Source organism: Pagrus major, chromosome 23, assembly GCF_040436345.1.
Source record: "Pagrus major chromosome 23, Pma_NU_1.0".
Lineage (NCBI taxonomy): Eukaryota > Metazoa > Chordata > Actinopteri > Spariformes > Sparidae > Pagrus > Pagrus major.
In genome coordinates, this window is record NC_133237.1 from 13,883,864 (window position 1) to 14,172,221 (window position 288,358).

Below are 288,358 nucleotides of genomic sequence, written 5' to 3' on the forward strand. Positions count from 1 at the left end.
GAACAAGTTAATTTAACACTTTCAGATATTCAGAGCTACATCAACTCTGTCAGCACCTCTGAAAAAAAAAATTGTCAGTGAAAAATCAGCTTTGTCACATCTGTTAGGTTGGCTGCATAAGTAATACTCATCACCAAAGCAAAAGGTGCGTGTGATGATGACACACCTAATTTAAAGTGACATGAGTGGCACACAAAGCCTGATCTGCGATTCACATTAACTGTCATATCTGACCTGCAAAGGCGAAGAACATCCCAGCAGGCCGGAGCAGGTAGTCCCTGCCCTTCCCGAAAGAGAAGATGACACAAAGGGTGCCAAGGATCATGAAGAATAGACTGAAGATGGCGATGGCTGCTGCTGAGATATTGTACTCTGAGGAGAGATTTTAGAAAAAGAAGGAAGTGAAGTAGACAGTGAAAGGAAACAAAGACACTGAGGAGGCAAGACTGAGTAAGAACTTGAGGGTAGGAAGGGAGACAGCAAAGAGGTAGTGATTAAAAATTGAGAGAGCTGGTAGGAACAGAAGGGGAGGTTGCAATATCGTTTACATAATAATTGTTTCAATATTACACTCAGGCAGTTATGACACAGATAATTAGCCTTTAAATTAGCCTCACTTTTAAAACAACAGTCATATATCCGAACTGGCAATAACACCATTCGCGTGACAGATAAGATGCTGCGGGCCTCTAACAAGATGATTCTAACATCTCTCTCTCTCCCCTCCTGTCTGTTTGTTGGATAAAGGTAATCTCGTCTTTCCTTCTCTCTGACACTCCAACTGTGATAGAAATGATCCTCGGAGCATCCTGTTGCATCTCAGCCTCCCAACTGTGGAGAAACACAGGGTGTAAAATAACCTCACACCCAGAGCAGATCGGGTTCATCCAATGTCTGTTTGAAGACTGTTGGTCTGTGTCTGAGTAGGCACATGAGTGTATGTGTCAGTCTCTGTGAATGTTTTTATGTATTTCATGTGCACTCGACCCTGCACTGTGTGTCATGTTCCATCAGCAGATTTTAAAAGCTGTCCAGATTTGATTATTTATTTCTTGGTTTTTATTCAATTTGGCTCTTTCTACTGGTGCGATGGCTCAGTGAACGGAGAGGTAGGTCAGATCTTTTGACTAAAGTAGCAATAGTGTGGAAGTATTAATAATAGTATTAATAGTTAAAGTCCCGCAGTGGAAATTTAACCTACTGTAAGTAAAAATACAAAAATATGAGCATCAGAATTAACTTAAAGTACAATAAGAGAAGCAGTCAATAGGCAGAATGGCCCATTTCATAATAATGTAAATTATATTGTTCAGTCTTACTAATCTTTATACATACTTTATGAAAGGTACAATATTTAAGAATTTGCCACCGCTAACCGCTAACTGTAGCTGTCATTTGCTCGTTAGCTCAGTTAGCCGTGCAGCTAGCGGTCCTATCATAGATAAAGCCTTAAATGTACTTATTTGCATTTATTTGTTTCTAAAAAAATCTGTGAATGTAAAAATATCTTTGCCGATTATATTTATAGATGTTGACGAGATTATCATAAATAAGGGGACAAGTCGATCAGAATTTTAATGTTAACAGGCATAGTGTAAAATGAAGAGGTCACATGCTTACTTACAAGTTGAGGGAGTTAATGTAGCCGATTAAAATGAAATATGTTGACTTTGAAAATGGCGATCTTGCTCTTGGAAGATGAGGAGATGAATGAAAAACAGAGGAAATTAGAACAGATTTCTTCTGATATGACGGATGGTGTGCATGTTACTGAGTTTGTGTTCAAACATTTCCATATTATATTGAAAAAAAATTCAAATTCAAAATTTGCTATTGGAAATGAGGTGTGTAAGATGGGACTGTGTAGATGCCTGTGTCATTATGTGTATCTATTATACTGTATTTCTTCACATGCTGTGCTTAGGTTCGTATAGTAAGGGTATAAGATATCTGAGCTCAAATCCATGTAGTAAGATACTGTACATCTTTTTTCCTCTCCCTTTACTAGAGATGGTTTCTGTTATATTTCTGTCCTGTCACAGTTGGGCTCGAAAAAAAAAAAAAAGGATCTGTTGTAACGTGGCACTGAGGAGGCACCCACCTTTCTGAGTCTTGACTTCAAAAACTTCAGCTTCTTCCCCCGAGGTAAAGTGTTTGAAGTAGGAGCAGTTTTTTGCTGAAGAGTAAGACAGAGAGAAGAGGGTGAGGGAGGGATAGACAGAAGGAAATGAAACATGAGGGGGAGAGAACAGGTTGCATGCACAGTCCTGTCTGTCTGCACTACCAATCGATGCAAAGGTCAAATCAATCAATAGACTACATTAGAAAAGTAACATGTACACATATATTAATAAGACATACAGCAAAAGTAAAAGAGTAAACATTCTATTAATTTGGTGTTTATTCCAGCCTGGAGCAACAAAAATACTTGGCAACAAAAAATACAATGTTAAGTTTATGCAACAAATAAACGTGGTCAGGTTTAGACAACAAAAATACATGATTACGTTTATGCAACAAAAGTACTTGGTTAGGTTAAGGAAGCAAAAATATGTGGTTAGGTTTAGGAAAACATCATTGTGTGTAATGTGACATTAAAACAATGTGATTAGTCAGTTGCAATGATGATGCTGGAGCAAAAACAATCACGATGACCTAGGAACAAAACCGATTCTGCCATATCAGATTGTGCGTTATGTCCCACCCCAGAGGCCAATGCACATCTTCACCCAGTAATTAAAACCTGTGTCTGTCTGATCGAAAGACATTCTCTGTACTCACTTTGTACTCATCTCATATCTCATCCTTCTCTCCTTTCAATTGGAAAAGAATCAGCATGCACAACTGTTGCTTTTCCTCTTTGGCAGGTTGATTAGATGTACGCTCAACGCCGCCTCCAAATAACAGCAGTGTTCTGTGACTTGATGTCATCCTAAAATTAAATGTCTTAAAGTCACTGTCCTCCATGTTGGCTGTGTTTACTTCTCAGAAATCAGTTCACACTTATTTCTACACAGAAATGACACATTTCTGCACTGTGTTTGCCCAAACTCTTGTCCTTTGACCACAATCTTCAATATAGTCCCATTTATATATATATATATATATATATAAAAAAAACGATTCCTGGCTGCAGTCATTGCCCACACATCCATCTATCTATTTGCTGTCTCTGAGGGCAGCTGGGCTGAGAGGGAGGGGTGGAGAGAGGACATAAAGGCCAAGTGAGAGTCCCCTCTTTCCTCCACTCACCATCCTTTTCTTGCTGAGATTAAACCCATAAAGCAGACAGGTGCTCTCTCTGTCCACACAGAGGTGGACAATGTTTGTGTGTTGGTGTCTGTATGTGCGCATGTGTGTGCACATATGATGTGTGTGTATGTGTGTGTGTGTACCGGGCAACAGAGGAGCTGTTTGTTATCCAGGATGAGAAAGAATCACTAAAGAGGTAACCTAGCAACAGGCTGCTGCAGGTCTTGCCTAGTCCTATCTATTTACCCATGTAACGGCATATCAAGAGGAGGGTGTGCATGCATATGTGTGTGTATTTGTATGCGAGTGTCAAAGTCGGTGTGTGTGTGTGTGTGTGTGTGTGTGTGTGTGTGTGAGGGGATGGGCAGGCAGGCAGTGGGGAGAACCAGAGGCGGGGTCACAGTGCAGCTCGGATCAGCAAATATATTATTTTCATAAGTCTTCTCTCATTAGCTGTCTTTACCTCTGGGGCTCAGCTAATCTAAGATAATACGTGTTAGGGTGTAGCTGCGAGATTTACTCCAGTTTCTATGAAGACTATTATCTGCCCACCACACAAGGACGAGACATAAAGATGTGATTTACACAAAGGGAGCTCCAAAAGACTGAGCCTTCGGTTATCTGCCTCATCCTGATGAATTAAAAAGGGTAATGTAGAGACCAGTCAAGCTATCCATTCTAGCATGCAGTTTACAGTATTAACGGTGGCAGATTTATTAAACCAACTTAGCAGTAATTTTGGATTTCACAGAGAATTAAACAAGAGCAGGTTTGTCATTTCAACGTGACGGCAGTGGATTTTATTGGATTAAATCATAATCATAATCACCTTTTAAGTTGATATGGCGAACTTGTCAGCCAGCAGTTGCTTATTTATGCCTCCAGCAGTTACAGAGAGACTTAGTTTTCATTTGGAGTATTTTTGCTGACGATTTGGTGAACAGCTCCGATACTCGTGCTCCTTAAGCTCCGTTTTTGGTCTATAACAATTCATGAGAGAAACATGAGGCTCTTTAGCTGCCAAATGCTGCACTATGTTCACCAGCTAGTAGCCACCTGTGTCTGTTTCTGTTTGGTGTTGAGCAGGTAGTGTGCCGTTGGGTTTGAGAGCTTTTAGCTGAAAACATGATGCTATGAGAGCAGTGAGAGTGAATCAAAACTATGAACTTGATCGCTCATATTCTGTAATGAAAGTAAAACAAGCTGCCCAGAAACAGTTAAAAACAAATCTGGCTTGTATCGTAACTTTAGATGGTGAACATCCACTGAGGAAGAGAACATCTGGGTGCGTGTAATTGACCTTGCAGTCTGGCTAATGGGGATATTTAGTTCCAGGGAGGGAGAATGATTAGAACGGGGTATCGCCTGTCATTTTAGTTTTGCCTCTTTTCATTAAACTGTGCTGCCACCTCCACTCTTTGATATGCAGCTTCTCTCTTACCCTTCCCTTCCTCTACATCCTCCCCTTTCCCCCCTTCATTATACCTGTCTCTCTCTACCAACTCAACTTCTACTTTCAGTTCAGCATTCCTCTCGTTTTTCTTTTTCCTTTTACAGCCGGCTTCTATGCTGAAGTCTCTTTTTTCACCATTTGAATACACCTTAAAAGTTTGGTAATACATGAACTGACATCAAAAACCAACTGATGTTTTTCACTGAATAACTGTATGTCCATGTTTTTAGCTACAGTGACAGCTGTGAAAGTGGTCTTGAATATAGGTTTTTTAATCTTTTGCCTGAGCGTTACAAAAGACAGGTTTTTTGGGTGATTGGAGGTGGGGGCTGTTCTTTTTCTAGCCACGCAGAATGACCGACTAATTCTGGGTCAATGTGAATAGGATGGGTGGTGCTGCTGCTGGTGGTGGTGCTGGTGGTATTTGAATGGCTATTCCACCAGGAGCTCTGATAACTGGGACACGGCAGCACAGGAGAGTCCTCGCAGCCTAATCCGGTACGTGCGTGTATGTGTGTTTGTGTGTGTGGCCTGACCGTTATCACACAATCCGAAAACATCTTCAGTTTGTCTGTCATCATGATAGTCACCACAAACTACATCCCAGCATCTCATTCTGAAAGGGATGCCAGCAGTTATCTCTGAATATGTGTTTACTTTTATTTATTTTAAATTTACATAATGGGAAGTGATTCATTCAAATTCTGAACCTTAAACTTGTTTTCTGAATGCCAAATCAGCGACACACCTCCACAGTTCTGGCTCTGCACTCCAAGCAGGAACCTGGCAGACTTGAGAGGAAAATGACTGGGTGTCTATGAAGTGAAAATGGTGTTTCAAGGTTACATCGGTGCTTGAATCGGGGGCACCAACCCGTGGGGGAGGACATTTTTTCTTTGAGATGCTCTGGTGGTAATATCTTAGATGCTCGGTCATCTGGAAGCACTAAAACATCTCTGATAATAAATTCCTCTTCCTGACTACTTTGCGCACATACATATGCGCACACAAAAGCACCAAATTATGATCTTTATTTCCCAGCCGAGCAGTGATGGTGCGATCCATAAAGGGTTTGTTTGATTTTTACAGCACTCAAGCTGTCATGCGTCATTTGTGGGAAGCTAATTTCAAAAGTCACTTTGGTTCACTGCTTTGCTGCTGTTGTTATGCAACCCCATCACAAAAGTGGTGTAATTGTGCCTATATGAAAAAGTGTTTGTGTACGCGCCTCTTGATGACCGACTCCCCCTCTGTTTGGGAAAATGCAAATATGTGTCATTAAGTCCAATCACCGCTGCTTGCTTGGGTATGCCGTTCATCAAGGATGTAATCTGGTAGTGCACTCTCTATCAACTCAGGGTTGTTTTTTTTTTAACCATTGTGTAACACTACACGCACCTTTAAATTGAGAAGCAGATAAAGCAACGCTGGCGTGCTGCTTTTAGCCAGTCAGCCACTCCATAACTTTTGTAGATCCACCTAAAACGGTATTAGAGCTTTCTTTAATTCCAGAACAAAGCTTATGCATTCGACAGCATACCAGTAAGAGCAGATGTTGAGTGTGCTCAATAGTATTTTAGGTTGAATAGCAGCCCAGTCGTTAATTTCTGCAAAAACCACAGCTAGGCAAGACAGCTTCAAAGCAAGTGACGACTGTTTGAGTTCGTTTCATGAGAGAAGACCATTCGAGAAAACGTTCTAACATTCGTAAGCACGAAACCACTGGATACTATTAACAAGACACCACTGTTTGAGACTGTGCTTCAACATTTGTAAGAATGAAGCCACAGGATACCATTAACAAGAGGCCACTGTTCAAGAGGGCATTTCAACCATTGGCAGCATGAAACCACTGGATATTTATAGTGACAGACCACTGTTCAAGACAGTGTTTCAACATTTGTAAGCACCTAACACTGGATATTATTAACGACAGACCGCTACTGGAGATGGTATTTCAACATTTGTAAGAAACAAAACTACTGGATAGTACTGAAGAGAAGACTGTTCAAGACAGTGGTTTAACATTTGTAAGAATGACACCACAGGATATTTTTAACAGGGGACCACTGTTCGAGATAGCTTTTCAACATTTGTAAGCGCTAAACTACTGGATATTTTAACGAAAGATCACTGCTCGAGACAGGGTTTCATGAGATTCTGCTGTTCGAGATAGCATTTTAACATTTGTAGGTGTGAAACCATATCTTTTACATATATCTTTAACAGGAGACCGCTGTTTGAGATGGTGTTTTAACATTTATAAGCACAAAAACTATGGGATATCACTAATGAGACACCACTGTTGGAGACAGTGTTTCATCATTTGTAAGAATGAAACCATTGGATATTATTAGCAAGATGATGTTTCAACATTTCTATGCGCTAAACCACTGGATACTATTAATGAGACACCACTGTTTGAGACAGTGTTTCACGAGAGACTACTGTTCAAGATGGCATTTAAACATTCATAAGCCCAAAACTATTTTATATTTTTAATGACACATCAAACATTTTCAAGCTCTGTTGGTAGCAACAAAACTTGACATATTTGACAAGACGTAGGGACAATTTCCAGGAGTGTTAATGGCGACAGAATCAGGTAAGACAAAACATGATCTTTTCCTAATCAGGTGGTTGCGAAATTAAGAATTATAAAGTTTTAACACATCCTTGGTTTGCAGAAATGTACACTGCCAACATTTACTCTGGCAATTGAGTTGTAATTACTAGTACAAAATCAATGGAAAGAACAAAACTATTTCATTATGCAGGCCTTGTCATGAGGTGGTAATGTTGGTGTGAAGGTTGGCTTGTTAACTGCAAACACTTTAAAAACACCTGTGAATTTATCACACGAGAAACACTTTCATACATGTGAAATTAGACACACAGTGTGCAATCCAGCCAAGATTTTAGCACTCAGCCAAGCTGCAGTTGCTGATTTCAATCAAGGAGAAAAGCAAGCGGCTGAATCCTGATAGTGGCTCTTTCTCTCTGCTCCTCTCTGCTGTCAAATTACACCAACCTGGCAGATTGACCAAGTGGGTGCCAGTAGAGAGAGCACCTGTTGAGAATAAACCTGTAGATGCTTTTTCTTGGCCACTGGAGAAGAACAATCAGTTCGCCTGGTGAGGACAGTCACTGAAACTCACTCTCCAAACAAGAATTGCATCTAGAACGACTGGGGACACGACACCACACCTACAGATCCATTTCTGATGGCACCGGGGCCACAAATGGAGAGAGATGGCCTTGTATAACTGAACCATTGAGCCTGGCGTGGGAGCAAATGGCAGAGCTGCCTAGCCACACGCCAAATCACTAGACTTTTACAAGTAATATGAAAATGTGACTCATTTTCACTCATAAGCCAAATGTGGAAGCACCATGGGATCATGGGAATGTAGCAATGGGGGTCTCTGTCAAAACAGCTGATATTTCTTGCCTCATACTCCCCTCACTGCTGGATGTAAGAAGGGTGAGCGGCTGACAGCTTCAGTCTGTCAGGTGGCTTCTCTCGAGTCACTCCTGTCCACTCCAGGTTGTGTCGTGTGTCACAGAAGCAGCTGGGACTCTCCACAGATAGGGCACCGTGTTACTGCTGCTGTCAGCTTGTGGAGGTTGTAACTGGATCGTTTTGCAAATTAGACTATCGAGTCTCTTTGCAGCAATATGTTCTTCATACGTTCCACAAGTGACTTTTTCATGGGAAAGTAGGTCTCAACAGATAATGTTGTCCTCGATGTTGTCAGATTTTCTGTGACATGCAGCTCTCATAACTGTTCTCCATCAGCCTCTCTGCCTCTTCCTGGTTTCTCCGACATGTAATGCATAAATCTGAGGACAGTACCAACTGTTCTTTGGACACAGTAGAAGTGCCCCCGCCGTACTCATCTAAAGAGGCATCCCTGCCTCTATCCTCCCAGGCAGACTCCAGTTTTTTTCCCCCAATCCTCTTCATCCCTCCTGAGTCTCCCAGGTGTACTCTAACTCATCTGCTAGAGCGGGAAGCCACACTTCATTAAGGCCTGCACTGATCCTGAGGTGCTGGAGCTGGAGGCTAAAGTCAATGATAGAGTCAGACTGAAATCTCTCCGTTAGGCTGCAAGGCACGCACACACAGCCAGAGGCCTGAGAGACTGTGTTTACCCCAGGGCTCGCTCTGTTCTTAGCGAGCTTGTAATTAAAGCCACAAGGCTATTTTGAAAAAGTAGACTTTCGAATGCGAGACAGATTTACTTTTTTTGGAATTACTTACTGTATGCTGTGTTATGCAAGGATAGGAAATAACTTCCTAATGAATGTGTAAGTGGAAGATTGACTTTTCACTTTTTGGATTAAGCAGCACCTCCAGCTTTTTTAGTTTTTCTTTCTTAAGTCTCATAATAAGGTGAGAGTTTTCGCAGAAATTGGTACTTTTAAATGTGCACTATATAGTTTTGGGGAAGAAATTTAAAATCAGAAGAGAAAGATCTTAATAAACTGAATAAACAAACTGACCTTAAAGGACAACACAGTTTCATTCTGTTTTACTTTGTTTATATTTGGCGGACCCTGCCACCTTCCTAGCTTCAAACAATGTTCTGGGGACCTTATTTTCCTCCGAGAACAGCTTGTTTATTCAGTGATGGAAAACATAAATATCATTACCTCATTAATATTGTAAACATTAAAATTTTAAAAAAATTACATACACTACATAGTGCCCCTTTAAACATTGGGCAAACCAAGGTTTATCAGTGTATCAGAAAATACTGCTTGAATTAGCTGCATCCTCTAAAAAGGGCTCCCCACAGCCAGCAGTGTGGAGTTTTTCCTGATCTGAATTGAGTCTTATAACGAATTGTAAAGACCCTTGAGGCAAATTGTGATTGGTGATATTGAGCTGCATTAATAAAATTGACTCAAGGCTAGACAGTCTGATTCACATCTGGTTCACTCAAAGCCAGTTAAGCCCGGATCTGCTGCGATACTGTGAGGCAGACATAACAAGAGATGACAGAGTTAAATAGCAACTTATCATCTTACGTTTTTGTATATATAGTCTGACAAATTATGTAACACTTCCTGTTAAGAAATTCAAGGAGTTGAGGAATATGGTCTTCGCTGTGAGGTAAAATGAATCCTACTTCTTAACATATTGAGAGTCCATTATCTTCTGACAGAACAGATTCACGTTTTTGTTAAATGTTAAGTATAGCTTCCATACTCTTCCATTAGGCACTTGACGTTCGGCTGCACTAAATTGGCAGTCTGTTCAGAGAGACTTCCTTTGTGAAAGATAATGATGGTTCAGTGAGAAGCTGGCCGCAGAAATCTTACACATTCAGTTCGAATGCATGTCCATGTGTGTGTTTGTGTGTGTTGGACATGCACATGCCAACATATGTGCTGGTTTATGCCTTTGTGTGTGAGAGGAGAGGAAAAAGAGGAAGGGACAGACACACAGATCCACTCAGACTGTCCTTAAATGATTTTTAGATGTCAGAGCATCTGCGGGTTTGATGTACAAGGAGAAAGTGATGGCAAAAATACCATTCTGCACTGCTGAAACTCACATTATGTCAAAGTCGAGGCTTAATTCTAACTGTGATAAAAGTGAGTAGATGAGAGCTAGCAGTCACGGCAGCAAATTCAGCTCTTAAGTCAATTTTTTCTGTTGTTTTTGCCGGTTTTGACCTGCTTGTTTACACGAACACATAAAGCAGAACTGCAGTATAAATATTTCTTTACAGGTTCCAAACTGCTTTCCAACAACAAATGTTTGTTTTCTTCATCTGTCTTTCTAAATCTGGCAAAAGGAAAAACTCACATCCGGGATTATTTTGAGCCATGAGAGCTGTCAGTCAGCAAACACACAAGAAAAAAAAAAAAGCACTTTGATAACAAATACAAATGTTTAGACTTGAGCACAGAAATGCAAAAATCACCAAACAGCAGGTTTTTATCCAGTAACTGAGATCAAGAGGCTCCATACCTCCAGGCAAGCTGATGGGGCCGCAGCCTTTGCCCTGAGGGTCCTCCTCCACGATGAAGATGGTCTTCTTGCAGAGCCTCCAGAGGCCAAAGTGGGCCGCCTCGCAGGTAGCGTTGAGCTTCTCCACCCGGGGGCTGAGCACGGCCCAGTGGTCGGTCACCACGGCCGCCAGCATGGCCGACATGCCCACCACGATCACCACAGACGTGATCTTGACCTTGGTCGCCTGCTCCTCGAACATGTTGCGTGCAAAGTTGTAGATGTGTGTGCGTGCGCGTGCCTGTGGTTTGCACACGTGTGACAGATCGTAAAGACTGCGTAGGACACTCAAGGTTGCCTTCGTCTTGTTTGCCTTCAGCTCCTTGACGTCGGATGTTGACTCCAGAGGTTCCCCCGTCTTGTCTATAGCTTCACTACACTTCTGATGTCCTCGCCTCTCTCGCGTTCTCCTGTCCACAGCTCTTTCTTTCTCTTTCTCTGCCTTGTGCCTGGTGGTTGGTGAAAAGGGGCCAGATAACAGTGCCCTAGTTTCTACCTCTCTTCCTCTCCTCCTCTCCCTCCCTGGTTGCCTTTGGTGAGGCGAGGCCATTCAGCTACAAGATGAAGATGTACTAGAAAGTACCCACGCCTTTTACACCCATTACTTGACCACTCTGGTGTTTTGACGAGAGTCAGGTCGAGATCAGACACTTTCATTTATAGTTTGGACACAGGCAGGTGATTGTGAGCGTTCCAGTTGTGCACTTTTAACTACATCATCAAAGACAATGTGAGAAAACTTTGAGTGAGTTTTGACAATGCTGTTGAATATTTAATTGCAGTGCCAAACACTGATGTTATCAACTTCTCATGTATGTGAAACACTGTGCCACGTCTCTTTTATATTCTTATTCAGTCCAATCCAGCGCAATCGTCTCAGGCGCCATGTGCCAGGGGACTCCTGAGGGGGAGATTTCCTTTATTAGTTGTCGTCTGAATGAGCTGATCTACTTACTCAGCCAATCAGCAGTTGAGACAAGGCTCTAGACAAGGGTCCCACCTGATGCTGGCAGCTGATCCAGATTCAGGAAGACAGAAAAAGGGCTTTAATATAGAACCTCTAAAATTTGACGTTCAGTTCATGAACAGAGAGTTCTCGATTTTTAGATCGTCATATATTCCTGTGTCATATTTTAAAGGGGCACTGTGTAGTTTTTGGTGAAGAAATTAAAACTTAATAACAATATTAATGAGGTAATAATATTTATTTTTTCCATAACTGAATAAACAAACTGTTCTCAGAGGAAAATAAGGTCTCCAGAACACTGTTTGAAGCTAGAAAGGTGGCAGGGTCCGCCAAATATAAACAAAGTAAAACAGTATGAAACTGAGAGTTTAAAAAGAGAGTTTGTTTATTTAGTTTGTTTAGACATTTCTCTTCTTAATAAAATGTCTCCCCAAAACTACATAGTGCACCTTTAATGTGCATTTCGAGCAAAACCTACAAGTGGCTGTGACATGCTGTTTGATTCAGCATCTTAAGAATTTTAATTCTATCGTTAATCATATTGTTTCAGCGCACAAATGCTTTTGATGGCTTTACTAATAAATGACATCACAGAGTTTGAAGATGGGAAAAAAAACTGTAAAAAGCTGATACATCTCAAAGGCACAATCAACCTTTTCCCTATGAAATACTTGAGTAAATGGGCATGCTTTTTATAAACTGTGCCCCACTTTAGACAGGACTCTGGCCCATTTTCAGCCCTGACAACACTCGCAGCTCTGGGTTTTTAACACACTAAATGGTGGGGACATTAGCAGGAGGTAGAGAGAGAGAGAATCTGTTTTGTTTGTACAGTCTGTACGCCAATTACACAAAATGTGTATAATGTCTTCATGTCTGTGTGTGTAGAGCAGAAATACCACAGAGAGTCTGACACTTTTTAGAAAATTAATGCAACAAGAGAGGAAATGCTTTCTGTAAACACCATCTGAAGCTAACTGAACCAGGAAATTGATCATTAAAGAAAAATCATCTCACTCACCAGCTTTCAAAACAAACCAAAAAAAAAGAAACCCCACAGTGGGGGTTGAGAGGAGATGAGAGACAGTTGTGTTCATTATCACGTTCCACCTGGATGCATTTGCAGCAAAACTGCCTCTTCTCCCAGAGGACGAGTCCCACGCTGAGGCTGTGAGAGCGTCGCTTGTCTCTAAGTGTGTAATAATAGTGTCTTTTGGCACAGCCCGTCTTACTGGGTGACCCTCTGACCTGCTTCATTTGCTCATGGTCCCCTGGTGACAGCGGAGAGAGCAAACACCTCACAGCTGCAGAGTCTCTAAGCAACAGGCAGCCGTGCGGACGACCGTGGTATCGTGTAATCGACGACGTGAGTGTGTCATACATACAGGAGAGATCACCTCATGCCAGAAACACTGAAAAACGGATGACAGCAGCTGGCAAGAAGGCATCTCTGACTCACCTGTGAGTGCCACTTGGCAGAAATATCACTGGCGAGCTCTCAGAACCGGAACAATCAGAGCAGTGACAGAAACATGCAAAATCACTTCTGCTGGAATCAGGATTGACACGTCTAAACTCAGTAGTCATTAACTTCAATTACAGCTGCCAGCTAGAAATTTTAGTCCAGGATGAAAAACAAGCTTAACTGGAGGCTAATTTTACCCATAGCAGAATAGATTGCATAGCTTTCAGAGGGACCCGACTGTATTCATTTGCTAATGACAGGCAACATTACTCAAGCTAAATTAGATTACCCATGCCCTGTGGCAATTTCTATGAGGGTCATGTTAATATTCCTGTCTAAAACAACGGGATTGGTTACCACGCGTGTTCGCCCCTGCAACGTCGTCCGGGCTCACTTGACCGGGCTCAGGCAAAAAGCTTTGGTCGTTGATCTACATGAAGCAGGAGGTGATGTGGGACGGTGAATTGTGAGTTAATGAGCTCACACTGAAGAGAGATTAAATTAGGTGGAAATTACAAGGGGCTGATGTAGCTGTTGTACCGCAACATCAGACATTACTGTCAAAAGATAATTTCCCCAGTTAGATAAACAGCTGCAGAAACATTCCTCTTCATTTCTCAAAATGAAATCTCACCAGCACGATTACACATCTGACAGGATAATGCAATGTAGGAGAAATTGTGCTTTTCCTTTAGGTTTGGGTGGGTGCCTAACCTGAGGAAACACCTGGCTAACGTTAGCACACCTGCAACCAGTGCCAAAGAGGTTGAACCCCTCCGTGGACGCCAATACTTTGAACGAGGCATCAACTTAATCGATATCTTAATGTAAGTAATGAGCTAGTTGGATAAGTTGTTGTTAGAGGAAACTGGACTTTGTTCAGTGTCTCGATTGACGGTAGCTGACCAGTTTTACTAGCGTTAGCCAAAACTCAGCCACTGGCTGCGTTCACAATTCCTTACAAACAGTACCTGGATTTTTTGGTCCTTAAACTCAGAATGGAACCAAAAGAACGTGAATTGCATATTTACAGAAATATTACCATGAGCAAGCACTACAGCAACAACAACAACGTAACCCAAAGATTCCACTGGATGCATGTGCGTTGCGTTGCGGCTCCGGTCCGGCAACCCCAACCGGCTGCGTTTTGAGTCCTTCACGGCGCAGCACCATCGGACAGCTGAAATTGCGAGACCGAGGAGTTCCCGCAGTAATTACATAATCACGCGCGACCACAGTTATACATATGTGTTATACACACAACAACACAAAGTGTTCCCAACCAAAGGATTAGAAGAAGTGCTTGTATTTGTCTCTTTTATGAGATTCAGATATGCAGAGAAACCCTGCGTATCTGCTCCGGAAGGCTCCGGAGTGCCGGACCGGACATGTATCTGTTGGAATCTAGGGGTAACAAACACTGATTTTGGCGGACTAAACGCCAAATTTAGCAGACTAGCTGCTGCCACCGTGGATTGCTACCCACTAGTTTGTTTTTAATGTTCTTTTTGACAGTCATTTGTAATTTTTTTGTAGCCCAATACTTAGCTGAGCAAAATGAGTAGAGAAAACAGTTTCCCCAGCTGCGCCCAGGTTATTGAACAGCTTCGTCCTTTGAAGGAATATTACAACATTTTTGTGACTTATTTTGTTATTACAGAAAGAGTTATAAACCAAAAAAGAGGTACCAGTGGGAACAACCATATTCTTCTTGCAGGTTCATGTATGACCCCTTTAAAAAGAAGGTGGGAAAATAGTTATGACTGTAATGTGGAGAAGCCTTTATTCTGCATTGAGAAGTTAAAACACAAGAACTGAACCTATGCTGATCAGCTCCATTTAACTGCCAACCATCCATTTTTTTTTTCAATCCCGACAATAATATGATTCAGACACATTCAGAAAACAGAGGTTCACTCCACTCACTGATGAATCAGCTGAAATAAAAAAAAATAACCTTGTAATATCAGGTGGCATCTCTCTGAGCGAGAGTGAGGGCTTTATAACATTTTGATCAAAGAGCGCTGCTATCAGCACGATGCCGACTGATTTATTTCTTTTCCAAACAATACGAGACGAGTATTGTGCAGGTAAGCTGAAGAGGCATTCAGGACTCAGAGAAGGTCAGCCACAGAAATGTGAATGAAGCACTGCATTCAAAGGTCTTCAATGGAAATCAAGCTACACTGAGATGAACGGGTTTGGCTGTAATTATTATGTAATAATAATTATTATTATTATGTGTTTCTTATACATAGTTGGTGGGTTGTCCTATTAAATTACATTAACAGATGTGTGGATTTTTAGTAATTGTGATGTCAGTTAACATTTCTATAATCTTCTGATTTTGGCGATCACCTGACTTTTTTCCAAGCAACACCAGGAGGTTGATTTTTGTGGAAATCGGTCAAATGTCTCAACAACTAAAGAATGGATGGCCATGACATTTGGTACACATGTGCATGCCCCCCTTTGGATAAATTTCAATAACAGTGGTAATCCCTCTTGATTTAGTGCCATCATCCGCTCAAATTTTTAATTTGTCCAATACTTTGGTTTATTACAAAATACGTACATAACAAACACCATTCCCATCAACCTCAGCCTTACTTTGTGTTTAATGCTAATTAATAAAAGTTGGCAAGCAAACACACTGAACTGTGAACCTGCTAAACATCACCTTTTCCACATTGTTCTTGTGAAGATGACAGCACGTCAATGTTAGCACCACTTCCGTACTGCCAGCATGACTGTAAACTCTCAGTCTTGTTAAAAGAAATAAAGCACAACAATATAACCCTGATTTAGTTTATTTGTCTATAACAGTATGATTTTTGTTGAAAATAAAATGTGATGATGAAATGAACAATTGAAGTAAATTCAGAAATTAAATAGAAAGCAGAAAATACAGTGTATAAATTAAAAAAGGCACTCAAAAAATAAGAATCGGTGCAGGTAACAGTGATGTTTTCCCAGTTGGTTTGATCTTTTTCACATATTGATTGATTAAGTTCTTTTTTTGATACCTCAGTTTCTTTCCTTGTGATTTTTTTCATTATGCAACTCCGACTAGCCGCTCCCTTCTGAACGTCCGTACTCAAATGTTTGTAGATGTCCGTTTCTTCAAAAAACTGGAGAATGTGCTTAAGTCACAATAATAAGCCATAAATCAATTTAAGCACATACAGTAAAGTACAGCTGCCGCATACACATGGAATAGAAAATCTATTTTTTATCTCCTAAATTAACTTACTGTACTTCACATTACAAAACAGAATATTCAGTAGATTAATTGTTTTTGACTGATAACAACAAAACCAGTGTGTGTTTACCTGAAAATAAAATGGTAGATTTAATAGTATGACCAATACCAGACTGCATCAAGTCATTATCATTGACACTGTTAAGTAAAATAATGCTTTGAATCTTGTCTTCATGTCTTTGCACATTCAGTGTTTTTTTTCTCTCTTTTGTATTTTTTATTGTACTTTTATATACAACTTTACAGCTTTACATTACAAACAAACACATTTTACTTTCCCCCCCCAAACTGTAATATAAAAGATCTACATTGGATCATACTGATGGCTTTCTTTTACATGAGCTCAGCCTGGTATATGAAGTGGCATCTCTAATGGCATATCAAACACACTAAATACAATCAAATGCTCCTCTGTGGTTGAGTGAGCTCGCTTACTAAACCAGAACCAACTGAATAGCCCTCAGACTGAAAAAAACCCCACCCCAGCTGATTCTTGGAGCAAGCTCAAGCAAATACTCACAGCATTTACTAAATACAGTAATGGCATTTTTTTTTTTTTTTTTACTCAAATCATTTTCACCAGGTTTTTCTTTATCACTGGTCCATTTCCCACCGCTGCCACAGCAACCCAATCTCATCAATCTGTGTACAACCAACACGACTTTATGCTTTCAAATTGCTTAGAGTGCATACACCAAAGTTCAATTTAGTATGCAGGTGATACCCCAATCATTTCCCATTAACTTCTGTGGAGAACAAATCCATAGTCAGGTGACCTTTGTCATCATGGAAACAAAAATCAAAACGAAACATTCGCAGTTAGGTTAGATTTAAGCAACAAAATACTTGGTTATGTTTATGAAAACATTACTATGATTGTGAATTAACGATTTTAAAATGTTTGTCGGGTCCAAAATGATTGTTTTCTTTTATCTCTGTGTCAGAATTCTGACAGTTGGTTCCAACTTCTAACAAGGTTGGTCAGCCAATAGTATAACACCGTTGGTATCACGTGGCATCTGTGTTTCATCAACAGGATGCGCCCTTCATACTGTACTGCCTCACGTTAGCTAGGTAGCGTTAGCAACATGAAGTTAGCAACATAAGGCATTGCAACAAACTGGCAACCACTTGAGGGGCAGATGATTGGAACAACAGCTGTGTTTTGGCATGAATGCAATGGTAGGGAGGAGAGGGAATGGCTCATTTAGTGGCTGAATGTTATCAATAACATATTTTAAGTAATGTAAGTTACATCCTTTAACTTAAAACAAGTCAGCAATGACTTTAGGTTTCACTGGGAGACAAACACCAGTCTCCCAGTGTCCTACTTTTGTCGGACGTATCAATCAAACCTAACCTCCGCTCAACTTGGACAGCTCTTTGTACTACCTCACCTGACCTGTTTGGGTGTCCCTATTTTCCACAGATCTGAATGATAATGCACAACATTTCCAACAATGTTCAAATCGAGAGAAATCTGTAATTCCATCAAGGTAATGGTACGTTTCAATTGGTCACCTGTCTCTATAACTCCCGGAAGGCAGTCAGAGAATAAGGAAGTAAGCAGCCAAACTAAAGGAATCATAAATAAAACTTTTGCTTTGTTTTACCCAAATCACGATCCCGATGCAAAACTGGGCTTTGGTGTATTCACTGCATGCAGTTTGAAAGTTTAAAGTCGTGTAATTAGTATTCACACTGAGGAGACTGGGCTGACAACGAAGTCGGGAGGACCTCAAAGTGTTCAACCTGCCATAACAACACAGTTTTTCCTGAGAGAACTAAAAGAAAGAGCAGTGATGGACGTGCGAAAAGACAGCACACACACACACTCTCACACACATGGTTGGTTATTAGAGCCAAATCCCTCAGGGACGCCGCCACACACAGCTCCCTCTGCTTCTGGCCGGGTCCTCTTTTCAAAAAAGGCGACCAGATGGACTCGCAAGGGGTGTGACAGACAGACAAATATTCTCCGCCTGGCTCTGATCGTTATCCTTTAAGCTCTGTGGATGCCAAGGCTTCATTCAGAGCCAAAGGAAGTCCTGACCTGTGCCGTCTTCACAGTTCTGGGCACCCCCTTTTTGTCAGCTGCTCTTCTCTCATGACAAGCACATACACAATGTCACATCCATCGGGGGGTGTGATGGAAGGACGGCGGACTGATATGGAAGTGAACAGAAAGGGGCCATTCAAGTGTTCCACTGACAGAACGGACATTTTGTTCCACTGACAAATGTCAGAGAAGAATAGGATTAAGGAAGAGGCAGCGAGGGAGACAAAACCTTTCATGTTGGATGATTGACTTGAACAATCTCCCAAAATACTAAACATGAAATGCATTTCAACTCAGCAAGTCAGTCATTTGTTAAGACACTGACTCCCAAAACACACTGTTGTGAAAAATGATACATTAAAAATATTTATAATTTGTTTAAAAGGCCATATATAATTTTAAAGGACAGCTGAGAGACTGCTGTCTCTTTCACACCTTTGATTAGAGTATAAGGCAAGACCAAACTGGTTATGCGGACACAATACAAACTTCGGACAGAGGTCCACACTTTATAGCAACTGCACGCACAAATGGAACACTTTCAAGTTGAAGAGTACGTTTCATTTAGCACCTTGTTAAATACTTTACAGGTAGAATACTGCTGATCAGCACATCTCAACGCTTCACTCTCACTTAATCCACAATGTTTAGTGATTAATACACAAACAAGGGTTGTGATCCACACGCTGCTCGTTTAAGCATTTTGACAGTTGAAAGATAACACTAATTTCGCATCGGCTACTGCACAGACAATGTAACTCTATTCTGCTTCGATGATCTCTACAAGCAGGTAATGACTGACTGGCTCGTCTTCTGTCCTCTTTTTTGCTCCGGTCTTTTCAGAAAGGACTGTCTCTTGTGATGATGGCAGGCTATCACAAGCCCTCAGGCTCCAACAGATTAGCCCACATCCACTTCCAGGTGAACCTCGAGCCCCGGCGATATGCCCCTCACACCGGTGTGGTCCTGCGATTCACCCCGTCCTTTAAATCATTGGGGAAACAGTTATGGACCTGGAGGAACTCAGCGGCCGCCTCATGTTCGGGGCTGTACGTATTATCTGTCACACTGTCCCTCGCCAGGGCATACATGGACAGCTCATCCAGGGCCCCACTGGAAGATTGCACCCCTTTCAAACCAACCACTGGCGAGTTCTCCCGCGACGCCTCTGTAGAATGAGAGCTGGCGTGTGACGTCCGCCGGCGGTAGCGGAAGCTCGGTATCCTCGAGTACGGGGAAGAGGAAGAGAGTGAGCGGATGAACTCGCGCCTTGCCCTCCAGCGGACTTCCTTGTTTTTCTCAATGTAGATGTTGATGGCGAGGACGGCCACGGTTTCGGCCACAATGAATGAGAGGGCACCGAAGTAGAACGACCAGCCGTAGGAGTAAGTGTACTTCTTGTCATCGTCGCGTTTATCACTGGGGTCTCCTGCGTTGCTCGAGATGTAGACGATGATGCCGATGATGTTGCTCAGACCTGATGGGCAAGAAACAAAAAGACAACAGAATCAAGAAATATTCAGAAGACATCGACAAATCCTAATGGAGACATGTTGAAGAACCAACCAACCAACAAACCATGTGTACAACGTGTGACCACAGGTGCCACATCAAGCTGCCTTCCTTCATTATAAACCCCTAGCCCTTACATGATCGGGAGCATGGTTGACAGTGTAATCCTGCTGCTCACCTGCAGCTACAAAGAGAATGCCTGCGCTGAGGAGGACGTTGTTTGTCTTGTTGTAGACTCGGCCAACCCCGACACACAGCCCGCCGAGCATCAGCAGGCAGGTGCTGAGGATGGGGAACACACTGGAGGCACGAACTATACCTGCAGGGATGTAGGAAAGAGGACATGGCAAAGAGATCATTTAATCACCGAAATGGTTTTAACACGATTAATTTCAATCAATTTTATAGATACCAAAATACAACCATAAACAGACCAATAACAGGCAAATGTGTGTGAGATCTGGAAATTCATTCAACAACCGTTTCTGTTAAAGAAAAATGGACTCTATTGAATCATTTGAATTTTCATTACCCTACTGAGCCCTCATTTATCCAGCCCTTCACCTCTTACCATCCATTTTTTAAAACTCCATTACCTTTTATACGTTGGGGCCTTGTTGTGACAAAGCTTTGTTAATCAGCTGTGGGATGTAACAAGAGCCCTCACTGACTATCACCTCCCCAGAAATGAATCACTGTGCCATTTTACAAGTGTCCAAGGATGGATGAGCTTATTCAACTGTAAAGTTGAATAAGCCCTCTTGGCTAATGGACTACATTTGGACTTTATCCAAAGTCTGATAAGTCTTTGTTCTTCTCTGCATATTAGGCAAATGCTGAATTGGCAGTGCAGTAAATGAAGGTCCTTTGATAATTGATTATCTCCATTTTATATCAAACTAATGCAAATCTAAGTGAAGGCCTCGCCGTTTTCATTTTTAACCTGTTTTCACAGAAAAGTACCTTCAATGAAAAAGGATTTTCACAAGGATTTTATGTCCCCACACAGCCAAGAAACACTCTTCCCCACCGTTCATTGTGAAGAAGTTCCTCTTGCTGTGAGCACAATTCACAACACGCTTCACGTTATATAAATAATGAGGAAAATGCAAATAAGCATATGATCCTGCGCCAGCATCAACAAAGCAATTAAGCAATAAAAAACACTTAACTATGGAATGCTTGCACTGCAGTTTGCCGTTATAACACCTTTTTAAAAATTTTAATAAGTAAATGATAATGAGCCTCTCTCTGTGTTTGAGCTCCATGTCCGAAGCCACAGTGTCAAGCTAGCTTTTGTGGCTTTGGAGCTAATTGATTAGCAAGCATGAACATTTCATTCGAGTATAAGAGTCAATTAAAACTCTAGAATACCAAAAAACTAATTAATGCTTTCGGACAAAACATATAAAGCACCTTGTAGTCGGGTTTGGCAAGGCTACCTTTAATTGTCCCATCATATGACGAGTGATTAACAGCTTCAAAATTATCTGCTGAAAAGGTGAGACGCTATCATAGGCTGTGCTCACAGTCTGATACAATATCTGCATTGCATGAATCTCTGTTCCTGTTTGGAGACTGCTCTCTGAACCAAATAATAAGACGGCGAAGGTCAGTGGACTTCCTTCAACAGGGCTGACAGTTTTAACAATGCGCGGCACAGAGAATGAATGGGGAGCACTTACGCAGCAGGTATTCAGAGCTGTCCGTGTCGTAATCATTGTCATCAGGGAAATGGTTGATTCTGTAACAGCTGCCTTGATTGATGCCTAGAGGGAAACAGGAAGGATACATATGATGTTTAGAATATGAGGAATGATCAACCAACAAATAGGATCGAGAATATATGCATGAGGTCAAACTGGATTTATGTGCTGCTTGGGGGTTAGACTGTTGGTGTGAATCTATCAAACACCAGTTGGTTTCAGCTGGCTGAAGGATGTGTGGGTGCTGGAGGCAGAGCTGCAGTTGCTCCCAACCAAGTGACCTGTTAAACTGTGTCCACTGGAGTAAGACGCACTTGTGCTCTTCTCCCTGATAAAAGAGGGAGGAGTGGAAAGTCACTTCTCAGGTGACCGCTGGTTATTTTTTGGCTGGAACACAGCAAAGTGGCTCTTTGAACGTTAAAGTCTGTCCCTGTTCCCCATTGGGCATTGCTGTTTCAAAATGAACAGGTGCATCCTCATGAGCACATTGACCATTTAATGTCCAGCAATACTGTAGGTTTTGACTCAGTCTTGTTCATGTTTTAGCAGACAACAAGAGGAGACACGAAGAAATCACTGTTATAGAGTGACATTTTCTGGTATCCCTGCCCACTTTATCCAATCAGGACAGAGTACTCCACAAAGAGGCGGTCCTGTCTGCATGAGGAACACACAGATTTCAATTCTGAGGGAGCTCTGAGGGAGCTGCCTCGGAAAAAAAGAAAGGAGTCGTGCAAGTGTAGTGACATAGAGAGGAGGGAGGGGATTGCTATCTGCGAAAAGGACAGGAAGTTAGCTAAAATGACGACAAACAGCAGCCTTAAGTGTTATTTTGAGAAAGGGTTAGGGTTAGGGTTAGCAAACCTAGACCTAGTAAATTGTTCACAATGTTTAAAGTTGCGATGTCTATTAATAGGAACTTCATAGGCTGAATCACTGTGACGTCGTGCTAACAACAACAGTCACTTCCAGGTAGACAACTGGTTGATTTGCATTGCCTCCCAGAGCTCAAGGTTGAAAAAAAAAAACTGCATTGATGGCCTTGCTTTGGGCTCACTCTTATATACCCTGGGGCGTTTTCTGCATTGCACTCCCTCTTTTGGCTCAGAATGCTGCTTGGTCAGTTCAGGGAGCATCTCAAGAGCGGAGCCATGGTTTCCATAAAGTTAGAGACGATGTTATTGAAAGTGCTGTTATTAATGAGATATGAAAGCATCAAACATGCATTTTGGATCGATCACATGTACACACTTGTGCACACAGAAGCAACACATTCTCTAGGATTGAATCATTACCCTCTCTGTGGTTTTCCCCTCTGACTATAATTGAGACTTTGACCTTTGTCCTTAGCTTTTAAATGAACACTTGGGGTCAGACAATGATTGTTGTTGTTGTTCAGAGCTCCCTGAATCCTGCAAACTCAAATTCACAGCTCAGTGAGCACACATATTGGAGGGTTAGTCTGTGTTTCCAGGATCAGTGCATACGCTATACGGCGGTGGGATTAAGATTGCATTGCCCAGAGGGATTTGAGGGGTTGTGGCGCGTGTCCAAATCCAGCTCAGGTGAATGGCTGAGTGATGGGGAGGAACAAGGAGCCTATTTGAACAACAAAAGAGTGGCGCTGGAAGCTTTTAATGCCGCGGTAGGTTGCAATGGGAGAACAGAGTGGAGGAAGAGAGAGAAAGAGAGAGAGAGAGAGAGAGAGAGAGAGAGAGAGAGAGAGAGAGAGGTCAAAACTGAGAGAAGCCGGTAATTGAGCCGGTGTATAAACAACACCTTGTCCAGAGAGAAATGGGTTTTGGGTGGGGTTAATGGATGTGCTCACTGCAGCAGTGGTAATGCTGGGAGCTCTTTGACTATTCACTCACCATTTGGGCTGTGAATGGCCGCAACACTTAAGTTATTCTGCAAATAGCACCCACGGAAATAAAGGTGGGCTGAGCTGTGGCTTCACTTGTATATTTTTACAAGAGCATATGTATGTTTGCATATTTTTGTTTGTCTGCATCCGGAGGAGGGAAAGCAATTGACCATTCAATAAGCTCCAACAGCCTGAGTTAGTGTGGCTACACCTGTCAAGCATTCATTTCTGCAGCATGTAATGCAGTTTACAATTGTAACGGTGGCACATTAACCACTTGAAATGACAGCTGCACAATTGATCAGAATATAATACCGAGTCCCCTTTTCACCTCTAATGGCTTAACAGGCAGCAGCGATTAGAGCTGACCTAAAATTTCAACTTCCCAATCACCAGCCTGCGCCTGTGACAGACAGACACCTGTCAACTCCATTTCACAGGTGCCGAAGGGTCAGCAGCCATCTTCGTCTGTGCCACAGCTTTTAAGGCCACGCTCGCTTTCATTAACTAGGTCTGCTGCTTAATAAGGGACATCAAATTAATTAGCGTCAAATCAGTCAGTGGAAATGGAGCACAAGTTTCTGTGTCTAGTCACTGATGGAAAAAAGGGCTGTGGACTATTTTAAGCAGCGATATGAGACTTGTGAAAAAAGACATCTTGCTCTCATGGTTAGATCAAGAACTGTGAAGATAACAAAAATACAGACACCTTTGCTTTGCTGTTAATTGCTGTGTAAACACTAGATCATGCTGCAGCGTCCGGGCTTGAGCAGATTTTATCTGTGCATTTTTACAAGCGTGTGTCTTTTCTACTAAACAACACACTTTTCACTGTGAACTCAGAACACTACTATTAATTTTGACTCATGTGCAAAATATTCTCCGTCCTCTGCTCGAGTCCAGACCCCAGCCAGTCTGACGCCTCTGTCTTGTCTCCTGTATGTGTGTGTGTGTGTGTGAGAGAGAGAGAGAGAGAGAGAGAGAGAGAGAGAGAGAGAGAGAGAGAGAGAGATGGAAGAAATAAAAGACAATATTGCAACTGATTGGGAATCTGATTATAAGCGGAGGCCTCAAGGCTCGTGATTTATGAGTGACAGTTATCAGCTCAATGTCTATGTTTAGTTTGTGTGTGTGTGTGTGCATTCTGTCAGATCGACCCTTCAAGAAATGAAATAAAGTCTGAATACTGACTAGCTGGGAGGAAGGGCTGAGAAGATTAAACGGGGGAAGAAGGTACAAGGAAATGAAACAACAGCAGCACAGGCAGCAGAGGAATGATGGGGATGAAAAAAGATAGGAGGCCACATTAAAGAGGAACTCAGACAGAGGAGGAGAGCAGGGAATCAGCAAGCGAGAAATCAGGGAAGGCGGAGTGAGTGTTAAAGGGCAAAATGTGGATTGTGAAACAAAGGTCGGAGGACGGCTGTGCAATGTAAAAGCTGTGAAACTGCAGGGACATGTAGAGACAAAACGTTGGCCAGACAGAACAAAATAGTCACGGCAGTGTGTCGTATTGTAAATCTACAGGATTCTTTCACATGGACACGGATTTCAAATTTTTTTCATGACTCTCGGCATGACTGTCTTTCGTGCCTGCACTGTTTCTTCGACTGAATGAAACTATACATTTGTGAACCGCGATGGAGTCACAGGGAGGAATTCGGTTAAGTTTAGGCAAAGATATTTGCAGTTAATTTCCATATGGGAAATAACCCAAAAATGGGCAAGACTAGTTTTTCGTCTAAGCCTGGCAGTTTTATAGGCTGATCAGAAGTTATATTTATCATTTATCAGAAAAATGTTTAGAAAATGCCTCAGAATTGAGCCACAGATCAATGTTTTTGATCACAAGAGTAAGAGAACTATTTACAGAACAACTATTGTATAAGCATGAAGGAAAAAACTTCAGGCAGCTACCCGATGATATTTGTACTCGTAAAAAATACATTAGCCAAACCAGATACTTGTTTGAGCCAATAGACGCTCAACCCAAGGATTTACTTTGGTTAAAGGTGCAATATGTAAGAATTGGTCACCTGTTGGCAGCATATCACCAGAGTAACTGTTAACTGCTGCTGACGGTAGCTGTCATTAGCTTGTTAGCTCAGTTAGCCATGCAGTATGGAGCCCCAGCTTTTGGGGAGCACCACCAGAAAGAGCACAAGAACTGGAGCCGGGCAAGTGGGCAGCAGAAACGGGATCAGCGGCCTCTCAGTGAACATGGCCAGATTGTAACCAAACACAGCTTCCAAGACCAACAGAAACCAGTTTGATGACAAGGAATACAGTTGGAAGCTGATCCACAGTGGTTCCGAGGGAGGTCGGACATCAGTCAGGGCCCACCGCTGGAATCACCTCATTGGGCCGGGACAAGCTGGTTTGCATGCTCACTTCAGTAGATATCTTTACGATAATTCTGTGATAATTATAGCCACCAGTGCCCCCATGTTCGAAAAAACGCAGCGAAAGTGCCCTCTTGGATGCCACTACGGTAGATAAAACATGATAAAGTGCCCTCTCAGGTGCCCTTACAGTGGAGAAGATGTGGTGAAGTGCCCTCTCTTCACATAAATATATCAATACTCTGCCCCTGAAACATCCTGAATCCATCACTGATTATAACTACTTTGCTCGGGGAGCTTATCTTGAACTCTGCATGATCTTTTGATGACCTTATTTTGTTTTGTCCATGTTTGTCAAGCACTTTGGTGAACTCACGTTGGTTTTAGATGTGCCATAGAAACACATTTTAACTAAGTTGACTAAGAGTGTTTTAAACTTTTTTTTTAAATTTTTTTTTACATATTGTAGCTTTAAGGTTGGGGAAAGATCATAATTTAGGTTATATGTAATTAGAAATTTAACTGATCTGTGTCAATGTACATGATCCTGTAGATACATTTTGTCGCTGTATCACAAACTGTCATAATACTGGACTGGATAGACATATAGTTGGTCACCTCAGTGTTGGTAACAAATAAAAAAGCTCTTATCCACAAATGTGGGGGATGTTACAAGGTGATTGTGTTGTGACAAATTGAGAAATAATTGTCAACACATAACACAGGAAATAAAGGATTTCCTGGCCTAGACTGGAGATGCAAAGACCCATGCTGAGCCTCTCCTCCTCTTCTCCATGGCAACCCCTGTTAGTCTTTAATAAGCTCATTTACATAAACACTCTCCAAGGTTGCTTTTGACATCTTCATTGTAATTTGAAACTCACCAAATAAGAGACGGCACAGAACAAAGCCTGTTCCCCGTCACAGATCTGTCACCACTTAACAGAACACGACTGCCACACACAAATGGACACATGCACACAGACACAAAACATACAAACATACACGCACACCGTGTATCAGGAGCAGCTGTCACAGCTGTGATGCCTCTAGCAACAGGATGATGCACGTTGTCATTATTTTGAATTAGCGCTGCTCGGCCAATAAGGGAGCGGCCCCAGTGGAATACACCAATAGCACTGTCTCATTGAGTCGTCGCTCTCCGGGAGTGAGGTACATCACAACAACGAGCTCCATGCTCCCCCACTTCCTCATTTTCACACCTCAATAGCTCGGCAAATTGATTGATGATTAAGCCAATCAAAAGTGACTTTAGTATTGCATTTCACAGAACTACGTAGCCTCCAGCAGGTGATGTATTTTCAGTAAAGCTTCACATAACAGACGCACAGCAAACCTGGAGTCTGCCTTGCTTTCAGATCTGCGATGGAGAGTGTGTGAACACCGACGGGAGAGCGCTCTGAGGTTTACAGCAGGTGGGATGATTAGGTTTTATGAAGCTGTAAACAGATAGAGCACTGTTGCCGGGCCTCGATATCAAATGCGGACATCCACACACAGCTCGCACAGACACATACATTTATTAGTTTGGAAGCGAGCAGGGAATGCCGGGGCAGAATATAAAAGCATCTGTGTAATCAAACAAACCCCTCCAGTTTTTTTTTTCCCCGGTCCAAGTGAGGATGAAAGAAAAGCAATTTGGCAAAGACATCAGTGATTCAGTGTTGATATGACTGACAGTTGGTTAATTAAATTGTCACAAGGCAGCAGTTTCTTCAAACGCAGCCCTGCTTGGGGTAGACTGTGCTGCATGTGTAACCACGTTGTTAGAAGAAAAACTGAGATCTGTAGCCTCATGTAGTCTGTTGTGAAGTCTGTTATGCATTGTCACTTACTTATAAATGTACATATATAATGGCTTCTCAACGCAATGCTTAAGATTTTATTCTTTGAGTGTGTATATATATATTCAATTAAACTTTCTATTACTGAAGGTGGCTAATTTTCTTGTCGTCTTCTTCCATGACCTCAAAGGCTGACAAGTGTTAAGGATTGTAAAGTTTTGTTAATTAAACAACAGAAGACCTGCTACTTCTCGATGTTAAAAAGCTTGTTTTATAGAAAAGTTTAGTTTTTTTCGGGAATACACTTATTCTCCTTTGTGCCGAGAGATTAGCAGATTATCATTCTTATATCTGTGAATATGAAGCTACGCTTGGTCTGATATGACCGTGTTGGTGTTGTTCCATCACAATCACAGTTAATGTTGTTCCGGGGCCATCACTGACACTCAGGGAAAACGACCAGAAAAATACAGTTATCCTTTCACACACCTGTTTACCGTTGTGAAGGGGTGTATTTTAACCCAAACCCTGTTTTCCTAAACCTAACCAAGTATTTTAGCTCCCTAAACCTAACCAAACAGTGACAGAAAACTGTAAAGAAATTGAAAAAATAATATGTTAAATTGGTATAATATTATGTTCCATGTAAGATTTGATCCCCAGTCTCTTGACTGAGAGTCCTATACAAAGCCCACTCAACCACAACAGCTATCTTGATTATCTCCGTCCAAAGCCAACAAAATCCATCTACTATCACCTCCAAAGCTCACTAATTAACACACAAAACTTTATTTGTAAAATCCATACAAAAACCAAAGTGGGCCCCTGCCCTTCAAACAACCTGAGTCCGGCTCTGCTTAGCATGTCAACATTAAAGTGGCATCAATCTTCTCACTTTACTCTATGCAAGAAAGTCAGTTTCCCATAATTTCAAACTTCGTTCGGGGTTACCTATTTTCAAACAGCATGACACAAGGAACTCAATTTAAACGAGAGGAGAAATGCATCCTAAAGTAAAAGGGACTGAGGGTTGGTGGGTATGAAGGGGGTGACAGAGGGTTAACTCAAAAAGTAGATTAACAGAAGACAAAACAGATAAAAGGATGATGCGAATGGAGGAGATAAACATATAAAGAGTTAAAAAGAGAGAGCACATCAAGCAGAGAGGAGGACACAGTGACTGAGGTGGAAGTGAGGGCCCGCTGGCTAATTAGTGCCCCTGCACGGCTTCTCAGTTGACGCGTTTTAATTACAGACTTGCGGTGCACGATGGTAACGGCAAAGCAACCCTAAATAAAAGGCCTCCTCACTGTCCCCCTTAGAAAAACAGCTGCCTCGCCACTCACACAACCTCCAGCTGGGATGTTTACTGTAAATATGGACCAGCTGATTGGATTAGTCATTAGGTCAATTCTCATTGTCAGGGTTGGTATTATTTACTCGAGTCGCACGTAAGCGACAGCCTCTGATGCATCGCCGATTCTGATGCAAATTAGGCGCCACTCAGTGCTACCCTGGCCTCGCGGCATTCATGTGAGAAAACAAACAAAGGAGGGGAGAAAAAAATCGAAACAACTCTTGAGAAATCCAAAGGACTTCGTGGATGACCTCATTCAGTATATTCCTGAAATGCCATGCGGGTAACGCTTGCTGGGCCGAGCGACTGGAAACACTGAAACAAGCTCACTGGAGGCTTCTGAGAAGAAACTGTGCAACGTGTTGTCGCTGCAATCTGTTCAGCCAAACGTGGTGATGTTCTCCACAGTAGCTGTGATACACACAGAGTCGGCCCCGTCAATAACACAGTGTGTTTGTCATTATGACCAGAGGGGTGTGTGTGTCAGAAGAGAGGGGGTTGAGTCTTCCTTCTTTGTCTTCTCTATACTTATGAGTCTCCATGACAACGGAGCCACTGTCCAGCATCTTGTAGTTTCAGCAGAGGCGCAGAAGTAAAACTGTTAGCACAGGAGAGAGTGATATGATAGGCCGGGCTTTTATTTGTCAGATTCTTGCTTTTGAAAATGGAAGTGTCATCGCACAGAGCCGGTCTTTGTCTCTACCGTCATTAATCCACTCCCATTACTTACTTCAAAGCTCGACATAATAGTTGGCAGGCTTTTGTGATTTATTTTCATTTCTCCGGGTCTCGGAGGATGCAACGCAGACTGTGAGTCTGTCCACATCACAGACAGGTGCCCAGCCATGCATGACTCTCGGTAAATTGCAAGTGTCATAACACGCCAGGATGTTCTTCACATGTGTCTAAAGCGTCCATCATCACCGCAGGACGAGCCCGGAGACAGTTTAATCATTGATGACAGCTGTATGTGGCCTCTAGTGACATTAAGTCTTGCAAGTGTGGTTGGAAACCAAACAATCTTCAGAATAAAATGCAATTAATGGAACAGCACATGATCCATCACCAAGACAAGGGCAATTAAAGTAGCTAGTGTCCAGGCAAAATGTTTCCTTTTTTCATTTTTGGGGGACAACGTGTAAAATATTCAGCTGCTTTTTAGGGAGAAGAAGCAAAACATCCTTTTTATAGATAAAAAATGGCTGGATATCAATAAAAAGTCTTAATGTATCAACACAAAAGATGATAAAAATGAACATTTTAGAGTAGATTCTTCTTGAGTTTGAAGGTGACCAAACAAAAAGTTTCCATCTCACAACAAATACTGCACGTTTTTCTGTAATAATGCTCCAGAAATGACGCTAAAAATGTGTCACGTTTCACCTCCTCCTGTACATACATGTTTGTATATCTGAAGTGCCTGTCTGTAGCTTTGGCCAAAATCCTTCTTAATTCTGCAGTTTACTAAAGTTAAAGGGGCACTATGTAGTTTTGGGGAAGAAATTTTAATCAGAGGGAAAAGATACTGATTGACTGATTTTTTTAAAATAAATAAACAAACTCTTCGTTTTCATGACTGAATTAACTGAATAAACAAACTGACCTTAAAGGACAACATCATTTCATACGGCTGTAGCTCAGGAGGTAGAGCGGGTCGTCTAGTAATCGGAAGGTCACTGGTTCGAATCCCGGCTCCCCTCAGCTACATGTCAAAGTGTCCTTGAGCAAGATACTGAACCCCAAATTGCTCCTGATGAGCAGTTGGCGCCTTGCATGGCAGCCTCCGCCATCAGTGTATGAATGTGTGTGTGAATGGGTGAATGTGCCAAGTATTGTAAAGCGCTTTGAGCTGTCAGTAGACTGGAAAAGCGCTATAGAAATGCAAGACCATTTACCATATATGGCGGACCCTGCCACCTTTCTAGCTTCTTGTTTATTCAGTTATGGAAAAAATAAATTACCCCATTAATATTGTAAATATTCAAATTCGAGTTTGAATTTCTTCTCCAAAACTACAAAGTGCCCCTGTAAAGAAATTTTGTTGAGTGAGCAACTTGTTTTGAAAACAAATTTGCTTGCACATTTTAAATTCAGACAGAGTAGACTATGTGTAGGATTGTGTTTTGTGCACTGCATATGCAGCTGACGATACATTTAGTAAGTTTTGGTGTGCTTTCAAAATAGGATACCTGAGTTTTATCTCGTTTGTTTCCTTCAGCAGGACGTTTATTTGCGGATCTATTTCTGTATCATGACGACGGACGTTTGTGACATGAACAAATCCATCCAGTAACATCGACTCATTCATTGAAAGCGGAGGCGAGAAGTCAAGGGGTGGCCGGAAGGAAGATTGGTCAATGAATGAGCGCCTGTCTGCCTCTGAAGTAAGACGTCACTGCCAGCGCACCTCCTCTCCAAACATCCAAAAATTCACTTTCAAAAGGATGAAAAGATAAATTATGGGATGTTCACCTCATGTTCTTTAACTCAAACTGTACTTTCTTCTATTTTGCTTGGACATGACGTGAACTCTGAGCCATCTATTTTTATATCACTGGGCATGTTTCCATAGCAATGTCAGGGATGTTGCCAAGCAACAGCATCGGATACAACGAAGACATGAATGAAAGTAGACTCGCGCACATTTCCTGGCAGCGACCGGCTTAAAAGTGAATGGGCTCAGACGCGCCGGCCTGGCATCGCCGTCTCTCGCAGACTATAACAGTCGTGTTTACTGTGCGGGCCTGTGCTCCAACAATGCGATGTAACAGTTGGCAGACGGGTTTAGCGCCGGGACGCTTTTCTGTCGGAAATCTGCGACTTCAGCTCGTTAAAATCCGCAAGTGTGCGCCCACTCCATCTGACCTATAACCTCTGAACGTTTTCCCACCTTTATGATCATTTTTTGTTGTGTCCCCATCTCCCAACTGAGACATTTTGCCGTGCGTAAAAGGAGTGCGTCCTTGTGTCTGTGCGCACTGAGGAAAAAAAGACTCCTCCTCAGAAAAAAGAGAGAATTTAAACTACTTGCCGTAGAAAAGAGCAGGTAATCGTGCAGTATGTGTTAGATTAGCATGCAGACCACTGTGTAAGGCTTACCTTCAATACAGCAGATTCTCCACAGCCCGGAGTGGGTGAGGTCGCCCTTCTTGGTTTTGGGCTGCGGTTGGGTCTCGTCCGTGGTGGCGTTGGTGCTGTTGCAGATGTACGCCCGCGAATAAAGCCAGTAGTCCGTGCCGATGGCGATGGTCATAAGGCTGAAGGCAGCGAAAGCCCCCACGGTGGCCAGCAGCGTTTGAACCCCGCGGTCACACCAAGCCATGGCGCTTCATACTAGTCCACAGTCACTCTCACCGGTCCAACATGCACTCACCGAGGCGCGTCAGGGCGCGGATCCTTTGGTCATACTTGTTCAGGAGCGTCCACTCTCTCTGCTCATCTGCTAAAAAGTGTCCACCCAGAGAAAGAAGAAGAACAAGAAGAAGAAGAAGAAGAAGAAGTGGGAATGTTGTCTGAGACGATCACCTGATGCTCAGAACCAACTGTTTGCTGCTGTGGATGAGAGCGGACACCAGTTGTGCCCACTCCAGACGCTCCACACAGTCTCGAAGCGCGCAGGACAGCACGACATCAACATCGTGTACCAAATCAGGACACTTTAAACCCCCTCTCACCACTTCATTCCTCTGTTTCGCCTCTTCATCTTAGTCTCAAAACACTTTTCTCTGTTTCTACACAGACTGCGCCTCGGTTAAAACCAAAGTCGGCTACGTCAGTGGCTCTTAAGTGAGACCCCACCCTCACCAAATCTAACCAATGGAGGAGGTTTGCCGTTGAATAAAGAAAGGAAAAAAAAAACCTCTGTGCTGTGACATTACAATTTTCAATTGGGTCACTGATGCATTTGTAGTCCATCTTTGGGGAAATATCAATTAGCCAAACAATATGTGTCTCATGTGAGACGTTTGGACACTCTCCACTAAACTCGACAGCGAGGATTATGACCAAACTCACAGTCACAAGGGAGACGATGGAAGGATGGTGGTGGTGGAGAGAAATAATGAGACAATTTGACACAATGGTCCTTCTCTGTGATGCACTAACGCCAAACAACCAATTCCCTGCTGAACAGAGCATTAAAAAAGCAATTACATGCAGGGTGAGTGCGTTATACCAGCAAGCACGAAGTAAATCAGCCAGGTTGGTTGGATTTCCCATGATAGATAGACAGACAGACAGACAGATAGGTAGATAGATAGATAGATAGATAGATAGATAGATAGATAGATAGATAGATAGATAAACTCTTTCCTCACCTGCCTCTCACTTTGATCACACAGCTGACAAATTGGTTTATTAAACATGCACAAAGAAATTGCCATTCAAGCCCATGTGAGCAGCAGATTACAGGCATGCTAAATGCACCTCTCAGCCAGAGTGAGGGCTTTTCAAACCAGCGGGAGATGCCTTCCACTGGCAAGGAGCCTCAGGCGTGATTTTAAAAAAAGAAAGAAGAAGAAAACAAACACCCCGCGATGGTGCTGCCAAAAATCTGGCCAATAAACTGGTTAATTCCACCATAAAGCTCATCTTAGAATGCAAAGTGGCTATTTTGTGTTTGTAAAATTAGCGGGTATGCTTCAAATTTATAGAAAGACCTGTAAAAGCAATAGATGACTGCTTCAAAGAAGCTGAACCACCTGAGATAAGAGAGTGACAGCATTCAGACAGCCACACTTCAACTCAGATTAGCTGTCTTAAACTTTCACTTTTTATTTAGAGCTACAAAACATAAAATGCCCTCAGGATAAAGCAAAGCTGGGATACATTCCCTGATGCTATACTAATAAAATGTCATATTATGTGTACTAAAGTAGTCTGAGCTGTAAGGTAGGGTGCCCCTCCACTGGACACAACGTGGTGAAGTGACCTCTCTTCACTATAAATCTCTCACAGCTTTCTGCTGGTGCCACCCCTTGCACTTGTGGTGCCCTTTTCATTTTTTCGCCCCCGCCCCTCAAACATCTTGAGTCCGCCACTGAAGCTGGGAAAGTTTTTCTTCTTTCTTCCTATGTGGCTTGACTCTTCAGTTTTTTATTCTGTTACATTGTCTCCCTGAGTTACCTGCTTTTGCTTTGTCTGTCAAAGCACTTTGTAAACTCTTAATTTGAAGGTGCCATATCAATATAATTATTATTATCTGGATTATCTAAATCAGTATTCTGATATTTCTGTCTTTGTTTCTGTTTTTAATCCGGTTTTATTTGCACAGCTATTTACAGTAATTGCAGCCAAGATGTCACTTGTATTATAAGTAGTAACGGACTAAATGTTTTCTTTATAATTCATCAATTAAAAAGCAGCGATATTTTTTTACCTCCGCGGACCTGAAGGTGGCGCCAACTCGCTGCATCAAGTGTAGGAAAAGGAAATGCTGGCTGGTAAAAGTACTTCCATTAATGTGGATAAGAATCCCAAGGAGCGGACAGTGACGTCACGGTGCGGGCGCCCGTGTGCTTACGACGCATGCGCACTGCTCCACTGCGCGCATTCACCGTGTAGTTGCGGACCGCCGACGCGCGTGCGCGAGCGCAAACAGCGACGACGGTGTCCGCTCCTTGTTTGTTTTCTGCGCAACATCCGAACAAAGGCCTGCCCCTTTTTCATGAGGATTTCTCTACCGCCATCGTTACTTTACGTGTAATCACGATTACTAAATCGGATTACGATACTTTTATTATAATTCAAGACGTCGGCAACAGTAAAGATAGAGTCCGAAATGGATGTGGATCACAGTGAACCCGGCGGCGAGACTAAATCGGCCATGCATACTTGGCGTTATCGCCACCATTTCACGTACAAGGCAGATCAAGGGAAAAATATCATCGTCCAGTGTAATCTATGTCTGCCGAGGGTTAATCTGCTCTCCACGTCGAAAACCTCAACCTCAAACCTAAAGAAGCATTTAGACGTAAGTTTCACAAAGTAATCTCCCTGTAATGATCTGCAGTACCCGCCGGGTTAATGTTTGAAAGAGTCAATGAATGAATAGCTGCCCTCGTGATTAATAACGTTACATTATAGCTGCATGCTTATTAACTCAGGGCGCTGCAGGCTCTTCATCCAGCAACTCATTTCACTCTGCATGTGTGTTTTAAAGGGCTCTCGTGGATTTTTTTATATTGCAAGTTTCAGTTTTTCAACTGTTACAAACTCGGCACACACGAATGGCACACCTCCAACAAGTAACCAGAAACTGTATCTGTGGGATTTTCTTGTCTTCCAGAGAACACATTTGGGCTGTGAAGCCAGGCCTGATGCCAAGAGGGGAAGGAAGAAAGAAGAGCACAACGGCGAAGAGAGCCGGCACTGCCAGCTCAAAAAACTTAAAGCTGAAATCATCTCCAAGTGCATGACCCAATCAAAGACTGATGATCTAATTTTCAACTTCATCGTGGAGGATTGTCAGTCTTTTTATCTGCTAGAGCAACCTGGCTTCAGGAAGCTGATCGCAGGCTTGACTGAAGGGTTAAAGTCCATGGACAGGGTGACCTTGTTTACAAAGGTGGACCAGGGTTTTTCCAGGATGCGGGAAGAGCTGATGTCGAAACTAAGCACCGTCCAGTACGTGTGCACCACGGCTGACGTCTGGACAGCCAACAACAGAAGCTTCTTCGGGATGACCTGTCACTGGATCGACCAGGATTCTTTGGAGAGGAAATCTGCTGCTCTGGGCTTCGCGCGGCTGCAGGGCCGCATCACATACGACACCATAGCCGGACGGATACACGACATCCACGTGGCGTACAATATCGAAAGCAAAGTGCAGACCACGGTCACCGACAACGGCAGCCCCTTCGTGAGCGTGTTTAAAGAGTTTGCGGTGGACAGCTCGGAAAGCGACGATGACATTGGCTTCTACGAGAACGTTAGCGCTGTTCTGGAGGGCGAGCCGGAGCAGGACATGCTCCTGTTTCTGCCCACGGTGCAGCGCTGTGCTTCTCACACCCTGGAGCTCGTTGTCTCTGAGGACTTCTGGCAGGCGGTGTCGCAGGGGCCCATGTGCCAGCTACATTACAGTGCCATGGCCAAGGTGTACGCCATATGGAGCAAATGCCACCACCTTCAGGTCGGTATGGATGCGGCGGAGGAGATAGGAAAGATGGCGCTTGTCGTCCCCGCTGTCATACGATGGAACGTGGAGTACTGTGCTGTGCAGAAGATCGTCTCTCTCACCGAGCGGGAGCTGACGGAGCTGTGCGCCCGCCTCGAGGTCCCGCGCATGCAGCCCGAGGAGATGGCCTTCCTAAAGGAGTACGTGACTGTGTTCCACCCGCTCGCGTTTGCACTTGAACTCTTCCAAGCGGAGCAGAAATGTTACCTCGGGCTGGTCATCCCGACTGTTCTCAGCCTGAAGAACAAGTTAAGTGAGCAGAAAGATGCGGCAAATTACTTCAGCGAGGTCATCAACGCCATGGTAGGGGCTATCGACGTGCGGTTCCAGGAGCTGTTTGCCAGCACCGAGGCGAAGATCGCAACGGCGACCACTCCTCAGTTTCGCTTGTGGTGGATGGGTGCCTCCGAGAGGGAAGAGATGTGCACCCTGCTGGCCACAGAGGCGTCCCAGGTGGATCCCTGCAACGTGACGGAGACCAACCCCAGCCGCAGTTTGTCGACCATCGAATCCGAAGACGACTTCTTCAGCTACGGGCCCGTCAAGCCCGCCATCCAGATCCAGCAGCGGGGAGTGATGGAGGAGATCCGCAAGTACGTTGAAGGAACGGGGAAGAGCCTCGAGTGCCTGCAGGACTTCCCAAGAGTGAAGCAGCTTTTCCTCAAATACAACACCACGCTGCCATCAACGGCTCCAGTCCAGCGTCTCTTCAGTCAGAAAGGCAACCTGGTCACCTCGCAGAGAAACTTTCTGACCGACGATTACTTCGAACGCATTCAGCTGTTGAGATACAACAGCAACGTGTGCACTTTGGTCACTGAGTGAAAACATTCCCTGTGACTCTCTCTGTCTTTCAGCCTTTTAATCGATGCAGAATCAAACCATATTGTGCTAAAAATCATTACAGAAAAACCCTGAGTAAGATCTCGTTTCAGACAATTTAGCCCAGATGTGTTTTCTGTTTTGTAATACGCCTCTCTGACCTGTTTTGATAGCATATCTTCCACTCCTGAATGGCCTACTGGAAATATCAAATTGACAATCAAAGGACAATGGCATTCAAGGACTGAACATACTGAAGAAAGCATCTTTCTATCTGTGCTATTGTTGTGATTTGAAGTAGCCACAGGGTTCAACTGAAGTGATTTTGTCTTTCAGTTAAGCTAGTTTGTTTTTTCTACAGCTCTTCGACGAGAATGCATCTCCTGTCTGTATGTTTTATATCATATATAAAGAGATACGGAAAGAGCCTTTTTGTGTCTGTGTCTGACCTTTTTATGCAAACCAGGCGGAAACCGAAAGCAATGAGATTAGTGTTGGTGTGGGAACGGTTGCTTTATTTGCATGCAACCCAGACTGCATCAACAGATACTGATAACCGTTTCAAAGAGGCCTGTGTGTGTGCCTGTGTGTGAGGAAGACACACAGCACCACAAACACCACATTTCCAGAGCTGCAGAGTCCCAAGTGTTTTCCTCGCCACGCGTCCAGATGTCAGTTAAGAGCTTTCGTCTTGTCAGGCAGCTGCCTGGAGACCAACAGGAAGCTGTCAGAGCATACAAACACACACATTCATGCACAGGCTCTGTCTGGACCCGAGCTGTCGAAAACATGACACCTCTGAAGATGCAAAACCAACCCCCGAGAGAGTGTGAGGCACCCTGGGATTGGCCTTTTCTTCTTTTCAACATTATTGCATGTATGACTCTGTATATATTCTTGTGTTTTTTTTTACTATGAATTTTCCCGCAGCAGCTTGAAAAGACAGACAGAGATAAGAAGAAAAAAAAACCTCTCTACCAGTGGACTGCTGTGAAACTGCCCTCACTGCTCCAGAATCTATTCTGCTTGACAGACAGGCTGTTGGGATTCTATTCAGCTAAACATCAGCTGATAAGGACAAAACGCAGCTTGAACAACTGAGAGAGAACACAGGAAGGATCGCCACAGGAAATAGAATTGTCACCTCACGATAGAAGACAACGAAGCTGCTCGACCAGTTTCAAACTGAGCTGCAATTTTAAGTGAAAGCTGTACAGTGCAGAACAGGTCTGGGGAGTGAAGTTCTGACAGTGAATTTGGGAAGTGCAGTTCAGTGAAAGCTACAATCATTACATTACATGCTCTTAAAAATAGGTCACTAAGTGCTAGAAGACGAAAGTACATTAGAAGCCGGCTTTTCATTAGTTTTCTATCTTATACTTAGAAAAATATTAGTCTGTAATCTGTTTCCATCAGAACATAAGGGAAATATGTGCTTTTATGCAGGATTTGGGACAATAATTGCTTCCATGTTGAGTAAAGAAAGGGTGAGTATTAAATGTTAGATGAAAAATAACTTTTTACCTCCACCAAGAGGTTGGTTGGTTGGTTTGTAGGCAGGATTACACGAAAACTATTGAACAGATTTCCACAAAAGTCGGATGGAGGGTGGGTCTCGACCCAGAATAGACCCCATTAATTTTTCCAGGAAAACTGACAGATCCAGGAATATTTAGTCATTTGTTTCTTTAACATTGCAAGATAGTGTTTTTTGACATTTCTGTTAATTTCTCAGGGAGCAATACATGATTTTAAAAATCGTTTTAAGGTGGCTCAGAAAATGTACTAATTCAACCAATCACATACCAGAAAAAAAATTTCAGCCATCGCCTGTGCTTCATCTACAGTGTACTTCTTATGCTGCCTGCATGGCTAAAGGTATGCATGAGTGAATACACAAGAGCAATAAGATGTAATGACTTTCCTGTTGATCTTCCACCTCAGAGAGGAGACCCAGACCTGCTCTTAAAAAGAAGAGTGTTTTCAATATATAAATGAAAAACAGAAGCCAGAGGGTCTGAATGAGGACTCTTTGAAGCCAGGTGAAGTAGAGATTTTCCCCAATATGAGAGCTCTTCAGTTATTTCAAAGAACTTTCATTTTTTGTTGATTCAGGGAGCCCCGAGGACAAAGCAAACAAAGTTAACTTTGTTTTAGCACTTTACCAGCAGACAGCAGAGCAGCTTCTTTCCTAACGTTGCGACTCTTCCATTCATCCTCAGCACTCTGCTGTAAAACATGTTTTTATTGTGCGATTTATTCGGCATCAGGACTAACTGCAATACCTAAAGAAATAGCCAATCTTTTTGCCGATGGTCTAGCTTGCTTGTGTAGGTTTTGTAGAGGGATTAAACTTAACTGTTTCACAACTAGTTAAAAGTATCTTGTAGTATGTTAAACCTTGTCATGGAAGAATCACCTGACTAGTGTTTGGGACTCTGGATAGGATCAGCTAGTGAAAGAAGAAGTTTTATGAATGACAAGCCTGCCACCTGTTGGACACATACCTGTAGGTGCACGTCATTAAATGCCACTTGTTCAGTTGGATGAGGATATTTGTTTTTTAAAGTAAACAGTTGAATGAAACAAACCCAAGGCCCAGTTCAAAGTTTGATCCAAAGTTTTAATGATTTCAGAAAAACAAATGGTACAAAGTATTACTTTTTTAAACTGCCCGTAATACCCGCTACCACACATTAACACACACGTTTAGAGCAGGATCATGTTAGGCACAAAGTGGGTGGAAGGTGTACAGTGGGTGTTGGACTAACAGCCTTTGTCAGTACCTTTGATTTAATCCACCACCAAGCCCATGTCTTTACAGTCCTCTCATGCTTCCTTCCTTGCATAAAATAGCGTTACAATCTCTTTATTATACAAAAGCAGCATGGCTGGCACAAATATCACAGCTACTTTAACCGTCAACCATGTTGCTTCAACTGTGTCTTTGTCAGTTCAGTGATATAGTGTAGTAAGGAGGGAAGCATTAGAGGGAGTTCCAGACATGACTGGTGTACTTTAATATTCTAATGCCCTTCTCTCACTTTGCTTGGGTAAGACGCCCTTCTGGCGTCTGGTCCCAGGACGGCCCCGGTCACTGCAGAAGCAGCTTGGCAGGACTGAAGTGGCCGAGGTTCTCACAGGATTTCATCCAGCGCTGCACATTAGCGGGAGCAGCGGAGGCCGAGCCGCTCTGCAGCACGCAGCAGTAGGAGGCGATGTCAGCCAGGGAGAACTCCGGCCCGGCCAGCCAGGGGTTGCGGCCCAGAGCGGAGTTGAGTGCCCGCAGGACGGCTGAGCGCTCCTTGGCGCTGCCCTCTGCCAGCTGGAAGAAAGCCGTGTCCACCCAGCTGTCCACCAGTGTAGCGAGGGCAGGGTCACTGGGGTAGGGAGCCAGCAGCTTGAAGAGGAAGCGCGCCACGTTGGCCTCACCCTCGATGGGACACATGTTCTGGACGCTGAACTTCATCTGCAGTTTGGGAACTGTGGATGAAGGATAGTGTCTCATGGTAAACAAGAGCTAAAAAAATGTACAGCATCTGGATAACATGATCACAAAGCACGGAATGATTAGAAATAGCTCTCCTAAAACACAATGAGTCTTTGTACATGATTTAATTTAAAGAGTAAGTGTAACGATTCTGAACTCCAAAACTTACCACAGGGTTTAAAAGGCGTATTTTTCTTTAAAAATATTGCCAAGGCCACATGCTTAGGCAACCAAAATCAGGAAACCAATATAGGACTGTACGACAGGGAGCTAGACAGCTTTTCAAGTCATTCATGTGAGGATATTCACAATTTTGACGATAAAAATGAACCACGATCAACTTGTAAACACCTGAAAGAGATGCAGGACTTACTAACTGCGGTGAAAAACAAGCCCACCGTAAGTAAAAATGTGACGAGCGCAAAAACACCCAGAAACTGCTTGTTATTCAGAGTGTTTACGGTTGCAACACTCTCTTCTTTATAATTAAATTACTTTATTCAAAAAGCCTCTTGACACTGACAGTAAAAGAGTCAAGCCCCTTCTCAAATGATTCCAGTTTGTTTTTAACTTAGTGTTTGACGTGATTACTTTGGCAGGGTGAAAGGTATTCTAACTAGTTTTTAAGCTCAGAAAAAGCAAGTAACAAACCACCTACACACTTTCACAAGAAATTACATCCAAATTAAACAGCAACGCGTGGATCAGGGCCGCGTGGCACCAGCGTATAAAACTCCTACACTCCTCGTCTTCTGTCCATCGCCTCACACACACTGCCTCTGTAACTCTGTCTTACCATCTTTCCATATGAGGGTGAAGCCCAGCTGGAACATCTGGCGTGCGTAGCTGTCGGCATGGCGAGGGCCGAGGCAGGACTGGAGCTGTGGCGGCACGCTGGTAACGGAAGAGTGGACATGGACGGTGGAGAGCACCCGGTAGCGCTGGCACAGCAGGCTGTGGAGCACCAGCAGGGACAGGGGGGGCTGTGCCGGGTTGGCGTTTATGACGATGTCACGGAGAGCTCCGAGGTCCTTGTCACACAAAAGAGATGAATAAATAAAGTATTACAACACTTGTCTCATTCAACAAGGCCAATACAGACTGCACAAACAGGCTGTTATCAGTCCACACCTCCATATGTGCTTCAAGACAAATTCCAGTATGAACAGGTTGTGCGCCTTTGTGTTTATAACTTGTTATGATGGGTGTGATCAGGAAAGGATCAAATCAAACGCAGTCAAAGTTGTCTCATGAAACAGACTCGTACTGTCTCCAGAGCACACCAGTGTTATTCCCAGTTTCTCACCTTTCCCAGTACTGTGTCCAGGTCCGTGACGCCTTTGAAGGTCGTGGAGCTGCAGCTTTGTGAGGAGAGGCTGCTGCTGACTGTCAGGTCCAGGTCGGCATCTGGGGTGGTCACCGTCTTGGCCAGGCCCTCCACAGCTGCTTTCAGCTCGTACAGTTTTCTCATGATCTCATCCTGCCGGGCCTCCAGAGCTCTGACAGCCGGGTCCACCTCGCCATTCTGGGGAGGCGAGAGACAGAAATGCTCAGATTGGCTGAAATGGGCATTTGACAGTGTGAGCATTTAACAGTTTGAGCACAATCCTGAAACAATGTGGGTGTAAGCCGGTGTCTCTACATTTAACAGACCTTACACAGATGAAGCTGAAACAGTACTGAGAATATATTTAGCATATTCCCAATCTTGAGATAAACTCACACTACACACACTAACACTTGACGGATCCAAGACTAGACTTTAGATAGTCTTGTAACATGCTACTAAGTGTCACAATGGCCACACTTAATGGAACACTGGTGCAGTGTTGCAGGAAGTATCCAGGTACTTCAGTATTAGTAGCAATATCACCCTGCAGAAATACTCCATTACAAGTAATCGTCCTGCATTGAAAACATTACTCAAGGATAAGTTTGCAACATCAGCAAAATGTAGTAAATGCAGTAAAAAGCCATTTCAGGGCTCCAGACCAACTTTTAACACTGGTAGCACTGGTGTGCCTAACGTTGTGCACCAGCACATCATTTAGGGGCGCACAATAATACATGCATGTTCATGATTGTTGATAGGAATTAAGGTGCAAATCCATGTTTTTCTTCATTTAAATCACAGCACATGCAACAAGAAATCAAGACAGGAAAAATAATCTGCTACATTTTTGGGGCCAATGTTTAGTCGCACTTGACAATTTTAAAAGGTGCATGTGCAACTGAGTCACACCAGAATAGACACACCCAGACCAACTGTTATACTGCTTACTGTGTGTTTTAGCATTTTACTCTTGTAGTCGGACAAGGTGGAGCAAACGTTGGGCTGCAACAATTATTTTCATTCTTGATTAATCTGTTGATTATTTTATTGAGTAATCCATTAGTTGTTTGGTGTATAAAAGTAAGAGAATGGTCATAAATGTCAATCACTCTTTCCCAAGGCCATAGATGACCCCCTCAAATGTCTTGTTTTTGTCCTCAACCCATATTTAGTTTACTGGTATAGGAGTAAATAGATCAGATTTAAGAAGCTGGAATCAAAGAATTTTGACTTTTTTTTCCTTAAAAAATGACTCAAAACAATTCAGCTTTTATCAAAAAGCTCTAAGCTAATTTAACAGTGCATCATGTGTTAAGTTAATATGTGTAGTGTGTGTAAATATGAATGCAGTATATGCCTCTGGAGCTGAAGTATTAAGTGGTATTCCATGGAGATATTCAGTTAAAGTACTTTTATTATTGTATTTGAGTACATTAACTTAGTTAAATAACTTAGTAAATGTAATTGATTACATTTACTTAGTCAAATAACTTAGTAATTGTAATTGATTACATTCCACCACTGCACAGCTGAAGGGGTGTACTCAGTCCATTCATACCATCAATACATGAACTTATCATGTCTCATGTGTTTATTTAATAATAAAGAAAGTGGCAGCAAGTGCGTCAAATGGAAGAGTTAAGCTAATCTAATGGTCTCCCCACTGTCGTTTAATAATCTTTAAATGTTGATGGCAGAGTGGAGACGGGCAGTAATCGTTGCATCAGCCAGAAGTCAGATTACTCATTGTACTGGCAAGCCAGCTAGCTTGGCTAATGCTAGCTAATGCTAACAGAGCGTGCGAGCATCGCGTGTCACTGCGTGAGAATAAAACGCGCTGCGGCCAACACCGAAGTACAAATACGAGCTGAGCAGCTGGTAATCGATCAACCTTATCGATATGAATCAGTTATCAGTTACCTGAAGCGCGTGCTCGGAGGTGCAGCTGTTCCCTCGCTGCGCATGGATATTGGGTAACTTGTACATGCAGGTTGGTAAGTCGGTCTCTGTGAGACTCCCGCCGATGGGCTTTACCTTGTACATGGGCATGGTGGAGGACAGCCAGCGGACTGTCACAGACAAACAGTTAAAAACTAAATCCCGGTGTTTTCTGGGGCTGTGTGATGTTGACAGGCAGCAGCAGCAGCTACCGACGCGCCGGAAGAGGCCGCAGCGACGTCACATCCGGTAACGTAGAGGCGGAATAAAACCCAAAGCAGATTCAATTTGCAGTCATTATTCATTTTAATTACTTATTTTTCTCTTCCATTATAAATGTCTGATGTGTTTGTATATTTGATTGTTTTTCAATAAAGTTCATTAAAAATAAACAAATAAATAGAACCGGTGAGTAACCTTTTATTTCTTCCTTCCTTCCTTAATTTTTTTCTATTTTATTTTTTTCTATTTTATTTTAACCTTTACAACCCCAAGCAATGCAGTCATTATATAAAGTATAAAGTAATTATAAGCTGTACTTCCACTCCTGGTTAAATATAAATCTAAAGCCAGAAGCTGGTTAGTTTAGCTTAGCACAAACACTGGAAACAGGGTAAACACAGTGGTGAGCAACTTTTTATGCCTTCCTTCTTTCTTTCTTTTCTTTTTTCTATTCTTTTCTTTTTCGTTTATTACCTTTACAACCCCAAGCAGATTCAATTTGCAGCCATTATAGATTATAATGTCTTATTTTTCTGTTCCATTCAGTTCTTCAGGACTTCTCTAGTTGTTTTTAATGTTCACACAGTAATGCTAAAATCATCCAGATTCACAGTAATAATACATGCTGTCATATTTCTCCCTGCGTGCATCATCCCAAATGCACTAGAGGGCGCCACAGTATAATTTCTGCATCTAATCGTTACTAGTGCAGGAGGTCAGCAGTCAACAGAGGAAGTGGTCATTCTTTTATGGTCTTAACCATAACTTAACACAGTGTTGCAAAAAGTGTGCAAAAGTCATACTTAAGTAAAAGTGAAGGTTTATTTTCAAAATAATAACTTTGGTAAAAGTGACAGTGTGCTGTGTGCTGTGTATTTCTACTGTGTTCATTGTAGTTCTACTGTGTACTGTGTATTTCTACTGTGCATTTCTATTGTGTTCTTTGTATTTATACTGTGTATTTCTATTGGGTGCAGTGTGTTTCTACTGTGTGCTATGTATTTCTACTGTGTATTTCTACTGTGTGCTGTGTGTTTTGACTGTCTGTTTCTGCTGTGTGAGGTTTAGGTTTAGGTATTTCTACTGTGTACTGTGTATTTCTACTGTGTATTTCCACTCTGTATGTCTACTGTTTATTTCTACTGTGTGAGGTGTATTTCTACTGTGCATTTCTACTCTGTATTTCTACTGTGTGCTGTGTATTTCTACTGTGTATTGTGTATTTCTACTGTCTATTTCTACTGTGTGATGTGTATTTCTACTGTGTATTTCTACTCTGTATGTCTACTCTGTATCTCTACTGTGTGATGTGTATTTCTACTGTCTATTTCTACTGTGTGAGGTGTATTTCTACTGTGTACTGTGTATTTCTACTGTGCATTTCTACTGTGTATTTCGACTGTGTGCTGTGTATTTTTACTGTGTACTGTGTATTTATACTGTGCATTTCTACTGTGTGCTGTGTATTTCTACTGTCTATTTCTACTGTGTGATGTGTATTTCTACTGTCTATTTCTACTGTGTGAGGTGTATTTCTGCTGTGTACTGTGTATTTCTACTGTTTCTACAGTAGAAATACACATCACACAGTAGAAATACACAGTAGACATACAGAGTGGAAATACACAGTAGAAATACACATCACACAGTAGAAATACACAGTAGACATACAGAGTGGAAATACACAGTAGAAATACACATCACACAGTAGAAATAGACAGTCGAAACACACATCACACAGTAGAAATACACAGTAGAAATGCACAGTATAATACACAGTACACAGTAGAAATGCACAGTAGAAACACACAGCACACAGTAGAAATACACAGTACACAGTAGAAATACACAGTAGAAACACACAGCACACAGTAGAAGTACACAGCACACAGTAGAAATACACAGTAGAAATGCACAGTAGAAATACACAGTACACAGCAGAAATACACCTCACACAGTAGAAATAGACAGTAGAAATACACATCACACAGTAGAAATAGACAGTTGAAACACACAGCACACAGTGAAATACACAGTAGAAATACACAGAACACAGTAGAAATACACAGTACACAGTAGAAATACACAGCATTTACTGTGTATTTCTACTGTGTGATGTGTATTTCTACTGTCTATTTCTACTGTGTGAGGTGTATTTCTGCTGTGTACTGTGTATTTCTAATGTGCATTTCTACTGTGTATTTCGACTGTGTGCTGTGTATTTCTACTGTGTACTGTGTATTTCTACTGTGTGATGTGTATTTCTACTGTGTATTTCGACTGTGTGCTGTGTATTTCTACTGTGTACTGTGTATTTCTACTGTGTGATGTGTATTTCTACTGTGTATTTCCACTCTGTATGTCTACTGTGTATTTCTACTGTGTGATGTGTATTTCTACTGTATATTTCTACTGTGTGATGTGTGTTTCGACTGTCTATTTCTACTGTGTGATGTGTATTTCTACTGTGTATTTCCACTCTACTGTATGTAAATGCACAGTAGAAATGCACAGTAAACAGCAGAAATACACCTCACACAGTAGAAATACACAGTAGAAATGCACAGTAGAAATACACAGTACACAGTAGAAATACGCAGTAGAAATGCACAGTATAATACACAGTACACAGTAGAAATGCACAGTAGAAACACACAGCACACAGTAGAAATACACAGTACACAGTAGAAATACACAGTAGAAACACACAGCACACAGTAGAAGTACACAGCACACAGTAGAAATACACAGTAGAAATGCACAGTAGAAATACACAGTACACAGTAGAAATACACAGTAGAAATACACAGTACACAGCAGAAATACACCTCACACAGTAGAAATAGACAGTAGAAATACACATCACACAGTAGAAACAGACAGTCGGAATAAACAGCACACAGTAGAAATACACAGAACACAGTAGAAATACACAGCACACAGTAGAAATGCACAGTAGAAATACACAGTACACAGTAGAAATACACCTCACACACTAGAAATGCACAGTAGAAATACACAGTACACAGTAGAAATACACCTTACACAGTAGAAATACCCAGTAGAAATGCACAGTATAATACACAGTGCACAGTAGAAATACACAGTAGAAATACACAGAACACAGTAGAAATACACAGTAGAAATGCACAGTAGAAATACACATCACACAGTAGAAATACACAGTAGAAATGCACAGTAGAAATACACAGTACACAGCAGAAATACACCTCACACAGTAGAAATAGACAGTAGAAATACACATCACACAGTAGAAATACACAGTAGAAATGCACAGTAGAAATACACAGTACACAGCAGAAATACACCTCACACAGTAGAAATAGACAGTAAATGCTGTGTATTTCTACTGTGTACTGTGTATTTCTACTGTGTTCTGTGTATTTCTACTGTGTATTTCACTGTGTGCTGTGTGTTTCAACTGTCTATTTCTACTGTGTGATGTGTATTTCTACTGTCTATTTCTACTGTGTGAGGTGTATTTCTGCTGTGTACTGTGTATTTCTACTGTGCATTTCTACTGTGTATTTCTACTGTGTGCTGTGTACTTCTACTGTGTGCTGTGTGTTTCTACTGTGTATTTCTACTGTGTACTGTGTATTTCTACTGTGTGCTGTGTGTTTCTACTGTGCATTTCTACTGTGTACTGTGTATTATACTGTGCATTTCTACTGCGTATTTCTACTGTGTACTGTGTATTTCTACTGTGCATTTCTACTGTGTATTTCTGCTGTGTGAGGTGTATTTCTGCTGTTTACTGTGCATTTCTACTGTGCATTTACATACAGTAGAGTGGAAATACACAGTAGAAATACACATCACACAGTAGAAATAGACAGTCAAAACACACATCACACAGTAGAAATATACAGTAGAAATACACATCACACAGTAGAAATACACAGTAGACATACAGAGTGGAAATACACAGTAGAAATACACATCACACAGTAGAAATACACAGTACACAGTAGAAATACACAGCACACAGTCGAAATACACAGTAGAAATACACATCACACAGTAGAAATACACAGTACACAGTAGAAATACACAGCACACAGTCGAAATACACAGTAGAAATGCACATTAGAAATACACAGTACACAGCAGAAATACACCTCACACAGTAGAAATAGACAGTAGAAATACACATCACACAGTAGAAATACACAGTAAATGCTGTGTATTTCTACTGTGTACTGTGTATTTCTACTGTGTTCTGTGTATTTCTACTGTGTATTCAACTGTGTGCTGTGTGTTTCAACTGTCTATTTCTACTGCGTGAGGTGTATTTTCTGTGAGCTGTGTATTTCTACTGTGTACTGTGTATTTCTACTGTGCATTTCTACTGTGTGCTGTGTGTTTCTACTGTGCATTTACACCAATAGTACTTGAGAAAAAGCCTACTGTGTATTTCTACTGTGTTCTTTGTATTTCTACTGTGTATTTCTACTGTGTGCTGTGCGTTTCTACTGTCTATTTCTACTGTGTACTGTGTATTATACTGTGCATTTCTCCTGCGTATTTCTACTGTGTAAGGTGTATTTCTACTGTGTACTGTGTATTTCTACTGTGCCTTTCTACTGTGTATTTCTACTGTGTGAGGTGTATTTCTACTGTGTACTGTGTATTTATTTCTACTGTGCATTTACACCAATAGTACTTGAGTAAAAGCCTACTGTGTATTTCTACTGTGTGCTGTGCGTTTCTACTGTCTATTTCTACTGTGTACTGTGTATTATACTGTGCATTTCTCCTGCGTATTTCTACTGTGTAAGATGTATTTCTACTGTGTATTTCTACTGTGCATTTCTACTGTGTATTTCTACTGTGTGAGGTGTATTTTTACTGTGTACTGTGTATTTCTACTGTGCATTTCTACTGTGTGCTGTGTGTTTCAACTGTCTATTTCTACTGTGTGATGTGTATTTCTACTGTCTATTTCTACTGCATGAGGTGTATTTCTGCTGTGTACTGTGTATTTCTACTGTGTGCTGTGTATTTCTACTGTGTACTGTGTATTTCTACTGTGCATTTCTACTGTGTGCTGTGTATTTCTACTGTGTGCTGTGTATTTCTACTGTGTGCTGTATGTTTCTACTGTTTACTGTGTATTATACTGTGCATTTCTACTGCGTATTTCTACTGTGTGCTGTGTATTTCTACTGTGTGCTGTGTGTTTCTACTGTGTACTGTGTATTATACTGTGCATTTCTACTGCATATTTCTACTGTGTACTGTGTATTTCTACTGTGCATTTCTACTGTGTATTTCTACTGTGTGAGGTGTATTTCTACTGTGTACTGTATATTTCTACTGTGCATTTATACCAATAGTACTTGAGTAAAAGCCTCAAAGTTCCATTAAATGTACTTAAATATCAAAAGTAACTTTCTGGCAATAAATGTACTTAAGTATGAATTGTAAAAAGTAAAATTTGGCCTAAATGATACATATTACATGTTTGTACTGTATAGTATGGGTCAACCATTTCCACCCGGCCAATTATCAGATTCGATTTTTCTGATTATCAGAATCATTAAGAATCATATCTTAAAAACTAAATGAATAAAAGTCTAATTGCGGGAAAATAAAACAGTCAATCTGGAATCTGGAATAAGTGGAATCAACAGTCCAGTCACCATCAGCTTCAGAGACAGATTAGGAAGAAAGCAGATGAGACACTTGAAATTTATTTCAGTCATACATTTCCTTAGTCTAGCAGCTACACAGCAGTCAACCTGTTGCAACGATCAAAATCAATCCGCTCAGTCTAATTGATCCTTGTATTAATCAAACCTGGCAACACAATCCTTTACCAGGAAGCAATTGAAGAGGCCATGACTTTGCCTGATACTGGGCTCTCCTTTGATATGTCCCCTTGCACTCACCTCATTCTCTGTCACCTTTCTGACAGAGGACTCGGCTTAGTGCTGTTTCACACTTTAGCCGCATCCTCTCCTCTTCAGCTACAAGAGACGCGGCCAGAGAGGTTTAATGAAAATGCACAATTGAGTTTGCCGTTCTGACAGCTTGTTAACCCTGAATAATTCACTGTTTGCTGAAGTCTAACAAGAAAGAGGGAAGGAGGAGTAGTGTGTGTGTGTGTGTGTGTGTGTGTGTGTGTGTGCAGACAGGGGCCAACCTGGCAGCTCTGCTGAGGTAATAATCCGATCTGATGGCCAGCCTAAGACCTGAGCGAGAAACTGAGACTACGATGGGAGCTGAAACCTGACAGTTCACGGTAGTTCTTTAAATCATGTAGGCAACAAGGTACACGTCCGGCTGTAGAGTGGCTGTAGTATGTGGAGTGAGACAGGGCTTGTAGGTGCTCTTGCACAGTCTTACTGGGTCACTGACATAGATAAACAGTGTGTGAACTGTGAGACTGCAATGAATACTTTGCTTAGAGTAAAACCTCAAAGGAAAAGTTGGACACTTTGGGAAATACTTCACTTTCTGGCAAAGAGTTAGATGAGATGATTGGTAACCCTCTCTTATTTGTCTTTTAAATATAAGTCTAAAGCCAGAAGCTAGTTAGCTTAGCTTAGCTCAAAGATTGGAAACAGGAGACAACAGCTAGCCTGGCTCCGTCCAAAAGTAAATCAGCTCACTCATTAACCCGTTGAAACATGATTTCAGTGGTGGGAAGTGTACTGAAAATCTGTACTCGAGTACAAGTACAGTTACATTGCTGAAACATTACTCAATTACAAGTAAAACTACATGTATTAAAATAAATATTCTTCACAGACGGCAAGAGAGTAACATCAGCGGTAAAAAAGTAGCGTTTGAGAAGAATACTTTGTACTTTTACTAAGTATTTTTTTAATACCAGTAGTTTTACTTGCACTTGAGTAATATTTCAGTAATGTAACTGAACTAGTACTTGAGTACAGATTTTCAGTGCTCTTTATTTTATTATGCGCCACATATCTGGGACAAACTCCCAGAAAAATGCAGGTCCGCTTCAACTCTCACCTTTTAAATCAAGGCTGAAGACCTTTCTGTTTGCCACTGCCTTTCACTGGAGCAATTTCAAGGCTTTGAACTGCACCGTGACTTTTATTCTTTAGTCTTCTCTCTTTTAAACCTATTCTATTTTAGCTTATTTTCCTATTATTTTTGTTGATGTCTTCCTACTTGTTTTTAATGTATTTTAAATGCAATTTTTAATGTCTATAAATTTAATTGTATGCCCCTGTAAAGCACTTTGAGTTGCCTTGTGTCTGAATTGTGCTATACATACAAACGTGCCTTGCCTTTACACCGCTGCCTGTTTGTGATGAGATTGGTGTTTAACCTTATTGGCTAAAGAAAAATGCAGATGAAAGGTTTGGATATGGATTTAAATTGTACCCAGGAAGTATTCAATTATGATTTTAAAAGTAACTAAGTACATTACATGGCGTAATGCATACTTAAGTGCAAGTAAAATAACAGGCTTGAAAAAATCCAAGTTGAAAAATAAAGTAATTGTAAGCTGTACTTCCACTCCTGGTTAAATATAAGTCTAAAGCCAGAAGCTGGTTAGTTTAGCTTAACACAAACACTGGAAACAGGGGGAAAATCAGCTTACTAATTAACTTTTATATATCTTGATTTTTAATCCGTGCAAAACCTGAAGTGTAAAAACAACAATATGTAGTTGTACAGGAGGTTTTGTGAGTTTTTTCTTGACTGGGAGTTGTGGCTTTGCCTTGATCACATCTTATAAATCGCACGTGGTACGCAGGGACAGTGTGGTTATTAAATCTTACTCATTTGAAGATTATTATCATGGTGAAGGAGCATTAAGTTCGTAAAAGGGTTTTGACAGGGAAACAAATCAATCATAACACTGTACATGTGCAGTATTCAGCCTGTGGGTGTGCTGGGATGAGTTGATACTTGAGCTCTGTTTGCTTAATATTTATTTGCACAGCTATAAGGAGATGAAACTTTGTTTGTCCTTGAACTTGTAAAATTAAAGGGTGAAGGAACATAAAGCAACAAAACAAAAGCAAAATATAACATTAAGAGCAGTAGTTGTAATGTTATTACCGCGTTACTATCACTGTAAACTGCGATTAAGATGCAGACACGTGTACGTCATGTTGTCTGAATGCACCATGGGTGTAATCCAAGCTTATGAAGGTGCTCTGTACGTATCTACCTTGACATTTACGGATGTTGTAAGGTGTTTACGGACCAAACTCCACCGAGACGCAAACATCCTTTCGTTGTCCTCTCTGACCAGACAGTTTGCCTCCATTATTCAGCTAGTTTAAGTAAGTTTGTCCTGGATGACTCTCTCCATCTTATCTGATTGTGCCTTCTCATTTGGAAAAGTCTGCAAAGTACCTGTCTACATCTCCACGGCTGCCATTACTCAGTCTGACGGTGAGTCAGCACATGTAGCAGCTGCTCCGGGCTTTAAGCAAGGTGTGGCTTTTAGTTCAAATTGCAATCTTGCATTAGTCCAGTTAATAGACACAGCTTAATTTGTAAAACACATCAATTAGCGGATATCTAAACAATAGGCTCGAGCCAGGGTGGAAATAGACTTCGAAAAATGGCCTTCCACGAATGCCCTGTGTGTATCAGGAGTGGCCATTGATATGTGCATGGCCTATCATTCATTAATGAAGGGAAGCTTCACACAGACATCATACGCACAGGCTCAGGACTAATGCTTGTTGGGGAACAGTGGCAATGCTGTCATCCCCTGCATTATGGATAGAGTTCCTGCGCAGAGCTCACAAAGCCCATTCAGTCATCCTAACACGCCAGTTGAATCTTTTACGACGTTCCTCCCTGTTCAGACTATCAGGTAGCAACATCCCTGATACCTCCAGGCTCCAAAAGGCCGGGAATGAGTCAAATTATGATCGGCGTTGGTCCGAGCATGCACTGGGCGCACGGCGGAGGTCCAAGCTGTTCAGCTTCCCATTACCTCGTTTGCTTGAGCACTTCGAGTTTGTTATCAGTTGAAGATGGGGTGCACATTAAAGTTTCACACAGACTTAATCAGTAAGGTGAGCCGGACACTCCTTTCTTGATATGAGTTTTTGGTGACAATGAAGCGAGAGCATCAATTATTGAAGTGCCAAGCAGACAAGCAGGCGAAGGCCTATGTGTCCATCCTAAAGCGCCTGTCTAGATGAACTACACGGTACAGTATTAGCAGTCACACAAAATAGTTTAATATGAAAGTAAAGTTAAGTTACGCTTGCTCACTCTACTCTTGTTACCTAATGCTGCATCCCAACAGTTCAGGGTGATTATTGCTGCAACTGCTACTACTACTACCACAGCTACCACGGGTGTAGCTTTCAAGGAATACACAAGGGACACGTCCCCCTCAATATTTCAACTATTATCACATTACATTAAATTATACGATTTAGCACAACTCCTGAGCAGAGGACTTTTATTTTCACAAGTTGCTCGCCAGAGAGCCTTGCTGTATTATTCTCCATTATATTTTGAATTGTCAAATGGATCTGAGCTTTGTGTTTTCCTATACACAATAAAGAATATTTCCATTATGAATTGATGCAGAAAATAGCATAAATTGGTGCACCAAACCTACGTGTAATAATTAAGAGCAATAATTCATTGCTGCCAGGACCTACACATAGATCAGGATGCCAGAAAAGAGAGAAGAAGAAAAAGAAGCAGCTGGCACAAGCTTAAGACCCAAATAATAATCTACTGACTAACTTTTTTCAGTCAGGTCACAAAGCCAGGCTGAAGAGATGAACTAGCCAGGATGCTAATGTTACAAGTCAAGAGGTGGCTAGCATCAGTGAAGGAGCCACCACCACCTGTGATTGAGAAAGATGTCCATAATGACAGACAACAGACATTCTGCATGTGCTTATGTAGGACAGAGTGCACACACATGCGTTGATATGAGTAAAGCAGATTTGGGGATGGCCAAGTCACTGGACCAGGTTATTTCTTGTAACCTCACCCTTAATTCCCTTTATTCTTAGAATATAAAATTACACACTCACTGGTCATATACAGTAGGTTCAATAATCATCTCTGAAACGATATATTGAGAGTACATGATTAACCACACAGGACTTGAAATGACAATCGTTTTAATTGGGCTGATATTGTGAAAGACTATGAAGACCTCCTCCATGCTTCACCTTACACTCCAATAACCTCTGGTTTCTGTCTTCATTCTCACAATATCATCCCAGCAGCACTGTTGTACATTAATGGCCTGTCAAAACTACAGTCGCTCCCCCCCCCTCTTTCTCTCTCCCTCTCTCTCTCTCGCCCCGTCTCTCTGCCCTTGAGTCCAGGTAATCTGCTTGTCACATTATCTTGTACTGCTGTCTCACAGCAGCACATCCAGCAGTCAGTGTCGACCTGTTGGCTCACATTTCCTTCCTGTTTACCACTCGCCTCTCATGACCCGCAGGGGTCACGGCTCCATTGTGTGTCCCCTGGCTTGGGTTACCTACTGGCTTCCCCAACCTTGTCCCGCTTTCAGTCGTGTACCCTGCCTCCCCACCACCACCACCTTCCATCCCCCCAGTTCTCTCTCTGCCATCCCATCTGCAGCGATCAGACTGATAACAGCAGATATTGATACATGATGATCTAATTAGCGCTGTGTCTCTCTGTGCATGTCAAGTGTTTTTTGTCTTGTTAGGCATAAATTTATCTGTAAATGTATCCAATGAACATTCTTTAACAATATGCACATATGTTTTGTATCCATATGCATAATATACAGTATGTTTGAGCTTAAGAGTAGTGTAGTTGTGTAGCTCCTCTTTTAGTTAAGAAAAATGTATAGGATTTTGAACAAACAGTTTGCAATAAAGTTCTTTAATTAATTATAATCTATTAATATGCAAAGATGTCTGAAGTTTGCTTTTGCATTCTTTTAGTTCAACCCACACCACTAGATACTATCTTTCTTTACTGTAAGCACGAATGCCTGATCTTGTGTATTTACCTGTTAATACCTCTGGCTTCAGTCACATCGTTGCACTTTGATTATACAACGCTCAATCATTTACACTAGATCAATTATGGATTGTCTTTCACTGAGTTATAGAAACGACTTTCACTGATACAGTCTGAAATGGTCACTAATTTTAACATATCAAAGATGTATTGTGCAGGAATTTCCTAAAAAAAAATCATGTATAGACTCTGTGACCCACAAGAAGTGTTTGAATCCAGTATTTTCTTTTTTCTTATGATTTTGCTGTGTTCACAGCCGTTCTAAATCTTATGCGTCAAATACAGCAACCTGGTCAGTGGCCATACACCTCTAAGTTTGACACTGTACCCCTCTACCGCCCAACAAGTGCCGTAGTCTTTAGAACGAGAAAAGTCTGAGTCAGTGATGGTAGGGATGGATGGACTTACACAACTTGTGTAAGTTACGTGCGTGAAGATAGTTATTTTAACCCAAAGTATTATCTTTTCAAAACTGTTTGTCAGCAAACTTAATTCTTAAAGTTCTACTGGACGTTGCATTGCTAAGTTTACCACGGAGCCATTCACGTTTAAAACTGCGTCATAGTTTGAAGCTACAGGCCGCTGACCAAGCTGCCATATCTGATGAGTTGGGCAAGTTTCTGGGTGACAATGATTTTAGAGAAAGATAGTTGATTGTTTAGTCTCATTCCCAGGTAATCAAACAGTGGTGCTTTTGCCGACCCAAACCGTCAGAATGAGACCTAAAAACCAACTATCTTTCACCTTTTGAATGGTGTGTCAAAACTAATAAAACAGTATCATCTGGAAAGGAGCCACTAGAAACTGTTGGTCACCTCTCTCGCCGGTTGACACACCTAAATCACGCCGTAGCTGCTAGTTGTTCTTCATGGGAACACTGATTGGTTGCTGACTCGCGATTTTACTTACAAACGACAACCAACAAATCCTGCATAGTATGCCTTTATAACATTATGGCCTCGTCACATTTATATCAGTTTAACACACTGCGGTTTGTAACCTCTATCATTATCACAGCACACCATCTGAATCAAGCAGCATCCTACACTTCAACCTCGTGCTAATACCAGGGTATGCCCCACAGCTCTGAGTAGCAGGTGTCTGCTGTAATAGTCAGCTTCTCCCTGTAATATACAGGTATTGAAATGACACCGAGGTGGATCCGCTGAAAAAACTTGCTGGACTGTATTTTGGCGCCTGTGACGGGCGTTTGAACAGTGAGGTAGTTTTTAATTTTAATCCTGTGAATCCTCTAAGTGCACAGATTGAAAACACAGCGTGCTATTTAAAGTCTGTCGGAGGATGGATGCAGAGGTGTGATAAAATGATTCTTCTTTAATATATCCTGAGCAAGCTCTCTGAGGGCCTGGCAGAGGAATACATGTAAGGCTAGCATCCTAGGCTATAGCTTTCTGCAGAGCTTGCATCTGTGCATCACACACACATACACACACATCCACACTGATGCATTTTATTACCTCCAACTCTGATGTGCGTGTATTTATGTGCATATATTATTTGTGTTTGCATGGATGGCCGCCTGTGTTTGATCTCACATTTGATTTTTGCAAATGCATTGGGTTTCGTGTGTGTGTGTGTGTGTGTGTGTGTGGTTTGTTGCCCCAGCCCGAGCAGCACCAAGGTTCAGCTGGGTTTATTTACAAAGCTGAGGTCAGGTGTCACTCGATCCAGCCGCGGTGACACTCAGGTGGTCATCAAGGTCACCTCCTCTGCTTTTTCCCTGAGTTGGCTCTAAACTCTCTCTCTCTCTCTCACATACACACACACACCTGTACTGTATATACACCTCAGTCTGAAGCACGACATGTCTCAGTTCTCATATCTGTGATACTGTCTGACATTCAGTCTCATTCACCGCTGGGTAATTGAAGGTTTAAGGACACAGAGGAACTGTTAAGAAAATGGTGTGACTTTACGTTTGCTTTTTCTGTGCATGTGCACATATGAAACATTTCAACACTACCATAAAATATTTTTTTCTTGTCATGCCACTTGGTGACATCTCAAACCATATCTGATTATAAGACATACAGAAACATGCAAAAATGTACACTTGAGCCACAGAGGGTTTTTTTGGATTTTATCATTTTATTTTCTCAGTAATTTGGTAAATTGTACATTTATTTGGGAAATACAGCTTTATGGTCTGTCTAAAACATACGAAAAAGAAAAAAAAAACATGATGAGAATGTGTACGTCTGTGAACCAGAGCGAGTCATTGCAAAATAAAAATAATTTAAAAGGTTTTATCTAACCAGACGGAAAACGACTAAAACTAAGAGAGCCCTTGAAGCGTTGGAATAGGGGTAATGGGGGTCAGATTGAGTTGGAGAGATGGCGACCAGGTGATTAGGACAAAACCATGGCCTGGAACTCTGTGGAGGAAAAGAAAACAGCGTTAGAAGAAGTGACACCTGCCTCCAAGTATAAAGACATGACACCAGTAGAGACACAGAGAGATAGCATTGTGATGCTAATTCCAGTGTTGTGCTCTCAAGTGAACAGTACACCACTGACACAACATGTCGGATCAATTAAGCTCATTCACAAATCTAGAATTACAGATGTAGAAACACTGTGCAGGTGTCAGTTTTGAGCTGCTGGAGGACAGAAGGAGCGTGTCGGGACACAAAGGCATCGCTGTTTGTGTTACCTTAGTGCTTGAATATACAGCTCTCTTTCTGGTGTTACCTACTGACCCAGAATGACCATCCCAAGCTAAATTTAGTCTATCTCCAATTTAAGATACAAAAAGTTTGGAAAATTGTTTCCATAGCATTGCGGTTGTCTTTCTTTGCAATTTTGTGGATGTAAAATCTCACCTTCTGCCCCAATCCGACCATCACTGTCGTCATCAGCAGCAGCCAGGAAGCCCTTGGTCTCCTTATCTGTCAGGACGCGAGCACCGGGAGAAAACCTCTGGAGGAAAAACCTGCCACACACACACACACACACAGAAGTTCAGGACAGAAACTGAGGATACATAACATGACCACAGAGACAGAATGCAGGAACACAGGGGTCCAATCTGTCCTAGTACAATATATTTACAAAAGATACATTTGCACAGGTAACAAGATGTAAAATAAGTTAAAGGGATGTCAATCAAGTCACATGGAATTCCCAAAGGTTATCAGGTTTTGGGTGCTTCTGTACAGCCAGAGAACACAACTTCTAGTGAGTGATGCTAAAAGTCATGTCAGCCCTGAGAAGTTGGATAAACTCATGATGGACGGGTATCCCCTTCACTACATCCCCTCTGGCACAAAAACATCAGCAAAACTAAACAGAAATGCGATGACTTTCCAAAGAAGTCGTCGAATCTTCTCCACCAGCAAACACAGAGAAGAAAGAGTCTGTCATTGTCGAAGCGGCCGCTCACTCACTTGAGCTCTTCCTCCTCGATAAAACCGCTGCCATCGTTGTCCAGGATGCCGAATGCTTTCTTCACATCCTGGGGGCTCTTCTGGGCGAGGCCACAAGCCTGGAAAAACTTCTTGGGGCAGAAGGAGTCTGGTGCTGGAGGAGGATAGAGAACGGCACCAGGTACATGTCAATATTTAGTGTTCTAGTTTTTTCATTAAACTGGAATTAAAGCAAACTCCCTTAGTATCAGCAAATTCTCAGACGGTTAAGTCTGTTTACATTGTGAGAGAAGATGACATATGACTGCTCAGGTGTTAATTAAGTGTGATGTAAGTGGCTGTCCAGAGGCTCCTGAACGCTCCCTGTGGAATATTTTATATTTTACTGGTTTGAGAGGCCAATTTCTCTTAATCTTTGACCTCCACTGATGGGATCATATGTGGACCCGACTGATGCTCCTAAAATCATTTAACAAATGTCACCCTGTGCCCTAGGTTATACTGCACTTATGTATCTTTCTCATGTCAACATCTTGCAGTCTGGTGAGCGCACAGGCTCCATTAGAAATACTGTATAGAACAAAACAAATCGAATGCAGAGAGCAGTAATGATATTGGTGGAAGATGATACCTTGGCAGTCCTTGATAGCACTGTCGATGGCATCAGCGGAGAGGATAGATGAGAGCGACATTTTATTCCTGTAGGAGGAACGACCATGGTGAATTATTAACATATGTATCCAGGTACAGAAGCACAACATAGAAGCTGACACTGATGGAGAGTAGAAAGTGACAAAACTGACACAGAAGTGAGGGCAGGAGAGGGAAAAGTTCTTAAATCTACAGAGTCAGGATGTGAAATCTTAATCTCATCCTGTAGATCAAACACGAGAGAAATAATAACTTTCTTTCTTTGTCTTTTGTCGCCTCCGACGCATAAAAGTCTCTCCTTTTACGCACGCCATTATTTCAGCTGTCACCTCACCACAGGCAGACTCTCCATTCTAAAATAAAAAAGTGCGCTAAATCTGCAGGAGCCAAGTCTAAAAACAAGTAAAAAAAAACCTTCCATCCAAAGCATCCTCGCAGCCAAACTTACCGTGTTAGTGGGAGATCTCGCCCGGTCGGTGATCCAGCGGAGAGGTAAGGCTATGTGGTGACTGCTGTCTGTCAAGGCGGATTTATATAGGTCTGATTGCAGTGACAATGGGGATTGCTTGAGTTACCTGTCTGTGGATCAAATTCTAACTGCCCGCCCCTGATCCAATTTCTCAGCTAACTAATTAACCTTTACTATTTATAACGCCCGGGGACACAGAGACCGGACCGCGGACCTCTGTAACGCCCTTGTAAATAGCAAATTAAGTTAAAAAGCGCATTCTTCTCCCCCATCCGCCACTCCCTCCCTGTCATCCCCTCACCCCTCCTCCTCCTCCTCCCCCTCCTCCTCCTCTCACCTCCAGAATTATACAGTACAGTAAATGCAGGGAGGCTGTAATGTAACTGCAATCTCTCTCTCCCTTCTCCCCCTCCACCACCACCCCTACCCTTTCATGCAGAGATCCTTTTACAGGCAGCGGTCCCAAAACGAGCACATCTGAGCTACATCCCGCAGCAAATATGCCCATTTTTATTACATTCGGGGCACATTTGTTGAGCTGTTGCAGAAGGAATATGGTGCAAAGAATACAAGGAATAGATTATGGAGTGGAAGAGGTCAAAATGACTCAGTGTCACCTTGAGGAGAAGTAAAGATATTGCTTAAAATGTTATTTTGGTAAAGATGAAAGTCTCCCTTATAAATAGTAGCATACTTGAGAAAAAGTCTGTAAGTATCCATATAAAACGTACTTAATTATCAAAAGTACAAGTAAAAGCACGTACTGTACGTTTTCATGTATGTACTGTATACTCATTTACTCATATACTCGCTTGGCCGATTAGCAGAGCCGATAATCCGCATTTTTCTTATAACTGGAATTAAAAATCAATTAATAAAAAAAAATTACTGCTTTGGGTCTGATGCAGCATGCAATCTATAAGCAACTAGTAACTGAAGTTATAACATATATGTGGTTGAAAAAAAAGTACAATGTAGTGGAGTGGAGGTATACAAGTTCCTGAAAAATGTACTTAAATACAGTACTTAAGTAAATGTACTTAGTTACATTCCATCAGTCCTATCACTGAGATCCATTAGTGAGGAATATCAATTCATTCACACTTTGTAATAACCATCATTAAATTAAATGTATAGTTAATCAGGGCTCCAGACTACCTTTCATACTGGTTGCACTGGTGCGTCTTTTTCCATTAAGGTGCACCCAATATTACATTTTAATTTATTTTCACATTATGTGAATGATTTTTAACAGGATAAGAGCTGCAAATACATGTTTTTCTTCATTTAACTCTCAGCACACGCAGCAAGAAATCGCAATTACCTCAATTGTTTAAGGAAATAATTTTGGGTGCATGTGTGACCAAAATAGTTGCACATGCCTGGAGCCCTGTTGTTTAAACTTTAGTTAATAGTTATCTAACTGTTAACAAACAATGAAATGCTTTATAACCAATTTATTAGTTCATTGTTTATTGTGAAGATCAGACTGATGTTTATAAACCTTTACAGTTGCTCAAGAAATGGTTTTGTAAAGCATTAAATCGTTTTAGTAGCAGTGAAATAACTATTAACCAAAGTTTAATTAACTGTATCATCCATATGGTGAATCCATGTGTAAGCTGTTTGTCTGGTGCACTCTGCTTCACCTGCCTTGGTTGCATTAAGCTTCTATCTGCTGTCGTTGCTCAGATTGACAACAGATGGAGTTAAGTATATTTAATGGTGTCTACAGTGATATGACCTCAAACACGTATAGCTGCTGATCGGTGAATGTCAGGGACTCCCTGAGCCTTCTCACTCACACACACTGACAGGGGGACAGTCTCGCTAAATTGCTTTGTCAACTGTGCTGATTAAGGGACGCGAGGTCACCCTCTGCTGTCGGTGTGTCCCGTCCTGCCTTGATGGTGATGATGATGCATTATGAGCAGTGTCCCAGGTATTCACATGCACTATTAAAAGAGAGGTGTAGCAGTCAGAGGTCAAACAAGGCTTCATTTATATAGGGCTTTGGTCATTTGGACACTTTGATTCATCCAGTTTTAAGGGAGCACAGAGCTGCACAATGGACTTTTTGTCCAGCTGCAAAACGACCAATTTAGGGTTGTCTTTTTCCGAGGGCGTTTGTGGCCCCCGGCGGCTCTGGCACAAACAAATCCAGCGGTCATTACGCACACTCCTGGGAGAATGTTGGCTGCAGCAGCACATGGAAAAAGAAGGTTATTTCTCTCCGTGGTGTAAGGTTAGTTGAAGGTGTGCATATGCAGCATGCAGCAGCAGCAGTGTGAGGAGGAGAAAGACAGACATGCACAGTGCAATCATTATGCACAATATTAAACCAGATATTAAAACATAAATGCTCGACTTTAATCAATAGTCCAACTGGTTTCAGAGTCTGGCGTGCGCTCTCCAAAATGACTGCAACCTGACACTTGGGGATATCCTTGAATGTAACCAAAGGCAGGGACACAGCAGCCCCCGGCCAGCTTCCTCACATTAGAAGTCAGACTTTTGGCAGCGCGTCGCTCTCTGCACGCGTCAGCTGGTGGCCGTGAGCTGCAGGTAGTGTTGGCCCCAGGGCGATGTCAGGACATGCACTAAAGAGCCTCTTAAACATTATTTAAAAGCCTGAAGACAGAAGACATATGTCAATAGGAAGCAATCCAAATACATTTTATGTTCTTCAATTGTATTTGTTATTTTCTGGGTTAAATTTGACATGATGTTCAGTGACAAGAACAGGTGTTTTGTGTGCACAGTGGATGCACTGCAGCTTTTTTGTTGAATTGTCTGGCAGCACCCTGTTGTCTTTCATTATTGAATAAAAGCTTGTAGGATCTCCGGTGGTTTGTCATTGTCAGCCTCTCTTAAACCTAATCCCGGTGCCAACTTGTTAATGGGGCCCCTCAACAAGTGATGTGCTGCTGCTGCTTCTGCTGCTGCTGCTGAGAGCTCCTCGTGAAGCCGCACTCCTGAGCAGGTAAAGAGAAACTCAATCATCTCCTCAGGACTGTGTGTGAAAAAGAGACAGGAGAGGACACCGGATCGAGAGCTTTACCCACACCCGGTGCATGATGTCATGCGCCATGTTGATACCTGACAGACTATACTGTTACTGGGCAATCATTTATTCATTTACATTTGCTAATGTCCTTTACAAGCCTGGATGTATAGATCCTCTCCCTTCATTCCGTTCAGGCTTGTTTTTGGAAATAAAACATGATTATTATATGGTCCTGCATGTGTTTCCCATGTGAATAGGGCCCCATAACTTATATTCAGGCTCTTCTGCCAGGAATGTTTGAATCGAAAGGGTCAGATTTCCAAACAGCTGTCGTTTTTATTGCCAGATGATTCGTTGTAAGGTCTTGTCTCTGTCTCAGCTTCTATTGTTAACGGACACGAGGCCATCTAGTGGCTGCAGGATGGAGCCTCATGAACACAGGCTACATTTAGACTTTTTATTGATGCTGATAGAATTTATTGCTCACCATTACTGTTTATGTACTGTCGAAATATTTTCAAATCGCTGCTTTGGCCAAATTTGTCTTCTTCTTCTTCTCTATTTTTTACTTTAATGAAAGTCATTGGATTGAACAGAGAAAGAGAAAGAATTGAGACATGTAATGTAATTTGAGAGTGTGTGTGCGTATATATACTCTTCTTCTAATGTTCTTAATATCTAGACATATCTGTTTTTTTAACTGAAAGTCTATTTTTATACTTAATTCATATTTTTAAAGGGGTGATATGTAAAAAAAATGTAGTTGAAAAGATTCAAAAAGGAACTAAAATGATCAACAGAATGTGATTGAGTAGCAGTCTTGGTATTATGATATCAATGTACCTTGTTGCAGTGGTATCTAGATTTGCACGCTAACCAGCTAGCAGTCCAAAGCTCCTGTGCTAGCGGTTTAAAAGCTGCCAATTCCCTTGTTACCTGAGCTCCCAGTCTGAACCACTAGCTGCACGGCTAACTGAGCTAAGTGGCTAAGACAGCTACAGTCAGCAGTTACTCTGACGATATGCTACTCACTATTTGTTGATGAGTATGAATTTGACAGGTAAGTGATAAGTAAAACAATTTATCTGTAACCTATATATACATTTCTAACCACAGAAGTCCCAGTTCTTCTGTTTATGTTCATTCTTTTGGTTGTTTTATTTCACGCAAAAGTCCAATAAGACCACAGCAAAAGAATATTTATTCTTTTTGTACCGTTCGTTCCTGGAAAGTGCATCATATAGATTTTACAGTAAGCAAAATTCATATTTAAGACATGAACACAACCGAGCGACATTCACAATCATCATCATTTTGGACAGTGTGTTGCATAGGAGGATAAACGTCTGTTCAGCAAATGTATAAAAATTATTTATATTCAGATGAAAAGGGGGGAGGTCGACGTGGGCTTTGTTGTTCCATCAGAGCAGGTGTTGTTGGTCATTGGCCATTGTATGACACATTACACTTTAACCATTTCAGCGAACTCTGCAGGGAGACACAAGAAAAACACAGTTAGTCGGTGTCACAGGGTTATTCAGTTTTATTCATTTTACTCAAGCGGCACCCAGCACTGTGTCTGGATGACTGCAGCTTCCAGCACTACCTGAGGCTGACTAGTGCCTGGTTCTCAGCTGCAGAGCGCCTGTCTATCTGTCTCTGGTGAGTGGCAGTTTCTTAATTGGTGTGTTAAAATCAATAAATAGTAACTGTGACCAGCAAGTAGACGTAGACTGAACTAATCTGTTTTACCACAATGATATGAACCCAAAATGAAGCGATTTCTCTGTGATCTGACTGCAATAAATGCATTGAAAGGATGCTGAAATAACAACATCATAATGCTGCCTTGTAAAAAAACCTGAATTCATGCTTCATCAGGTCTGTCGGCCAGATGACAAGTGAACAACTTTTAAAATGCTTGTTCCCTGAATGGAGTTCGGATCCATCAGAGCTATGCTGTGCTGAGACGTATTTCCAAAACTTACCAGGCAGTCTGACTTCCTTGCTCACTTCCCTCCACAGCTGCTCTTTATTTGTCTCAATATGAGTAGATGTGTTAGGGCACAGCTCTATTGGTACCTCATTAAAGTTGTAAACATTAAAAACTGTTTTTGAATTTCTTATGTAAAACTACATAGCAGGCCTTTAATATCCCAAGATAACAGCTGAGCAGAGTCCGTACCGTCAGCGCCGATCTTGCCGTCACCGTCGCTGTCTCCGGCCTTAAGGAATTTCTTGGTCTCGTCGTCGGTCAACGCGCGTGCACCTGCCTTGAAGTTCTGCAGGAACAGCCTGCAGACACACACACGCACACACACACGCACACACACACACGGGCGGTGGTTAGTTCACGGACCTCAGCTCAGACTGAGACACACTTCAGACTCAACCTGACCACAAATAGATCCTGATGAAGATTCTTGAGCCTATCATGTACATTCCCCTCCAATAGTTAAAAGGCAGGTGGACATGAACAGAAAGATGAAGCAGGCTGCTAAAGATAGTGTGACTTTACATTCCCCACAGCCATGTAAGAACAATACACCTAAAGCACTGTTCACTGGTGTGGGCACATTTGTGTGAATGTCTTACTTGAGCTCCTCCTCCTCAATGAAACCACTCTTGTCCTGGTCGATGACGAAGAAGGCCTCCTTCACGTCCGCGCCGGACTTTCCGGCCAGTCCGCATGCATGGAAGAACTTCTTGTGGTCGAATGTGCCAGCGTCTGAAATGAGTGCAGATCTGTGAGCCTATACTAAAACAACAACAAACCAAACTACACATAAAAGCACAGAACAAGGAGGAGCTGTGGTTGTGATTGTGTAAGGTGGAGGGTCACCTTTGCACCCTTCCAGGGCTTTAGCGACATCAGCATCCTTCAGTCCTTTGAAAGGCATCCTGAACTGCAGAAATCAAATAAAAGCGAATAATACGGGTGATAAAGTCACTGACATGTGAAGCAACAACTTAACTGCACTTGATTCATATTTGCTTAATCTTTTAGAAGAAGTACACTAATGAATCACATTAAATTAAGTGGATATGGACCATTTTAAACAACATATCGCCTCTTCACAGTCTGTCGCCAGAATTGTCAAATTGTCATTATTCCGATTAGAAATAAATCAGAGTAGAAATTCAAATTTCCGCTTCTTTCCGAGTTTGATGTCCCACTCGAGAGATTGACGGGTGACAACTCTACAGTCGCTGTAATCCACGTCTTCATCGCAATGTGAAGTCCACATTAAAAAAAAAAAATAATAATAAAAATCAGGTTTTCTCAGAGATGCCCAGCGTGATGCTGCGGGCTTTTCCCCGCACGGGTCCCCGCTGTCTTCCCTCCTCCATTTCATTCAAACTCACCTCTGCTGTCTTTGCTCGGTGGGGTACAGATGACACAGACAAGACTCGAGTCGACTGCGGTGATCTTCCCGGTGCTCCCCGGTGACCTTTTATAGTTTCGCTCCGATCGGAAATCTGAGGCATAAGATAACTGACACCGTGGAGAAGGGGGGGTGGCGAAAATCTCGTCCCTGCGAGCCAGAGTCTATTTTAAGTTTCACAAATGAAGACGCTTAAAAGGTGCGTTTGAAGAAGTCTTTCATATCCCCCATAACGCTAAGAATAGGCCTGTGCACTGCTGAGGAGGACGAATTGGGAAGCGCTGCTGGCACCTCTCAGTCGTATTCAGGAGGAGCGTGCGTGCGCTAGAGGCGCGTAAGTGGCGCTAATTGGTTGTTTTTTCCTCTTTTTGAGCAACAATGTTGAGCTGGAGGGTGTTGACTGTTGTATTCAGGGGTCACTTTGAGAAAAAGAGTAGAGCTTATTAATGAGATAGTGTCAGAGTGCACATTATAGTTAACCTTGTGAGAAACAGATGTTTTCGATAGATGCCTGTGTACCTATCATCTAAATTAATTATTTTGTGTTTTGTTCAGATTTAGCCTGTGTCTGGGAGTGAATTAAGCATTTAGATCAGGTTTTTAATAGTCTTCTATTCCAAGTTTGAATCAATCCCATTTTGTTTGGCATGTTTTCTTTGTTTTTTAAGTGCACATTGTCTAAATAAGATGAGAAAAAGATTATTTTTTGACAAAAACCCCTTCGACTGCTGTTTTCACCTTGCCAATCTTTTTGTAAGTCATAAGTCAACATGTTAAAAAGCACAAATTGTTCACACTTTTCTTTCTATAAACTCCAAATAAAGTAAAAAAGAAAAGAAAAAGAAAGAAAGAAAAGAAAGGAAAGGGGAGAAGGGAATTCTCAATCTTTGCCCGCACAGTTAAATCTCTGCCTGTAATGCTGATAGTAGCTCTGGCCTGTAGGTGGCAGCACTGTCCCGTGAGGTAACCCTGCTGTCACCATGCCTCTTTTCTGTTTTGACCACTTGGTTGATGGCAACAAGCTCAGGCTGTCATCTGATATGGTTGAGGCTTTAAATATTGCTGACTTGCAGCTCCCTGAGCATTCGTAGCTTCCCCTGAGGATTGTAATTCCACTTAAGTATTTCTGTGTATAAAGAATTATGTCACTTTTAAATCCCAGTGAGAAAACTAAAGAGAAAAATTGATTTGTTTAAAAAAAAAATTTAAAAACTCCTCAGAAATCTAAAGATCTGCATCTATGCACCAGATTCAAGCTGCTGAAAAGGCTGCTGATGCAACAGGGGCTGTTAATAGCCCCCCTGTTGCCACAGCACATCATCTAATTGACTACGCAGCAGTTGGTGGAGAAAAAGACCTTGGATCAGGCCAGCTAATTGCACTATGTGTGTGACAGCTATCCGTTGCAAACCTCCCAGGATCTTGGAAGCATGCAAGCAAAGCCCCAGGGCCTTTCCCACTACGTTTGCCAGCTCGTGGCTCGTGTCCAGCTGAACTCCCCCTCCCCGTTAAGCAATTATCAAAACAAGTGCAGGGCAGGTCGGTTCAATTGCCTCTCAGCACCTCTTCAAAATCCCATTTTAAGATCCCCCGCCCATTGTGTTGAGAAAGCCCCATGCAGCATGCTAAAGAAGACTGACCTGAAGGAGATGACTTTACACCAAAAGAGTATTTATTCCTGGTTTTTTCACTCTTCCTCAATAGTGCATGTGGTGATGTACAGTTTGCACAAGTCATTTTTCAGAACATTTAACACACCCAAATAACATTTCACAGTAAAAGCATGTGTTCCATGTTTGAGAAATACTCCGCAGGCAACTCATAAATAAGGTATAAAAAATATTCTTTCAGCTGATGATTACTGGTTCTTGCAAGGAGCTCACAGTTCCATGAAAGGAAGAAGGGGATCTTGGTCAATGGAAATTTATGCCTTAACAAGGGCAGCAAACTCTGTGAAAACAGAATGAGACTGCCATTAGTAGAGAACAAAAGACAGTCAGATTCTTGTGTCATCAGCAAATTGGTTGGACCCATTTGCTGACCAAGACTTTGAGTGTGTGCAGATATTAGAAGAATGTGAGTGGATGTTAAATGCTGATTAACTTGCAGGCGTGTGTATCTTTGCTACATTCAAAGCAGGAAAGAGGATTCTCACCGTCGACTCCGATCTTGCCATCACCGTCACTGTCACCAGCGGCGAGGAAAGCCTTGGTCTCCTTGTCAGTGAGTGCTCTGGCGGACTTACCGAAGTTCTGCAGGAACAGCCTGACAGAGGTGGACAAAAGAGCAGGAGTTAAAGCGATGAACATCTCAGACTGTGTTGATTGGTCTGTTTGGAAATCACTGAGCAGAATGAGTGTCCTTTAAAGGCACAATGTGATGTGTAAATAAGCCTGCTCATAGGTATTTAACTGTTTTAGGTTATTAAACATTGCCTTTCTTTAGTTTGTCTAGAGCTTTAAGTGTGTAACCAAGTTCTAAAATCTTGTCTTGGTGCCTTAGAGGCCATTTCTTGCTCAAGTGTGCATTTCCTGAGTGTCTTACTTCAGCTCCTCCTCCTCAATGAAGCCACTGTTGTCCTGGTCAATGATGGCGAAGGCCTTCTTGACCTCATCAGCGGACTTGCCGGACAGGCCGCATGCCTTGAAGAACTTCTTGTAGTCGAAGGAGTCAGCAGCTGGAACATACATGTTAGCACAATTAGCACCCAGGCTGCTACGGTACAGGACTTACTTGAGTAATGTGATATGTGATAACTTTGCAGTTTATGTGACACATTGTGAAGAGTGCACTCCAGATGTTTTTATGTCAGCAAATGTGCAGTGAAAAGAAAGGGCACTAAGTGAAGACAGGGAGGCTCACCTGAGCAGCCATCCAGGGCGGCTTTCATGTCAGCATCACTGAGAACACCAGAAAAGGCCATTTTTTCTTATTTATTCTAGAGGAGAGAGAGAAGACAAGGCTCAGGGTTAGTTTAAGCATCACAAATCCAGTACAGTGATCATGTTGTTGCTCTGAAAATCCTGCTTTAAAGCAAACTGATTCTGTGTCTGTGGATCTAAGATGCATTGCCTTCAGAGATGTATTCTAAGTGCTCATCTCCCATGACTTTCCTGTGTTTTAACTCATCAGATATCAAACAGAGACTCAAACCATCGGTGTCCTCTAGCTTCACATCAGGCATTATTATTATTATTAACATTGTATTTTAAAGTTGTTTGCTTAAAAATATCCACCGGCTTCTTTCGGTCACGATTCAGCTAATTCACTGCTTTAATTTGCAAATGCTGTCAGGCAGCATCACCGCTCCTGTTCGTTTACTTCTCTACTCTTTGCCTACGGATGCCACAAACACAAGCCTGGCTGTGTGTATCCCAACGCGTTATGCTGCTGTGACACTAAACAGGCTAGATGATGCTCCCACTGTGAGGCCAACAATAAACAGTGCAGCAGCAAACATGCTTTTTTTTCTCCTTCCCCCTCCCTGTTTTTTTTTTCATCCGGTTAAAAGAGATCATAGCGCAATTATCCTCCACAAAAGTTGATCCTTAGAAATCAAAAGTGTGGCCCTCCTGCAGTCCCGTGTGGTAGCAGTGGTTGTCGGCTATGTTGGCTCCTTTTCTCCCTACAGTTATAGTCCACGGGGCTCTCCTGGTCTCAATCCCTTTCCTTCCAGTGCAAGCTGCCAGCCAAGTGCGGCCTTTGCGCGCTTCCCACTCACCTTTGCGCTGCGTTGAGGCGAGTGAAAACCAAGGCGGACTCGTTTGACTGCCTCAAGTCTCCTTCCCTCGCTCTTTTATAGCCGACAGCAACACCATTTACAGCGCTTTGCGTCTCAGTATCAGGTATACCAAGATGCATGGGTTTCGAAAAAATGTGTCTAGTAGTCTCGTCCTATTTTTAGGCGAACAAATGAGGATGCTACCATGTGTGCGGAGGCCTATAGCTAGACGTGTGGAAACCCGAGCAGGCCCGCTGCTCACTGGCTTCACTGGACATGTTGCTCTCTTATGATTTACGGGCAACATTTAAGATGCGACGAGATTATAAATGATATGAATGGGAATGTGTCAGGCTGATTAAAGTCGAGGAGGCCGATGGGGAGATCTGATTGGTGCGTGTGAGGAAAAACACCAAGAAGTCGGGGCCAAATAAGCTGCTGATCGCTGTTTTAATAGGGGGTGTTTAATGGGTAGCCCTGAAACGTGATACGTCATTCTGGAGAGAAGTAGCCTATTAGGTCAGTAAAATGCTGTGAATATATGTGACAGGGCTGCCCTCGAAAACACTCTTGCTTTTTATTGAGTCTGTGTTATCCCTTGAAGGTTTGTGAAACCCTTTTGAGGTTTGACCCATTTTTCCTTAAATGTAATTGGAAGTTCATCCTGGTCATAAAAAATACGCATGGGGGACCCAGGAGAGCAAATACCACAAAGAACATTTTCCATTCTTAAGTTGATAAAATTGACCTAACATTAATTATCTTTTTGGGAAAAGTGTTTCCTAAACTGTTAATTAATCAGATTATGGTTATTCCTCCTTACAAAGCTGCTCACTCCATGGTTTTCCCCGAACACTTCTGTTGAATTTAGGAATGGACTGCCGCTTTAATCGTCTTTGGTAGTGTCGTTTTTGTGACGAGGTACCTTGACATTGTTCTCTTCGATCAGAATTCATAGACCTGTCAATGATTGCAAGCCGCCCTGGTCCTGAGGCAGCAAAGCATCCCCAAACAAATAAACCCCCAAAAAGTCACCCTCCGTTCCACAGAACATTGTTCCAGCAGCCTTCTGGTTCATCCATTTGGTGTTTAGTAAACTTTAGATGCTCTATCCTGCCGAACCCACCATTCTCATTCAGTGTTTGTCTGATGGTAGACTCTCTCAGATCCTTAGATGTGTCCCTGGGGTTCTTTGTGACCCTCCAGGAGCATTATACACCTTTCTGTGGGTGGTGTACACTCTCTGCCTAACTGTGTATTGTTGACTGTTAAAAGATGGGTTTGAACCTTTTCCAGCCTGGTGACCATCAACAACTTGTTGTCTGTCTCTGCAGAAATCTCTTTTGATCGAGGCATGGCTCACCTCCACAAACCTGTGTGGTAAAGACAAGACTTTGATAATAAAGATAGAGGGACGGCTAAACTCATACCTGATTGTTATCCCATTACATTTTTAATGAAAAATTTATTTCATCTAGTTTTAGGACTTGAATGAAGATCTGATCAAATTTTAGATAACATTAATGCAGAAATACAAAAAGATTATAAGGGATTCAAAAACTTTCTAGCTTTAGTTTATGATTAAGTTAAAGCTTAATAGTTCCTTCCTTTCTTTCCTTCCATCATTCTTCCTACTTTGTGCTGTTGTTCACAAATGATCCCATTCATATGCATTACACGCCCGCAGTGCATCTGTCCAATATCATTTATTTGATACTCTTGCCTGCAGTGTCAGTGGTAGGAGTTAATTTACTTCATTGTCTGGTTATTTCCCATAGAGTTGGTATTCTTCTCAGCTTGTAAGGAGTTCATTTTAAATTATTGGAGTCAGGCTTTTCATTCTTGCATGTGGAGCAGTTGCAGCACATTCCTAGAGATGGTCTCAGATGATAGATATGTGCAGCCTCAGCCAATCTGCTGTCCTGTCACATCAACCAGCTACCTAAAGTATATGCTACCGTATATCTCCATAAGGTTCATCTGAAGTCAACACGCAGTGAGTCGAGTTTCACTCCAACCCAGCGTCCTAACAGGGACAAGAGGCCTATACCACTGGATCCCTAACCTTAGTAGGCACCAATCGTTCAGACTATTTTTTGAGTGTAGTCTGATTGCGTGTACGAACAAGTTAGCAATATGTTGACAACTCATTTTACGCTTCCATGGCATGAAACGCAGCTCATTTTTCTCACAGGTGACTAATTTAACAGGCCGGAGACCTCCCCCCTTTTTTTTCTCAGTGTATTTGTGTGACTGATGAATGTGTTTTTGTGGCCTGTGTGACCTCTTTAGAAATATGTGCCCCTTGACTGTTAACCATCGTTTAAACCTTAATCAGTCATCAAGGACATTCGTCTCAGAGTCATATTGGTTCTATATTTTCAATAACTTTGGTGGATATTTCTACCCGTTTCTGCCCGACCCTGAAATCTGTTTAAGAGAAGGCACTCGTCCCAATCAGGGCCGTAACCCCGAAGCCAACACCATGGGGGACCAAACCCCCCACAATTTTGGTGAGGTGGGGGTGGGTGTGGTTGGGATCTATGCACTTCTTGAGATATCCAGATATTATGACCAAGGTTTAACAAATTGTTGTTTTTATTTACATAATTACAAATAATCTTGTGTTTTTATTTTATTTGTTTAGCTCTTTTTTATACAGATCCTTGAAGTCTTACATGTTAACTGGGCCCAGACACCTGATCAGATCTTGATCTAAACCTCCGGTTGTTGTCACTAAGACATCGAGTTTCGTGGGAAACCGCTCAGTAGTTTTTGTGTAATCCTGCTGACAAACCAACTAACGACACATGGAACATAACCTCCTTGGCAGGGGTAACGTTGGTTTGTACTCAAAGTTGAGTTGACTGCTGCATCCGGAAGTTGTGCCACCTGGCACTTTAAATTGTGTATCATAAACATGTCTTCTGTGGGCATCAAGAGATCAAATGATGTAAATTGTACGAATGGTCTTCCTCGCACTCTATGACAAAACCTGCAGTATCAAAGTAGATGACAGCCTTTTCAGCAACATTTGAGCTCCAGTATTTCAACATTTTATTGTGTCAATCCAAACAATATGCACATTTTTGCATATACACGACATTGCCAACCACCAAGTCTAGGTATTGCTGCAACAGCTTTTCTCTCTGAACCAGCTTGCTGTCTTTATGCTGCATGTAGGATCATTTGATAATCATAATATTATCAGTCACCTCTAACTTTTCGTATACACGCAGTCAGGATCAAGTTAATTTAAACCCCTGAATACCTTGCATGTCACCACACTAGCCTCTGAAGCCCATACCCTGCCATAGAATAAAATAAGACACAGCACACAGTGACATCACATTTTAAATACATTTATTAATCCATTACAGGTACCTGATTTAATCAACACACAACAACTAATATCCAGCTTCAGCCGGCTGTCCACCAAACATCTTATTCATTATAGTATCACATCAACAAGGAAGAGCAGCAGCAGGCAGGTGCAGATTATCTGAGGTTTCTGGTCCAGCTGGAAAGTCAGGATGTCCTGAGAAACCCACCATTCAAAAAAGGGAAAGACAGTCGTGGTCGTGTGTGCTTGTTCTCTTTATTTCAGCATATCGCAGAACTCTGCGGGGGAGAAACAGAAACAGAGGATTCAGTCAGATTCCTATTAAGCACAACAGCATTCTCCAGGCAAGAAGTCGGTGTCACACAACATTATGGTTAAGCAAGATGACCAAGCAGAAAACAGATTATATTCTGTGTGCTTTCATTGTGTTTTTGTGTGTGCTTTTTTTAGACTGCAATTTCAGCACTAAGTAATGGACAGCTCCCCTGTACAGATGGCTCCTCTCCTCATCTGCAGACAGCTTTTCGTGGAAAATGTTTCACATGCACGCACCTTCCAGCCCAATCTTGCCATCCCCGTCCTTATCTCCTGCAGCCATCAGAGCCTTGGTCTCAGCCACAGTCAGCTCCCTCGCCCCCGGAGAGAAATTCTGCAGGAACAGCCTGATGTTTGCACAAAAAAATATCAACGATAAGTTCAACCTTGTATCATTGTGGATTTTATCTTTCTTGATGGCATTTTCTCCCCCTCTAGGGCTTTTTTTTTTCTGAGCTGTCTTAACCCGCCCCCCTCCATCACTCCCTCACCAGTCCTCCCCTCATGTATCACTGAGTTCATTCACAGAAGAAATGTGCTTCATTCATACACTGACCTCAGCCTGAGGCCACCACAATGGACATAGATGTAACACACATGCACTCACACACCCTATCCTTACTTGAGCTCCTCCTCCTCGATGTATCCACTCCTGTCTTGGTCCAGAATTGTAAACACTTTTTTCCCATCTGCCTCAGAGGAGCCGGTCAGCCCCACTTGTGCAAAGAATGACTTGAAGTCGAATGTGCCCGGAGCTACAGATGCAGAGAGAGAGAGGGGGGAGAGAACTTGAGAGAGAGGAGACAGATGTGGGAGCTAGAGGTCGATCGCAGAATGACGAGAAAGCAAGAATGGCGAGGGGCTGAATAGAGATGTCGCATTAACTCATTCGCTCAGATGACTTTCATTCTTCAACCGGTGACATTTACCAATATACACCCTGTAGCGCATTACTGTCTTAGATTGTTATAGGCTTTGTTACTATGCCATTGAAACAGTCAAAGCAGACTGAATATCTCTTGTGGGTCTGAGGCAATCATAAAATCTTAAAAGCTTTTTATTTATAAAGCCATTCTGAGTGGAAATTCTGGTCCAGGGTGAGTTTTCGGGTGTAAGATTTGCACTCTGATTTAAAAATGAATCATCTTGTGTAAATCGAGGGGAGTCTTTAAAAAATGTATCCCCAACCCCGAGGTGACTCATTTCTATCACTTCTTGGAATGAATCACAAAAATACTTCTTTCTCTTGCTGATGCGCACGAAAAATGAACGTACAACTGACAAAGTTTGAATGTTTTTTTGCCTGAAACATTCCCAGAAGGAGGGATTTCTTCAATAAAGGGCGTATAAGTACTGACATTTGATATTCATTGGTGCGGTTGAGCTGTGTTCGCCTTGTCATGCAGTCAGATTTGAGATAAATGTTTAAGTGCTTTGGGATGTGAGGGTGGTACAGCTCGTGTGATTTTTTCTCTGTGTGAATGCTCAACATAAACACTTTGGTATCTGGGTGGTAACTGCTCTCCTGCCACATGGCTGCCTGGTTACCTGTCTGTGCCTGGTTCACAGTGGGGACAGGGAGCCTGTCCCCACTGTGCATCACAACACATCACACAGGTATCCCCTGTGGGAGTGGGAGTGGGAGTGGGTTTAACAATGCCTCTCACTCTCTCTGTCTTTGGACTCATGTTCACCTAAAGTATGTATTCATGTCTTAAAGATAAGTATGTGCGTCCCTGCGTGTGAGCGTGTGCCGTCTGACTCACTTTGACAAGCCTGGACCGCAGCCTTGATGTCCTCGTCGCTCAGCATCCCTGCAAATGCCATGGTCCTCTGTAGCTGCCTGAGGGATACAAACACACATGCACGCACGGGAAAAAAATGCAAAGTGACAGTGAATGAAACAGGTGCAGGTGTTTTCTGCTGTCAGGTAACAGTTTCTGTCTGATAAGATAGATTGAGCAAGATCATTCCTCTGTGGGTAGTCTTCAGGGACGTCAGAGTCTGAGTTGTACGTTTTATCAGGAGGGCTGTACCATTTTCAGAGTCAGGTTAAACCACATTAACAAAAGATATAACTTTGAATTGTTCCTTCAGAGAGAGAAACAAATATATTTCATCATATGACATGGACTAAATCACGTGCATGATGATCAAGGTTTGTTTCACAAAATGAAAGAATTTTCTTCCCCACAGAGAAAGTTATTACAACTTGAACACAAAAAAGGTTGAACATCCTTTTGTTTTGTTTTGTTTTGTACCCCCCCCCCCCTCTTTTAAACAAAAGAATTGACATGCTCCAAAGTGCAAACACGCACAGAACTGCTATCATCACACTAACATCACCGTGCACATGAATTTGCAAAAAGGAAAAAAAAAAAGAGCTTGGTACTCACCGTGCGGTTGGAGGTTTGCGCTCTCTGAGCCTGTGATGTGCTGAGCTCTGCCTCTCTTGCTTTGTGCCAGTGAGCCAACGACACTCTCTCGCAGCAGCTTCGTGATCCGGAGTGCAAGAAGCAACCTGACGTATCTGTCCTCAAATCCAGGGAGATTTCCCCCACGCCACTGAAAGCCTCCTCCTCCTTCATCAGTTAATCAGAGCAGATAATTGTCTCCCTCATATTGTTTTGAAAAAAAAAACATACAAAAAAGATAAAATATTGACATTTCAATCTGATAACCATACATACATTTTCATACGATATTCATCCAACTAATTCTGCTTTTCCTGCTGCAACAACAACAACAACAACAACAACAACAACAACAACAACTCCTAATGCTATTAGTGTTGTTCATATTGATACTAAGAAGGAATAAGAGGTAGGTGTACACAGGAAATGCAGAATCTCTCAGTAGATTAAATGAATGTGATAATTATCAATTAGTTATGTGATGTTGTTAAAGGTGTACTACGTAGTTTTGGGGAAGAAATTTGAATCTCTAATCTTTTGATGCCCAAACAAACTAAATAAACAAACCCTTTGTTTTCATGCCTGAATAAACAAACTGACCTTAAAGGACAACACAATTCCATACTCTTTTACTTTGTTTATATGTGGCGGACCCTGCCACCTTTCTAGCTTCAAAAGCGTTCCGGGGACCTTATTTTCCCCTGAGAACAGCTTGTTTATTCACTTATGGAAAAAATTGATATTTCTGAGTTTGTATTATTACCTCATCAGTATTGTAAATATTGAAATTCTGAGTTTGAATTTCATCTCCAAAACTACATAGTGCCCCTTTAATTTTAATATTACTTATGTGTAGGCATTTTAAAAATTATAATGACACTGTGTAAACACATGAATATGCGATTCTTATTTTGTAAGTCTTAGCTTCATATAACTAAGGGGTAATATGTGGGTTTGTCCAGAGTATTACAATAATTAAATCGGTTGATATATTCTTTGCTGAGGTTTAATAACACCATAAAAATTAATCAAATATCATGTGCTATTGCTTGGAAGTCATTAAAACAACATAGAGCCAGGAAAACACACAAGCAAGCAGAGGTAATGACTGTCTTTAATTGGGATAAATAGCCTACAACAACTTGATTGTTCAAGAGCGTTTTTCCTATTTTTCTAACTGTAGTGATCAAAGTAGAGTTGCATTTTGTTTTAGTATTCAATCATGGGGAATATCGAGTTTCCCGGAAATCTACCGAGCAGCAAAAATCAGATGAAATCACTACAGTAAAAAAAAATGAATAAAAACCCACAAGAAATAGATCATGATGCTTGAGCCAGCATCAGTGCACCATTAAAACCAGCCTGGCCACCAGTTACATGCTGTTGGGTATTTTATGGCCGGTCTTAAATCCAGAAATATAAATGTTGAACACAGACAGGTCGTCTCTGTAATCTGTAAGGCGTGCATCACATGGTTGGCAAGTGACTGGATGTAAAAAGCTTTCCCCAGATTTCATACAAAGCACTGGATTTACATGACTGATGATAAAGCTCGAAGCTGATTGGCTCTGTACGTTTAACGTGCAGGTATTCCTTGTTGTGATTGGTTAGGGCGCCTGTCAGTTATCTGGAGTTTTACGCCTCATTCCGTGATGTGACGTTGTACAGGAACATGGCGCTTTGGGGGAGAGGTGTTTCATGATAGTCAGGGCTATTGATTGATTTACTTTCGCTATGTTCAGTTAAATAACACTAAGCTAAACACACCAAATATGATAGGTCGTGAAAGGCGATCGCTCCTTTTGTCTCTATGGACAACGGAACACTATATTTCGTAGCGGTGTTTGCTGTCGTCAGCTGAAACTGTTAGCATTGACATGCTAGCCGAAGCTAGTTAGCTGGCTAACAGCAAGTCGCTAGCGCTAAACAGTCAGAAAATATGCTTGTTTATGTAGCCTACACTGAAGTAAAACAGATTATCAATGATTAAAACACGTTATTTAGCTTCAAATCAGCCATTTACAGTTTAGGACGACGATTCCAATTAGCTAACATTTTGTTAGCTAAGCTAGGAGGATGAAGAGCCGCCATGGATATGTTTTGTTGCTGGCCAGTGGGATTTTTCTATCGGCGTTATGTCTGTGTGAAGGTGCCCCTCTCCTGTATCCTCACAAATCAGGTGAGACAGCTGACTGAAAGCTGATACACAGCTAACCGACTGTTTGTTCACTCACTACAACTCTTGTCTATCAAGCTGCTTAGCTAGCAGATGTTTCTGTTAGCTTATATTTGCCGGGGTAGCTGTTGCTAACCAGCAGCTAAAAGCTAACAACACAACAACCTGACTGCATTTCATTCTCACTACTGAAGTGCGTTTCCTCATTGTATGGATATTTGTACTGACTATTGTAGGTTTGTGTCTACACCATAGCAATTCTACAGTCTGTCTATATGTCCTGTTAAATCCTCTAATAATGAATATAATGGAAAATATCAGCATGTCATCGTCACGATTCAGCTAATTAACATCAACACAACCATTACATTCCCCTACCAGAACTCAGAAAATACTGATTAACCTTGTCTATTTTAATTGTGATTAATATTTAACACAACTAAACCAGTCTCCAGGAAGTTGTGATGTGTCTGAGTTAATATAGTACAGACTGTTTTAACTGCAGGTGCAGAGATATTTAACCTTTCAGTGGGGTTGGTCCAGTCATTGACATTTAACAAAGTTTATGGGACAATGGACTGGATGTTGGCCTACCAGCATGGAAACACTGTAATTGTTTCGAGACGGACCTTGAATAACCTTTTTGATGTTGATTCTAGTTTCCAGGCATCTTTCCTACATAACAGGTTTTGTCCCGGGTGTAATCATTGGATTATTTTGGGCTGAATGAAAGTGTTTTCATGGAACAAAATCGTGTGTCACATTGTAATATGCCCGTGTGATTAAAAAACACTTAATATGTTGATTAGGAGACTCTTGCTCTTGCTTGCTTAAAACAGAATTACAGAAACGGGAGGAAATTGACTGTATGACAGTTTAATCCCAGCAGATTTATTGGGAAAATTAATGTGAGATTACATTTATATAATTGCTAGTGGATCAACAGGAAACCAAGTGAGGACAATTTTCATGATTATTAATAATTGAAGACATTTATTGAGTACAAAAGTGCCAAACATTGGTGGTTACAGCTTCAGTTTCCCATTCAAACATTAATACATCAGTTCTTGAAGATGAATCCAGTACAACAACAATCATTTGTTTCAGTCTTAATGTTGTGGATGCCATATGTCCAATTTTTCCAGGCCTCACTTGGTACAAAATAGGGCTGCACAATTCATTGAAACGTAATCGCAAAATCGCAATATGGCCAAATGCAACGTCCAAATTGCAAGAAGCTGCAATTATTTGATAAAGGTAAAACGTGTGACAAAACAGCATTGTCATGAAGTGCTGCAGTGCTGCCCTGGCCTTCAAATTTTGTTCCTCAGATGTAAGAAACATTTTTGTTCAGTACAGACCCCAAGAAATGTCACATCTTCATGATTTTCATAGTTTTTTTCAGAGAAAAGGAAAAATGTGGTGCAAAAATTATCATTCTCATTAAATGTGAGTCATATCACCATCGCAACATCTGTCAAAATAATCACAAATGATCTTTTGACCATATCGTGCAGCCCTAGTACAACATAGGCTATATTATATAAGAATGGAGTCATGCATGAATATGCTGTAGCGAGGGTCGGTAATGTGTAACTGTAACACATTCCTAGTTTATCGGCATCAGTCAATGATTAGCAACAGTGATGTTTGTTTATTATAACACAGCATACAAGACGTGATGTTGCAGTATGAGCAAGCGTTTAATGCTTTTATTACATAGCAACCTGTTCTTTGCCCCACTTCCCCAGTCTTCGTTTACCACTGCGTACAGATACAGTAGGGCAACACCTCATTGTATAAAGTTTTGATTTCGGTTATGGCTTGTGAGTCAGATCACAGTTAAAATAATAACTAAGGTCAGTTGCAAAGCCGGTCTTCATGTGACATGCGCTCTGTTTACACACATCAAACATGGGTAAAGGTTGGGCTTTAACGGAAGTTTTAACTACAGTAACAGCCAGGTGATAGAGTCATGTGTGGATTGTAAGACCAGGTGGACATTGACCTTAGCCCCTCCACTACATCGCTCAGTGATTCATTGACTAGCACACCAGGATGTACTGGATGGTGCTTTAACACCAGCCTCTCCTTTATGTTGCCCCAATCAATGTTTTTTGCATTCTGACAGTATGTTAATAGACAGTTTATAATTGAAATTGACAGAATGCTAACTTGCAAATACGCATCCTGACAAAGGCAGCCATAAATATTGGCTGCTTCAATTCCCTGGGCTCATCATTTGATCGATGAGTCTCAGTCTAGCAGACAGACAAATCTAAGCTCAACCCAGACATGTCAGCCAGACAATGCCATCCTTCATCCTGCATGAAACTGAAAGCGCAGACATCCACTCTTGTGCACGCTGGTGGGTGAAATCTGCAAAAATGGGTCAGCTCCCCCTCTGAGTGAATGCCTGCTGAAATATGCAGTGGAACCGAAATAAGACCTGGCAGCTCCCTGCCGTATTGGTCCCAAAAACCAGTTGAGTCATTTGGTGGTGCCTGCCAAGTCATAATATGAACCCATGACTCAGATAAGGCCTAACGGAGGAGAACTGATCCCATGTAGAGCTGCCGTGACCCAGCTCCTGTTTTTTCCTATCTGACTGCGACTGCAGCCTCTCTGGGAGTCCTGGACCGCCTCGAACCTCGCTGCTCCGCTGAAACAGAAGGGAGGTGTTTATATTAAAAAAAAAGCTGCCTACTATAAACAGCAAATGTTTTTCACAGGATTGTTGTTAAGTTACGCTTTGGCTTTATTAAAGCCAGTTGGTATTATCTGTCATCAGTACAGTGATGCATACGGTACATATTGTTTTATGATTTACATTTTTATGGAGGTTTGATGTTTACCTAACATGTAGGGTACATGTAGCTCTATACCTCACCAGCTCAACTAACAACTCACTACTAATACTTTGTGTTAAGCTAATACATGGAAAGCCCGGCCAATGGTGTGTCTGGGACCACCACCATGTTTTTGACATTTGAACACCCATGCACGCCAAACATGCCAAATTCGGCCTGCCATAATATTTATATTGGCCCACCAGATGTTCCTATTGAAAAATAATTAAATTAGTTTAAATTTCTTTAACATAAATTGTTTTAATGCCCATTTTTGTGAGGTAAAAATGGCAGGTGACACTTTGTGCAGGAAGTCAGTCAGTTAAGGGAACTACGGATCCTAGTTTGTATTTTTTTCCCTCTTCTCATCCTGTGGATGTGTCACCTGTTGTAGTGTCTCCCACCTTGAGAATATGACATGACAAGTGCTGACTGTATTGTCTGACTCACAACAATCTTAAATAATTAAACATTTCGTGTAGTCTGTTGTTTATTGCAGATTCAGTCTATCAGGTTGGGCTGCAGCAGTTTCCCTCCTGTTTCTTCCCCTTACTGTTCCTCAGAGGAACTGTGTATAAGCTTAAGGAGGCCATATTAGACTTTACAAGGCTTATCACATCCCTCGGGATGTCAGTGATAAATTGCAAAGGTAGGAAACACTTTAATTTAACAGATGTAAGTACACATCTGCATTTAGAGCTACTTGTACTTAGTCTGTGTCCAGACGATGGACCTATTTAATCTTTAATTCCTCTTCTCATCAATATTTCACCACATACGCTGTTTCTCCGATGCAATCTTTGGCACAGAGGAGAGGTTTGTGGAGGAGAACAGCCATCTTTTAGTAATCAGTAAAATATCCGTGTTTCATGTATTTCAAACCTTTACAGTTAGCATCACATTATCTCTCTAATTACTTTCCCCAAAGTATACGTTTCCTCAGAGGTAAGGGGAACAGAACTCTGTTTGATATGTCCGTTTTGGATTCGAGGTTCAGTATGTTTTCTGTGCGGGGAGGAAAACTAACGGCACTCAAGACAATTGTAAAAAGTCAGGATGCAAGAGACCATATTCAGCCACTCTGTCTATTTTTGTCAGTGATAGCTTGGTGTTCTGTGGTCATGGCTGACACTTTGGATCATATCTAATGCTCCCCAGGGAGATAAAGTGATTGCTGCTCATCTCATCTGCGCCCTGACAGGCTGTGCTGTCTGAATACACAACTGCTCCATCTGACCAGACCTGACTTATAGTAAAATCACTGCTCAGCCTGTTGTCAGACTATCTTTCAGCCTCTACAAGCTCTAATCTCAGGTTCATGTCAAGAGAATATTTTATTTATAATTTAGAGGAAGGCAGGACTTGATGTCAGATTAATTAAATCACTTATGCAAAAGAGCTTTGGTACTGAAGCTGAGGCTTGGCCTGTCATCTATAACAATGGCATGGTTGTTGGTGTAGGCTTTGCCAGTGTGAATATATGATAAAGCATTGTTTATGTGTAAAAACAACATACATCCACAATAGTTTTTTGTTTTTTTGGAGATCTGTCCACACTGAAATGCCAGCACAGTAGCGATAGCTAAATCTGTTCGTCTTTCCCCTGTTTCTTTTGACAGAGTAAGAGTTTGACAGACACATCCCAGTTACTTTGCTTGGTGTCAGCAGTTTAATAAGGCAGCGTGCACAGTTTAGATGTTCTCATTGACATTCAGTTGATATCTGCATGTGTGTAAAATAAATTCATCAAAGGGTAGCGCAGGATAACAATTTTTCCAATGCTGCTGCACTAAGAGCATTGATCATTTCATAATTTAATGCTTGTCAAATCCTCTATCGCCTTAGGATTTCCCTGCCTATCCAATTAAAAGGCAGACCACCTTTCTATTATTGACCGCCACCTTGTTAAATATTCGGACAAAAGCACAAAGGTTTTTGTTTTTTTTTAATGCTGAAACTGCCTTTTATCAGCAACTGCTCTGATGTGCCTGTACCAAGCGTTGGCATGTTACACGTAAGGTCAAGGTAGCAATGAATTACCATTAATCCGAAGTAAATAGGACTGGATACCGAACCTCATTAGCTGGTACTTGACAGATCATTTTAGAAAGCAGAAACTCACAGCGGTGCATTTAACGTTTGGTCAGATATTCAACAGACATTCAGTCCTGATCCAGCGGCATCTTCTTACCCAGTTTTATTCAGTGTTGGTTGTGAGAGGATGGTTAGCTCACCTTTATCGCTTCCATGTCATGTGGCCCACCCAGTGGTATCTGCTCACTGCACGGGTCAAATTGAAAAGCTGTCTTCCTTCATCATTCTTGTCTTCACTTTTTTCATCAGGCTCTGTGCCCTTTTGCCCCTTTCTTTCCCTAGTCTTTGTTTTCCCTCAACTCTGGTTGGGAAGCAAGACATGTAATTGTTTTTTTGTTTTTTTTCTCCCCCTTAATCACAAGGCACTCACAAACCATTGCTACCTTTGTCTCAAAAAAAGTCTGTGAAAAACCCTGCAACCTAAGCATAAATGCAGATTAAAGATAGCACCTCTATTGTGGGATAAACTATCCAAACAGACTTGAGAACAACAGAAAATTAGATTCTTGCTGATCATTGCAGAACCAAGCAAGTGTCCAAGCAAACATATGGCATCATTTGGATGAGCTTACACTACAAGGTGCCACCATTTTTAGATTGTTCCCATCCGGATGAGTTTATATAATGAAAAACGTGTCAAAATGGAGATGAAAAGTTATGTTTTCATATTTAGTGGCTAAGCGTAGACTGATTGGCCTTACTTTGATTTCTAATTTAAAGAGCTCAGACTGTTTGTGTTGCAGCCATACGCAAAGTCTGTTCTTTTCCCCCCCCATGTAAAAGTGTGAAAACATGGGACAACTAGAGGTAGGTTTGTCGTCTGGGGGTATTCAGCACCCGCTCTCATCTGTTGGGAATTTGTAGTTGAGCAGAAGGAGACTCAGGAGGTGCTGATTCCCCCTCGAGCAGACAGGATGTACCTGACAAGCTGCGACCAGTGGGAGACAGAATAAACACAGCGGGGAGAACGGGGAGGAGAGTCTCCCACAAAGTCTCATTCGGCTTTGAGTACACACAAACTCACACTCGCGCACAAACACACACTGCGCCATGTCAAGATGCATTGGGCTGAGATAATGTTACCATTTATTACAATGTGATAGCACTAAGTGAAGTACATTACTGATGATTATTTATCAAAAATCTCATTGTGTTATTATTTTCTAAAAAGCGCTCAAAGCCCCTACAATATTGTTGCAGCACCGATATTGAGGTATTTGGTCAAAAATAATGTGTTGATCGATTTTGCTGCTCGGTCCTAACATTAATGAACTGCTTTTGAGGAGATTAAAAAATTGTGAGATAATGCATATCAGTGATTTCTAGTCCTGCTCCAACACACCAGATTCAAATGCATGTGGATGTTATCAGGCTTTAGTGGACTTTGATGACGAGCTGATTATTTGAATCAGGTGTGCTGGAGCAGGGAAACATCTTAAACATGCAGGGCAGAGGGCCCCTGCGAAAGGATTGAAAAACACTGCTGTATATATATCGTGTATCAAAATATTGTTTGGGGCCATATTTCCCAGCCCAAGCGATGGCTCACAAGAGGTTGAAGGCATTTTTTAGATATTTACTTTTAGAAACAAGGCTATGGCTAACACTTACCAATTCTGCCTGTGTAGCATCCTTTGGTTATAAATAATACAGATGAATTTAATTTGATATATCACTTATTTCAAAATAAAAGCTGTAATGTGTACAGTTTTGCAGCCTACTGCAGCCTTCTTTTATTTAACTTTTAACCCTAACCCTAACCATTCTTGTGGTAGCACATTATCTTTTTTTAGTACAAAAATACATTACAGAAGCTCGACTAGTTAATGTGTGTTGTGTGTGAAGCAGTCTCTGTTGCACTAGAAAGAAAAGCTTCAGCTGTTTGTGTGTGTATGCACTTTTGTTACCTATTAAGGACCTTTCCGGGTATAAACACTGATAAGAATGTTAATAATTAATCATTAATTGATTAGTCTCTGTTAAGAATTTAACCAACAATCATGGCTATTTAGATTATTAATTTACTAATTTATTACAAATACTTACTTATCAAATATATCAAAATGGAATACAAAATACTTGAATGAGAAAATATATTTGATTAAAATACAAGTAATTTTTAGTTTAAAAAGTACTATACAAACTGATTATTATATTTAAGCCACTAAGTAACCTCAATATGGGTTGGATTTTGTTGTGCCAGTTGTTGACGGCACCCAGCAATTGAAATGAAGTCTTTATTTTGTGTTAGTGTATTGTTCACGTAACTTTGTGTTTATCTGTTCTTTTACCTCCTAATGTAACCGACTCTGACTTTCTATCAGTTTTCTAATGGAAGCGTGCCCAGCATATTTCATATATTAATGATGAACCGATCATTGATTGTTAAGGCAGCTGACTATCGGTTAAAGAAATTGCTACAAATTTGCATCCCTAAACACTGACCACGTAAGGACAAGTAGTCCTCATAAGGACCAAAGACTGCTCCTCATGCTGCAAAACATGATTTCTACGGTCCTGGTTAAGATTAGGCTAAGGGTCTGTGTTAATGCTGTTATGCTGCTCAATGAATGGAAGTCAGTGTAAACCTGTGTGTGTGTTTGTGTGTTGGTCAGCATCAGTGTAGTGAGAGCAGCAACTAAGCAGCACAGTGGGCGGGGGTTGTAAGGCTACCGTCAGCCCTGACACTTGAAATGCTGTGACAGCAGCATCCTCACTGGAGCGGGCCCACACCTTCTGTCACCGCTGCTGCACCATCAGCTGCTTATCAGCCAGTGGAAACCCCCACAGCTGTCTGAATACTGAATAGCTGATTAGGGGTTGAAATTGTTTGGCCTGAAGAGTCATGTCATGCTTGTGTAAATTGTAAACCTAAAAAAATCACAGTTTTGACTCCTCATAGCAAAATTACTGTCTTTCACAGTATTACAGCTTTGTGTTTCTTCCCTCTGCAGAGGTGTTGCTGGTGAAAGAGAGCAGGAAGCTCAAGAAGTTGCATTTTAAGAGCACTGCAGTTTATTTTTATTGTTAAGCGTTTGTTGTGGGTGGATTTAGTAGAACAGCCAGTGCAACCCAAGTGTGCTGTATTACTGTCAAACACACCCTATGTTTAATGCTTATGACAAGGCTGTCAGCTGCCTTCTTTCATTCTCCTCCAAATTAATTTTGAAGCACAACTATAAATGATTCAGCATGGTTTCTGTCCGTTTTTCTCATTTCAGGTGGAAGCACAGGCGACACATTGTCTGTGTCTCTCTACCTGTCCCTGGTGGTGTCACTGACGGCGCTCGTGGCCTTGGTGGTGTTGCTAGTAAACTGTGTGACCTGCTGCAAGGAGAGGGAGATCAACTTCAAGGTGAGAGTCCCAGCAGGCAGCTCGCCAGACAGACATAGCTCCACCTGGGCCCATGTGGGACACACCTAATGAATACAGAGTGGGGTCGGAGCAAAATGGACAGTGTCTGTGAATTCGGTTTCTGTTGTGAAACAAGCCAGGTTACATCCACTCTTGATTTTTGTTGTTGATTTAGGAGTTCGAGGACCATTTTGATGATGAGATCGACTTCACTCCACCGGCAGAGGACACTCCCTCTATGCAGTCCCCAGCTGAGGTGTACACCCTCGCTGTGTCCCCTGTGGCTCTGCCTGGACCCCCACACCTCCAACCTCCTGCCCGCATCACAGGTCAGACTCATGCACACCCACAGACAAACAGATTTATAGTGTGTCTAAACATGCACTTTTACTCTACATATTACATACTATACTGGACATACACATACAAATGACACATTTATAATGTTTTTGACTTACTAGATTTTTTGCAGCACCTTTTTTTGTTATTATTTTTAGTTTAAAAAGAAATTAATTGTAAACATACAGATCTATGAAAATATATGGAAGATTGGTGTGTTTTTTGTGATTGGCAGTCGATAATGATGAGTTACTAGAGCACAGACTGGGAAATACTATAATATTTATTATTAAGGTCATGATTAGTTCATAAATATTGGTGAATCAACCTACTGACCGCTGTCTTCACAAGCTGCTACCGATTAACTCTAAACCAGCTGCCGAGTGGCACAAATTAGTGACAATTCATTACTTCTAATTACCTAATCATTGGTTACTATGTTGTGTGCTCTGTCAGGTACAGTGATCATCATAGATCATACTGAGTAGTTACCAAGTAATCCCTCATTGATCCCTCATCATGATTAGGACAAGTATCTACTTAGTTTTGTTTTAAGAAATCAGCTACATGTCCTTATCATTAAGTAATGAGGGACTACTTAGTAACTACTCAGTATGATGTATCACGTTGTGTACTTGCTGCCCACAAGTACTGTGATGAAATTACCACACTTAGGAGCAACAAGTGCACAAAGTGAAATTATTATTTTTAGTACAGTCTATGTAAACATTGTTTTGTGGTTTGGTTCACAGAGGGATCCACAGGCTTCCAGGTAGCACGTCACAGCCTGAGTTACATCCAAGAGATTGGCAATGGCTGGTTTGGCCAGGTGAGATTTGTTTCCTTTAATGTACAAGTTTGCCACTTTTCCAAAAAATTTAAAAATACAAATTGTAAGTTAGCGTAGTGTTTGAATTTTTGCTGCTTATTCTGCAACATCTCAAGGTCTCTTGCCTTTTGTCAGTGATTTTCTCTGCAGTTGTTGGGAATAATGGACCTCTTTTAACCTGGTCCATTTCTCTGTATCCTGTCAAGTCTAAAAGGTTTGTATGCATTAACAGGTCCTTCTGAGTGAAATCTACACAGATCCAGGTGGAGCCAGAGTGGTGGTGAAGGAGTTAAAAGCTAATGCAAGTGCCAAGGAGCAGAATGATTTCCTGCAGCAAGGGGATCCATACAGGTAAACACTGTAACTCTGTTCACCGGATACTATTATTGTTTTTCAGATGTTTTTAATCTGCAATTCAGATATTTAATATTCGATTGAGTAATGGTAGTGTTTTGATTATGTGTTTGGAAGGACATGCGTACAGTGCATGTGGACAGAAATAGCTGACATCACAGTAATGTTAGCAGCACCCTCTACCTTTCCTCTGTCACACTGCATTAGACCTAATCTCCTCTCAAATTGTACCAACATTGTTTTGAGGGAATTATTTAAAAAGCTTATTGCAGTCCTTATTAACATCAGCTTTGTTTACAGAGTGCTGCAGCACCCAAACATCCTCCAATGCCTGGGACAGTGTGTTGAGGCCATTCCCTTCTTGCTTGTCTTTGAGTACTGTCAAATGGTGAGTGGCCACCTGCTCTACTGAGTGTCAGTTATAGGCACAAATTAATGCTCAAAGAAATGTTGATTGTTAAAGAATCTTTTAATTGCAGCCAAAATGAACAACATTATAATGAATATTGAATGAAATAATGTATTTTGGATCTGCACTGTGTACTCTTATTTAGCATTATTGTGCCAGTTAACATACAGTTTTTGTATGCAAGTGTGGAGGGACTGAGGCATCGTCTGTTTACTGCTTGCCATCTCGGTCCTCGTTCACTTATAAGGCTTCATTAATTGAGAAATCTGAGAATTAGCTCTCGTCAGTCTGTTAAGCTCACAAATTCAGAGGGCAAGACCCCTTTAAATACTGTCCAGCAAGCATGAACAGCTGACCGGCCCTGCTGACCATCTGGACAGAAAGCCTACTATCTCAATCCAAAATTAGCCCTTTCTGTTCTTCTTCACATTTTGAAGTGACTCAGGCTCCATCACAGTAGCTGATTTATTGTCTGTTTCTCTATCTGTCCTGGGTGGGCCGGGCCCGGACTGCTGGGAGCTCCCTCCCCTCCCCTCCCTCCTCTGCTCCCCTCCCCCTGCCTGAAGTCGCATAGCTAGTCTAAGCTTGGGACTTCTCACATTCCCACCTCACCCAGTAAAGCAACAGGCTCCATTTACGCTCCTCTGGTGTCAGCTCCACCAGTTGCTGTGTTTGTGCATTTTTATGGGTTGCACCTTGTGTATGTAGGAGACTGTTGAGCTCAGTCTAAAGTAAACTAAGCTGTTCCAAAGAAACCTATGGGGTGACAAATGCAATAAGCAGCTAAAAATATACTCCGACTTAGGTTCTGTTTGATTTAGTAATCAAGGAAATAGGAAACCCTGCACATTATAATGCAGTCCAACTGATTGTAAGAAGGTAGAGACGCTGATTCAATATTTTCGGCTATAGTTGTAGTGTGATCGCATTGTCAAAAAAGTGGGAGCAAAAATATTAGAAACACCTTCAAATATGATATAATCCCACAACAGCAACAATGAGATTTCAAGGTACGATGACCATCTCCAAAAAATATCACAGTAATACGTAATCATTATAGCCATTATATCCTTAACATGACTCTTAACGGGATGAAAACAGAGGTTTTTTTTTTAGGTTAACAAAAGATTTGTTATAATTTCGTGCTCATTGTTTAGCTGTCCAGTCTGTCACTTTTCTGTTTTGATTCACTCTCACCCTTCTGATGTTGTGATTTTTGGCCACAGTGAGCAAATGAAGATCCAGATAATACCCTACAGTGTTGGTAAAAAACCAAAACAGAGTTAAAAGAGAGTGAATATAAGACTTGCATTCACCAACTTTGCCATATCAACTTAAAACCTTGTTAACACCTTGTTTTTACTGCCCCAAGGTGACCAAAAAATAGGTATTACAGGTTAAATATATAATATGTTTTTATTTTTAAATTGACTCATCATTTACTCTATTAAATTACACTTTCTCATTATAACTGATGTCTTAATATTAGTCTGACAAACAGCCTCCAAGTATAACATTTAAAATGAAAAACAACCAGCACTAGTAACTACGGCCTCAAAAATAACCAGAGTTAATTAAAACACTAATGTCAACAACCAGTCAGCCAGTGTGCAGGCTTTACTTGTCATCTCTACGTGACTGTACTGTTGAATCAGATGACCCTTGCCCTACTTGGGCAGTGATAAATCTTGTGTGTATCTGTCTGAATGATTTAGACCCATGTGTGTCAGGGTGCATAAGAGATGCACAGTTCCAGCCATTAGCTGCTTCATGTATCCAGGATTCAGAATGTAATTTATTTGTGGTAACGATGAATGAGTTGGCCCAACCTGAGCCATAAAGTTTGACTTCACAGTATTTTTAGAAGTGGATTAGAATCTGTTTTATGTGATGTATCAGTTGCCTTTGTGCAAATGTGCAGACTGCAGCGTCATTTTCATTTCTGCTCCTTGGATGTTGAGCCACATTTTATTAGCTTGCAGGAAGAAGGAAATGCATTTCTGCTGCTTAGGTGACACATACACTTTGAGTAACTCCACCCCCACCTTGCCTTCCCACTTCTACGACCTGGTAACGCTTCCAGCAGGGTCCGGTTTGGCTCATGTTGCCAGACATTGCGTAACTTCGTTGGGCCGGTGTATTGTCAGCTGCCCAGGCCTGGCCCATGTCCTGGCATTGTGGTCTTTCCCAGTCGGCTCTTGTATCGTCTCTGACAGGGGATGGAAATGAGTCAAGGTGAATGACTTATCACAAGTGTGTGTGATTCATTAGTGAAGATAGCGTGATGAGGACCTGGTCCTGTTTGTTGAAGGTGATAATGTGCGAGGGTAGCACAACTGAGTGATGTCTATGCTCGTTATCCCTCTGTGGATAAAGAGTTTTGAGGTCTTCATCCAAGTGGGGTATTGTCTTACACAATGCGTGTTTCTCCACTCCACATGCTCCATTTGTGCCACATAAAACTTAAAATAATACTTGCTTCACATGAGACAAAAAAAGTTAAAGACCATTCTTAATACTACAGGCTGTTTCAATCATCCCCCTTTATACCAAAACATGAAATATGACACTGCAGCTGCGCAGTGGACAAGATGAATCCCGAAAAGCCAACGTACAGGGACAGCCTGTTGATTGATGGTGGTTTTTCTGTCCTGTATCACCCGTGCAGGGTAACCCTGACTCAAAGCATTTTAGACATCAGAATACATCAAGCAACTGGTGCGGGGGCCACAGAATGTCACATACCATAGTGTGAGTGACAGCTTCTAATGCATGGATCTCCTTCCTGGTGCCTGGCCAGGACGTTTTTCAGACCCTTCTCTGGTTCAGGGTCTCAGACATGAGCCAGCTGACTTTTGGCTTTTGTAAGACGTTGATCTCCTTCATTTATTATGCTCGTTAAAGCAGCAATCCTCATGGTGTAATGGAAGCGCTCTTACTGTCATGGCATTTATTAAGTTATACTTAAGTGACCATGCTCTGCCAGTAGGCATATTGAGCATTATAATAACTTGCCTTGTGGGTAAAGTTGTCCTTATCTGGTTGGTGTCTTTCTTGACTTCTTTAGGCTAAGTTGGTTACACTGTAACAAACCATTTTGGGTAAATTGCACCTTTTTAAGTGCTTTATCCTGGATTTTCCATTTCTTTCAACGGCCCACTTGCTCTCTTTAGCTTACAAGCAAATAAGCTAACAGTAATCAGAACAACAGCCTGCTTCTGGTATCCACTTATTTACATACCTCGATCATGTGGGGGTTGAGTCAGACATGAATCTTGCTTATTAACAGGTCAGACACGAGGTCTAATTGTTTTGGCCTTTCACAGTTAATGTTGTTTCATTAACAGCGCTGAATCCTCCCCTTGAAACCCAGACCAAATCACCTGCTGCAGAGACTTCACAAATGAAGACAGGCAGAGAGGGTATCGCTTACCATACATTTAATATAGCTCTTCTCTGAAGACTGCTTCTCGGAGCTGTGTGTGTTTTTCTGTGATACTGTTTCTGTGTGTGTGTGTGTGTGTGTATGCAGGGGTGAATGTGGTTGAAGCAAGCAATGTTGCTTACGTAAGATGACCGATCTAAGCTGCTTGTAGAGAGATAGCTCAGGGAAAAGTTAAACCTTTGTAAACACACAGACGCACAAACACAAACTTGCACGCTCAGTAACGGCTTGCAGGCATTTTTTAACAAAAGCGCCTCAAATATTATGTGACTCTGATGTGTACAGCATGGTTTTGGTTGCTCATTCCTCAGGGGAGCACCGTTCATCTCATCAGGAATCTCCTTCGCCTTACTCTGTTGTAAACATGATTTCAAATGCTTTCACATTTTGGAAGTCAGAGATAAATATAGTGTTCAAAATGTAGACAAGCATGTTCAGACTGCCCTTTGATTTTGTTTTTTAATGCACCCATTGTAGTGAAATATCAGAAAGACTCAAAGTACAATATACCATATTGACAAGTTTGGTGGTACATGTTATTGAATAACTTCAGGTGTCCACAGACATTTCCAGCTTTATTATGTCTAAAGGAAGTGGACTTGCACTCGGTCTGAAATTGAAGCCATTCAGAAGTACCTTAAACCTGCAGTCTTGCTAAGGGAAAGCAAGGGGCACCTTAACTGGTTGCAAAAAGTATACGTCTATGAGAAAATGGCCCTACTTCTCACTTGATTTATTGCTTCAGTATATAGTTTCCTCATGAGTTTATGGTCTCAATCACTCTAAATACAGCTTGATCGTCATTCTGTAAGTTATGGTCCTATTTAGGGCAAAATGAAATTTAAAGCAGGGTATGCATGAGGGTGTAGCTACCCTATGAAAACCAAGATGACAAGCAACTTATTGTTCTAGATTCACTGTCGTATATTAACCTCTCATGGCACTGTGATCAGTCAAACTGGTAACATAAGCCTTAATTTCACTCTCTGTCTCTAACCACACATGCTTGTTTATCATGTTGGTGTGGGATTAATTAACTCAAAGTATCATGTCCTACTCTCCTCACGGGACACCTTGTTCTCTTCTCCCCTCCACTCGTGAGCTCCCGAAAACCCAATTGGAGCACCCAACGTATTTCACCTGACCTGAGCCGCACTCTTTTATTTATAAATCTCTGTGACACAGCATAGATGTCCATTAAACCGTGTTACCCTTATTTGGTCCTCTCACACATCAGCAGTGAGAAGTGCTGAGGAGACGGTAACAGGAGAGTCTGCTGCCCCTGTGTGGCGGTCTCTGCACAGTGCATTTAACTACAACCACTTGTTAAATTTCTCATATTTCTGAAATACAAATAAGATTCTTCTAGATCTATTGATTTTTTTATGTTTGACACTGATGAACTGATGTTGCTGTGTGTCTGTGTGTGTGTTTGCAGGGAGATCTGCGGGGCTATCTGTCTCAGCAGGATTGGATGTTCAGAAACGCTGAGTTGTTGCAGCTGCAGAGGATGGCCTGTGAAATCGCTGCTGGTGTCACTCACCTTCACAAACACAACTTCCTGCACAGGTAGCACTTCAGAACTGCAACACTTGAGCAAGCTCACAGATTTTACACCCAGTGAGCTAAGCACTGTGAGTCTCATAACACTTAATCTGGCAGCTGTTGTTTAGGGTACCACTCACTCTCCGTGACGGCTAGACACAACAACACTTCAATGACGTATTTTAATTACAACCTGAGCCAACATTTGGTACTTTTCTGCCTCAGTTTAATATATTAGATTAGTTGTTCTTTTGAAATAAATACATAGGTATTACTTAATGAAGATGTGGTTCTTTTGAAACTCTTAGCTGTATTTATATTTAATTCTAAAGGATGTTTATTAATTAAATCTTTTGACATTTCTCTCCTAAACGTGTGCTACTCTTGTGTCGTGCAACATAACTGATATCATTACGGTGTTCTAAGGATTTAAATTAGATGACATTTAAATTAAAGATTTGGTGGAAATGTCATATGTTTAACAATTTTCACATAAAACAAAGTACATATAAATGTTGGTGTCCTAAATGTTAAAGTCAAGGCATACTAATACACTTTTTTATGGCATGTGATTTAATATGAAGTAATCTCTGTTTATGTAATGTCAGTTTGTAAATATATAGCCACAAACATCATAAATTATGATTGTAAAGACTTCGGTCAACTGTTAGTTTTACTTGAGTGCTCACTGTCCAGCCAATCTCAGGAGCACCAGTGTTCTCCAAAAAAGGTGTGTACAGCAGAGAGGCCGCGTTTCATTTTCATTTTTACCCCCAGCAAGCACTGGATGTCTGGATACTAGCAGCCAGTAGGGTACAGGGGGTGTTGGGAACTTGTGGCTCGGGGGTAACATACGATGCTCCGCTCATCAGCTCTACTTTGCATGCTCAGAATAAGCTCAGAGAGTTCCAATTACACAGCTCCCATGCATTGCCACAGTGTCAGCTGTCGCTGCCAGAAGGATATGATGATTCTGCTCTTTGTGTGTAAAAGGATAGCCTCCTATTCGTTGTTGTGTTTTAATCCTTGTTACAACTTAAAGGGAGTTCTACAAGCTTCACTCCAATGTGGACCAATTTCATTTACAATTATATATATATATACATAATATTTCTGTGGCACTCTTGTTTTATGGCCACAAAATTTAAATAAAGCTTGACAGATACTGATTCAGAGCGCAGCCACATGCTGGCATAATTGAATGTATGTTGATAGTGCAGCACTGCAGACACAAAACCCTTGGGGCGAGTGCTGTGTGGGCTGATATCCAAAGCTGAAACCTCAGCTTTGCAATGCAAGGCTGAGAATGGTGCTGCAAAAGAGAAAAACACATACTGTGCTGTCTGTGTGCCATGAATATATTCTCATTAAGAAAATGTGCAAGAAGTTTCTTAAAAGGCAGGGTTCAGTGATTGCTCTGTTTTTTTTTCAGTGCAAGTTTGAGACTTTCTGTCAAGTAATGAGCCAAGTTTGTGGGTATTAAGTGGTTGATCTGCTACCCAGAACTTTTCACCAGTTTTCAAAAACTTAAATTTCGCTGATACGTAGTCGAATCCAATTTCTCAATTACACAAACATTAATTAAACCTAAGTCACAGCTTAGTTTCCCCTTTAAAGGTCCAGTAGGTAGGATTTAGGAGGATCTATTGGCAGAAATTGAAAAAAATATTAATAGCTTAATATCTATTATTGCATTTCAAATGTTTCAACTTGGTGAAAATCTAATTTTTTTATTTTTTTTTATTTTGAAAGATGATCATTATTAACAGTAATTTCTTGGTATTGAACATAATGTGACAGGGTTTTTCTCTTTTCCTCTTGATCACACAAATAAAACCAATAAACTGAACTGCCAACAGAAATGACACCAGACTGTTCTGGTGTCTGGTGGTACAGGAGCAATCATTGCCATGCCATGTATTAGCCTTGTATGGTTAAGCTGTTGGACCCATTTCATATTGCTGTGTTTCTGTATGTTAGGCACTCAGCCAGCAGCATAGGATAGTTTAAAATAAACCTCCATTCGTCTTCCAGAGGTTTAAGTGCCTCTGACGGTAGCTGGGCCACACACACACAAGAGCACTGGTGTCAGCAGTGTCATTCGTTTGGAACCAGTGCACAGGGATTGCCGCAGGGCTAAAGGGAAAACCAAAACCTGCCTCTTCATTCAGTGTGAATGAACTACCATATGTCTGTTTAATGTGCAGAGGGAGCCTCTGAGCATCTTAGCGCCCTCTACTGGCAGCCCCACAAACAGTTTTCAGAGCCTGTGTTTTCCTCTAGAAACTATATCCTGCTGCTGTATGCACCAGTCAGGAATAGCTCCTGTGTGAGTCTTGTTGCAAGGTGAAGAGCCGAGGCCAATGACAGACGAAGAAGCTCCTATAGTTGCCAGTCATTTGTCCGTCCTTGGTAGAGTCCTTTGCCCTTGATTGTTGTGAGGTAATCTGAGCCTTTAAGGTTAAGAGCAGATGTTGGAGTCATTGTTGATCTTAATATCTTGTTTGTTTTTTTCAAGTTGCAACTATTAATAAACCTTTCCAATTGTTTAATAAATGGATAATAAAGCTTTTCCTTGTTTGTTAACAGTGAAATAGCTATTAACTAAAGCTTAATTAAATATAAATGTAGCATTTATTAATGATGGTTATTGCCTAAAATGAATTTCCTGGGGCAGAAACAAGCATCAGCTGAATATTTTCCTTCGATCGATGTTCATAAACTTTCAAGCTTCATAATTAGTGAATATTTTGGTACTTGTACATTTGTGTACAAGTACACACTCTAAACTGTCCTCATGTGTCATGCTGATGTCTCTTTCTGTGCTCTTGTAGTGATTTGGCTCTGAGGAACTGCTACCTGACCGCAGACCTAACAGTCAAAGTTGGAGACTATGGAATTGGACCCTACAGATACAAAGTAAGTATAAATCTCAATTTCAGATCTATTCTGCAGAGAGATTATGTCAGTATCATAATTACTGTATGGAAGCGCATATTCTTGTCAACACCAGAGCCATTTTAGACAAAGATACTGTAAATTAGGCTGTTTTTAAGATCAGACACGATCCATTCAAACTTTCAGGGCTGATGCTGATTAAAAAATGTGATATTATTTGAAATTGCTGGTCTGGTTTACCAGTGGTAATCCACTAAGTCTTGCTGTGTCGGTTAATATTTATGTAGTCACTAAACTGAGAAAATGTGCACTAAGAAGTAGCTGATATTAGGGACAGCCCAGTACCTCAGTTGGTAGAGCGTGCAACCCATGTGCGGTGGCTGTGTCCTCGCAGCAGCAGCCCAGGGTTCAGGTCCAACCTGTGGCTCTTTGCTGCGTGTCATCCCCCCTCTCTCTTATCCCGTTTCCCGTCATTGCTATAAGCCATGATACAAGCCAAAAAACAAAATTGTAAACCCTGATACATGACAGAAATATCCAAATGCATATCAGATGAAGATGTCTGTTAGATCTCTTAGCCCCTTGGCCCTCAGTGCCTGCTTAGCTTTGACCAATGATATACAGTAAAATACAAGCAGCCCTACTGTATATTGACTCCCACCAAGGTTGACTGCGCCATCTGGAGTATTTGTGAAGCTAGAGAGAAACTGTGGGAGGGACTGGGCATCTGTGATGGATGATGCAGTGAAAACATTTCCGTTTGTTCTGCCTAATTTATGCTCTATTTTTTCTGACAGAACTCAAGGTCAAGATATTTATGTTGACATATTTTCCAACAAAAAGAGCCCAGTTAATTGGTGCATCTCTAATCTTAGACACATTTTAAGCTTAAAAAGTTAGCCAGCCTACGCCAGACTATTTTACATCAAGGTGCTGTTTTAATAGCCAATGAAGAAAACATTAATAGTAAATCAAGCAATTTAGAATAAAAAAATGTTTTTATAGACCAGTAGCATCTTGCGTTATAGTTTTTCTACTCAAACTTCTTAGAAAATGTGGCCTCATGAATATCACTGTAACTGTTGAATCCTTCCACAAGCCTCATAATGTAAACACACGTAAATGAGAGTTTAGTAGTTGAAGCAGGATTTCAACTAATGCGTCCTTCTTAAGGTGGTTAAGAACGACTCCTCTTTGCGCAACTGATGAACTTAAGTTGCCTGTCTGACGTCTGGCTGTTTGTTGTAATGAAGTCACTGTCAAAGTCTATCTTTGTGCGACCAGCCCCAGATGACCTGACTGAAAATAAACCATCTTCGTCGTTGGCTGCGCAGGTGTTTGCCAATTGAGCAATTGTATATTTCACTGAAGAATTGAGACCATCTTCTTTAGTAACTTGACACGCTGCGTATGTCCTGAGGCAGTTCTGTCTACTGGATTCTTTAAATACTGCTGATCCATCAGTTTGGCTGTCTGAATTTAATACCCATAAGGTCACTGACTGAATCTATTTCTGTAAAGAAAGGGAGAGGCGAAGTGAGAGTTCACTGCCTCAATGAGAGCAAATAAACAACCACATTTCTTCTATTGAGTGCTTTTTAATGACGTGTTTGTGTGTATCTAATGTGTAAGTGTTTGCTCTATTATTTACAGTGTGTTCCAGAAAGTTACGGTTCGTAAAAGTAGCCAAAATGTTGTGTGACTGACATTTTTTACAATGTGACTATAGGAGGATTACATCATCACAGAGGATGATGTGTTCGCTCCCCTTCGCTGGTTGGCTCCAGAGCTGGTGGGTGAGCGCCATGGGGGTGTGATTACTTTGGAGCAGACCAAGCCCAGCAATGTCTGGTAGGTACCAGATTGTAGCTCTTCACTGACACTAGAGGACCTTTTTTAAAAACACATTACTCATAATGACTGTGAGTGAAACTGAATCTGATCCAAACATATTTTATAATGACACTCCTGAGAAAGAAGGAGAGATTTATGCTGCCCTATTGCAGATAATTCAGTTGGAGCCATGTCCTGTAATCAAGATATACACGTTTGGAATGAAGTATGGCAGTAAATAGCTCTGCAGTCCACCTCTGGCTCATGCTGAGAAAACAAGCCATTTCTGCTAATTGCAGAGCTGTTAAATCCCAAGCAATCTGGATAATTTCCAAAAGAGGGGAAAAGACACTGACAGTGCACCAGCGAAGCATCTCTCCACATTGTTCAGTCTTTTCAGCTCCTCCTTGACTTCACGACTCATTGCCCAAATGCTTTCCGATCATAAATTGCAGAGTTATGTAAGGTAATTGTAGCTACATAAGCCAGACCACCCCCCCAACCCCCCGACTAGAAATATGTTGAGATTCAAAATGTTCACCATGTAAATAGCATCAATGGTAGCATAATCCACGTTACTGTGCCGTTTTCATGGGTTTGGATATTTTTAGCAGTTCCCTTCATTAAGTTTTATGGTTTTGGGTCAAGAGGTCAATGTCACTTGCTGAACTTGGAGTGTGCCAGATAACTCTTGTCCTGCCGTAAATTCCAACAGTTATTTTATCCTCACCTCTCTGTAGGGCATTGGGGGTCACATTGTGGGAGCTCTTTGAGAACGCGGCTCAGCCGTACCCACATCTGTCTGACCGGGAAGTTCTTAATCATGTGATCAAGGACCAACAAGTCAAACTCTTTAAACCACAGCTGGAGCTTCCTTATTCTGACAGATGGTGAGTCTTCGAAACAAATTACATAACAATAATATTATGAAACAAAAAGTTATTATAAGTTAAATATTGATTTAAAAAAAAAAAAAAAGATTTTGGCCATTATCTTAAGAGATGTTTTTTGCCCTGTAACTGCAGGTATGAGGTCCTGCAATTCTGCTGGCTGTCTCCAGACAAGCGAGCCACAGCAGAGGAAGTGCACCGTCTGCTGATTTACCTACGCATGCAAGGCCAGAAGGACATAGAGGAAGATTTTGAACAACGCTGGGATGCTCTCAAGCCTAACCCTTCCACACGGCAGACCACCGTCAGCCACTCCTCTTTCCCAATCTTGGAACAGTTTGCTGATGATGCCCTGCGACAAGAGATCGATGAAGTCCTCACTGTCACTGAAACAAGCAAAGGCCTCAGCTTTGAGTACGTTTGGGAGGCAGCCAAGCACGACCACTACGAAGGCAACCATGGACGTTCAAGCATGGACACAACGTTGAACTATCACAGCATGTTCTTTCCAGTTTCCAGTGAAGACATTCAGGCTCATTTCCCCGATCCTGCAGCTAGAGCAGCGGGCAAAGAAAGTGATAACACTTCTTCAGGAATTCCTGGGATTGTACCAGTGTTTGACGCACAAAAGCCATTGAATGGAAATGAATTTTACATACAACTGGAAGAACAAGGAGAGAGCACTGTTGGGGAAGATGGGAACAGAGGGCAAGACATTGACTTCAGTTCCGGCCGGCAAGACTTTGTCGTTCTCCAAGATGTCCGTCTTGATGAATCTAGCACCGATGCTGATTTTTTCCACCAAAGTATTGACTCCAAGGATTCATATTTACCTGACAGCCACATCTGGTCATCTCTTGAAAATGACAGTCCATACCACGCCAACATCTTCAATGAAGGGGGGTCCAAGCAAGAGGACTCTCCTTCCTGGAGACGGAGTTTTATGGAGCTTCCAGAACGCAATGGGAACCCTTTCCATGAAGGTGCGCCTTTAGAAGTCCAAGAGGTGGACACCGATAAAAGCTATGGGGATTCTTTTTTAGAGGATGGTTCAGAAGCCCCTCACCTGACTGATTCTGCGGAAGTGGAGGGGGAGAACTCAGATGAGAAGAGGCTTCTGAATACTGAAAAACTTGCTGACAACTTCATGTTTCTCAAAGACCAGAGACTGATGAAAGATGGATCTAGTTTCTCAAGCCCACAGGATAATTTTCTTTTACCCGGTGTAGCCCACGAGCCAGAAGACACATTCAGAATGCGTTCTTGGGACAACCTTGAGAGTTTAGGCAGCTTAACCACAATGGACACTTATTTAAAACCTGCAGCAAGTAGCACATCCTCAAGACAGGAACTTTTAGACTCTCCAAGTGCCAGTTTGGGGGAGTTTGGTCAGTCTCTGGTAGAAAATGAAACACTGGTGCCTTTCATTACAGTGGTCTCAGAAGACGACACAAGCAACCAGCTGCCAGTTAGAAATAGTTCTTCCACCGAAGACCTTGGTCTGCTGCAATCCTCAGACAGAGGTATAGACTCTGGTTTTGATTCTACCTCAGAGAGGTTTGAGATTATCATCAGTCAAACTGATGACCACACCCCTGCATTCTCTGAAAGTGCCACTACGGACTTATTGTGCACAGATGCCAAAATTCCCAGCCTTGAAGATGACCTCGGAACCTCAAAGGATAATGTTGAGCCCATAGAAGGTGAAATGCCTGAAAACCTGCAAGTCCAAGCATTGTCCTCAGACAACGCACACAGCGAAGACCTAACAAGTAACGATCTGTTGAGTGAACTAATTGAAGATGCAGATATAGAACTAGAAACCACTCTGTCTGACCATGAGGAATCCTTTATGGATACCAATGGGCGTCCTCTTGTCAGATCGTCTTTGTTGGTCTCTGGGCCGTCTTTGGACCAGATCAGCCAGGACAGTTTACTGGAAGACAGTATGTCCACCACGCTACCAACTGTTGATAACTCAGCCGAGACACCAGACTCTTTAGACTCTCTGGACATCCACAGGCTAAGTGAACACGGAGAAGAGCTGAGTGCTCAAATAGCCCAACACAAACTCCAGCCTCCATACAAAATATCAGACAGTGGATATGAGACGGAGAACCTGGAGTCTCCTGAGTGGAACTCTCAGCCTAGCGTCAAAGACCAGTCCCCTGTCAAAAATGGCTTGAGTGTTGCCAAAGAAGAGGAGGAAACGGAAGAGCCCTCGGCTGCGACAAATCTGGTTCCACCAGAAATCATTATCTCTGAAGTAGAGGGTGTTCTGAACGCTCACAGCGAGGATCCTAGTGAGGACCAGCAACCAGATCATGAAGCCCCAGCGGAGGAACCACTCATGGGCAGTAATTACAGAGACTCTGCCTACTTCTCAGACAATGAATCAGAAGTTGAGAAAAAGTCTGAAGAAACAGTTGCTGGAGGTTCCGGTGAAGTCACGTGGCTGAGGAACTCGGTCAGCGAGGCAGCTGGAAGTGCACCATTGGAGGTTAACGTGGAGAGAGATGTTGATTCTTTATTTTCTCAGCAAGAATATTCTGAAACCACTGAAGCACAGGCTGATGGAGAAACGCTTGATCCTCATGTTGGGGGGACATTACCAGAGGCAGATCTTACAGAGAAATGTGAGAAGGAAGCAACAGAGGCTACCAACAATCATATCAAACCAGAGGTGTTGAAGGACTTTACATCTCCTGATCAACCAGACCCATCAGAAGATATAGAAACCTCAACCTCACTCCCTTCTGCTGCCCCCTCAAAGCCCACAGCAGAGAGCACAGGTCACGCTAAACTAACCAGGACCTACGCCAGTGATGGTCATAAAATAAAAGAGCCGGAAATGGAGGGGCGTTACCTAGGGAGGCGGGACGGCTCAGGTTTAGATGGACAGGAGGATGGCGGGGATGCGGATGAGGAGGACGAGAACAGCGATGACTCTGACGATGACATCCGTGCATACCAGATGCACAGCTCCAGCTCAGACAGTGAGGACGACGTCGTGCACACAGTGCCAGTTATTGTATCTGATGACAGCAGTGCAAAGAACCTGAAGAGCTTGTTGAAACCAACAACGCTGAACGTCGAGGCTTCGTCTTCCCCGTTTGCTGCGAGGAGCAATGCAGATAACTCCAGAAGAGCTGTGTCTTTCTTCGATGATGTCACCGTCTATTTGTTTGACCAGGTAAAGTATTGTCTGTTTTGTTGTAGGTGTAACTAGCTAGGTGATTTCATATGGCCATTCTAACTAAAATCCAACTCATTCTGATGTAGGAGACGCCCACCAAGGAACTGGGTGACCACTCCTCGGGCTCAAACAGCCAGGTACCAGAGTTTAGCAGCCCGGTATCCACTGCCAGCTACCTGAACCGGTTCACCAACTCCGAGAGCTCCACAGATGAAGAAGGTCAGGCCAAAACCCACTTAATGTACAAGACTACTGAATATCGTCTTTGCATTACGTGTTCTGACTGGTTCATTTAATTCCAACAGGTGGTGGTTTTGAGTGGGATGATGACTTCTCCTCCCCTTCACCTGCCTTCCTGCCCAAGACGGATAAAGACCCCGTATCAAAGGCTATGTCCTCATCGGCGGCATCTCGCTTTTCCTCTCCGCCCCCCGCAGTAGGGCGCGTGCTGGAGCCCAGCTGGAACAGCTCCTCAAACTACTCCCGTTTCTCCATCTCACCAGCCAGCATCGCCAGCTTCTCCCTCACACATCTCACTGACTCTGACATCGAACAAGGAGGCAAGTCTAGCAATTTTTTCGAAATATAGTGTATCTAAATCACAAGAGCCATGCTTGCATTTCCAGGCTTTATGCTATGCTAAGCTAACAGCCTTCTATTGATCCCTGTCTTTTCCGAAAACTGTTCCTTTAAAAGGTTTTTTTTCATTGCACTCTTTAATGTCATTATATGCATTTTTAAATGAAAATGTGTTAAGATGATATTAGTTTTACTACTTTACGACATTGTCACTTTCCTAGTTAATGTCTTCACTGACTTCTACTATTATCAGGTTTTACATACACCGTGCTCATTGAGCCCTGTAATAATATGAAGTAGCCATGTTTAACTAATACTCATCAATCAGTTGAGCGCAATCTAACTGTCTTCAATCTCTTTTTATTACCTCAGGAAGCAGTGAAGATGGAGAAAAGGACTAGTGTGATAAATGAAGGGACCATTCATCATCACACTATTAAAAAATGAACCTATACTCGCACTTTTTGGGAAAGGAGAACTGCAGACTAAGGACAGATGACGCGGTTTGTGGGACAAACCGCGGATGCTTCTCTCAGGCAGAACTGATCTTTACCTACATGGAGATGGCCATGAGAACAATGGCTGCAAACTGACATTCAGCAAATAAAGACAGACTAGTCCCAGTCCCGGTCTGAGCCACATCACCTCTCCAGCTACATCAGTGTGTATGATTTCAGTTCAGTGCAATTCCACTTGGGGGAAAAAAAAAAGTTTCTAAATATTTGCTTTAAAGACTCATCAAGCGCATTCCAGGTGTTTGGCTGCTTCTTTTTGTTGTGTGTCCAAGTGCACTCCTTTTCCAGGACTTTTGCATCACCAAAAAAAAAGATTTAAAAAAAAAGACTTTATGTTCTGAATTCAACACACTGGGCTGACAAACTTATCACTACAGCCAAATAGGAATAAGCTCTTCGATTTCAGCAGACCTAAAACTGAAGATCCAAGCTTTTTTGCTCTCTTAAATTGTTTAAATTTTCTCCTTCATGTTGTGCGATTATTTCAGTGGTTGCCTTTTTTTTTTTTTCGTAAACTCTTGTTGGGTATTAGTCAAAGTCTCCTAATTGGAGAGACAATATGTGTGGTATCCTTCTGTAGCAGCATTTGAATAAGAAGGGTTGAAATTTAGGACGCACCATCCATGCATAGGATGATTTGATAACTACCTTAACTAAAAATCCCTCATGTGGGAGGTGACACACTGTATGTTCCTTTTATTTGTGTTTGAAAGGAACATTAACAGGAAGTAGTTTCATATTTTTGAGACATGTCAGTAAGAACTGTTGGTGTTATTAGATAAGGATTGTCGTATGAATCCTTACAGAGGTGGTCCAGCTGTAAGACAGTGGTGAGGAAGAACTTTAAAAACATTTTGTAATGCTTCATTTTTTTTGCTCTGAGGTTGTGCAGGAAGTTGCTGGGACGTCACTGGGGTTTTATCACAGTGCCTGTGATGCTGTTAAAAAAAAGAAAAAAAGTCTGCACTCCTCTGTTTATTATCACTACAAAATTTAAAATCATTGTGTAAAAAGTGGGAGATTTTATTTTTAAATGTCAGAATGGAGAAATGTGATGAGCTGTTTGTAAACAAATGTGCAATGAGTTTCATTAATCAGTTGAAATTTGAGTTCAATGGAAGACCTGGTGAACGTGGTGGCGTTTCTACGGTAATGTGCAGGGACTTAAAGCTTCACTACTAGAACAAAAAAAAAAACAGAAAACACTGCTGCTTTTATCAACGTCAGTGTCATGAACAGAGTCATGCCTTTGTTTTTTTTACTTTGTGTCAAACTTAATTAACCTGTTCAGATGGCATTTTCCTCCTTAAGGACCCATTGTCCAGTTGCAATTTTAAGCATTCATCATTTCATTAATGTATGATATCATTTTGCAGGCCGTGCATCGTCTCTGTGGCTGTAGAGGATTTGTTGGGGATGCGTTTCTGTACAAAGCATAATGCAAACAGTTGAGGAGCAACACATGCTCCCCCCTCTCCCCTTCCCCCCCAAAAGGTTTTCATGTACAGCTATAAAAACACCGTTCCTGCAAACTGTAAGTTATACAGTTACTGTATGGTTCTTTCTTTTTAAAGGTTTTGTCACAAATGACCTGACAAACTGCTTCACCTGTAGTAGATAATGTCCATCTCCACCGCCCCATACAGAAGGCACTGTACAGTAGATAATGTTAACCTCTGTTAAAAACCAGCAGCCTGTGCTTCAGTTAAACTTGAACATTTATTTAAGGAAATCTTGTTTTATTTGACTACAGTATACATTTGCTTAATCTTGCACATTTGAGAAATGTAACTTAATGTTGAACTGTACTGATGTATGTAAATGTTAATTTTTTTCTGTCTGTAAATGGGAAATGATGTAACTGAGTTCTAGGTATGAGGTTTCATTTTGTAACTTAAAGCTGAGTTGATCGGAGGAACATATCAGTCGTTGGCTAAAAGCAGTTAAATTAAGACACAAAAGCAGATGTGAAATCATTCTGTCCTTTAAACTTGTAGATTTTAAAAATATTTTTACTTCATATTTATCATGCTTAGTGTAATTGAATGAAATGTTTATAATTACACTGTTTAATATGAAAATAAATGCAAATGAACTTCTAATTTCTGTGTGGTTGCTGCACAATCTAGGTCTGGTGCCTTGCCAGTCGTCCTGCAGGGAAGGAATGACCCCTGGCCACAAAGACCGGGTCTCCAGCCAGAACTACTTTGGGAGGGATCATTTAGATGTAGCTGGCTCGTTATCGGTTTTGAAACTTAACCTCCTGGATAGGAGTTGGCTGTTGTGACAAGTCTTGGGCAGGTGAAGGGATACTCTGGCCTCAGGTGAGTCATCCCCCTTCTCTGTATCCCCTAGTAGCAGAGAGAGGGCAGAGGCAGAGGGGTCGTTTAGTTGAAAATCATAGTCTGGTCTGCATGACTCATTGATCTGTTATCTGACTGAGGTTTGTGAGAGTTAGAATCCAAGTCTCTGAAACATCAGTAGGCAAACTGAGCTGTGTATTGACAATCCATGGTGCTATATTTGCACCTTTATTCTCTCAGTCCCACCCTCCTATCAGTTTCATCTTGAGTCTATAATATTCTCTGAACTATATACTATAAATACTTAATGCTATGCTGCGTTGTATTCTGGGTCCAGACCTTTCGATCCGTCCAAACACCATCCTCGACAGTAGAGTCACCTTCATGATCAATGTGACAAGTAGCATCGTGTTGTCTCTGGAGAGCGAGAGGATCATAGAGACACACTTCTGCCTGTAGTATTCTTGAGTGTGCAGTGAAGGGATAAGTCTACGGTGCTGAAGTAACGGTTGGATTTGTAATAACACCTTTTTCTCTCAGTCTCATCAGTTTCATCACAGATCTATAATATTAAATAACTATACACCGATCAAACCTTGGGTGCTGGCATTCATGTGGATGCCACTTCACACGCACCACCCATCAAAAACACGGTTGTGGACGAAGTACAGCCCCTCATGGCAACGGCACTCCCCACCAGCAGGATAATGCGCCATAACACTGACAATAACCGCTTAGAATTGGTTTGAGGAGCACAACAAAGACCCCAAGGTGTCAACCAGGCCTCCAAATTCCCCAGATCCCAATCCCATTGAGCATCTGTGAGACGTGCTGGAACAAGTCCCATCTACAGAGGCCCCACCCCCTACTTACAGGACCCAAAGGATCCACAGGACACCCCCACAGGTCTTATGACCATGCCTTGACAAGTTAGAGTTGTTTTTGCTGCACAAGGGGAACCTGCACAATGTTAAGTAGGTGGTTTTAATGTTCTGGCTGATCGGTGTATACTAACAGTACTTAATGGTCTCGGAAGAGCAAGAGGATCATAGAGACACACAGCTGCCTGTAGTATTCCCAACTTTGCTGTGTATTGATAAATCCATGGCGCTGTCCGTGGTGCTGAAGTAGCAGATGGATTTGTATTTGATCAGTTTCGTTTTTGATTTACTATAACGTACTCTAAACTATGTATGATAAATACTATATGCATACATCCATCAAATAAAGGCGCCCTCCAAAAATATCACAATCCATTTATTAAAATAAAAACTTCAAACTCAAGTGAATTTCTGTCTGCTCTCAGTCCACAAACTGCAATCGACTTGATCTCCAAAGCGACTCAAATGATGTCAGAACATAAATGAATATTTTTAAACTTTTATTTCACATTTCAATGCCCTTGTCAGATGAATGTCGAGTCATTCAGACCTGCCGCACAGTTTCAACAGTCACGGTCGCATCGTGGTCATAGCAGTTATTTGTACGGATATAATACTAAGGGGAAGAACTTTCCTTATTGCAGGCGGATAGAGAGGTATCATCTGGTAGTGCGGACTGAATTTTCCATATTTTTCTCTGTGGTCACTTGTAGTTGAAAGAGCATTTTATTTTCTTGAAGTATGGAGAAGAGAAATCTTGAAAAAAGCCTCCAATGTTGTGGAGACTTGTAGCAACACGGGCAAGAAACACTCCATTGCAAACGTATAGTAGGCCAAAACATATGGAGACACAAAATTCAACAAATGCATAATAAATAAATAAATAACATGCAAATGTATGACAGGCAGAAACAAAAACAAACAAAACAAGATTCTAGAAACCATGACAACTTCGGCTACGGTGGGGCTGTGTTTACGTTAGTTACCCAAGCCCTTTACTGAAGACCCGCCCTCTTAGGTTTTCACAGGATATTTTAGATAAGAGAAAAAGCTATTGCTAGATCCCAAAACACCCAGTAGCCAAAGCCTAGAGCAAACACATGCACTCACTTTTAAATTTTGATCCCACAAGACATTAAGATCCATTCTACCTAAATGCTCTTGTGCTCTCTTCCTTCTCTGTCGTCACTGCATACCAACGTGATTTCCGCCTGGGAAACCATCCCCAGGGAATAACATTCATCCATCGATCAAGAGTCAAATCCACCAAAAATATACGGTATAAACTCAGTGGTACGATTGTGCATTCCCTTTACATGAAGGGATAAGGGCCTGTGGGAATGGTCCGAGGAGACAGATGTGGATCCAGGCACAAACAGGGCTGGGGGGCGGAGGAAGAGGAGGAGGAGATGGGAGGGTGCTACACACCCACAGCGTTCCCGTTGACCTGTGTCGGAGGTCGTAGGGGGAGTGGGCTGCGGGGGGGTCCGGCGGCGCCAGGATGAGGGGGGCGAGGAGCCTCTGCGGAGTTGCCTCTCACACTGATGTGCTCCCATCCTCCCTGGAGGTTACACAGAAGTCTTTCAATACTGCAAATCAAGGCTTTCAGGCACGGATGTTCTCATTTCTCTACTGACTTCCTTGCACACTGCTGAACTTTTGGTGTTTTTTGCCTCTTGTTTTTGGCTGGTTGTCTGGTGGTGGGTTATAACTATATAATTGTGAGCAAGGTTTTTAAAGGTGAAATTTGTAAGAACTGGCCAGAAAACTATATAAACCACAGGGGGCAGCATAATTCCAATATTTCTCTGACTAATGGGGAAAGTAGGTGTAAAAATATCTCCCTTTTTGACCTTTTTGTGAGTTTATTTTGTTATACTTGTATACTTATTAGACGAAGTAGCAAACTCACTGCTAGCTTGTTAGCATGCAAACTTCAGTGGAGATCTCTGCTACAAAATACATAGATATCTTTGACATCAACCCTTAATTAACTTGAGTTAATCTTTGATTGTTTTAAAACAAAAATTCTGGCCATATCATACAAACTGCCCCTTTTAAAGATTAAAGTTTTCAGTAGGAACCAATAAGCCTGGGGCTATTTCTTTATGATTATATTTGTTTAGGCTTAATTTAAATAAACTGAATGTAAATATTTAAAGCAAATATATTTCAAAATGCAGACATAAACAGTAATACAGAGTAGAAAGGCAACAGTATGTGATTTTGTTGTATTTTTCATTCCATGTTTTTAATGCAACCTGAATAAGAAGTGGTATGTACACTCACCCCTATGCCGTAGTCCCAGGACTGGCCCTTAGGTTGCATGGGTCCCACTCCCAGCCTGTGGCAGACAGCTCCAGGAGTCTCAGCAGGGAAGCCTGGAACTCCGTCTGCTATGATCCACACCTGAAGAGAACAACAGCACCGAGCAATCATGTTCACAGTTGGATCCAACAATCACTCCCGCCACACGCTGATAAAACTTGTCTCTGGTGGCTAAATCACCGTCCTCAAAGCCCAGATGGAGGCTGTAGAAACACTGACCTGGTCCAGCGGCCCCACAGAAACCTTGGTGGCGTTGTTAGAGATGAGCTCCCAGGCGGAGCCCTGTGGGTAGCTGGGTGTGAGGCCCTGTCTGTACCACAAGTTACCTTCATGAACACAAAAAGGTTTGGATTTGAAATAATTATCTTCATGAGTCCTTGGTTTCAATAAAAGATAAGTCTGCTACTCACCGTTTTCATCCACAGCAAAGACGGAGGTCCGGCCAACAGACAGCTGTCTGAGAGTCTGTCGAGGGGGAGACGGGATGTGGTACCAGCATTCCCCTGCAGAGGGACAAGACCGCTGATAGTCTGGCTCTAATTGGTCTCTAACTTCCTGGTGCATGTACTCAAACAACAAAACCTTCATTGGCCCTTGATAGGAATTTGAGCATTTAGACTTTTTATCTCGCAGATTCATTGCGAGTTTCACATCTTCAGCTGACCTGCAGGGTTCTGCGGGGAAACAGATCCTCGGTAGAACACAGCTCCATCCTTGGCGATGGCCCACACCTGGTTGGCTCCACCGATAGAGATGGACTTGAAGGGCTGGTCTGTGCCCACGTGTAGCCACGAGCTGCCCTGTGAAAGAAGAACGTTTGGAGCGAATTACAATCAAATTATTGTTATTGTGATGTAAAAATCTAACATCTAGGAATATTCAGTAGATCTGAAAATCACTGTATGTCTCTCTCGGTTACGATCTAAAAGGAAGTAAGTTGTTTTCTCACCGCAGGGTTTTGGGGGCTGACTCCCAGACGACACAGGACGTCTCCCTTGTCGCTGAGGGCCCAGACAGGCACCTGCTCCATCCTGCTCTGGGCCAGGCATGGCATCAGAGAGATGTCAGTCAAAGGGATGGGTGGGACCTGCTGCCATGGACCTCTCAGTGAGATCTTACACTTCCTGTACGCAGGATATGTGATTAATTTAATGCTGAAGAAACCACAGAAATGTGTAACAGAGTGTGTTTTTAATTACCTCGTCCATCTTTTGCGCCTGACAAAGTCTTTCATGGTTTTGTGGCCGTGAAACGTCCTGTAGAGATGGAGAGAGATGAGTCAGATTAATTCACAGATGTCCTTTGTGCATATTAGATTTTTTTAAAAGAAATAATATATACGTACACGGGGAAGTCTGCTGCATACTGCCAGCCTTCTTTGTCCGTCCCTCCAGGGACGTTGTAGTCCACAGCCCACTCGGACACCTGAAACACAGTTAGGATTAGCTGCTGGTGAAACGAGACAAGAACTGAGTGTGTTCGACTCGAGCCCACCTACCCAGGACCACTGAGGGGAGGGCGGGTGTGTGTTGCCTTTGGTGCACTCCTTCAGTCCGCTCTCGTCACTCCACATAGGGCGGTCTGTAGGAAGTCCTCTGGAGCAAAAGTGTTGCATGTTTTAGGAGCAGTCAAACAGCACGGACACAAAAATCAAGATAAGCTGCAAAGACTTTATCAAACTTTGTAAAAGATGAAATGTTCCTACTTGTCTGTATATCCCGTCATGGGGTTCCACCTTTGATTCTCATACACATGAACGCTCCTGACATCAGTCTGCTGGTGCATCTGAACTGCATCCTCTGCAGGAAACACGAATACAGACACAGATGTAATGCTAGTAAAGAAATATACATTTGTGTGCATACATGTGTCTACAGCTGCAACAGATCGTAAAGTCTTAAACCATGCTAAGCACTTGCACACAGACTACAAGCTGTCAGCAAGAAGATTGACTGATTTATCGATTCTCTCTTCTGCAAGGTAATATTTAACATTGACATCAATTTGACATTTGAATGGTCATTGTTGTATTATAGATTATGGAATAAGCATTAAGCATATGAATACAAATAAGGATAAATTCATGAAGTCAGAGGAAAATGGTCGCCTGGCCTAAAAAGGCTATCTTAAACTCTTCTTTCCAGACGTTTAGTTTTCAACGTTTCAACACTTGTAATAAATACGTGACAAACTGGGAAGAAAGGAAATTTAAAAGGACATGAAGTGGGAAACATAAGGGTTGATATATGTCCACAGGGGCATGTTTACCCGACGTGGGCTGGGGCCCATAGCGCCCACTGTAGACCCAGGCGGTGCCGTCCCACCCGATGCCCCACACCAGCCCCAGACTGTTAGACTCTACACAGCGCAGGTGACCCGGGACCTGCCGCCAGAACCTGCAGCACCACACAGCGGAAGCACCCAGCGTTAGCCACGTTATCATCACCACACAGAGACACACCGTCACCATGCAGAGCAGCACGTTAGCAACATATTAACTGACAGGAAGCAGAATTAATGTGGCAGATGGGAAACCAGGTGAAGAGAAAGAGAAGAATAAAAACAAATAAAACAGGCCGACTGCTGTTTGGTATCAGTCTCACATGAGGTCACAGGCCGGTGTGTGCGCAGTCGCCTCCAAGGAAAAGGACGGCTCGTGGACCATGACGTCTCCCTTTGAGGTTGTGGACCACAGGGCGTGTCTGGACGGGGGACCTGTGATCCCTCGACACTCGCAGCAACAGTCAGACAACAGGGACAGCTACAGACACAGGACACACCCAGAAACAGCAGGGATGTGATCAGCAGTGAGCTCCAGCTAGTACATGTGATGTAAAAGATGGAAATGGAAACTAAAACAAGCCAGCAGATCAGTGCATCTACAACATGGTGTCAAATTAGCAACCCAAAACAAAGATAAGTAAAATAATTTTCAAAATAAAGTTCAGTCTGTTCGTCTGGGGGAGATGAATTACTACTTTAATATAATATTTTTCAGAACAATATGACGAAACGATTCCTACTCCAGAATCTTACAATTAAAGATATTCTACCTTCAAATACTAGATGAAAACTGTCTCCAGACAGAAGATTATTCTGTTAGATGAAATATTCATATGCATTCAGATGCATATTCATATGTTGTCTTTTTTTAGTTTATCTACTTTTTTGTTTTTTTTGTTTTTTGTGAGTGTATGTAGAGCGGCTAAGTCCCACCCCTTCCACTACTAGCTAGTGGTGGAACTAGCTAATATGCGAGATCAGCTCTACAAGGTTTCAGTTATGGGCTCCGGTGGCACAATTCAACTGTGTGACTTCACTTCTGTCATCATAATGTCCCGTGTTATGTGTATTCTTTTGCTGTATCAACTAAAAAAAATACAAATAATAATAAAAAAACTACAAATGTATTTTCTGTGTTTCTTTGTTACCCATTCATTCATGTCCCTTTCGGTTTGAGCTGCCAACACCAGAGGCCACCTCTGTTTGATCCTCTGAGCTGTGTACACGGCAAAGGCATAGTGGCCGTCCCTGAGCACTGGAACCAGCGCCGTCACTTCATTTATAAACACATGGAGGTACTGAAAAATAAATAAAATACGTGAGGAAATCTTACTCATCGTGCTGTTTGTAAGAATTTTAACCTGAGCATAACATGACAGCGAAACCCACCTTCTTCTCATCATACTGTGTGTAGTAGACGAAGAATATGCTGTCCTTCCTGCCGTCAGACTTGGTGGACTGCTCGAGAGCGACGCCCACATCCACCCAGCGCTGAGGCTTCCAGTCTCTCCACCAGCGCAGCGCACCTTTACGCACCCACACCGACTGGAGGATGGACCACATGCATGCACAAACATGTAACAAAATGACCAGAGTGGAGATGCAGTCCGATCGATGATTATTAAAGAGAAGTAAAAGGAGTCTTACGTTGCTTCTCTCCAGAGGTTTCTTGCTGATCTCCTCTCTGTGTTCCTGCTGCTGCTGCTGCTGTTCGCTCCAGGCTGCTGACTGCACTGGAGTCAGAGACAGGGAGCTGGTGAGAGGACCTGACAGAGAGACGTACAAACGAGACATTTAGACGGACAACCATAGAGATGACACGTAAAGTATATCTCTATACATGTATAGCCACAAAGACACACGGTGTACAACGTTCAACACAGATATACACATATAAACTGATAGTCAACTAAAATTGACGTTTGTGTTTTGGACTTTTGCACATTGATAATTAAATATATATAAATCTGAAGATCCATATACCTGTAGGACTAAGCCAGCTGATCTGTGAACTGGCATCCACGTCGCAGCCTCCACCAGAGATCCAGGTCCACACCGGCCCGTCCTCCTCTCCAACGCCCTGAGAGGTCTCCAGAGAGTAAGTTGCAGCGGTGCTTCCATCGCCCAGTGAGAGCCCCGCTGCCTGGGCACTCCGAGCAGCTTCTGCCCCCTCCAGGTCCACGTTCATCCAGGGGACATCATGTCCTTCAGTCACAGGCGTCGGGAGTACGGGGGCCGGGGACGGCTCCTCGCATTCTTCCTGCGGTGCCTCTGTGATGGACGGCTGGGTGGTGGACGTTTTGTCGCGGTCTGACACCAGGCTGTTGATAAAGCTGTCGCTGGCAGGGATGAAGGGTTTGGGGGCGTCCTGTTGGGAGGCTGAAGATGCGTCCTCTGTTTTCAGGGGAGGTGAGGGTGAGTCGGCTCCCCCTAAAGGGACCACAGAGGGCGCTGCTGCCTCTAGGACTGGGGTGTCATTGGTGCTGTTTTGTGGGTCAGGAGGACCTAACTCGGAGTCTGAGTCGGTGCAGCTCAGAACTGAAGCCTCGGTCAGCTGGCCACTGAGCTCACACGCTTTCCTACTAATCAACAAAACACATAATGAAAGAAAAAACTGATATAAACAAGTTGGTGTCATTACAAGAATAAGGAGGATTTAACTTGATTACTCATACAGACCTGGGTGGAATAACCTTTTTACTTTTGCCCCACTGGGCAGAAACAGGGATCCAGCCATTTCCGCTTGGTTCTGACGGGGTCACACCCATTCTGAAATACAGGCCGCGGTCCTCACCCACTGCCCACACCTGACAGATAAAGAGAAGAAAACAATGTACGACAACAAAGGTGAAAACCAATGATCACAGACACACACATACCTGCTGTAACATGCCATCTTACTCGCCGTTAAAGGGGCACTATGTAGTTTATGGAGAAGAAATTCAAACTCTTTAATGTTTTACTATTAATGAGGTAATAATACAAACTCCAGAATATTTATTTTCTTCCATAAGTGAATAAACAAGCTGTTCTCAGAGGAAAATAAGGTCCCCAGAACACTGTTTGAAGCTAGAAAGGTGGCAGGGTCCGCCAAATATAAACAGTATGAAAGTAGTAAGTAGTAGTAGTGGTAAATATTAAATTAGATTAAAACTTTGCAAAGAAAAAATAATAACAGTAAACAAAACAGCCGTGCCTGAATGTAGGTTGTGCAAAATGAAACCGGTTGAAACCAAAAAATGGGTCCATACGAAACTTATTCAAGTAAAATTGACAAAAAAAAGATGAAACAAGAGTCTGTCCAAAACTTGTTCATGTAAATTGGCATTAAAGCGTTCAAGTGCAAAAAAGCTGTCTCTGTGAAAAGAGATGTGCGGTTGAATGTTAAAGATGCTTTAGGTAATCAAGCCTCAGTCTGCCTGTCTGTTTGTTTCCCCCTGCCATAACTAACAGTTGTTGTACAATCTAACGGCCAGGGGGACGAAAGACTTTGTCAGTGGAGCAGGACTGGGACAACAGTCTTCCGTTGACATGCTCCTCTGCTTGGTGAAGGTGCTGTGCAGAGGGTGGTGGGCGTGGTCCAGGATGGCACACCACAGTGTAGAAAAGGACACTGGCCACCACAGACTGGAAAAACATCTGTTACAGTTTTTTTTTTCAGAAGTACAGACGGATCTACCCCTTCTTGTGCAGAATATCGATGGTTGCTGACCAATCCAGCCCCAGATAATTGTACGTCTGGACCACCTCCACATCGACCCCCTCGATGGACACAGGATGCACCGCCATCCCCTCGGTCTTGTAGGTGTTCAGCTGCAGGTGGTTTGACCTGCACCCCCCTGCATCCACCCTCATCTCTGTCAACTAGTCTGTCAGTAGGAGGGGGTGGATTGTGTAAAAGGTGCTGGAAAAATCACCACGCCGCTCCCCTTGTCCAGGTGAGAGTGAGCCCTGTGTAGCAGACAGAGGACGGCATCCTCCCCACACACCTTCGCCTGGTATGCGAACTGCAGTGGATCCTGCGCGTGGTGGACCTGGGGTCTGAGGAGATGAAGCAACAGCCGTTCAATGACTGTCTTCATGACGTGTGATGTCAGTGCAACTGGCCTGAAGCCACCTGGCTCACTGGGGTGTTTCTTCTTGGGAACAGGGACGAGACATGAGGTCTTCCAGAGCCAGCCAGCCACCCTCCCCAGCCTCAGGCTCAGGTCGAACACATGCTGAAGTTGCTCCCCCAGTTCGGCAGAGCAGAATTTAGTTCAGAAGTTTGCATAGGCAAAAAAAGCGGAGACATGGTTGTTGGTGCCCGCTCAGGCCTGTGAGAGCTGACCAATCAGAGCAGACTGGGCTTTTCAAAGAGGAGGGCCTTAAAGCTACAGTGACTACGACGGAGCGTTCAGACAGAGGGTGAACAGAGGTGCTGCAGCACGGGATAGTATGAGGAGCGTGATGTGGTTTTCGAACCTTAACACATGTTAACATTTTCTAGTAGACACCCAAAATAAAAGCATGAACCTGGAAATTGACATAATATATGACCTCTTAATAAATTCAGTTAATAATCACAGGAAGGAAATTCCGTAACAATATAAACAGACTAACAGGATTAATGTGGCAGAATCCTAACAAATGTCAAACAAAATAAAACGTGTATTCACTCTTCAATGGCGTATTAGAGGCAGTAGGCGACTGTTACTTTATAAGGCCATATACTGTAACACTGGCGCCCGTCACCTCACACAAGCCATATCCATAATTACAGCCCTGAAATATGAAATATGGGATATGATGACGACGCCTTGGCCAGCTTCTAATTAGGGAGTCTCCCATATGTCAGGCCAGTGGGGATATAGTCTTGGGATATATAAGGCTGGGCCTGAGGTGCTACTGCCGAGACATTGGCTGGAACGGCAGGCTGTGCTCGTGTTACAGGGCACCAGTGGGGCTAAGAGGTAGAAGAACTGTGGGGGAGCAGGTGGGAGGTGAGAGACAGAAGGGGAGGAGGTGTGAGATGTGGGTTTGCAGTGCTAGCAAAGTCCTCAGCAGTGAGATACAGAGCGAAGACTCCCTGCCCCTGACCCCAGGCCTGATCTGGCTCGTCTTGAAACCAGATCCAGAGGCCAGGGTAGAGTGAATCGGTCAGAGGGGAAGCAGCTTGAGAGCAGAGGCTCGCTGTGGTGGAAGCAGGCTATAGTATGGATTCAAAAAGACTGGAGTGGGAAGATTTAAATTATATATTTTATATGTTCATTGTATCTAAAAGTAGACATACTAGAGTGTAGCAATACTTTGTTACAAGTCCTGAATTCAAAATGTTACTTAAGTTAAGTCAATGTATAGCTGATGACTTAGATTATCAGTAAATATTTCTCTTACTCTTACGATTAAAGACATTGATCTGAAGATCAATTATGAAGCTCTTCTATAGATAGATTTCAAATAAATAATACATTTATCAAATTATTGTCAACCTGAATCCCAACCCTTTCCAGTTCAAGCACCAGCCATTCTGAGTACAGATACGGATACAGATAACGGTGTACTCAGTCATCCCTATAAAGAAGTAACTATAAACTATAGCTGTCATGTAAATGTATTGAAGAAAAAAGTGCAACATTTAGTGGAGTGGAGGTAGAAAGTAATATGAAATGGAAATACTCTTACTTAAAGAAGTATGTCACTGCTAGGAGCATGGCCCTTTCAACTTTTCAAACAGTCTATGCAGAAGAAAGACTCAAATTTTCCTGACATTGGTGCTACATGACCAGAGAAAACAGAGAAATGAGGGCTGTGGTATTCCCTTTGGCTCAAAAGGTAGAAAAACTACAGCAACCAGAATGCATTGCACCGCTCAGGACCAATAAACACTCCTGCTGATGGGTGACGTACTGCGAGTTGGGCGGATTTGCCCAGCTGCACACAAGACCAAGATTGTAATGATACAAAGCTGGCTGTAAATATCCAGACTTCCTGTTTAGGTACAGCTCCTAAATAACAGGATCAGGGTTTACTTTGCATCAGTAGTAATAGACACGTTATTGAAATTACATTATATACACAAAAGTGCTATTTGCCACATAAATAGAATTAAACTATGCAGCTGACTTTTGCTGTCCTCTGAATTAAACCTTTAAAGGAAGAAGCAATAAAATGTGATCAGGCAGAGGCTCTCATCACACTGTGAACAGAAATCTGTTAACCTGGTCATTGAGTCCAACATCCACCATCATCATCTCCCCTCCGATGCTGATCCAGCCGGAGCCACAGGGGTTGTGGGAGTTCACGCCACGCCTGAACCACACCTTGAAACACATAAACATACAGTCACAGATATGTTAGGGCAGCAGCTAATCAGAGGTTAACACATGTGAGGAGCTGAGGTTCACCTTGTAGTCTTTAGTGACCAGCCAGACCACACTGACTCCCACTGATACATGAAGAGCTTCAACCTCCTTCACTGGTGACTCCACCTCCACCCACGATATGCCTGAAGGAAAGAGAAAATGCTGTTTGGTCAAGATATCCCTATTACTGTGATAAAATAAACAGAATGAAAAGAAAATAAACAATAACTTTTGGGGGTAAATGTGATCTACAATAAATTCCAACCAGTCGGGCTGTCCAGGCTGAGGCCAGTGCGGACCAGCAGGTTCCCGTCCCAGAGTAAAGCCCACAGCAGGTCTCCGGGGCCGGCCGATAACTGAGCCACCTCCTTGGGCACTTCTACCTCCTCCCAGGTAGTGCCCTCTGGGACCCGGGGGTGGATGCCCTCCCTGAACCACACCTGCAAGGTAAAGATGAAGTCATGAGACTGGACTGGCTGGGATGAAATAATACATCTTCAATACTATATATTGAATGTATATAAATCATTAAACCTTGTTATTCCAAATATAATTTCAGCTGTGTTCAAAAAGACTTGGATGCATCAAGTCGAATGGGAATTAAATCCCTCAAGAAGTAATTACCTGAGGTCATGCTGCCCTCTAGTGGCCAAAAAAGTGAAGTGGACTTACAGCAGGACAGCAGACTGTTGCTCCAGTATCTGACTGAACCACATTTGCAGCATTTCATCTAATAAAATTCAAATCTTTGCTTTACATTAGCGTGCTTGCCTGAGAAATATATTGGGCTGTATAACAGGTTAATGTGTGTAGAGGTGGTCAAGCACCTTATTTGTTTAATTAGTTTTAAGGAAATCACCATATGTTTAAAGGGACTGTTCGCCCAAAAATCAAAAATACTATTAATTGCCAAGTTTTGGAGACGTCTGCCTTCTCTTGAATATAATGGAACTAGATGTCACTCAGCTTGTGGGGCTCAAAGAAAATCCACAGAGCTTGTTGTGAGCTGTTTCATGTAGGAGCTATTTTCTTTCCGTATCACCGCACAGAAGGAAGCGAGCATCTACTTTTGGATGATAGGTTTGTTCTCGTGACTGTGTGGGATGTAAACATTATTAGCGTCCTCCTCGGCCGAGCTGTATCGTTAGCTAGCTTAGTTACCTCACCCCTCATCCATGAGTAGATGCATGCTTCCTTCTGTGTGGTGATAACGGAAAGAAAATAGTTCTTGCGTTAAGCAAACCAAGTTTGAGTGCCATCTGGTTTCATCATATTCGAGAGGAGGCAGACGTCTCCAACCAAAACAATCTAGATGGATAAATGACACTACAGGTAAGAGGGATGATATCTATGTTTGATATTCTGGTGAACTGTGGCGGAAAATGACTTTGTCACATGACTCACCTGTCCTTGTTGTGACACGCCCCAGAGGTAGGGATACCTCCCAGACTGGTCACTCATCTCCCACCCACCACAGCTGATGTCACAGAGCGGAAGCGGCGGCTTCCTGGGATTGTCCAGAGGGATCTGCAGAGAGACAGAGACTTTGACTTGAATCTTCACTCTGACCTGAACTCAACTTCTCCACACTGACAGAAATGAGAGATGTAGATTAAAAACAGAGAGTGTACAAACCCTGGCCCAGGTGCCTTGTGCTATATATCTCCTGTAGCGGATCCACCGCCGCCGACGAACACAAGAGTTCCACTTCTTGTCTGGGGAGAAGTTGGCTGGGAAATCGACCGCATACTCCCAGCCCTAAACAATATGAGAAGACATCATAAAGACATCGTCATAAAAATTAGAAAGCGAGAAAAAAAAGCATAGAAATAAATGAAAGGACTGCGTGTTTGTGTTTTGTTTCTTACCCCGGTCTGGCTGGGTTCTCCTCCACAGCTCTGATCCACATACCAGTCCCCCTCCCACTCCCAGCTGTGGGAGGGCAGCTCAAAGCTGTGGAGCGGTTGCGGATTCATCCCGGTCACGTCGCTCCACGGCCAGCGGTCGGTGGGCAGCAGTGTGTCAGTGAAGCTGTCCACTGGGTTCCACCTCTGAAAACACACACATATACAGAGCGCTTGAGCACTGACGACATACAGCGTCTACATCACGAGTGCATGGACTTGGGCCGACCTGGTTCTCGTAGGTCTCCTCCCTGTAGCGGATGGAGGTCTCGCTGGGCATCATGTTGAGGTAAACACGGTGGTCGCAGCCGATGCCCCAGCAGCGGCCCTTTCCCGCAGTGACGCGCTTCAGCTCCAGCAGCATGTCGTCTGCACGCTCCCACCGCTGGCCAGCTGTGGACAGGCTGTACACCCGGCCGTACACATCCACGGCCCACAGCAGCGTGATGGGCATGATGGCCCCTGAGCAGAGACAGATACAGCGCTCAACTTTCCAGGCCGTCGGGTTTTTACTTTATGACTGTGTGCTTCAGCTTTATTGATATCCTGAAGAGTTATGACCATGGGCAAAGGCTACATTTGCATTTAGATTCATTCTTTAACATTTATTCTCCGTCTCTGGTAGCTTGGATCACTGTAATAAGAAATAAGACTTGAGGCATATGAGAAATATGTCATATGTCATATTATATATACTTTGTTGTATTTTATTGTTTTATTATGAATATTTATTGGGGGCTTTTTTCAGATTATTTTCATTCATTTAATTACATTAATTATCTAATTAGGGCTGCATAATTAACCAAAATTGCAAAATGGCCTACAGCAACATCCAAATCACAGAAGCTGAATTTTTATTTTTGATAAACATATAACGTGCTGTAGTGCTAGATGAAAAGAAAGCATGACAGACCTCCACAAATGTCACATAATGGTGACAGAGCAAACCATTTGCACGGCTTTGGATCAACAGGGTTGACAGAATCAGAACAAAAAACTCCCGCACACTGTCCACAATAAGAAAAAAATAGTCAAAACATTTCTGCACAAACACCTACATAGTTGTTATAATCTTGTCTAATCCATGACTTTACTGCTCCAGGTGTGATGCATAGTATCTTGAGTGATGTCAGTCTGTATTTGTTTTAAAAACAATTGATTTAAATCAATACAACAGAGCCAGAGATAACACCTTATTTCTTCCACGCATTCTTCTTCCTTTTAAAAACCTGGAGCCTACATTACCCACAATGCACTTTAGCCACTAAGTGACATTACTGAAGGCAATTTATCAGATGACATGCAGGTTCCTCTGGAGAAACAAAAAAGCTTTATACAATTTTTTTCACATATGCAGGCATGACCCTTATATTGTACGCAGCAAAGGAATCCTGCATGCCTCTCCTGCTCTGGTAAAAATAGAAAAAAGAAGAAAAAAAAGAAAATAGGCCCACCCAGGTGCATCATGGTCCTACACCTATCCTTCTACCTAGATAACCTAGGGTGCCCACAGTGTTACCCAAATTAACAACAACAACAACACATGTTAACTAGACATAACAAACATGCTAAACAATTATTAAACTAAACAAATAACTAGCAAAAAAACCTGCTATCAAACTCTAATCTAACTAAAGCAAACATCTCGATTAATCAAACAAAAAATAGTAACTTAAAACTTACAACATACATATAGCTCCAACACTCTCTAAGACCTGTAAACACACTTTAATGTGAACAATTGGAGGGAAAAAAATGGAATTACCCTTTAATTTTTATTTATGGTAACTCTTGAATTCTTACTTTATCCTCAGGCTTCTAACTTTATTCATAAACATTCCCTTCTTGGATTTTTTGTTTCCTCAAGTGACCATTACAGCGTGGCCATGATGTTTTACTTTGAAATTTCTGACCGGAAGTCTCGCTTTTCTTCTCACCACGTAGCTTGACACTTGCTTTATCGACTGATACTAATCCGCTACGATATTGACTGTCACTGTGCCACACACACAGGCCTTCACCCTGTCTTCTTTAAACAAATGTACGGTAACGTGACACATTCAGCCGCTTGAACTTTATTCTCCAAAATCAAATGGACGGAAATGATGCGTTTAAAGACACAGAAATCACCTGGAGCAAATAAAGCCCATCGCATTACATAGTTTGTGACAGAATGCAGCTTCACAGACTAAAACTTCATGTCTCCTATATGTTGCAGTGGAGCTCTCCACACACACACACACACACACACACACACACACACTCAGAGGCCTGCAGTAAATCCAGGATGAAAAACAACAGCAGCCTACCTGAATATTGCTATCCGATCCGCGGTTGTCAAGGGAATATCAACAGACGTGTCATGACATCAGGTGCAACAGCCGATACCTGCCGTCTCCGAGGCCCACGCTAGGACACATTCAAGATGTTTGGATCCACGTTAGATGACAGCAGGAGGAGGAGGAGGAGTGAGAAACACGCTCTGCATCGTAATAACACAGACAGCTGATATGGATGCCGCAAAGTCGGCTATAATCTGTTTACGGGTCCGGGCTGCAGGCAGCGGCCACACACACTCTCACACACACACATGGCTGTTACTTACACATGAGGCTGTGTCAGGAACGACACCTCCGCTGTGGAGAGGTGGACTCATTCGTGGTGTTTTAATTCACATAGTGGAAGCAGAGGAATGCTCTGTGCAGCTCCCGACTCCACAACAGGAAATGGATGAAGTGGCGCTCCCATTGGCTGGAGCTCTGGGACCTCGCTCTCCCATTGGTCGAACACAGGAGCCCCTCTGGTGCGCGTTCTTTTTTTTTTCTTTCTTTCCGACGCCTCGGCTGATTGACGCGCATATTTCAATAATTCATTCAGCGCCAAATGAATTATTGAAGCGTAAGGTTTGGTTTTACGTGTTTGGATACAGTATATTTAATGCAGAGAGAAGCTGGGAGGATAGAAACAGTGGAGTGGTGCGGAAAAAACTTTTATTCATGGCCAACTTCCCTCAGTAACGTTTATGTTGGGTGGGGAAATGATATTATGCTGCCTCTCAGGATGAACCTCTGTCTTGTCCAGGGTTCGGCAAATTGAACAGAGGTGGCTGTAAAACAGGAAGTTAGACATGATCCACCTGAGCTGCAGGTTTTTATTGCAGCACATCGGTGACCTCATCTTGTATAAGTGTTAATCAGGAGGCAGGAGTTGGTATAAGTAGCAGCAACAGCTATGTTAAACAAGTAGTATCTAATTGTATAACATAGCTGAGTATGTGAGTACAAGTAGTAACTAATTAAAGGGGCGCTATGTAGTTTTGGACAAGAAATTCAAGCTTAGAATTGTAATATATACAATATGAGGTAATAATACAAACTCTGAAATATTTTTTTTTTTTTTCCATAAATGAATACACAAGCTGCTCTCAGAGGAAAATAAGGTCCCCGGAACACTGTTTGAAGCTAGAAAGGTGGCAGGGTCCGAGTAAAACAGTATGAAATTGTCCTTTAAGGTCAGTTTGTTTATTCAGTCCTGAAAACAAAGAGCATTTGTTTATTTAGTTTGTTTAGGCATAAAAGATCTTTCTCGTCTAATTAAAATGTATTCCCCAGAACTACAGAGTGCATCTTCAATCGATGCATTCAGAATATATCGCCTAAATCTCTTTGGTTGTCCACATACAAGGAATTTCACTCGAAATAGAAATAGAGCTAAGAACCAGGACAACGAAGCTGAACAAAGGAAAAATATTTAATGATAACAGCATGTATATACAAGTAGGCGAAACAGTGTGTATATATAAAGCAACAACTAACGACAACATACATGTCTATATACTGTAGAAGTCACACTGTTTCTGTAAATTGTAAACAAGAACACAATAGTGCAATGGTGCTGGGAGCAAAGATTGCTGTAATAAATACTCAGCTAAATAAATGACTAATGTAACAGGTTACTTGTATATTTTATATTCATAGACCTCTGGTACATCAGATACTGTACATAAAGTCTCACTCTTCAAGACAAAACCCCTCTTAAAGGTGCAACATGTCAGAATCTTATTTGAAATCGTTAAAAAATTTACATACATTTTCAGCAGGAAGTGACGACATAACATCTGCGTATTGTGTTGCAGATATTTACTGGTGCTAGCATGCTTATCATCTAGCCCCAATGCTCTTGTATGAGTAATGTAAACACCAACACTTCCCGGGCTTCCAGTCTGAACCGCTAGCTGCATGGCTAACTGAGCTAATGGCAGCTAAAGTTAGTAGCAGTTAACGGTCATCTGTTTTGAGTATAAATTCAACAGGTGGCTACTCCTGACATGTCGCACCTTTAAATAAATAATACGTTAGGTTGTGATATTTTTTAAGAGCTTCAAAGCGTCACAGATTTACAGTTTTATTTATGTTTTCTCATCAAATTATGGCCTGAGCCTAACAGAGAAGCTAAAATATTGAAGTAAGTTGCCCCTTTAAAGTGTTTAATATTGATTTTTTGGGGGGTTTTTTGTGGAAAATCCTGTTTATCCTCCCAAAAACCTGCTGCAACCTTCTACTCTGATTAAATCCGAGGACGTGAGATCAATATTATGCAACATCAAGGATGGCCCAATCATAATCAGGACAGCAATTATGTAAGTTACTGTAAGTGTAAGCAATTTAATGAGAGGCCCCATGAGTAATAAATCGTACTTGGTCCCACAAGTAACATGATAATCTCACATGTGCACCACCTGAAAAGCGGCATGGACATGCAGTGACTGCACTATGTACACAGGCCTATCACTACAGTAGATGGTGTGCTGTGAGGTGGAGCAGCTGGCTCTGCAGTGCTCAGCCTGCAGCCTTTTATTTTCGTGCGCTGTCGCTTTAAGAAGGCTTTGAGTGCGCAGAGGCGCTACAGCAGCTCATCACATGATTCTTCTCTTGTGACAATCCAGACAGAAAGGAAAAGCCTTTCTGACTTCCAGCTGAGTTACAAGGTGCTGCGATGACAGATGACTGTTGTTTTGGTGCCACAGGACCAAGTGAACGGAGGGAAATGGAGTTAAGTTAACCATTACCAGACTGAATCAGCCTCATTCCTGTCTTTGAAGCGGACGCTCGGGAAAGATTTGGGGTTGTTGCGCCGACGGGGACAAAGTTGGCGCATGGAGAGGGACGAAGTTTCATTTTGGCGCAGCGTCTTTTCTTTGTTTTCATTGTTTTTGTCGCCACTGCGCGTCAGTGAACGTCGCACGGCTTTTCGTGCCACAGAAGAAGAGTAGCCGGAGTTCAGTTCAGAGCCTCTCTGCTGCTGAGTTTATTAAGTTAAAGCAGACAAGTTGAGGACGCATTACGTCGGCTGAGATGGTGGACAGCAAACCTCTGCTTCAGGACAGACCTCCCGCCTACAACGCCGTCCCGGGGGCTTATGAGTACGGCCCGCAGCAGAACAGCTATGGAGCCATCCCCCCGCCGGCCCCGCCGCCATACCCGTACCCCGACGGCCAAGGCAAGTAGCCCCGCTCGTGTCACACGGTCCGCACGGCGAGCTGAAAGTACCCAGACAGGAAGAGAGGGCTCACCCCCGATCACTTCCGTCTTCGTTCAAACATCAAATGTCGATTTGTTTCGGCTTTGTTACCGTCATTAACTCTCAGGGTCGATTTTAATCCACCATGTCTGAGACTTAAAGTTACAAAACCCGTCAAAGAACCATTAGTTTCGCTTATCAGGTGCTCCTATGTGGCGCATGCGCAGTAGGGCAATAGCGATGTGTTATTTATACTGACCAGTTTTTTGCATAAATTAGGTAACACGCTGTTGTTTTTTTTAAAGCAGTCAACCATGAGTGCTCACAGAAATTACAAAAAGGCACAGTTTACAGTTTGATGTTTACAGACAATCAATCAAATAAGTGTTTTTATGTGAAGCAACAGAATATGAAATATGTAGAAGTTTCCTCAGACTGCAGGGAGCTCTGCACCACCATGTACATGTACTCACACAGTATGTGTGTGTTATATGTGAAGGAGGCAGGCATCATCTGACTGTGATTGAATTGGTTCATTTTCTCGATTAAGCGATTAGTGGCTTGTTCCATAAAATGTCAGGAAAGGGTAAAAAATTGTGATTATTCCCCCCCCCCCCCCCCCCCCCCCACAGCCCAAGATGACATCCTTAAATGTCTTGATCTCTCCAAAACCCAAAGATATTCAGTTTACTGTTACAGAGGAGTAAAGAAATCAGAAGAAAATAAAATCACATTTCAGAAGCCAAAATCAAAGAATTTTTCTTTCAAAAAAGTCTATAAATGATTAACCGATTATCAAAATAGGACTATATATCATATGATTTAATAGTTACCAGTTAATAGATTACTTAGCTAACCTTTACAGCTCTAATTACAACGAGGAAGTTATGCAGTTGACATGAAGTGTCATTTCTTGCAGTTGCATGTAATTTCCTATTTGCTCATCACGTGCTTCTGGTTTTCTCCCAAGATGAACACAGTCTGTTGCTGCAACTCAAAGGGACAATTGTTATGTTTACTGTATGTACAGCTGTACTGTGTTGAGTTTTAGTCTGTCTTTACAGGGGGGCATCCTTATCAGACAAAAGGTGTTGGTAAACATTTCTGAGAAGTTCGGTATCAAAGTTCAGTGTGTCAACACAAATGATCACCGCCCACATACACAGGTGGTTGGAAAAGAAATCAATATGTCCTGAGAGTGAAACGAACCAGTGAGCCCTCCAACAAACAATATACACACTGATCAGCTCTGATTTGGCGTAACCTGTCTTTGACTTTCACCAGCCAGCTTTTCACCGCAGAAACTTGAATTAAAGACAAGTCTTATAAGAGGTCCGAGCTGTGTTTTGTCATGGAAAGATTTGACTGATCTTTGAACCTTCCCTGTGATTATAAATCAGTATCATTGCCCCCATAAATCGCCATATCCTGCGTATACACAGAGGGTACATTCTCACAAAGATTGTAGCTCTCTGACATGACATTTGATTGTTCAATCTTATTTTCTTACCAATAGATCAATGTCATACAACTTCAGACTGGACTAAAGCTCGTATACCACCTTGTATAACCTGCAGTGTCACTTCCTTTTATTGTCCTGGTGCTAAAGAAGTTATAAACTTGTGTTTTATTACTTAAGTGCTTTCTAACTGTGTCACAGGGCTGGGTGTGTGCAGGGTCCCATGTAGACAGATCTCCTGTAAACCATAACAATTAAAAAAGTTATGGTTATTTGTGTAATTATTAACAACTATGTATATACAGTGTATATATAACATGTATATCGTCTCCTTCTGTCAACCACAGGGTACCCATCAGCCCAAATGGCCCCTGCAGTAGCCCAGCAGCCCTATGCTGGGACCTACACCATCATCCAACCCTCTGTAGTGGTAGTTGGGGGCTGCCCTGCCTGCAGGTGAGAGCACACGCACACCCACTCATCATCTTAACATCTTTGTAGAGGTGGGTAGAGTACTGAAAATGTATACTGAAGTAAAAGTGCAAAACAAATGCAAGAGTAAAAACAGTGTATTGGGTCAAAAAAATACAAATTGGAGTGTATATCATTTAGACAACGGAGGGCTAATATGATCATATGATGTCTAAGTGTCCCACATACATCAGAACACTTGATTCACAGTTCATACACAAAGAGGAAAGGAGGAGATACTGTAGGCATGAACAAAAATAACACACTTTCTCGATCAGCACGAGGTTAAACTGTGACTAAGCTGGTTCCTGACCACAGTTCCTTTGGAGGCCAAAACCATCATGTCTGTGTGGTTTTGTCATTCCTGCGTGCCTATTATCAGGCCTACAGTGTGACCCGATGTCAAGCGGACATGACTTTCAGTTTTTAGACGACAGTTTTATGTAGGTTTCACTGTGCTTGAGTCAACACCCTGTCAGTCAGATGATTTTCAGCCTGGAACATGTGACAGGGGGGGGCCGGTCAGGTCACGACTCACAAGAACAGCAAATGGGAATCACACGTGCTCCCATCTGCTGGTTGAATTTAAATAATGAAATATAATGTATGTCTATTCCAGGAACTGAAGGAATGTGGTTGTGCAGCTTTTTAACACACAGCAGTTCAGCAGGATTGTTTATTGTCACAAGGTGAATGATGAATATCCTGCAAGTGTGCTTCTGTTGGTTTTATTTCAACTGAAAGCTATCTTAATAAAAAAAAAGGATGATAACAAACTCTAATTGTATTGCACTTTTCATACAACTCAAAGTGCCTTATAACAAAGAAATGACATGTGCTTGACATACAAAAGACATGAATGAATATAAAAACAGGGATACAATGCCATGATTCATGTAAAATAAGATGCAGAACAGTTATAGGAACATGGTTACATATGTGGTTATTTATGTTCTTGCTAAATAATCATCATTACAGGCAGTCTCTGAAACTTACTGTATTACGAAATTATAAAGTTGCCCAAAAAGAGGAACACCTGGACCGACTCCACTAAGCCTGCAGCGGGGCCCTGGGGGTTTTCTGACTGCACAATGACACGGCTGTTAAATGAATGTACTCTGTGTGTTTTTGTTTGGAGTTATCACACTCATCTTATCAACTCAGTCATACGTACATGATGTTGATCATTTGCATCCATATTTCTGGATGTGGCTGTGTTGCCTGTTGTGTTCAACACAGCCACAGAGTCCATTTTTATTTGTGTTTCATTTATTTAGGATAATTTAATATTGATTCACATTCCAATTTCAATGTCTAAATATTCTTGAGAATTAAAAGTTCACTGGTCTTTGAAAGGCTGTACTTGTATTACAGTGCTCTTATATTATCACTATGTCAGTGGCATAAAATGGTCTTAAAGGATAAGATCGGCGAAAAATCCAGTCATTAACTACTCACCCTCATGCCAGTGGAAAGTTGGGTGAAGTTTTTTAAGTCCGCAAAACTTTTCTGGAACTTCACAGGAGGATAGTGTTGCAGTATTCTCCTAAACAACTTCTAAAGGAATTTCCTTTCTCAAGTCCAATGAGTTCATAGTTCGTTTGTTGATTGACATCTTCTCTGCTCACCCTGAAGGTAGAGTTACACTGAGGTCATGCTCAGGATCACAGGCGTCCACGGTGTAAACATAGTCTTTTCAAATAAATTTGGGATCTCGGGGCTTCCACAGACTTTTTATTATGCTGGACAAACTGAATAGAGCCATTTTATGTTTTCATTGAGTTGTTTTTTATGTAGTCCCCAGTTCAGTACCCCTGACATGCTACTCCCTGACACTAACGCACACTGTTGTGTCTACAGTGTGTGAAATGTGTGTAAGAGAGTAGGATTTGCATCATGGCCACGTTTCCTGGGTCAATAAAAGCCACAGCTCCTAGCAGCGGTGTACAGATAAGCTGTGCAAATACAACTACTTGTGACATGGCACATAGTCTGTGGTGTGGTGCCACGGCAGACCAAACACTGTTAACTTGCAATACCATGTATTTGTGTATAATGTTTTTGGAGCTAGAGAAATCTTAATAGGGTTTAAACCCAGTTCATCACCGCAGCAGAATCTAATGTTATCAGTGTAATTAAGGCCTATTTATGAAGATTATTTCCATTTAATCAAAAAATCCACAGCTATGCAACACTAATAGCATTAGCAGTAAATGCTTTCCAGTGAAGCTTCTCATTTCCCATCTCTTCAGGATCTGGGTTGTTACACGTCGTTTGTTAATTCCTCCTCGAGGCCTCCAGCAGATTTAGTGGCCACGCTGGTCGTCGTGGTGCAGTCATGAGACCACGGTTAGCACTTGTTCACCGTGACTCTGGATTAAAGCTGCTGCGAGACGCGGCCTTCAAGACCTCAGGATTGTACTTTCTTCAACTTTTAGCAATTCAACAAGACATTAGCAACCTATTTAAATATTGTCACAAAGATAAATTAAAGATGTGTCAAAGGTTAGATGTTTTATAAATAGATGTTTTTATAAATAGTCAAACAGTCTTTTGTTTCTTCTAACTTGAACAAAACACAATGATTAAAGTGTTGAATGATTTTCATTCTTTCTCCGGTCTCTACATTGAGGCAGTGATCGAGCTCTATGGGGGAAGAAGAAAAAAATGGAAAACAGGAAACGGCACTGAGCAGTTCCTTCCTGATTGTTGTTTAAATGTCAGGGCATAGCTTAGATTGAAGGTAGGAACTCCAGCATTTGGTTAAGTGTTATTAGTCAGGTCAGACCTCGGTCACTTCTGAAGAAGCCTTAAGCAGACGTGACCTGTGAGTCTCTTAAGTTTTAAAGAAGTGGGGCCCAATAGTAAAATGTGTTCAGACTTAAGTTTGAAGCCTTGAATCTTAGCCATAAGAAACTGTCGATAATTAACAGTTAGTTAAACTAGATAGTTTGTTTCGTGTCTCTTTGTTGTTGTTTTTGTGTTTCTTTATGGTCATTGACATCACTTTGTGGATGTTTTGGGCCTTTGTGGCCGATCAGTGTCTCTCTGCGGTAATTTTGCATGTCCTTGTAGTTGTCTAATATCTCTTTGTAGTTGTTTTGCTTCTTTTTGTATCTTTGTTGTTAGTTTTGTGTCAGTTGTTTTGCATCTTTCTGTATTATTTATGTCTCTTTCAATGTTTTGGGCCTCTTTGTGGTCATTTAGTGTCTCTTCTCTTTCAGTAATCCATCCAGACAAATGTCTTTTTGTGATTTAAATCCTGTATCGTATTTCTGTTGTGTGTGTTGCAGAGTTGGTGTCCTGGAGGATGACTTCACTTGCCTGGGGATCTTGTGTGCCATCTTCTTCTTCCCCCTTGGGCTCCTCTTCTGCTTCGCACTGCGCCAGAGAAGGTGTCCCAACTGTGGCGCCACCTTCGGCTAGAGGGACCAAACCACAGCTCATGCACCTGCTCATGCTCCCATGCATAGACAACACACACATACACACAAACACACACATAATCCAGCATTTTTGTGTCTTTTATTTTGTTATCTTTTCTTAATATTGCACATATTGCTGTTGCCATTATGTTATGTACAACAAATGATCAACTTGATATTACCATGAATTACGACGTGAGTTTTTATTAGAGGCACGTGTTGAACGGTGTTTTCATCTGCCAGTTGAGGATATATTCTAGCATTTGTAAGTGTCCAGCTGTTGTCAGTGCCTTCACTTCATGCTGAGTGATCATCAGAGATTCCATCAGTCATTGATTTCTTCTGTAGATTTAGCTCGGTTATCCACGGATCTGAGCAGATTCCTTTTATGTTTTGAAAAGCCAGAGTTAACTGAGGCACGTGTAGTTTTTGTGCCTGATTTTTTGTTGAACTTTTTTTTGTCTTTGCTGGCACGCTGCTTACATTTTTTTGTTTTGTGCTTAGTAACATTGTACTCACATGATCCATGTAGATCACTGATGTATTAGCTTTTTTTTCCAGAACCTTTTTTTTGCGTCTTCGTGTCACATGGAGTAACACATACAACATTTTTAAGAGAAAAAAAAAGACGTGTAAAGATCCTTGGACGTGAACTGTCCCGGCTGGAACAATGGACTTCCATCAGACAGAAAGCCTGCACCATTCTGTCTGTTTTTGTTGATATTATTTCTTGGGGCCATATTTGCACTGACCGTTTGTTTGATGATTATTCTGCTGGGTTGTGCTTTTCCAGGGCCAATGCAGACCTCAGGTACATACAATCTGAAATGCCCTCGACTTTACAACCTCAATCACTGTTTGACTTCGGACTTCTTCCTAGTCTGAGAGGACTCTTTATGTCAAAGCGAGGAGTTCCACTTCAAGGAAGCATGCTGAGAGTAAAAGCTGAAGAAATCTCTCAATAATGTGTTTAATCTCTGGATTTGTATCTTAGTACTCTGTGACAAGTCACCCTGCCCCATTCCTCCCAACCAGACAATCAATCGAGAATGTCTATATCCTTGTATGTGCAGTATCTCCATGTCTACGTCTTCCATCGCAGCAAGATGATATATAACTGTCTATGGCAGAAGAGAAAAATATAAACTGGGTGGGAGGGATTTCAAAAAAAAAATCTTGCTTTAGAAAACACACTACGCACGCTCTTATGATTGAGGTTCTTACTTTTTATATATGAGTTACTGTAATTAAAAATGAATGCTACTTACCTGCTGAGACATTTTTTTGTTTTATGTTTTGCAAATGCATGAACATCGCTTCCTGTAAATAAACTGAAATGTTACTTTTCAGACCATAGGAACATTCAAACACTTTCTTTGTGCATGAAACCAAACTATAACAGCGAGTTGAAGAAATAAATCTTTATTTTTCATACAGCAAATTTTATTAGGGATGTAATGTGGGCCAAAGACCAAAATGATTAAACTGTCAGCATGGAGGAGATTGTCACAACTCATGTTCACAATCTGAAGAATGCAACAGATACATGATATTTTTACATTACGTATGTGTCATTAAGGCAAAAGTCCTGTTTCCATGATGGTCTAGCTCTACAAAAAGTTAAGTTAGATGGCAAAGGACAATATTTTTAAAGCATCTGTTATGCAAATGTATATACAAGAGGGACTTAAGGGTAAAGATCACTTGTGTGCCCTTTTGGATGCATCTCCCCTCAAACATCATTTCAGTATCGACGCTGAGATACAACATTTTCATAAGGACCCGACGGTGAAATGCAGAGGTCCTCTTCAGTACATTCTTTTACTGTCTTATGGCAACAGAAAAGATTTCTAACAGTCATTTGGACGATTAACAAGCAACATCAACGGTATAAATACATTCCAGTATTTTCTTTTACCATTTTTTATTCATCTGTTTCTCAAGTGCAGGTAAGAATGTGGTCATTTGAGTAATCACCACCACAAACAGAGGGACAAAAATAGACATGGAAATATATATTTATATATATATATTCATCTTAAATATATGAGCATATGTTCTGTAAAATAAAATGGTCCCAAAATACTTTGTAAGAGTTTGCAGCAGTAAGGAGATCCCAGATTCAAATGGCATTTTTTTTCCTCAGTACCGGCCAAGTTTAGTCTGGTTCCATCCAGACCAGGAGCTGCTGCACGTCCTGGGATAGATGACACAGGAGGGTTTGTGGGAATCGAGGGTGTGTGAAAATGTGGACGGATCAGATGACCGGTGCAGAGCGGTCGTTGGTGACGGTTGGACGTAGCCTGACTGTGGCGAATGGGTTTCCTCCCCTGTGGAAAAACGCAGCAGAGAATGAGTGACGAGTGCATATCTGGGCCATCTGAACGGCAGTTGTTAAAATATGTGACTTACGCGAGGTACGCAGGCGAAGGTCTCGCAACGCCATTAGGTTGGACCGTCTGTGAAGAAAACACAGATTCACTGTAATACAATCTGTCACACATGACATAACAATGATACATGGCGCCGTATGAATACTTCACTCATGCCCAGATGCATTTACATCTGTTTGATGAACAGTATTAACCCAACACACAAACTTTTAGCTGTTGAAAGATTGAACACTGGCGAGGGAAAGCGTGGGAAAGACAGCGTGCTGTGTCACATCACGGGACAGTGTGTGGAATCTGGAGCATCTGGAAATTCAAGTCTGTTGCATAAAGTTTTCTGATGATGGAAAGTCAGTGACGCAATGAGCAAACACGGCAGGAAGATGGAGGAAGATTTTATTCAAGACTGCACCCTTTTTTGTTTCTACAGATACTTCTGTACAATTTACATTTAAAAGCAGTAAGTGGTTTTACTTTTTTCTTCTTCTTGCAAATTAAGGCCAAATACAGCAATTACACCCTAAAATGCATCTTCAAATAAATGACCAAATGAAGAGAGAAAAAGCACACATGACCCTCCACCTGAAATCATCCTGACAATATTTATCTTGTACTTTTTGGGTCCTGGTTACACCTTGGAGATTACTAGCTTTTAAATAACTAAATAACTTAGGCTTTTATTGTGAAGAAATAACAGAAAATGAAACGTGTCAGTAACTGAAATTAGCAGAGCTTTGTTGGTGTCTATTCTTCAATAATACTGCCGGGAGGAAGAGTATTTACAGCCACTCCTTTAACCACTGCTCAAGACAAGCTTGTCATCAGTTAAAGACACATCTTCAAGCGGTTAGCCCTGTTGTAATGGAAATGCAAATCCCTGGTGCACTGGGCTGACGTGCCGAGTGAAACCGAGTCAAGCCGAGACAGCACGTGTATGAGAGACAACCAAACAACAAGGGTGACCAGTAAGGGGTTAACTGAAGGAGCTAATCTATCTGCAGCCTAATGAAACAAATATAAAGACATACACACTCGGACAGATCAGCTGAGTGTGTATGTGTGACTGAGTTTTGTCTTTCCTGCTGCAGCTTACTTCAGGTTACAACAAATACAATTCAAGACTATCTGAGGCCATTAAAGGCCATTTTGAATAGAATTTCACATCCATACAAGTAAATGCTGACAAAAATGGCAATAAATCAAAATAATTAATTGTGTATAGTGAAACGAGTCGTGAACAACTCAATTACAGACACTGTTTTGTAAACTGAGCATCAGTGCTGCAGATTGAGCCAGTTGTCAACCTGCAGTACTGCACAGATTCCACTAGAGGTCAGAAGTGTATAGAGTGACTGATGAGTCTCAGTGACTTTCAGTCTTGGCACAGTCCCTCTGACTGTGACCACTTATTTCCCACAGGGCGCAAAGAGTTTAACATCTGTACTCTTCCTACAGAGGTTTGGTTCACAAAACACGTAGCAACAATCATGCTACCTCTACTTCTGTCAAATCATGACTGTAGTTTCAAACACTTGTGCAGTCAACATGCTGATTTAAGCTCAGCCACAGAACCTAGACCATCTTCACGTCTAACTGTTTTGCTCTGTTTCACTTTGAGTATCTTCTTCCACACTGATACTCTGCTTCGAGGTCAAAACTATCTCTGCTCCTTTAACTTTCTCTGTAGATCTCAATCTCACAGATATCTGTCTCTCCATCCTCTAAATATATTCATTCCTGTGAGTCGTTATCTTTTCCTCAACACAAAGCACCAAACCAGTGAGGCTGCATTTCTTCTCATGGTGACAGTGCATTCCACAGTAACCCCCCTCCTCTCCTCCTCCTCCCTTCCTCTCACCTTCTCTTCTCTGGACCAAAAGAAAAGGCTTTGCTGATTACAGATGTTCTGCTCTCAGCTTAATGTCCATTTCTGTTTCGAGCGGCAACAAAATTATCAACTAATGAAGAGATAAAAACAAACAATTAGAGGCTAAACCGATGCTGCACACATAACACAACAAGAATAAAGTTTGTTAATGTTGCAGCCGCAATTTGCCAACTCACCCAACGCAACCTCAGCCACCCACTCATACACTGAGCTGTACATAAACCAGAGTATTATAGTCTACTGTAGCAGATGAGAACTTTTCCCACACACAAGTCTATTCTGGGATCCGTGTTTGTGTGTGTGTGTGTTCGTGTTTGTGTTTTCAGCGAAGTTAAAGCGACGGGTGTGTGTGAGGAATGAATGGAGGAGAAACTTCTCTGTCCCTCCATCTCCAGGGTAAATAAGAGTCACTTCCAGAGAGGTATGCATTGTTTGATTTAGAGACAAGTGTGCAGAGGTGGAGATAAACAGACAAAAAATGACGACGAGAGAAACTGAAAGAATGAAGAGAGAGCCACAAAGAAGGAAGCCGGGTATCGGGTTCACCCAGAGTGGAATTCCACCTAATGCCTCGTCAGTAGTGGAGAGACGGAGGCTGGATGCAGACTGACAGGCCTCACAGTGGAGACACACGCAGACACACACAAAAGCATGGTAATCGTTGGCTCTACTACTGTATGTCTGCCTGTGGCCTAAATGAGTGGTAAATAATGAATACTGTCGAGGCAAGAAAGAAAAAAGTATCTCCATTTGCCATCTGACCATTGAACCTCTAACTGGGTCAAACATCACAAGCCACCAGAATAGCCACATCGGCTGTGTGTGTGTGTTTGTGTGTTGGGATACTGTTGTCAGTCTGGGCCTTACCTGTATGTAATGAGGATGAAATGGGCAATAGAAAAACAAATGTGATGATGAATATTATGTACAGTATAATTAACTTAGATAGCCTCAGGACAAAGTCTAAAACATGAGACTTGATTTGACTTGCAAAACAGTGCATTGCTCATATTATCAAATATGTTAATTTCAGTTCATATGGAACTTCAGGGAATAAATGCAACTCAACAGCATGTTCAGTAGGACTGGGTGAAATTGATTAATATGTATCTCATCAGAAGCACTTCATAAATGCAAGGACTGGACGACAAAATCGAGTATCACAATATTTCTGTCCAAATACCACAATACTGATGACCATTGGTACTTCCACAAAACATTAACACAATTAGATTTTGATAAATAACTATCAGTAATGTGGATATAACGACCAAGTGTGTAAAGGCAGATATCACAGCAAGAAAAACAGTCTGGTAAGTTCAGAAAGTTGCATCACTTTACTGTAATGGAGCCTTAAAAACCAGGAAAAGAGCAGCTGTGTTGGTGTGATGTCCTGGAGAAGGTGTGTGTGTGTGTGTGTGTGTGTGTGTTTGTGTGTGTGATCGTGCAGAGAGGGTAGCTGCTTTTGACCCTGAAGAACCACAACACATTTACATTTATCCAGCACAGCAGGGGAATGATGAAAGCTTTCGTGGAGGAAAACCACAACTTTGGCTGATGCTTTGCATGGTATGCAAAGGGAGGAACATTTGTAAAGTAATGACTACAGCCGGGTCGGCATTGGGAGATGGTGGCGCTGATATTGTGTATAATATTAATAATTCTATTTTAGCATTTGTGATGACGGAAATATTCAAAAAACATCTGCTGCTAAGAGGAAGAGCTTCATTCGTCGTTACATAAGTCGAGGGTGCTCGCCTCTGTCCCTGTGTTACTGCCTCTAACTGGAGAAGAGACTCCAGGAGACTCATTATCAGTACACTGGGGATTAATAGAACAAAGGCAATCTTCTTTACAGCTGTGCCCTGCTCAGTCTGTGTCTTCATCCCCTACAACCACATAGGGATGGAGTAAAACTGACCATAGCCTTTCTCTGCCTATCTTAAGTGAGCTGCTGAGTCAAGGTGCCTTTTAAAGTTTGAGCAATGTAAACCTCTTAATGTTAAAAGGAAAGCAGCACCTTTGTCGTCTTCATACACAGTAAATGAGCCATTAATATCGTATTTAGTATTTCATTTCTTTTTGGTGCTACCTTATCTTGAAAAAAGACTAAAGGCTGAGTATTAAGAAAATAATCTTCAATCAGTATTGATTGTACGTGCAGAAGATGAAACTACTATTCAGTGCGTGCTTCTTCCTCACATGCATTTTGTTGAGAGATAAACACACCATAGAGTGTAAAACTGTCCCCAAGTCCCAATTATTGATTTTTTTTCTTCACGTGTCAGCCGACACTGAGAGTGTATCAGAGTGAGGTCAGGTTACCAAGGCAGACATGTAAAGCTCATCTGACACCGCCCGCCACCACTGTCATCAGCAGTCAAGATAAGGCTGCACAGTTGAGGGTACAGTAGCCATGCTGCTGCAGGTATCATGTGAGACGCAGCCTCACATTGCCAGTCCCATCACGACACTAAGGCAGAGCTGTGCCAGCACAGCACAAAGGTCTGGCAGGAGACAGTAGGTCAAATTGTTCTGGGCTGATTAAATTTCTTAGAACAATCTTTTTTAAAGGCAGGGCGTAAAGAAACAAAATTCTACTTCCTGCAGAGAGAGATGAGTCACATCCCTTTGGGGAGCTCGGGTTTGATGCTTTAGTATTCAATGATCTGGGGATGAGACTTATCAACTATTATTCTCCAGGATGTAGAAGAATCGGTGCACTGACTGACCGTGTTGTGATCAGAGGAGGAGGAGGAGGCAGCAGAGGGCGTGGGGGAGTGCTGGTGATTGTTATTTGTGGTGACGTTGTTGATGGACGAGGTGTTGTTCTTGATGGCGTTGCGCTGCGGGCTGTCGCAGTAGTCCGCTGGGGGGAGCACCATCGTTGCCTCATCTGTCTCCGTGTCCTGATGGTGGAGGTTGACCACGCTTCTACTGCGGTATGGGGCAGCAGACACACTGTGGAGGAGGGGAGGCGTTGTCAGAGAAGAGGGGACGGGGTTGCAACAAAAAGACAAAAATAGAGCAGTGGAGGGAAAGAAGGAAAGAAGGGAAGAAGAAGGAGAGGAAGAAAAAGGCCAACTAATCAAACTAATTACAGGATTTTGCACGAGTCTCCTGGCTACACAGGCTATTCGGTTTAGAGTTACTGTAAGAATTAGACAAGGTTAATCTTAAAATTGATGTTGGGTTTATAGGCATCACGATCGAGGTTATGGGACACAGACTAGATATGATCTGTTGAGGGTGCTCATGAGGACAAAAGGACAAGTGTGTATTTGTGTGTTGTTGTGTCCCCCAGCGCTGGTTAAAGTTTAAACTTTCTGTTTCCCTGACAGTTTGCTGGCAGCCTCTCTGTGGGAGGTGCAGCACATTAAGATCTAATAAATTAATCCGACAGGGATTAGTCTCTTTGAAGAAGAGGCTGGAGTCGACTCTCTGAACCTACTCTCTCATCAGCAGCAAAATCTATTCATCAGCAGCAGACAACATCCTGTTTCCTGATACTTTGCTGAGCTTGTCTGAAAAAGTCCAATTTTAGATTCATATGAATCACACAGATTTGAGGGTTACTCAATATTTATGTAAGCAAAAAAACATTTTAAAGTCTAAGGCCTATGAAAACAGAGTTTCTGAGACTGAAAGCAGGACGTGACTTCAACAGGAATCAAAGGTTGAGGAATGGGAGAGTCCCCCATAGGATTAGAAAGGTTATCACTCTAACAGGAGTAACTAGAGGAAACACTGCCAACAATACAGCTGGCTGCAACATGAAACCTGCTGGTGTGTGTGTATGTGTGTGTGAGCTGCAACGTGGAGTCTCCTTACCTGTTGTTATTCACGAGAGGTTCGGAGAGTGCACGGCAGTAAGATGAAGGGAACCAGCCCCTCCTGCAAGACAAAGAGACAGAAGCAGAGTTGGGGATGATTACACCTGTGCTTCTTCCTGTTGCCAGCCTCCCTATCAGCTCCCATTGCGCAGCAATCTGAAAGCTTCTCCATATGATTAGCAAAAAGCTCCCCTGCCCTGCCCTCAACTCACTGACTTCCTCCAGCTATTGAACATAAGATACAAACAGATATAGGAAGATATACTATCAAAGCACTACTATATTTCTTTCTATTGTTTCATATACTGTGTGGTACATATACCTATGGTAACCATGGCAGCAAAAAACTGGAATTCAACACAGAAAAGTGAAATGATTTGTAGAGAGATGTCATGAAAGGGTATAATTTTAACTGGATTTTTCCTTTATTTTGATTTTAGATTGTATTCTCCTTATTCTCCATCTTCTCTACAGAGCACAGCAAATCATGGTTTTGAATTGATCAAGGGCTTGTGGTCAAGGTTTTACCTCACACATGTTGAGCTGACACACACAAGGGTGTTGAATGAATTTTTGGCTTATGAAATGAGTCAATGTCTCAACCAGTATATAAATACCACTATATAACCACTAAAAAATAAAGTGAGAACAACGTCATAAAGCTTGTGGAATGATTACATTAAATTACAGCGACTTTGCTCAAACAACTTCTCACCTTGATTTGCTGAAAAATAGTTTATGTTAGCTTGAAAATTCAATTAAAAGTAAATTCACATGAGTGAATAAAAAGGTTTAGAAAACCGTGTACCAACGAATCTGTGTCACAAGCTCAGGCCAAGGACTGTGTGTCATTGTGCTGTTGTTCAGAATCAGTATGTAGCCAGTCAGCCTCTCCCCCTCCATGTGGATAAATATTAATATTTGCACATTTGTCCTGGGGAATGAGTGTTCTTTCATGTACCTGCGATAAAAAAGGCTCCTACTGGAAAATACACCTCACTCAATTACACACATATTAACAATAGCTTTTATTTATTTAATGAAGGTTGTTCCACTGAGAACACACGCCAAGTCCCAGCATGAGTGATACTGCTGGTCACAGAATAGGTTTACTTTGCTCAAGGACAGCTCACTAGTAGCGGGGGTGTTCATTTTCCCCTACTGACTTTTCCTGCACAGGAAAGCAAAGCTCTTACAAGCCTGCTGAGATGATAAGACAGCGAGGAAGCAGGGAAGGTGACCATGAGAATATTCCGCCTGGTGTCATTATTTGGTCACATGTTGCTGTGGTTTATTAATTTTGACCAGTACACTTTCTGTTCGCCTTGATTCAATCTATCTCTATCCTCCTGACATTCATCCTTCAGTCCATCAATAGTGTGTGTGGGTATCTGATTTAGACCAGGTGTTGCCAGGCAAAGGGAGAAACCCAGCATCAAAGCCCATTTGGTAACATGATGCGCTCTGATTAACAAGATGATATACACTTTTTAAGCCTTTAGTCATCCCCGCTTGCAGCCGAGAGGCAGCTAGACCAAAGTTTTACTTTTTGGCAGCCTGACTTTTGAAAAGCAACTCAGAAATGATTCCTTTCTGCCCTTGATCAATTTTTTGGGATAATATTTGCCAGGTAATTTCCCTTGATAGTGATAAAGATCAAACCTGATGACTGATTCGAATTCAAAAACACACTTCCAAGGGCTTCAGATCAAATCCCTGTTTAAAAAGTCAGACATCAGAGACCCGGGGAGAGCTGGCTGGCTTGGTGCTTGCCTGTCTGTGTGGGAGAGCAGGTGGTACTCTGAACTTCTCTCTCTGCCTCACTCCAGTCCACTATCGTACATCCTACCCTCAGGCCATGATTTACTTTGATTTCCTTATCAGTGAGTGTATCCAGCTCAGGCAGCACCCGGCGAGCCTGGAGCTGTGTGCGTGCGCGTACATGATCAGCATAACAATCAAGTGAGGGACCATCTGACCAGTAAGGACAGTGCAGTCCAACTCTTACCAATCACATGACTGGTGGGCAGACAGAGGAACATGAGAGGAAGGTTTTCAACAATTGATAATGAAGCCCATGGGGTAAGTGGTGATTACAGTAAATTCAGACACAATAAGGAAACAATTCTTGGTGTTATTCATTAAAATATGACAGTAGCTGACGGTATATATTGATTGTGATGTGAGCACAGACGTGTAGAGCATTTAATCATGTCTCTATATACAGTACAGAATGTGCACACACTTTCCCTTATTTGTGTAATTACAGACAAATGCAACAAGTGTGATCCGACTCACTTTCCGTTTTTCTCCAGTTCCCCGTACATCCACCCATCTCTCTCGTCGGGGATGAGCAGGATGATGACATCTCCCTCGTCAAAGCTGAGCAGTGTACTGTTGTTGCCGGCAGTGTGAGGGAAGATGGTGCGCACACGTGGCCTCTTAACTATGTTGTTAAGGCCCGTGGCGACAGACACAGACCTGGCAAGATTGTTCTCCTCGCTGTTCCCGTGGTCTGGAAGGGAGGAAGGAAGAAAGGTAAGGATCAGGCGTATCAGCTAGAATACAACAACAAGACGAGCAGTCTAAAGCCATGCTAACAGCTTTGTGAGGCTGTGCCTTCAGATCAGTGGTCACATCAACATGCAACATGCTCACAATGACAAACGCAAAGTAAAGCTGTGGCTAATGTCATTAGTTTGGCAGGTATTTGGTCATAAACCAGTAGTGTCAGACAAATTTGCAGGGGACAATGGAGATGAAAGTTCAGCATATCAAAATGATTACAATTCATCTTCTGGGGATCGAGTGTGTCCGTACCAAACTACACGGCAATCTATTCAATAATTGTAAAGAAGTTTCAATATACGTCAAAATATCAATCTTATGGTGGTGCCAAAGGAAAAGTGAAGGTCATTCGAATGCATCAGTAGCAAATTTCATGGCAAACCATTTAATAGTTGATGCCTTGACTTTGGGATTATTGCAGTCATGATCTTGGTTTTTTTAAAGTCAGAGGTTGAAGCTTTTCACAGTCAACAGTCTGGACCAACCGCCTATCATTTACAATAAACATTTACTTAATACAACCATTTCATCCTGGAAGACATTTTTGTAGCAGCACAGAAAAAAAAGTGCCACCCAAACCCAAACCCAAGTGAAGCAGATGCTGTTGTTCTAGGCATGATAATATCCATCCATATTTAACGAAGGAACAGGCAGTTCTACTCCCTGTCTTGAAGAGCACAAGCTGAAAGCCACAATGGCACACAGGGAGGTGCCAAATGAAAACCAATGCCACAGTGCCTGCCATGATACCTGTGCTGTTGCTGGTTACACTGGAAGTGTTGTTCTCCGGAGTGAACATATTAGCCAGAGGACTGGTCTGAGCCTTCAGAGGTGGGGCCGGGGGAGCGGACATGTTCTGCCACAAGAACATTAACGATAATGTTAGCATGTTAGCAACTGTAACGGTGTGCTTCTTTTTCAATGCTTATGATAAGTTTATTATACTGAATCACCAACACAGCACTTTTATGTAACTGTTGTTAGTAGCAGTAGCCTCATCACGAGTTAAACATAAACCTTTAAAGCATATCTGGGAAGATCCATGGATTTACAATTTAAAATACTGTAAGATCTAAACAAGTCAGTCCACTTATTATGGTGTTGCAGTAGTTATGACATGGAATGTAATTAATCCTGATTAATATGAGGTATATGAGAAATTTATATACACTCCACATCTTAAAAGGACATTATCTCTTCATTAATATGCAAACCTATACAGCAAGGTGCTTAGAAATCTAATCACACCACCTCTACTGTAAAGGGAAAGTGTGGTGTTATCATTAGGTATCTATCATGAATCAATCTTGAGATATTTGTCCCTTTATCCCTCCCATCATACCACGCTGTGCCGTGAGGGTGAGGGAGAGGGCAGAGGTGTGATGGGGACAGCCGTGCGCAGTCCCTCGATCATCGTGAGGACACTCTCGGGCATGTCGGTGGCATCGTTGCACTGGTCCTGCCAGGTGCCCAGCTTTGCCGTCAGAATGTCTTTGGCCTGTACAGCAGGCATGGACAGGAGGAAAGATATTAAAAGAAAACATGAGTAATCTGAGAAACACTGCACACAAAGATTTTCATCACTATGGTAACACAATGCATGTAGAGTCTTAAGATTGTGGGTTTTGGAATAAATTGCTCTGGCTGGTGTTTTAAGTAGATTTGAAATTGCAGGTTTTCTCCAGTAAGATATAAGCTTTTCACCACCACAGAGACATAGCCAGCCAAGTGTTAAGCCAAGGGCAAGCAAAATGTTGTGCCTGATTGTCACAAAGCGAGGGACAGGAGTGTTCTGTACCTTGTCGTGGAAGGAGGCAAACTGGTAAGAGAACATGCAGTGTTTGTCCACCAGGAAACAGAAACGTCTCTTCTCCTCCAGCAGAGCCTCCTTACAGCCGTCTGCGATGAACAACTGCATGTCCATCTGACGGCTCGTCAACGTTTCCAGGCACTGGCAACAAACATATAAAATAATATGATAACAAGTCAGTTTGGATAGAAAGACATTGGTTTGTCTTTTGTTATCCACCGTCAAATAGATCGTGTCTTATCTTCCCTGCCACATGCTCTGCAGCCATCTAGTCCCTTTCACTGTCCATCTGTACACAAACTCAACAAAGGCAAACAATATAAAAGAAGCAGGCTTTCTCCTCCTCCCTTCTGAACACCCTAATCTTTCTCTTGCAGCAGAAAGGTGTCATTAGACTAAAGTTGACTGTATTGACAGGTTGCATTGAGTGTTTAGTGAAAGGAGGGGCGCACAGCATCTTATCTACACAGACAGCCTGAGATTATAAAAGGTCAGACTACTGTAGGGACATTAGACTAGTGTGTGATGCACACTGACATACTCATCCAGCTTATTTTACCATCTTTATCATCTTGGTTCATTTGTTATTAAGCTTCATACAGACTTGTTTATAGTTACTCTAGTAAATGTATTTTATTTCTTGCAAAGCCTTTATATCATTTTCTCACCAAATAGAACATTTTATACCCAAAAGGCATTCACACAAATGCTTTCTCAAAAAGGGCAAATACACAATTCAGTTAAAAAAAACCAACACGTGAGATGCATATAATTATCCTCCTCAAACTGGCTGGAATTGGCACACCTGTAACGGCTGTGAATGCGATGGTACACGCCCTCTCTACTGAGCTCTCTTCTGATAAAGCCTGAAACTGCTGACAGCTTTATTTACCAGGAAGCTTTGGTGGGTCGGGTTAAACTCATTTATGTTTAAAAAAGTTCAGTTTCTCATCTCCTGTGTTCAACCAAATAAGTAAAGAAGATTATTAAAATGCTTAATTTCCCAATCAATTACTTAACTGAAGTGTTTGTATAAACTGCTCCTCTGGGTGTAAAACTCCAAGAGAAAACGTGCCCTCAGAACTGATACAGAGAAAACGATACTGGAGAATTAATACTATAAACAGTCAGAGGATTATAAATCACACTAATTAAGTGATGATAACAAGGGATGATAAAGATATTGCTAATCTACTAAGGCAGCTATCTCTTCAACAATTTAGATTTTCCAATCTATGTCAAATCTAACACTGGCTCATTTTTTTTGTGTTCTCAGCAACAGTGCGAAGCATGAAATGACACGAACTGTGTGCAGCTGTGTGTGCTTTAACATTCAGCAGAGGTGATATCATCATTGTTCAAACAGTGCTTTCTGACTGCATGACCGAATGAGAATTTCTCTCTCTCTCTCTCTCTCTCTCTCTCTCTCTCTCTCTCTCTCTCTCTCTCTCTCTCTCTCTCTCTCTCTCTCTCTCTCGATGGCATCTCACTCAATACTTGTTTTTAGGATAACAACTTCACTTTTGCTATGTAGATGCAGATGCAAATGTCTAATGCAAACATGCACACCTACACAAACAACAGCAGAAAAAGCACTCTTTTTCTTGTTACTGCCGGGTTGATCTCCCTTTATTTCTTTTTTCCTGCCTCTGTTTTTAATACAATGATATAATATAATGAATGTAACGTATTACACTAAAGTGAGATTTATGGGAAACTGCTGTACAACAGATCATTATGCTCTCAGAACACAGGGCTCCTGTCCAACCCCAGAGTTTACAAGAAGTCCACTGGCTGTGGGGCTTTTTCCTATCGTGCCCCCTTCCTCTGGAATAACCTCGCTGCTGACATTAGACAATCTGACTCTATTGAGGCCTTTAAATCCAAACTTAAAACTAATTTCTTCACCTTAACTTTTAATTAGTCTTGACTCACACCTGTTACTGTTACCTTTTACAGTGTAAATTTATCTCTTAACCTTAGTATTTAGAGTTCATGTTTGTCATACCATCGAGAAAACAACAGTCTGTAAACTTTTGATAAACACTGCATTTCTCTAACTTCTGTTTTTGTTTTTGTTTCCCTCAAGCTGCAAGCTGTCTCTTGCTCCTCTTCTCTGACTCTCTCCTCCTCCTCTCTGCTTGACAATCGCCCCCCCGGGAACCTCCCTCTCTCTCTCTCTCCTTGCTCTCGGTGCCTCACATGTATGACAGATCTGGTCCATCATACCTTTAGGGCCCCCCGTGGATCATGGATCACTTCTGTTTTTCTGTCCTCTTCCAGGTCACCATGGAGGAGAGGACGTCCAATGGCTAGTGTACCACATGGCAACGCCGAGGCCTGTTCATCTTCCTGGACATCCACATTTTTCACGAATATCTTATATAATCTACTTGTATCGGATATTTTGTCATTGCGATCTGTATACTCTGATCGGATTTTGTTGTTCTATCAATCCTGATAGAGAGAGAGAGATCTCTACTCTGTGTTTTCTGGGGAGCTCTTCCTTACTCGAACCGAGGGTTTAAGCACAGATGATGTCCTTCACCTTACAGATCGTGAAGCCCACTGAGGCAATGTGATTTTGGGCTAGAATAAGGAAATTGACTTGACTTGTTGTTGATATGGATCAGAGGTTCATTCCCCGGCAGATATATCTCATGATGTTATTCACCTTACAGCATTTATCATTTTATAGTTGTTTTTATTGAGGGGCTAGGAGGACACCGCTTTCATACTGCTGCCAGTACACACGTGGCTATTATCTCCCTGTTAATGATTTTTTAATCTTATCCTGAACCATAAAGCACTTTGTAGTCTGTTTCAATACGAGTGCTATAATTAATCATTAATCATCTCTCTGACTTAAAATAATGATTGTGATATCCCTGCAGATGACGATTTACAGGTATGTGTGATAAATCACTGGTACAGATGCTATAAATAGCCACAGCCATGTGTAAAGACAGCCGCTCTGATGCTGCTAGAGAACCTACTGATGCGATATTATCTGTAAAATTGCACTTCTTTGCCGTTCTTCTCAGTGACAGGTCTACTGAGTGGTGGCACAAGTATCAACGTGCAAATGGGTGTTTGAAGGCGTTTCTACAGCCATTTATGGTGAACTGTGGGGGTGAAAAAGAGACTTGTGCATGTGCGTCCAGTTCCACAATGACTTAATAAATCTGATGGAAAAAAAGGCGTATTGCAAATGTCTGTATTTTTGCGTACACACAGTTTTATGCATCCAAATCTGTATTCATCACATACATTCATTGAGCTAATTGATTATATAGTCTTGGGTTTTGTTTTGGCATGAAATACTACAGTGATTAATGCCAATAACAATAATTTGAATGGAATAGAAGAAAGGAAAAGACAGAGAACAAGAAAAACAGAGTGAGGACCTTTCCAGAACCGTAGTGGTGGGCGGCATAATTTCTTCAACAAGTGGATGAGGAAAAAAAGGGGGAGTGTGAAATGCTATTTCCACACACACACACACACACACACACACACACACACACACACACACACACACACACACACACACCCTCTTAATCATCTTACATCTGTAAACTGCGGCAAGCTTGTTGCTATGGACAACCTATGTTTATCCTGAGAAGTCTGGGTAAGAAAGAGCAAAGGTAAGATGGACACAATGCCTCTGAATACACAGTATATCACCCTTTACCTCCTTGACATATAAAAGCCTCGATACATATCTCAATCTTTGTTAATCTTGTGTGCAGAGAAGAAAACTAGTGCTCACTTTTAGTTGGAGAGTCTTTTAATGAATTGTCTGATAGTTTTGACAGAACTCTCACTTTCTTTTTCTTTTATTAAATCTTGTCTCTGTTCTCTGGCGGATCGCTCCCTGGCTTTGAAGAGTCTTTGGTGTCTGGTGAATCATCTGCTGCTGTAAACTCCTGCTTCTAAGCCCCAACACCCTGCCTGTCTGTTAGCCGGCCCATCTCTGTGTCTTTCAGGTGTCTAAATCCTAATGCCTGGCCTTAAATCAGATAAGTGAGCACAGCAGTGAGCAATCACAGTGACTCACTGCTTGCTGGGAAGGAAAGAAGAAACAGACAAAGGTAATGGTGAGTGAGAAAAAAAGTGAAAAAACAAAAAACAAAAGAATGAAAGACACATGAGAGAAGAAGGAAGAGAGTCTGTAAGGAAGCCACCGTGAAAGAGTTCATCATATTTTCACAATCTTGCTCATCAAGTAACTTTCACTAACAAGCTACTGTAACGTCATGATTTCAGCTCACACGTATTTATGTAAACATACATTGGCATTTATTCTAAATGCACAAATTAAGGGCCACAACTAACTTTTTATTATTTAGTAATATCCTAGAGCTGTTCAGTCTAGACAACATTTCCACTAAAACTTCAGAGCACGTTCAAATGTCTTGTTTTGTCAGACCAAAAGCATAAAATTTTGCCACTATTTCTGTTACAATAAAGTATGTTTTCTTGGTAATGATAAAAGATTAAGTATATAAAAAATGTTAAAGCTGCATTAAACCTATATAAGTAATGTTATTCCTTGTGTATTTTCGTTTATGGTTGTCTCTCTCACTTTATCTCTGTCAGGATTGCGGCAGGGTGGACTGTGTTGACAGTATACACACTGACAGAGGCACGCACACACACGCCAACATGCTGCCTGACTGGATCGATGGTAGGAAGCTTATGTAAGATCTGAGGCTGCTGTGCAGCGTTCAGATTAAACTCTGCAATTTTCACCCTAGAGACTCACTGTTAGCAGGGTGTGGTGGCACCATGTAATGACGACTTACACCGACTGTAATGATGACTTAACAGTCCACAGTGACTAATTGTGTACACTCAGGTAACCCATCTGTGATCTTATAACAAACTGGTCTCTGGTCAATATTATCACTCTTCCTTGTTTGTTTGCTTGTTTTGTACATGTGTTCACTTTACTTGGTGAGCATGCGGGTGGAGGAAGATGGTGCAATAGAGGATTGTATGCGGGTGTAAAAGAAGCAAACAACACACATACATCTTCTCCTGCATGACTGCACAGAGCAGAGACTTAAAACTCTGTCCCCACCTTTTGTTACACTGGCTTTGACACGGTGCATCTCAGGTGTCAAGGTTTGTGAATGAGTGTGTGTCGGCGTAATTATGTCTATGCACATATGAACACGCCTGTGTGTGTGGGTGTCAAAGCAAGAGCATCCATGTGACACATGATGTGTCACGTGTCTGTGCGTCTCTGTCCATCTTACCTCGCTTTCTTTGTTCTCGTACTTGTTGGCGTTCTTGCCTTGGCTCTTTCTCCTCAGCTTCTTCAGGTCTGCCTGAGACCTCTCCAGAGAGTCCTGCTTCATTTTGTGCTCCATCTGGTACCTCTTAAACGTGGCCTGGAGCAGAGGAAAGTCAGTGGTGTAAACACTGGTCTTTTTCAAAATAGTTATCTAACCCACATATCACCTCTACACATATTCATACTTCAGCTTGAGGTATAAACTTACTGGACACTTTACTTTTATTCTTACTTTTGATTATTTAGTTTGCTTAAACTGACATTTTATCAATACATTTATTTTATATGATGCTATCTTAGTCTTCATTTGATTCCATTTGACATTTGACGAATATTCAAATTTGATATTAGACATGAATAACTTTATTATAATTATTATTGGAACTTTATGTAAAAGTATACATATTTCCAGCTCCCTTTGTGCAGTTGTGGAGACATGTGCACCTGTAACACAACAAGACTACAAGTCAAAGCATTAAAAATATGCTTGGTGGACCACTTTGGCTTGCATTGCTGTGTTGTATTGCAGCAATAACTCCCATTAGGACATAAATGAAATGCCATGACTGCAGCAGTCATAATGACAGAAAATTACAGCACTGAATTGCTGCGCAGGACTCGGTCATGGTTCAAGTGTTTGAGTGAAAATGAAACCCTCACAACAATGAGAAAGTTTTCCATCCATCTACTTGCTCGTCCTCTTAATGATCACAATAATTGATAATCAAATGTTTTAAACTTAAATCTTCTTCGTACAGACATGTTTATGTGTGCTTCCCAATAATCCCACATAGCCAGCAACAAAAATCAAGTCGACAACAACTCAATGATGCGAACAAAAACATAACAAAACATACTTTTAAATGGCAGTGTGTGTGTTCTCTTAAAAAGGATGGATGGAGTGCCGCTGCCACAGAATAACTCAGACACAAAAAACAAACATGCACACACACACACACACACACACACACACACACACACACACACACACACACACACACACAGAGAATCTACTCACTGTCATGTATTTGACATCCATGTCGGTCTTTCTCTCCAGCTCGGTTATAATCTCCCTGTGGAACCTTTTAAACTTCAGGTGTGGAGGAGGAGGGAGCAGAGAGGAGAGGGGAAGAAGACACACAGATGATTATTAACTGGATGGGTGGATGGAGTGCAACAGTTTGTCAGCTTTGCTGTCAACAGGGAAAATACTGTAAGTCTCAAAGAGAGAAATGGAGAGTGTATCGGTGCGTGTGTGCGGGGGTGAGAGCCAAGTCCGAGGTTGCGCTTATGAATGAGTCAGAAACAAAGCGTGGGAATGCCCACAGACTTCTCTCCCTTTCTCTGCAGCTCCCTCTCATTAGTGTGAGGGTGTCGAAGCAATCCCATCACCAAAGCCTTGTTGAGACGCAGTGGTGTGCCCACATGGGGTGGATCAGTGAATTGGAAGACCCCATTACTGAACACACAGAGATGACCAGAGAGACCTCATTGCACACATGATGCAGAGCTTCATCGAAGTCTGCAAAAGGTTTTCTTCCATTATTTTCTCCGACCTGGATTGATGCTGTGACTCACCAACAGGAGTCCATTAACAAGTCTACCCACTCACTGACGCTGATGGCAACAACAATTTCTCAGGGGAGCGCCTCACAACTTTTCTGCCCCAAAGATCAACTTTAACAGCTTGCTTTCAAACTCTGGTGTTATTTATTTCCCGAGCACAAAGCTTGTGCAACATTCAAAGAAAACAATCTTGTATAAATGTGTGAAGATCTCGTAGTTCTGAGTAAGGTCTCAGTAAACAATATAAATACAACCAATTGTTTGGGTACAGTGCTGGAACAGTTTTTGGATTAGTGGATGGACAGAAAATTGATCAATAACAATCAGTTAATGCCAAAACATTCTCCCATGTGAGATTTTGTTGCAAATTTTTAACTTGTTTTGACAAAACAATCAACTGGCTCCGGCAACTTTTAATGAGCATTTGGCCTTAATTTCTATCATTTTACAGAACAAACAATTATTAAATGAATTGGAAAAATAATCAAGTGATGAATTCATAATGAAAATAATCATTATTTACAGTATTACTGCGGTGTTAGCATGCTAACAGCCTAAATAAGGCTGTACTTTCTTAATGCACCAAACTTCAACAGCTCCAGCTGGTGTTATCCCAGGGCATGTTGAGGCCTGCCCCCTGTTTTCAGCCAGGAAATAAACCAACAGGTGCCTCAACAGCATAAACCTGTTGTTTCCCTTCCTCATTCAACCTCTTCGTACTTTGCCTGCTCATGGTTCTGCTGTAGTTGATGTAGGTGAGGAGGGAGAAAAGAAGGCAGTAAATATCTGCCAAGGGTGGGTGGAGGGGGGAGAAAGCTACTGGCTGACTGTGTGAACCACTAAATGGTGCTTAGTGAATTGAGGCTTTGCTTACGCTTGTCTGGAAACACAGTGAGCAACAGGTTCAGAGAGTGACAGTGTCTGAAATTTGGTGAGGCAACGTAGTTAGGGAACATTTTCAGGAAGCAAAAATATATCTGGCACTCACATTTTCTTCCAGCTCAAGATGAACCTTCCTGTGGACATCTGAGATTTCCATCAGCACTACACCTGCCACACAGAGAGAACAAGAGAGGCAGAAAGACAAATGTTCATGTTAATGTCAGAAGAAAGACAGGCAAGAAGAAATCTAATTGTCTAATTGCTTTTTCTTCCAGTCTTTTGTTATCTAGAAATGCTGTGCAACACAGTGACAGCAGTGCACAATGACAATGAGCACAATGCGTTTACCCTATACATAATACTCTCTACATACATTTAAGTGGAAGAATGTGTCACTGAAAAATTATGCGCGTCATTTGCAACTTCAAAAACCTTCAAATGTCACCAGCTACAAAGGGTTCCCTTCGCCGGGATGAAAGTAGAATAAATACATGTGCCAGGACCTGAAAAACTGGACCACCTACTGCTCGGCTAATCAAAAAGAGCTCAGATGGCAGGCAGCCACAAATTATAACCTCCCGTCTTTGCATGTTGCTCACAAAAGCAATCAAATTAGGATTATGGAGAGAAATCATTTTGTGGAAAATTGTAATTAAATTACCTATTGACCTCCCCAAAACAATACACAGCACAATATCAGTGATTTAAAAAGTCATCATAAAAATCATCAAAAATCATAATTGCAGTACTTTGTGTATTTTGAAGCATTTCTCAGTAAAACAAACAAATAAAACTTTGCAGCCCCATGACATTTCATGATTTTGACTTGTTATTAAACTAATTCTTGAGGTAGAAATTGAATTATTGTTGCCAAACACTTTTTAAGTCCACTTATTTAACAAATAATAGAAAACACTTAAGTGCCATTATTGCGCAGTACCTCTGAACCAGATGGCCTACATGCTGACTTGTGTCTGTTTCTAACATATTGTCTGTGGCCTGGATAAAGCTGCTCACCGATTCAAAGGGCCTTTAAATATGTGTGTGTTTATTGCCATGTGTGTTTGGCTGGTGAGCTTCCTTGACAAACATTATTTCTAACACCCCTCAGTTGACTATTTGCACAAATATGTGTGGGCCAATGATTCTGATAACTTGTCTTAGAACAGATGGATGGTCGCTTTAAATTAAGAAGCAAAGAAGAAATAATGATGCGGAATGAGCAAAACTGCAGCAGCTGAACTGTGGCGACAACTACAAACAAAACAACACCAAACAAAAATTGGTTTGTTCTGTTTTAGATCTTATAAAACCAATTAAAAATAATTTGGAAGATGTCCTTTGAGAGACGTGCTTAATGTAAACTGCGATTCAAGACCGTCTGTCTACCGCGGGATCATGTGTCGATTTGGATAAACAAGCAGAAAGCAAATCATCAGAATGGAAACTTTGTTCCTCATGTTATGACTTCTCCCACACAAAGCTTTTCCCACAGGCATTTATTTTCCGTGTACAGCGAGTAAATGTCATGAAAAAAACATTCTTCAGTAGCCAACGAGTACAGCTGCACTGCACACAGGGGTGTTAATAGTGATGCAACCTTGAGACATTTTTATTTTTCATAAAGACAGATTTTCCACCAAACAGATACAGTGGCTTCTGTTTCAGAGCACAGGAACAGTTAATTTGTCAGTAACAAATAGAGGACCTGTGCCATCACAGAGGGGAGGCGTTGGCTCGGTGAATAAACACTTGAGTCATTCAATATTTCCATGTTTGTTGAGGTTTATGGAGGCTATGGACTAATACTGCAACAAATGTGAATAGGAGCCATCTGCACATACTTCACAAAAAAGGTTTTTTTAAAAATTAATAAATGGGATCTGCTGTCCTTGTGCCTCAATAGTAACTGTGTTCAAATTTAATAAATCAATATCTGAAATGACATAATTTCATCAGAGGTGTTGCCTCCAGTGGAAAAAAACACCTGTTTCCTTTTCTCAACAACGCTGACGTGTGAAAAGTACTGTGCAAATCCCTGACAGACATTCATTAGGCTGTCTGTCTGATGTATCACCACGACCTGTACATTCATCAGTATGTAAACAGTGCCCTTCCCCACGCCGTCTTTCTACACCTCGACTGCCCCACCTTGCCTTACAGCGAGACTGGCTCTTTCACTGAGCGCAGTTCAAACAGCTCGGCAGATAAAGGCCAAGAGATCAACCCAGTAAATCTGCCCTTTGACAGAGCAGGAGAAAAGAAACTGGGGGGGAGGCAACAGCTGGGAAAGGAAGGGAGGAGAGTGTGTTAAGGAGGTGCATAGTGAGGCAGGAATAGGCACAGTAAGTATTGGATAAAAGAAGAGTGTGTTAGAGTGCTGGATAAACAAAGAAAAACCTGAGATAGAAAAAAAGAAGGCAGAGGCACAAGATGGCAAAGGACACTGGGTTAAAAGTAAACCAAGCTAACTGCATAAGAATGAATGCCTGACACAGCTGACCTCAAAGCCCCCTTATCTTACATTAAGAAGGTAATCTTAAAAATGTCAACAGGTGTGGTATAGAGTCAAATACCTGGCGGACTGGTTTATTTGTATGACACAAAAGATGTGAGTCATCAACATATCACAATATCTGAATGATTCAAATCAATGTGTCATAAAACGTCTTAGTTACAGTGACATCACAGGAATCAACAGTCTTTCTCTGGCAGTTCACGCTCGTTTGTTTATTGTTGTCACGGTCTGGACAAAACGTTGCCGGGCAACAGCTGTTCTCGATCGAGCAAGGTGCGAGGGCAAAAGTGTGTCGTGATGTGGATAACAGCAGAAGCAATTCACCACCATTAGCCAACAAAACTAAACTGAGATAAAACCACACAATACAGACGGGCTGCCTACAGCCCTGTTTACCCAGGATGTAAATGGCTCTGGAGTCATGGCCGGACACACTGAGCTTTGTGGAGGACTTTTACATTCACCACTACAGGGCCGATGGCTGTTGCACAAACATAAAAGGTAGCATCTGACAATTCAGAAGGCCTGACTTGGAGGTTAAGTACCTGAGGTGTAAGCTTTCACTTGAATGTTAGGAGTGGAGGAGCCACAAAGTACGTAAATGTGAAACTGCAACAAGCTTTAGGATCAGAGAACATCATCAGAAACTTAAGTTAACTCAGACGTGGTACCAAGCTGTCACTATTAAGGTCCCTCTCTTTCAACACAGCTGAGTTAACATAGCACAACACCTACAGAAAATGCATGCGTGTCCTTAGGGCACTGTAGTTCATATAACAATGTCAGTATGTGCTGTTTTAACAAAACCACTTAGTGATTTAAATCAGTCGTTCTTTGCCTCTGGTGAGGTGTAAATCATTCATTCCAACATGTCATGTTCTGATCCAATCACAATGTTTGTTTATAAAGACGTGCAGCTTACATACACTTTAATTCTCTTTTTTCATGTTATTCAAAGCGTCTCATTAATCTAAAACACGTTTGATGCTTTCATATCTCATTAATAACAACACTTTCACTTTCGTTAGGTTGAAGACCTTATTTACCTGTTGGGACACAGGCTGAATGACAGCTGGAAGGTACCAAAAACTAGCAGTTATGGCTCATTTATGCTCAGTGTTAGATATGCACATGAACAGAGCCTTCTGTCCATACTCTGCGCTCATTTTGTATGTATTTCTGCACAGTTTCGAAAGCTTACGGATATAAACCAATGGAGCAGTGCCTCTGGTAGTTGTGGGGGGCAGTGTAGCAGTGTAGCCAATAGTTCAAAGTGAGACACGGCCACAAGACAAGAGGAAGAAATTTTAAAATTGGTGGAAGTTTTTGAGAAAGGCTATGCGAGTTGGTGAGAATTTTTAAACATCTGTATGATGTAACTTCACCAAGTACAGAGATAAACAGTTACTACAGAACAGCTGGACGCTGGGGGAGGTAAAGTGGAAGTATGTAAAGGGAGCATAAATGAGCCTTTAATCCGATGTGCAGTGGGATGTCACTGTTGGGTAGATATGGTCTATCAAAGACGCTAGCAAAACAACACCGTACACAATCAAAGCACAGCAGAAAGGCTGAGTGTAGAAAGGCAGAGACTCAGCCTTGTCATTATAAATGCATTGTATGAACAATGATCGCTTGATTGCAAAAATTATCAAGCTCCATTCTTGAGCCATGAGCTCAGAGGCTACCAGTCTTAAAGTGAAACAAACAGAGCAAAATGTTGGCAACAAATTAATAAATTAATAAATCAATAGAAACAACTTCCTACTCTGAGCTGATTTTGAAAACAACATTTTGCTGGTAGCATGCAAAGCGGCCCACAGTTCCTCCACTGTTTTTGACTGTGGGCAAAATAATCCTGGCATCTGAGAGGGCCACCTGACACACCATGCAAACATGCTTGGATTATGTAAAGTGGGCCTGATGCCATTTGAACAGGCCAGGACCATCAAAGGACGGCTTGTGTGTTTTTGTGTGTTTCTGTGTGTGTGTTTGTGTGGGTCTGTGAAGCGTCTGCAAAGCCTTCGCTGCCGTAACAGGACAAGATTGGATGAGTTTCAATTCCCTGCTGACAACAAAATGCTGCATGGTCATGGCGTCTTACAGGCTGTTAAATACTCTTCAGATTTTTTGGGCAACAGTTGCGGGGTTGCTTGTCAAAATTCTCCCTGAAGAACCAACAACATACTTTAGGTTCCAGCATCAGCAACACTTAGTTTCAATTCAAATACAAGAGTGAATATAGCAAGACCCAAAACTCCTGGTGTCTATACAACCTGGTTCTACAGATCTTGATTCTTGCTCTGTGCCTGACCAGAGAAGGAAACAAGTCAGATACCTGAGTGCTTGAATGAAACAACTGTTGACATTTGAACTCTGGCAGAGGAGGAGGAGGAGGAGGGACGGAGGGAGACTAAAGACATTAAAGGAAGAAGGTAGGAGGACGAGGTGCACTGGTCCTCCAGTGCCTCTCGAGAGTATCTGGTTTCTGGTTGGCTACGCGTCACTGAAGCTCAGGTTTCTGACGGGCAGCTCCACTACGTCCACTAGCAGCTCAGACATTTGTGTTCTTTGTGAAACAACTCAGTTTCCTAGAGAAAGAAAGGAGTTTATATTGTAGTGGACAGCGGACAACAGAGGACATCCTGGCTGGTTATAATGATGTGTACAACAGACTCCAGTTACAATGCATTTTAGAGAACAGTCCTGGTTCATTAGATTAGACGACTGTTTGTAGTGCCTATTTAATCACCCCCTGCTCTACATAATCCCCCATAATGACTCAGACTAAACTGATCTGTCATGAGACCAGAGTGCCTCTCCCTGTCTCTGTCTGTCCCTCTCATACAGGGATTAGTGGGTGCTGGACCGTGTCCAGAGGTCAGGGGTGAGTGTGACTCAGCCTGGACATCATGGACTCAGCCTGGACACCCCTACATAAAACTGTGATGTAATGCTAATGTTTACATCATCCCTCAGACTTATCATTTCTAGGATTTTGAGGTTTTAAAAGAAAGGGAAATTTATCTGTATTTATTTTGGGGGGGGGGGGGGGGGGGGGGGCTTAGTATACTTTTACGGACAAAGATAAAAATCAGAAGTTTATTTGTGTCCCTCCCCTCATTTCCTCCTCACTTCCTATGACTGGAAGTATATTCCAAGCTGTACTCCATTCACTGTATACTGCTATAAAAACAAATTCCTTTAACATTAAATACAGGTGAAAATCAAAAATTCAAACAAATGGACTTTCTTTACACAATTTGGGTGTTTGGTGGGTAAAATTCCAACAGTGCCAATCCATTGTCTTTTCTATCTAAAATAGATAGAAAGGTCTCATGCATGCCAGTCTGTTTTTCAGAGACTGAAAGCCAAAGCGCATCACATGCACACTGAATATATTTTACAACCTACAGATGACAAACTGAAGTGTTTCTGCCATGAGATTATGTTCAGAATTTAGAAGAAAAATATGTGGGAAGATCACAGATGACTTTAACTGGCAAGAGAAAAGATTTTTGCTTTAATGTATCATTATGAAGTAAATGCTGATTGCACAGTGTAAAAGAATAATGACACCACCTGCGCTGAGATTGGTTCCCTTTAAACCTCGCTTTCACTTTTCCGTTTCATCTGCCAGACATGAAATCTCCCAGGAAAATCAAGGCACGGGCAAATCCAGTCAGGTTGACAGCCCGGCACCATTTCTATCTGCTTTCACACCTCTATAATAGAATAAATGAATGAATAAACTCATGTTTTGTCTTGTGTTGTTGGGAGTTGCTACTCTGAGGAAAACGTAAAGCAATCCAGTTGTCTTCGTGACAGCTGCACCAACAACAATAGTAAAAAGTTCTAACTATGGCTGAAAGACCATCAAAACTTCACTTTTCTGCAGCATAACTCACTCCTCAGTTGTTTGTGTACTATGTCACCTGTCAAACACTCAAGTCCTTGCGACAAAAACAATGGCTGTGTCCAACATGCTGAACAGATGGGACAGACGGAGGGATGGAAAGCTGAGATGTGGATTTATAATCATAGCATTTGCACAATTAAAAGTTGTCACCATTAGAATCAGTTGTAGCGTACATAGATTCAATCTGCCACCCACAGTTCTTCATTACAGAAAGAAAATTTACAGCCAATGTCTCATTTTTTTGGGGCGGGGTATTGCTTTCAGTCTGTCAGGAAATTGACACCAGTACAACACGCGGCACATCCCATTGTGCTGCTGAATTTAATTAGCAGTTTTGCTGCTCATCAGCAGGGGAGCTGAGAGACATACAGCAGTTAAATCAAAGTGTGCCACTAGTGACATGAGTTAGGATGCCAGACATCTTTGGACTGCAAATGAGCTTCTGGGAACTGAAGCCTAGGGAGTTAGCAAGAAACAAACAGAGAACCAAATAAACCCTTATGCCACGGTGGGTTTCAAGCTTACAACACACACAGAAGTGTATCCATCACAGGCATCATGCTGGCATTAATCAAAGTACAACAGTGCTTCCTGGCTTGTGTGATAATAATAATGAGAAGATCTGACAGTACAAACTTTTACTTATTCTTCTTGTTTGCCTACTTTTGATAAAAAAAAAAAAAGAAAAGGTGCCACAATTTGCTCAAAATTCAGCAGGAACGCCTTTAACTGAAGACCCATGCTATGATCACAGTAAGTTTGTTTTCATATTTTTGCATTTTACATTTTAAGGCTTTGCTTCGACTCCCCGTTGTTTATAAGATATTTGATCCTCCGCCCAGGCCAAAAAAAAGGCTAAATCAGGTTTGGCCACCAAGACTTTCAGAAATAGACTTACTTGCATGATTAGCTCAAGATGGCAAATTTTAGACCAGTGACTGAGGCAGTATTTATGTTACCTAGCTTCATATTACATTTATTACCATTTATCTCATTGATCTTTTGCTATAGCTTGTAGGGCACTGCTCTAGAAACACAAATAAAAATGTGAACAGAGAGAAAATGTCTGAATGATATGATACTCAGGGTGGGGAAGAAATTATCCAGAAATCAAACGTTTATGCAAGACAAATACTGCATAAATACACCCCTGGGAACCACCAACAATGCTCCTGAGACCCAGCTGAGATAAACAACTATTTTGGGAAAGCAAGAACTATCTTCACTGTCTGCAGATCTGCCCCAGTTCATCCCAGTAGAGAGCCAGAGGACAGGGAAACATGGAAACTTACCTAATTCTCTGGAGACAGGAGACACCGCAGCACTCTCCCCAATCTTAGACATTGCATCAAAATATAACTTTCCCGCCAAGGTCATTGCTGGGAAAATAATAAAATTATTGTTAATGTTTGTCAGGATCCCCAATACCTGTTGGAAAACACCCTAAATATTCTTTAAAAAATGGTTAATGAGCCACAGCTACAAGATAAATTTTACGACAGAGGAGTAGACAAAGGAGGAGGAACCTTCTAGTTAAGAGCATGTGTTTTTCTAAACTCAAAGTTACCGTGAATGTTTATTAATGTTGTAAAAATGCTCACCAGCCACAGATTTCTCATAGTTCTTGCCCAGGTTGACCAGATTCCTCAGTCCTGGGTTGAACTGATCCATTACACTCTGGGCGGAGACAAAAACAGAGACAGTTAGTCATGATCTCATTCAAGCTTTCCATGGTTATATGGTTGATACACAGCTGAGTCAACAGTTGGGTGACTGTCTACCTGACTGAGTGACATCAGATGGTAAATTCACACAGTCATGTTAAAACATGTTGACTATATATTAACATGGGCTATGAACTATGACCTTTAGGCACAAATTGACCTGCTTGCTGTGCAGGCAGTCTTACATGTTACGTGGAAGATGACACAGACTGAAGAATGAAAGAAAAGAAGAGTAGGATTCTCATTCTTAACATTCCTCAATCAGTGTCTTATCTCTGTGATTATGCAAATTATTGAGCTATTCTTTGTGATGACTATGAGAGGATAAGGGCTTATCTTAGATTCACACCCAAGCCCAGAATGCAGGAAATCATACAACTTTGGTAAACGGATCTTAAAGCAACAAAATGCTACTTCCTGGAGAAAAATACTTCACAATGAGCATTTTTCCTTTATACAAATTTGTGTAATCTGACACGTTGATGTTCTACTTTCATTTTAGCTTGTTGAAAAGAGCATCAGTTTATGAGTGAGACTCAACAACTCAACTGCCCTTCTTCGGGAAGGTACATACTGTTGCTTTAAGTAATGCATAACCTTAACCCTATGGCAAACAATGATTCATGAGCCCAGCAGGGATCACAAACTCCTCACTCCTCATCATGTAATCTGTGACATATAAGCTACAGAACTTTGATCCTCCAATTTCAGATTTCATTAAATATATAAAGCATGAAATCATTAACATCATGAAATCTGAAGACATCACAGCCACTGATGTAAATATATTGTATTATGTGAGCCTTGGGCTACAGTTGATTATAGCTCTGAGCCAGAGGTGACGGCTGCCGAGGAGCTTGCTGTATAATCTTACCACACAACACACACAGCCAGCTAAATTATTAAACCTGGAGTCTTTTTCCTGCATTTCATCACACCAAGGAGCTGTGGGGGCTGTCCCGAGAGGAGGGTAGTGGATAAAAGCTGTTCAAAAAGTCTAAATGGTTGCAAGAACAAGCATTTTGTCTCTTTTATTCCCCCTCCAGCCTCTTTATGCTTACTCACCTTCACTTTTTCCCACCAGTGGAGTGCAGCATGCACACCTGCCTACACAGTGTAGTTAAAACTCTAAGGAACTTACATCCATTTACTGGTTAGTTTATCTTTTAACCTCAATGAAATCACATAGCAAACATGTCTCATTAAGTGTGTCTTGGAGGACACAAAAAATAACAGCAGCTGACTTTCGAAGCACCTTCTTATCTTTATTAAATTAATTATACTTAATTACTAGAAGGCACAGATGCCAGAGTACATTTACAGCAGCTCAAACGATGCTGATCAACCAAGGCAGCACTTTAATGAGGAAACGGCACTCCTAGGGTGGGGCTAATTTCTTCAGAAACCTGTGATCTAAACCCAGTAATAGTCGGCTACAAGCCTCTGCTTCCATAAGAAAACTGTTTCATTAAAGGTGCACTATGTAGTTTTGGGGAAGAAAGTTTAACCAGAAGGGAAAGATCTTCAATGACTGATTTCTTTATGCCTAAACAAATTAAATAAAACAAATCGACTGAATAAACAAACTGACTTTAAAGGACAACACAATTTCATAGTTTTTGTTTATATTTGGCGGACCCTGCCACCTTCGTAGCTTCAAACAGTGTTCTAGGGACCTTAATTTCCTCTGGGAACGGCTCGTTTATTCAGTTAAGGAAAACCTTACCTCATTTATATAGTAAATACGAAAATTCTGAGTTTGAATTTCTTCTCCAAAACTACATAGTGCCCCTTTAAGCTGTTTCAACACATCAGTCTGTCTGTATTTTACTGATGCAGAGGTAAAGTTGGCAAACAATAGGCTATAGAAAAGCACAAGAGCCCAATTAAATCTTAAAAATAACTTATTTACAGTATTGACACATACTTATAATACAATCTATATTATAAAAAAAAGGCAAAAATGAACTGTTTCCAGGTTGAGTTTCACCCCATCCTTCCCTCATGTTATTAGCAGGTAAACACTTAAATTTAAGCTAGCTTGAGCAAAAATATAGCTAATTTTAAAACACCTGTTAGCTAGCTCAGGTGGTCAAAGTCAGCAGAAAGTTGGACTACAGCAGGTGGACACATGGACGTGTGGAGGTATTTCTCCCTCTCTTGTCGTGGTCGCACCTGTTGTGTTCACACCGGCGTTTACTCACCTTGTAGGTACTTTCTGTTAGCTTGTACACCTCGTCCGTGTTCCTCGACATGTTTAACGGTGTATCCCTCGCGACGCCCAACGGAGAAAAAAACAAAACAAAAACAAAAACACTAAAACGACAACAACAAAAAGGTCCGAGAGGAGGGGAGTGAGCAAAAAACCTACGGACACATGAAATCCCTCATAGCCAGCAGGAGACGCAACACACACACATACCAAGAAAAAATGATCAAACTGTGGAGGGAGGAAAGGAGAAAAGTCACCCCAGAGAGGGAGAGGGAGGGAGCCGACCGCCGCTGCTGCTGCTGTGCTGCTGCTGCTGCTGGGGACCGACAGCGCTGAAAAAGCTGATCTGTCAAACTTGTTGTAGGTGGATAGTTGAGAGAGAGGAGGGGAGGAGGCCTGTGGAGGTGTGGAGGGAGGGAGGGAGGGAGGAAAAGGTGGACGTGTGTCAAGTCGGTCGGTGTTAGAGGATGAACCACTTTTCCGGTCGGTTGCCTTCAAATTAAACCTTCTGCTGCTTTTTTAAGTAAATCATTGACCACAGTTACCCCTCTTTAACCAAAGGCAGTCCATGTGCCGGTTCGGAGCCAGTGCCTTTTCTGGGTTATCGTGACAAAGGACCAGACAAGCCCCCAGGAAAGAGCGGCAGGCTTTGAAGACAAGGGTGTTTAATTATATCTGGACGCAGCCATGGAGATGGAGCCCCGTTCATTCCTGTGAAAGCTGCTCTACCTGGATCTTTCGTGTTATGGGGCCCACAGAGCATGCACGCTGCAGGGACTTCCACCGACCGAGCCGGCTTACTTCCAGTTTAGCGCCCAGCTAATTTGAATGAGGATAAAATACATTAATCGTGCGGCACTATACACTTTTTATTGGACCTAATGGCTGAAATGATGACAGTCAAATGAGTCATTTCACAGGGGTTTTACCACCGTTTTACAGATGCTTTTTTCACAACGTTAGCTCATGGGGAAAAGTCTTTTTGGGCCCCATTGCATCACGTGATATTGTAATTACACAGTCTGGCCACTATGAAAGTTGGCTGCAATGCCTGGTGCTCTTCCTGGGGGCTTGAGTGGCATCAAAACTTTGCTGGTCTAGAACAATGAACAGCATATGTCAGGGGCTGGGGGTGGGTTATCGTGACCAAGGACCTACTAAAACCACTTTAGACCAGAGCTGGTGAAACTTAAAAAGTTCACAAGTTGAACCAACTTTGAACCAGAACGAGCACCAGCCCAGATCCAGCACTTGGTTCATTTTGGTCGAAAAGGGGTAAATGTGGTACAACGGGTTTAGCGCTAAGATCAAGAACAGCATTAGTAAACACAAACATTGAGCTGATAACAATGATGGGGTTAGCAATAAGGTTAAATATCTTGGACATTTTATTACAGAAAAAAATTACAGATAAGGATATTTATAGGCAATGCTGCAAACTGTATGCACAAGCAAATATGCTCTCATGCAAGTTTAGTATGTGTGTAAACACAGTGAAAATGTCTCTTCTCAGAGCATATTGTATCATCTTATACTGTGCAGTATAAATGTTTTAACAAACATGAGGTTTATCACCACATGCTGCCAGTGGTGCAGAGTGTAAAGATATTGGTATAAATACTGAATGATTAATGCAACAGGTTTCTTTATATATATGTAGGAGGTTGATAAGGCAGCAAAGGCATGTATACAATATGGGTTACAGTAGCCCGTATACAGTATGCTTAGATTTATAATAGACAATAATGATATATAGGCTACATGTTATTAAAAAAAACTGTATTTAAACTAAGTAGAATTCATTATAAATTGAACGAAAATGGATGTCTAAGTGCTGCTTGGTTGTTGCGCAAGCATTGTCACAGAGTCAGTGTATGACTGATAAGGTTCATCATGGTGATGGCATGTCATCCTTTATGATATCCAATTGCTTTCAAACAGCCCTGTATATTTGTGCTTGTCTATTTTACAACACTTCTTATGACTCAATAAAGATTTAATGTCCCTTTGAAATCATGGTTCTTCTTCACGCTTTTATTTTGAAGGCCTTGTTCCAGCGCTGGATGCCTCTGTCTGGCTTGACAGTTGCTGCAGGCAGGTAGAAAAGGTGGACAACAGACGCAGTGCTGGAGAGGGGCGCTCCCTGGAGGCAACTAATCCATAATACAATGAAAACACACATCTCACCATCTGCTGCACACACACACTCCCAAGTGCTGTGAACTGAGGTAAAAGTTAGGGGGGTAGACCACATGGATGTAAAATATTTGTTAAGTTGTAACTTTCTGTAGTAAGTGTAGAAATTGTGGGAGTAATTAAAGTTTTTGTCCTTTTATCCCTCAATTTTGTCTCCCCTGGTTCAACTTTATGGAGTTTACATGATTTAAGGTTTAATGTTATAGGCCAAGACCACAGCTAGGCTTAATCTGTATTGCTAATACTATATAAAAAACACTTTCAGTGATGCATTGGAAAATTAAAGAATCAATAACATGTCTGGTGCACATTTTACTCTAGTGACACTTGATGCCTTTAGTAACAGAAATTGCTATGGATACAGGAATATATTTACAATTACATCTCAAACAACCAGCCAAAAAAAAGGTTGTATTTCTGACATTAGAAAGCTACACGGGGAGCTCTTTGAAATGTCACATAATGGTATTGAAAAAGTTTCATAATTTACCACTAGATGTCCCTCATGGTCAGCTGATTTCCTCTCAGGCTGAGAGAAGTTTCACAACCTCTGAGACCATATTATTAACATGCATGATTTGCCTCAGTTTATGTTTGTAAAGCCCAAGTACGCTCTGCTTTTCCATCTTTCAATATTCAGCACTGATTTGAATATTTCTATAATTACACCTTTTTTTTATTGTATTACAATCTGACATGAATCATTTGAATAGATGATCAAGAAAACCTCTCATGTAGGCTGTGCACTCTTTTGTAGTATTTGGACATCTTACCTACAAATCAAACAAAGCATCGGCAAATATCAGTATCAATTGCGGGCGCAAATACGCCGGGCCTTTGCTTTGTAAATGTCATTTGATGTTAAATCTATGGAAAGCTCCCCACAGCCACGGGGAGCTACAAAAAGGAGCTGAATGTAAAATGAGATTGTGCCCTCAGGCTCTGAACACATACCCCTGCTTTCAGCCCTCAAAATGCTCTACGGTGACACATACAACATAATTAGTCTCCAACACCACTATGTAAGTGGTATGCTGTTTTTCTTCTGTCTCTTGCTGTTATCTCCTGCATCACGGACGTCCTGACAACCTCCCACTGAGTTATGTTCCTGTAGGCAGGAATCAATACTAAAAGAATGTAATGCTAAATAAAGCAATATGAGGGTCAATTATAAGCAAGTCACTCATATTTCTGAAGGGCTGAAAAGTAACTTCAGACTTTCACTGACTTCTGTGTGCCCAAGGACAGATGTGAAGTAATAATATGTTTAGAATGGAAGAATATTTCTTACATAAGCCTCACTATGTATCTAAAAGAAAATGTTCAACAAATATTCAATGCACTCTTCAGTGGAAACAATTGGCTGATGCTTAAATGGCTACTAAAAGATAGTGAGAGTTAGGCCTAATCATGAAAACACTCCTTGACCCCACCACTTAGCCCTACCTGTCAGTTTTGCGCATTTACACCTGAGGGTCGGCACTGTTTCTCAAAGATCGGTGCAGGCTGGCAGGGTAGAAGCACAGGTTGCTATTATTAGCCTATAAAGCACGGCTTGTGGCCCGGGAATGAAGCATTGTTCTTTTTCCATTTGACGACTTGGTTGATAGCGTGAAGTCGTGAATGAATTGCCAGCGCCATGCTTCTCTATCTCCATCAATGGCAAATGGCATTGTGATAATACCAGAATTGCCAAAATAAATCACCAGAGAAAAATGGAAATGTTTGTGGTCGTCTGTTTACAGTATACAACTGTTCTGAGCTCTGGCAGACTCTTGATAAAGACTCATGAAGGGTGTCCTTCCTTTGGACAAAACAAGAGTGCCTTCTTTATTCTTTCCCTCTCAAACATCCACCACTGGCTCTGAGCACTAGTTGTACAACTAATCTTCCAACTTACTATAAATGCACAGCATGTAATTTCTGCCACTAGTGATCTGTCAATCAAAACAAAACATAACCAACACAACCAAGGTCTGGTTGTTTTTAGACATTTGTAAGCAGACGTGTTACATATTAAATATTTAAGCACGCTCGGTTTCAGTCTGTCTGCTGCTGACGTGTGTTCACATAGGCACGCCACTGTCTGAGAATCTGGACATCCAATTTATCCAAAGTTGACCCGTCCCATCATTAAAATATGAATGTGCTGCATTGAAATGGACTTAATAACACCCTGTCTCCCGTCATCTTCCCCTTTTACTCTTCCCCTGAGTCTACCAATCATAAAACCAACTACTATAAATAAATTGATGTCATTAGCATCAGCTGGGGGCCGAGAGGGGAAAGAGAAAAGAGAAATCAGACACCAAATAAAAGCATTGCACAGTTTGTTCACAAACCTTTGAGAAACACAGTTTATGTAAAGCGGCTCAGTCTTCTTGTGCTGAAAGTTCGCCATGTACTGTACTCTCTACCAAGTTAGCGCTAACCTCTCATTCATTGTCTATGCCGTGCATGTCCTCTCAAGGACAGCCGCCTAGCCGTTGTGATGGAATAACTAAGTCCACCGAGGCATTCAAAATAGAGCCCGCTCATGCTGTGCCAGCAAGGCCACCTCCTTTTGAGAAATGCCATATTTTTTCCCGGCGGTACTTCACAGAAGCGGTGGGTAGACAATAGAGGCGGCTTAAGAATTCGCTTTTCACCCTTGAAGAGCACCTACGATTTCGCAGTTTTACAACCCAGCGAGAATAATCAGCGGTAGTCGGGTGAAAGAATCATCTGTAAATATTCCACGCAACTCTTGACGATTCTTTTTTTTTTTTGACGTCATTCATAATGTTCCTAAAATAGTACAAGGTTGGATTGAAACTAAGGAAGATAAAGATACAAAACTTCTGATTATACTCATCCATTTTAACCAGCGCCCAGTGTGCAAGGAGACTATTATCTTCAGACTGAGCTGCGATGCTGGAGCTCATTACTTTCACCAAGCAAGATCATAAATCTAGCCTTAATCTGTGGGGCGAACTGAGGACCTAAGGCCAGACAACTAATTCTCACGCACAACATTGTTTCAAAGTATAAAGAAAGGCTCTTTTTGCACACAACTGCATCAGAAGAACGACGGATAGTGAATTCCACGGTGCATCTAGCAGAAAAACAACACATATCCGAGCGCCTAAGTGACACAGTAGCTGCAAAGTATCCATTACATGAGCATTCTTCTTCAGCTTCACAGTTTTCACAGTACAAATCATCAGTAAACAGCAGGCGCACAACTTTGACAAGCTCATCACGATGGATACAGAAACAAAGATTTTAGCAGCTTTTGGGCTGCACCGCACCAAATTATTCCCAGAAACATTCTCAAAGTTGAGGCAGACATGAATCTTAGTCTAAAATAAAACCTGAATAGACAATGTGCTGGTGCCTGGAGGAGGCTGAAAGTACTTGAGCAAGCATATGAAAATAGATTTTTTAAGTGAGTGGATTTAAGCGGGTCAGGACGATTTCATTGTGATTTACAACTTTATTTTTAAAGTGGCCGCAGATGGACGAAATGTCCATTCTGTCACTCCTCGGCGGTGGAAGCATGTTTATTTTTTCACAACTCATTCGTATTCTGAAGTGATGAGAACAAAGGACTGGATTTTTATTCTTATGAGGAGAAGGGGCTGCTTCCTGAAACAGCTGAGTCATCAGCGCAGGTACTCTTCAATGCTGTACTCGGGAAGACGGGGGATGATTTAATGTACAACTAGCAAATAAGTTATAGGAAGATTCTTGTTAAAGCTGCACAACCAACTTTTCACCGTTTTATTTTCCACTTATGTCCAATAACACACTCTTTTAAAGGTGAGCTCGACATTTAATAACTAATCACTCTCTGTACCAAGAGTCAGCTCTGTTTTGACCTTGTAAATGGGTGAAATAAATCAGGAAAGAACCTCCAGAGTTGGAGATGAAAACAGTTTCAATGGACTTCTGAAATGACTGCAAACACACACACACACACACACACATTCACATACACAAGTGAACAGGCCCCGGTACCCGAGGGTACACAGCGGCGAACGTTTGCTCCTGATGATATTGCGGTCAGCAGTGTGTGAAAATTTAATAACCGAGCCGATGTCAGGCGCCACATCTCGCTGGATCAGCTGTGTCGGGTAAACCTGCCACGTATGAGCCCTGTATGCTTCAGTGACACCACCAAACTTGTACGAACAGCAAACAGAGCAGCCATGATCCCTGTATCAACACTAACTGGTCGTCCTATCAGAGGCCTGGTTTTATACGCTGTAATTAGAGGCCACTGGAGATTTTCACAGCTGATTTTTATGACTGGAATCTGCACAAATCTGAGGGTCATCTTGTTTAGAGCTAGAGATGGAAATCTGGATGCATGACATATACGACTGTAAAAGTCGTATATGTTAAATGTCACACTAGATGCCAATGCTGTTGTGTTACACATCACGCTGCCTTTGCTCTGGAACATCAGCATGCTAACTAAAACACTGTACCCCCAGTGGACACTCTTGGTATTGCAGCATTTTCCCCCTAGACCACCATCATAAAAGAGATGTCTGTACAACTGTTGACAGGATACCTTGAAGATCAGTTATGACTCTACTGCACACATTCATTGGGCTGCATAACCAGGAAGTAAACCAGGAAGATAGAACTTTTTTGCCATAAGCCTCAGGTGACTTATAACCTTTCGCTTGTGTCCGTTTGATGGTTGGTTGGTTTGTAGGACGGATTACACAAAAACCACTGAACAGATTTCAACAAAACTTGTATGGATGATGGGTCACGGCCCAGAATAGACCCCTTTAACTGTTGGTGTGGATCCAGAAAAAGGCACAGATCCAGGACATTTTTTTCAGTGTTTTCCAACTTGTTAATTTCTTAGGAAATAATGCATCGATCTTGATGAGAAAAATCAGGTGCGTTAAGGTTGCTGGTATCTATGAGTGTATGAAAATCACATACTGGGCGGCATTGATTTTGTTCAGTCTAAATAAACAAAATCAGCATTAAGAAGGGTATAAGTTGCAGCTGTTTTGCGTGAAATCTATCTAAAAAGGCCTATGGAGAGCTTGTCACCTTTTCTTGCCTTGCAGTCATATCATCCTTACTGGGCAAATCAATGTCATTTTGAAAATGCCACAGACCACAAATAAACTTTTGTCTGGAGAAACAAGTTGAGAGTGAGCCTGACTGCAGAGCTCTATGCCTGGGGCCCCATGCGGGGTGTACTGTTGATTCACATTTAGAGTCGGAAACAGTTGCTATTTTAAAAACTCACCTCCATGCCTGGTGGCATTAACACGAACATTGATCCCATAATCATTGTGTTTATGCAGAACTCCCTGCAGAATCCAGACATTTTTGATCACACCAAACATCTCAAAGCTGCAAATGCTCGTAATGCGGCACTGAGACATCTCGCCCACGAATCTTGTCTGAATGAGACAAGAGCTGTCATTTTCTTTAGCAACAAAGCTCTGTGCTCCGGGACCTTGATTCGGTACGTTTGAAGGCTCTTCATACACACACACACACACGCACACACACACACACAAGCATGCACACACACACTCACGCACACGCTCATGCAGTAATTGCTGTCTCTGTCATCAGTATGCCTTCCCTAAATACTCAATGTTTGTATCTGGGTTAATTACACTTTCCTAATCCCTCTGAATCTATGACTTGCCATCTGAATCTGCCTGTTATGACAGACAAGGGAAGCTTTGCACTGTTTGTGTAATATTACCATCCTGCCATCAGATGTGTTGCATATCTTCTCTCTGCAAACACAGCGCACAAGGCAAACTGTAAGCAGCTAATGAACAACCTGTGCCCGTGTTTATAATTTATACAAGAACATGAGACGGTTTTCACAGCATGCAGCTCTTTATGATTTATATGTGAACATGATATCCTGGATTTACCAGATTTACTATATGAGCTGCACAATTTGCTTGGATCATGGTCCCTAAGTACATCTGTCAAGTAAAGATGAATTAGCCATATTAGTGAGTTGCAAGCTATGCTGACAACTGGCCACCATGTCTGAAATCATTGTTGAGCAGCATCATTTTATAAAAGGCGAAGGGAGAGAATACTCATGCATTTTTGTGCGTGTGTTTGTGTGCATGTCTGTGCATTTTTCTGCGGCTGATTAAACTTGGATGTATTTCTCAACCTTGAGTAGGTACATATTTGCACAGGCTTTGAAGCTCTCCTCAAAGGTCACCGGTTAGTACCGTGGAAGATGACGGAAATAATACATTGTCCTCCAGTCCTTTGAGCATCATACAGTGCCGCTCTTTAAATCCCCTGAGAGCATACGAGGAGGATTTCACGAAAATACAAGGGTTTGTAACAAAGCCTTTATTTATTAAAGGAAAATCAGAAATTTACAATCTACAATTAGAAAGTTGTAAAAGAGCCATAAAATGACATCCATAAAAACTTTTTGTACAAACTTAAATTTATATATTTATAAGAAGCGGGATTACAACCGAGGCTGAAAATGCTCTTGTGAGCAAAATGATGGCCTTTTGTTGTCTGTAGCCTTGTGAGGAATGACTCGTTGAGTACAAGCCTGCTATCAATTATGCAAAATTTACCGCGCTTAATGTGAACAACCTTGAAACTCTTGCAGGGCTTTGACACAATAAGTCAGTCTTAAGTCTCATTGCGATCAATCACCGCCAATGTAGCTCAGGTGAACGATGGGCCTCTTGGCACAATCCGAGCCTGCGCCAAGTGCCTCCTGCCTGTAAATCTCTTCTGACTGTGCATGTCAAATGCATTTTGCTGTCTTGCTTTCAGAATGTATGACTGCTTGATTATCTAATGGTGTCATCTGCTATTCATGATGCATTGTTACCAAGAAGTAGAGCAAGGCTGATAAGTAATCAAATTATGCAATTCTCCTTTGAGTCAGTGTATTGCCTCGTGGAGCTGCTGTGTGTGCCTTAATATTGGATGCATGCTTGTGTGCAGAAAACTCTCATTAGCTCTACATCTGTGCAGTTCAAAGTTTAGTTTGAACAAATACAGAGCCCCCGCATCCCCGCAAGTACTGCGACCAAGGGACCGGTGACCGCACAAAATGAATTCTGGTTTTAACGGTATGTGTGTTTTGTTGTCGTCAGAAGGATCTCATCAACTGGTCCAAAGACTTGTACCGAGTGCTAATGTGTGCAGGGGTGTAGGGTTGGTAGGCAGTGGACGAAACCATTGTGAAGTTTACAAAGGGCGGTGTAGAAATGTCTTTCAGAGGGATACTACTTACTCTTATACTTTGAGTATATTTCAGAGCCTGTACTTTCTTACTTTTACTTGTCTAAAGTAGTTGAATGAGTCTTTTTCATGCTTCTACTTATAGAGTATAGAATGTGTTTACTTTTCCCACCTCTGATCGATAATGATAATGATCTTCTGTGATCCATTTTACACGTTGAAAACAAGCCGTCCACCGGCAATCCCATGAGGCATGAGTTTGTAGACCAATGAGAGACCGTGTTACTGAATGACAGCCTCCATCAGGCTAAACAATATTGCCCACCACCTGTAACAAACTTGAGCTTCTGTGTTTTGATTACCTGCTATGAAACATTACAGCCCTCTTCCATTAAAGCAGAGTGCATCATTAACTTTCACGTGAACACTGTTAGCTCCCATTCATTTGTTGCAAATGTTAAGCTCACCATTCCCCAAAAACATGAGCATGTTCAATTATCACACTCTTTGAGGGCGCACAACACTGATACTTTGTGTAGAAATGTTGTTGAAACATGCAGATGTAATGGTTTGCAGAACGCACAATACAAATTAATTAGATAGTTAATTGGGCTACTAATCTTTCGAATCACAAATCAGTTTTTTAACCTGCGTGAGCACAAACGTATTCATGTTAAACTGTCCACTTTTCCACTGTAAGGCACAAACGCATCTGCTTCAACTTTACCCAGCATCCTCTCAGCCACGTGGAGTCGGCAGGAGGAACATATGGGCAACGTGACGATACTGACCTTGGCAGCGAGGCTGTTGATCTCGGCTGCCGTGTCCTTATCGTATAATAACCATTCCTCTCACACTACTCTCAGACACACAGATGCTTATTTTTCTATGCTCTCGGTCACTCCGTTTGTCTAGGCTGCTCCCTCGGTGTCCAGAGCTCAGACACCAAGCAAAAACTTGTTGTTGTTTATGTCAGACCATTCGCTGAAGCGTGCTGGGGCCATGTTCCTCCATCTGTCCTCTCAACCATGTCGCCTTGTTTGTATTTTGTGCAGACTAAAGCAATAAACTAAAGCAGGATGGGCTTACTTTGAGCGAGTGGGAACAGGAAGTGCATATTCATAAATAGTACGCTCTATAAATAGGGCCTGCATGGATTTATGTCCACAAATAAATGGTTTTATGTCCCCAGATCCCTCTCCTGATGACAGTCACATGATCTTCTAATGTCAGTAGAGAGCAGGGCTTAATCACACCAGCAGGAGTTAGTGTGTATGTGTGTGCACATGCTCTGTGAGCTGGCTGAAGGGAGGGTAGGTTCATCTCTTGGGTAGGAAACGTTGGCTGCTGGTGATTTCGTTAGCAGCGGTGGAATGATCGAGATAATACACTTATCCACGGGCCCTCTGGGAGAGGGCGAGCCACCGACATCTGATTAGATTTCACAAAGATAAAAGGATCATGACGAGTCACATGTCTACTTTATTACTGGGTGACTTTGAGAGTCTATCTCATGAAACAACATCAGATAATAAAGTGATGACTTTCTGTGTTTAATCTCCAGTCAAGAAGAAATGATTTGTTTATCGCACTCGTGTTTTTTTTACATTGAGCTACTGAGCTGGAATTGAGGAGAGTTTTATTTTCACACCTGCTCATCTTAAATCACCTCACTGATGTTCAGGGATTTTTTTTCTGTTGATACTGAGAACATCAAGGAATGTGAACTTAGAAACCTGAAATTCTCATGTGAATCAATTTAAAAAATGAAGTAAAGATATAACTTTGTTAAAAGTGAAAGTCACTCATACGAATAGTACGTGAGTAAAAGTCCTAGTGTATCTGATATGACATGTACTTAAATATTAAAAGTACTTTCCTGGAAATAAATATACTTAAGTATCAAAATTACAAGTAAAAATACATTAAACATGCATTTACTGTACATGTATGTATTAACTGTGTACTTAGTGTTGGCGTTATCGGCCTTGCCAATTACCGGATCTGATTTTCAGCATTTTTCTGATTATCAGAATTTATTTTTTAAACCTGATTGTGCATAAATACATTGATTTAAAGATGTGCTACTTTGGCTCTGATGCAGCATGAAGTCTGCAAAGTAACTTGTAACTAAAGTAGAAAACACATGTAGTAGAGTAAAAAGTACTTTTTGCCTCAAAGTGGATTTGAAGTATAACGTAAAGTACAACTACATCAAAGGTGTACTTAAGTACAGTGCTTGAGTAAATGTACTTAGTTACATCCCATCATTTCGTGTATAGCATAAAGGAATGGTTCAACATTTTAGGATAAACCTGCTCAGCGACTTCCTTTCCAAGAGTTAGATGAGAAGCTTGATACCACTCACATGTCTGTACTGTAATTACCAAACAAATGCCACCTGCCTGCTAGCTTAGCTTAGCACAAACACTGGAAACAAAGGGGAAACAGCTAGCCTGGCTCTGTCCAAAGGCATCAAAATGCGTCTCGTTTGCTGAATCCATACAAAAACCAAAGTGTTAGAAGAACACATTGTGGCTTTGTTACCTGGTCGGGTGCAGCCACTTCCTCTAATCTTCATCACACAGTGTGGTTGCCAGGCAGCCAGCAGAGACTAGGTTAGCAGGCAAGACACTAAAGGTGATTAGAGTAAAACATTTTAAGAAGATATCACCATGAAACTTCCCACGTTGAATATTCAATTTAAGACAGTTATTTTTGTATTACAAGATTTCTTAAATTGTAAATGATTAAATATGTAAATGAGGCGTTATCTAGTTAAATATGTACTCACTTTCATACATTGAAACATTGGATTAAGCCTGGTTAGAAAATTGTGTTTCATTTTGTTAACATAGTAGAGTTGAATGCTTTTACAGAGGAAATGTTTGATATCTCTTTTTATTGCTCCATAAATCAGAGAACACTGTCAACAGACATAAGAAAATCCATTTTTGCCATGTTTTTAGGAATTAAATGTTTTATAAATCAGACTATGAATGATATATGAACACACCCCTCTGTAAAAACCCTCAGAATATAGATAGGAATGAGACTGGATAGTTTGGTGTGTGTGAGTGCCACTGAAGGGGAGAGAGAAGAAGATGTCCTTTAACAGAGACTGTATATTCAGTATACAGTACATACTTATACAGGTGAATAGGTTAACTAATAGGTAGCAACATGAGTTTTCTGAAATTTTAAGTTGAAATATGCAAATGAGGGATTATTATGTGCTGATTTGCATGTCCAGAAGAGAAGTCTGAATTAGGCTACAATAAACTAATCTAAACGTGTATTTTGGACATTTTCTTTCTACTATTCAGAAAGAATAAAATAATACTACTAATAAAAAAAGCTCCACATCTCAAAATTGACAACTAGGTTTTATCCTGTGATGTCTGGCCATATATATCAGTCAGGATACAGTCATACATTATCCGTTTCCAGTCTTTCTGTTAAGCTAAGCTAACTTGCTGTTGGCAGTACTTTCATGAAAACTGAAATTGATTTATCCCTCGGCAAGAATGCAAATAAGCATATTTCCCAAATATGTACATATTCCTTTAAAGCTGCTGTAAGCATTGTTATCGTTTTAGCTAACTTCCTATCCGTTTTGCAGTCGGCGATGCACTCCCTCCTCTCTACGTCACCACATGAATGCGCAGCGGTCATCAGCAGACATAGCAGCAAACAGGAGGATCCTGTTCTTTGCACTTTTTGGGAGTTCTCTGTCCTGATTGGATAAAGTGGGCAGGAATACCAAAACATTTCTTTTCTCTGAGCAGGAGGAGGAGAGACGTGTTACTGACCAAACACTCTATATATCCACAATAACAGTGATGACTGTTGGAATATAGAGCTATTTAACACTTATTTTCATAAAAATATATCACTTACATCAGCTTTAATGAATTAATTTTCAACAGTGTTTTAAGACAGACAGACACGCACTGAAATTCAAGATACTGTTGTACAGTTCTATCTTGTCCAAACACAATACTCATAGAGCTTTAATGACCTCAAAACTCAGAGGTGACCCAGCAGGCTCACACATTTAAAATTTGAAAACAGGCAAGAAAAGTAGAGACAGACAGAGGCCATGTTGCAGTCAACTTCTTTATTTGTTGCTGTGGAACACAGATGTTTTGGAGGAAATAATAAAGCACCTTCAGTGATGAACGGGGAGAGATTTGTAGCTGCAGAGCTTTACTGCTCGTTGCGAAACAGACAGAGGAGGGCTGTGTTAAATTTGCAGTCCACACAGGTGCTCGAAAGCATGATTTAAACAGATTGTGGGGGAGATTTAAGCTCTCGCCTTCGCAGGCAGAAAATTCTGTAATACAGCTTCTCTTCCAGCCTCATTATGGCAGTTTCGTCTGTAGAAATCCTACTTATTGTTATAAATGTAAATCGCCTCTGTAGGAATACATTATATCATCATCGGAGATAAAGAACAAAGTGTGGCAGTGAATCTGTGGGGCTTTGTCATCTGAGCATGAAGAAGTGTCAGATTTACGATTTTCTACAATACGCTTGAAAAGACTGTGAATCGCTTAACAGAATAAAGATGAATGAACGTCTTCATCGAGCATCCACAGGCTCTTTGATCTTCGGAGAGGTGGCATTACAAACTGTCATACAGCAGCTGGTTCCTCTTCATGTGCTGATTAATTTGTTCATCCCTCCCTCACGTCGTCTCCGTCTCCACTCTTTTCTTATTCTCATTCCACACAAAACAACATGTAAGTTGTTCTCCTCGGCGTGCAAAGTGAGTGAATAACACTGTACTAATGGTCTAATAATCTAATAATAATAACAATAAACAATGTAATTTTAGAGAGCATATTGGGATGAAAAATGAGGGTACTTGGGTGTCTAATTTAAAAATGGCTGCTAGACAGAACCAGAGCATGGAACAGAATAATATAACATTTTTGATGCATAATTTCATAAAGCCAGTGATACAGGCTGAAGGGGGTTTGTGGGTCTCACTAATAGTCTGTGACATCCAAGAAAACAGCAGTTTTCAAATGCCTGGGAGAGCCTCGCCTTCTGCGCAGGCTTTTCTTCCATCAGGCTTTAATTACTAAGCCAAAGGACTTCGCTGGTCTCAATTCTGAAACTTGTTTTTCTCACAGTCTTTACAGCGCTCCGTCTTTGGGGCTCCACGGGGACTCCATGTGCGAGAGAGGGTGCTAGGAGCAGGATAGCACTCTAATTCTCTCCCCCTCTTCCCCTCACACCCATCTCCTCCAATGTATCCAGTGGCAATCAAATACACTTGGTGTGATTTGATTTTAATTATGGGCTTTTCACACACTTTAACACAACCTTGGGCGATGTTGGAAAAGCCACATGATCCCGAGCAGCGAGAGAACACCGTATGGGTGGTGAATGAAAGCTTTAATAAAAAAATGTGCCAAATAATTATTCACTGTCACTCTATGCAGTCATGTGTAACGGGTAAACGGACAAGCTGGCAACGCCACGGAATTGGTAATTTGTTTGTAGTGATGCACTGTTATCATTACATCTGCAGCAGCTGCTGAGATCTTCACCAACCCTCCAGGATTTCGTTTGCTGGAAATCTCCCTTTCAAACTCCACCGCAGTGGGAGAAAAACTCAATAACTGGAACAAATCTACTCTTCAGACCCGATACACCGCCAAAGTGATGTTTCTCAGTCACACGCCCACATACGCTGACACACAGCCGCGCTCATTGTTTATCCTGTTGAATCATAGCACTGTCAGAGAGACAGATGATATCTGGAGAAGATGATGCTTTTCGGTTCAATTCCCCTCTCAGTCAGGTGTCATTAGTTCCATGGAACGCCTTCTGAAAGACAGTTTGTCTTATACACAATATTCAACAAACCTGAGGAAGAATGGCTGCAACTAAAGCACGAGGGAGGATGTGACAGCAGCAATCAGTTTGTCATAAGTACAAGAGTTATGATGGGTGTCACAAGCAGACACCAGCCAAGTCGCTAGAGTTAAACGTTTCAGTTTCTGCAAACTGCTGATAATGATACTGACATTTCTACAAAATGTGTCACATAACATTCACATTACATGTTTATGACTTGACTTCGATATCCGGAGGAGGAGGGGGTGAGTTCAAGACTGCGTTTCAACATTTGGAAGCGTGACATCACTGGATATCTCCAGCCACGTTTATTTTGACTAAAGCAGGTATTTTAAGCCCAAACACAATGTTTTCCTAACCCTTACCAAGTGTTTTTGTGCCTTAACTTAACCAAAGCATACGCACAGCCTTTCCACAAAATAAAAGTGAAAATTGAACCTGAGGAAACGTGAAGTCGCAACATATCGGAGGTTTGCAGAAACATACATTGTCATCATTTATACTGGCTATTGCACACACACACCCTCTTCTTCCTCATTAATAATTTGATGGAGGTTGTATAGGCTTGGGACTCAAACACCCCTCAACCCACCAAACAGCATATACTGACATACACTGACACATTTAAAGGTGCAATATGTAAGAAATTGTACACCTGTCAGATTCATGCTCAAAACAGCATATCACCAGAGTAGCCGCTGACTGCTGCTAACTGTAGCTGCCCTGAACTAGTTAGCTCAGTTAACAGAGGACCAGGTCTTGCAGGGCTAGCTGGTTAGCATGCTAACTTCAGGTAGGTTTCTCTGCAACTCAATACAGAGACATCATAACTTCAAAACTGCAATTTATTCACATTCTACCGATAATTTTAGTGAATTTTCTAAAGTTTTTAAGCAGAATTCTTACATATTGCACCTCTAATATATGGATGAAGTCCACATACAGGCTAATATATTGCAATTTTCCTTCAAAATTATATTACTAAACATAATTAATGTACATTTCTATAACATATTAATAATATAGACTGATGTGTATTTAAAACTATATCACTATAAATATATGGTCTTTTTTTTTACAATATAAATAAGTGGTGCAGTTGTTGTGCGAGAGAAGATATCATTTGATATATTGGATAATATATTGCAAGTACATTATTAACTAGCTACTAGATATAACAATATATATGAAGATGACACTAAATTCCAACATATGTCTGTGTCATATGTGTCAACTGTCAAACATATCAGCTTGATATGTAATTATAAGGTGAAATTATTGTCATAACACTCATTGATTGACTCAAATAATGCTAAAAACAGGAATGTAAACGCATTAGACCTACATAGATGGAAAATAGATTTCTGTTGCATTAGGGATGGGCCCTTTGTTCAGGTCCTCACTCCAATTTCGCAGCAGCACACCGCAAAAACTCAAAATTTTATAAAGTAAATCTGACTAATTTCTAGTTTAAAAAAATCTCATTAAACTTAATATGAGAAAGTCACATTGATGGAAGCATTCCGGTCTGAGAGTTAGACAATTGAACTTTTTCCATCAGCAATTTTCTTTTATTTATTACCAGCAAAAAACACCTTCTATTAATTATTTTATTTGACTAATTTAAAAAAAAAAGTGGCATTTTTTTCCAGTGCAGTAATGGAAGTAATATCCCAAAAGCTGTCTAGTTATAGCAAATGAAAATTAGAAATCGTTCAGATTTATAATTTCATCTCTTTCTTTTTTTCTTACACAAAGGAAGTGATGATGAGGAGCCACATATTACCCGCTGTCATTACATCTGCAGCAGCCTTTTGTTCTTCAGACTTTAGAGAAGAATCTACAATGCATTTTTACACAAACTAACGTATTTATCATTTATTTAAACGCAGATGAATAGTCTTCTTTAATAATTCAGTTGTGCTCAATATGTGAGAACATCAAGATGTGCACTGGGTGTTAACGTAGCAAAGCAGTGAAAATTAAAAGTACAGAATATGCTCAAAAAACATCACACGCACACATCCATATTTCACATTGTTGCTTGTGTATCGGAAGCCTCATGTTGTTATTGTATTAACAATCAAGAGCCCCCCGCTGCGTCACCACCAACACACTGGCAGTAGCATGAACAGAAAACATGGAGGAGAATGAAGAAGGCTCACAGTGTCCTACATTGTAGCAGCTCCCATAATCCACATGGGCAGATTTTTTCATTTCCACCTGGATGTCTGCCAGTCAAGAGGATTTCTCCACTGCTCACAGCATTACAATGCCCAGACGAGATCCTTCCATGTGTATTATGGCTATTCCTACAAATGATATGTCTATACCAACGGGACAAACATCTACATCAGGACTGTTATTAGTCGGGCTGCATGATAAGGTCAAAAAAGCATCTTGAGATTATTTTGATGGATATTTATATGATTCACGATTAGTGTGAATAATCAATTTTGCATGCAAATGTTCCTTTATCAAATAACTGCAACCATGTTGCAATTTCATTTACTTAGCAATTAATTGTGCAGCCCTGGTAATTAGTGTGAACAAAAATGTCAAAATAGGGAGCTTTGTTTACCTCCTTTAAAGATTAAAGTATGTTTTCCTCATTAAAGTGTAAATTCACCCAAAAATGAATATTCAGTCATTATCTACACACCCCCACGCGGGTGGAAAGTCGGGTGAAGTTTAGTAGTCGACAAAACATTCCTGGAGCTTCACAGCAAGACAGCGTTGCAGATGTCTCCTAAACAACTGAAGTAGATGGGGACTTAAAATAACAGCTGAAACAAAACATAAAATGGCTCCATACTAGGGTTTGGTACCCGACAGTTTTTGGGTCCTTTACTTTCTCTGTAATAACAAAAATGTAATATATGAAAATAAGTCACCAAATCAGGTGAAGCACTGGTGTTTCTTCAAGAGGAAGCCGTCAAAGACCTCGGGGTGAAACAGTTTTTACTCTGCACAAACTCAAACATTCTCCGACGGTGTAAATAACATCTTTCCAAAGCAATTTGGAAGTTCAGGGCTTCTGAAGACTGGGATGACACCAGACGAGCTGTAAGGAGCCATTTTATGTTGTTTTTTTTTTTTTTTCAGTTCTTTATTTTAAACATTTTAAAACAAGTCCCCATCTACTTCAGTTGTTTGGGAAAATGCTGTAATGCAGTTTTGCTGTGAAGCTCCAGAAATGTTTTGTGGACTACGAAACTTCACCTGACTTTCCATCGGCATGGGGGTGAGTAGATAATGACTGCATTTTCCTTTTTTGGGTGAATTTATCCTTTAAGAAACATCAGTGAAGAATAATGCATGACCTTGACAGGGTTACACTCGCATGCCTGTTCAAACAGCTGTCTAGCTACCCCGTCACATTATTTGCTGCTTTAATTGTCACACCTCTCGGAACTTGTTCAATCTTTTATTGGGTGCAAAAGGACATTCAAGCACATGGCAGAAACTTAAAGTGGGCACGGCACGCGAAGGTGACTTTTAAAACAATGATAGCAAAAGACTTTTTTTTTTTAATTTCTGTTTTCTTGCGTCCCTCATTGTCCGTGTGCTGCTAGAAAAGTTTGAGTCGTCCACAAGCAAAAGCACATATGGTTCTCACAAAAGGCCATTCACCAAATAAACAAAGCATTTCTTAAAGTACTTCTGCTGTTTGTTTGTTTTTTACATAATGTGCTGCTAATGGACAAAAATCATAAGCAGAAGAAAAGCGAGAAAAATACACCTTGATTTTACATTGAAACATTTTGAACAAAGACACTCAAAAGAGGAACAATCACAGCCAGTTGGTGACATATCCAATATGTGCTTATAGCGTTGAGTGTGCTCCCTCAGTTTTAACATTCTGCGCTGTCCAGAAACCTACTGCATCAGATCTTCTATTCTTTATTCGACTGCATTGTTTTCTAAGGTGGATAAAAGCATTTTAATGGCTTTTGAACTACTCAGTAAGGAAATTCCACACGGAGGAAAGAAGAAAGTTAATGTCTTTGTTGCCTCTTTTTTACTTTCCTTATGAGGCTCCAGCACCAGGCTTAATATCAGTATTTCACTGTTTATGAAGAACAAACAGCATTGAAACACATGTGCACCACAACATTCAGGACTAACATAAAGTAAGCTGCAAAAAGCATCAATTTTATTCACTAAGCCGTGCCAGAATCCATTGATTCCCTACATTTTTTAAAAATATATATCCATGGATCAAAAGGTCTCTTCTTGTTTAGTGACATTCATCACGTCCATAGAGGGCTGCTCTCATTTGACACCGCTGGCTGCTAACCGCTACACTCATTCACAAACACAGATAATTACTACCCAGATGAGGAATTAAGGATTGTCCTTGAAGGTCAGGCCTAGTCCCTGCCCTCACCGGGCTCTCTCGGCTGGCGTCCACGGCTCTGTCGGTACGCCAGTCCCGGGCAGCTGTCCGACATCGCTATTAACCTGAGCAGAGCCAACCCGCCCATAAAGCTGTTTGGGATATGGCAGCTGCTCAAGGGGCAGAGAGGTATTAAGCATAGATTTACAAGAATGAAAATGTCCTCCCTCCCTCGTAATCTCTCGTCTTTTAACACGCAAGACAAGCCATACACGCATAAACATACACACACACACGCACACACTCTTACGTAATGGTGTCAGCGGCACGCCGCTCTGGCTCGTTTGGACGCGCCGCACACACGCACTCCGTGTGTTGACAGAAAACATGCACTGTCTCTTCTCCACTGCCTTCCACTCATCGCTCATGCATTAGACGTTCTGCCCTGTTGCCTCAAAATAATCAACAGCGAGGGGTTGCTGTCGTCCACTTTGAACTCATGAGCATCCACCTCATTACACCGCGTTTCTACTCCGGCGCCTCATTGCTCTTTAAACAGCGAGGAGACTCACAGTGCTCTCTACCGTGTTAAGTCAGGAATAGTGTTCCGCAGCACATCAAAGCCTGTTTGAGCTCACATTCACTACGAATACAGTGCAGCATCGTCACTATAAGGAAAGCAACGAAAAAAGAGCCGTTTTCAAAGAGGTGTCAAATGAAAGCTGATCTGCTGAAGAGAAGACACAGAATGACAGTGGGTCATAACGATAGAGTAGACTGATGCAACAGCATATCTTCTTCAGAGGAGCCGACTAATTTATAGTCTCCTGTAACGTCCTCAGGGTTCAGATCGAATGGACACATCAACATGAGTCCGATAAACATAGAGTCTTTGAGCAGTCTGAGCGTATAAATATGTAAAAATGTTGCACTATACCCTCTCCTTCGGGACGTGACTCAAGCAACAAACAGTCAGAATACTCGCTGGCAATACTGGATCTCCTCGCTCCAGATCCTTTAGGAATCAAAAGCACGATCTTCACAGATCTCCAGAGCCGCTTTACTCGCACCGCCAAACACTTCCACATTCGCGTCAATCCAAGGTACCACGTTGCCCGGCATGTACGCTGAGCAGTTGGCCAGCCCCATGATGTCAACGGGCCGCAGTACTCGATCCCACATGTTGAACTGGCTCAGCTCGCCCACGAAGGCCTGGGTGGCGTCAAATCGGCCTCCGACTACGTCCTGCATGGAGAGACAGGAAATGGAAGTTTACTGTAGCAGTTGACTTTTGAGGGAAATGTAAACAGACTTTAATTAAAATGAATCAATTCTGTTTGATATTCTGCAGTCTGCATATTTTGCAGTGTACTGCCGCTTTAAAAAACTGAGTGTTGTGCAATCTCCAATATACTGTAGTGCAACATGCAGAAATCTCACCTTGTGTGAATGACTGAAACATAAAACAACTCAGCCCTCCTTAGGCTCCAAACTAATGCAGCATGAGTTAATGGCTCTCTGTGGACGTTATTCATACGTCACTGTACATTTCTTATGTATATACATGGAGCTGTCATGGAGCTAACCGCTAGAATAACCCGCTAACGTGGGTCCCAAGGGCACCAAGGTGCAGTTTAGAGCTAGATGAATGAGGTAATACTGACAGGGCCGCGATAGCGTGAGAAGTGCCTCTCTGCCTCCTCTCCCTGTGCTCCCTGCTCAGCGCCTCCGGCACAGAGCTCAAGGGAGAATACACACCGGGAGGAAAAACACACACTATGCATTCACACACACACACACACCACCTAAGCTTCTCTACCGCGCTCACCTGCTCCTGGCCCAGGATGATCACCCCTCCAGGTTTAATTGGATGCCAGGGGGCCAGGTTGTCCCCGGTGCCAAGGCGCTCGCCATCCTGGTAAGCCTCCCAGAAACCGTCTCTGGTCGTCCAGGTGATGCAGATGTGGTGCCAGCGTCCGTCGCTCACTGACAGAGGGAGCTGGGCCACCTGGTCAGGAGGTCGAGGCAAAAGGGTGAGTGACATGAGTGCAGGGAGGACAGAGCAGGGGGAGGGTTTGGGGGCAAGATGAGTCAAGAGAGGTTTGAGATTAATTGCGGCGCGTTAGAAACAAGGACAGCAATTAAAGGGGTTAGGGCTTCAAAGAGATGGGCTTCTGCAGAGAATTCTCCAGATGAGCCAGCGCGACATATAAAATTTAGATTACCCAGGTGACATCAAGGGATAGAGCTTCCTTCAAAGCAGTCGGGTAGCTAACAGCAAAACAGTGTCCTGCTATTGGGCTTTGTTCGCGGATCAAAGAAAAACAACCGGTTATTTTACCAGCCAATGACATCATAGTCCTCTGAGGATACACATGAGATTGTTAATGTGTTACTCATTAGGCGCCTTCTTCTTCTGAGAGTTACTCATGTGTTTTTGCAGGTGCTTGTAAACCTTAAAAGATGCGAAGAGACGCTGAAAATAAAAATCAAGTCACTTGCAATTACTGAGGCAATTGACCCGGTTAAGGAGGTGAGGCGGCATCTTTAATGCCACTGGGACTGCAGACACTGGCAGCATTGTTATAAAGACTCTTCAAATGAAAAAATAATTCCTGTCAAATATTCTGCAGGACTTAATGTATGACAGCCGTGATGATTTGTACACAAAGAGCTTAATATTGAGACAGCATATCCTCAGGGCAGACACTTCAATGGATACATGATTCACTCATCTTCATTTAAATGACTACAAGTGAGCTCATTCCCATATTACAAAGTCGAAGTTATTGTTTTCCTACTGGTCTTTCCTTTTCTTTTTTGAACGATTTATTCATGCCATTCAAAAGTTACATCACTGGTGGACTCGGGGGGTGCAGGGCTGCCGCAATGTTCTAAAAAAAGCTGTGAAAGTGCCCCCTTGGATACCCCTATGGTAGATAAAACATGAAGTGCCCTATAGGGTGCCCATCCAGCGGACAAAATTTGGTGAAGTTCCCTCTGGACTGCCCTTCCAATGCCCGTTCTGCCTGCTGGTGCCCCACCGCATACATGTCGTGCCCTTTTTATTTATTGTCACTGCTACCCCTCAAACACCCTGAGTCCACCAGCGCGTTACATCAGAGATTTCACGCCAAGCACAAAATGCACTTATTTAATAATAATGCATCTACTGTATTTATGTTGTCAAGCTGTTTTTTTTGTTTTTTTCTATTTTTACCTACACCAAGAAAGCATTTTGTCATGTTGTTGTCTATATGGTTGTATATGTAAAGCTGCAGTATGCAAGAATTGGCCACCTATCAAATTTGTATTAAGGGGCAGCATATAACCAGAGTAACCACTAACTGCTGCTAACTGTAGCTACCCTTAGCTATTTAGCTCAGTTAGCCGTACAGCTAGTGGTTGTATTAGGTGACTCTGCCCAGACCGGGAGTTCAGAGCACAGGCTGTCACCTCTAGAGGTAAAAAGTGGATAGGAGCTAGCTGATTAGCATGCTAATTTCAATAGATATGCCTGGAGCACAATACATGGATGTCTTTGACGGAACATTGAAACTATTATTTCTTCACATTCTGTTCATCATTTTATTTACATTTTTGAATGTTTAAAGCTGAAATGTTTACGTGTTGCACCTTTAAACTTTCTCCTTGATTATTAAATGTTTAACTGTTTAACTGAAGAAAGAGAAAAAACATAATAAAATAATAATAAAAATGTGGGCCTTTTCCAAACCAGAACACATGTAACTTCATTTTGTGTTTCACTGATGTACAATGCAAGGACCCTGAGACTGGCACCTACAAGTGGTGCAGGTGTCGGTAGGTCCATCTATGCTTCTCCTGCTACAAAATGTCAAAATGTCTGCTGTGAGAAAATGCCCATTATTTATTTTACTCGTGTTCCAAAGGACATGTTGTTGTTCAGCTCCAAAAGGCTGCAGATAAGTGTAAAATGTCTTTTAAAGGTCATGCAAGAAGAGAAGACATCAGATAAGTACCTGCCTCCAACATGAAAAAACAAGTCTTAATGGTACAGTAGTAGGAAAATTCTGTAATAATCCAGAATAATCTGCATACATTTTAAAAAAGTCTTCCAGATGACACCAGATTTATAAGCGTCAGATTACACGTGCACACTTGCCAAAGTAACTCAGCTTTCGTGTTGTACAAAACCAGACGAATCCATTGCAGATTAAACTCCTGGTAGCCAAGGAGACGCCGTGGGAATGTTTACCTTGAGAAAAACTCATGAGATGGAGCTGCAGTTTTCCTGAACAAAGTGACTGACTAACCTGATGAAGTTGTTGGTTCATAACAATGTAGATCCCCTCTCTGCATAGCGGCCCACAAATACAAAATACAGACAACGTTGCACTTTTTAATACTGTCGAGGCAGCGCTCTGCTCCCCTCTTAGTATGCAGCCAAATCAACAGCATAAACAATGTGCCCCAGTGGGCCCTGTTATCACTGTGAACAAGTTCAACACATGGATGTGCTGCTGCACATACGCTAATCATATTCACAAGTATTGCACTCCTTCTCCTTTTCTCATACAACTTCCTCTCTGCTTGCTTCCTCTGATCTTTCACTCTCTCCCTCCCTCTCTCTTCTTCTCAGCACTCCATCCCCTCCAACGCTCCGCTGCTTTTTCTATTTCCTACCCCCTTTCCCACTTCTTTTCTGTCTCATACTCTCCCCTTTCTCCCACCATCTTTCTCTCATCTGTCTGACTTGAACACATGTATAATGCATGGTGAAGGGAAAGCTGTGAGGAGACCTGCCTGTGCCAATAACGCCCCAATGTAAACAAGACAGTGGGGAGAGAGAGAGAGAGAGAAAAATTCTCTCCAGTGCAGCAACATTTTCACCGAAAAACTCCAAACAAATCCAACATCACACGGCTGCAGAAGCATCGGCGCCATCAGGAAGATTACAATCCTTTCTCTTTTAAGACTAAATGCTATAAAATATTCATGCATGTTTTCTGTGTTGTTAATTAAAATCTTGTTAGTTGACTTAAAGCTCATGGTATGTGATATAACGTCTACAGAACGAAAGGCAAAGAAGAGCGGGGCCTTCAAACGAGCACACATGGCAGCGCAAGTTCTCTAATGAATTACTGTTATTCCTGGGTGTGTGAGGAATGTAGGTCAATGATATTAAATGTTTATAAGGTGCAAAGTTAAATATTCAGAGCCGATGGTCAGTGTTTCTCCCCTCGGCTGTTATCATGATTGTGCTCACATGTACATACCGCTTGTTTCACACCACGTGAACATATTCGTGCTTTCTTTGCGTTTAACGAGCGTCATCGCTGATCCACATTTACCGACATCATTACAGCCCGCTGTGTTGCCAGGCGGTTAATAAATGATTCTGAGCTGATCTCATAAAATAGTCAGGGCAGAGCGAACGAATTGCGCTCGTCTCTATCAACAAATAGTTACAGAACAGCAAGAAACCAGTTTTCCATTATGGATCTACCTTGTCATTAACCAGCAGCTCAATGGGGTTGTTTCCCCATTCGATGAGGACTATCTCATTGGCTTGTCCTGGCACGCCGTAAGAGAACGGGGTTCCTATGCCGGGGCTGGCGCTGGACTTGAGCCACATGCACACAGTGAAGGCGTACATCTCTGGCAGGCTCTTCTTGATGCGTCCGTACAGGTAGTTGGTGCGAAGAGGGAGGGACACCTTGAAATCCTCGGGCGACTTGAAGGCGTTATTACCTGTTGATGGATAAAAAGCACATATGGTTATAAGTTAATGTGTTAGGCTTTTTCTAGTCTTGTTTGTGGTCATCTTTGGATGATAACCCAAACCCCTAACCCCCTTACCCTAACCCTAGCTGATTGATAGGTTCATACCTTAGGAAAAACAAGTCAATTTCAGACAACCTAGCACATTTGTTGTTGCACCTCCAGAAAGTGGTCCACAGTAACAAAGGCGTCACCATCCAGCCAGAGGCTTTAGGGTTAATAAGGGCAGGTGTTGGTGTCTGCATTCCTGGATGGCAGCCATCGCCACTGTGGACTGGAGTGTTGTCTGAGACAGTGCTGACTCACAATTTTCAATCACTCAAAAGAGACCCACCACGAAAGTTATTAATTTCAAGACTTTAACTGCAGTACAAGAAACGAAAGCTGTATAACTCATCTCCTTCCACCTAAGGCACTGAACTTATCAATCATCCCTTGTACATTTAAGATGAGAAAAAGGAAGACAAGTCTGAGGTCTGATGTCAAATGTGAGGATCATTCGCAGAAGAAGAAGCATGTTGGCTGCTAGCAAAGTAAAGGTTAGCCAGCTACTTCTAATATCACATCGGTGAGAAGGATTTAGATTTTTTTTAGCCTTGGGCTAATATATTGTATGCTGCTCAGAGTTCACATTCTCCTTAGATGGTCCCATTTCCTGTGTTAGGAAGTCAAAATATGGAGGCTACAAAGAGGATGTACTTTATTATAACGTGCATTTGATCTATGTTTGAAGTTTGAAGCTTTATATTACAACGTGATATTGTCCCAGACCTGTTGGTGCACCAGTTCACTCCCTAAAACCACTAAAACATTGCTTTACCTGACCATTTATCATGGTTAATGGTAGTAAATCACTTTGACTTGACTTTCCATGTTTTTGTTCTGACTTGAGGCATTCTCAGATGAAACCACGTGCACACAACAAGACTAAAAGTCTACAGCCATGTTTCTAGCTAATGCTCACATCAGCATGCTAACATGTTCAAAATTATGATGCTAACATGTTGATACTTAGCAGGTGTAATGTTTACCATGTTCACCATCTTGGTTGATCATGTCAGCATAGCAACATTTGCTAATTAGCACTCAACACAAAGGACATTTGAGGTGGATGGGAATAAGTTAAGCAGGTTTCTGGTCTTTAACCAAAAGTGATGGTGCTACAAAAAAGGTCAGGTGGTCCTCTGAGGACCATGACTGTACGTGCCAAATCCTGAGGCAATACATCAAATAGTCCATTAGATACTTTGATACAAAACAAAAACGTCAGCTTAAACATTAAAGTAGTACTTTACCACAGGAAAGATGGCCCTGCCATAAAGCTGGGCTGTCTATGCAGTCAAAAGACACAAATACTTTTAAAATTGGTTCTACATGAAAAAGGGCAGCAGATTTCCCTTTAGCCCAGGCAGAAAAACTTTAAGGACCAGAGTGCATTGCAGCCCCTGTACCAATAAACACTCCGAATGATGGGTGACGTACTGTGAGTTGGGCGTTGTTTGGTTTTAGCACATTGTCTAATTTGAAACAGGAAACAGTATGGTGAAGAGTTGACGGACCGTTGGCTGAATCAGAATTTGCATAAATAACTTCAACTTTATGTAGATGAGTCTGTCCAGGGAAACAACCCGGACTCATTAAACTCTGATCAAACTCCCAAACTAGGCAGTGCCGAGCAAATATAAATCAAGATGCTGTCACTGCAACCTCGCAATACGTCACCAGCCAGCTGGAGTGTTTTGTGGTCTGGTGCATCCAGATGCATCTTTGCCTGAGGCGGTCTGTTTCCAACATCCATCACAGTTATGAGGATGGATCCATTGGGGAACCTGAATATATGTGGCAAATGTGACGGCAATCAATTGAGTTGTTGTTGAGATACTTCAGTCTGGACCAAACTGGCGGACAGACTAAATGACCGACAGATGTCCCTGAAGCCATGCTGCTACCATGCCTAACTAGACAGCATCTAGCAACGTGATCACACCAGACCCACCGCTACACAATAGTCATTGCTACATTATTACATGAGTACTCTAGCCACTGGGTAGAACCAACGCCCTCTTCAAGGGCCTCAGCCTTCATTTTGATCTCAACTACACACCTATTAAGTTTTGTGACCGTGTCTCATGTGGTACCAATACCTTGACTTCAATGCTGATTCTTGAACGAGACTTTTTGTCATTAAGAATTTCATGAAATCCATTTTAACAAAAGATAATGTTACATATACACGTGGTGAGCCCTGTCTCTGGGTGTTACCTAGTCTTCTTCCTGCATGCCTTGAGACAGCCAATCACCAGCACTATTAGATCTTGGCACAACAAGCTTGCTGCATGCTTATTGGCCCACTGAGGCTGATGAGATTAACTCCTTAGGTCTTGAGATTTAGACATTTATCGATACTTGACAGTATCGAGGCATGTCAGTTGGTGCCATTAAAGTATCAGAGTTCGACACCCAGCCCTATCTGTAACTGAAAACAGGACCAGGAAACCTCCCTAGTTCCAGCCCAATGCCCATCTTCGGACCTTCGTTTTGATCTTAACTACACACCTGATTCCTGACTGTATCTTGCACGGTTGTGACGCTATCGTAGTGATAAAATCTCTCGCCAGACAGGACAGACAGACATATGAATACCTGGAAAAACACTCATAAATTGCTTCTGTGGTAGTCCCCACTACAGAAGGTGTGAGCAGGACCGCATTTTGCCATGATGACAAACACACAGAGACTCACAATCTGAAAACATTGAAAAATGATAAATCTGCTACAGTTATTATTCTCTGGCCTTCATGTTAGCGCTTTAGTTCATTTACGTGTTTCATACTGGGTTATACCAGCTTATAATTGATGTGGCTGGCGGCCAGTCAAAGACGGACAACAAGAGCTTTACTATTTAAAAGACTCTGAATAAAGAAATGAAGAAAAAATGGACTAAACAGATCATGCACGATCAAAACAGGAAGGGAGAAAGAGAGCCTTGCTGAAAAGTTTAAGAGAAAATGAAAATAAAACAGGAGAAAATGGGCTGCGAAAAATCTGACAGACACACACACACAGTTTGCAGTGGGTTTGCACCAAGGAAACATGTTGCATATTTTAATGGGATTGAACCAGAGTTTTATCTGCGCTGAGCAGAGTATTTGAGGCTTAGCTGCCGTTCAAACCACCATTTCTCTGGATACATTGTTCAGCTGCAACACTGAACAAAAGCTTCACATTGCCGGCGCTACGCTGGAAGCAGGGTCTGTCCACGCACAACCAGTCAAACCACTCTGACCCACAACTCAACACAAAGGAAGAGAAAGAATGAAAATCATGTAAATAAAAAATGTCCTCTGCCAGCTCCTTGTACTGCTCCTCTTACAAGCTAAAGGCTGAGACTTCTGAGGATCATGGGGTGCTGGGTTTGAACCCAGTCTTCTTTATTGTAAAGCCAGATCAGGGAGACAACCAGAACGTGTTACACATTCATTATCGGGTGATAATGACGCCTCATATTTCCAGCTGACAACACCAACACCACAAACTCTAGCCTCAATAGTCACTGCAGAATTGAATCAACATCTCCGTGACACCTCTCTTGACGTAAATTGAATTTAATAAGGCCCACTAACGTATTGCACTGACTCGTTATAGTACAGGTGGGTGTTCTGTTTAGCCCACATCCTTTAAATCGGTGCAATTAACTCTGGTTAAACCTTGTATCCTCAAACAGCCCCTGACTGAATTGACTGAGCCTCGGGGGACATATGTGCCTACAGGAAATGACCAGTGATTGGTGGGATAATCTTCCAAACTGATTTTGATTTGGGCGGAGATATTTAGTGTTATTTTGACGTCTACCATCAAAGCAATGCCCCGGAGTGTGGACATCCCTCCAATATTTCTTAAACTAATTAAACATTCAGTGTTGCTTTCCAAGCCTTATTTCCAAGACCAGGAGCTGCTCCGAGAATAGCACTGAGAGAAAAAGGCTATGTTGTGAGCTTTTTCCTTGCATCATCAGAAATTTGCAAAGGGATTGACTAATTAGTGTAATAATCTGCCAGACAAAAAAAATAAATCCATCCCCCTCCCCAAAAAAGTCTGGCCTGACATTTCACAGCAGCGCCCCGTTGCATCGCTCACTTTTCTCCAGCTCGGTGATCCTCTCCAGGAGGGAATTGAGAGTGCTCTCGGTGCGTTGGCGGTGGGCCGCGGTCTCATTGTAGAGCTGGCTCTTCTCCTCCTCCAGCTCGGCCACCTTCCGGAGGAGCTGGGTCTCCAGCGCCCCCAGACGCTGCCGCAACAGCTCCCGCAGCTCCGGCGGCAGGGGGGCCAGTGCCGAGGCGCTTCCAGCTGACACATTTGTGGTGGGGAGACGCAAACTCTGCTGCTAGATAGACAGAAACAAAGATAGATAGATGGATGGATGGATGGATAGAGTGAGTGAGTGACTGAGACAGACATTTAATCCAGTTAATCCTGTGCACTCAAACAGGTATTCAGTCACCATCAAGACCTAGATTTGCAGTACATGGTGAGTCTCATCTACCTCACAGCTCTGATATCCTTTTAGCTTCATTGTTTTTGATACAGCACTATCAAAATGAAGACAGTGTGTCCCTGTGTGCGGCGGCGTTTGATTGGTGACCTGCCAAACACTCATGATGGCTGGGCCGGGTATTAGAAGTAGGCGCCGCATGTGACGTCATGTAGGGCATGATCGCAGATGGTTGATGGGTTTTGAGGAGAAAAAAACAGAGGGTCAACAACTGTACCTTGGTGGTGGTGCTTTCACTGACTTTCTGGCCCTCAGGTGTTTGATTAATCCTACCCTGACACAATGGACCCATCTGAAAACGCTCAAACGTGACCCTCCCTACTAATCTGGCACCCAAAGGCCAAAGCGGGCGAAAGCAAAGGTCCCGAATGGCTTTGATTAAGCGAGAGAGGTCCTGCTCCAGGGAGACAGATCCTATCAGCAGCTGCCAGTCTTGCAATAATCACTATGCTAAGCAGATGCAGATCAATAGATATGTGATTAAAATGCAATATAATATGTATCCTTGCAGCAGCAGAAGTGTATCCTTGATTTGATCGGGACATTAAAGCTTCCAATCAAGGAGATGGGGCAGTGAGGGGGGATGGGAACAAATGGAGAGATAAATGGATCAGCAATGCAGCACTGTATGAACAGATAACCTTGAATTTTGATAAACAGCATCGTGGTTGTTTCAGGGCTGTCAGAGGGTGAAAAATGCCTTGTGATGATGTGATGTGATATAATATGACGTAAGAGATAAAGCTCATATCAGCCTCCTACAGTAAAACTCTCCACTATAGGTGACCTCAATATGAGTTGTGATCTCCGAGCCGGGCGCGAGGTCTGCTGGGATTGAACAAAAGGGCTCGTGAGCTCTCAGGTCAACAGGAAAACAAAAACGATTTAAACCATTAAAGCGCTTTTGGTTCACAAAATCCGAGCGCTGGGGATGGATTTCATCAGCTGCTGTGAATAATTAGTCACATGACTGCGAGGGAAATATGTGGAACACACACACTCACGCACACGCACACACACACACACGGTGCTCATTAATTATTCAAATCTGTATTTCAAACCCCTGCGCCACATGCATGGTTACACCTCTGACAGGCTTTTTTGTTGCTCATTTCTTATTGATGACTCCCATGCAGCGGGTTTCACCATCGGTTATTTTTTTAATCTTTAAAATCGTATTGATGTGACATTCCTATTACGTGACCCTTTGATCTCACGAGCCTACAGAGAGGTCTCCTGCAGCGGAGGGCATTTTGCAAACGCTCCACAGTGAGGCATGAGAGGGGTGACATGCTGACAGACACTGCCAAGGCGCAGGTAGATCTGATTACAAAGACACACTGCAGTTGGCTGTATGAGTAATTAATCATATTGTTAATAAAGTGGTTTTTGGCACGTTTTTACGCACGAGCGCCATGTTTGCGCCTTACCTCCAAGTTCTCCAGCCGACCCTTCAGACTCTGCATCGTCTTCCCCAGCTGGTCTATGGTCTCGCCGGGGTCCCGGGGCAGGTCCCCCATGGTGTTCTTCCCGTACTCCTTCCGTCTGGAGCCCTGACCCCTGGACTTGCCCTGCGACGACTCGTCTGCTGCCGCCTCGCAGCGCGCCAGCTTGGAGTTGAGCTCTTTGATGGTCCCCTGCTGGCTCACGATGGTCTCCTTCTGCTGCAGGATGGTCTCCCGCAGCTGGATGATCGTGTTCCGCAGCTCGTCCTCCACGGGGCTGCTGCTCTGGACGCGGTTCCCCGCAGGACTGTACCCGCAGCCCGGCTCTGCGCCCGGGGGAATGGCGTTACAGACGAAACGGCTACCTGTAGCATCCTGGCTCCGCACCGCGCGTCCACTGACCAGGAACAAAAGTCCAACTAGTGAGATCAGCATCCCGGCTAGATACACAAATTCCACGGATTAAAGGGGAAAAAAGGCTCCTGAATTACTGTGTGAACGTTTGAAGTCTCCTGTGAAATAATCAATAAACTTATTTCAACAACAACTCGTTAATTCAAGCGGTTGCGGACATTTTTCTACACTTCCAAAGTGTAATAAAAAGAAAAAAACTTAGTTTATATAGAAAAAACAAGCCAGAATCCGCAGTGAGGAATCCTATAATCATACATCCACCAACCACATGGTCGGTCCTGTTTGAAAAAATACACCAATAAATCTAAATTCTTACTTTCAGCAGGCTGATTAAAATCGGAATCTGATAGCTCCTTTACTGGGAGGGAAAAAGTTGCACTGATTCTTTATATCAAAGAAGAAAAAACAAACAAAAACATCCACAGCAGGTTGCAGAGAAGTCAGCTCTGCCTGTCTTGCCTCTCCGGTTGGTTGGATTGTCAGTGAGCGGTGCTGAAAAGACAGCGACGCTGCTCAGCCGGATTATTATGGGGAGGTGCGCGCTGGCGCTTCCGCTCATCATCTGTGCGCTCCGGTTTATTCAGCTTCAGCCTACGTCATCACCCAGTCCCAGCAGACCTCAGTCATGCCATGTCTCACATGTCTCTTTGACTCTGTGTCACCTGTTTCAATGCGCTGAAGTTTCAAGATGTCAGACAGACACACAGGAGGAGTTGGTGCTCCAGTTGTTGCATGCTTTTAAATGGATGCTGGTCATATATTAAAGGGAAATTCCACCAAGTTTACACAGTACAAAGTGTGTTTACAGGTCTTGAGGAGTACTACAGGTGAAAAAAGTAGTGTAAAGCCTGTGGCTCCAGAGGAAGCTGCGTGTAATCTGAGTAATTTCCTCCAGTGGCGTCACTGTGTGGCTAAGTTGCATTGTGGGTAATGTAGGGGCCAGTTTTGGAAAAAGGCAGTGTCTCACTGTTACTGTACATTTTTTTCTTATCAATATTAATATTTGATGGTGTTGCTTTGATTGACTTGCATGTATGTGTGTGTGTGTATTTTCCACAGAGGCTCTGCACATGATGACTTGATACATGTTTACACTGTACATGCTTTATTGTGTTTCAATCAACATGTCATCTTGATTGTTGCAAGAACAAAAATATATATTTTTTATTATCATTTCAATTTTCCCATGACTGTTTTGCTTGATTGTTTGTTGTTGATATGATGATTTAACTGATTTGTTTTTTTTTAATTGTGATTTGGTGGTCAGTGACTGCCCGGTTCCTGGCTTCTGTTTGATAAGAAAACTTACAAAGAGATGAAAAACAAACAAAACAAAAACATAAGATAAGTTGTAAATATTGATATACTACACATGTATGCAAACACTACTGTCTGTACTCGCACATACAAATAAATACATGCATATATCTACACACCTATATGTAACTTGGATAAACAGATATATAGATAAATATGGATATACATGTATGTAATGTGTAAAATTAGTGGAGTAAGTCTTTAGGGGGAGCTTGTTTACTTGCTGTGAATGACATCAACACAAAACATCATTTAATGATATGATACCCTGAGTAATAATCCTGCACTGGGGAAATGTTGCACTCTCTCTGCCCCCAACTGAGTCTCAGTTTCTTTGAACAAAAACTCTTTTTCTTCCGATGGGCACATATGACCTGAGGTCAAACTTTAAGGATTAGCAAATCTAATTAAAACCCCAGTTCAAATGAGAGGTTTGATGGTGTGAATTAAAACCAGATCCCCATTGTACCTCCTCTCATTTACGCACACTGGTGTGCACATGAGAAACAAGCCTTTCTTTTTTTTCCACAGCACACCCCGTGGCGTTGGTGAAACTTTACACTTGACTCTTGAAATGACGCTATTTGATCTGGTGTTTGATTGCATGTGAGTTTTTTCTGAACAGACGTATTCAAATTAAAGACTGACTGCTGACATATCAAACCCGCATTGCTTGCTCTGAGAATATGATGGTAAATGCTGAATGCCACCATGAAGGCCATGCTGAACAAAGTCACAGATAGGCTCTAGTTTGCTATAAAAGCCTCTTTTTGATAAAGAATGTCAAGCATGAAAGAGTGTGTTCCTCTTAATGTTGAATCTGCAGTCGGTGCACTCTCACTCTGCACGTCCAGGGTGCTCTCATTGAAGTTTTTCTTTACTTTTTCTATTTTTCTAAAACTGCCTTTGTTGACCCAGCCAATAAAAGATCTTCCTCCTGTCAGGCTGATAGGTCACATTAGGCTGCTGATGTGTGCTGCTGTGAATGTTTGATCTGAAATGGCTGATAATAAGATTTAGTGGAAAGTCTGCTTCATGTTTTGTTTCAATTCTGGCTCAATTTCTGTGTGTTTTTGGCAAGTATAATAATTGTGACCTGAGCCAAATACTAGAATAATCCCTGGTTTTAGGTGGAGGCTATTCTATAACCATTAGATAACAGTTTTTCACAAACATGTAATAAAATAATTGCATGCCCAGATTTTTTGGTTCCGTCATGTGGTTTGAGGTTCAAGTGGTTGCTGTCCAAGTAGGCCGAGCGCATCCATCCAAAGAGGGAGGAACAGTATGTACAAACTTCACTGTGCGACAAACACTCTCTAATATTCAAATCCAGTCCCTCCTGACACCCATCTCACCCTGCTCTCCTATTTAATGTGGAAACGTGTCAAACCCTCGAAGAAATCTGTGATCTGGAAGCCTTCTCAGGATCTCTCCTCAAAATAACTCAAAGAGAGGGAATAATGTTTGCAAAAAAGAGAGAGAGAGAGAATTCTTGCTGCAGCCAAGTACAAGGCGGCGCTATGCTTGTTGCATGTGCGACACGATTTGATGTCATTGTTTCTATATATTTAGATATCTCAAGGCAAACGCTTGTTGGTGGCAGACAAAGCCATTAGCCTTTCTCGCGATGGCAGACAGTGATCTGCATCACAGCAGGTTTTTTTTGCAGCTTCCCTTCATGTTCTGTCAAACACAGACGAGGGAGCCGGCGTCTGTCAGATACCTGCAAAGAATCGGATAATATGAGAAACTTCAAAGCCAGATGTCGACTCAGTTCAGATTATGAATCTGCTGTTTTCAAGTGGTGACACGTCTTTTCCCAAAACCGCCTCATCAATCTTGATTTCCTCAAGATGTTTCACTGAAAGTCTGCAGCAGCAGCAGTGGCACGGCGATAGCTCATGTGGGATGCCCTCTTAACGTGGTGTGCAGGGTTACCACGGCGCCCATCACAGCCGTCATCTCCTATCTGTTCACAGGGCCTGAGAGCTAAATGTCAGTCGGCATTAATGCAGACTCAGCGTACAATGGGCGCACAGTGCAGGGACTGACAGGGAACGACCGGTGAAGTCGCTGCTAAGGAAGGCAGTTTCTAATATGACAGGTCCCCTGGGAGGAGGGACAGACAATCACCATGGAAACCTTATCTCCTTCATGATCCCCCCCCCCCCCCCCCCCCCCCCCCCCACCACCACTACTCTTCCCTTCACCCTCTCAGTGAGCAAGGAGCTGGCAGAGGTGAAGTGGGAGTACTGAAGACTGAGCAGAGATGACAACTTTCACTTCAAAGTTGATGGGATAAAGTTATATCCCTTTCATGTTGCAACTGGTGAGCGGCGGGGTGAAGTAACTTTACTTTTTTAAGCGCCTTCAGCGAGGAGGGTTAAGTCAGCAGGGATTGAACTCTTATCCTAAGTTGAGCTTCCCATCTAAATTAATATCTTTCAGGGATAGATTGCCCTGTGGGGTGCTTCACACAAGTCAGTCATACAAACAGAGGCACTGATTCACACATTACATCTGTCCAGAGAAATAGAAACACTGCTGCAATGCTCCTGCTAATGTGTCGCCTCAGCTGTGTGGTATTTTTGATGATGTAAGCTGTGGTGTTATTTCATTCGACTGCATTCTGCTGTGAGCAAAAATCGTGGGAACTCAGCCCGGTCTTCAGGATAAAATGTTTAACGCTCCTGCAATCCAGCGATACACATGTTCGCATTTGTACACGCAATAGGCAAAGTGACATTTCTACAATACGTTTCATATCACGCTCGCATTACATGTTTACGGCCTGACTTTCATTTCAGAACGTGGAGGGGATGGTGGTGGAGTAACAGGCGAGAAGGCGGACAAGGCAGTGGCTGTTTCAACAAAACACTGGATATTTTTTAAGTAGGGACTATTGCCAACTGTGCTTGAGGCAGCACAAATAGATGATTTTGATGGGAAGCAGCTTGTGGAGACCCAAACAGGTATTTTAAGTGACGCCCTCACTTAGTTAGGGTTGGGAAAAGATCAAGATTTGGGTTGAAATGATCAAACGAACAAGATCTTTCACAGGTCTGGGGTTAACATCTAGACACGACCCTACTTTATTAATGTTAACGTTTTCTTTTCATTTACACACAGGCCTGAAAAAGCAGGACTGATAAACCAAGTTAACAGGAATTGCTGAGGAGAGATGTCACTAAGATGACCCTAAAACCACAAGATGAATCAGAAGGCTTTGACACAGTATCAACAACATGTTTAGAAATTTTAGATCTAGATTCAGATTTTCATGCTGCAACAACGCTGTGCTTATGCTCTGGTTAGGTTTAATAAATACAGAGTCGGTTTATGGCTACTGCAAAAAGAAAAAGCGTTCTGACTTCTTTTTTTCCTCAGAATTCTGACTTTAAAATCGAATTCTGAGGAAAAAGTCAGAACTCAATTTTCCTCCTACAGTGGCCCTAATCCTCTTCTGTAAGGAGAAGATAAAGTTGAGGCTTGAAATAGTTGCTTTGTCACCAAAAACACGGCTGGAAAATATCAGGAGGTTTCCTTAAAAATATCCAGCAGCTTGACACAAATGTTGAATCGCAGTCCTGAACTGTGGTCAGTGGCTTGGCAGCCTTCTGTATGTAAATGTACAAGAGCACAAATATCCGATGATATTCTAAACAAATGGATTTCTCTCATCACCAGCTGTTGTGAGCAGCTTCAGGATGAATTTACAGCTTTATATGGTCAGGGTCAATACTCCACAGGGATGACATGCCACTTACAAGCTTTTTCCACCACCCAGATCACCCTGCGTACACGTTTTCACTCACCATCATGCTGTTTCACCACAACACATATTGAGCGTGATGTGAGCGCAGCGGATGCTGAACACTCAGAGCCACATTCTCTCCTCGTGACACAGTCCCATGGCCGTTCGATCACTCAGCCTGTCACAGTGTCCAGAACACCGAGCGTCTCTTCCTGTGCTCTCACCATCCCTCCATGCGGGCCACCTGCTGCTGACTACCTGCTCAACAGCATGCTCACGGCCGACGGTCCTGTGAATCAGAGTCCGTCAGAGCATAATGACTCCCACACAGACACATACATGCGGTATGCACATGACAACATGCATTTGTAAGACATCGAAGGACGTTACAATGTGGAATCTGTGAGTCAGATTTTATGACACAGGCTCGCTTCAGTCACTTTCATGAACACGTCCAGCAAAACATCAATCAAAATGTCAAACAAAGGATGATTGGAAATACACACCAACATTCTGCTAAACGTAGTTACGTTCCCAAATACACCGACACATGCACGGACTGAACTCAGTAAATCAAAAAGTGTCAGACGTGCTGCCAAACTGAACTAAAAGCTCCATCGTAACAGTACGAAATTGGCGTGGTTTTTCAGGAATTGAGTCTTTTGTTGCAATGAAGGACATTGTGAATCAAAAGCAGGAACAAAAATTGAGTTTTTTCTCGCACACAAAAGCTCTGAGCGATAGTAGATTAAGAAAACTGTTTGAATTTCTCTGAATTTTGTCTCTTTCTTTTGCTTTAAATACATTTAACTAAAGTACTCAGAAATACAAGATGCTGAAGAGAAGCGAACAGAATACATACAGCACCAAACTGAGTGGTGTTGCTGTAATATGTATCCAACGCACCCCTGCAAGGAAGCGGTCTATTCAAACAGTCACAGGGCTCTTTTCCAAACCGCACTGTACCGCTGCTCATGTACCGTTTCATAAGCAAACCCGCCTGCCAACGGTAATGTCACTTCAGGACGACTTTGAGGGGGAATAATCGTGTTTGCGACACACTCCTCCTCCCCCCCTGCTGCTGCTGATGCCGCTATTCAGCGACTCCATCAGTTCCTCGGCCTCCAACGCCACCCGAGCCAAAAAAATATCGTGAGCTGATGTCTTGGCATTGTTCAGCTGCTGTTTGTGTAATTGGCAATATGCTGCTGGCTGCTTTATTGGTCTGCTGCATATCTGCTTGTAGGCGATGTCTTGGCATCACATCATTATGCTGCTGCCGTCTACCTACAGTGTGTGTATGTGTATTAGTCTTAATTGTAAATTCATTACCCAGAGCGCCAAAGCTTATTCTTCTTATTGATGGCACTGGCACTGTGCTTTATGGTGCTGATCATTTTGAGTGTTTTGGGCTGAACTGGTTTTGCAGCATACTTTCTCCTACCTTGTCTGGTTCAATCATTCTTTATCTCGATGCAGAAGATAATAACTTGTGTGAACGAATGTTATGATAAAAAAAGATCGAAGGTAAAAAAGACCTTCGAGGCTCTGTGATGAATTAATTTAACATTTTGCTCAATGAATAGTTTAACTTCCGATAATTAAAGTAAATTTTGGTGGTAATACGTCTGTACTTTTAATCAAGTGGAATTTCTAACTGGAAAGCACTTTTCCCGCCCTTTGGCTTTATTTTAACAGCTGAGGAGGGCCTGTTTGATTCAGTCATAGTGGCTCCAGCAGTAGTTTGATCTCAAGTGAATCTGGTTTTTGATTTATCCGACAGATCCTTCAAATTACATGGCAGAATACACCATACAGTATGCAACACACCTCTGGAAGAACGCATAAGCATTCTCTGATTTGTCTCTATCGGCAGGATGGTGTCATCAGTGCCTAAAAAAGTTGATGTGACAACTGCTGTTTGCATGTTAGCCCAGTTAGCTCAGTTAGCCATACAGGTAGCAGTCCTATGAGCTGGCTAGAACCAGGCTCAGCAACCTCTCAGTTAACATAGCCTCTGAGATCAACTAAGCCCAGTTTGACAACAGGTTTTACCAAGGTGATTTACAGCAGTTCTGACAACGACTCTGACTCAGGGGATGACAAAGACATGGCAGATTGAGGCAGGACAGGAGAGGCTTGAGGTGGGAGAGGAGCGACAGGGAGGCTTGGCATCCCTGCTGCCCACCTCCAGAGGCCTGAGCTACTTATGAAGTGGTATGAGGTGTCTCGAAGGGCAGGGGTTAGCTGGTTAGCATGCTAACTTCAGTAAACATCTCATTTCCATGACAGTCCAAAGGATGTGGCTTTATGCCTCGTCTGTTCGCTCTGTTAACAGAGCGCAGCAGTAGCTAACGTTAGCACAACAAAGAAGTACCACAGAGCCCCTCACAGGAAAGTGGAGGCAAATAGTGGTTTCCCGATAGTCCAACCACTTTAAAGCCACCATCCTTTTGTAGGCGAGAGTCATGATTTCTCTGACTGCTAGAGGGCTTTGTTACATAAACATATATCGTTGTCGCTGTTGAAACGGTTGATGCTTTCATTTGACTTGGAGGGAAAGCATCATATTTGAGGAACTGGCAAGACTTTTTCGAGCATCCGTGAGATGCACATACTGTAGAAAGTGCTGACTAGAAAGTAAATTCACTTTATAGACTCAGTCAGGGCCTCATGGTGGTTCGTGCTCACAGTCACATAATGTCTGGCAGCAGGCTCTGTATGAAATGCAGTACTGGAGAAGTCATTCCCCAAGCTCCTTTAAGGCAGTAGAACTTGTCTGAAAGTAAAAACTCACAAAGTGCTGGGTTTCTGCTCTTATTGAAGTAAGGTACTGTTATACTGACTTGCGCCCAACTCATGATTACCCTTTTGAAAATGAATAGGCGGAGGTGGATACGGCCTAGAAAACAAACAGTAATCTTTGCCCCCTCCAATCGCAGTGCTGCGTGACACATCCCAGAGAAATTAGGTTAGAATTATTTCCCAGCGTGTGCATCATTATTGGCCTTTTTATGCAGCTATCATGCTGGATGTAGGACAGCTGCCTTCAAAAAATAAAAAAATAAAAAAGGTCTGATTGACTTTGTTCAAAAGCCCGCCAAATCCTTTGATGTGGAGAGTGGCATTGAAATCGAGGCAGTCAGGAGAATCATGCAGTTCAAATTGAAAAGAACTTAATCTCTGCCTGTCTTTGGGATGTTGCCACACTCTTGAAGCGCTCACCTTTAAAGAAGTGGAACATGGGAAGGAAAGGTTATAGGAGACATGTCGGCTTCCCTTGACCTTTGTCGTGACTCTAAATGACAAAAGACAGTCTTACGAGATGCTGTCTGAACAGGCACACTTGCTTTTTTTTCACCTAGATGCATTTCAGTGCGTTTTGGCTTCAGCTTTCTCTCTACCTCTTGGCATTCAGACCGAGCTTACATGCGTCTGTGTGTTTTTTTGTTTTGTTGATCCACTTAATATCAGCTAAACTATTACGAACACGCTTCAAGGTTTGCAGCCATTTTTTTTTTTTTTTTTACAGATTCTTTATATTCTAAAGGGCTCACTCTTTGTTCACAGCAATAAACTATATTGCTCTCCAGGCTGCGAGCGTTGCATCATGTGGAAGGGCAATAAGGTCTAATTCGCAGTCTGTGGCCTAACACATGGCTCTTAACGACGTGTATGTAAATGAAAACAAACTCACAGGTTGCCATTATGTAATCCACAGGCTGCCATAGGGAATGGCCGCCCACGAGCACAACTCAGGCTGACATCAGGGCCGGGCCATAAACTGGAAGTGAGTCAGCGATGTATATGTGTGTGGATGTGTGTATGTGAGAGTTCTTATAGGGTTTGTAAAAAAAAACAGAAGGAAATCAATTACATACAGTAGCTCTAACTCGCCGTGATTGAGATGCTCAAATTGTAGTTAGTCCTCAGTGACCCTTCTCTCCATACCTCAGCTGCTGCGAGTATTATAAGATAAGCACAGCTCTCACACAGGCCCCTTAGCACAACAACGATGGATATTATTAACTGCTGAGAGAGTGTTATATCTCTATATTTTAATAACCGGCCAGTGTTTTGAGGGTTATGTGAAGAATGCGTCGGTAAAGCCTCGAGAGAATCGCCGGACTCGTCTGCAACCAGAAAAACAAACTCCCACTTTAAATTAAGCAACTAGAAAATCAATTAACCCCAAAAGAAGCAGCAGTCCATCCCACGAGTGCTCATGCAAGATTTCTTGCGAGATGATGTTACGTGCCTCATTTGAAGGTGATCTGATGTAGATGCTGTTTGAGGTTTTTTTTATGTGTTTCTGCCGTGTCATGTACTTTGTTATTCCACATCAATATGCTGTCATCAGATATTAAGTTACTTGCTGTGTGATGATTTTTATGGCAGAGTACTGATCCTTGTATAAATTGAGGATAAAAGATGAGCCGTGAAGCTGGATGCCTTCAGGAAAGATTGGAAATACTCTGTAGGAAACACTGAGCCTAATTAAATAACCATTAGACAGACAGAGGGCACTGAAATGTTAGTTCACTTGTTGACACCGTGACGTGAATCACCTCTGTTTGACCACTGTTGGTATTATCTCTGATTTGGTCAGATTTTTACAGCATCTTTAATGAGGGGTGTTGTTTTTTTTTAGAGCTTGAGTTATGATCTCAAATCTGTAGCTGACGATGAAACTGGGAAGTTGATTCTCATGTTTTGCACTGATTGAGTAGATATGTACTACAATATACTGTATTCTAGAAAAAGCTAAGAAATCTACTGTATCGACCCGAATATTAGATGACTGTGATTATACAGCGAGACGTTAAAGAAACACATGAACTACTTCCATTAAAGCAAAATCTGTGTTCCACATTTGGGTTGCTGCTGTATTAGACAACGATGATTCAAGTAAGAGTATGTTGATGAGCATCATGGCTGGTGTGATGCCAACAAAAGATGGTGTATATTGTCATTCTTCTTCGTTGTTATGCCTATTTCTGTGTCAGTTAACAGCGACAACAAAAAACAGTCAAATTCCTTATATGTGTCCAGTAAAGTCGACTCTGATTCTGGTAATTTCCCAATTTCTTTAAAGACACACTCATTCAGTGTAGCCTAATGATGCTTCTGCTAAAGTTTCTTTTGGTTGATGAATGTTAATTACTCAGCTGGCAATCAAGTCGAATGATTAATGTTAGGATTAGACAAATTCTATCAAATTAATTGTCTGCTCTGATTTCCTGATGAGCTGTGAAGCTTGCTCCATGAGGACTTCTCTTTAATTGTCTGCCATTTGTAACTGCTGAAGGAATCCAAATAAATTGTAGAGAAAGAGCATTGAATATATTCTGAGTTACTTTACAAATGTACTGTCTGTGTTGAGTAATACATGACTGATTACTCTACTTTTGCGTTACTTTGACCATAATAACTGCAAAAGTACGACTTGGCATTACACAGTGGAAGAGGGTAATGTTCATAGCAGGTGATCAAAGCACAGAATCTCAAGTTTATTGCAGATCATTACAAGTCCGTTGGTTGGTACTGGGTGAAATATTAGCGTATTTAGTATCACACAATATGTCGATTCGTCAGTCAATCCAGTTATCACTCTCTTAGTCGAGGTTTCTTCTGATGAATGTTTTTCATTTTCACAGAAATATAAGTAAATTTTTATGGAGATACATTTTTCATGCATTAGAGTGAGTTCACTTCACAAGTATATATTTTTTAGAAGGACATAAGTATGGTTTTGTGTAAAAAAAGCATCAATATTTTAATTTTTTTATTCAGATTCAGTGTAATCCATGAGAAAATGTGGCCAATATAAGGGCAATAACCAGCAGTGAATATTTATTTACAATGATACTGAAGCCTGCAGAAGCAGACATTCCTGTTTGAAATTCTCAGCGAGTTCTGGGACGCACCCCAAATAACTGACCGCTGAATGAGATCTCAAAAGGTCTGCAGCGGTCTCATAATATCATAACTGCTGGTGCCGTCTGCCAACTGTGGCTGTCTATGATCAGAAGCAGGCCACAAGAGACACAGCGTCCTGTGCCAAGGTCCAGCTGCAGCAGGTCGTGGCTGAGCTAGGGATTTGGAGATCCGGGGGCCTCTCTTCGAAGGGGATGGGAGCTACTGGCCTGGCAGTGTCCACACCCAGGGGACTCAGGAGATTGAGACAGAACCTTCTGGATGTGCAAGGTTGCCAGATGTTGTCTGGACCAAATGTAAAGCTACCTGGCCCAGCAGACGGCAGCCGAGAGAAAGGCAACAGCCGTACCTTTGTCATGGCATCGAGTTGGCTTCACTCGCTGTATTCGCTGCCAGAGTTTATGAGGTTTGGATGGAAAGACTTTGGCAATGTTTATTTCTCTATTTACTGCAAAAACATACAAAGTATCAGACATTGTGTCACAAAATACTTATCTAAGGCCTTGTCTACAAGTATACAGATAGTTTTGAAAACACATATTTTCCTCTACGTTTTGTCCTTTAGGTTTAAGGTCACTTTAACTAAGATTTTTGAAAACACTGTCTAAAATGGAGACTTTTCAAAACTCCAATAACTGTGTTTGCACATGTAAAAAAGAGCAGTGGGGAAACAATGATGACATCCACTGGATTCATGCATGCCGTTGTTGTTTTGTGTAATGACCATGTGCCTGACATGACCACAACAAACGAGATTTTTTCACTTGATTGGCACTGCTCGTCATGTGCCAGAATGGTCTTAAATAAATAAAAATGAAGAAATGGATGTCAAATAACTATAAATAAATAATAAGCTACTATTGTTCGTGTTTTAAAGTCATGTCTGCAAAAGGATTATGTCCCAGCATGCTTGTTTGAGCATGAATTGCTTTCGTTCTCATGTGTACAGAGATATTTTTTTGTGTGTGGACATGGAATATAGATCCTTTTTTAAGAAATATCCTTTCCGTACACGACTAGACAAGGGCAAAGACTCTGACAACTGTGCCATACTTGTCTAACTTTGCTAGATGATGAATTTTCGAAGTCTTGCCACACAGCTCCGGAGTCACAGGAGGCTGGAAGTGCCACGTCATGTCAAACAGGCTGCCAGTCTGTGATGTGAGAACGCTCTCACTTTCCCAATAAAAGGTCAAGATCTTACCACAAAATATCATCATGCTGCCATAGTAATGTTGTCAGTGCAGTTGCACAGTACAGCTTTAGAGTTATGGAGTTTCCACAAAAGGCTTTTCTCTCTCTACAAAAGCTCCATTCAGCAGCTGTTTTTTAGACCACACTGTACCGAGAGCTGAATCCATGGAGGAATTATGTGTAGCTTTTTCTCTGATGAGAGTAGAATTCAGTGTCTTTGTGTTTGTCATTGTCTTCTCCTCCACCACCTCCTCCTCTCTCGCATATCTAATTTTGCTCTATTTTTCCTTTGTGTGTGTGCAGGCTCAGTTTGAGTGTCTTCATGTGATATCCAAGCAAATGTCTAAATATTAAAGGGGTATTATGTAAAAAAATTTAGATGAAACCTTCACAAAAAATTGAAACAGAATGTGAAGGAATAACAGTTTTGACATTATAATGACAGTTTTTCTGTTACATGGCATGCTTAGCATGCTAACTGGCTAGGTCTGGCTCATTCCAAAGCTCCTGTGCTCGGGATGTAAACACCAACACTCCCTTGGTGCTCCCAGCTCCAAGTTCAGACTGCTAGCTGCACAGCTAACTGAGTTAACTAGCCAATGGCAGCTACACTTGGCAGCAGTTAGCGGTTACTCTGGTGAGATGCTGCCCCCTATTTGTTGTGTTGAGTATGAATTCATCAGGTGGCCAATTCTTACATATTGCACCTTTAAAGCTCAACATTAAAGTTTGTCACTGGTTCCTGTGTTTACATTACATTACAACATTAAAGACAGTCACCTCAGATTTGAATACAAGTTTAATGGAGGCATTTTGTGTTGCTCAAGTTGAATAAAATAGAGCTGTTTATATTTATGAGCTGGATTACACCGACCAAGAAACCAAGTCTGAAAACACAGAAGCACAGTGGCACTTAACATGCATGACCTTTTGTGTTGCTGCTCTAGAATAAAAACTAAGTGCTGTCGGCACATAAACAGGTCTACGCAGCATATTAATCAAATAATATGAAATGTAGATTTTGAGTGCAGCAGAACTTCTACGAACGTCTGTGTGTTAAGTCATACTGAGCAAATATTTTGTTTTTAAAGTTACAAGATGCTCATTGAGTAATGTAAGTGACCAGGATGCAACAGATTATGTTAAATAGATACTATTTTATGCATTTAGCTTTCTTGTTACGCCTCGAGCAAGCTGCTGAGGGTCAAACCACACGAGTATGAAGAAGCATGAGTACAATTTGAAATCGTATACAGTTCAGTTTCCATCAACTGACCGATTGTGCTTCAAACTTTTCCATTTATGAAACAATGCCAGTTTGTGTTGTTGTGGGTTGTCATGCATATGTATGCATACATATGTCTGCCTGCTCTAGCACCTCCAGGAAGAGTCCAGTGTTCCAGCAGCCAATTGATTTTCTGAGAGTCATGTAAACAGCACCTGTAGAGGTCAACAGAGGTCACCCACGTTCAACAGAAAAATGAAACTGAGGAAGATGGGTTGTTACATAACCCTGTAACAGGTTTTGGATCAGTGCAGAGTTGGCTCATCTTTCTAGCTGTCTTGTGCCAACTACTATATTCAGTTTGTTTACATGGTTGAATGGGCAGTCTTAATATGGCTGTTGTTGGGTATAACCAGCCCTGGAAGCTCCATCCATCCTAAAGAAAGTGGCATTTACTGAATGGTAAATGCTGACTGAATATATTTGAATAGCAATGCTTGATTTACATAAAAACATCGTAAAACACAAATTATAATATTGGCAGGAAACAGCAAGCACAAAGTGTCGGTTATATAGTTTTCCTTAGGGAGATATACTCCCGTCAACTTTATTGAATGTGTTTTTAAAATCATAGCTTAGCAACTGTCACAAAGCACAGCAGGCCTGTCTAGCATGCTGAAACAGTGTGTATGGAGTTTGGAGGTCCTTTTTATCTTTTCCCAAAATTAAAAATACATGACAGAAAGTGTACAATCAAGAAACCCATCAGCTATTGTCTGACGAAAATCTAGCCTCTGGGGCCAAGGATATTTATTTCCAAGGATGGCTAAGGCATTACCCATCCTACTCCGACTCTGATTGTCTTACCCTGATATACTTAACCTAATCCTAACTAATCTCACTCTTCAGGGCATGGTCACACCTCCCGTCACTTCCATTATATGTGAGCAGAGGGGCTAATGCAACATTTGCATCCGGTGGTGAAGCAAATTCACATCTTTGCTTTGCATGGAGTTCAACATTGGTTGACCTAACAGTTCCATGTGCCTCACATCCTGCTCTGGCCACATTCAGCATCGACAGGTGATGGTTATTCACCTGCATTCATGAATGTGTGACTGTGCCCTCAAGCTGATAACAAAATGAAAAGTTTGCAAACTCCTTCATGCTACACAAATGACAGAACATATATACGGTTATTAATAGAAATATACATAAACATGTAGTGCATCTTTTGAATCTGCATCAGGGTGTATGTAAACAGCAGCAACAAGATAATGATAATGCGGTCGGCATCTTCATATCAAAAATCTGACATATGAGAAACACTGTCCATCAACTTTGACAGTTTACGAGCACCAAGCATCGATGTTATAAACACAGAGTCCACCTCTCCCTGTCTGTAGTCCTGCGATCTGTAGGCCTCGAATGCGGTCGAGCAGTCGAGTGTGGTGGAAACAGGTCTCTGTGAGGCCCATTTTGTCCATTTCCTTGTCCTGCGACCAGACATTAGCCAGGAGCAGCCTTAAACCAAGTTGGATTAGCATGGCTCTTATTCAGACTCTTTTCCTCCTTGGGGTGGTCTGGTCAACAGTTTGAATGGTCTCAAGGTCCGCTGCTCTTAATCTAAAACACCCACTTTCTTTTCCAATGACAGTATTTCTGCCTGAATGGATGTTTTAGGAACAAAGCCGAAAAAAATATTGTTAAAAAAACAAAAATGTAGCATCATTTGAAGGAGCTGCCGGTTGCTGCCTCTTCCTGCGCTGCCGTTTCCATAGCAATAATGATTTATAATAAAGTATGGGGTATAGTTTGAGTTTGTGACTTGCAGGTGCCAGTTTGTGTAGCTGGTAGTGTAGGCTCACTAGAGGTGGCAGACTGACGGATTTGGATTGAAAACGCAGCATGTGGTACTGATGTATCAGAGCAACTCACCAACAGATGTGTGGTGATTCACTGGTGTGCATCGAGCAAGTTGCTCTGTCTGCTTTGATTTGATTCCACTGATTAAATCTTGTGTTGATGCCTGAAGGTGCTCATGGGTGAAACTTTGGCAAATAGCATGAGAGCATGAATTTCTTTAGACCAACATTATCGATAGTGAGGGTGTTCTCCACTGTGCGTTGGCCCGCAGGCGTCAGCGTTCCTGGTGACATCTGTGGTTGATCTTGTTGTTAAAGACATCCTCATCTCCCCGGATAGCCAACCTTGAGGGGCACTGAAGAGATAATGTAAGCACCAAAGAAACTGTGTTTGTAAATTGAATGTGTTTGTAATTATATGATATTCATCATTTATGTACAATATGTTTCAGTGTGAATGTCGATAGGTTAAATTAACCTTGCTACAAAATTGAATAATTCATTTTTCTGCCTTCATATGGTTACACACTTGTTTATGCTTCAAGGATAGACTAGAGATAATTATTTATCTCCTTTTATTGAGTTATTTTCCAAGCCATACAGTAGATAGTACATGTTATCCTCTTAGTATGTGTATTCAGTATTACTGCTATAAATCCAGAGGCCTCATTTAAATGTGACATATATTCAGAATCACTGATAATTTGTTGAAAAGAACTTTTTGACATTACTTTGCCCTGTGAAAAACTGTAGACTAGTTGCATGACGTCATTTCACGAATGATTAACAGTGAGCGCAGGAAAGTCATCTGGTCTTTAATGACCATGCAAAATGTGTTAAAAACATCACATTTCAGGGCTCCAGATGCCGGAATTGAGACATTCTTGGAGAGCGTGCAACTTAATTTTAAAACTAGGAGCACCGGTGCGACGCATATGCCAACATGATAAAGTCATAATTTTTGCACTTCTGGCTCCCTTGTCTCAAAGTCAAATATTTTAGGGGTCTTACCAGTGTTTACTAGATCATGGCAGCTCAATACACACGAGGACAAACCTTTTTTAGGTGGCCACCTTTTTATCCTCCTGAGTGAGAGAGCCTTCCAATCTGCCAACACCGGGCAAAATGCCGTCCTTCGTTGCTCTTTCTGACCCTGATAATTTGTTGAAAAGAACTTTTTGACATTACTTTGCCCTGTGAAAAACTGTAGACTAGTTGCATGACGTCATTTCACGAATGATTAACAGTGAGCGCAGGAAAGTCATCTGGTCTTTAACGACCATGCAAAATGTGTTAAAAACATCACATTTCAGGGCTCCAGATGCCGGAATTGAGACATTCTTGGAGAGCGTGCAACTTAATTTTAAAACTAGGAGCACCGGTGCGACGCATATGCCAACATGATAAAGTCATAATTTTTGCACTTCTGGCTCCCTTGTCTCAAAGTCAAATATTTTAGGGGTCTTACCAGTGTTTACTAGATCATGGCAGCTCAATACACACGAGGACAAACCTTTTTTAGGTGGCCACCTTTTTATCCTCCTGAGTGAGAGAGCCTTCCAATCTGCCAACACCGGGCAAAATGCCGTCCTTCGTTGCTCTTTCTGACCCTGTTATTCAACAAACAAAGAATGTGCGCCACAATCTGCAGAGTAATGTGACTAATACAATCTTATTCAGACACTTAGTTTTTCATCTAATTTTCTTGTTTTCCACCAATGGGGTCTATTCTCCCGCTTTTAGACACCTGTCAACTTTCCTCATACAAGTCACTACTGACCAATAACATGAGTTACCCTACCTCTTATGTAGAGACTAAGACAAAAAAACAAAAAAACACTTGAGTACTCCTTATCTTGAAGTGGACACAGGAAACATCTGCCTGGGCTATTCTGCCCTGTTACTAGAGGACAAACTGGCTTGCGTCAGGCTTTGCTCAATGTCTAAGGCCATTTAAGGACATGTAATAAGAATGTGTGTGTAGTTTCATATTCCTATAATGTGACCTGTGATTAAAAAGGCTATAATATAGAAAGAGGAATTATCCACGACAGGTTCTTGAATGGGTTTTCTGTTAAATGCCTGAAATGAGGTCTGTGGTTAAGCTTAAGACATTTTTGGACGTGAAACACGTCAGGAAATACACAACACGTGTCTTAACAAAGGCGGTCGCTCACAAGTGGCTAACTGGGGCTACAGAGGTTGTCGGGGACATTAAATTGAAGTCATGCGGCCGCAATGTAGTTTAAACTTTCAACCTGATAGTTTTTATAATATCTGGTTTTAGGAGGAGCTCCCTTTAAAAAGTCATAGAAAATGACTATTACAGCACTACCTCACTTTATAGTACTTGAGTTTTGTGCTGGTGCTCCTAAAATTTTCAGCGGGTTAGGGTTATAGTTTATATATATATATATATATATATATGGAAAAACATAGTCTGGAGCTTTTTGAATTTCACATTTATACACTCAAATCTCCTGTGACTTAATGAAAGGTTTTATTGCTGCAGCTACATTTTGCTGCTCTCCCAGTTGCCACTGCAGTTAAAAAAAAAAATCTCAAAGCTGTCATTGGATGGTTGACTGCACAGGTTTCCACGTTTCAAACTCAGCTGTGAGGCATTTCCATTGTTGCAACTCAGACCCTTTAATGATTTTCTGTTAATAACCTACTTCCACTTCTCTCCAACGTAGGAATTCACATATTGCCCCGTCACATCGCACTAAGTGGCTGTCATTAGTGCGTTACCCGTCTGAAAGTTGTCACAGTCGCTCCTGTCCCCCGAAGGCCTTCTTGCTACTTCTGCATGTCCTCCACGCTGACTCAACCTCTTCCCTTCCTGTCCCCCTCCTCCCTTCCCCTGCTTTCTCCTCTTCCTTTTCATCCGTGAGCCACAGGCTTTCTCGGGCTGGGAGAGGATTTGGCAAAACCAGGATTTAAGACAGCTGTGCCATGCGAGACAAATGGAGCGGAATGTATCCCAGAAATCAGATGATTATACTGTGGCACAGATGTGCCTCCACTTGTTAATTTGTCTGAGCAGATACGTGCCAGACGCTGTGCAGGGATAGTGACCAATTAGTTAAATACTATGTGAAAATGTCTCATAACAGCGTGGTGGGGCTGGAATTGAGGCTAGGTGGGGTTGATGTTTTTTTTATTTTCCTTCTTTTAAATGATAATGAATGAATGATTAAATATCAAGTGGCCCTTGATGGCTAGAGTTAAATATTTAATTGCTTGCTGTGTTTTTGTTTAATGAGGACAGCTTATTTCCAGGATTTCCACATGAATTAGTTTCAAGGAGTTTTAAGCAATTTAATGCCATCCACTTTAAAACCTAATATTTTCCAGATCACACAAACTTTCAGTACATCTCAAGGATCATTTCGAACTTGAAAATCCATTCATGTGCGAGAATTTGATTTCCTTTTAAATATTTCTCTATCCAATGGAGAATAACAACGTCTTTGTGCAAAAGTTCTAGCTTTGGACCGAGTATCTGTCCATTCAAACTCGGACACAAAAGTGTTTGTAACACTATACAAGAATATCGATGACAGAGAGCAGCAGATTATAATGCCCCAGACTGGCTGACTGAGCTTAATTCACAACATTAACTACAATCATTATTCGAAGCTGCCGTTCCTTTTCAAATGCCTCAGGGAAACATCTTTGGGCTCAGTTGTTAATCAAAACATCATGATCAGATTTTTTCAGTCTGAACTATATAGAAACATCATACCACATCTGTTTGAAAAGCAAGTGAAGAGCACGTTTCTGCTTATGATAAATGCATCCAGAATTAAAGTTAACCTTTGAAGAGAGAAAGTAATCCACAACTTTATCACTCTGTACCTTCAGTATGCAATCACCTGACAGAGAGATCCTGATTATACATATCCTGGTTTCACTTCACTGGTTACCTGTCTCTTTGGAAATTGATTTCAGCATTCAGCTGATGAATTTTAAAACTCATCTAGGACTCGTGCCTACAACATTAATGACATTTTAATCCCACATGAGCCAGAAGACAGCTTGAGATCCTTGGGCAGAGCTCCTCTGGCTATATCTCAGTCAGAGTGTTAGGATCAGTTGGGCTGAAAAAATCATGACGACAAACTGAACCGTTGCTTCTTCAAGAGTAACTTAACGGTTCCCCACGGAGGTTATGACCAATATTAACTCCACAGGCAGTGATGGACTCGGGATGTTTGGCGAAAAAATCAAAAGGGCACCAGCTGTACATGGTGGGGCAAAAGCGAGCAGAACGGGCACCCAAGAGGAGACTTTCTCTTGTTTTAGCTATCAAAGGGGCATTCATGAGGACACTTTTATGGCTTTTTTTTTAAACATGGCACCAGGGGGGCGCTCACTCTTCCATTACCTGCCTTAAAGCATTTTCTAAATCCATGTTTCCATGAAAGAACAACATACGAGCTAATGTAACCCCATACCTGTATTGTAATGCATGCAGCCAGACCTTCCTCCAGTGCTGACAGAGCGTTGTACTGTAGTGACAGGTCTGGCATTGCGAGACGAGCGATCTACAAGAGCTGTTAACATGTCAAAAGAAGCAGTAATGCATCAACAGAAGCCTTGAAGAATTTGTCTGCGAGCTAGTTAATATGGATGTGCTCATCAATACAGGTTTCACATTTTCAAGAAAGGTCACCTTTGCAAATCTTTTATGAGGAGGGAAAAGAATTCAGCACATTTATTAGATCTCAAGGCAACACCGAGTTTGAACAGAGAAGAGAAACAAAACACCTAAAAAAACACCTGTATAATAGCAGTCAGAAAAGCAGTCATTCGCTGCACTCTCTGGCGAAAAGTGTCACGTCGGTTTCACCTGTCACCACACCCAGCAGAGAGGAATGATCAGACTTGTTCAGTGGTGTCACAATGTACTGACGTCACCTGGAGTACACTCAGAATCACTGCTACAAGGCGAAACTACGGATGCAGCGGTGAGGTACTTACCCACCGGCTAATACAATCATGACAACACCGGTGTTACAGATTACATCAGACATTTTACAAGAAGAGATATGAATCGATGATGTTCAATATCTGCCCTGAGCGCTTACTTTGATCTTTTAATGTTAGCTCTTTAGATCTTCCCCTTACTTTCAACAAAATGAATACCTAGAAGGTTGCTTCATTGTTGGGTATCAAACGACCCCCACACTGACCCTAGCAACTGTAGCTGACGTCAACACATGAGTTAAGTAACGCTAATGTTAGGTAATGTTAGCTCCATGTCAAATTACACTTCTGTTTGATGGACATGGCTGGTGACTTGTTAAAATGAGCTAAATGGGTTTTATTTCTATAAAAATAACATCGACCACCATGGCATGCAGAACAAGATGTTCAGGTGTGTTGAATGTCTCTTTAAACATTTTGTTTTTAAAAGTGGTCTTGTTGCCATTGTTTTCTATTTAAGATGCCTCTCTTCTTTGTATGCTCACAGTACTTTGAGCCAGTCAGCCTTCAGCTGGCCCATCTTGCCATTGTCTGTTATTTCCTCCTTGTGACCATGTCATTGGGCCAGGAGCCATTGAAGAAGCATAAAAAAAAATCCTCCTGTCTGCAGAGCACACTCTGAATCAATTTTTGCCTTCTCACATCCTGACTTCTACGCTTATGATAAGTTTCATGCTCTTTCTCCCCTCCCCGGGTTGCGACTGCGAGCACATCTGTATGTTTTGAATAGAAATTGTAGAGACTGTTGGCATAAAATAACACCCACCGCCTCTGAACGCCACAGTGATATAGCATTCTTTTTGTCCTCTCAGCCTTCCCTCACACTCTGCAGCCACATCAGATATTCTTTTATAGCGGTCTCAGAGGATACGAGGAGGGAGGCTGCGCAGAGAGCTGACCCACACTGAATGCAGACATTCTCCTCTCTACACTGCTCTAATTCCTAATTTTACCCACAGTTGTACATGTACACGCACATGCAGCTCAAAGCCTTCACACAATCCGCCCGCCGTTGCTTTTTTTCTATTCACCGCGGGGCAAACCACAGTGCTCATTTTCTTTGTCGGTTTAACCATCACCTGTTCGAACCTTAGGAACCACTGACACGAATGCTTAAGCTGTGTGACTGAGGCTGACTGACACATACAGTGAGGCTGAGTTTTTCTGATTTGTATCCCTGCTTGTAAAGGATGCATGGACCTGACTTATCTGTAATTGAAGACCAAACAATTCAACAGATGAAAATAATCATCAGTTGCCCTCCCTGACTTCCTTTCTTATTAATTCAGCCCTCATGTCGCAGTAGATAAGCCCCTAAATTTGCTCAAGAAGCCTCTTTGTTTGCCCTAGCGGCTTTCCTTCTTGCTCTCTTCCGGCTGCGTTCAGCCGTTTGTCAACTCGCCTGCTAAAAGGTCTCCACACGCCGCTAATTGAAGGCTCTCTTATCCGGCACGCTGCTGAGGGATCTGTTGGTTTAGTCATTAGTATGAAGTGAATTTTTTACATTTTCTGCAGTGTTACTTGCTAACTGATAGGGTGTCCTTTTCATGTCTATTCAATGACTCACTGGTGGTGGCTGTTGCGAGGCTTCTGAAAAAAAAAAAGTGAAAAGAGGCTTGTGAATCGATGGAAATTACTAGGTCAGAGGAAACAGTTGAGGCCACTGAAGGTTTAGGTTTATATTGGTATACAGCAAGAGACACATTGATTATCAAGGTGAGTTTGTTATTGTGCGTGGCAGCTCATATTGCTCACAGCAGCTTTACAGATACCCTTTGTTGGATGAGGCTAACAGCCAAGATATTGGTTAAGATTTGCAGTCATCCAGGTCAAGGTCTTTCTAATATAAGCATTTCACCTCTCAACCGAGAGGCTTCTTCAGTTAAGCCTCTCTTCAAGAAACTCAAGTAAGTCCAGTTTCCTTCGTATAGCCCTCAGAATAACTGCCAGGCTATTCTGTCCTTTTGTTTTGAGGACTTTTTATTTAAGTATCCAACAGCCTGGCATAATGAAAATAATAACAATAATGTTTTTTTTCCTCACGATCCATGCATTATTCCGAGAAATAAACAAAATGTCAAAAAAAAAAAAAAAAAAGGGAAAAAAAGCCCGATCTCGCAATCTATCCCTTTATCTAGATCCACACCAAAAGCTAATGGGGTCTATTTTGTTGAGACCCATCCTCGATCCAATTTTCCCTTTCGTGTAATCCTGCCTACAAACCAACTAACAAAAAAACAGACACAGGTAAAAACTTAACCTCCTTGGTGGAGACAATGATAGATATCTAAAAACAAGATAAAACAGGGTAGATTAAGAGGGAAGCACGAATCCAACTTTTTTTCTCTAGATACAGATTTTGATACCTCACCTCAGGGTACCTGCGGATACAGAGTACTTACTGAATATTTTCCCAAATTTAGAATTCATGCACCTCACTATGAAGAACTGATTGGATTTTTATGTAAAGTAACATGAGCCCAGAAACTGCTGTAACGTTTGCAGCTGGCTGTGACTGAATGGATAAAGTACGTAAAAGCGAGACTAATTTTAAATAACGTTTAACAAAGAATCTAGCTGTTTGGATAAACGCAAATAAATACAAATGATTGTGCGGTCAAACCTGCTTTGCTGGTGGTGAACACACCATTAAACAACCGCCATTGCTGATGAAAATCTATCTGATGTGACACAGGCACAAATGTTCACAGACGAGGTGATGTTTAACAATGAGAAGGTAATGTTAAGTTTAGTCTCCTTGGCTGACAGGAAACCAAATGAAATGCGCCGTTAGCTTGCCATTGTTGGAAATATTTGGGATAATGTATACAAATCAAAATATTATCAAAATTGCAATATGGTCAAATTCATTTCCAGATACCAGGAGCTGCATTTTTTTGATCAAGATAAAAAATAGTGTCACAACATACATTGTAGTGCTACAAATCATATTCTCTAGATGAAATCAACAATCGAATCATTACCATTTTCATATATTTTTCAGTGAAAATGAAATTTTTAAATTACCATACCCGCAAAAAACATGACTCATATTGCATTTGCTTTATCTTTTATTATAACCACACAACCAACAGGATATTAAAACCTCTACAGAAAAGCCTGGAAACTAATTGATTTGTACACACACGCTCTTCGAACTTTTGATTTATTTTCAGCACACGATCGCTTTTTTTCAAATCAGTTGCTCACGGTGCCTAATGAGTCAGCAGGAGGATTTGATGCCCATGCAGTCATTGGAAACGCTCTGTCAGTCACCTGAAACATTTATAGGATGTCTCCTTCGTACTTCAGTCAGAGTTCAGAGAAGATGTCTTGGATAAATGGAGATTTCTTTTCTGCTGTGTTTGCCTTAGAAGCCTCTGCAAGTCACGGAGTCAACTTCATTCTGTAGGTTACTGGGTTTTTTTTTTGCTTTGGTCTTTTTGGATAAAATTAACCACCAATATCAATACAGCCGCTTTTCAATTCTACAAACCTGAGAACTTTTTTTTTTAAGGAAAACTCCCTGCGACTGTGGCTGTCTGCGCTCGATATCTGTTTCCTCTTACTTTCTCCTCAGTGTTTGTTGTTCCTGTATTCCTGACTGGGTGCAGTCGTGTGTATCTTGACGTGTGAACTTCAAGGGAGACCTTCTTCTGCAACCGAGCGCTGTGTGTTTGTGTTTGTGAAGTAAAAATCCGTGACTTAGCACTGAGTCACTGTCTCTGTGTGTATTCGCTGTGTGTACATGCATATGTGTGTATTTGATGTTCCTGCTCTCTACGAGGACGGCTTGGTATCGTTGTCTCCGGCTGCTGCTGGAAAGACTTCTGTGGCTCCACGCTGTCTGTGGGCTGACAGAAGGGACTGCTGTATGACAAGCCACTGATGTCTGGATGATCTAAGAGGTCACTATCTGCTCCCCCCCCCCCCCCTCTCTGTGTGTGTGTGTGCATGCAAGAAAATGAATTTGAAAGAAAGAAACTGGCTCAAACTGTCTTAAACTTCATCTGTGTCCCCACATGAAAGCCTCAATGAAATCCTAACATTACTACCGGATATGAGAGGGAGGAGGATGGAAGACTACAATCATATCTTCCCCATTGCTGCTACAAAAGGCGCACACTTATATAGCAAACCAATCACTCCCACTCATGTAAACAGATACACATACCGACACGAATGAACAGGTGTGCAAAGAGAAACAAAACTGGCAAAACTGGCAGGAGCCGGGAGTTGAGGTAACTGAGTAGTTTAACCTTTTGATACAAAGAATAGTGTTATCTATGAATTTTTCACTTTAACTAGAAAAGATCTGAACTGAAAGATGTAAAGTCTAGATTGGTAATGCTTCTCATGAATCCATTTTTAGTGTGTTCTTCTATTTGATAGGAAATACTGGCACACACTGCATTTGGGAGCTGTGTTAGACAAAATGGACCCAAACGCAAGACAAACAGACAGGCAGGTCACTAAACAAACAGTGAACTTTGATAATGAAAGCTGTAATCCAGCTCCAAAATGCCCAAAATACAAAGACCAAACACAAAAATCTAAACAAAGTACAACCACAAAAGCAACACGAGGCCAAAACAGAACAGAGCAGAGTCAGGGAACTGAACAGACGGACTGACAAAGACATGGGGATATTACTAACAAGGAGGTTATAAATTCAAAATAAAACAGGAAATAACAGAAACACACTTAAACCATGACAAGCTGTGTCTTGTTGTGCGGTGAGTGCTCATGCTTTCTCCTCATTCCTGTTGAGAGCTGCACATGTGCAGTACCAGTCGGGCAGGATGTGTGGATCAGGTAGCGGCACGTTTGCTAGTTACCCTCAACTAAGGTCGGAAAAGCGGTGAGTGCTGAGAACAACTCAGTGACTTATCAACACAATGTAAAATCTATTTGTGAAGTTGAAAGTAATTTATTCCCGTGTTTTGAACAATTCATTCATTACAACCTTTGCTGTTGGTATTTTCGTCAACTACAAAATGAAATTAACATCATAATCGTGCAACAACTCGTTGACTAATAGCTGAATCTGACTTTAAGCCCTAGAATTAGTAAATGACAGTTTGTAATCGTGTTACTTGGATGTTTCCTTATTCACAAATTCACAAAAAGGACACTTGATGCTCCTTCATCTTTGCTGTTATCCGTTTTTATATCAGCAACTATCCAAAGCAATCAAGTGATTAAATTGGGTAGTGTTAATTAATTAATTTGTAAAATTAACAAGATCGCCAAGTAGTAATAAGAATATTTGGCATCTACTCAGTTCAGCACTGCAAGAGTAGCAGAGCTGACACGACGGCTGTTGACATCATGGTTTCTGTGGCAGGTCAGTGAGACATGACATGCAATAATCACATTGACAGTGTAGTGCCATGAAACAGGAGGGTAAGTTGTGTCTTAGCCAAATTATGCAAAACCACATATGGGCAGAAGAATATTTTTTCAAGTGAATACTGAAGATGTTATCAGCTTGAATAAGTCTCAACGTCACCTGCTATGACGCCATGCTGTGTAATATGTTCATGCAAATTCGAAATCCACACCTTCCCCTCTTGGGAAAATAGTGGTTGTTCAGTTAAAAGCCTACAGCTAGTAGACCCCAAGGCTCTCCATCTGTACTATATTCAAATACATATGGAATTAACGAAAAAAATAAAAAAATCCTTCCTCACTTCAAATTTCCCTGCTAGACTGAATCTTGCAGCTCTAACAGGAAGAGCCCACAGCTAACGGTAAGTTCAAGGTAAGTTTTGTTTGTAGTTGAACACACTATCAACAGTAGCGCATTATTCCATGACGGCTTCAAAAGGAGGGCTCATATTTCCGACGTCAATGCAAAAACAAACACTTTAAAATGAGCTCCGAACAACCAGAGCTCCGATGCATTATTAATGGTCGCACAGAGACCAGATAGGCGTACTGTAAAGGAAGATAGGTGGAGAAAATGCAAGAAAAGAAAAAAAAGACGGTGGCAATGGGGGAAACGAGGCAGGAAACAAGAAAGAAGAAAATGCAAATTTACAAAGGAAGCACGGGGGAGAAAAAGCAAGAAGAGAAATAAAGACATAAGGAGGAAAGCAAGAAATATCAAGAATAAAAACAAGCGAGAAAGAAGAAGGGAACGACACAAGAGTAAATGCAGCTAGAAAGAAAAAAAAAGATTAATCTCATTTGCGCTCATTCAACCAATTAAACCAACTCCCAGCTCTCTCTCTGTGCGTGTTTCTGTCTGTGCCCGATCAGCAAGCCTTGCAGTCTGTGCCACCCGTAGTACCTGAAGCAAGGAGCTATTTAAGCACCCGGTAAATTATTCAGAAACCTCAGCAGTGTGCTGAACAAACTCTAAAACTGATTGTACCTGAACTTTTTTTGTATCTGGTCCTGTGTTTTTTTGGAGTAAATCTCCCTGTTTTCCCTCTTCTCTTTGTGTGATTCCATTACGAAAAAGATTGCAAACAAAGCTCGCTGTAAGGGAACCACGTGAGATTAATGCATCGTGAGTAGACTGGAGCTATACAAATGGAAGTTGTCCCTAGTTATCTCCAATCTAGATACTGTCAGCATTAGCATATCAGGCTAGAGGCGCAAGACTGAGAAATAGGGCACAGGCTGAGATACAGTGCGAGCTCTATTGATCTATTACAGTGAACAATGATTCACAGGGTGGAAAATGATATGTGATGGGATTGTTTCCTGGCTCTGTGCGAAATATCTCCACACGAGCCAGTGATTACATCCTAAACGGGGTTTTAATAATAAAAGAGATTTTAGAACGACGCCAGATCCTCAATATCTTAACAACACTCGCAGCAGATGAGCCACATTTGGAACTTTCATAATACCTCAACACCTCCCGTTCCTTTGTTTTCTGACCCACTTTGCTTCCCTCTCCATCCGCTTAAGCGTCCCACCTCCAGACTCACCTGGGGGGCACCATCCCTCTGGCCTGTAATCCTTTACCCACACAGGGCGGCGAACAATGACTCTTGCAGCTTATTCCCCTTTATTTCCCTCGAGAGTGGTATTGAGTCAGATTTTCAATAAAAAAAAGATTTAGTTTCCTCAATCAAAAAAAAGATGTCTTGAACCTTCAAGCTATGTTCTTTCATTCTTACACCTCCTCATATTGTCAACGCGACTGCTCAGCGCTGGTCTGGAATGAATCGGGAAGTTTTATTGCCGCCGTATTTCAGAAAGTGTCAGCCCATCTCGAGTCTTATGTGGGTGTCTTTCAGAAGTAAGAATTGAACAGATCTCGAGTGCGGCAGTGAGGTTCTCTATAAAGTTGTATTTTAAGTTGAGTCACAAGTAAGAGCAATGTTTTTAACCACTTTTCAGAACAAAAGAAAAGTTCGGTGACGTGATTCTCATCGAGACTCGGTAGAGTTCCTTCTCCGCCGTGCCGTAGCGCTGCAGGCTGACAGCGAGCTCCGGCTGTCAGAGGGGTTCAAGGGGTACACTTCCACTCCACACATCACACACATCCATCCATCAGCTCATCCAACCACCCCCCTCCACTGCCATCCAACACTCTCCTCTCCTCTCTCTGTGTCTGATTCAAGTGCTGTCTAGAGGACGGCTCGCAGCAGCGTGAGCGACCTATAAGTCGGCTTTGGCAAAACCACAGAAACTCAGTGTGATTTTTTTTTTTTGTTTGCTCCAGGGGAGGCTCTCAAACCGGCTTCTAAAGGCACCGAAACAGCTTCTTTTTTGTAGAACAAAGACAGCTTGTTCCAGGAGTCTCACAGAGGAGGGAATCTCAAACCCCAGAAGATGAAGAGAGGATCTGGTGCTCCTTCAGTGCTGGCAGTGTATTGTACTGTACACAGACACTGTATGAGCAAGTATTTTTTGTCATTTGTTCAGTGTTGGAGGGGGTATGAGTGATCTGTAAATTAGTTTCGTGTGATCAATCAGTTTGTTAATTCTGTTTGAAAGAGCGCTACAAACTAAATCATTGATTGCCTCTCTTGTGCTTTCAATGCCAGTGACATTTTGCAGGTACGTGCCATTAATAATGACAATACATTCACTGAAAATAGCACCAGCCAAACAAAGTGGTCGTGTGTAATGATGGAGAATGGACCTTGTGCTAATTATTTTGCTTTTTTAGAGTTTGCATGTTCTCTGCGTGGGTTTTCTCCAGTTGCTCCAATTTCCTCCCACAGTCCAAGACATCCAGGTTAGGTTAATTGGCAATTATAAGTTGCCTGTAGGTGTGAATGGTTGTGTGTCTTTATATGTCAGCCCTGTGGTTGACTGGCAACCTGTCCTAGCCCATCCCCGTTCAGGGTCCTGTAAGGATAAGCGGTATTGAGGACAGATTGATGGATTGTGCTAGCCTGACATGCCAGATGGTTTGTTTCACAAAAGGGTTTGTTTCACAAATCCTTCTGGGAAGAAGCTGCTCGAAACTGTTTGGAAAAGGGCAGGATCTATAAAAAAAAACATTACATGCTTCGGTCTGTCACTGACCGTCTATCACAGGTTAACTTCAACCAATCAGATCAGCAGTAGGAGAGCTCTACCAGCTGCGAAATCAAACTAAAAAAAAGCCTTCAGTGCCGTTCTTTGCTCTTCTTTTAATGAAGAAATGTCGTCCAGTTCTGATAAAACGGCTATGTGGCAGCAGTCACACTAACCTCGCCATTGTTTACAAGCTAGCAGTCGCTTCTCGCCGTCGTCACATCTAAACTACACCCATAGCTGCCACCTCTATTTCCTCAGAAGATGCTGATTGGTCCAACCGTTTTTTGAGCGGCCATAAGTGTATAGCTCGTAGCCTGGCAAGATGGATTTGTGAGTGTACTGTGATCTTGTGAATCCAGCTGCCTGCAAGGTAAGGTAATTAATTCTGAAATATCAACCGACATTTTGGACACATTTATTTAAGCATAGAAGGAAAACACGATGGATGTAATCAAACGGTAACATTAGCTAGGAATTGGCTGCATGGTAATTTTAGCTAATTAACATTTAACATTGAAATATGGTCTGATGACGCTCCAGATTTTCACTGCTCATCATCTTTGCAGCTGCTCATCAATGAGAAAGCAGTGAAATGTGGTAATTTATAAGACTTGCAACCTGGAACGCAGCAGCATAACATTATCCCCGCCTTTGAGCTTCCCAACCTGAAGTGGCGTGACATCAGAGGAAAATGGCCGCCGTGTGAATATTCTCTATTGCAGCAAAAGTAGAGTCTACTTCAACTTTACTCTTTTTGCCAGACAACCCTCTCCAGGCAACCGATCATATGAGCGAATCAGCAAAAAGCACAAAGATTTAAGCATGGCAGACGTCCACAGTAGAAATGGTATTTCTGCAGAGCGTGTGCCGCAGTGATCTGGCAGCCTGTCTTCGTCTCTTTCTGTCCTGTCCCATAGTGTACTCAGTAAAAAAGATAGCAGAGCCAAATCATAAATGGCGATGGACAGTCTTTGCCATCCTTTTAAAAAACACATCGTATGTTGAGGTTCCAGCATTAATAAATCACAAATGTATTATCTTGTACCATTTTTTTCCTTTTCATTGTGGTTTTACAGTGACGTCTTGAGGCCTGCAAGGCCCTTAAACTCTACATTACAGCTGCTGTAAGCGTCGTCGTCATTTTAGCTAACTTCCTGTCCATTTTGCAGTTAGCAATCCCTTCCCTCCTCTCTCCAACCCTGTGAAGAGTCAGTGAGTTGAAGGATCTAAAACTACAAGCTCAGCCGGCATGTGGAGCAAAAACAATGATCTATAAAGTCAGGTTACATATTGGCCTTTTCATGTAATATTAAGCATGCAGCAATGTCAATTAGCTCTAATTCTGCATAGCCTAGATTCAGCAGACTACGACCTCATTTTTTCTAAATGAGTAGAGGCTGAAATGTACAAAGGACGGACTGATCTGCTCCTCCACCAATCCCTCTGTGTGTCTAAATTAATCCAAATACTCGCTGTTGTTTTGCTTTAATTGGACACCAGCTTCAGTTTCAACAATGAAGAGGTGTTTTGTGAATTCCGAATGAGTGTCAGGTTAGCGTGAGGAAGAAGAGTGTGTGGGAGACGTCTGTGGAGGGCTGTTGCATGGAGCGAAAGAAGAAAAATTACTAAGTGCATAATCATCAGCGCTTAACAGTTTGAGAAAACACATCCGTACTGAATGCTGCTCCTGTTAGTGGGGCGGCATGTTAATGTGCAACCGCAGTTACGGCTTATTTTGTAGACCATCTGTGAGAAGAAGAGGACACAGCGTCAGTAAATGATTGTTATGCATGACTGATATTATTAGTTCACCAATGGAGGTGAGGTATTTTCCTCAATTTCAAAAATGGTCACTTGCAAGTTTACATGCGTACCACTAAACCATTGACTTGCGTTGTCAATATTTAAGCTCCCCTGCTGTGACACCATCCTTGAACAGAGTGCACCGAGTGTGTTATGATCACTTCAAGAGGGTGATGCTGCATATAAACAAACAGGATGCGGCTGGTGCTGAGTTCACCAACACTCCAGTTTGAGTGTTAAAAATAACAAGCATGAGAAGACAAACTTGGAATATAAAGTGCGAGTGTACATTAACGATGCAGAGAAATTGTTTAACCCACGTTGCCTCCATGATAACATGGAACAGGAATGTGGCAGAGGAAATGTTTAATACAGTGTCTACAGCAGCTCCACCAGGAATATACTGTATGTTATGCAAGATAATATATTTATGTGTGCATAAATTTTCAGATTTAATTTCATTCATGCATGTATGATTTAATGACTCACTGCTGCATGTTGTTTGTGTTTTACATGCTTGTATCTAATCAGTGCTGCAAGTGTATAACCATTATTTATAAAAAATCTGGGGTTGTAAGATACTGATACCAGGATCAGAAATGCCTCTGATACAGTATTATCAGCGACTGATCCAATACGACGTTAAGTAGCCCCAAAATCGGGCTTTGCTACTTCCACAAACGGCAAGCGACTTGTGTAACTTTAAGCACATGACAGCAAACTTACATTTCTTGATATTTGTGTTGTCAGTTAAGATTGACTGAACTAGAATTGTCTCAGAAGAGCGCAAACCTCCACCGGCCCGACAGTCTGTCAAGGTTTGCGTTTTTAGTTTTGTGATCTCCTGTTTTATGTTGAAAGTTTATCCTCATGCGTCTCATTTTACACGCTGCTTCCTGTCTTTGTCTGTTTTCCCGCCCTTTACCCGCTCACCTGTGTTCCATCACGTAATCTTTCCTGCATATTTAAAGGTGTTATTGATTGAACATTCAGCCACCAAATGTGGTATTCCATCTACCACTGCATTCACGTCACAACGCCGCTGTTGTTCGAATCATCTGCCTACTCATGTGTTGCTAATGCTAGCTAGCTAACGTTGCTTACACCAGCTAACGTTAATGTCAATAATGCTAGCGAGGGTTTGGCTGTAGAACTCAGCCAGCTTGTAATTTAAGATTGCTTTTTGTTTATCAGCCTGCCCGTCTCTGTTTGTCTTGCATTTGGGTCCATTTTAATCATACCGTACACAAGACACAACCATTTAATTCAATCAAGCCTAATCCAATTTCAAACTCGATGTCCCTGTATAACATTTTACATTTTTAACCACTACTTAATCGTAATTTGATTTCACCAGATCTAGGGTCTGCATCAAATTGCACTCACTCATAGATACCAGCAGCCTAAATATAATATAATATGCCTGAAAGATCCACGCATTGTCCCCTGAGATATTAATGAAAAATGCCCTTTCTTGGAATGTTAAAGAAAGACAGTAAAATAATTCCTGGATCTGTCCCTTTATCTGGATCCGCACCAAAAGTTAATGGGGTCTATTCTAGGCCGAGACCCAGCCTCCATCCACGTTTCCAGAAATCCTTTCAGCCATTTTTTTGTAATCCTGCTGACAAACCAACTAACCAACCAACCAATGGACACGGGTGAAAACATAACCTCCTCGGTGGTGGTGATAAAAGACAGTTTTATGGTATTCGTTCTCTGTATTTGGTCGTGTTTTACAAAGGATCGAAAGACTTATATCAGGAAGGAAAAAATGGTATCAGAAATCTTTTTTTTCACAGCAAAAAGCAAGAGGCAATAAAATGTTATGCTTTTAAACTTGCTGTCAAGTTGTTTGTAAGTTATTGTCATTCAAATAATGTTGCGAAACTTCAAAAGATGGCCAAGGCTCATAAAACACATCCATTGCCCCCATGCCCATATCCTGAGGCTTTAAACAAGTTGGACCTGAATGACTATCAGATGTTTGACACTTTGACATCCAACAAGCATGTCTCTCTTTTTAAACAGCAGAATAAGGTAACAAGTTCAAGAGCTTTTGAAATGATCATTCTGCATCACTCCTGTGTTGTGTAGATCAATGTAAAACATGCTTGCTGAACCGGTTGTGTTCCCTCATGCCATGTTTGTTTTACAGAAATGTAGGAAATCATTGATTTGCAAAGGCTTTGGTGTCAAGGTCAGCATGGTCAGACTACGAATGCCATAAAGCTTGAAATATTTTTCAAACTAAAGTCAGTCCGCATTCCACATCACACTCTAATCCCCCTGAGGTTTGAGCGCAGGCCATCTCTTTGAAAAAAAAAAAACTACTAAAAACCATCTTCAAGGCCTCAGTGTCTCTTTTTCATGTGAAGGTCTGGATAGAGAAATGCCAGGATGTTACTAATGAACGCAAGTAGCAATGCCTAGAGAGCTCGCCTTACATGGCTACTCAACGATCTGATTAGCCATTCCTTTTCTGCATTTGAAGCCAATCAAAGTTGCTGACATTTGCCAAGTGTTGGGGTTTTTTTTAAAATTCAGTTTACGTATTTGTTTTCAATTACGCTCAGAGCGGCTCTTCCTCTCGGGGTTGAGTGCTGAAAAATGGCTTTCTCACCACTGAAGAGCACAACGTGGAGCAACGAATAAACATAGCTGCTCAGTCTCTTGATGTTTGGCACGTGCAGCGATAATAGCTCATTAGGCCTACAGTCTGTGAATGATAGCTTATATTGAAAATGATAAGCCATCATTCGCTTTAATTAGAGGAAATGCATTCATCTTCCTCTGTGTTCTCTGCTCACACTGGAGTCTCCCCAGGGATTCTCCCACTCTCTGAATTCCTCTCGCTTGCCTCTTCTATCTGTCGTAAGACGATGTAAGAGAAGAGGTGCACATTGTAATACACTTCTCAGTATTAAAAGAACCAAGTATTAGAGGAATGAGCATGGCATGATAATTAAGAAGATCTTTTCCCTGCAAGATAGTTTCATGCTGGAACATTCTCATTCCAGTATCTGGTACAACTTCGCTATTTGGGAAGGGCGACTTCCCAGATGCTTCTGTGTAACAAACCATCTGTAACGTCAGGATGCAAGACATGTCCATTATCATAAAGTTATTTACAATTATGAGTATCAACCGAAATGAAACATTTGATCATCATAAATGTTTCCGTTTCATCGCCCAGCCATAGTATAAGGTATTGCTCCAGCTGACGAAACCACAAAGAGTTAGTTGGGCTACGTTTGAGCATCTTTTAGATCAGTACTTTGGTTTTATCGCACACAACATTTTCTGTTTTGGTTCAGTCTCACAGTTCTCACAGGTTTTTCAATAGAATAGATCTGCCTAGCATGAAACGGCAGACTGACATAGTGACTAGCTGGTGAACATAGCGGAGCATTAAGAAATTAAATGTAGGCCAGATTTTACCACCGTCAACAAACACAAATTCAACAAGTTGTCTCCAAAATGTGTACTCTCATGATGACATTTAACTTCAGAGAAATACAATCCAATTAAGTTTTAGTCCCACTTTGTTTGAACAAGTTTTGACTTGACAGGAACAAAATAACCTTTCATTTTCTTCTGGAAACCCTTTTATTCTCAGCTTTTGGTTGATTGGCAATATTGTGACATTTATTTCTATCCAATCCTCCCTCCATAGCTGGAAAGCCTGACTCACTGCATGAGAACTGACTTTGGACAGAATTCAACACTCTTATTCGCCTACTCTTATTCACAGGAAAATATCCCTTACTCATTCATTTAAGTCAGCATGAGGCTTGAAAAAGTGGAGTGTCGTAATTACTAATGGGCTTATCCAAAGAACATTCCCACGGTGACATTTACACCAGTGCTGTGCTGGCATGAGGTTTTTTTTTTCTGTTTTCTTTTTTTCTTTTTTACAAAAAACATTATGGTTCAGGATAATACAATGTATATGAAGATGCTGTTAACAAATGGAAACAATGTACCTTACAGTGTAAAACAATGAAAGCCTTGAGTATATGTTATTACAATAAATGACAATAAATAGTCAAATAAGATGCCTTCTACAAAATAGATCACACACAATAGGCACATTTTTAAATATTTAATATCATTGTACTTATAGACCTGATGACGTGCCAACACATAACTGATGTTGTAACATGCTTTTTTTAAGAAAAGAAGCCTCCTGCACACTTTGAATAGCTTTTCAAGGGGTTTCTATAATAGACCAGACAGAAAGTCACTGTAATTCTGTAGACATGTTCTGCCAAAGACCGAAGTAGTTCTGACCTTGCTACTTTTCATATATTTTTCTCTCTCTGGTTTGTATACACTTTATGAATGAATGCAAAAGCAAAGCAGCTCTTGCACAGTAACTCTTATGTAACACATGTTTGGTGGTTCTGGTTATATATTGTTAACATTACAGCTATGCCTAAAATGACTTTGTGTACTTTTACTGATACTGATCAGTGTTGGGCGAGTTCCTTCCAAAATTTAATGGATTACATATTACTAGTTAATATCATTTGAAAGTAATATGTTACTTTACTATATCACTGTGTAATGTGTTACTGCTTACACTACATTCGCTTTACTTTCACTAAAATAACCGCAAAAGTACAACTATGTGTTATCAAACAGGAGAAGTTAATATTGTTTCGCTGCAAAACATTGATTTGTACAGTGTAACCTCTGTGTAGATGCATGCCCTACGCTGTAGCCTGGCGTGCACCTCCCTAGAAATGTAACTACACTTCACAGCGACTGGAACTGGACTGCAACAACTGTGATTGGTCCATTTGGTAAAATCACATTTTCCAGGTCCTCCGATGCTTAGCGGCGGTGCTGATACTGGGTATTGTGACCTGTAGTTTCCCCAGTAAACACACCACCCTCTTTGGCTGCTGCTCTTCTTGGGTTATACTTCTCCTCAGGAATATTTCGCTGCCAGTGTCTCTGGGGTCTGTGTAGAGCCTACACAGTAACCTACACAAGTGGCCTACAGCAAAATGTAAACTAGATTCTGCGTTTAGCATCTCACTGCAGAAACAGCGCTTTCTCTGATCAGAGCCTAAAGGAGTTTGCACCATAACACAGCGAAATAGCTCAGCTCTCATGTAAGCCGAGTATCCACCCATACACCGTTAGAAAGGGAAAGTGGTGGGCTACTATGGTGGGTGATTGATTTGTTGATAGCCATTAACTGCTCATTCTGCAGCAGCAAATAAACATGAAAGAGCCAATGGGCCTTCCAAACTGGTAGTGCTAGCAATACTCCAGGTGCTGTCCTGGGGTGAAAACTATCTTATTATACTTTATGAATAACGTTATTTTTACACCCAGTGGATCTGACCAAGTTGAAAAACACCTGTAAACACTTCATTTCGGGTGTTAACACATTAGTTAATAGTATTCAAGACATAACTTTGTTATGATGTAATTAGTTTTGTTTGTAGTAAGCACTTACAATACATCTTACAAATTGTTACAGACCTGGGATTTGTATTTACAACAGTGGTGTTGTAAATTTATGGAGTACAACAACACAAGCAAATTAGGCCAGCAAAAAGCATGAAAGCAGTGGTATTGTTCCACCCGAATACTGACGCAGATGTCTTAAAGGCTTGATCTTCAAGTGTCTCCTCGACTGAGCACAGTCATCCTACAAAATGAAAGCTCACTTCTCTGATGAAAGAGAAATTGAATTTCCCAGAATGCTCTGCCTGGTGGGCAAGGTGTAGAACCAGCTGAGCTGAGGGTTTGGTAAACATTTTGCTTTTCATCAAGAAAATCCCTGAAAATCTGGTTAAGAAGCGTCTTCAGATCCTCCAGGTCAGGAGATCTGTAAGTCAAAAGTATCCTGCTTGTTGGTGTCCAGCAAGTCCAGTTTTCTTTGAGTCACTACATGTGGATAATCTCAACCTTTATATCTCTCCAAACTATGAAGAATGTGATATGCCAGTCATTTTGTGATAAATAAAGCCCAACATATTCATGCACAGCTGCTCAGTGGCACGATCTCCGCTCCAATGTTCTATTTGTTGATGGAAAATCTAGTAAACACCACATTGCAACATTGCCATCTTCAGAAATCCATCATTATGCGAACCAGTACTGTCAGATTCTGCAGCTGTGACTAGCAAAAACAAAAATGCAATCCTGTGCAGACTTGTTTCTGAATGAAACTACTTAGGCTTGATTAATACATACATCTGTGGCAGAAGAAAGAGAATGAAAGGCAAATTCAGAGGGCTTGGCCAGGATAAATTCTCCTCTTTACATCTAGCACTGTGTCACCATCATTACTAAAGCATGCTCGGATGTAGTACTGATGAGCCAGAACACTTTGTCTCCCCTCCAAGACACATAAAAGCTGAAGTGGATTAATCATTCATGCTAAAGGTGCAACAGCCCGAGGTACCACACAGCAATGGCAAGGTCTAATGTGCCTGCCTAAAAACCCCAGGACCTCTGCTGTTTGTTTCAAAGTCTCCCATCAGGATCGCTCGTCTTTACACTGAGCTGAAATATTGATTAGCATCTGTGTCTGTATTCCCATCACAATCATAGCACTAACCAGTGAACTGCTTCTTGAAGCCTATATTACATTTCATGTCTTCTTTAAGACTCCAAATTGTTAGAGGTAGGGGATCAATGTAATCATGGGCGAGAGGTTCTCACATCCATATAATAAACTTAATATACTAGGAGAGTGGGAAGAAGAAACAGAAAGTTTTTAGAGATTTTTTGCCTTATTACTGCTTCTTGTTTTGTGTTGGGGTTTTTTTTGTCTCGGTGCAAGGACATGAGATAAAGAAAAGCACATTTGTGGACTGCCTCGTTATTAACCCAGCTCGGAAAAAAAGACAGAGAGATGTGAGCAAACACCTCCTATGACATGCATGACGTTTGCCTGCCGTCTTCGCATTCATGTCAGATACTGCGTGTGTGTGTGCGCATGCATTGTTCAGGTGTTTCGTTTTATGTCTGTATTGCTGAAACAACACAGAGCCCTCGTACTGATGAACTGTGGAGACAATTTGACCCATTTACTGCCGGACTGGACGCCTCCCCCACCTCCCTTCCCCGCAAACTTTTGTATGTTGTATATTTTGTATGCGTGTGTTATGAAAAGATCCCGAGTGGTCGGAGGAGAAAAAAAAGATTCATAGAACCCTCGTTCAACAGGCGTCTCCATGGCAACACAACAGTCTCTGGCTAAAAGAACCGAAGGCCTCGATGCAGACGCAGTTCCACCGCCTCAGAGACCCTTTGATTTCTGTGTAGAGAAAACACAGACACACACACAGACACACAGACACACACACACACACACACACAGCTCTTTTTTTATTCGTGTGTATTTTGATATTGTGTCATGATATTTCTGTGCTCATTTTGGAAATCAGTTTAATCTCGTTATTGCTTTCCAATAAACACTCCACTTGATTTGCAACAACTCAAAGGCAAACATTGTCTCCCTCATTTGGATTCGCCGATGACTTTAAACAGATTTACACGGCGTTGCACAACTGATTAGATGTAATTACTCTGGGTATGGGATATTCGGACGAACGTGGGCAAACTGAGTTTTAAATCATTAACTGTGAATTGTCCTCCCTCACACTCAGACACATTTAAATACATTTCCTTCCATCATGTGGGTGATTTGTTCAGATGGAACCAGTGGGACTCTGCAGAGGCCAGCTGAGGGACACGTTTCATTCAGGTTTCCTTATAAAGATCCTTTTTCATTTCTCCCAAAATTGCCCCCTTCCTTCCATAGACTGAGGCAGTGAACCGTCCTCCCACGGTGTATGGTTCCCTCATTTCATAAATAAAGCATCCTGCTAAGTGAAACGATTTAGTGCGCAAGCAAGACAAGGAAGAGGCATTATTATTGCAGCGTCTCACAGCCCCCAGCTAAGATTTGGGTGGGGCGTCTTCGCCGAACACCCCAACACAAGGGGGTTGCTCAGGGCAATATCTGCTTACAGAGCGTGCATGCAGAATAATAAAATGCTAAATATGGCTGTACCCTGTGAGACCAGGCAGTGAAATACTTAATGAAGTATTAAGATGCTCTACATTATTTAAGCATGCAGTGTCTGGTTGGAAATGAGTGAACTGAATGGACATCAGGTACTCACTCTTTCCATATTGTCAGGACGTTCTGTGTAACTCATTTATACATATGGGCTGTCTTTCATGTACAGGTGTTATTTAAAGGATAAGTCCACCAAAATTAAAGTCAGTCATTGTCTACTCATCCTCATGCGGAGGGGAAGTCAGGTGAAGTGTCGTAGTCAACAAAACATTTCTGGAGCCTCACAGCCAAACAGCGTGGCAGCATACTCCTAAACAACTGAAGTAGATGGGGACTCGGGTATATTAACAGCCACCCAAGTATATTTTAGTGTTTTATACTAAAACAATGGCCTCCACGATTGATTACCTATAGGTGACATCAGCCCTTGCTCATCCCCTCCCGTCTGCTGTCAAAACATTACCTGACTATTCATCGGCATGGGGGTGAGTACATAAAGACTAAAATGTCATTTTTGGGTGAACTTTAGGTAACTTTTAGGTTTGGCTGGATCATCACTTGTGCATGAAATGATCCATTCATTGCCATGCAGTGTAAAGAACCAGAGTAGCCTAGTGTTATTACTGGAGGATTATAATACAGATAAACATAGTGTTGCTGGTGCTAACAGGACTAATTCATCACTAAGTTATCATTTTATGGGGTTGCTGATACTGACAGCTATGGAGATGCAAAAGGTAGATAGAGCCTCTCTGAACAGGCTCCCATGTTGTCCTTACTTTTAGCTGGAGTCCTTGTGTGCAAAGTTCCACCACGAGCCGGCAGTGCTCGCTGTAAAGCCTGCAGAGCACGCAGTGAATCAAATACAGAATAAAGTTGGTAATAACAAGGTTTCAGCTCTTTGTTTAGTTTTACAACACCGCTGTTGCTTTAAACAGACAGACCTGCCATGGACAAATTCTGTTTTGCCACTGTTCCCTCACTTCGTTGAGTTTTGTCTCAAGGCCTTTCAGTCCACTAAGTGCCTTTAAGCAAAGCCTGCAACACAAATCACACACACGCACGCACACACGCACACACACACACACACACACACACGCACACACACACACGTATAGAAACACACCCCTGGGTCGAAACAGCTCGACTTTCCTGTCTGCACGACGCAGCCATCCTGATTCTCACTGGAGAGATTAAGAGATTACAGGACTCGCTCTGTGTGTGTGTGTGTGTGTGTGTGTGTGTGTGTGTGTGTAATAATGGTGAGTGGGTGGGTCAACACGTGGTGGATCTGTCTGTACGCACAATCTTTTAACTCAGTATTCAGTGTGTGTGTGTAGTTACTCATGTGGAAATGTTTAAGAAGAGTCTGTTTTTTTCAACCCAAGGCCAGACTGTACACAGTCAGAGATATCATTTGATGCTGCGCTGCCGTTTAAATATGCACACTGTTCACATTCTGAAGTGTGCTTGTATGATTGTGTTTATTATTGATCTCTTCAGAAAATCCACATATTTGCTGGTTTGTTGAGGCTGTTTTTCCAGACCTCTTGAAGGAAAGAAGCCCAATTATAATATTTCTATTTCTCTGATGTTGATTTTAATTATGCATATTTTAAAAAGCAGCCTAAGCAGCTCTTAGTCCTTTAATTCTGCTTTGGGGCTTTAATTGACCAACCCCGACTGATAAACACCCATTTAAGAAGGACTGAAAGCATCTTGCTCGTCTCCGGCGTCTGCTGCATGTGTCTGGTTCTGAATTCTTCCAGCTCGTCCCACAGAACAGATCACATCTGTTAATACTGCGTAAGCATCCCTAAATATATGACTGGCCTGCAGTTCAGACACATTGCATTAGTGATGACAGGAGCTGTAATGACGTCAAAAGAGAAGGATGTGTCAAACAGAACTGCAGCCCGAAGAGATATCACAAAAGGCTCAAGGACACAAGAAATGACAATACGATGTGAGGATGAGTTCTTTTGAACAACGTGGCAGGATGATAAAAGTGGATAAACTCAAAGGACCTGTATCAGAGGGAAGTGTAGGCCTGCAGTGCCCCCTGCTGTTGCGTACTAAGAATTGCAGTTGTCTTTCCTGTTGCACTGGCTCGTAGCTGGCCTGTATTGTACCAAAATATACTATAAATAGCTGTTTATGCTGTTTTATTTTTTGTGAGGCAAAAATGCTCTTTAAACGTGTTGGATCCCTTCTTTAGGTATTTCTTTTTCATAATCTGGGCATGGCAGGTAGACACTTTGTGTAGGAAGTCAGTCAATTAAGGGACATTTTTGCATCTTAGTAATTCCTAACAATACTAAACAACACAATACAATTTTAAACTAGTAGCATGGCTCTAGTACGCCGGTCGGCCAGTTGGTCAGTCAGTCACCTCACCTCCTGAGTCCAGACTGAAATATATCAGGAACTACTGGATGGATTACCATGAAATTATGCACAGATATCTATGGTGTCTAGACGATGTATCTTCATGTCTTTGGAGATCCCTCTGACTTTTCTTCTCTCAACAAAACTGAATTTGTTTTCCTTTTTAATTTGTCCAGTGTTACCAAATACCTGCACAACTCGACATCCTCCTCAGCCTCAGCTGTGCTTTGTGTTTGCTGTTATTTAGCAAATGTTAGAAAAGATGGTACACAATACCCTTTTAGCATCATCCTGTTAGCATTATCATTGTTATATTAACAATATACTATAGCACACCTGATTCCAATGACCAGCTCGTCATCAAGCTCTGCTGACGCCTGATAACGACCCATTCATTTGAATCAGGTGTGTTGGAGCAGGGAAACATCTAAAACATGCAGGCAGGAGGCCTCGAGGACCAGGATTCAAGAAGTGTGTGAAGAGAGAGCAAACCAGCAATTAGGATTTATATGGTGCATAATTTAGAGCACCGAGCTTCGACAATAAACAATCAATTATCTTTCTCCTGAGTTGCTGACTTTAACGATAATTGTGCAGAGATATAAACAACTGAGTTAAGAAAATAACGACTCCGAACGACTATTTTCTTATATCAGTTGCAATTGGGAGACTTTCCTGAGTGTTTCATGCTCCCACAAGTTGAATCAAAGAGAAATATGTGCTAAACAAAAAGTATTACCGTATGAAATCCAGCATTAGCCTGGTTACACACACACACACACACACACACACACACAACCTCACCAACACAACACTCCTCAAATGTGTTTTGGTATGATTGAGAGACACCGAACAGCAGAAGTAACATATTGTCTGTTGTTTTCATCCTTCATTTAGTCAGAAAATCAGCTACAACACTAAATTCAATTTGAATTTATTACATTTATTACTAGATTAAAGCTTTTTTTTTATCAATCTGGTTTCAAAATGATACTCCAGTCTAGAATGAGGCTTAAAACAAAGTCTGGATCACTGGTCATGGCAAGACATCCCTTCGGTAACTGTTCAGTTGTATTTGTGTGTCGGCATCATTATGTGAAATGATCACTGATTTGTTCGTGTTTGTGGCTCATTTGAAGAGCTTCTTTGACAACTGAAAGAATGAATTACAAAAAAGATGTCAGTGGCGCTGCTTTAATCATCATATAAAGACTTCTTTCTCACTTAGAGAGATGCCGAGAAGAGTAGACAGGTAATTACCTCGTCAACATTAGGTTTTAAATGGATTTGCTGTGTGTTTACGACTTGGAACCCACTCCTCCTATGGTTTACATTTCCATTTTCTCCAAGTGAAATGTTTATTTCTCTATCAGAAAATGCAATAAATGTTGATTTACGCTGCATTTAGCTCATTCATAATGTTATATCTAATTATGGAAACAGCGTTTCCTCATTGTGTACATACTGCCCATGTCATACTGTACGCACACATCTTGGTGAGTAATAACTCATTTAGAGGTGCATGAAATGAGTTATATCATCTGACTTGCCACCTGCCAGAATGCAATCACTTCACATATAACCAGCAATTGGAAATTATGCAGATCCGCTGACCTTTCTCCCGAACCCCTGCTGCAGGAGTTTAAGCAACCACCTGTGGAGAAATACACCAATAAGCAAATAAATGATAAATATGCAGGGAATTAAAGCCTTGATTGCACATCCGAAGGCATTCCGTGACAACCATTTTCCGTGTGTTCAGCTGCAGTAACGACTTAGCATAAATTAACCATTATTTCTTTAATTATTATCAATGAAAACAAACACAGTTTCTCTACTAATAATTATCATTACACTGTATGTGTCCTCGATTGTCTTCCAACAACTATTAAACCCATGTAATTGCTTTTTGGCTAGATAGTTACAATAAACACAGACACATTTTATGTCACCTGATTTTGACGATGATGCATCGCAACAAAGAGTCCAGCAAAATGATAATAAATGCATTTCAAAAATTTAGTTTTGCACACACATTCATCAGGGACATGACTAACAGCATCTCTGAATCTGCAAGATTTGATTGTTTACGCCCCTTTTTGGGCATCCCAAGTTGTTGAAACCTTCTTCTGACCAACCTGTGAGTATGTCCTATGCTGCCAAAAATAAAAACAAGTAGTCCGCACCTATAACCCAGCTCTGAGATGGTATTTAGGAGTGGTTGGTATTTAATGACCCTGGTCATAAAAGCTTCCTCTAGGCTGGAGTCAAAGGTGCAGGCCGCTTGGAGAAAAAACTCCGATTTGGACTCTTTATCTGTCATGACGTGCTATGTACAGTCCTTCAGCCATTCAAAATGTGCAGTATGGTTTTCAGTGACCTGTTCTGTCCTGTGTGACACACACACACACACACACACACACACACACACACACACACACACACACACACAGCTCCCACCCATCTTCTCCTTTGTCTTGCTGTTTGTCCTCTCACAAAGCAGCCGAGACAGGCCCCGTCAGTTTAGGTAATGAGAGGTGATCTGTAGTGCTTGATCCAATTATAGCAAACTGGATGGCATAAAGCAGCAGAGAGTGCCTACAAAGAAGGGACAGAGAGAAGAAAACTGAAGCACAAAACTAAAAAAACTTAGCATGCAGCTGTGTGTGCTTCTTGCCTTGTATGTGCACGGATCGCCTGTCATGCCTCTCCATGTATTTACAGTAGCTGCCTTTTAGTGCAACCATGAAGTTTCTGTCCAGTCTGAACGCTGCATTTAACTAGCACCTACTTAAGCCCTCCAGTTGTGGAGTGCTCCGGGGTCCATGGCCTCTGCATCCACAGCCTATTAGCTCAGGCAGGCCCCATCACCCAGCGCACCCATGCATGAGATAGACCCTCTGTAATACAAATTGTCTGCACCACTTACGGCAGCTCCACCAGAGAGCAAACATGACAGCCTTTAATTGGCGCGGCCCTCAGCGTGGGACAGGCTTCATGGGAGAGAGTGTCCACTGCACAGCCAACGGAGGAGAAGGAGGGTTGAGGGGAAAGGGTGAGAAGACAGGGAGGGAGTAAAGGAAAGGACTGGAAAGAGGGAGAAGGGAGCGGGGGATGAAAGAAAGTCGGTAACCGAGATGACAGGCGGTGAGGTAGAAACTCATTCCCCACCAAATTCCATTTAACAAAGTCTGTCCTCATTAGCTGCTGAAAGGTTGTGACCAAGTACTGTAATACTGCACGTGTGTGTGTGTGTGTGTGTGTTACTCTAAAATTCTGACATACTGCACCTTTAAAGATCGGATTAGAAACAAAGTCTTGTGACATCACAAAAGGATGCACTGCGGCATAGCACACAGATTTTCTTAAGGTTCATTGTTCTCCTCTGACACTTAAAAATGTATTTCCCTTGAGGCAATACTTCAACAATGCAATCCATCACCTGCATTAATTGGCCATTTTTTGCTCGATAAAACCCTGAAATTTAAAAAAGAAAAATCACAGTCTTGGAAGATGTGGATTTGCTCGCAGTCTTTAGGATCATTTGTCTCCTGCATTGCATTAACCAACTCCCCAACCTTTACAAGCCAACCTTGTCCTCATTTGTGACTGTATGCTCATCATTTCCATCACTGCTAATTTTGATAATTATTATACCCTCAATGGTTTATTTAAGAGATATTTCATAGAGCTTTTTGCACCTTTATTAACACAACCAACAGGTTTTATTTCAGCTGTTTTCCCCACTCCTCTCCTCCTCTCGCCTGCAAAATAAATTGGAAAAGTGAGAATGCTGAAAAATATGGTTGATGTGGTCAGAATGTGTCATTATCGAATGTAGGTGTAAAGGGCCAGGCTGTATTATAGCTGGAGGAAATCATTTCCCCTCACAATTTAGATTCTGTTTTTTTTTTTTTTTTTAGCTTTGTGCTAATGGGGCTGTCAAGGTGAGTCCATCAACATGGAAAAAAAGGGAACAATGTGAAAGCAAATTATAAAACTCTTTGTGTGTGTGTGGTATGTGCACGTATAGTACACAAGGGTTTCATTAGGTTAGTGTGTTTGCTTGCGCGCAGGTGTGTGGAAGTGAGAGAATGAAACAAAAGCAGAGGAGATAAAATAACAAAGAGAGTTGCTGCATAACGGAGGAGTCATTTTCAGGCTGTCATGAGCGACGAGTGGCACCCACACATGTGTCATACTGAGTCATACTGAGAGCTGTGATGCAGAAAGTCTTCCTATCATTTTGTAGGGTAGAGATTGTGTATGTGTATAATAAAAAACGACTGCTTTTACAGCTGGATTTAATGGTTTTAATCTTTTCTTCCAGCTAGTTCTCCCTCCACGTTCCACTTAAAATGATGATGTGATAGCAAAAAGCACCTTATCTGTTTAATCAGGCTTTTGTTTTTTGTTTCTTTTTACATTTTGTGTGGCTGTTGCACCAGAAACACAGCTGACACATACGGTGCTATATATAAAGCAATTTGAGCTTCGCACACAGTCAGACATTGTCACCTTTGATCCTGAAACAATAGTCAGATTGGCTTTTTTATGTGGTAGATGATGGAGTCCTGTGGTTGTTTTGATTTATTGTCATTTTCATTACATTTTCACATGATGGATGTCTCATTATTACGCTGTGTTTTGTTGCATTGAGAGAGGTACCTGTCAGGACGGCAGGCGTGCAGAAAACAAATGCCTCGTCCATTAGATTAGAGCAATTAGTGATGCTCAGGGTGGCATCCACTATTCAGTTGTCATTCATCTTTTTCATAATTACAGAAGCGGGTGCGTGTGTTAAACACTAGAGGGTGCTCACAGCCCTCATCAAACTGCTCACTGAGCCAGATTTCTTTGTTGTTTCTGAGCGCATGAAAAAATACACACCCCTGTGCCCACACACACAAAGATACACACATGGACAGCTAGTGTAAATCTTTTCGGGGAAATAGCTGTGTGTTTCGCAGAATAAGATATAGCTTAGATCCAGAGATGTATGTGGATGTATCATGAAAAAAGAATAAGGGAAGTGTGTAGTGGTTTTAATGTTGTTCGTCATAATCTTCATTTCATTTCTTCATCAGTGCTTCCCTCCAGAGGTGCTTCTCGCTGACGGGACTTCACTCCAACCCTGCTTAGTGTAAGTAAGTGTTGCGAATATCAATCCCCTGTGCAGGGTTAGAGCGTTGATATCCAAGTGTCTGGAAAACTGTTTCTGATAATGCCAAAAAGAGAGCCAGCCTCATCTGAATATGGAGCCACACACACCTCCCCTCTGAGGCATGGCATCTCTCTCCTCTCGCTCCTGGCACACCCAAGAGAAGAGCTTTACTGAATATGGATGGAGACCCGGCTCTGCCAGCGGGCACACCACTGTGGTCCAACACCGCCTGAGAGAGGAGGGAGGGACTGCAGAACAAAAAGTATTTCAGATACTGATCAATATCATGTCGTTTGAAGAGCTGTAAAAGAAATAAGGTAGAAAGGATGGTGCGCAGAGAAATTCAGAAAAATCTTCTTTGTTGTCTGCATTCACGGCCAAGTCATCTATCTCTTTATCATCCAATGCCTCAGTCCTGAGCAAAGATCCCGCACACTGCCCTTGCTCAGTGTCATAATCTGTTGTATCACGCTAACATTTTGATCCCTGTGGGATAAAGCAAACTTTATCCCCCAAGGGGATTGAACGATGAGATTCCGTGGCATGTCTCGCTCTGACGAGTTATTTTTGGTACGCTCAAGATACAAGTAGTTTACACATGATAACACAGCTTTGAAAGAGCCATGAAAGCAGCAAGGCCAATGTTTTCATTCATTAGATGCAATTTCCGTGATTATTCTTGTAAATTGGCTGACAAGGAACTGCTTTCAGTTCAAACATTTAATTTCGACCTCAAAAGAACAATGGTAAGGATGTTCCTCCGGGCTCTGCAGCCTGGCCAAGTGCCAGGAAAAGTTTCAAGGAGAAGAACCTTGACTGCACCGTACAAGTCAGAAAGAGAAGGAAAATTAATCAGCAACCGGGAAGATTAATTTGACTTGGTGCAGAAGAGGTAATGTTAATGCTCTGCAGCATCTGCCATGGGCAACCCAACTTGTCTGAAGGGGAGCGTACCTATGTTCCCCGGGTCCTATGTTCCCCGTTTTTCCCAAAAAAGGTCCTATGTTCCCCGCTGTTGCCCCACTGTTGCCGGGGAACATAGGACCTTTTTTCTAAGAAAGGGTCCTAACTAACTAACCCTAACCCTAATCCTTTTGGGGGAAAGCGGGCAACATAGGACCTGGGGAACATAGGGATGATCCCGTCTGAAGTGATGTTAGCTAGCTAATAACGATAGCTAAGCGCCAACCTAGGGGATTGTGACCTCCTTAGTCGCATTTACCTACAAATTCAGTTAAAGATTAGCTAACTGAAGAGGGGGAAAGTTTGACATCACCAAAACACAACACATCTGTCATTGGTGTTGCAAAAACTCTGCAAAAATACTGAAAAACAAGTAGGCTGGACCATTGGTTCCCAAACTGTGTGGCGTGGAGGCAAACCTGGGGCCAGATGCATAAAACCAGGTGTAGATTCATGACTAAGACAGAAATACGCATTCCTCTTGTCTGATTTATTAAGCCGCACATAGGCCTTATTCAATTTTATAAATCTCAGTAATTGTGGTAATGTGCACATATGCGCTGTGGGACCCTCAGTCAATCATTTAGTCCATGACACAAGCAAGACTATCGGCAGCCCTGGTTAGGATCTATTGTGATGCTGAGCAAGAGCAATGTGCAGGGTCCTCCTTGATATTCTACTCTCAAGCCTGTAGTAAAAGTTTCCAATGTACCTGCATCTGAGATAGTTGGATATGTGAATATCCTACAAAAACATCCAACACCTGCCATTTGCTTTTCCCTGGCTGACATTTGATTAATCGACAAAATGATTAACTAGCAAATGTCATATACCCCACAGACTGGGGAAAACAGTGGAGGATATTTGGATTTAAATGTGTGTGTATGTGTGTTCAATGCTTTTCCCCATCCCATCTAAGCCCAGCTGATCAGTTATCTTATTCCTACATGTCTGGTTGGCTGATTGTATTCATGATGTGAATTTAAATATAAACTGTAGCCTTCATTCGCCACTTATTCAATGAAACTGTGGGCTGTGTGGGTTTTCTAAATGGCAATCCAATCTGCACGTGACGAACATTGAACTACATGTAATATGTGTATCGACCACTGCTAATAGAGCCTGGATTGCCTGGATTGCAGCGGTACTTTTTGAATTTAGTCTACTTAGAAGAAAAGAAGAGCTTTAATTGCTGCCAAATCTGGCCATAAAAAGCATATTGCAGGTGTTTAGTAGAGCTAGTTTTATCAGTCTTGAAGTATTTTCTATTTCTAAGACAAAAAGGGTGGCTAATATCACATAGAAAGACAGTGAAAGAAATACAGTATGACTGTGACTGTGCAACCTCTCTGCCCCTATTGGTATATCGATATTACAAATACTACACCTGAGTGGGGAGAGCTTCAGAGCTTTGTGCTATAAGAGAGCAAAAGAAGATGATCATTTATATCGACTGGGTCGAAATGTGAGCGTGCTGGTCTGATGCCGCAGGGAAATGGTGGGGCAGCTTGACTCTTCAAAGCAGAGTGGAGAGCACTTTGTAAGTAAATTACTCTAATGATTCAGCCAGTGGAGCTGTAATTGCCAGCAGGCAGGGAGGCATGGCAGGAGAGAGTAACTTTTCTTTGTTACAGAAAAAGATTTCGCTCAGGACATCCTGGAGATTCGGTGAGCTGTGCCGCACACACAGTAATGATATTAGTGATGTAACGTCTTCATTCCCACGGGAAAGTTCGTCTTTTAGCTCGCCTCCCACTGTGAGCAGGGTCAGAGGGCAGAGAAGGGGACAGAGCAGCAGGTTCAGAGCTGGTAGACTTTTCAGGGTATGTAACTGAAAGTGGTACGTCTGACAAATATTATGGGGTATGTGTTTGTCTCATGCTGTTTTAACTCTTGTTTCTTGTTTAAATTGTCAATGAAATCACGATATATTTCAAAATAAGTGACACCGAAGTAGTGACATCTTTAAATTACAAGATTGTCCTAAAGGTATGCAATTTACAATTATATCAAACAGAAAAAGACACATACATTTTGACATTTTGGGAAATATACTTTCTTGCTAAGAATTCTATGTGGTAAATCTAAAGCTACACCAAGCACCCAGCTAACTTAGCCGAGCATGTAGACTGGAAACAGGGTAACAGCTAGCCTTGCAAACTAGTTCTTGACCGGGACCAGCTGGAATGCAACCAACATAGAAGTTAATGGTTATCCGCCAAATGCAACTTTTTAAACTTAGAGGTTCTCAAAGCCATGCTAGCTGTTTCCATGCTCAGTTGTGATCTAAAACCCTTTTCAAACTGGACAAAAACCTAAACTAAAATGTGACTGTTGTCCTCAGTGCAGGATCAAATGACTCTGCAGTAGTCATGGATGTTTATCTGTTGGAGCTCCGATAGGCAGGGATAGAAACATGACTTCTTGGTGGAAGTGCTAATTAATGCCCCTTTCAGGTGTGAAGCTATGACGCACCTTGACGTTCTGTTTATTGGTGCATCAATAATTTTCAATCCGTCTCCATTCAAGCAGCGCACAAACATCGTTCAGTCAGCTTCAGGTTGAAAGAGAGCCTGAGGAAAAGCGTATGAAAAAGTCAAATCTGTAAGATCCTAACTGGCCTTCATGCTGCTTTCTACTGTTCACCATTTAGCGTACAGACATGTGACATGTGAGTGGTGTCAAACTTTTCATCTACATCTTGGCAAATAAGTATATTTCTTTAAATGTCAAACATTTCCTTTAATAGTAAGTCATGCTAAAGGTTATGCACCTTTTTGGCATGAATCAAGAATGCACCACAGGGTTCAAGATCAGATGTTTGAACCAGGGTTGAAAGATGTCTTCTTTCATCACTGTGCCTCTCTGCAGTATTCCCCCATGCAGGAGCTATTACATGTAGATGGTCACATATTTCTTGCGTCTCTTGTATAACTGTCAGTCATCACATATTGTGTCATAAAACAAGGACACCTGACATGCCTACAATGGCTTAAGTTACAGGGAATACTTGATAATGGTGAAACTGCACAGACCTTCATATAAAAGCTGTTGACAACTGTGACATGCTATTTGCACAGAAAGAATCACCCTGCCACTTCTGATGGATGAGGAGACTAATATGCCACTGTACATGCTCGTAACACCACCCTTACTTTGTTACTAACCAACGCTAATGGAGACTTCATGCCCTCGGGCTGCCTGGTGAAGGTCTTGTCTTCAGAAAGAAAAGAAGTAGGGCAACAAGAGACGGTGAGGAAACGACAGCAAGGAAAATAGAAAAGAAGAGAGAGGGCAAGATGAAGTCGACGCACGAAATTACGGTGGAGGAGGAGGGAATGGGAGAAGAGGAAGTGGGTACTTTCTCTGCCAAGGGAGAGCTGATCTAGTCTAAGACTAATGTGTCGAATTGATCTCTGTCTCTTCCCTCTCTGTTTCTTTCTTTCTTTCTTTCTTTCATGTCACTCCCTACTCTTTCCTCGCCACACAAAAACACACACACACACTCCAGGCTGCGATTGCTATTGGCTCCCTAAATTGCCTCTCAATTTTCATTTGGCCCTTCGATTAGTCTATGTGCCTGCTCCCCTTGTGCTCTCTCCCAAACCACTAGAAGTGTTGCTTGCAGGCAGATCAATGGCACAGAGCCCCCCGGGAGTAGAGAGGGAGGGACTTACTGTGGGTGTTTTGGCTCTCGACTTTTCCTCCCTCTGCTGGTTTTCAACACTTCTTTATCAGGACAGAGACTAAACTTTCCATAAAATACTCTTTTTCTCTTCTGTCTCACTGTGTTCCCAAGACAGGTACCGCTAAATGTGATGCAAACAAGTTTATGTACTGCAGTGGGTATATTCATTATTCTACATGTATTAAATGTGTTTTCCAAAATTGATTAATGTCCTACAGTCCTTAATACTGCCAATCCAACAGGTTTTGGTTATAATGCAGGAAACAGCTTTTCTGCATTGTCTCCATTAAGGAAACTTCACCTTTCTTCACGAATGCTGCCAATACAGCTGAACAACCTCTCCCCGGGTACAGAGAAAGGGTGGACAAGAAAGGTCTCTCCTGGCCTCGCAGCTACAGTACTGCTGTCATTCCACCACTCTGGTGTATTCTGTCCTTTTCTGAATGTCAAGAAGACTGGTTCTGGTTCTCCACTATCTGATTCATCTCCCTCCTCACTGGTGGTTTCAGTCAAGGTACAATGCAGAAGGCAGATGAGTACTTTCTCATTTCCAGTGTTATCTCTTCCAAAGTTGTCTGGGATTTCTGCCAGGTTGGCTGCAACATTCGACTTCTCGGCAGTTGGACATGTGAAATGCCAATGGTAACTTGAATGGACTGTGATTGCTCTCTTTTGCATGTGTAGTGTAGAGTTCCCTTGCCTGGCACATCCTGGCAAATGGACTCCACCACCATCCTCTGGGAGCTGAGGCCATTATCAATGATCGGTTCAAGTGTATGAGTGCTGCTGCTCTGTTCAGGCATCTGGTCAGGTCAGGAAGACTTGCTTGTTGTATTCCCCTGTGTGGGACCGAACCATGGCCTCCACTTTTAACCAAACTTGGGGCCCTATTTAAACGATCCATAGCACATGGTCTAAATCGCATGACGCAAATATGTTTAGGGCGTGTCCAAGACTCTTCATTAGTCATGGGTGTGTTTTGGGTGTAACATAAATTAAACCAATCAGGACGCCAAATGGCAACTGTGTCGGCCTGAAACTAGCAATGACACTTGCACTGCGCTGTGTGCCACTTTGCGCCTGGCGTTAGATAGGACTCTATTCTACTTCCTGTCAATAAAATGAGCAGGTAAACTCATGGGGTCTATGGTAGCACCGGACCAATAGTCAGTGGAAAAGGCAAAGTTGCTTCCTACTTTTTCCACAGAGAGAAGTTGCTTCATTCTTGTTGCAACTTGTCACTGAATTTGAGCTGTCAACTGAGTGCAGAAATACTTTTTCGCTTTTTTAAGGAAAGATTGGCCAGAAATACACTATCCTCCACAATTACGTAAGGCAAGATATCAGTTGAAATCATTTCCTTGATCAACTTCCAGCTCCTTTTATCTTGGGTTGTTTAGGGTCCACTTTGTGGTTTTATCATTCACTTGTTTGAGTGCTGGCTGTGTTGTCGATATTAAAGTTCTCTCTTCTTTCGGTTGTGCTACTTTTGTATGTGACTCATGACAGGCTTTTTATGTTTACAACATGGTTGTTATTTTTCAGTTTGAGGCAGCTTGATGCTTGAGTGACAGAACCTGGAAATATTTTTCAGTTGAATGTACCAGATCTTGGTCCTTGGTGAAGTGGTCCCACACCTTACTCTTTCCATCCTCTGCCTTCTGTAAAGGTAAAAAAAAGTGTGTGAGACATTAACTGAATATTATTTTTGAGCTGGAACCAGAATAGTTTGCATTGCATTTTCTAGTCTTATATTCTACTCTTAACCTGGATCAACAATGAATCTATCTTTATCCATGAGTTTCCTGGGAAGGTCACTAGGGAAGTTATTAGGGAAATGATTATGGGTGGTACTTCCAGTGCTTGGCGGAGCTGGCATAACAAGGTAACACAATAACAGACGCAACAGTTGCACTTTCAAGGTTTTAGAAGCATTATCCAACCATCCATCCATCTATCCATCATCTGTAACCACTCATCCTTCGCAGGGTCGCAAGGGGAGTGAGCCGATCCCAGCTGACATTGGGCAAGCAGTGGGGTACACCCTGGACAAGTCGCCAGTTCATCACAGGGCTGACATATAGGGACAAACAACCATTCACGCTCACATTCACACCTACAGACTATTTAGAGTGGCCAATCAATTAGAAGCATTCGCTAAGTAACAATAGCATTAGTAATATTCACTTGACAAGCTAAACTAGATCTTCATGAGTTAATGATACTACATAGTAATTGCTCTATATTTGTGGATTAGCTTCCTGTTACCATGGAAAATGCTGGTTCTGGTTAAGTAACTTCAGAAAAATCTGTAAATTGTAAGCTTGTTGGTTAGTTTGCTAAACTAGGGTGCAAATTTAATCCGCCTCTAAGGTAAAAAGCATAAATTAGGCGTATCTAGTGACTGCTGCTGCTAATGAGCACATTGCACTGTCTTGGGCTCCGTCTACAGCGTAGTGAATAGCAAATTGGTCTGAGCTGTCTTATTGAAAAGCAAAGAACACCCACAAAGGTGTTTTCAGTTATTATATCAAACCATCTTGTTCCTTCTCTCTATGTAAGTTTTTTTTTGTGTGATGATACAGTATTCTATCAGGGGTATGTCTCTTCCTTAAATACATACTGCATATTTAGTATTCCCTTTATCTGTTTCTGTTCCCTCTGGTCCTATCTGCCCCCAATTATCCCAATCTTTGTCTTCTCCTTCACAATTATTTCTTGTTTCCTTGTCATCTTTACATTCTTCACATTGCAAATGCTAAAAAAAGAAACTTGCTTGTGGTGCACTCTGAACTGTTGACTGACATCACCTGTAAGCGACTATTTAAATACAATACATATAAAGCAGCTGAGATGGTTGAGAGTGGCAGGATTTTTGGTTTGGATTTTTGCTCTGCTACACTGAAATGCTAGAATTTCTGTTTTGGCAGGATCTAGTGGGCTGCTTAATGACATGACTAATCATAGTCCATCATTCAGTGCACTTATTCACTGTATTTACTCAGTGCCTCAATATGTGCACCACACTGACTGAAGAAAAAAAAAAAAGGTTGTTATGTATGAGGTGTCATTTTTCAGGTCTGGTTGAATCTTTGGCAGTTTCAAGACAATGTGATCAGCAAGGTGTTGTTTACTTTAACAACATCTACAGTAGCTTCACGAGTTAATGAGAGGCAGCTCAAAGGCACACAGGTGATTAGTACAGGAAAAAGCCTTGCAGGAGCTGGAGTTAGTTTACCTGCACTCTAATAATCTAACCATAATGTGGCAGCAATGTGAGGGAGGTGGACTGTACAGACTGTACTCTTATGGTTAATAACTTAATATGACAATGAATGTATACATTTGCTAAAGCTGCTTGAATAACAAACAATTTTCTTCCGTCTTTAATTCTCTGCTCCATTTTGTTCTTTCAGATGCGATAAACAAACAACCTTAACCTTGTTGCTCTATCAAGATATCCATAGCCTGGAGAAACTTGGGTAACTCAGCTGAGTCCTATTTCTTTGCTACCCAACAGATGTAAGTCCAGAAAAGATTAAAAAACAATGAGCTCAAAGCTGCAGATGTGTTTTATTTGGATATTGATTCACAGTGGGATCGGCCCTAGCAACCCTCTTGTGAGCGCTAATTGGATTCAGTGTTAATTTCAGAGATATTTCTTAATTGGGCTCTAACTATCACCACCTACCTGCTCTCCTCTCTCTCCTCCACCCCCGCTGTCTCCTTGGCAGAAGTCGGTCGCCGTGCAGCCAGAGGCATTTTGAAAAAGACCTAATCACTTCACACCACACTCTCCACTTCACGTTTTCCCATCCTGGGGTCCAATCCACACTTTCACAAGGACACTGTGCCCATAGCCTGGGGACACTGCTAGTTAATGTGAAGAAGTCAAGTTCAACCACACACAATATTTGACATGAAGAGAAAGGAGTTTCTATCTGCCCTTGGAGGCCATATTCTCTCCTCATGTAAGAGAAGGTTGTTTAGATGCTGCGGTTGGAAAAAGGCGCATATGATTTAAGACTGTAGCGCACACGGGCGAAGTGACTCATTTATCACATCTGGAGCTGTACGGGGTAAAAAGCACAGAAAAGAGTGACACAAAAGGAATATCAAGCAGAGAGAAAAGAGGTAATTTCTTATGGTGGTTTAGACTCATCAACCTCTTTTTCCCCTCATCACCTGAGCCCCTCCAGAGGCTCCGTCCCAGCAGACGCAGCCAATTACACTGGGGTGCTGATGTGTGTGTGTCAGTGTGTTTACCTGAGAGTGTTTATATGTATGCATCTTCAGTTATTTTGAGAGTGTGTGTGTGTGTGTGTGTGTGTGTGTGTGTGTGTGTGTGTGTGTGTGTGTGTGTGTGTGTGTGTGTGTGTGGGTATAACACCTAAGAGGCACAAAAGATTGATGTACTGCCATGAATCAACAGCCGGCGTTGAAAGGGACTGTGTGATCAAGCTCTGTGTGTGTCTCTGTGTGTTTCTGTGAGTGTGTGTGTGTGCTGGTTTGTGTCAATCTAAGGCTGTGACAGCTGTTTTGCCGGTGTGCTGTACAATATCTCTATGGGTGAGCTATTTGAAAATGTTTGTGCACGCAATTTTGTGCATGTGTCCATGTCAAAGCGTGTCCACAAGGTATGCAGCTTGGAGGTAATTTCAGACAGCTGAGCCAAATCAATACAAGTTTAAGTACACGGAGCGCAATCAATGTCTTAATTTGTCTGTAAATAGAGGTGGGGAGGGCGGTTAGGGCTTTCTCTGCAGTGGGCAACCAGAATCTTTCACGTATGCGTTTGTGAAAGAATGTGCACATATCATAACCAAAGGCTTTTTCATTGATTGGTTAGACAAGTATCCATGTAGTCTGAATCCCATTTTGACCTGAGATACTGGTAGTATTTCCCCTAACACACAGTTAGTATGCATTCGTGATGTAAACACATGCTAGGGTTGCAACAGGGATGATATTTTCCCATCAGCTAATAAACTCATGACAACAGCATTGCTACGATAATACCGGACATTTAACAAGAAAAGACACTTAATATCTGTAGAGCATTGTTTTAAGTCATCGCTAATCCAAATCGAACACTTCCTGCTGCAGTAGCTTCACATTAAAAACATTTATCTGGCAAAACCTGAGTTGACTTTGATTATGAAGAGGGCTAGTTACATGAAATGCAGTGCGTTCTGTGAGTTTATCACTTACCGCTATCGTCAATCAGAAATGCTGCTATAGAAGAGCTGCAGGCAGGTGCAGGTGCACACCTCCAACTTCTCAGTGAGGTAACCAACTCCTTTTCCCTCATTAACGCTACTAGGTTCCCTATTAGCATTGGGTTTAAATCTAAAATATTGCCAAAAAGGTGCTTCTGCTTTTTGCTTTGACAGCAAATCCTCCACCATCGTTACGTCTGTCAACTCTCTTTACTCTCACAATGTGATAAATGAAATGTGACTCCTGTGAGTTTGTCATTGTTACATCCGTCACCAATTTTTAAAAAGCAAAAAGACCGTGGGGGCTGTTGGCAGGAAATACAATTGGTGTATGCTGAAAGATGTGTAGCACTGAAAACACACACCCCTGCAAAAATCGCAAACTGCAGTAGATGAAGAAGTTGAACCATTCCTCTTATAGCTCAACTCTATTTTCCTGTGGCTATTTCATTTTGGTGTTTTATTCATTGGCGCTGAAGGCACTCATTCTTGGTACCCAGTTTCTTATTTTGGCGGGGCTTTGAAGCAGCTCTCTCTTGTGATTCCTGTGGGCCCTTCTGGCATCAAGTTCCCATGACGATGATGGGTAATGCAGTCATTATGGTTGCTGTTAAATAGCTTCTGTGTACACTCTCTTGAGTATCATGTGTATGTTTGTGTTAGTACTGGTTCTACTACTTGTTTCCACTGAGAATTCATCCATGTGTGTTCTTTGGGGGATTTTTTGTTTGTATGATGTGACTTCACAGTATGGGTGTGGACTTCTATTTGTAGCTGCCTGCTGAATAGCTCACCTCTGTCTGGATAACTGCTTTTATATGTTCGAGCGGGATCACTCTTTTCCCTTTAGTGTTCAGAGACAACATGAATATTTTTGATTGTGTGACACAATGCTAGTAAAAAGACCAGGGGACTGAAGACGCTGAAGTGTTTATAAAATAATTTCTTTAGGCCATTGTCAAGCTTTTGTGACACCCTAATGTTGACTATATTCAGATCTTTTTCAAATGGGGGTAAAGAAATCATATTCTAGTGCAACTTGAGCCAATGTAGCTAACAATACTTGTAGTTTTCTCTCAGTTTATTGGATTGTCGGAGCTTCTATGCTTCAGTATGCTTGTGCACAAAAACCGGAATCTCCCCCACTCCTGAACAAAGAAAGGGATGAAACCTGCGTCAACACAGCTGTTTCCAAACCGTTACAATGACAATATATTGTGCTCTTTTATAATTATAGCCCTGCTGTTTGCAGTGTATTGCACTGCTTCGTGACAGCTCAGATTACTAAATCTTTAGTATTTGAAGGGTTCTTACATAACTAAGAAGTTGCATCAATTCAGGCACTAATTTGCTCCAAGAAGTGGCTCCACATTGTGTTTGAAGAAACATAATGAGCACAATGCTGAATCGGCTGCTCTAACCTCCATGGATTTTCCTGACAGTTGCTTTCATAATGCTTCCACTAGTTGAGGTGTTCTTAAGGGACTTGAGAAGTTTAGTGAAACATTATTCAGTTTGCAACGTGTTATGGAGCCTCTGTTGTACTTTTTAAAGACTTTTTACGTGGGTGGCCACTTAGTTATACATTTTTAAAGGAGGCATGTAAGTAGTGTTGGAAGTGTTAAATACGTGCATAATAAATCTAATAAGGCTAAAATTTGAATCGGTTACATAGTTTACCTTTCAACAACGTGTAAGTCATTAAATCGGTGTATGTCTGGACACCAATGCAAGCCTACCATGCATTTGCACATTAATGGTGTGTTAACGTGGTGTCAGGATAATCGGAAAAACATATTTCCAACTTCGAAAATTCATGTGAACGTCCCCTTAAGTTGGAGCAACAACTCGGAAAGTCTGAGAACGTTTTGGCACTTGAGTATTTCAAGGCTTACGTGGTCCATTTCCCCTGCTCCTACTTGTTATTCAAATACCGGAAACAACTGTGAAACAATGTGTTGTTTAAACGTTTTGACTAATAAAATGCACAACATTGTCCATGTTGTTCCCACATTCTGACTTGATGCAAATAAACACACTGAAGTCGGAAGAACGACTTCCAAAATTGGGAAGCGGGACCATGAAAGCAGCACAAGTCTGTATGCCTGTCTTGATATTTCATGTGTCTGTGCAGTTTAATGCTCGCTTGCTGTCAAATTGAGCATCTGTGAGCTTTTCTGGGAGGGGACAGGTTAATGTACACGTCCTCTGTTTCCTCAAAAAGTCATTACATGAAACTAGGTTATTGAGAGAAATCAGGTTAAGGCAGGAAACTGGACAATGGGTCTGGATGCATTGCAGCGATTTGGTTAATGTAAAACATCTGTTTTCATGCAGTTAGCCAAAAATTTGATTTCCTCCTCTGACCAAGTAAATGGCTGTATTTATATAGCTCAATCACACTCACATAAAGCAAGGCGCTGGCCTGACCATCAGTAGCTGTTCGCGGTTCAGTGTCTCGCCCAAGGACACTTCAACATGTGGGACACGAGGATCGAACTGTGATGAGTGGACGGCCTGTTCTGCCTCCTGAGCCTTAGCCGGCCCCGTTTAAGTGTTTTTATGCTTTCGGTCGAAGCATTTGGGCTGACGGAGGAGTGAGATGACAGGCTCCGTAGAGAGAGAGCATAGAGGCTAACTGTCGTCTTGAATGGAGGAGATGATTGCCAGGGCAGGTGAAATGGGCCTATTGAACGCACAATGCCAAAAGCCGAAGACACGTACGGACACACAAAAGAAGCACTCACACATCTGTCTCCGCGTACATGTGGGGATTGTTATTTTATAACTGCCAAATTCTTTGTCCTCTTCGAGTTTTTTGACGATGAAATGGTCCTCATCTTCAGTAACTTCTCACAAGTTGGCATTCAGTTAACCAGCCTCTCTGAGCCTGTAAAAGTGCCTTTTCTTCTACTCTGTGATCGAGTCTCATGTCAGGCTTTTTAACTTCTGTGAGACACAAAAGCATCATGGACCATCTGGCACATTATATGTTATACTTAATGTATGCATCGGACACGGAATACCAATTAATAATTACTCTTATGAATAAGTAATCCCTGCAATCATTTCACTGATAGAAGCTGGTTAATTAAAATGTCGAGTTTAGAGAAAAGATCTAAAGCAAGAATTTAGCCTGCATTAATTCAGGCATTATTGGTGATGAATGACATACACGTCATCTTAAAATGACAAAAGACAGGAAACTTCTACGTTGCCTGCAAATATTGCAATAATTTTTTATATTAGCCATATATTTATCTGCTTCCCATCAGTGGGTGGTTACATAAATCTGAGCTAATGACCGAGAGAAATGGTGAGAAGGAAGAATGTAACGCCATACCACACCACCCCCTTGTCCTTGTGCAGCTTTTTAATAGAGTCATAAATACATGAAGATGTTGAGTGCTGCATGATGGTGGCAGCAGCAGTGCACAGCTCCAGGGCTGTCATACATCCATACGACATAGATACAAACGGACAGGCCAGGTAGACTGGAGCAGACGGCTATTAGGGAGCGGGAGAGGAACGCAGTATCTCAGCGGGGATGGCGGATATGAGGAATTGCAAAGACATGCATGTACTCTCTGAACACATAGATATAAACCGCAACTTCATGTAGGGTGACAAATACTTCTCTGGTTATTGTTTTTTGGTGCCGGCACATGTATGTTTGTGCATGCCAGTCCCTCCCTGTCCTCCCTGCGCCCATTTTCAACATGCTTTGTGATTTTTTTCTTCATTTTACATTCAAACAGTACAGTAAAATTTGGTTTTGGTGACAGAACCAAGATATACGTAGGCTATATACGTGATTAATATTTTATCAGACTTGCCTAGCTTTGACAGTTTGATGTTGGTTTTCATGTGTGTTCAGATCCCTTTCTTTTTTCCTCACAACTGTATTGAGTTAGCAATGCACGCACTTGGATTGTTCTGAAATGCATGCGTGGATTTCTCCCCCTGAGATTTGATGTCATGACTCATGTATGGTCTCTGTTTGACATTGATTTTCCTAATATGAACTCTGCCTCAGTGCACCTCCGAGCTCAGCCCATTGCGCACGGCTGTGTCACTGATCACCAGAGAACCTCTGTTCTTCTCGCCCACAAACAGAGAACAAGGCAGGAGCGGCAGGAGCAGCAGGAGCGAGAACACACCGGGTCCACCCACGCACAACAACTAACGAGACTGATCACTCATGCAAATTGCATTCAGCACAGCCATCTGAAATTAATGCCCCGACATCAAAGGAAATAGAGTATGAAAAGTGAAAATGATGGCAGGGTAATTTTCAGGCATGAATGCACATTAAGTCAAAGCTGCAACATTATACCAAACATACAATAACATCTATTGGACGTAATTAAGCCGTCACCAAAACGCAGTTGGGGGGAAAGACTCAGCTAAAGGTTAGATAACGGCCTGTAAATGCTGCTGTGCTCACAAATATAGCCATAAATTGCTTCTCCAATTAAACAAAGTTCATCAACTTGGGATAATCACTCACTGGAAAAAGGTTGCAGGACTGTGCATGTGTTAATTTAGCTTTTTTAATTTCAGAAACTCACAAAATGTGGCAAACTGCATCTTTCTCTGGCACTCCTTATACACTCACACACATTTCTTTATTGCATTTTGGTTTCTTTAACCGTTCTTTCCATCATTAAAAAAAAAAAAGTAACCCTTTTATCCAGTTAAACAGTCACAACCTTCCTATGCTCATTGTCACACTACTGTGAGTGAAACTTATCCACCTCACCACCATCACGTCTGCAGGACTGACTGTCTTGGTATCATGGGTCTATTAGTCCATCACTGTGTGTACACTTAAATGATGAGTTAAACTTAAAATTCATTCATTTTACACTCACCCCCATGTCGATGGGGAAGTGTCGTAGTCCACAAAACATTTCTGGAGCTTCACAGCGAAACAGTGTTGCAGCATTCTCCTACGCAACTGAAGTAGATGGGGACTTTAAAACAACTAAATATATAAATGCAGGACTTTAACTTCTAACTTACTGCGTTTAAATAGCGGTACTTCTTCCCCCGCTGGCCACTGTACAGCAGTGGTCAGGATCTGACTGCTGAGGTTGGCAGATGGGCTCTGTCCCTCCATCTTTACTTCTCTTTGATCTTTGCGTCTGTGACTGTCAGCCTGAACTCCCTCCAGCTGTTGCAGGCAGGGTGAACGCCAGACGATGCAAGACAGTTGCAGAGCTGCCAGCTGCCAGGATGCCCTCAAACTGGCATTTCAGAAACTCCTGAGGGGCTGAGGTTGGGGTCTGTACTATACCGCTCTGTTTCAAGGAGATCATGGTGACAGATTCAGTGTCTTCTTATAAAAAACCTTTGAAAATGGGAAATTCGTTTGTCTGCTGTTCTGGGTTTATTTTTAAAGAGCCAACCTAAACTCCTGTGTGTTTAGCCATGTTGATGAAAGGTTGACAGTCATGCATCAGTGTCTCTGAAATGCTCTTTGTCCTCAGTTCACATTTAAAAAGTGTGAGGTAAATATTGTTCTCAGGCATGGCACTACAACAGTGTGAATGGAGATGAGAAAAACATATGTTCATTCAAGTTATTGGTGTGCACTTTCAAAGTTTAGTGCCACTTTATGAACTTGTGTTTAGCTCAACTAGCTCGGTCAGCTGTTTGCTCTGTAAGCCAAACAAACCGCAGAACTCTGCTGCCCACCATCGGCTAAGATATGTGTTTTGAGTCTATTAATTTAACCTTTATTTAACCAGGAAGTCCTCTGAGATTAAAATCTGAGACCTGTCCAAGATAGCACACAATTAAAAAGTTACAGAAATTAGAAATATATTTCGTAGGTCTTGTCCTGAATATCCAGCCAGAGACAGTAACTATGGGCCATGCTTTGTTGTAGTGAGCACTTGCTACATGAGTGGTAGTTATACATACATTCTGTACATACAAAAATCCATTTTGTCCCAGAGGCATTTCTTTATACTATAATTGAATAAAGGCTAATGTTAGCAAAAGTAAGCTGATTGCACAGTGAGTCAGGCAGAAATCAGACTGATAGAACGCTGTGACAGTTTTTCCTAATGTGGCGTCACTAACTTGCTGACAGGCACATTAAAAAAAGGCACGACAGTTTCAGGCAGCGGAGTCTCACCATCTGAGGTTGGATGATGTAACTGGGTCATGCTTTGCACAAATATACACTATTTATAATGCACGTCGTACAGTAGAAACTACAGGCACAGCGCTATAGGACCGAATATTTAAACTACAGCTGATCTGCTTCATTATGAAACACAAGCTGTCCTCCTGTCACTTTGTGCATGAAACACAAAGTAACTGAAAGCAGCATGAAGAGTCTGGAGTCGCTGTTGACCACCAAGAGCGAGTGAGAGAACAAGGACTAGCTATCTCGGCTTTTTTGGCGAAGGAGAAAAGAGAAAGGGTTGTTGCTGTGATGAACAGAGGATGGAAATAGAGAAGCAGACAAACAAACTCAGGCTCAGTGTGAGAGTCTGGTATTTCGGAGACTCAAGGTTCCTGCCAGGTCTGGTGCCACTGCTGCTCTGGCCTCCCCCTCATCTCTCTGGGCGTCTGATCCCAGCTCAGACGCTCGCTCGCTCTGCGCCGCAATTTGTCTCCAGCGAGTATAGAAATTCAACACATGCACTCCCAAATCTCCGTACAAGCGAGCAGGCTGGCTGTGTCTTTCATCCTGCTTGTTTGTTAGTTTGTTTCCCCATCATGTTTGCTCTTTGTTTCAGTTCCCTCTTCTTCTCTCTTTTTTTTATTTTGTCTCTCTTCATTATCTCTGCTTCGCTCTCTCTTTCTCTCCTCAACCTTTTTTTCTCTCTCCTAATCCTCGTGTACCTTTGAGACTGTACTCCCCGCCTCGCTTCATTTCAGGCTTCAGGCTGTTTTAATGCACCAATTAGTCTGTTGTCTTGACTCACACAAAGTGAAAAGAGCAGAGGGGGGAAACTCGATTCTTTGGTACAAAACAAATTCATCATAACCTTTTATCGAGAAAACAAACGACTGACTGGATTGAAAGGTAACAAGCAAATACAAAACAGCTAATGGGGCCGTTTGTGAGGGGTTTATAATGAGTCACTGTGTGGGACCAGGTATCGACCCTCGAGCACACATACACAAACAGAACCTTTGACCACAGTCTTGGCCAGGTGGAATTGATTTGATTGACCTTTGGCCCCCAGCAACGTCCCGCCCGCCGGGGTCAGTGGAGCGCTGACCTCTGGCACAACATGGAGGCTCAGACAGTTTGGGCTCTCTCTTAGAGAAATCTCTCGTGGGCTGCCATCTAACAAAATCCTCAGTGAGGTAAGTACGCTCAAAGCCATGACCTGCCCCTCCGACATCCCAGTGGATACCTTATGCTGTCATGAATACGGTCATGAATATTCAACGCTCGCTTTCTTCCTTTTCTGACGGAGTCTGGAGAGGGGGATGTTCCACCGGCTGTTCTTTTCCACCGACTTAAAGAGGTGCCATATGCTTTGAAATGTCACTCCTCGATGTACGAATCCTTTTGACAAACCTGCTTGTTGAACAAATTCTGTTGGTTTAATTATTTAGAAAAGCAGCGGGCTTCACGCAGGAGCAATTTTGTTTTCTTATCTCAACCTCTCCGTCTCTTTATCGTGAGGTTTCCAAGTCGGATTCAACAAAGTCTCTGAACTGAAGGAACTAAGTGTTAGTTTCAGCCTGATGAATGTTGGTGAGATTTAATCATCGGCATGATCAAGGCCCCTGAAATCGCTGTAACTCTTTTTAGGGCAGTGTGGGCAAGTTTTGTTCACAGAAAAAAGTTACCAAAGAGGGAACAAAGGACTTTCACACTGTTGCACTTCAAGTCCTGCTGTGAGGAATCATCTGACGAAAAGATAACAAGTTTGGCCGACTCAGTGGTCGTGTAGAGGACACAAAACTATTAGAAGATGGTAATATTACAGCTACCACTGACATTTCAACAGAGTAGCAATGTATTGGGACAGACAAAGAAGGAAGGCTTAATTACCTCTGCCAAGGTTTGGTTTTCACCTGTGTCCATTTATTGGTTGGTGTGTTGGCAGGATTACACAAAAACAAACTTTTGCAAGAAAAACTTGGATGGAGGAAGAGTCTCAGCCCAGAACAGACCCCATTAACTTTTTGTGCAGATCCAGATAAAGGGACGGATCTAGGATTTTTTTCTTTCTTTCTTAAACATTGTGAGATTGGGTGTTTTTTGATATTTCGAGCGATAGAGGGCTTATCCAGTTTGATATTAGATTTGGCTTGATTGAATTAAAGGGGACTGTTGGGCCTTGGTGGAGGTATGCACTCTATAGGCAAGTGGTAGTATACCTCATGGTAACTCTAAGGGTACACACTACCTACCTAGGTAGGTACCACTACCTCTATCATGATGTCTCACTGTGGACATCGTCATATGCCAGTTCAGTAGACATTATCCAACCCTATTCTCAAAACACCCTTAAATTAAATCCATTCATATCAAAGCATTATGATTCAAACGACTCGTGCTGGTTTTTGCATAAAGCCTATTGTTTGGCTGAAATGTTATTTTTACATTCGGGTACTGTTAATAAAGTTAAGCATTTCCCATACTCTCCCTCTTATCTCTTCCAGCCTACCTTGATCAGGGAGGGCAGGTGTTTTCTGGAGCTCTGACTTCATTAGCTTTCATAGGTTGTGGTTGCTGAGATAACCTTCAGGTTCAAGGAGTCACGGCATGAAATTCTTCCTATTTCCTCTTCAGGCGTTGCATATGAATTGTAAAACCACACAGGAAAAGTATCTTCCCTTCAAAGCTGATGTACCCGAGACGCTCCATTCCCTTAAAAAATGTATGTAATGTGGATGTAGCTCAAGCACTTATTATATCTTGCAGACACGTGTGTTACCTATTCATTAAAACCATTTAGCATCTACCAGATATAATTGACGTATGAATTATTTCTAAATAAATCATAAAGCATTCCTTTTTCTCTTTCGCCTGTCATCGTGCAGTCATTCCTTTAACGGTCCCATTTCTTTTTATAACAGTGAGTGATGACTCATTGCTCAGTCACGGCCTGGATCTGCTGAATCCGGAGTTATTCCCTCATCATATGTCCTGCCTTCATATTCTGATCATTTAGTATTTCAAACGGGTCTAAGGAAGTACATTTCAAAATTGTACATCAAATGTACCCTGTATAACTGTCTGGTCGCTAAGTTTACAGGTGTTGAAACGTCTTGCACTTTTTGCAGAGCATAGAAACAATCGCTCACCTTTCTTTGGCCGTGAAATAGCTCTCATTGTTTTTAACCTACTTTGTCTACTCTCTTAACCTGTTACTCTAATAACCCAGATGATAGCATATGTACCCCTCCATCTGTTGGTGTTATTTTGTCCCTTTATTTTATTTTTCTCTATTTAATTGTATATGTAATTCTGTATTTTATGTTTTGTACATGTATTTGTTTGTATTATCCTTGTTTCAGGCTCTTTATGTTCACATACATCTGTTTTGTATGCGCTACTTTTCTGTTCACCTGAATTCTTTGTAAACTATTCTCGCTTTCAATAAAGTATTTCTGAGCATTTAAAAAAAAGTGCATAACATGCATGATACAACTTATTTTTTGCGTTCAACATATTTGCATTCACTGTGAGTTGAAACATATACAGTTACATCTATTTCCAGGAGTTTAACCCTTTGCTTTTCTGCCAGAGGGACTCAGGTGCTTACACTCTGAGGTCACCTTCCCATCACTGTTACTGGTTTTGTTGCTAGGAGACAGTTGCTACTATTGGCATGTTTAGGTGAAGAGGGACTTGAATGAGGAATAAGTAATTGTAGGAAAAGAAATCAGGGTTTTTTTTTCAGTAGAGATTAGTGCCAGAAATATGTGTTGGACCAACTTCCTATCTCACTGACACAGTTAAGATCTGATCCCTTTGTTCAAGACCACGAAAAACTATAACATCCTTTAAATTAAGTGTAGAATAATACAAAGTCAATTTCGTTTTAAAATCACTACATTCAGAGCTGCAAATTGCGCTTAAGTTTGACTTTGAGACGCTTGGACGGATTTAATTGCGAGAAGAGTAAAACAAGCGGAAAGCAAATCTATATCCCATCCAAATGTGTACCTTTCCATCCCGTCACAGGGTATGTGTGTGCTTTCATGTGCGTCTGTGTGACCATTATTTCTCCTCATCACACTGACTCAGTCATTTTGACACAGGACAAGCTTGTAGTCTGTCACTTCCAAACTCCTGCAGGCCAGGTCAAACATCCAGCAGAGGTGCCGAGGAAGGTGATGAAAGAGGAGGAAAATGGAGGGAAAATAAACCGAAGGAAAAGTGCTCGGAGACCCGTCAGACCCCCGGTGTGCGTTGATATATTGGCCTAACCTTCATGGCCAGATTTCACACACTCTGTCTCTCTGCTGTGCCCTCATTATGGAGCCTGGGCTGAGTTTGTTCTAGATAGTGATGCTGTTGGCTTTTAGAAAAGAATACCTTGAATACACTCGCTGTATTGTTTTTAATTGTTAGCCATGGACAGACTGATACATCTTATAACTCAAACCTTTGTAAAAAACCATTGAAGAGCTGTTAAAACAAAACAGGTAATGAGTGTGCCCTCTCCTGCTGGCTGTCATTCTGTACGGAGGACAACCAACAAGGCAGACAGGCAGGCTGGTTGTCAGGTAACAAAAACTCAACGACAAAAGCAGAAACCAAACGGTGTTCTTGAATCCTGGTCCTCGAGCCCCCCTGCCTGCATGTTTCAGATGTTTCCCTGCTCCAGCACACCTGATTCAAATGAATGGGTCGTCATCAAGCTCTGCTGGAGCCTGATAACTACCATTCATTTGAGTCAGGTGTGTTGGAGCAGGCAGGGGGCTTCGAGGAACAGGACTGAAGAACACAACAACATCATCAGGACAAAAATGTCAGTTTATTGTGGTTTAAGACCAAATACTGCAAAATCAATGACATTTAGTCTTGGACATTTGATTGTTGGCTGGTGTATTTACCATGATGAGTATATATTACACCTTCTTAACACCAACGTGTTAGCGTTGTCATTAGTAGCATGTTAGCTAGCTGACACATGGGGCTTTTCCACTGGCACAGTTGAGCCGAGCTGCGCCCGGGATGGACCTCTCTGGAGCAGGGCCAGGACCAACTTGTGACAGCGCCAACCCGAGACGACCCTCCTTCTCCCCCTCAAACAAGCCTGTGTTGAGAGACTCAACTCAAGTCTGTGCAGGAAACCTGAGAGAAAGTCTCTCTTGCAGCGTCCAACTGAATCCTCAAAGTACAGTCTCACAGAGCTGCTTGTATGGCTGTAGATTGAGTGTTGTTTGGACATTTCTTTGATAGAGAGATGACTTGTGTTTTGTTTGTTTTTTTATGCCTTTTGTTCAGTTCATGCTGTTAGGCCCAGTCCGACCAGGAAAAGGAAGCAGCAGGTATAAGATTGAGTGTGAATCAATAATGCATACACAGACACACACACACGCGCGCACACAAACACTCCTTTTAAATAAGATATTAAGCGATTGCTATTGAGTGATTCCTTCAGGAAGTGTTTCACTCTTGAGGAGGAGAAGGAGTGGAAAATGTATTGCTCGGCTTTTAATTAACAAAAAGCTGATAAGGGGTGTTCTGGGTCGGCTGAAGGTGTGTGTGAGCGTGTGTTTGCAGGTTCATGATGTCAGGGTTTGTGTGTGCTGCACACTAAAAGGTTTGCTATGCAACCAGACACATAAATACGGCGTTTAATGAGCTCACATAAAACACAGGTGCACCCATGTGATACGAGCACACAGGATGGCATCCAGGGGTGGAAAAGCATCGTCACGAGGGAGCGTTTCTGCTCTGCGTGCACAAATGCTGTTCCCACAAGCGTGGGGCTCTGATGATCATCCCTCGCAGGACCACACTTGTGAATGCCGAGCAGATATTCTCCCTTGTGCGGATGCTTCTCGTGCAAAAAGCAAAAACCCACATGTATACTCAAAACAATATATGGTGATATATTTTTGTCACAATAACACATCTCATTTAACAGGCTATTCCTACAGATATTATTGAATGATAATATGACTCAGCACAGTGGTTGTCATTACTTATCATATACTTTAAATTCATACAAGAAACAATTTCATGTGACATATTTCGATCTAAGTTGTAATTTGCATGTGAAAATGTATTTTTCTTTTTCTAAGTCAACATTATTAAACCCAGCATTCGTAAATGTGTATTTTTGTTGAATTAGGGTCATATTAAGTGTGTTTTTGTAAGAAAGAAATTCAGACAGCCAGACAGTGGTTTGGTAAGTTTCAGATGCAGAGTCAGAGACGTAAAAACAAGTGAAATTATAATATTATTATAAATTAATAAATCATAACTATAGTCATTATACCTGTACTGATGTATAACATTATAATCATACATCATTCTTTCTGTGTTTGTGTCGGTGTGTAATTACGTTTTATACCTCCCAGGGGAAGTAAAGCATTTACAAATACACATTACAAATGTAATCATCAAGTACACACGTGCAGTATCTGATGCTACACATCTTATATTCCCCCACCACTGGTGATGCATCTTTCCCTTCCTTACTAATGAACACTGAGTGAGTCATGTACCCCCTACTTGTGTGTGTTTTTGTAAAGCCTCGTCTGAAGAAATAATAACACAGTATCAGACATGCACATGCACTGTGTATCTGCGCATGTGTGTGTTTGATGTAAATTGTAAACGCAGAAATACTTCACCCAAACGCTGCAACATACACACAGGAGATCAGTGATTCCTGTATCTGATTGTCCCTCATATTCCCCGGAGGAAACACAAGTGCACAAAAGGAAAAAGGGATCATCAAGCTGTAAGCCTTAAAATAATTGCAAGAGAAGCCCAAATTCTTTTTACACCAACCATCCTTCTTAGTCGAGCAGATTACTTCCATGTTTTCTATTTTTCTATCTGTCCTGCTTCTCATTTTGAAGTATGGGATTACGATCCGCTTTGTGGTTGTTTGTAATAAAGGTTCTTTGCCCTGTGATATGATTACAGTGAATTGAATTTTGGATCAGAGACTATTTATATCAAGTATAATCAGTTCCGATGGGACTAGTAGAAAATATAACAAAAAACCTGTAAAGCTTCTGATGTGGGAGAACACTTAAAAAATTGAATAATAGTACATTTTCAAAAAATTATAAACACGGCTGTTGGCTAGTCCTACTGCATATGTGAAAAGAAGTTGCCTTTTGTGGCTGCAGGGCGCGCTCTGTATAGTCTGATAAAAATGTCTCAAGTGATATCACTTGCTAGCGGCTCGAGGATAAATTAGCTGCAACTAGCACAACTCACCCAAATCTCAGACCAAACTAATGGTGGTCGGGTTGCATTGTGGGTAATGTAGGCGCCAGGTTTTGAGAGGAACAATGTGTGGATTAAAAAGAAAAAAACAAATCTGCTGCATTGATAGTTACCCTTTTAAAAAAAACCTTTTTCAATATTTTGAAAGTGCAAGTAGAGTTATCTTTTGATATACAGAAACAGCAAGATCAAATGTATCAATATTTTCTGATAATAGACCAGAGAAAAAGACAGATATTCATGATAGAAAACAGACAAAGTACCAATTTCAAGCAACTTTTTTCTTATGTGAATCCACTGTACCTTGATCTATGTTATAAAAAAATATTTGTTCATGATTTGAGCCCCTAAACACGGCAGGTGTAGGTTTCACATATGTAAGTTTCTTTGGTTTCAAAAGTCATACACTTCCAGCAGAGGATTGCTGCAACACTCACAACACTGTGGACATGTTCCTCACAGTGTCATCCTATGAATATATTAAGGAGTGTATCTGTCTGAAAAACACTGATATATCCATTTCATGACAATATCTGAATGTCTAGAATATATGAAATTCAAGGTCACACCACCCACTTCCATCTGCCCATATGGCTGAGGAAGAACTTGAAGAGTTCACATAAGAACTTTTTTACCTTTTGAAATGTGAAGGCTGGTTACCGTGAGGCATAAAAACACCTTTTCAAAGGGGTACTGTATGTACAGCGCGTTGTCGGAAAGAAAAATATGCCGCCGGAGATAATGAGGTAAATATTGCTCTGGTGGTCCCACAGTGCAGTTGTTTTCCTATAAAACATTTATTCCGCTCTGCACTTGATGTTTGGAGAAATTTAATGGGCATTTTAAGCTGTGTGGGTTTTTTAACTTTAAGAGCTTATGCACAAGCACTGGTAAAAACACTGGTAGTTGTTGGTGATTGTAGTCCTATAAATTATTGACTGAGTATATAATGGCTCAGGTTTAATTTTAGCCTAACTACTCCTTTAAATAAGAGACACATCAAGGATGGAGGAAGTTGTCTCAGGAGGAGGACGAGGATGCCCATGGGACGGAAGAAGTCTGTGTGAATTCTGGTGCCTGCATCTGGACACGGCTTGGATAGGTCCCACATCTCTGACTGGGTGACAGGCTTGTCTCCGAGCCAACCTTGGCCAGCTGAGATGGGGGTTGTGGTGGTGGTGGCGGTGGCGGTGGTGGCGGTGGGGGGCCGGCAGGGTGGGGATTAGGAAGGTGTCGCGCTTTGACAAGGGCAGACAGGACAGCCAAGTGTCAGAGAGTGAGCCTCTCTCTGCTCTTCTGCCTAATTCTGTCTCCTTTTCTCACCTTGTCTCCTCCTGCCTCAACATTTTCTTACAATTTATTACCAAGCAAGAAGACAAAGACAGGTCAGTCAAGCTCTCGGGCGTATAATGAGTGAACTCCTGGTTTGTTCTGATGAGGTTTTATTTTTATTTTCTTCAGATGTTCATCCAAGCTTTAACTGCCCGTAGCTGAACGCTGCTTTTGAGTTTATTTACAACTTCAGCTGCAGTGATTCAAAGTGATTATCAAACTTTTTCGCTCTTGAAAGTGCCAAGTCATTATCAGCACGCTTGGAGGAGAAATCTAATGCTAAATAACATTCCCAACACAATAGCTCTGTCACACAGGCTGCGGCTGAAATAAATGAGAGGAGAAACACTGATGTCATCAATCATATTGTTTAGCTTTCTCTTCTCAGCTTTCTCCCTTTTTGTCTATGCGTGTGTGCAGCTGAGAGGAAGAGCCACGCTGCAGAGTGTGTGTCTGTGCATGTGTGTGTGTGTGTGTTTCCACATGTGTGTATCAGCTATCTGTGTTTGTGGTTAATCTCTTTTCTTACTGAGACACACAAAGGCAGGGGCTCCCCGTAAAGTCCAATAAAAGTGATTAAAAAAGACAGGGGTGGTACAGAGGCACCGCGGAGCAGCTGCAAACCTCCCAAAAAGCTGTAATTACTTTTCCCTTCATCTTTCCCTCTCTCACCATCTCCCACAGCCTGATTACTTACCTAGGAGAAAATCTAATTGACACAGCAAATTGGCAAACACACTCTGAGAACTTCAGCACCAAGCCAGTCGATCCCGACTAGATAATTGAGAGAAATATAGCTTCGCACCTTCCTGGGTCTTTGTGGGAGGGCTTAAAAAGGGGATGTAGTATCTGTCTTTTCAGACTGGTGATTAGAATCAAATAGAGTCAGTAATTACAGATTGGAACACCAGTGGGAAGGCTAAAGACCAAGAAAGAAACAGGGTGAAGAGTTATTTGTGAAGACTTTCTCCACTTTGCTTGTGTTGGAGCCACTTTATAAAGTTGTTTTCATTGGCCCTGTGTGCCTATGCATTCTCTGTGTCCCTGTTCGTTACTTACTTGGTGGCAGAAGCATTGACAAGTGGAAAGTTTTCTTTCGGCTGCCAGAGTTGTTCCATCAATTTAACTTCTCCAGTTTATCCAGGTAAAAGAGTTGTTAAATCAGCAGCTGTGTGTTCGTTTGACGTACTCGATTTTTTGGTGAATAACTTTGGAAGAACTTGCTTATGCATTGACATCTTGCTGCTGTAAATTGTAACAAATCTTCCGTCCCAGAGTTTCTCTATTGCTGGCAAAAAATTCTGTGTTAAGATATGTTAGTTGACTAGCTTACCAAATTACCTCACCAGGTGGGTCACTCTACAGAAAGGAAAGGCAAAATGTCTGAAAATTGACTTCCTTTTCTAACATTTAAAATTAGACCACATTATTCCAAAACTCATTAACTCTTTAACTGGTGTTACCCATGAGGAAAGGAACACTATTAACGGTAACACCAGCGACAATATTACAGAAAAATGCATTTTATAAAATGGCTGCTACAATTGTTTGTTTGTTTTTTACAATTCCCTACTAATAAAAAAGGTCACACTAAAGGTTGATGTTTCCATCCATGACTCTGACTTATTTATTGTGACAAACTGTGTTGAGATTTGCCAACAATGAATGATGTAATGATACAGAATAAAGGTGTTACTAAAGACTACTAGCCAAGAGCGATGTGAGGCAGGGAAGCTAACTAGCTAATTGTAATCTAAGCTAAGCTAAGGTTTGTCCAGCTAGCTGTAACTTTGCTTGCTTCATAATGTCCGCTTATAAAGTAACTTTCACAAGGCCGAGCTAGTTAATATCACGTAGTTAATGATCCAAATAAAATCGAGGAGCTTTACAGATAGTAATATTATTCTAAATGTGTTGCTGCATTCATTTTTCTTTTCAGCGTTCAGTCTCATGTGAGTCACATCACTACAGAGTGTGAGCAACAGGATGCTGGCTGCTTTACTAAACATCCACCAGTTTCATTAATAACAAGGATTTTCTGAAAATTACACATAGTGCCTTTAAGACAAAGTAAATTGTGGCAGAAGTTGTGTGAGCATACAGCGGAAGCCGGCTATTCATGTTCAACTGCTGTAAAATCCTCAACATACAGCTGTTGCTATTACAAATGTCTGACTCTTTGTTTTTCTCTTCATAAAAGGCACTAGATTCTCTCGGCTACAGGGCAATGTCCTCTGCCCTAAAACAGATGATGTGGCACAAGAAGTGGTTTCGAAGTGGATTGGAGGGCTCTTACCTTAAACGTAAAGTGCACTCCATGTGACGCAGCCAATGTGTATGATACCAAATGAAGAGGATGGAAGCAAACATAGTTAGTATGAGTATCACCATCAGAGTCATGTTGAGAATGTAAGGTTATAAAGTTCACCCTCTACACCTGCACGACTATGATTGAGTTCCTCTAGTCAGCTGTAGCCAAGTAGCTAATAAATTATGGTGGAGCGTGAATGAAGCTGCTGTTGCTAATTAGCTGATGGAATGGAAATTGCACTCATATTGCAAAAACATTTCAGAAAACAGCACTTTTATTTGTTGTAGGCGCCGTGTTTTAAAAAGAAAGAAGAATGTGTGTAATAAATCTGACTAAGACATCTCTGGTTCTGCTGTATTAGTTTTGATTTTTCTTTTTTAACGGTCCATTATGAGTCTGACTGGCACCTGCATTACCCACAATGCAATTTAGCAACTGAGTGACATCACTGGAGCCAATTTATCAGGTTACATGTAGCTTCCTCTGGAGCCACAAAAGGATTTATATTACTTTTTCCACATATGCAGTAGTGCTCCCCAAGACCTGTAAACACACTTTAATGTTTAAGATTACTGTCTGTCTTTAATGTTTCCCTCTAATGAGTTCGAGCAGGTCTTCAACATCAACACTTGGCATGAAATGTTGATACTGCATTCGGAGAACTTGTTGGCTTCAATACAGACAGTCCTCCCTCTGTGGAGACAGGATAAACTGTACAATGCTCATGAAAAACACAAAAATCTGTATATTATCAAAAATAATAAACCTTAACTTGGATAAATGCACGAAGATTTTTCTCCCACTCTCACGTCTTTGTTTTCTGCGAGAGTCATCCACTGTGTTTATTCAGTTGGCTTAGTGGGCTGGCAAAAATGTGACCCTGCTGACAAACTGAACTCTGATCAGCGCAAACAAAGATGAGAACAAAATCAATGCTGCTACTACATCGCTGTCACCCTGCATCATGGCCTCCTGGAGCACTTGACCTCTGGTCGCTCCCTCTGTCCCTCGGACTGCAGCGTGGAGCCTAAGGGGGGTTCAGCCTGGTTGGTGCAGAGGTCTCGCGCCTGCCTTCCCGGCCTCGCGACATGTAAGAGCCGTGGCAGGCGGGCTCCTCAGGGCGGTCTGCCCAGCACAGTGACCCTGCTGACAGAGAGAGAGGGAGATAGCAGATGTAACGCGGAGTGGGAGAGAGGAAGTAGGTAAGTAAGTGAAGGAATATGTGTGAGGGAGAGCGGCGAGAGAGTGCAGAGAAGATAATGAATGAAGAGAAAAAGAGAGAGTCAACCAGGAAGGGGACAGAAAGTGAAAATGAGACAGAGATGGAAGATGAGTGCAGAGCACAGGAAGAAAAAAATGTGGAAGTGACAGAAAGAGAAAGGTGTGACAACCAGAGAGTAAATCTTGAGAGACAAAAGGACAGAAAAAAGAGAGGGAGAGTGGAGCGGAGCAGAGACGGACAGTAACTGTGACTGCTGCTGCGCAGAAGAGCCCTACAGGCCATTACGGACCAGTCCTCCAAATGTCAGCCAAGTCAGGACCACCCTGGGAAGCCAGCAAGACCCCCTGGGACCTCCAGGAAAGCAGATAATAACTGACATTGGAGATCGCACACACACATAAGCACAGCACTGCCTCTTCTTGCACTTTATGTTCCAGGAGCGACCATGTCTGGGCAAGTTGTGTTGCCATGCCCGAATTTGCTCACTCATCTACATGGGTCACAGACATCACTGCAGCCAACGTGGGCACTAGTTTTCCTTCAAAAATTTGAAAAAAGACTTTGTTTCTCGCCAGACAAGCTACAACATGGATGATAGTAAAATGGCCCCATTCTTTCAGTCTGGTATTAATGCACGAGATGAAGAACGAAATGAAAAGTGTCCGGTCGAGGGAGCTGTCAGAGAGCATGTGAAAGAAAGACAGGGTAGAAGGAAGATGGTGAGGAAATGCAGAAGAGAAGATACATGTAGAGGAGCAGAAAAACAAAAGAGACAGACAGAGAGTGAGAACAAAGCGCCCTCTCCCTGCTCAGGGGTTTGGAGACAAAGGCAGAAATTAGAGCCAAGGGAAGAGGGAGAAAAAAAAAAGGAGGCGAGCGGGAAAGAGCAGTCTGATTAATTGAGACAGAGTCAACTGACCGCAAGTCATTAAGCTGCCACTGGGCTGAGCGCCAGTCACTATTCATTCTCCTCACTACCACTCTCTGCTCCTGCGCTTTGAGCCCTGTATCATCCCTGCGTCACCTCCCTGCTTCTTTCACACACTCACTAACACATGGGCGTAATTCCTTCCAGACAGGAGGCCGCTCTCTAAAAAAGAGCTTTTGTCTTCATTAGGCACCCGCTTGGACGGACGTCATCTGGGATGGCTGCTCTTGAGTGTGGGATGACAAATGGTGATTGTTCCGTTGCACCGAGACCAAAAACAATGCGCTTCACAAGATATACAGGGGAGGCTGGATGACATAACATAAGCTCTTGGGAAATAGAACATCGCTGGGTGGTTTTAGATGTTTGTGTTTTGTGGAATCGACTCTCATGTTTCCTCCAGACATTTCCATGCTGACTCATTTGTGAGCTGAATTAAGTTGTGTGAGAACTCAGGTGATTTGGAAAATATTATCATCATGGCACAGGGTCATCAACTACATTTGCCCAAGGGCAGACTCTGTGGGGGCCAGACTTTTATTTATAAAGAAAGGCCTTGTTGGCCTATTTCATTTTTCTTGCTAAATAAATGTTATTTTTATCAACTCCTATCAGACCAGACAGACTAAAAAATGAGAAAATCCACATACTTACCGAGAAAATGCTCTCAGACATCCACCAAGGAAGGTCAGTGCTCAATACAAAACCCACAGTACCAATGAATGGGTCCTTAGCTCGACAAAATAAATCCCCTCTGGGATCCCAGGAAGTGAACAGTTCGCCAATGAAAACAAGTCCAAGTCTAATAGACAAGCTTAGTGACTTTCCTCCAGCTCTGAAGTAACCTGCTGTGTTCGGCCAGTGTGCTGCTGTCAGCTCCAGGGTTTGGCCGGCCTGGGAGCCAAGTGGTTTGATGGTAGGGTCCACGGAGTCGAGAGGATGGAGCTGGAGAGAGATCTGATTCTGTTGAACTACGAATTACAGACTGTTTGGTCAGCAAGCTAATGGATGATCTCTTTCAGGACAAACTGGGCCTCTTCCACTGCTGAGTAAATATAGTGTGTGAATGAATCAAGTGTTCATTAAGCCATCAACTATGTTTTTTCCAATTAGTTTTGATCCCTAATTTCTTTCTTGCTTACATGCTGTTGATTTTGATTGTTAGAGTCTGTTGTAAGTTTTGCCTTTTCATTAAGGCCCGGTCAACCCAGCATTGAAATGTGCACAATCAGTTACCAATGTTGCTGTGGTCAGAAGATTCACTGTCTTGGGCATAGCAATGCTTTTTTTGTTTTCTTAACAGGTTTGGTGGTGAAGTTTGACCCGAGAAATTGTTTGCTGACCTTTAAGGGAACAGAGAGCCGTTAAGTCCAAAATGGAGGAAGATTTATCGCTGTCTAGTTTTATTTAATGTTGGAGCATAAACTGCTCAGGAGACACGGTTGGTCGACAGTGATGAGACAGAAGCTCTTGGTACAAATACTGTCGATCTCTTGAGTTAGCTTCCTGTTTTGTTGGTGACAGAACTGAAATGATGTACTAACACTGAGAACTAAATCCTACATCGTGCAACGACAATCAAAAGATGCTCTTAGAGCTGCTGTGACTGACGAGTAGTAGCTTGTTCTCACTTGCAAGGGCGATTTAGTAGGTCTGTAGTGTACTTGTTCACTTTCTAAAAAGACACTACATTGAAATCTTCCTTGTAATCTTTCTTATGGCCTAATCAATAACTTTCTGAAAGAATATTGAAAATAAAAAAACATCCCTGCTCATCTTTTTTGCTCCAGTGCTCCCTCCACAAGTCATGACTTCCCAAATAACACCGTTATCATAAATCAAAAATTGATTATCCAGGATGTGGTGACAAGATCTTTATTTTACCTTTGCATGCATAAACAGGTCAATATATGAGTATGAGGCTGTGTTACACCAGCGAGAGCAGCTTCAAGTCGGCGTCATGAACATCAGGAGCGTCCTCCTCTTATGAGAGGCTCACTTAACAGTCCAGTTTAGTTTACTGCTCGCTGTGGGGTTGAGCCTGAACATGAAATTAGTGAGACAGGATGGTGTGCAGACAGCGTCCACTGTTGGGATGCTGGGTCGTGCACTCTCAATTTAGTCCATTCAGATAGCTTTCAATCAGCGACTCCTGACTGGGGCAGACCAGTGCAGCAGAGAGCTCGATGGGGAGCTGAGATGTGCAGATATTACCAAATGTTTTGCTTTTACTTTGATTAAAGCCAAGTGCATTCTCAGGGTGAGGTTGAGTTCATGTGGCAAATTCATATATCTTTCATCTGTTTGGGGAATTTAAATTGAATGCTCACGTCCATTGCTAGCTAGCTTACAGCTCACGTCACACCATTATATAGTCCCCTACAACATCGCAGTGCCTGATCACAGACACCTAATTAATCCCATTAAACTCTCAACTTCAGAATGGACGCACACACGAGCACAAATAAACTATCAATACGTCAGAAATATTCCAATCTGCCTCACACCGAATCTTTCATGTTCTCTCACTCTCTTTCCTCCCCCCTCACACCCACACTCGCAGCCTAAGATGATACCACTTCACCCGCTAACTCAACACCAGGCTTGTATGACAGTCCCATCTCTCAATCACTTCTACACACCTCCTGACACTCACACCTCCTGCACACACACCCACGCAACCAGAGAGAGAGAGAGAGCTGGGGAGGTGGAGAACCACTCAAGCTCACGGAAACACCAAATGGTATGGAAACATTGCCCCGAAGCTCAGTCACTCAAAGGCTTGTACTGACTGACTGTCTTTTTCTATTTCCTGCCTTGTGTGAGATCCGGCTCTATTATCATCTCCATCACCTGCTGTGACAGGGTTGGTTCAATAGATCAACTCCAGCACTGAGGATGTCATCTTGCTCGATATTCTTCAGTCCGTGAACTGTGCTGTCATTTCTTGGCTCGCATGGCCTTTTGAGAAACAGTCTACGAGGATAGGGCCAGAGTTCCTGCGGTGCATGTGCAGCTAATAGATCACTGGGTCGCCTCCTTAATACATCTTTGATGATAGCCCTTCACTGTGGCTCCGTGCAGCGGCAGGTTGGCTTTTTATTCGTCTCATGAAACAATGGAGGAAAGAGAAGGGTCCCAAGACTGTGGTTAGAAATGAAACAGGACGGTGATTCACACTTTGACAGTGGAGTTATTTTATAAGGTGACAGGGATTTATATTGACAGTTGAGCTGTTTAGAAAATATGCATTTTGATAAAACAAGTCTCAAAAAGTGTCAAGCTTTGTACACTGGTAGGTATGGCACCCTTCCATATCAAATAAAATCCAAAGCAGATTTCATCCCTCGTGCAAAGTGCAGCGCTGAAACTGAAATGTCAGACAAATACTTGCTAGGTGAGCTAGGTCTGAACTGCAGCACGAGAGATTACTGAAGTTGAATAGATTCTTCCTCCTGCGTGACATTTAAGATGCTCTGTTCTGAATATATTAAATTGCAGCGGTGTGAACAAATATTCTCTGCGTGTATTTGTGTGAAAATGTGTCTGCATGAACATGAGTGTGTTTGTTTGTGCTTTCTCTGTTCCAGTGAAATTCTATAAAGTCACCTCTCGCTGTGTTTATTCCTGCCTGCGTGTACTCCAGTGCTGCAGATGTGTTTTCGGCCTGTCTCTCCGTGTGTCAGTTCTGGGTGGAGGTGTCTCATTACGCTGTAGTGGCTTGTTCTTCCCTCTGACTTCCAGCACCTCAGGAGTGTATCTAGTTTCTGGCTAATGGCCCTCACCCACCCTAGTCCTCCACTGGGGACAACCTGACCCAGCTCTGCAGCGCTGTCTGTGAGTCACGCCAGCCGCCCCGGTCCTACCGAGGGCGTCTGGATGGCACAATGTGTGGTGTGGGCCATAATTACTTTTCTTTTTTAGTTTGCTCATACAGCAGGGTCCAACAGTCTGAGCCCACTATGCTTATATTTCACATTTGTTTCGAATGCAATACTATTTGTTTTTATCTTTTAAAATGTTTCAAACGTCCATGAATTTCAGGATGTCTTTCCCCCTTTTTCTTTAATGACAGTATGCACTCGAGCTCCACAAGTTTGTGCAAAACCTGATGACTCATGTTATCCCAGCATGATATGACAGTTTTCCTCTGAAGTGCCTCCCATAGATGTCAGTGGGAGGAAAGTCCATGTCAGTCAAGACTCCTTGGTCTTCTTTGGTCTTCAAGTAGTTCTGCCAAAGCTTTGAGGTTTGTTTGGGCTTATTTTCCTGCTGCAGTATGAATCCTCCTCCACAAAGATCAAACCAGAGGGTGGAGCATGTCTTTAAAGTATGGAGTGGTACTTCCCCTTGGTCAGGGTGGAGCCAATTCTGTGCAGGTGTCCAATTCCAGACAAACTTGGATTCATCAGAGGGTTATAAGGGCCAAAATCAAGTATGTATTTAAATTAATATATATATATATAAATACATGGTTATAATAAAATGCTTAAAAAAAGAAAAAATAATTATTTAACTTAATGCTTAATAATAAATACATAATTATATAATACAATGCTTACATTTCCAATCTGTGAGAATGTTGATTTTTGAGTGTCATTCCCAACAATATATATAAATAAATCACACATTTAAAGACACATTTAATATATAAATGTTAATCTTTTTGGAGTATTTCTTCTTCATTCTTTCATTTAATGTCATAACATAATGTTTTAAAATGTTTCTAAATCCTCAACTATCCAGGATGACATAAAAATACTATAGATTTTCAGTGTAGTCTCAGACTTGAACCCTACTGTATGTTTTTTTTTATCAAGTGCAGGCAGTGTATTTGTTTGTTTGCACTTGCGTGGCTTCATGGTTGCGTGTAAATACGTGTTTACGTGATGCCTGCATATGCCTGCTGTTTGCCCTAGATCAGTCACCAAAACAGACAAAGGCTGGATGCTGTTTTGTCATGAATACTTTACACTCCTTCTTGTATCGCACTTCCCTCCCACTGTTTTCGGATGTTTAGCCCTCATACGGCGGCACTTGGGGAGACACTGACGCAGGCATTTTTCGACAACAGAGGCCTCAGCAGTTTAAATGTATCAGTCATCAGGAGCTGTCTGTCAGACACGCTATCCCTCCTGTCTGCGCCACTGCTGCTTTTATTGCTGTTCAGTGTGTTTACATGGCTTCATCACGCACTGACAAAGCAGAGGAGCAGTGATACTGATGAGTATCGCTATAATCCCCAACAACAACATATTATTAAAAACAGTAAGAAAAAAAGACGTGGAAAATCACTCTCTCTCGTAATTAAGACCGAGCAAGTAAAAGCATCTGGGCTATAATGAATCATTTGTTCTGAACAAAAACATTATTGAAATGGAGCATGACGAATTAAAAAGGAGTTAAATAAGTTTCGGAAAACAACAACTTTGTTTAGCGCTCCGGCAGCTGACCCCTTTAAATCGGTCGCACTTAAGAACACTTAGCAAAATGCCAGCGAGCACCTCGGGTCTGAGCTGTTTAACTGCGCAGGAGAGCGTTTTACATTACAGAAAAGCATTTAAACTTAATAACGCTTCATTGAAATCACCCTTTATTATGTAATACGCAATTTGCAATGCAAAATCTGCGGGAGAAGAATACAATTTTCTTCCACAACATTCATTGCTTGCTCTCGTTATGCTCTTTTAAAAACCTTTTCTCATGCACCTGGACCAGTGTTTAGATCTCCATTTGCCAATCACTCCAATCAGCACACCATTGTACTTTAAGAGCACCCCGACCAGTAACAGGGCTCACCAACATGTACAACCGCAGCAACAGTACCCACACAATGACATTTTCAGTTGACGCAGGCAGTAAGCTGTCACACAAGCTGCAATATAATGTTTGTGTGTGGGCGTTTATTTGTAAAGGTTTCTGTATAGAAAATAAGATGTGTGCATACGTTTTTTAATCACAAGAGCAGCATCATACCTGGTTACACAGCCTTCTGACATCAGATCCGGCGTCATCAGTGCTTATCAAGTGGATCAACTACAGATTGCTTGGAACAGAAGCTTTCGTGTTTTCGTGAACAGCGGTCACAAGTTGCAATAAATCAAGTTTTGTTTTTCCGTTTGCACAGATGTCATTTTTATGCCTACACAGTTGATATCTCAGAGGTGATAATTGAAATGCTCGAGCAGCCTTACACATCTTTTCTCCAGTTCCCTCATTAAAACAGAACAATAACTTCTCTCGGCAGCTTGTTCCATTATCTGCCCCGCGCTGATGTACGTCCACAGCGCAGCCAAGAGGGATAACCAGCACGGGCTTCTTTATTTTCTTTGAATCCCTGGATCAAGTGGTAAGACTTTTGTGTTTAATGCTCCGACGAGTAGTCAGGGCTCCTGGATAGGACTCTTAGCCAGCTGTCTTCTCACAGTAAAGCTCTTTGAAATGAAACTGAATTCCCCCTGCTTTAACAGCCTAAGTAAGTAACTAACTAATAAGGACTGAGGAGGACGGAGCAGAGCGAAGATGTGTCAGGATAATAAGTCAGCAGCAGAATTAAGCTGGCCTTTAAACAGCACAAGATGTAGTTTCTGTCTGTTTCCCTGTCTTTCTGTCTTTGTCTCTCCTTCACATTCTCTATCTTTCCCTTGGCTACTCTGATCTTTTGTATTTCCCACATACAGTGTTTTGGTGTAACCAAATAGTAAATTGGAAGAGATTTTATCAGTATAGCAGGTACTACCGGCAACCAGGGCCGTGTGCCAAGTAGGCATTTTCTCACAGGAATGTTGGGGATAATCAGCTACTGGAAACGCTGACTCACTGATCTCCTCTGTGCGTGTGTGTCTGTGTGTGCGCGTGTGTGTTTGTGTGTGTCTGTGTATGCAAGTGCTTTGAACTGCACAAGACTAATTCAGACAGTAAATAATATTTGTTGGACCTTTATTACAGCTGGTAGTTGCAATGAGATTATAATTCCTGAATTATTAGAGCACAAGTGGGCAGTTCAATACAAAAACTCTATTTCCAAGGTCCATGTGATGCTGTCTGCAGTACATCCTGCTTTTGTTTTGTGTTTCTGGCTCTTCTGTCTGAGGACTACAGTAATACCATCTGATGGCTCCATAGGTCGCTGTCTGATTCAGTTGATACCAGACATGATGGATTGAAAGATGGTTTAGTCTGGTTGGCTCCTGTCGTATTGATGTTTTCACTCAAAATGTGGCTACTTTTGTTGTCCTATTGAAGTAAAAATTTGACATTATGGGAAATATTCTTATTCACTTTATGGCAGACGTTCAGGTGACAATCAGCTACAGCTAGTAGCCAGCTAGCTAAACAGGGGTTTAATCCATTGAGAAGTTTTTTAATTACACATATTTTACATTAGTTTGCGAGCTTTAGAGGTTCCTGGTTAGCTGATTCCCCCTGTTTCCAGCCTTTATGCTAAACTAAGCTAACCTGCTGCTGACCTTAGCTTCATATTTAAAGGCCCTGTGTGTGGGATTTAGTCACGTCTGTGTATCATTCTTCTTACTGACGCAAGAGAGCAAATACATTTATTTCACAAAATGTCTTACTATTCTTTAAAGGTGCTGATCGGCCTTCATGGCTACAATCCACATCTTTCATTCATCTAATTTCTCATTCTGTATTTTTTGTGTATCAATCAGTCCTCCTGTTTTTCTGTCGCTGTCTCTCATTCCTCCTTCATCACCTTGTAAAAGTATTTTAGGATAATTTAGATGAAGTTTTCGCCCTCAGTGTAAATCAGGCTGCAATAATGACTCTTTAACGGCGGTAGTGATTTGAAGGTCATAGGTGGCTTGTTGAGCAATGAATAGCTTTTAATTAAAGGCGTAAATTTTCACCAGGCGGGCCATTAGGGCTGGGTGCCGCAAAGACAACAGATTAATTATTGAGATAATAAAGCATCTTTATAACAAGGATGCCCCCAGCCTTGATTTGATTAATCTGCAGGGCTGTAGCTAAACACTGGACGAGTCACTAATGAAGACTTCTGTCTGAAGGAGGCTAAGTATACTCAATGATGAGAGCACATACTGTAGGGTCACTGTCGAGATTACACGGTGACGCTAGTTTATTTCCCACTCTCACAAACTCTCTCTTCTTCATACTTTCGGTGCTTGCATGTGGGAATCGATCCACTCGTTGAATCCATGCATATTTTACCTTTTGTTTACCTGCTCTGCTCTCAGCCTCATTCACATTTATTCCAACAAACTTTTGCCATGCAGGAGAAGTGTAAGTTGACATTTTAGCATGAAAGATAATTGGAGGAAACAGCTGCGGGCTACAAATTGAGCCAATTTTCACACCGAAAAGAAGCTTCACTTCAAGGTCGTTCTGCAGTATGTATGACAGTTGCAACGTTAATGCTGTCTGGTGAGGGCGGTTTTGTTTGAGGACACACAGCGGTTTTCAGCACACACAACCACACACGCTCAAAACTGCTATGTTCTCAGTCGTTTTTTCTTGGTGAAAGGGAGTTTGGCTTGAAGCCCTGTGAAATAATGGGACCTCAATTCTCAGGCTTTAAACCTACAGTAGAAGTTATATTATAAAAAAAGGGGATCCAAGACACTTTAAAACCCCAAAAGGAATTCTATTCTTTTAGTAATATGTGCTGTAAGGAGTGTACAGTTTCTTAGCCTTCCAAGAACTGTGATGATGGTGTGAGGTGGCAACCACAGCAAAGTTGTCAACCACCGTCTGCCCCTTACTCTTGAGCCATGCTTGGCGTCAGACACAGGGTGCCCGCATGACCTGATACCATCATGTTGGTGGTGTTCTGGGAATGTCATTATAAAGTAATGTTCCATGACCATCCTAAAAACTGAAAAAATGTTTTTGTAATGTTGTAGCTCAGTTACTCTGCTGACGCCCAACAGTCTCCCTTAATCCTTTAATCACTAAATTGTATTCACTTCTAAATACCAGTTACCTAAATATATGCCTGATTATTTTTTTTTTTATCAAGAGCCATGCACTAGTCTCGGAGAAATGAGCGAAAATGTCAGAAAACACCCTACACTGTAAATTTTAAAAGTTGACTTTACTTTAAAAAAGTCAGTAAACCAATCACCTCAGAATTACCACGTAAAGAAGACTATTACATTTAAGTGACAAGCTAAAAAGTTTTAACAACTTAAATTATTAGTCTTCTTTACATGGTATTTTTGAGGTAATTAGTTCCCTCGATTTTACCGTGTATCCAGAAATGTTAAAGAAATTGAGAAGACATTCCTGGATCTGTCCCTTTATCAGGATCTGCACCAAAAGTTATTGGGGTCTATTCTTGGTTGACACCCATCCTCCATCCAAGTTTTGTGGAAATCTGGTTAGTAGTTTTTGTGTAATCGTGGTTACAAACCAACCAACCAACCAAAAAAAAAAAAAAATGGAGGCAGGCCAAAACATAAACTCCTCAGTGTTGGTAATGGTGGTCCTGGAACAACACAAACGCGGTGATATCAGATACGGAACCCAGAGCACCTGCTCTCCTGGATTGTCAGGTACTGACATGTCGCCACGATAAAACAACATGTTTCACACGTGTTATCCATGTCAAGGCTGCAGGAGAACATTATCCCTTTTTCTAATCAACGGAGCGGGGTCCTACTTTGTACGGCCCGTGAAAGTTCGTATGTCCATGTATGCGAGGAAGACATAACCCTAAACCTCAAAGAAGACAAAACCAACCGAGTAGAAAAAAGATCCTCAATCCATCGTCTCTTTCTTGGAGGGAGGCTGATACGCATTTCTCATGTTAAGCCAGCAGTAAGTGGCAGAAAATACGGCCCGAGCTGTCAAGATACTCTGCATTTATGAAGACATAGATATATTCTTCTCTTCTCACATAATCTGCTGCTATCCCATTCTGTGCAATGAATTCATAAGACCTTTGCTGGGTTGGATATAAAAAAAGAAAAAAGAAATCCTCATTATAATCCCCTGGCAGAGGCATTCATGAAAGGTGGCATTTGTATTCAAAGTCAAAGTGCATTCACCATCAAAGAGGAGTGTGGAGGAAATCCAGCCGTCTCTACTTCATTTAGGTAATAGAAAGATAGGGAGGAGAGGAGATTAAGGGAGTAGAGAGAGAGAGGAAGAAATGCAAGATAAAAAGTAACCTCTGGGGATTAGTGCTTTTATATAGTATGCTTGCAATAAGTTAACCATTCATATATTACTTTCCCTGCTAATGTAATATTAACTGTCTTGTGTGTAAGCACAGCAGAGGCCTTTAATACATGCACACCGAGCTGCAGCACCTATTAGCATTTTGGAAAAACAAGTGCCGATGAAGTTACAGCTGCCAACTTTTCTGCACTGTAATGGAGTTTGACTTAAACACACACAGGAATTAAGCTTGGAGGACGAGTCCTTTTCCATGGCCGAGCTCCCAGGATGCTTTGAGACTGAGAGGGACAATTACTCGATCGTACAGCCAAAGGTCACCGCCGAACCCACCTCGTGATTAAAAAGACATCAAGCAAAAAGGGAGCTGAAACAGACTGATGCTCGCTCCCAAACACGAGCGCTCCACAGAAGTCGTTTTACATGAAACAAAATATGTGTTCTTTTGATTCGACTAACAAATACTCCGAGTAGCCCCCTTGTCTTTGAGGCCCCATGATGTTGACTTCAACTCTTATCGAAGACTTCAGCAGTTTTACCGAACTAAATGAAAGAGAGACTGTTCTACAGAAGCTCTGCTCTCCTGCTCATTGAAGGGAAAATATAAAGGCAGCATTTTTTGCTTCTCTTTTTAAGAAAACTTTTGTGGACTGCTCCCGAGTAAGATAAAAATGGAAAGAGAGAGAGACAGAGAGGGAGACTGAGGTGAATATAATAGCGAGAAAACAAACAGCTGCGCCATCCGAAACACAATGAAAGTCCCACACAATGTACAGTTTGTTAAATGCGGTCTGCACATTTAATCTTTTTCTCGTGCTTCCTCGCTCTCGCTCTTTCTAGTCTTTCTATTTATGCTTGTATTTTAGTGTTTTGTGTGAGTATTTTCAGACTCTGGCAGAATAAGTTAAGAAAAGCACTTTTTTTTATCATTCTTGAACTGAAATGTTTGGACAGAGAGTGTGGGAGGATTAAAAGACGCAGTTGTTTGACGAGATGTTGGCTGTCTGTGCAGGTGTAGACTCAGTTTTCACGGCCACATCAGAGACAAAGGACCAAAAGCAGTCAATGCTTTATTAAACACTTAAGTAATTGTAAAGATTTATAAACATTAGTTTCAACTTTACAATAAACAGTTGTTTAATAAATGGTAATTAGTACGATTATGGGAGCTGTTGTTGTCGTGACTGTTAAATCGCCACCATTGCAGATAAAAATCTATCTGATGTTACCTCGTGGGAAATCAAGGTTTACAGACGAGGTAATGTTTTATAGTTTTATGTCATGTTTAATCCTGTTTGCCGACATATCATCTGACCTATCATCGGGCGTTTCACTGGAAGTTAGTGAAGTGAAACCGTTGTGAAAAATTATATACTAAGCAGATCAAATCTTAGCATACTTAAGTTTACTTGTAGCCTGACTAATCATCATTGCGCTTCAAGTATGTTGATGATTAAATAACATTTTTGGAACAGCTCATTTTTAGTAAGTGTATTTTAGTTGTTATTAAATCATTAATCATGATGCAGTGGGAACATTTTAGCGCTTTTATTAAGTGTGTTGAAAGTGTTAGTGTGAAAATTGGTTCAGAGTATGATGTTGGTATATTTTTTTATATATTTACAGATACTACAGTTCTTTTTAGTATATTTGCAATGTCCTTTTGAAAATGTGAATATATTTGAAATAGATGGTAAAGTTAAAGAGATAAAGTAGATACATTTTGTTTTTTTTCATGAGGGAATGCACTGTTACCTTGAGCTTTTGAACTTTGCTGACGTGGTGGCCTCAAGGTTAGAGATGCGAGCTTGTGACGGGAAGGTCGTGGAAAGTAAACGGCAGCGCTTGCCCCTCCCCTCGTTGCCACCACTGAGGTCCACGGGGGCAAAGCCCTTAATCCAGACTGTAAGCGGAGCTGCTCAGTGGCCAGCAGGTCAGACTGGAACAGTACTGAGCAGCTTCTCGGTGTGAATGTCTGTGATCAGGGTGTTCCCAAAAAATACAATAAATAAATAAACATTTGTGATAATGTAAGCACACACACAATAAAATATAGAACACGGGTTTTCAAACTGTTCAGTCTTACAGTTGTAGCTTTTTGAACACTGTTATTTCTTTGTAAAGACACAAACACACAATGACACAGCTTTCTAATGAGCCCTTCCAATCCGCATGAACCGAGTCTGTCACTTCGCCACTATTGCTCATCATTTCACAGTGGCAATGTTTCAGCTCGGCCCCAGAACTGCCTTCTCAATATCAGAGGCCAACATGACAAATTCCCTTTCTGATTGGCTTAAAAAAAAATCATCACTTACAGTCCCCTGTGCTCCATCTCCACTGTGAGGTAATATTGATGCTTTGCTCAACCTGAGATCAATGGCTCGTCACGCCTCATTAAGCCAGGTAGAAATGCTGTTTGCTGTGCACCTTGTCGTAGGGTCGTGTACAGTCTGTGGCCACAGAGCGTCTCTGTGATGCATGCTAACAATGCAGGTCTCATGGGTGCTTTGTAGCCGGCTCAAGGTCAGGGGGATATCACCCGGGTGTTGGATTAACTGCCCTCCGGAGGTTTTTCATCTTCGTGAAACAGAGAATATACACTTGGCTGCTTGACCTTGGGGGAGGTTGTTTTCTGTCCCTCAGGATCTGACAACATAATTTCAAAGCTGTGGTCAGTGGCTCCGTGTCCAAGGTGAATGTTCAGGAAATGACCTGGCAAAGTGAGATAAATTCACCAATTTTTCTTTTCCATTTCAAACTTTTCAAGAGACGTCCCCGAGAGACGGCGCAGAGCTTGTATGTGTCTTACATCTGAACAACTTACACACACTCTCATATGAATCTATTGATTGCTTTGCTTTAAAAATATGAGCTGGGAATTGTGGCGCCCTGTTCTTTGTTCTGAGCCGAAGAGTCGGCAGACTGTAATATGACGAAGGCAAATACAGTGACTCACCAGACGTTCTGTAGTAGATCAGTTGTACTTAAAGGATCAAGTGTTTGTCAAACATGAAAGTTTGAGGATAAAATTTCACTCTAACTTTCTGTCTCTTGTGTTTCTTTTGTGGTTTTTGACGTCTTTTCATTTACTTTAAATAATAAAGAACCAACATACTGTTAGAGTTAATATATCTGAGGGTTTCAGCGGTGGAGATTTCGTTATTGATGCACGTATTGATGTCTTACAGCCACATTTTTCTTTGATCAACTTAAAAGAAAAATCTCAGCACGCCATGAGCCGATATGCTTGCAGACACAACACAACCTACTTAATTATTTGTTTTTATTTTGTTTTAGAAATGATCAATGGAAACTTCTTCCCGACATCATCCCCCTTTTTAGTCTAGCTTTCCCTTTATTTCATTTTTTTTTTACACCGTACCAAACAGTCTTAATCACTGATTTAATAAATAATTCCTTTAAAGTGCCAGCAGCTACTGTGCTGATTAGCACAAAAGTCCCCACAAAAAAACAAACAAAAACCCCCCGTAAATCCATTGCAGACCTATTCAAGTCACGCTGGATGAGGTTTCAGTAAAGAGCTTTTGCCAGATGGTTTTCTGGGAAAGGATTTTCAGTTAATACTACACGATAATGTGTCTCCTCCCTTCACTCTGTGTTTCCCCCCATTGTTCTGTTCACTCCACAGCCTCTGTGCACTCCTTCTGTACGTGTCTAATTACCATGACGCATGATAAGGCTGTCTGCATACTATGTTTTATTACACTGAACTTGATAGCATCACTATGCATTGTATGGAGCTGGACATTCCCTTCTCTGTCTCTATAGAGTGCTGATAAATGTTCAGCTGTGTAATTCACGTCTGTACCTCTGCATACTGATACAGTGCCCACCTTCTGCTAAATGACTGCACACACACACATACACTTAGACACAGTGTGACTATTGTTCTACAAATGGGCAGCCAGTGGGCTTGTTTCAGGAATCATATAAATTAATCAAACTAAACCAGTTATTCAAATAAAAGTGTTATTTGTCTAAAACTCACCAACCAAAATAAAATGAACATATTTTTGAACATGGAAATTCATGCTTGAGCAGCAGTTCACGTTTCTGCAAACCACAAATATGTCCGCCAAGTGTCTGTATATCTGACATCTGCTACGTGCTATATTGGCATGTCTACAAAATGTGTCATATCGCGTTCACATTATAACCAGACTTTCATATCGACAGTTGGTAGGGACGGTGGTGGAGTTACAGGTGACAAGGCTGCCAAGCCAAGCCGGTGATTGTGGTTTGAGTCTGTGTTTTAGCATTTGCGAGTGGGAAACCACTGGATGTTTTTGATGAGGGGATCACAGCGTTTAAGCTTGTTACCACTGGATATTTTTAAGGAGACCTGGGGACAATTTCCTGCAATGTTTGTGATGACAAAAACGGATGTGTTTAATGGTAAGCCGGGCCATCTCCAGCCGTATCTGTGGCGGCCAAGAAAGGTATTTTAAGCCAAAACATGATGTTTTCCTCACCCTTACCAAGTGATATTTTGCACTGTAACCTAACCAGAGCATAAGCACAGTGTTGTAATGGAAGAAAAATTGAAAGTTTAACCTCAAGAAACGTAAAGTTTTAACTTTAACCAGCATTTATTCCGGCGATTGGGTTGCAAAATACTCTTGACTCAATGGTGTTCACTGATTTTAAAGTGGTTCTGCAAAGTATTAAAACAACAAAATAAAAAGTGAATCATCATCTTTACAAAATTAGCTTGATGTCTTTAAGGTGGAATCGAGATTTCCTAAATTGATCCCAAAGCTGGGTTTTTAATCTTTACAGTGTAAAAATGGTTCATGTGTGCTTTCACTCTCTTCAAAGTAGTGAAGAAATACACAACCAGATCATTTACCCAGTTATTTCTGCTTAGAGCTGCAGAGCTGATTATTTTCATTTGATAATTGTTTAGTCTATAAAATGACAAAAAATTGTGAGGGCAAGTAAGTTTCTTTGTATATTCTTTGCGTTTGTAATGCTGTACTGCTCATGTGACCTTGTCAAATGACATTTTGATTAACTTTATTCAGAGCACCAGTTGTCATTGCATTTTTAATGCCCTATTGAAGACTCTTGGCTTATCCATTAGTTAAAAAAGTTGATGGCTGGAACCAACAAATGTTTGACGTTCTTGCTTGAAAAATGATTTAAATGATTGATCAATTATCTAGTTGGCAATTTTCTTTCGACTGACCATAATCTGAATCATAAAATTATCTAATCGTGACAGCTCTATTTCTGGTGAACCAGCTATACAAGCATTCTCAGCTCTTTCTACTCACAACAGAAAATGTGTTTGCAACAAGTCATGTGTGCAGATGATTTACTCCTTTATGTTTTGCCTCCAAGCATCTGTATGGAAATGAACAACATTTACCCTCAGTGGTAAACCAAATTTAAATTCCTATTTTGTGGTTTTTCCATTTTATCTTAATTTTAGCCATGATGAATTCTCCGAGTTTGCAGAAGAATGCACACAGGCATGCAGGCAGGAGAGCCAGGTGGCCACACTCGCCATGCCTGCATCTATAGGATTACCTCTCCAAGGTCAGAGTAGTTATCTTTTCCAGCTTCCTGCCCTTCTTATCCTCCACCTTTCTCATTCTCTACCCCCGAGATACAGAAAGGACAGTCCCAGCTGGAAGGAAACGGAAAAAGATGAGATGGTTATTTAATATGGTTTCTGATTGATCTTTGTGGCATGATAAGAATCAGATGCTTTATCTTCTTGTAAAGGTGCCACATTAGTTATAATTGGATACAGGAAGATACTCCATTTGTTATTGACATTGTCAGGCAATGGAATGGGCAGCCCCCCAAAGTATTTTGTTATCTGGGTGATATATGAGGCAGCGAATGAAGGTCCCCAGGTAGTTTGGCTGAGATGTAGAGACGGGATATGTCACCAGCATGTGTGTGTGTGTGTGTGTGTGTGTATACAGTACATGCTGTGCGTGAGTCAGTGAAATTGGTTATTGGAGGCTGGTATCAGATTCTATATATCACAGATTGGTTGTGATGAGTGTCAGCCTAATGCTTGGTCTCTGCTGAGCGGCAGACTGATGCATTTTGAAACAGCAGACAGCAGCATATGTCGGATTTGCCCCTGACAGTCATGTGTTATCACAGATTGCATGATGGGAAAAAATCATGGGAAAGAAGTCTGGTAAACATAAGGAGGTATTACCATTGATTTATCCTCTCCCTGTAATGCACTTCTCTTTTTTTTACCACTGTCCTAAACTCCCATGTGCTGTCACTTGAAGAGGAACACTTTGAGAACAGAATGAAGTCAACCTTGACAAACTGTACTCTGATAGAGAACAACAACAATGGCTGCATTGGATACACTGTAGTCAGGGTTATTATTTATATTCATAAGACAGATAGAAAATCAATGGAACAAAAGTCAAAAGTTAAGAAATTATGTTTTGCCTATTGTTACCTGGATGTTTGACCTTCACTGTGCAGAATGGTGTATGTGCAGTTTAACTCTAGAAGACTGTTTTTCACATGTATCTGCTGAAAGAGGAAAGTTTCTCTGTGCTCACTTTTAAATCTTAGTTTAAATGGGCACTATGTAGTTTTTGGAGAAAAAAATTCAAACTCAGAATTTTTAATATTTACAATATTAATGAGGTAATAATACAAACTCAGACATATTTATCATTTCCATAACTGATAAACAAGCTGTAATATTCAGACTTAAACCCAGTGCTATAAGAGAACATGATGACGTTAATGGGGGGAAAAGAGTGCTCCTTCTTGTTCCATAGACAAATGTAAAAACTTACTGTTGTCTTGTTTTGATTAACAACAGACAGTGCGTTGAGTGAGTTGGCATTCTGTGGGACACAATACTGGCACTTCTACAGTTCACCTTTTGGAGTTCTGGGACTTTTCAGCGCTGCCCGCTTCCTATTAGTGCCCATGTTAACCAGTTGGGCTGTCCAGACAGACCGCAATGCGTCCCATCACGGTGCTCCGTGGCCGGCCAGCAATCTGTTCTATTTTCTCTGTGTGCCGCTGGTGAATCTGGCAAGAAAGCACACTGATGATCTATTAGAGTGATATATCTTTATTAAAATAAATCTTAAATAGCTTTATATATAGACTATACGTTATAAATTCATCTCTCCAAATCTCCAGCACACATATTATGTCCAGCAGAAAAGATTTTGTAGTAAAAAAATTAAAAAATAAATAAAGATTGCATATTCATGTATTCTGGGTTTTTCAATACGGGAGACGGAGTAGATGTTAAAATGTACATTTTAACATTTTTGACATGGTAATTAAATGAGCCTGTGGAAAATCATATCAAATACAAATTATTATGTAAAGTAGAGTAATGTGATGGCCTTGATACATGACTGGAGGGGATATTTCTCCTTGCCCAGTAAAAGCATACAATTAATAATGATGCAAGGCACATTACAGAGGAAGTACAGTACAGTGAAAGTTCAGATATAAAAGTGGTTTAAGCAAAAATATTTTTTTTTCCTTTTAGTTAATTTTACTATGTTCTAATCTTCTTGATGGATATATGGTGCATTATCGTGGATGTGCCAGAGGTTCACCTGCCTGAGTGAACGACAAGAATCAATAATAAAATATGATCAATGACAAATTAGGTCCCTTTTCCTGCCATTCATGGAGGAAAACAATGTATTACAGATTAAAAATGTGTGTTTGTTCTTCCCATTTTCTGCTACTTAGTTAACTTTTTGGCATATTGTTCAGTACAGGCATTAAGAAGTGCTACAGGAGGCGTACCAAGCACCACTCTCCAGTATCTTCCTTTCTGTTGTCCCTGCATAAATAAAATGCACAATAATGAAAAAAATGCACAACAGTGTCAATCAAAACAGGAAAGTAGCACTCTGCGACATAAATAAGCAACAGGGACGTCTCCCTACGTCACCCTCAGCAGAAACACTGTCACGAATTAACTGTGCAGTAGAATTTAGAGCACATTTATGTCACATTCGCTAACGAACAGCCAAACCTGCACTACTTAATACCCCGTTTCTATAGGCAGCAAGTTGACTGTTGCTCCTAATAGAGGAGTATCATCAAAGCCTCTCTCCCTGCAGCTTCAGAGTGAAGCCTCCTGGGCACCGGCTGGTCCCTTGGGTACTGGCAGGTTGACAGCCCAGTGATTCCAGCAGGCTTCTTCCCAAGGCCAAGGCATTTAACAAGACTTCCCGTCTCAGCCATTATAGCCTGCATCTGTCTCTCTCTCACCAACACAAGTTTGCACGATGTCAGTTTATGCGCAAACACACGGCTTCACATACACAAATTTGTGGAAACTGAAAAACTTTCTACGATATCGGACAGGAAGTGAGATCATAGCGCGGGTTCTGCAGGTTCATCGCTCTATACATCTTACACACAGAGGAATACTTTGTAGTCTGATCCACACAAATCCAGACTCCCCAGTTCTGCTTCTGCACATGTTGTTCACTCCCCGAGTCCCCAGGCTCCGAGCTGATTATAATATGCCCTGCTTTGGAGAGGAGAGACTTTACGTATCACACAAACACACACACACTTTTCCTTTTATGTTTCATTCAAACCCTGTTTCCTCCCTTCTCTTAATATCACACATGGCCTCTCGCAATTTGTTGCCATAAGCCTCATCCATAGTGTTGGTAAATTAACTTGTAGGAGCAGGTAGTCTGTTCCTTTTATTCCTGAACATGACAGCTGAGCCTGGAGCAAATCCAGCAGTGGCCTGTGTCATGTCTTAATCTATTGCCTTGTCAAAAATCCAAAATATAGTGATCTGAAAATATCTTCCAAATGCATGATTTCCCTTGTGAGCATCAACCAGGATTTTAATGTTGATTTCTAGTTGGAAACTGGGTTAAATTCTAAGTCTAAGATGTCTTTTCAGCCTCTTTTCAACCAGCTCAAATGTGGTTATAACTTTGTGTCAGAAAAAAACTAATTTTTGTTATAGTTTTAATAATTCATTAAAACTATATCATTTAAAGCTATATCATCATTTGTAGGTTGAAAGAGAGATATCGGTTAGTGCAGTGGTGGACTGTTTGGGGGCAGGGATGAAAAAAATACAAAAGGGCACCAGCTGTATGTGCTGTGGCACCAGCCCGCAGAAAGGGCCCTATAAAGGCACCCATCCGCACATTTAATGTTTAATATAAAACATCATAAATATGGAACTAGCGTCCAGGACTTCATAATGGAGGCAGTTTTATACATTAATGTAAAATAAAACAATGAGCTTACTGCTGTAAAGCGCAAGTACCTAAAGCAATACAGCTTTGACTAATGAGAACCAGGACTTGTGGCGCAAAGAGCACAAGCTTAAGAAATAATCACGAGGCTTCACATCACCGAAGTGAACGTGGCTGTTATTGCAGGATTTAATGTATGACACCTTTTATCCTATTCAATGTGGACATTTCTCACTTGAAAGCCAGTATTGCAAATCCCAGTGAAATATGGGAATGTTTAATCAACGTCTTTAAATAGTTGGGGAAAAAACGGTTGTGAACATCACTTGACTGGTGACCACAGGTGTATTTTTACAAAAAAATGCTCACTGGGTTATTAAGAGCGCCCGTGGGCACCAGGTCATTATCATTCAATAAATAATTTTATTAATTTGCTAAAGACTAAAGTATTTTTGGTAAGGATGAATTGTTCACCTGGATGGGATCACCAGTGCTATACATTTATTCCTTTATTTTTTTTAATGTGCTTATTTTATATGGACACTATGATGACGTAACAATATAACCTCACAAAGAAGAAGAAAAAATTAGACGATAAGAAAACTAAATGAAAACAAAAACAAACAATAAAATTAGAATTACTCCTTAAGTAATTTTGTTGGATTAGATAAAACTGAAATACACAAATGACAGAGCGTGTTCAAAATTTTATGTAGACCCACTACATACTAGAGAAGGGGTCACCAGCACGGTGCCCATGGTGTGCATATGAATCACCTGAAGGCCACCTTAAACCTAGACTGTCTCCTACTACATCTAACCTATTAAATGTGGTGTTTCCCACACATATATTTAACTTGGATGGGCCCATTCGATGACCCATTTTAGCATTTTATACTTTCCTATAATCCATTCGAGAGAATGTCCTGCGATTGAGGGTATATGCCTACTATGTTACAATCTCTCAGCAATTTATTATCTCTGCTTGAGAATTGACTCAGAATCAATGCCAAAATGTCTTATGGTACTGGTTGAATGAGACACACCTGTTTTTATTGAATTTTTTTTGATTTTCTATTTTTCCTGAATATCTTAAAGAAAAGTCACAATTTTTCATGAAAACATCGGTCACTGACCGATAGATCCAACCTTGAGATCCAAAAAAGTGCCATTAAAAATAGGTAATAACCAACTGAATGGCCCGAAACATGCTCCTAAAGACTTTCTGGAGGAACAAGTTTGGCCCTGACACTTCAAAAGTCAAATGTCACCTTTGATCCATCCCATTCACTTTGCAAGCCTGCCTCTAACCTAACCCTAGATCAAACTATGTGATCCAAAAAAGTGTCATCACAAATAGGTA

At 41.7% G+C, this 288,358-nt stretch overlaps 13 protein-coding genes across 18 annotated transcripts in view; 3 read left to right on the plus strand and 10 right to left on the minus strand.

Annotated features, from left to right (window-relative positions):
* The window catches only part of cacng1b (calcium channel, voltage-dependent, gamma subunit 1b), an 11,253-nt gene extending 324 nt beyond the window's left edge, over positions 1-10,929 (minus strand). Inside the window, exons 1-3 of the mRNA XM_073495349.1 lie at positions 10,689-10,929; positions 2,102-2,176; positions 235-372 (exon numbers count right to left, since the gene is read on the minus strand). Coding sequence (XP_073351450.1) covers positions 235-372; positions 2,102-2,176; positions 10,689-10,929 — 454 coding nt within the window. The remainder of the gene's footprint in view (positions 1-234; positions 373-2,101; positions 2,177-10,688) is intronic.
* Positions 10,930-19,430: 8,501 nt separating this feature from the next.
* Positions 19,431-32,388, minus strand: LOC141019871 (voltage-dependent calcium channel gamma-4 subunit-like). Its single transcript, XM_073494895.1, has 4 exons — positions 32,166-32,388; positions 21,678-21,761; positions 20,171-20,311; positions 19,431-19,957 (listed from the first exon to the last, which is right to left on the minus strand). Exons 1-4 carry the CDS (start codon positions 32,386-32,388, stop codon positions 19,431-19,433), a joined length of 975 nt encoding a protein of 324 aa, XP_073350996.1.
* Positions 32,389-34,742: 2,354 nt separating this feature from the next.
* On the plus strand, positions 34,743-37,491 carry zbedx (zinc finger BED-type containing X). The gene is made up of 2 exons (XM_073494300.1): positions 34,743-35,037; positions 35,353-37,491. Exons 1-2 carry the CDS (start codon positions 34,846-34,848, stop codon positions 37,063-37,065), a joined length of 1,905 nt encoding a protein of 634 aa, XP_073350401.1. The 5' UTR covers positions 34,743-34,845; the 3' UTR covers positions 37,066-37,491.
* Positions 37,492-39,664: 2,173 nt separating this feature from the next.
* On the minus strand, positions 39,665-44,045 carry aimp2 (aminoacyl tRNA synthetase complex interacting multifunctional protein 2). The gene is made up of 4 exons (XM_073494778.1): positions 43,806-44,045; positions 41,859-42,077; positions 41,349-41,583; positions 39,665-40,545 (listed from the first exon to the last, which is right to left on the minus strand). Exons 1-4 carry the CDS (start codon positions 43,932-43,934, stop codon positions 40,157-40,159), a joined length of 972 nt encoding a protein of 323 aa, XP_073350879.1. The 5' UTR covers positions 43,935-44,045; the 3' UTR covers positions 39,665-40,156.
* A 13,368-nt stretch (positions 44,046-57,413) lies between these two features.
* pvalb8 (parvalbumin 8) lies at positions 57,414-59,121 on the minus strand. Its single transcript, XM_073494498.1, has 4 exons — positions 59,061-59,121; positions 58,451-58,583; positions 57,887-57,996; positions 57,414-57,439 (listed from the first exon to the last, which is right to left on the minus strand). The coding sequence occupies exons 1-4, from the start codon at positions 59,119-59,121 to the stop codon at positions 57,414-57,416; spliced, it is 330 nt and encodes a 109-aa protein (XP_073350599.1).
* Positions 59,122-63,734: 4,613 nt separating this feature from the next.
* LOC141019146 (parvalbumin beta-like) lies at positions 63,735-66,014 on the minus strand. The gene is made up of 5 exons (XM_073493977.1): positions 65,923-66,014; positions 65,399-65,462; positions 65,152-65,284; positions 64,742-64,851; positions 63,735-64,044 (listed from the first exon to the last, which is right to left on the minus strand). The coding sequence occupies exons 2-5, from the start codon at positions 65,454-65,456 to the stop codon at positions 64,019-64,021; spliced, it is 327 nt and encodes a 108-aa protein (XP_073350078.1). The 5' UTR covers positions 65,457-65,462; positions 65,923-66,014; the 3' UTR covers positions 63,735-64,018.
* Positions 66,015-67,592: 1,578 nt separating this feature from the next.
* LOC141019591 (parvalbumin beta-like) lies at positions 67,593-68,883 on the minus strand. Its single transcript, XM_073494554.1, has 4 exons — positions 68,805-68,883; positions 68,487-68,619; positions 68,098-68,207; positions 67,593-67,892 (listed from the first exon to the last, which is right to left on the minus strand). The coding sequence occupies exons 1-4, from the start codon at positions 68,863-68,865 to the stop codon at positions 67,867-67,869; spliced, it is 330 nt and encodes a 109-aa protein (XP_073350655.1). The 5' UTR covers positions 68,866-68,883; the 3' UTR covers positions 67,593-67,866.
* A 4,378-nt stretch (positions 68,884-73,261) lies between these two features.
* pvalb5 (parvalbumin 5) lies at positions 73,262-75,148 on the minus strand. The gene is made up of 4 exons (XM_073494435.1): positions 75,088-75,148; positions 73,944-74,076; positions 73,559-73,668; positions 73,262-73,284 (listed from the first exon to the last, which is right to left on the minus strand). The coding sequence occupies exons 1-4, from the start codon at positions 75,146-75,148 to the stop codon at positions 73,262-73,264; spliced, it is 327 nt and encodes a 108-aa protein (XP_073350536.1).
* Positions 75,149-77,434: 2,286 nt separating this feature from the next.
* Positions 77,435-102,927, plus strand: lmtk2 (lemur tyrosine kinase 2). Its single transcript, XM_073494992.1, has 14 exons — positions 77,435-77,914; positions 86,076-86,209; positions 86,385-86,538; positions 87,301-87,377; positions 87,610-87,728; positions 88,032-88,119; positions 93,024-93,154; positions 95,965-96,049; positions 97,758-97,879; positions 98,602-98,751; positions 98,887-101,944; positions 102,034-102,166; positions 102,253-102,507; positions 102,899-102,927. Exons 1-14 carry the CDS (start codon positions 77,812-77,814, stop codon positions 102,925-102,927), a joined length of 4,638 nt encoding a protein of 1,545 aa, XP_073351093.1. The 5' UTR covers positions 77,435-77,811.
* A 3,785-nt stretch (positions 102,928-106,712) lies between these two features.
* tecpr1b (tectonin beta-propeller repeat containing 1b) lies at positions 106,713-121,769 on the minus strand. 5 transcript variants are annotated; one of them, XM_073493982.1, is made up of 26 exons: positions 121,690-121,769; positions 121,394-121,566; positions 119,314-119,546; positions 119,049-119,231; positions 118,816-118,938; positions 118,585-118,707; positions 117,446-117,620; positions 117,223-117,323; positions 117,037-117,138; positions 113,516-113,643; positions 112,820-113,415; positions 112,484-112,602; positions 112,226-112,381; positions 111,985-112,134; positions 111,157-111,314; positions 110,822-110,949; positions 110,259-110,352; positions 110,052-110,148; positions 109,899-109,978; positions 109,753-109,809; positions 109,503-109,677; positions 109,218-109,353; positions 108,964-109,056; positions 108,773-108,879; positions 108,515-108,634; positions 106,713-107,786 (listed from the first exon to the last, which is right to left on the minus strand). In XM_073493982.1, the coding sequence occupies exons 3-26, from the start codon at positions 119,536-119,538 to the stop codon at positions 107,646-107,648; spliced, it is 3,567 nt and encodes a 1,188-aa protein (XP_073350083.1). In that variant the 5' UTR covers positions 119,539-119,546; positions 121,394-121,566; positions 121,690-121,769; the 3' UTR covers positions 106,713-107,645. The 5 variants fall into 5 exon arrangements, with proteins under 5 accessions (XP_073350083.1, XP_073350079.1, XP_073350081.1 ...); XM_073493978.1 differs by having other exon boundaries at positions 112,820-113,418; XM_073493980.1 differs by having other exon boundaries at positions 112,820-113,418; positions 121,394-121,493; positions 121,690-121,753.
* A 2,173-nt stretch (positions 121,770-123,942) lies between these two features.
* Positions 123,943-131,226, plus strand: bri3 (brain protein I3). Its single transcript, XM_073493804.1, has 3 exons — positions 123,943-124,583; positions 126,411-126,519; positions 129,828-131,226. The coding sequence occupies exons 1-3, from the start codon at positions 124,439-124,441 to the stop codon at positions 129,958-129,960; spliced, it is 387 nt and encodes a 128-aa protein (XP_073349905.1). The 5' UTR covers positions 123,943-124,438; the 3' UTR covers positions 129,961-131,226.
* A 139-nt stretch (positions 131,227-131,365) lies between these two features.
* On the minus strand, positions 131,366-160,942 carry baiap2l1b (BAR/IMD domain containing adaptor protein 2 like 1b). Of its 2 annotated transcripts, XM_073493803.1 has the most exons (15): positions 160,782-160,942; positions 160,564-160,675; positions 158,237-158,312; positions 157,928-158,014; positions 150,305-150,366; positions 148,769-148,840; positions 147,713-147,847; positions 142,437-142,589; positions 141,981-142,136; positions 141,389-141,494; positions 140,369-140,585; positions 138,069-138,131; positions 136,970-137,198; positions 132,372-132,418; positions 131,366-132,289 (listed from the first exon to the last, which is right to left on the minus strand). In XM_073493803.1, exons 2-15 carry the CDS (start codon positions 160,612-160,614, stop codon positions 132,217-132,219), a joined length of 1,527 nt encoding a protein of 508 aa, XP_073349904.1. In that variant the 5' UTR covers positions 160,615-160,675; positions 160,782-160,942; the 3' UTR covers positions 131,366-132,216. The 2 variants fall into 2 exon arrangements, with proteins under 2 accessions (XP_073349904.1, XP_073349903.1); XM_073493802.1 differs by having other exon boundaries at positions 160,564-160,941.
* A 20,261-nt stretch (positions 160,943-181,203) lies between these two features.
* Positions 181,204-192,381, minus strand: LOC141020032 (neuronal pentraxin-2-like). The gene is made up of 5 exons (XM_073495070.1): positions 191,932-192,381; positions 190,087-190,333; positions 185,675-185,919; positions 182,015-182,194; positions 181,204-181,431 (listed from the first exon to the last, which is right to left on the minus strand). The coding sequence occupies exons 1-5, from the start codon at positions 192,379-192,381 to the stop codon at positions 181,204-181,206; spliced, it is 1,350 nt and encodes a 449-aa protein (XP_073351171.1).
* Positions 192,382-288,358: the final 95,977 nt, after the last annotated feature.

Coding starts and splice junctions, on each gene's coding strand:
- tecpr1b (XM_073493978.1), bottom strand. CDS start 119,538: ATGCCCATCACGCTGCTGTGGGCCGTGGATGTGTACGGCCGGGTGTAC. Junction 110,950..111,156: donor ACACCGGCCTGTGACCTCAT/GTGAGACTGATA, acceptor GTGGTGCTGCAG/GTTCTGGCGGCAGGTCCCGG. Junction 108,635..108,772: donor CTGTGGGGCCGCTGGACCAG/GTCAGTGTTTCT, acceptor TGTTCTCTTCAG/GTGTGGATCATAGCAGACGG.
- LOC141019146 (XM_073493977.1), bottom strand. CDS start 65,456: ATGCCTTTCAAAGGACTGAAGGATGCTGATGTCGCTAAAGCCCTGGAA. Junction 64,852..65,151: donor ATTGAGGAGGAGGAGCTCAA/GTAAGACATTCA, acceptor GTGTGTCTGCAG/GCTGTTCCTGCAGAACTTCA. Junction 64,045..64,741: donor CGGCAAGATCGGCGCTGACG/GTACGGACTCTG, acceptor GTCTCCCTGCAG/AGTTCGCTGAAATGGTTAAA.
- lmtk2 (XM_073494992.1), top strand. CDS start 77,812: ATGAAGAGCCGCCATGGATATGTTTTGTTGCTGGCCAGTGGGATTTTT. Junction 86,539..87,300: donor ACCTCCTGCCCGCATCACAG/GTCAGACTCATG, acceptor TTTGGTTCACAG/AGGGATCCACAGGCTTCCAG. Junction 87,729..88,031: donor CAGCAAGGGGATCCATACAG/GTAAACACTGTA, acceptor CTTTGTTTACAG/AGTGCTGCAGCACCCAAACA.
- LOC141019591 (XM_073494554.1), bottom strand. CDS start 68,865: ATGGCCTTTTCTGGTGTTCTCAGTGATGCTGACATGAAAGCCGCCCTG. Junction 68,208..68,486: donor ATTGAGGAGGAGGAGCTGAA/GTAAGACACTCA, acceptor CACCTCTGTCAG/GCTGTTCCTGCAGAACTTCG. Junction 67,893..68,097: donor TGGCAAGATCGGAGTCGACG/GTGAGAATCCTC, acceptor CTGTTTTCACAG/AGTTTGCTGCCCTTGTTAAG.
- pvalb8 (XM_073494498.1), bottom strand. CDS start 59,121: ATGTCGCTCTCATCTATCCTCTCCGCTGATGCCATCGACAGTGCTATC. Junction 58,584..59,060: donor TGCTATCAAGGACTGCCAAG/GTATCATCTTCC, acceptor ATCCTCCTCCAG/CACCAGACTCCTTCTGCCCC. Junction 57,997..58,450: donor ATCGAGGAGGAAGAGCTCAA/GTGAGTGAGCGG, acceptor TGTGTGTGGCAG/GTTTTTCCTCCAGAGGTTTT.
- pvalb5 (XM_073494435.1), bottom strand. CDS start 75,148: ATGGCATTTGCAGGGATGCTGAGCGACGAGGACATCAAGGCTGCGGTC. Junction 74,077..75,087: donor TGCGGTCCAGGCTTGTCAAA/GTGAGTCAGACG, acceptor CTGCATCTGTAG/CTCCGGGCACATTCGACTTC. Junction 73,285..73,558: donor TGGCAAGATTGGGCTGGAAG/GTGCGTGCATGT, acceptor TCTCCCCCGCAG/AGTTCTGCGATATGCTGAAA.
- bri3 (XM_073493804.1), top strand. CDS start 124,439: ATGGTGGACAGCAAACCTCTGCTTCAGGACAGACCTCCCGCCTACAAC. Junction 124,584..126,410: donor CCCGTACCCCGACGGCCAAG/GCAAGTAGCCCC, acceptor TGTCAACCACAG/GGTACCCATCAGCCCAAATG. Junction 126,520..129,827: donor GGGGGCTGCCCTGCCTGCAG/GTGAGAGCACAC, acceptor TGTGTGTTGCAG/AGTTGGTGTCCTGGAGGATG.
- LOC141019871 (XM_073494895.1), bottom strand. CDS start 32,388: ATGGCTTGGTGTGACCGCGGGGTTCAAACGCTGCTGGCCACCGTGGGG. Junction 21,762..32,165: donor GAGAATCTGCTGTATTGAAG/GTAAGCCTTACA, acceptor GTTTCCCTCTAG/GCATCAATCAAGGCAGCTGT. Junction 20,312..21,677: donor CAGCTCTGAATACCTGCTGC/GTAAGTGCTCCC, acceptor ACATCCCTGCAG/GTATAGTTCGTGCCTCCAGT.
- zbedx (XM_073494300.1), top strand. CDS start 34,846: ATGGATGTGGATCACAGTGAACCCGGCGGCGAGACTAAATCGGCCATG. Junction 35,038..35,352: donor ACCTAAAGAAGCATTTAGAC/GTAAGTTTCACA, acceptor CTTGTCTTCCAG/AGAACACATTTGGGCTGTGA.
- baiap2l1b (XM_073493803.1), bottom strand. CDS start 160,614: ATGTCGAGGAACACGGACGAGGTGTACAAGCTAACAGAAAGTACCTAC. Junction 148,841..150,304: donor ATCTTGAGCTGGAAGAAAAT/GTGAGTGCCAGA, acceptor CCACACCTGAAG/TTTAAAAGGTTCCACAGGGA. Junction 142,590..147,712: donor ACGAGAACAAAGAAAGCGAG/GTAAGATGGACA, acceptor GTTTGTTGCCAG/TGCCTGGAAACGTTGACGAG.
- LOC141020032 (XM_073495070.1), bottom strand. CDS start 192,381: ATGCTGATCTCACTAGTTGGACTTTTGTTCCTGGTCAGTGGACGCGCG. Junction 190,334..191,931: donor GTCGGCTGGAGAACTTGGAG/GTAAGGCGCAAA, acceptor CTGTCTATCTAG/CAGCAGAGTTTGCGTCTCCC. Junction 185,920..190,086: donor GATCACCGAGCTGGAGAAAA/GTGAGCGATGCA, acceptor ATCCATCAACAG/GTAATAACGCCTTCAAGTCG.
- aimp2 (XM_073494778.1), bottom strand. CDS start 43,934: ATGCCCATGTACAAGGTAAAGCCCATCGGCGGGAGTCTCACAGAGACC. Junction 41,584..41,858: donor TGGACACAGTACTGGGAAAG/GTGAGAAACTGG, acceptor TTGTGTGACAAG/GACCTCGGAGCTCTCCGTGA. Junction 40,546..41,348: donor CACCCTCATATGGAAAGATG/GTAAGACAGAGT, acceptor CTTCATCCACAG/TTCCCAAACTGCAGATGAAG.